General features: G+C 29.7%; 5 protein-coding genes across 9 annotated transcripts; 3 read left to right on the plus strand and 2 right to left on the minus strand.

Moving 5' to 3' along the window:
- Positions 1-13259: 13259 nt before the first annotated feature.
- Positions 13260-52176, plus strand: CtsL1 (cathepsin L). 3 transcript variants are annotated; one of them, XM_075370533.1, is made up of 7 exons: positions 13260-13419; positions 22469-22599; positions 25300-25452; positions 29399-29602; positions 31716-31907; positions 40813-40978; positions 51347-52176. In XM_075370533.1, the coding sequence occupies exons 2-7, from the start codon at positions 22495-22497 to the stop codon at positions 51553-51555; spliced, it is 1029 nt and encodes a 342-aa protein (XP_075226648.1). In that variant the 5' UTR covers positions 13260-13419; positions 22469-22494; the 3' UTR covers positions 51556-52176. The 3 variants fall into 3 exon arrangements, with proteins under 3 accessions (XP_075226648.1, XP_075226649.1, XP_075226651.1); XM_075370534.1 differs by having other exon boundaries at positions 13326-13470; XM_075370536.1 differs by lacking the exon at positions 13260-13419 and adding an exon at positions 13529-13651.
- Positions 52177-62464: 10288 nt separating this feature from the next.
- LOC142327449 (cathepsin L-like peptidase) lies at positions 62465-97771 on the plus strand. 3 transcript variants are annotated; one of them, XM_075370538.1, is made up of 8 exons: positions 62465-62700; positions 66412-66624; positions 69882-70031; positions 71209-71361; positions 75574-75777; positions 86195-86386; positions 92319-92484; positions 94756-97771. In XM_075370538.1, the coding sequence occupies exons 3-8, from the start codon at positions 69927-69929 to the stop codon at positions 94962-94964; spliced, it is 1029 nt and encodes a 342-aa protein (XP_075226653.1). In that variant the 5' UTR covers positions 62465-62700; positions 66412-66624; positions 69882-69926; the 3' UTR covers positions 94965-97771. The 3 variants fall into 3 exon arrangements, with proteins under 3 accessions (XP_075226653.1, XP_075226652.1, XP_075226654.1); XM_075370537.1 differs by lacking the exon at positions 66412-66624 and having other exon boundaries at positions 62466-62700; XM_075370539.1 differs by lacking the exons at positions 62465-62700; positions 66412-66624 and adding an exon at positions 65935-66060.
- A 14075-nt stretch (positions 97772-111846) lies between these two features.
- On the minus strand, positions 111847-165933 carry RASSF8 (ras association domain-containing protein 8). The gene is made up of 11 exons (XM_075370532.1): positions 165823-165933; positions 161815-162048; positions 159271-159381; positions 157040-157378; positions 150153-150455; positions 148116-148253; positions 145389-145505; positions 141752-141891; positions 137526-137688; positions 135070-135199; positions 111847-115553 (listed from the first exon to the last, which is right to left on the minus strand). The coding sequence occupies exons 2-11, from the start codon at positions 161884-161886 to the stop codon at positions 115453-115455; spliced, it is 1614 nt and encodes a 537-aa protein (XP_075226647.1). The 5' UTR covers positions 161887-162048; positions 165823-165933; the 3' UTR covers positions 111847-115452.
- Positions 165934-170437: 4504 nt separating this feature from the next.
- Positions 170438-171603, minus strand: LOC142327567 (fructose-bisphosphate aldolase-like). Its single transcript, XM_075370725.1, has one exon. The coding sequence runs from the start codon at positions 171601-171603 to the stop codon at positions 170512-170514; it is 1092 nt and encodes a 363-aa protein (XP_075226840.1). The 3' UTR covers positions 170438-170511.
- A 397-nt stretch (positions 171604-172000) lies between these two features.
- Positions 172001-207788, plus strand: Tango4 (transport and golgi organization 4). The gene is made up of 10 exons (XM_075371311.1): positions 172001-172202; positions 174125-174231; positions 175044-175180; positions 178493-178779; positions 183706-183855; positions 188760-188954; positions 194371-194489; positions 199959-200160; positions 205305-205436; positions 207600-207788. The coding sequence occupies exons 1-10, from the start codon at positions 172194-172196 to the stop codon at positions 207657-207659; spliced, it is 1398 nt and encodes a 465-aa protein (XP_075227426.1). The 5' UTR covers positions 172001-172193; the 3' UTR covers positions 207660-207788.
- Positions 207789-220072: the final 12284 nt, after the last annotated feature.

The following is a 220072-nucleotide window of genomic DNA, read 5'->3' on the forward strand; positions in this document are numbered from 1 at the left end:
TTCTAAATAATTCAAATTCGTGTAATTTTTTTACGAATCGCGTTTTTACCAAAATCTCACCTTTTTCTCAATTGACCTGCGGGGTTTTGTTTTCTTTGGAGACCGTAATTCATTAGTAGATTTATACTCGAGAATCACGTTGTACACTAAGCAGCACAACTTCTACTTACGTTAGCAGTTTATTAACATCTGAAATCAACGCCGTTTGATTATTCTGTAATTTGTAAGCATTACTCTGCTTTTGTAAGCATTTAAAATGATGTGTTTTTTCGCACAACTTAAGGGCTTTTTTTCGCAGTCCACAAATCTTTATATATAAAAATGTTAAGTTCGTTTGTGTACGCTTCAAAAACTCAAAATGTTCTCCACCGATTGAGCTCAAATTTTAGCACGATATATAACCCGCATCAAAGATTGTTTTTATCTATTTTTCGCATCAGTCACATACCCGCGACCGCGAGAAAACAGTTTTTTTAACGGTCAGTTGTGTACCAGTGACCGCGCAATCTGCCGGAAGCGAGGGGAACACTCGCCATAATAGCTAACGACAACTGCAGTCACATGTGAAACAATACCTGTTCCCAATTACATTGTTTATTAACAAAAAAAAAAAAAACCTATCCACTTGCATCTGATTCAGATTATTATACAATCTGAATTAAATATTCACTTTAATCGAGGTACTTTTGTGTGATAGTGTCGTGATTGAGCTGCGCCTTTCACCAAGCTCTGAATTTATTAGAAAACGACCAACATTGGGATATATGTATTAATGACGCGTGCAACACTGCACATCCAAACCAAATTCGCGCATTATTCGCAATTATATTGACCGCTTGCTTCCCTTCATCTCCCACAGAGTTATGTGAAAGATATCGATCGCATATGGCTGAGGATATTTTGCATAGAGTACGCCTAGAAAATACCAATATGACCATGGAATTTACAGAAGGCATTTACAACGAAGCATTGATAAATATTGAAGACAAGTGCTTAGCTATTGCAAATAAAGTTCTTAGTCAATTAGGAATGCCAGCACCCACCCGAGCTGCGATTGCTTTATTTGATGTGGATTTACGCCGTGAACAGAGTTGGTGATCTTCAGTCATATGTCCAATCAAACATTCCCAAATTAACGCGTGAACAGAAAGGCATTTATGATCGCATAATGCAAATGATAAATGACGGAGTTGGAGGGACCTTCTTCTTGGATGCGCTAGAAGGAACTGCGAAAACATTCCTTATTAGATTGATTCTAGCAACGGTTCGATCAAAAAATGACAATTATCCTGTTGCGGAATATTAATCAGCCAAAACTCTGCAACGGCACGCGACTTGCAGTTAAGAAATAGATGAATAACGTAATGGAAGCAACGATTTTAACGGGGCCTTTCAAAGGTGAAGATGACCTCATTCCTCGAATACCCATAATCCCGATCGATACACCATTTTAAATTAAAAGATTGCAATTCCCAATTCGATTGGCATTTGCAATCAAAATCAATAAAGCTTAAGGTCAATCTTTAGAATTGTGTGGTTTAGATTTAGATGCGGATTGCTTCTCACATGGGCAACTGTATGTTGCGTGTTCCCGAGTCGGCAAACCAGATAGCCTTTATATCTACGCAGACAGTGGAAAAACAAAAAATAATTTATATCCACAAGTATTGCAAAATTAAACTTCTATGAAACGTATGCTTTGTTTTGTTTCTCATTTCTCATCCATGCAACCACAATGTGGCACAGCGAAGCGTGGCGGGTAGAGCTAGTAATGAAACAAAAATACAATAAAAATATATTGAGTAAGTTTTTGTCATTACACTTTCATAATTCCAGTGCACAGCAACTTTCCGAACATTGTGTATATTTAATAAAAGAAAAATCTTGAAGGTAATTTTATAAGGTTGCCATAATTAAATTAATGGTCATCATGTATTAAAAAAAAGCTGACAACAAAATTGTAATACTTTCCATGGTATTGGTTATTTATTCTTCTATAAAAGAAAAATAATTATACATGAAAAAGATTACTTAACAATTTTTTTTTTTTTTGGTGGGGAGGGGGTAATTTATGATGAAGTTTTATCGTAAAATTATCTTTATATGTTTCAATAAACCAAAAATATTTGTATTTTTTAATTTTTTCAGTTCCCTTACCTCCAAAATCACTTCCCAAGACAATTGTTTGATTTTTCTACAATTACTATGTTAATGGAAGAAATTAAAAAATAACTTCACTAAAAAATGTACAACCAGTAAAAATTTACTTAACATTTCTTTTTTATGGGTGAGGATGAATTATGATGAAATTTTTATTGTAATACTGTTATTAAAAGTTTATTATTTAAACTATTAATAATATTAAAAGTGTAAATAAACCAAAAAATGTTTTAAGAAACTAAAAAAATTATACTTTAAACTTTGATCGCCTCCCCCACCACCACATTGCCCCTAAAGCATTTTTTGAGGGGTTGCTTTTACTACTATTATGCCTACAAAGATGTAAAAAAAAATTCGGTTAAAAATATGCAATAAATAAAAAGATAGCTTTTTTACATTTTTGGGGAAGGGGAAATTGTGGGGCAAATTTTTTTTTAAATTGGTAAGATAAGCATGCACGCATGTACTGAGCTTAATATGAAGTAGGTTTGTGTTGGCAAAATTAACCCCTAAAAACTTCCTCTATCGCGTGGAAATATTGACCCCTCAAAATTTTACCAACAAGTTTCCCAATATACACGAGTCTCTGAACAAAATATCATCAAAATTGGTTTAGCCAGTCAAAAGTTATTAACCATCAAACGCGCCAATAAATGTACATACGTACATATGAACATTACCCCCTTTTTTTATTTTTTGGGGTTCCTGGATTACGAAACGTCGAGAAATGAGAAAAACCATACCCCACTTTTTGACTGATGACCATACTTCTCTTTCTGAAATAGAGCTCTGATGCCAGGAAAGTAAAAGGATAACATTTTTTATAAAGCAGTTAATCAATTTTTAATATTATTTACCCAAATTTTTTTCTTTTTATGAAAACGAATAAAGTTATTGACAAGATTGTGATTTGGGATAAATTTTATAAAAAAAGGTAATGGAACGTAATTTCCCATGTCTGTAGAGCACGAACACTCATTCTGACGAAGCGAAAACTGAAATACTTTATTCCCTTTCCTACAAATTTTATTTATAACACATCAATTTTATATCTATGACATAGGGTACCTATGTCACAGGTATTTCAAGGAAAGAGGAAAAGACATGTAAAAAAAGATCAGAACAAGATTTTCCCAGAATTGGAAAAATTTCCCTATATTTTTATTTAGCATTTTAGAAAACAGTCATGTAAATGTCTGTAACACCGATATTATCACCACAAATGAAGTTAAAAAATCTGGCGCTGTTCTGCCCAAGAGACCGACTTTTCGTTAATATAATTCGGTTTTAATACTTTTTTTTTTTATCTGGTTTAATATTGCAAACAATACTAACTATACTGACACTGTTTATTCATCATTACCTCACGTATTTAACTGTTTATGAATTTTTAAATTACCTTGAATTTTTAGAGTAACATAATTCTGTCCATAAAAAAATTTAAAAATTATTAGAAAAAACCTGACAGCAAAATAACTTCTTGTGCAGTTCTTCACAAGAAGACCGACTTTGCGTTACTTTATTGTGTTTCATTTTGCTCCGCCTAATACATAGCCAATCATCATGACCCTTAAAGTAGATAGTAACACTACCTGAATACACCGAACAATAATTACCGCTGATAAAAAAATATCTAAGTTCCAGTTGGCAGCATCATAACGAATCATTCTTCTAACTTGTTCTGTCCAAAGTTTTTCGACATTAAATTGAGCGTAACTCAAGAATGAACCAACCATTCTTCATAAGATTTTTCATACGCACAACTTCAGATACGCTTCTATAGGAGATCTAAATTTCAATGAAACTGATCTAGTAGTGTTGGAAATTTTCTAGCTACAAAATTTGAGCCTTAAATTGAACGTAACTCAAGAACGACTCAACCAATCTTCATGCACAACTTCAAATACACCACTACAGAAAATCTAAATTTCAATGAAATTTCTGAAATAGTTTTGGAGATATTTGAGCCACAAAATTTTATTCATAGGCGTTTATTTTTCTTTATCCTTTTTCTGTTTAGCCATCGGAACCACCGATGTATTCTTCAGAGGATGAATGAGAATGATATGTATGAATGTAAATGAATTTGCAGTCTTGTACACTCTCGGGTCGACCATTCCTGAGATGTGTGGTTAATTGAAACGCAACTACTAGAGAACACCGGTATCCAAGATCTAGTATTTAAATCCGTATAAAAGTAACTGCCTTTATTAGGATTTGAAACTTAGAACTCTCGACTTCGAAATTAGCTTATTCGCGATGACGAGTTAACCACTAGACCAGCCTATAAATATATAAGAAAACCCAAATTTAAATGAATAGTATTTTCGTACTTCTTATACTTCAAAACGTAAAGAAAATTAATTTTTACCCCTTCCCCGTCACTCTCACCATGTGACCGTAAGTAATATCTTAGTTTTCTACGAAAAGTCGGTAAAAATGTGTAATAATAATTACATATAAAATAATAACACGATTATGATCATAAACGAGTCGAATTATATTTATCAACTTAATTTTATTTTTAATTTCATAAAAGAGTTAGTGCAATAATTATTTTGAAATAATCTTTGCTTACAATGATGTTAACACTGATTCGATTAACGTTATCGCTTAATTGTATACATGAACTCCAATTAACACTCTTGCAGTTATCAAATTAAATTTTAGGAGTAGGCGTTCTTAATTTTTTTTTTAAGATGTGTATGAAACTAATATCGAATACTGATCTGACGTTTCAGTTTGTAATTATAGAGTTGATGTTGCTAACAGAAATTACTATTTAATTATAATTTAATTTTTTTAATTTTAGTGTTATCTAGTTTAGTAATTGGATTAATACCACACACGTAATATATGCTTTCCATGACATTTTATTCATGGCTTTTTATTCAATTTTCTGTTTAATTTATAAAACAAAAATATTATCACTTTAAAAATGATATTATCTTATAAAATCAATATTATCACGTTAAAAATGAGTATCGGTTTTAAAAAAAAATCTTTTCGTTTCTCCTTCTCTAAAAAATATATATTCTGTTGGTTTTTTTTTGTTAATGATTTATGGTTTTGAAATTATCTTTGCTTACAATGACGTTACCAGTGATTTAATTAACGTTATCATTTAATTATATACATGAACTCCAATTAATACTGTTGTTGTTATCAAATTAAATTTTACGAGTAGGTGTTTTTAAATTTTAGGGAGGGGAATATGGTAAAAAATCCAATCTCGATTTTCTTCTGAGGAATTTTAATGAAAATTTTATTAAAGCAAATTTGTTTCCTACAATGCATATATAAATAATCCAAAAACCTTTTTAAAAAATTAACCCGCACCACTAAAATTGAAGTACATGTTTATTGTTCTTTTGCCCTTCGGTTTAAATATTTTTTTAAAGTTTATACTTCAGACGAGTAGATCTTTTCAACAAATGTCTCAATTTTTTTAAATTATAGATCCGAGACCTAAAATCCAAAAAAATATTTTTAAATTGCCTTTTTATTTTTATTATTTAGCCTTTTGTCTTTTTATTTTTAACTCTTTTAATTTTTATTATTAAAAAAAATTACTGTATTTTTCTTAAACACTTAAAGGGATATAATTATTAAAGTAGCTTTGGCACTTATATTTTATTTCGGACCCAAAATGAGAAGCAATTTTTTTCATTACTTTTATAAAAATTATACTTTATTTAATAAAAGTTGTACTTTTATCAGTTTATACTTGACTGGCATAGCTGAGAAAGTCATGCAATCTTTGCCAGCTTTTATACTTATTTATAAACAAAGTACTTTTTTTGTTATTAGTAAGTTGGATTTTTAGTGCAGTACATTTTATTTTATTTTTACAGTACATTTTATTTTAATGTTTTTACAAGGGTAATAACAGTTTAATTATAATTACGCCTAGATTGCATTCAACGTTTGAAAGAAATAATCAGGAAACTAGTAATTTAGATTAATTTAATTAAGTCATTGTTAAACAATAAATTAACTGATCAGTAAATTAGCCAATAAATTAACTAATCAGTAAATTATCTATTGTGTTTTTGACCATCATAATTAAATTACAAAATATATTAAATTAATTTATAAATTTGTTTTTATTTATTAAATTTTGCTTTAGTTTGTCTTTTAAAAGCTTGTTCTACACACAGACTGCTCAACACATCCTGAAGATCACTTAAAAGAATACAATATTATAAAATATCCTCCTCTATGAATCATGAGACCTTGCCGTTGGTGAGGGGGCTTGAGTGCTCAGGGATACAGAGTAGCTGGAACGAAGGTGCAACCATATCGGAGAGGTATCTGTTGAGAGCCAGACTAAGGAGTGATTCCTGAAAGAGGGCAGCAGCTCTTTCAGTAGTTGTTAGGGGCGTGAGTCAGGATGACTTAAACGGCCGTATCAACATCACTCAGTCCTCTGAGTACTGCGCAGCTGAAAGCAATGGAAAACTACAGCTGCTTTTTTTCCAAGAAAATGTGGCTCTCTGCATTTTCACATAGCAATAATGGAGGCGCCTTCCTTGGTAAAATATTCCGGAGGTAAAATAGTCCCCCGTTCGGATCTCCGGGTGGGGACTACTAAGGAAGGGGTCACCAGAAAATTAAAAAATAACATTCTACGAGTCGGAGCGTGGAATGTTAGAAGCTTGAAACCACTAGCACTAGATAGGGAATCTTGGAGAGCTGCATCAAACCAGTCAAATGACTGAAGACAAAAAAAAAATTATAAAATACCTAGTACGTACAAATAAACGAATTAAAATACATTCATTGACTCTTTTCTACACAAAAAAGACAAAATTAAGACAAACAAAGGTAACAAAAACAAAAAATATGTCTCATATTTAAACAAAGATGATAAGAAAGCAATTTTCAAGTTTGAAATTACAGGAGACAGCATAGTTTACAGAACAAAAAGCAAAACAAACCATTTTAAACAAAAGACCATCATACAATCATAACACCCCAAAGTGATAATCTGAATTACACATTCAACACGTTAGATGTAACTTCAAACAAATATATGGTAAAAATTTAAACGTTTAAAACTATTTGTAATAAAATCAATGTTTACCAGCCATTCTATAGAGGTGCAAATCATAAATCCACCCAAATTAACCACCTTGATATTCTACACATTCACTGAAAAGGACTACATTTTAACACATGTGAACATTAAATTTTAAACAAATCATAAATAATACACTAAAAGAAAAGCTAAAACTCAGATCTAACATATTTTTCAGACGTAATGTGACAAAACCACCAGCAACACATTAGCTAACACTGATGAGAAACAGCAGTACTCTTCACTGAAGTTGGCTTTGTGACACAACACACATACGCACTCATACATTTTTTCTTTGGTTGATTAATTCTCCATATTAGGTTGAAGCTTGTGTGTGAGAAAATGGGATTTTGTAAAATATGAAAAACTGCCATGCCTGGCTGATATTTGAACCTTGGACATTCCATATAAAAGGCTGATATGCTACTACTCTGCCACAGGAACTGGCATGAATTCTTTGTTTTACTCGCTTTCCTGATATCCATTTCTAGTTTCATAAATTAATATAATCCGTATTTGTTTTATGTCAAGGAAATGTTAAAGGAAATGCTGGATGGCCAAAAAGGAGTAAGCATAGGTGGAAAAAAAAGGAATTGTACCAGATTTGCAGATGATCTGCTGATTGTAGGTAAAGACAATCAGACAATACAAGGAAGATAAACGCATTGGAAGTTGAGATGAAGGAATATACATTGAAAATAAATGTGAGAAAAACAAAAGTTATGAAGGTGAGTGAAGGGGAAAATATGAATGTCGTAACAGAAGAAGGAAAAATTGAACAAGTAAAAAGATACAGATATCTCAGTACAGTATTAACTGAACTGAGGACTGAACTGACTGAGGAGTAAAGAAAAGATTAAGACGAGAATTGCAATGACAAAGAAAGCCTTTTTTAGAAAGAAAAACCTACTGTGTAGCAACATGGATCTAAATCTGAGAAAGAGATTGGTAAACATGTTTGGAGTATACCTTTGTACAGCAGCAAAACATGAACCCAGAGGGAAATGGAAAACAATAAGATAGGGAGCTTTTTAAGATATGGGACTGGAGAAGGATGGAAAAGATAAAAAGTGTGAACAAAGTAACATAGATTAAGAACAATAACTGAAGATAGAACAATATTGACAACTATCAGAATGAGGAAAGGAAAGTGGATCAGGTATATAATTAGTGGAAAAGGAATAATAAGTACAGTTCGTGAAAGCTCCACTGAAGGAGAAAAAAGAAGAGGAAGGAAGATGCTGAAGTTAAAATGATATAGAGAGTAGTCCAAGGTTATAATCCAAGGGTAATGATCCAAGAGTATAATCCAAGGTTATGATGAGACAAAAAGAAAAGCATGTGACAATCTTTTTCTTTCCCTTGGAGGACAGGAAAACACTCCCAGATGCCGCCTACCTGCACAGACGACACTGTTGGGCTCTCACCAACTAAAACTCCTCCCCTAGTATGACATGCCCCAATACCCGCCTTTCGGCTTCAATCAGGGACATGTCATATTACTTGTAGGACTCCAATTTATGGTTCAGAGAGTCCTGGATGCATTAACAGCAACAGCGACCCTTTGAGGCCCCCAACTACCTCCCCGACCAGGCTGCCTCATCCCAGCTCATCCTGGCAGCCATTAACGTTGACGAACCTCTTCTACCTTCTTAGTCTGAAGAATTTTTCTGCTCATGGCTGATATTGCATTCCAGCAAATGTCACTCTCTAATAATTTGCCCACCAGGTTGGCAGTGCAAAGTCTTCCGGTGATGTCAATACATCGTTGTCTGTCCTCAGCCCACCTGGCACACTCAAAGAAGGTATGACTTAAAGTGTCATCCAAACCACAGTAGTCACACATGAATCTTCTCTTCTCCTTTTTTTCACTAAATAAGCATTGAAGGCTGTATGGGCCATCAGAAACTGGGTAAGCCAGAAGTCGACTTCCCCATAACCCCAACAGATCCACCTTCTTACACTAGGGACGACAACACCTGTTATGCAACACCTGTATAACCTGTAGACCTGTACAAGCCCTGTTTGAAGGAGGGAGTGTTCCCTTTGAGGTGGAGGTGCCAGCGCCTGGTCTTCATTCCGAAACCGGGTAGGGATTTGTCGTTGTCGTCCTTCTACCGGCCTTTATCTATGAGAGATACATTGGCCAAGGTTTTTGAAAGAATGATACTGCAACGGTTAGCCTACGTGGTGGAGGGAGAGGGTGGACTCCACTGAGATCAGTATGGTTTCATTAAAGATCGATCTGCACTGGATGCTGTTGCAAATGACGGGGTTTGGCGGAGCGAATCATTGCTGGCCACCGAAGATGCAAAGAAAGAATGTGCATTCTGGTTGCACTGGATATGAGGAATGCGTTTAACAGTGTTTCCCACGTCGCGATCAGATACGTGCTAGAAAGGTTTAGAGTTCCACTATACTTAGTTCGGATCATGTTCTCGTATCTTACAGGCAGATGTATCATATGTGATGTTGATGGTGGCGTCTTCAAACAGGTAGTGGATAGAGGAGTACCTAGGGGTCGGTCTTTGGACCGACCCTCTGGAATATAACTTTCGACGGAGTATTTAGTGTACCACTGCTTCCGAAGGTGATGATCATATGCTATGCAGATGATCTATTACTTGTTATCGAGGCGGATACTCGGAGGGAGGCTACCTCGAAGATCAGAGACTCTTATTACTCTGTTGCAGCTTGGATGGTGGAAGATGGACTTCAGACAGCGCCGAAAAAGCCGAAATGGTTGTAATTTCCTCTGCTAAACGCAGGCCAACAGTAAAGACTGAGTTGGAGGGTAGAAGAACTAAATCTAAGGCCGCCATAAAATATTTGGACATTTTGATCTATGCTAGACTGAGATTTTGTAGGCATGCTCTTGAAGCCTCTGAAAAGGCGGAGAGAGTTATGCACTATATTGCGGGCATTTCGCCGAATTTAAGAGTCCCAGGGCAACAGAGGAGAAGGCTACTCACCGTAGTGGCATACGCCACCTTACTGTATCGTGCTGAAATTTGGGCGGATGTTATTAAATATAGGAAATACAGAGGCATATTAAAGGCTCTCCATAGGAAGTGTTGTCTCAGGGTTGTGACAGCCTGCAGGACTCTCTCCTTGGAGGCCGTGGAAGTCATTTCCGGCCTGACCTTTTGCTCCCGATTGACTTCGTGATTATGCATAGGAAGAGAATGCGCGAATATGGGGCTATGATATCAGTTGAAAAGGAAGGGGGGACAATTACTGAGGAAATGCCAAGGAATTGGCAGGAGAGATAGACTACTGTGCGAAGGGCTGATGAACCTACAGGTTGATACGCGATGTTGGAGATGGTCTGGGAGAACCCATGGCTCGCTGGATTTTAATCTTACTCAGCTGCTGGCGGACGGGATTTAGGGCGTATCTCTATAGGTTTGGGTTGGGCCACTCAGATAACTGCCCTGCTTGTGAGGTTGAAGAGACGCCTTATCAGTATTTTTTTCGCTGTTCTAGATTTGTGGTAGAGCGTGAGGAGATCGTAGATGCTATTGGTAGAGAGGAAATGTTTGAACCTGAGCAACTCCAGGAAATTATGTTAACCAGTGAGAATCACTGGGCAGCTGTTGCCCGATATGCTAAAGCAGTTTTGGAGAAATTACGTTCTACCGAAGAAAACCCTTAATGTCTTAAATAGAGGCCCTAAGGCCCTGATGCGGGGGATAGGGGCGTGGGCGAGTGTCTAGATGGCCTTCCGATCTTGTGGTGGTCGGCTGGATGAAATGAAGCCGCGGTTACTCCACAGGCTGGAGTCCTGGGGGCTTTCCCTACTTCCGAGCTAAAGCTGATTGCATGTAAGTATGCGTATGGTAACTATGAATGTTTCGAGAGTTGTTGGTGTGCGTGTGTCTGTGCACGGGTGGGGAATACGTGTTGGTATGTTTGGTTCCAGTGTGTTCGGTGTTGTTTTGTGCTGGTTTTATAGTTATGTGTGGATCTGTTTTTGTGTGTATGTGCCTTGCTATTTGCTTTGTTGTCTGAATGTGTGTATAGGCGCTTTCCCCCTTCTGAAGTAATGCTTTACCAGCCATTCCCAGGAGGGGCGGGTCGCCAGGGGTGGAAGTTTAATCGGTAGTGCGCAGGAATACATACGTCTTTTTACTATCTTACGGAATCTGTTAGCGAGTCCGACACTGCTTCGTCGACTCCCGTAAATGGGGTTCCTCCACCTCTTAAAAAAAAAAACCCTTCTGTAGTGGCAATAACAAATATCAATTAGTTGGCACCTCAACTGTAGTCCAGTACATGCACTTAAATGACTCGACCTTCATTAACCACTTGCTCTTACCAGAACTTAATGGTGATAATTCCAATGGTGAAAAAATTCCAGGAATTTTCTCATCTTCTCCGAAGTCCACCACGAACTGCAGAATGAAGTCCAGAAAATTAACGAATCTTTTTAAAACGCCTAATTAGATTGTCACTTTTGAAAAATGTAATCATGTGCCAAAATGCTTTATTTCAGTTATGTGGTCCTTAAATTAGTCTGATTTTTTATCTTATCAATATTTTTATTGTATTACTAGTTTAATGTTTGAACACCTTCTGATTAACATTCAACAAAAGTGAAATCCTTGAAATTTTCGAATTCAGTGATTCATGTTCTACATTCAAAGCAAAGTTCTTTTCTGTTATACATGGCAAAATGTTTTTCAAGTCTCTTAGATTAAATGATGGGTTGTTGGTTTTTACATTTATTATTTTTCGTTATATTTTTTTTTTGTAAAAATTTTAGTTTTAGAGATTTTACGTAGATCGTAATTTTGTGTAGGCCGTCCCTTATTCTTGCTGTGAGAAACTCATATGTAATGAAACTTTTGCCTGATTTCCGATTTGAAACTATGGTTTACATTCGTTACAGTAATTCTGGATTTTTATACTTTAGCTTAGGAAACCGGATTAGAGAATCATGGCTTCATTTAACAGTTTTTATGGGTACCAGCCCATCTAAAACTGCGATCTAGACATAATAAATTAAGAAATAGAAGCGTCAAAATGAATATAGAAAAATACAAGTTTTTTTTTTAAAATAATGTAACCGATGTCTGAATACCTACACGCCGTGTAAAAAGCAGAAAAGATCCTATCATGTGACCTCGAAAATAAATTTTATTTACATAATTTTTATTGCCAGGCACTGTAAAATGATCAGAAAGTTTTAATGGCTTTTTTTCATTAATTTAGTAGATTATATTGTTGGAAGAAATAATTTTTGATGGGACACAAACCGACTTGCACATTCATACTTATTGTATGTTGTTTTAATCGTGGCTGAGTAAGTCACATAACTGGTCGCGATAAACTTATTAGTAGCCAACTACTACTATATCAATTCATTTTGCTTTATTTTACAAAGACGAATAAGTGAGTCATTTTAATCAATACTTTCGCATTAACTAATACTTTGTGTAAAAATCGAAGGAGGAAACTATTAAAAAAATGAAAATAATAAACATGACGTCAAAGAATTTTCTACGAAAATAGAGTAATGATATGATTTTCTTTGTTAAAAAACAATTTTGCAACCTAATTTTATTAAAAAAAAAAAACAAAAAAAAACTATAGTCTCTTAATGGTTAATAAATTAAAATCGCAACCAGTTGAGAAAATATTTAAAGGAAAAAAACTTTTTTCATCTTTATATAATTTTTATCAGAAAGTGGTATTTCAAATAACTGTGATGTAATTGACATTGATGCAGACTTTAGTCGGTGAAAGTTTCTCATGAACGGACAAATAAAATAAATTCATTTCTTTAAAAACACACGATCGAAAGTATTATTCATTGCGACTACATATTTATTATTGTCAGTATTTCATGTAATCACTATTTCTTCGTCTCAGTATCGCTCTCTCAAATGCATTAGTGAAAATTAACATTAATTTAATACCGTTTTGTTTCTATTTCAATACCACGCGTAAATACGACACAAAAATTTTCAGATTAATCTCGTATTGTTTACAATGACCACAAGGCAGCAGCAGCAGCAGCTGTGACGACGACGCTGAGTATCCCGCGGCGCAATATCAACCCTACTCCTCAATTATTTACCCCTACCCCTACGGTTGCTTACTTTCTATAAATTAGTTCGTCGGAAGTTCTAGGAGGTTACATTCTGCTCTTTTACGCTTTTTGGAACTCATTGAAGGTAGTACTGGATAATTGGATTCATTTTGTGTTTTTTTGAGACTAATACATTGTAGGTTGTTTTTAAGTTAGAGTAATATTAAAAATATAATTATTTACCATTTTATTAAAGTGATAAGGTTAGATATTTAATAATTTTTCTGAGTAAAATTCTTTTGTTTTTTCTTAAGTTTCAAGGCTGGTTATTTAAAAACATTGATGACTAGTTTGGAGGTCAATGTCTTTTATATTGGGTAAGTTTTGTGGATTAGAAGGGAACGATACTACGTAACTTTTAATTATTTATCGGTAATCTACTTAGTTATTGCCTATTTAGATTTTAATACAGAAGTACTACCAACATTTTATTTTGTTGGAATAATCTTGAACATAATTTTCTAATATGAAACTTGAATTATAGAAAATATTAATATTAATTTTTAGACGAATATTTTAATTCGTGTAGATAATTTGTTTGTGCAGTTACATTGAATGTGTGTTGGAAAAACCCATACAGCCAATTCTGAAAACACTAGTTAAGCTTTTTATTAAAATAAATATTTTATAACCAAAGGCTTTTAAATGCATGGCAAATACTTATATATCAGTTTTATGAATAATTTCACGTAATTAAAATTTTTTTGCATTTGCAAGTTATTTGTACCTTCAACTTCTAGCATACCTTCATATTAAATGTGGTTATTCAGATTGTTGACTTAGAATTATGTCTCTACTTGTTGGAAAAAATTAATATCAGTTATCTGGAGAGAGTTTTATGTTTCCATCAATTGTAATAAAAACAACAGATTATTATACTCTCTTTATTTCACGTAATTCTTTTATTAAGTTCAATCTTATTTACCTCTGTTATAAGATTGGTTACTAGGGAAGTCTGTGGTTTGTTAACATATACTTTATGGATTTCCTTGTCATTATTCTGTAATAATTGTATATTGTTCTCTTTTTTATTCTGTCTTAATTAGTTTTTGTATATCATGTATTTAGGCATTTTTGTAGGTGTCTTTTTGTGATAAATACACTGTGCAGAAGTCTTTGAATATTATCTCTTTCACTCTTCAGCTGTTATAAGTTAATTATTTGTTGCTGTTTTCATAAATACTACATAAACAAAACATATTTTATGTTTGATTAATTGTATTTTTAATAATGATAAAAATTTATGTACCATTGTAGCAAATAAAAATGTTTTACAGTATAAATATAATGGTTACCATAATTATTAAAGTTATTTGTTCCTGTAATTGTTGAAGGTTGTGTTGAGTATTAGTGATTCAGCAATAATGTAACAATAAAGGTAGATTAAAAGTTCTTATTACTACTCTTTATATAAGACTATTTATCTCTTTCTCTCACAACAATTAAACAGAAGCAGTGTTGTTGCCTTGTGTGGATTATGGTGTAGCTTTTTAGGTTAATCATATTTTGGCAGCAAAAAGAATGCTCACGATAAAAAAGAGCAGAACAATAAGTGAATGTTCACTTATTAATTCACGATTTGCTATTAACTCACTGTTTAATTCATTAGGATCAAAATTACTTCATTTGAGATTAATAACTCTTGATGTCATAGTCAATTAGACAGATAAATTCAGTGACTAAAAAATATGTATTACTGTAAGTAAGCCATGTTTTGTAGTAAGAATTACTGCAAAATATGCCAAGTTCTTATAAAAAGATGAAATCTTACTTTAAAAAAAATAGTTACATAAACACTTGAAATTTTTAATTTTCAGTTATTTAAAAAATAATTTTTTTTCAAATCAAGTGCTTTGATTAAAAACCACAATTGTTTTGACTTACAACGTAAAAAAAAAATAAATCACTTGAAATTTTGACCTGTTAATGTAATGGATAATGATAATGAAAGTATTGTAAAATGAATTGTAAACAAATTAAAAACACTGGAAAGAAGATGTTTTCTCTGCAGGCGTTATCTGCTCACAGATGTTTTACTTCCTCTGCAGTATTGCTGTGTTTTTTAAAATTACTTTTGGATTTCTTAATTCTTTTTATTAATTTTAGGAATATATTTAAAAAAAATAAAAAGCATAATTTTCATGTTAAATTTATTTCAAATTTGCATGAATTTCAATTAATTATTAATTTTAATTGGCTCGAAAGTACTGTGCAATCTCAATAACTGACTCAAGTAGTATCTTTATCAGATTATTGCCAAAATAAAATGGCAAAAAAATAATAAACTATTAAAGTCATGTATGAGTCCATAAAGAAGAAAACTTCTTATAATTATAGTTTTTAGAAAAGAATTATTAGATGAAAATGTATCAAAGTATATTCAAATAAAACTGATTATGATTATTTAACTATAATATACAATATTACATTTTTAAATTTGTACTCCAACAATAATGTTATTCTATTTTACTATAAAGCTGTGAATTTTTTTGCATTTATATAATTTAGGTAATGAATAATCAGTGCCTATTTTTAATGGGTTTTTAAAAATAAGTTATCCTATTTTAAAATTATTTAGTCATTTACATGTTCACCTTTATCACTTTATTTGGTATTAGTAAAACATCTAAAATTATTTATAGCACAATACAGTATTTTTAGAATAAAAAAATTAACATTTCATTTATAAAGAGATCTCAATGAAATTTATAATGAAATTAAGTTACTGCTTTAATTTTACCAATCATAATCAAACTGATTGTTAAATAAGGGATAACATCTTGTGAACAAAATGTAATTAATCAACTGCCTTGCATCGTTCTGGTATGTGCTTTGTGGCTGGTTAACATGTATGTTAATTTATTTCAGTTTTGGTTCTTATTGATAAATTCAGGATCTCTAAATATGTTTTGGAGAAAACATAACTATAACCTACTTATTCAGTTTTCTCCTCATGTATTCTAATTGTATTTGTCTGTTAATGAGGGGGGGGTTAGACTTTTTTGCGTATTAACGTTTGCCTGACATTTATGTAAGTTACTTCACCATTGTATGGAATCGCTGTAATATAATTTCATGTTATGCCCCTTCACACATAACCTATTTGCTGATATGATAACATTTTTTTGCAGTATTATGATGTTAGTTTCTTTTGTATTCAGCAAATTTTGAATATCCATTTTCAACCATTACCTTCTTGTTGGACAGTAACCACGACACTGTATTGTATGGAATGAATTGAGCAAACACATTTTCAATTTAAAATTTAACACTTATTAACGTGTAATCATGGTTATTTCAGTGCTGATTTTATAGGTAGTTCTGTTTTTGTTGTTTTTTTAATTTGCATTAGGCTGAGATTAAGAAGCAGATAAAGACTGGTACATTGCAACATAAAGGAGATAATGAAACCAGTGTCACTGTTAGTATAATATGAACAAAAATGCAATTAGTAGAATGCTAAATCAGCAGATAACAACTGATTCCCATTACTAAATAAGTTCTAATTCCTATTTTCTTTTTTACAGTTTTACTTTGTATTTTTTCTTCTACATCCAAATAACTAATCCATGTTACTTTAAAATATGATTAATGTAGTTCCTGCTAGTTTACTAGAGTCTGCTTCAAATTTCTCTATTGTCTAGTTCTGAATTCTCTTCATTTTAAACTTTCATCAGTTCATGTAGATTGTGCATTCTGCTGTAACATCACAGTATGGTACTTATGTATTAACGCCACCGCAGCTACAGCTTTATTTAAAAACAAAGTAGTCAATTGGATTTCGGTGGAAAATGAGCCGATATAGAGTTTAACATAGATTCAAAACAGTCTCTTTATTAATTTTAATAAATGGTTATTTATATTTATTTATTTTATAAATATAATATTAACCAAACTTAACCTACGCTCTCTTCGCTCGCTAACCTTGACTAATTAACAGGGGTGTTTTGATTATTTAAATAATAAATAATTGCAATAATTACTGAATTTATTAAATAAATACTCAAAAAATTACGGTGTTAATTAGTCAAGGTTAGCGAGCGAAGCGAGCGTAGGTTAAGTTTGGTTAAATTATATTTATAAAATAAATAAATATAAATAACCATTTATTAAAATTAATAAAGAGACTGTTCATTTTCCACCGAAATCCGATTGACTACTTTGTTTTTAAATAAAGCTGTAGCTGCGGTGGTGTTAATACGTAAGTACCCACAGTACTTATAATTTGTATGAATTTATTGTTGTTATTTGTATAAATGAAGCAATTATAATACTAACAGCTAAGAAGACTGTGAAGAGTATACAAGTTTTGATACCAACAGTATTCTTGCTTTCCCTGAATGAAAACGGTCCTCACAAGTTCACAGTTCAACTGTTGACACTTTGATGTTGTCTCTCTGTCATTATAAGTAAAAGCCATCCGTGATATCAGATTTTCATGTCACATTTCACATACAAATCAATAGCTGAATCATATTCTTCTTGAATTCTGTCACTGGTGTCTTAAAACTATATTGAAAACATGTGCATAAGTTCAGTAACAATAAAGAAATCTGGAAATTCTTAATTCTATTATTAAAAAGTGAATATAAATTTTAAATATTATTTGCCACCCCTTTTTAAGGGATTAATCGTCAAGTACTATACAACTAAGATCACTTGTTTAATGGCCATGAAATAAAATTCATTGTCTTATCTCATTAGTTGTAAAAGATTTTGTTTGTATGTAATTGACAATTTATTGTTTTACATGTACTACGTTATTGTTAGTTGAACCATACGTATTTCTTATATTAATTATCATATTTGAACATATATTCTGTTAATTTTGTTGCTCTTTTAACCTTTGTAACTATGGTTCATGTATTATTCATTAAACATTTATATTAGATAAACTAAATTTTTTGTAATCTGTAGTAAACTTTATTTGCAATACAAATGTCCTAATTGTTTTATCTTGTTTCATTGTAGTGTATTATGTTTGAGTTGAACGCATATAGATATGTTTATCAAATGTCGTAACATAATTTCATTATATAAATAATTTATTAAATGCCATGAATAGTGTAATGTCATAATACTTTTGTGTACGTAAATGTCTGTTATGCAATTGAATGAGTGTTTTTTTATTTATTTTTTATTCTCTTTGAGTTATCACAAACCATACAAACAAATCCTCAGAATGACCACAAAAAAAAACTATTGCTAATATTATTAATATTCTATGTCGTTGTATCAAAACAAAAAATAATTAAAAATATTTTCAACATTTTTTTTAAAACCTTGGTAAAATCTTTTCAACAATTTTTTTTCATACTGATGAATACTTGAGTACTATTGTAATTCATTTTATTTTATTTTTTTATTAAAAATTGTTTCTTTATTTCTAACTTTTCATCCAATAATATTGTGAAATCAGTGGAATCTTAAATAATGAACATCAGTCTGACAAATGTATATTCCTTCTATCAGTTTTTTTTTAGATTCTTCTTTTCTATATCAATGGAGACTTTTTTCACAGAGTGGCTTTTCTTCTTCCACTCCTTCCTCTTCTCCTCAACCAATGTAATGTCAGCTGACTCACTTGTCATAGAGTCTCTCTAACTGTAAGTATATTGAAGAGCTTACTGTTGCTGACTCCTGCTTCATTTAATCATTTTTTAAGTTAACAGAATGACTGAACTGACTCTAACCGCCAAAAAAGGCTGTAGCACTCAAAACCACGATAAATGATAAAACAGTAAAACTATAAACAGTAAATGTAAAACAGTAAAACTATAAACAGTAAATGTAAAACTGTAAAACAATAAAAAAAAAAGTTAAAACAACTGGGTAAGGGTGTTAAGGGATTAAAAGAGGGAAAAAAAGAAGAAAGGTAAAGAACTGAGTCCAAATCAGGCCACAGGGGGGACAAGAAATCCCCAAATTGAATTTGGCAGCAGGGGGTAAAAAAGGGGCTGGGGAAAAAGGAAGAAAGGTAAAAGCCGGGTCAAAAGCTGACCTCTGGGTAGCGAGAAATCCCTCTTTTAATAAACCGATTTGTGTCTCTCACTTATTCTACTATAGTATAGTGTCAAGTATCTTCACAACAAAAATAGATTATAGAATAATTTAATTTTAATAAATAAAAGTCTTCTCTTATCTAAGATAACACAAAGATTATAAATTCTACATGTATAAATCAGAAAAAAATACACAAAAAAATATAAAAAAACACCTTGCACACCCACTCTTACACAAAACAACTAACACTCAATTATAGTTCAAACACTCATGCACAGATACATACCAAACACTCCATAACAGCTTCACAAAACACTATCAAAAAAGCACAGTAACTCAGACAGAGAAACAACAGGTCCTCTCTCTAAAACCACCACAAAAAACACTAATCCATTCATGGCCTATCAGGCCTAAATGCAATCCATTTGGTAGCAATGATTCAGAAATAAGTCTTATTCTCAATGCCAGAATCCTTGCATAAATTTTATAATCTGATTTTTCAGGATTTATTATAGTTGGAGCTATTTAGTCAATTACCATCCTTTGGAATGGGTATAACTAAGGCCAACTAAATAGCCATTACTTCATTCCTCTGGTATATGACCACTTATCCAACTGGTATTTAGGAAATTTAGGAACCTATGCAAAAACTCTTTAGGAGCGTACTTGAATAATTCCATATTCAGATTGACAAGACCTGGGCTTTCTGGTTTTTAGCAGTTTGTAAAGTATTCTAAGTTCATCAGTCAATATGGGATTATTGTTCTTATCCACTAAAGCAAGGATTGTCTCCTTTATGTTCTCATGTGAGCTCCAAAGCTCCCTGTTGTAATGCAACCTCTCATCTTCAGAAATGGAATTAGTTTGCACAGTACCTTTCACTTTCTTATTTAGCTGATTCAAAATTCTATATGCTTTCCTTTGAGAACCATGTATATCATATTCAATATTGCTTATGAACCTCTCCATTTCGATGAATCCTGTGAACCCTTCTTTTGGGAACAGCAGACTTCTCTTTGTAATGTGTCTGGTCACTTGAGGAAAGTATTGCTAGGTATTTCAGATATGCTTCTTTCTTCTACTTTATTATTTTTTCTAGTAAAGCATTCTAGTAGCTCAGACCATTTCTAAATTTTTTCCTCCCTGTGCCTAGCGCCTCAAAAGCAGCCTTCTCCGATATAGTTTTCAGCTCTTTCCATTCCCAGTTTATGTCCCGCTATAATTCTGAATCTGACATATTATCTATCATAATATTGAAGAAGCCCCCTACTGTTCATATCTTTTAGAAGGTTCGCCTTGAAAACTGATTCATTGTTAGTTGGTAATTATTCCTTTTCCACCTTATTGACAGTAAGACGTCAGATATAACCAGTAAGTGATCAGACCCCACATCAAACTTTCTGTAAACTGTAGTATTTCTCATCTCTTCACATTTGTCATAACATAGTCTATGATTGACCTAGTTCCTCTGGCATCCCAGGTAAATTTATGTAAGCCTTTATATTTAAAAGATGTGTGTTACGTTTAGTTTATTGTAAAAGGCAAAGTTATAAGACGTTTGCCATTATTTAAAACTTGTTTTCCAAAACATCCTGTCACTTTCTGTACAGGCATACTTCCACTATAGTGTTAAATTTCCCTGCCAAAATTAAGAAATCTGCTCACTCTGCTTATCAAACACATGTCGCAATTGCTCGTAAAACAATATTGAATCTTCTTGGTCACCCTTCCTCCAGAGCATATATTCCGATTACTGTTGTATACCACAGTTGAATCTTCTCTCAGGATCCTCTTGTTTATAAATGAGTATAACTGAATGGCAGTTCACAACCTTTTTCCTAACCAAAACTACCACTCCCGCTCCAGCATGCTTCTCTCTCTCCACTCTATTGTAAATCATTATATAATTTGTCAACTTTGAAGTTTTTTTTTCATTTCAGATGTTACTGCAATATTAACATTAGCTGCCTGCAATTCCTTCTCCAGCTCACTCCTTTCTACATATCACTCTTAACATTCCAGACAGCCTTTCCATGCCAATTTCCATCTTTCATTTGTTTTTGTATTCTGTTTTCTAAAATCATAATTTTTGTTCATACCCAAATAATTGGCCTTAATTCCAGTCCAGTTTTTATTCTTTTGAAGATTGCCAGTATGAAAATTTTACCTGGTTGAGTTACGAGCCCCATGCAAGCAAAGTTCGGTGGAAGGGCTACCACTTCACTGTCCCTGAACTTACAGGGATTTTTATTCGAGATTACCTTCTGCTAGACACTTCTGCCTTCTCCACCATTGGGAAATTACTATTCTTCATCTGCTTTGGAGACCATTGACCGGTTGTCTCCTGTAACCCTAAGCAGGGCCCTATAACTGGGTGCTACCACCCAGAAAAGATGGTCCCAGGTTTTTTACAAGGTTCTTACTCCTCCCCCTTCACACTTCTCCAACCACTTCAGCCTGAGTTTGACTTGCAGCAGTATTTCATATTTTATGTTTTTTTTTCAATGTAAGTTTACAATCAAAAAGCCTTTGGGAACCATCAAATTCATTTGAATTACCCAATGTTATAAATCGTGTTGTAAATACTTGTATTTTCATGTGTTGTTTTGACACCTCTGATGGTCTTGCATTAAAGTTGAATTCTCAGTGTCTGTTTTTTTCTTTGATGTCAGTTTTACTTTTCTTGCCTAGAATTTTTAAAAATTATGTAATGTTTTTTCATACATATATATGTGTTATGTTTTCTAAAACATTTTAAGTTAAACTTTTAATTTAAACTAATACTGTTATTTTAAATAAACAACAGTTGTTTATTTACTTATTTTTTCATTAAAAACAAGTTTTGATTTATTAATATAAGAAGTCATTTACTGTAGTGTTTCATAAGTATCAGTTATTTGAGTATATATATATTTTTATTTTTTATAGTTTGTATTAATATATCTATTTTTTTATTAATACCTGTACATCTACTGATGATAATTGTTTAATAATATAATTATACATCCGTTATAAATATTTTAAAATTTATCTTGAGTGTTTTTCAACATATAATTATATATCCGTTAAGTATAAATTAATGGTTTATGCTGTGTGTAAGTAACATTTGTTTATATATTTGTCTGTTGTAGTCTATTTCTGCTGAAATTTGCATAAAATGAAAATCCTTCAAAGTTCTCTATTGTTTTTAGCCACTGTTTTGTCAGTGGCTCAATGTGTATCATTTTTTGATTTGATACAAGAAGAATGGAATACATTCAAGGTAAGTTATTTACCTTAATTTTAATACATTTGTCTTTTATTACGAATTTTCAGCATATTGTTTGAGAGAACTTTTGTAAAATACTGTTAGTAATACTAATTCTAATTAAGTTTCTTAAAAAAAAAATATTTAAAATTACTTTAACCGTTTAATTATTTTCCTTTTTTAATTCAGTTAATTTTTTATTAATATTCTGAATTTCAGTAATTCATACTGAACTTTGTCTGCATCAGTTTGAGGTTTTATATATAAGGTACATTTGTAACCTATTGCAAACAATTTAAAAGTATGGCCTTTATAAATTGCTCTTAGCTGACCAGTTGGAATTATGGTTAGCTTGCTGGGTTCTAAATCAGTTGGTTTTAGATTTATTCCTGTCAAGGGTTTGACATTGTTTCATCTGTCATTTATTCATCTCATTTCTCTTGTCAAAATACATTTGTGGCATTTGTGATGTGTAATTCTAAATGTGTTTGGTTAATTATGGATGAGCAGAAAATTCTAAATTCTGTCTAAAATTGATTACATTGTAATACAGTTTCATTTTTTCAGTTTGCAAAATTTTGATGAGTCAAAACAGAAATAAAAAAAGAAGTAGAAAAGAAATTGTAAATTATCTTCTACAAGTCGTGTGAAAAAAATAAAATATACACATAATGAAAATATTTAATGTACCAAAGCTGTATTAATGTTGTATGATATAAAGTCTATTGATTGAAAATAATGTAGTTATTTCAATTGGTATAAGCAATAAGAAATGTAAATTATGTGTGAAGAGATTAGCTGTGTTAATGTTGTATGATATAAGTTTATTTATTGATTAAAAATAATGTAGTTATATCTATTGGTGTAAGCAATAAGAAATGTAAATTATGTGTGAAGAGATTGGTGTAATTAAATAAAAGATTTTTAATGTTTTTATCCCAACTGTTGTTCTACTGTTTTCTATGTTGTGATAAAATTAGTTTGGATATGTATGTATATGTAGTTTATAACTTTAATAATTATAATTGTGCTCTAGATAGAATAGCTTAAAAGAATAATATTTTGTATGACTGTTGTGTTGATTAAGTGTGTTGAAATCCTAGCCTTTAACTGCACCTCTTCTTAAAAAAAATGTAACTGATTTATGTACTTTGTATTAGCATAGACTGTGCAGTTATAAATCACAAACATACATATTTTTTGTTTATATACCTTCTCAGTTTAATTTTATAACATTAAATTGCTGCAAAAATTATAAATTTCACTATCTTGTAATTTTCACTTTCCTGTTTTATTGTTTTAGTAACAATAAGAAACTTGAGAAAATATTATATTAAAAGAAAAATAACTCCCAGAGTTTTTTCTTTTGAGGTTCCCTAAATATAAAAATATTGCATTCTAGGTTATAAAGTTCTGTATATGTGCAAATGTATATATGTCTGATTGAATTTATTTTTCTGGAACGGTTTATCCTATAATCATAAAATTTGATACAGATTGGTAACTAGAGTATTAGGAATCTTATTCAAAATTTAAAAAACCATCTAGTGGATGATATTTATTTCTTAATGTTTTATTTGTGATTATATTTTATATTTTAAATAAATAGTACTCTCAGATGTACAATATCACTAGAAATAATAATGTCACTAATAAAAAACATTTTTGAAAGAAGTTCACATATTTTGCTCACAAAAAGTTTGAGTTATATAAAATAAAACTTTGCTTGTTTCATTCTATCAGTAGGTAATATTTTATTTTTACTTTTATGAGGCATTCTCAGTATGGAAAAAAATGTTAACCCATTTATTTTACCCACTTTTATTCACAGTGTGGGCAAAGTTAGTTAAGGGGATAATTAAGTTTCTTATCTACACTATACATTTCTTTGACTCACTCATTCTATTATAATTTTAATTTCTCTGAAACTATTACAAACTGATTTTGATTGAGTTCTAAGATTTTTCAGTGGTCAATAAAGACAATTTCAGTTTCATTCTTAATCCTTATTTTTTTGCGCTACTTGTACTGTAAAAATCAGATCCTGTGTAATTCCCTCCAATGTTCTGTTCTATTGTAATCATAGTGACATATGATTGTATTACTTCATTAAGTTATGTTATTAACTAGATGTCATTGTTAAATGTATATACTTTGTTGACTAATCTCCTGTGTTCTATTGTGAAATATTAAATGTATGGGAATGGATGGTTGGGTAAAGTGTAGGATAGGGGGTTTCACTTCAATACGACAACTTGTTTTTCTTAAACTAAAAAGATAAAATAAAAATATATAATTTTATAATATAATAAATTTTATTGTAATAAGAATTAATAAAAACCTCTACATGAGAGCTGGTCAGCACCAAGTAATGTAGTATCATATCTGATGCAAATCTCTTGCAGACTTGCAAGCTTGTCTCATGGTTTGGATGATCAGTTATTATTTTGTGAGCTTGTAGCAGATGAGGTAACATGATTGTAAATAAATTATTATTTTTATGTCAACAATATCATTTTTTATTTGCCAGTCATATTTTATCTCCTTGATGATGCTATTTTATGTTTGTTTTTCAGTCATTGCTGAAAAGTTTGAAAATACAGAAGTATCATGAGTTCTGTCAACGTCTTCCCCAATATTTAATTTTTATTCCTTAATAATTTAATTTCTAATAATTTGTAGATTTTATGGTTATCTGTTGCTAATTTTTTTCAGCTTCAACATAAAAAACATTATGACAGTGATATAGAAGAAAAATTTAGGATGAAAATCTTTATGGAGAACAAGAATAAGATTGCTAAACATAATGCACGTTTTGAAAAAAATCAAACTACCTTCAAATTGGGATTGAACCCATATGCTGATATGGTGAGTGCAGGGTAATGTGTAACCGTAAGATATAAATTTAAATATTTTATAGTTAATGTCAAATTGTAAATTGTTTACTCGTTTTTATCAGAGTATCTGGCTCTGTAATAATTATTCTAAAATATTTTAATGCTATATTGTTAATTTTGATATACTGTATTTGACTAGTATCTTTTACTAACTTAGACTGAACAAGCTGTTTATATAATACCAAAAGATAAGTGTAATATTTTTGTCCCCCACTTTGTTGTTAAGTCAGAGACCCAACATTGTTGGGTAGCTGGTTATTACAAGCATAAATGAACGTCCTCATTTGAATAGATGGAAGTGAATATTAACTGGAACTAATTATCAGTTCATTGTTTATGAAAAATATTTTTTTGTGATAACGGTTTTTAAAATCACTATTTTCTTCTAATTAACTAATAGAATAGCAATCATGATTTGTTTACAAAAATATTTCAAATTAAAATTTTTCATTTGTTTTGTGATCATGTATTCAATTTATATATATTCTAAGTGTAGTATGAAGCCTGATTCTATTTCGTATTAGTCATAAATCTTGGGATTGGAAAACCACTTTTCAGATATTTTATTCTAAGTATTATTTTATATCCAGGTCTTAATTAATAACAAGAAACCACATATTAATCTTTAATATTAAATGCTGAATACAGATTTGCATACACTTATTATGTATACTTACTGTACATATAGAATTTATTAAGAACATCATCATACAACAAGAAACCAATTTGTCTGTTCACATTTCCTAGTCCCTGATGAGAATGCTTATTATTCTTCAGAATGGCTATATCACTTTAAAAGTACATTAATGTACATATATGAGAATAAAACTCTGAAACTTATATTTTCTCTCGGAGTTCAGTACTGCACTTTGATTATAAATTCTAAATTTCAAACTACAAAGGTACTTTTATTCATTTTTATATACATTAGCAAATTTATTTTTGTGTTAAAGCTTTCCTTGAATTTTTATTACTTTTAGACTGCCCATCATTGATAATATCACTGCTACTTGTTATTTATTATAAATAACAAAATTCTAAATTTAAAAATAATAAATTTCGCAAATTCTGTTTTGTTTTTTTTTTTGATAATATTTTATTTATGATTACCTTCTTTACTACCAAATGTTATTACATTTGTTTTATTTTTATTTATTTGCATACAGGATTTATCTTCTACCAATAGATTAGTGCAACACAATATTCTTTTTTAATTCATACTTATTTTATGTTTCTGTTTAAAGAAACAACACTTATTATCAGAATTAAAGATTATAATTTTATCAAGATATCAATAAATGTAAAATTGATTGATCAATTAGTTATAATTAGCTTGATTATAAGTAATTTATATACTGTCAAGTCTTTTAAGTAAACTTTTACTTAATATTTAAAACAAATAATTATTATCTAATAATAAATAATAATTATTATCTACGTTTCATCAGAAGAGTGTGAAGAATAGATAAAACACCAGTAGCGAAGGCATGCTCAGTAAATGGTTCCTACACATCAATAAAGTTAAACAACATTAAATTTAGTTTTACTGAATGCTGTTGCTATCTATCATTCTCTAATGAATTAGTTTTTTTCTCTAAGAACATCAGTTTTTAAACAGAGAGAGCAGTTCTGTTATTATATGCATGGTCTTTTTTTGAATTAATCAAATTTTCATATAGTCAGGTGTTTTGTAGTGTCTTAATTTTTAGGACTAATATGTTAAAAAAATTAACACCTGAAAAATTTGGTTTTTGGCTAGTATATATAAGTATTAAATATGTAGTTAAGTTTTTATACCATTAGGAAAATAAATTTATAAAAATCAGTTTTGCTACTTTTTTGCTATTTTGTGAAATTTCTTAAATGAATATAGAATTTTATGAAAGGTACTGTGTTTTTATTCATTGTTATATGCCACACCCACAATATTTGTAAGCAACTTGACATGAACAGCCATAAGGCAACCTGGAAATTACAGCCATTCTCAAGAACAAGAAGTATCTCATGCTATCTTACTGTAGAAACAAAAAGAAAAGTGGATTCCTGTTAAAACTGTCTTTGTTAGAATTTGCTAATCCAAATACATTTCTTTATATTGGCAAGCCAGGTTTACAGAAATGGAGTTTATATTCAGCCCTACAAATGACATTTAATTCTATTCATCACAGAAGTGGCTGTGTAGTGAACAACATTATTCTTAGAGAAACCAACATTCGAAAATGCTATATTACACCTTTGGTTAAAGGTAGCAGGATTTATTCTGCAGTTGGAATATTGATACACATTATATTGCTAAGCGTAATTAGTGTAAACTCTCTCTATAACAGAGATTTTCATGGTGAAAATTTCTCTGTAACGAATGAAGTTATTTTCTCACAATTCTATAGCAATTATAATGTATTTTAGGTCCTCAATTATGCAAAAAAAAAAGTTGAAATTTCCTTACAATGGTCAAAAAATATATTTATATTTTTAAAATATTGTATTTTTATCACATTAAAGGGAAATTTCAGCTTTTGAACTATTTTTGAATCAGCTACTTTTTTATAAGTGGGTATAGTATTTTGTTTTGTGGTTAATCAAAGTATATGAATTCTGAATAGAAATAAGTTATATTAGATTGCAAGAAGAAATATGATTACGAGATAATTAGTTAAAATTAGAGAAATATCTTTAGTGATAACTGTGCCACACATTCAGACATCTAAAGACTACAAAAAATTTTCTTTTTACCAGCATACATTAAAAATGTACTCTGACGATGGACCTGAGTGTTATTAAATGTTTTTAGGGCCATTGCAGAAGAAAAATGTTATTTTGTTTCATTTCAGAATGAGAAAATTATGAAATAACATCTAATCTGTATCATATCATGTGAATTCTTCAAAAAACTTTGGAAACAATAAATGCTTAATTTAGAATATAGATCTCACTACAATGAAAAAACTTTCTGAAAAGGATAATGAAAGTGACGTTCTGCCACTCAGTGAATTGATTAAGTAATTTGATTTGAAGCAATACTTTCAAGCATATTTATATGATATTGACGAATGCCCAAATACTGATGATGAGGCAGCAACAGCAGAAAAATGTACTAGTGATAAAACATCTGCAATAATGAAGGTAATAAATAAAGTAAATGAAGATACTGAACTAGAAATTCTCCAACAAACCTACCAATTGCTATTAGACTTGTTTCAAACTGCGTTAGATGTCAAGGTATTGACTTTTATTTGCAACAACTAATAATGATTATAGAAAATGCAGCTGAAAAGGATTACCAATCAAAATGTACACAAGAAAAAATTACAAGTTATATCAGTTCATTAAAAAACAATAATTGTTTGTGAAAGTACAATAAATGAGCATAATTAAAGTAGAGTTTAATAATTTAAAAAATATTATGATTCTTAAATAAAAAATGTTATAAATTTTAAGTAAAATAATATTTAATTTGTTTTTTGATTGTTGTATGTAAAGTGATTTTAGTAAATATTAATTTGAAAACTGATTCCTTACTAATACTTAGCTTACATGCTTATATTTTTAATATGTATCTTTTAATTTAGCCTAATTTTATGTATTTGTTAGACATTTTTTCAGGAGTAACATTATATAACTTTAAAAAAAATATTTTAAATGAAAGTGTAACTTTGTATAAAACTCTGTATATGATAAGAAAAGTGAAACATTTTACAATCCAGCTTTAAAGTTTTTTTTTTTGCAATAAAGAGGAAGATTATTTTGCCTCCAGAAAAGTATTTTTTATAATGTAGTAGTTTAGAAATAACAAAATTATAATTTTTAAACGAGTGCTATATTACAGATGTGTCATGCTCAAAAAGTTTAGAATGTTCTTAAGTATAGAAGTGTCTTTAAATTTGAGCAAAATAATATAGTAGTACTTTTTTTTGCAGTTACATCATGAGTTTGTTAAAACCATGAATGGATTTAATAATACAATGAGAAAAGAATTAAAGAATCTGAAGTGGAGCGAAGTACCTGTTTTCATGAAACTTGCCAATGTTCAATTACCTGATTTTGTAGATTGGAGAAAGGATGGTGCTGTTACACCAATTAAAAATCAAGGACAGTGTGGTTCTTGTTGGGCCTTCAGTTCTGTAAGTTTTTATCAAGATTAATTACAGTTAATTTTGTATAGGCAATTGATTGAGTCCTGTGCACTTAAATACAAGATATTCTTGTATTGTAGTTGTATATTAAGAGCTGTGCTAATTTTGTCAAAGCAAGGCTTTGTAACCCAATATTTACTGCTTCTAATCTGACAGAATGTCAGATAATTATAATTTGGAACTAATTTTAATTATAATTATTATAATTTTAATTATTATTTTTAATTTTAATTTGGAACTATTTTTAATTATAATTTGGAACTAAATGGATGAATCATAAATTGTAATGGATACTCATCTTTACAAATTTGATAAGCTAAGATAGACAGGCATAGAGCTACTTTCAGGCTAATGAAAGAGGGTATATCAGTTTGAGCTCTGAGGTAATATTAATTCTTTTGTAATTAATAATTTTTATTTAAAATATTATGTTTTGAAACACTGTGGTTTTATGTGATAATAATACGTGGTGAACATGCAATGTATAAATATATTAACATGATTTTATATATGTATACATGTTGTATTATGTTTTCCCTAACCAGCTTTCTAGCTACTGCTGGGCCTGTGTGTGTGTGTATAAGCAAATGCAGTAACCGCTACTGCTTGCCGGGCCTGATGTAGCTGCAGACATACTGCAGCTACCAGTAACGTACCAGTAAACATGTAGTCTTGAACAGACTCAGGTCAACCACTCCTGATTCGTGTGGTTAATTGAAACCCAACCACTAAAGTACACCAATTTCCACAATCTAGTGTTCGAATCCATATAAAAGTAACTGCCTTTACAATGACTCAAACTTTAGATTTCTTGATTTGAAAATCAGTTGATTTTGCAATAATGAGTTGAATCACTAGACTAACCTGGCAGGTTATTTATGTAAAAAACCAAATATACGTATAAAGTCATGTTTATACAAACTATACTGGATCACTCATGGTCCAGCTGAATGAAAGTCCAGGTAATCTAGAAATGCCATATAGCCTGTTATTATATCACAGTAATTGTGATAACAATAAGAGAAAAGTGATTACTATAATTATTAAGTGTTTGGTATAGAAAGTAATTTCAATTGTTTTAAATGTATCTATTAATAACAAATTCAAACATTACCTACAATAAGAATAATATTTAAAAAAGAGCAGTCTATAAAATAGGAAATTGGCTATAAAAGACGCTAATATCACTTACATCTCTTTGAATGAAGGTGGGTGAGTTGAGTGTGCTAATGTAGCTACAACAAAACTTACTCTAGAGTATCATATACATATTTAACTGATGGGTGGGGTCTGTAATCCATGGTCTTTAATTTAGTAGAGTAAATATGAAAGTTAAATCCCTGTTAAAAAATAATTAATACAGTTTACTTTGTATATTTCATAATACTGTAACAACTCAAAATTTAATAATCAGACTAAAATTATAAAAGAAATGAAGTTCTAAGTTTCATTAAAAAAAAAAGAAAAACTTGAAATTAAGACCTTTTTTTTTATTAATAATCCATCATAATTAACATTCTGAATTATTAAAATGATGACAGTGATTTAAATTACTGTCGTTAATATTCATTAAATATTAATATTCATTGTAATGTTAACATTACATTTAATGAATATCAGATAAAATGGTCAATTTTAATTTTAGCTTGTAAATAGCTATGAAAGATTGTGTTTTACATATATTTTTTATCTCTTCTTGAAATCTTTGTGTTTATAACAAAACAATACACATATCATATCTATAAATTAATTTTTTTTTTTTAATGTGTAGTTTTTTAGTTTTGATCAATATTGGACAGGATATATTGGTCGCTGTAATGAGATGTTAATGCAGTGGCAGTCCTGAACATCAGATTCTTGAATATTTTGTGGTTTTTTTTCTGATACATGGTATTAGAAAATCAATAAAATACTTTGGGTAAATTATCTTATACATTTCTTTCATGAAACCCTGTTTATCATTAAGTACTCTTCTATTCAGAAGTCAGTGTACATTTATGCAAATAGATCTTTCATTATGCCCATTTAGAAATAAATTGAACTATAAAAATATACATTAAAATAAAAAGATATTATACTCCAACTATTTTTTATTTTACAGACTGGTTCTCTGGAAGGACAACATTTCCGTCGTACTAAGAAATTGGTGTCATTAAGTGAACAAAATCTTATTGATTGTTCTAGCAAGTATGGTAACAATGGTTGTGAAGGTGGTTTGATGGATAATGCTTTTCTATACATTAAGGAAAACCGTGGAATCGATACAGAGTTATCATATCCTTATGAAGGAGAGGTATGTTTATTAAATGCATAAATAAGCTAAAAATGTAATTTTCATTTATTAGTATTACTGCTTTGATATGTTTATCTTGCCTGAGGCAAGTTCCTTGCACCATGTCTGTCTGCATTCGTCTGTATTCTTAGCTAAACTTTTGATTTCCTGATAGTTCCTATTTCTCTTCAGATCGTCTATAATTTTTTCATATTTGTAGCCTCTCTTTTGCACTTTTTACTGAATTTTCAAGCAATACTTTATTTAATCAACCCTTCTCTGATATGATATTGAATTTTCAATACCCTATCAGATATACTTTCTTTCTTTTTCCTGTTTAGCCTCCGGTAACTACCGTTTAGATAATTCTTCAGAGGATGAATGAGGATGATATGTATGAGTTGAAATGAAGTGTAGTCTTGTACATTCTCAGTTCGACCATTCCTGAGATGTGTGGTTAATTGAAACCCAACCACCAAAGAACACCTATCAGATATACTGAATTTTTTTTATTAAACTTTTCTTTATACACTCTCCTATAATCTTCTTTTTACTCTCCATTTAACTTAATCTTTGCTGTGTTCAGTTTTTAATACCACCATTTATATTTCATCTTTTATTGTCCATGTTTGTTGTCCATATAGAAGTATACTGCAAACATAAAGCTTCGCAAAATGCTGCTTTAATTAACTTTATTTTACAATACAGCTTGTTTAATTTTATTAAATGCTTTTTTAGGTAGTGCTATTCTTGTTTTTATTTTGTCATCACTTTTGCAATCTTCTGTTAATGTGGTACCATGCTTATATTTAGAAATATAATACCAGATTTTATTTAATCTGTTTGTTTAATTCATCCTTCTTTTGTGTAGAAATTCATTGGATTAATGTTTCTTGTTCTCGTTACTTTTATTTTCCTAACATTTGTTTTCATGCTGTATTTAGTCATAATTTTTTTTTAAATCATGTGATGAAAATTCTTTGCTTCATCTCCAAAAAAATCATTCCCGTGTGCCATGGTCAAACAGGTTGCATATCCATAAAATATACACTTATTTCTTTACTTCTTTTTATGTACTAATAGTTCTAATTAATAGTTTCTATTAGCTCAATCATATTTGTTGTCGCTCTACCATTTCGAACCTATATATCCATCCACACTCTTCTGTAACCATTTGCTTACAGTCTTGTAGTGATATGTATAAAAATAATGATAATATTTTTACTGATATTATTGTAGCAAACTTGTCTGATATTAATGCAGACTGACCTATCTCTGTTTTAATCTTTTGTTGCTTATACCATTTTATTTTTATATGACATTTTTAGATGACATTAAACATTCTAAAAATTATAGGCATTCAGTTATTTAAAAAGTTCTTTTCTTTTTCTCTGTTGTTTCAAAAGTATTAAGAGTCAAACTAAAATACTGCCATCTTAAGCCTTTGAGGTCTTTTTACTCTCTATTGAAATTCTTACTGAAAGATATCCAACATAATAGCACTGCTAGTACACATAGTTAACTATTAATATTACTTAATCTTTCTTAATCTATTGGCAAGTTCTGACTTCTTTCTAATTTAAAATTTTTTACAATTTTTTTTTTTTTATAAATTACTTTTGTATTAAACGTAACTGTGAATGTGAGCAGTTGCTTTAATGCTAATTTTAATATAATAGTGAATACATTGTCCCTTAAATACTGTCCACTACAATAGGTATTTTTTTTTTTTTTTTTTTTTTTTGTCTTCAGTCATTTGACTGGTTTGATGCAGCTCTCCAAGATTCCCTATCTAGTGCTAGTCGTTTCATTTCAGTATACCCTCTACATCCTACATCCCCAACAATTTGTTTTACATACTCCAAACGTGGCCTGCCTACACAATTTTTCCCTTCTACCTGTCCTTCCAATATTAAAGCGACTATTCCAGGATGCCTTAGTATGTGGCCTATAAGTCTGTCTCTTCTTTTAACTATATTTTTCCAAATGCTTCTTTCTTCATCTATTTGCCGCAATATCTCTTCATTTGTCACTTTATCCACCCATCTGATTTTTAACATTCTCCTATAGCACCACATTTCAAAAGCTTCTATTCTTTTCTTCTCAGATATTCCGATTGTCCAAGTTTCACTTCCATATAAAGCGACACTCCAAACATACACTTTCAAAAATCTTTTCCTGACATTTAAATTAATTTTTGATGTAAACAAATTATATTTCTTACTGAAGGCTCGTTTAGCTTGTGCTATTCGGCATTTTATATCGCTCCTGCTTCGTCCATCTTTAGTAATTTTACTTCCCAAATAACAAAATTCTTCTACCTCCATAATCTTTTCTCCTCCTATTTTCACATTCAGTGGTCCATCTTTGTTATTTCTACTACATTTCATTACTTTTGTTTTGTTCTTGTTTATTTTCATGCGATAGTTCTTGCGTAGGACTTCATCTATGCCGTTCATTGTTTCTTCTAAATCCTTTTTACTCTCGGCTAGAATTACTATATCATCAGCAAATCGTAGCATCTTTATCTTTTCACCTTGTACTGTTACTCCGAATCTAAATTGTTCTTTCACATCATTAACTGCTAGTTCCATGTAAAGATTAAAAAGTAACGGAGATAGGGAACATCCTTGTCAGACTCCCTTTCTTATTAGGGCTTCTTTCTTATGTTCTTCAATTGTTATTGTTGCTGTTTGGTTCCTGTACATGTTAGCAATTGTTCTTCTATCTCTGTATTTGAACCCTAATTTTTTTAAAACTCTGAACATTATATTCCAATCTACGTTATCGAAAGCCTTTTCTAGGTCTATAAACGCCAAGTATGTTGGTTTGTTTTTCTTTAATCTTTCCTCTACTATTAATCTGAGGCCTAAAATTGCTTCCCTTGTCCCTATACTTTTTCTGAAACCAAATTGGTCTTCCCCTAACACTTCTTCCACTCTCCTCTCAATTCTTCTGTATAAAATTCTAGTTAAGATTTTTGATGCATGACTAGTTAAACTAATTGTTCTGTATTCTTCACATTTATCTGCCCCAGTTTTCTTTGGTATCATAACTATAACACTTTTTTTGAAGTCTGATGGAAATTCCCCTTTTTCATAAATATTACACACCAGTTTGTATAATCTATCAATCGCTTCCTCACCTGCACTGCGCAGTAATTCTACAGGTATTCCGTCTATTCCAGGAGCCTTTCTGCCATTTAAATCTTTTAATGCTCTCTTAAATTCAGATCTCAGTATTGTTTCTCCCATTTCATCCTCCTCAACTTCCTCTTCTTCCTCTATAACACCATTTTCTAATTCATTTCCTCCGTATAACTCTTCAATATATTCCACCCATCTATCGACTTTACCTTTCGTATTATATATTGGTGTACCATCTTTGTTTAACACATTATTAGATTTTAATTTATGTACCCCAAAATTTTCCTTAACTTTCCTGTATGCTCCGTCTATTTTACCAATGTTCATTTCTCTTTCCACTTCTGAACACTTTTCTTTAATCCACTTTTCTTTCGCCAGTTTGCACTTCCTATTTATAGCATTTCTTAATTGCCGATAGTTCCTTTTACTTTCTTCATCATTAGCATTCTTATATTTTCTACGTTCATCCATCAGCTGCAATATATCGTCTGAAACCCAAGGTTTTCTACCAGTTCTCTTTATTCCGCCTAAGTTTGGTTCTGCTGATTTAAGAATTTCCTTTTTAACATTCTCCCATTCTTCTTCTACATTTTCTACCTTATCTTTTTTTCTCAGACCTCTTGCGATGTCCTCCTCAAAAATCTTCTTTACCCCCTCTTCCTCAAGCTTCTCTAAATTCCACCGATTCATCTGACAACTTTTCTTCAGGTTTTTAAACCCCAATCTACATTTCATTATCACCAAATTATGGTCGCTATCAATGTCTGCTCCAGGGTAAGTTTTGCAGTCAACGAGTTGATTTCTAAATCTTTGCTTAACCATGATATAATCTATCTGATACCTTGCAGTATCGCCTGGCTTTTTCCAAGTGTATATTCTTCTATTATGATTTTTAAATTGGGTGTTGGCAATTACTAAATTATACTTCGTGCAAAACTCTATAAGTCGGTCCCCTCTTTCATTCCTTTTGCCTAGCCCGTATTCACCCACTATATTTCCTTCCTTGCCTTTTCCAATGCTTGCATTCCAATCTCCAACTATTATTAAATTTTCATCTCCTTTTACGTGTTTAATTGCTTCATCAATCTCTTCGAATACACACTCTATCTCATCATCATCATGGGCGCTTGTAGGCATATAAACGTTAACAATCGTTGTCGGTTTAGGTTTTGATTTTATCCTTATTACAATGATCCTATCGCTATGCGTTTTGAAATACTCCACTCTCCTCCCTATCTTCTTGTTCATCACGAAACCTACTCCTGCCTGCCCATTATTTGACGCTGAATTAATTACTCTAAAATCACCCGACCAAAAGTCGCCTTCCTCTTCCCACCGAACCTCACTAATTCCTACTATATCCACATTCACCCTATCCATTTCCCTTTTTAAATTTTCTAGCCTACCAACCTTTTTTAAGCTTCTAACATTCCACGCTCCGACTCGTAGAATGTTATTTTTTAATTTTCTGGTGACCCCTTCCTTAGTAGTCCCCACCCGGAGATCCGAACGGGGGACTATTTTACCTCCGGAATATTTTACCAAGGAAGGCACCTCCATTATTGCTATGTGAAAATGCAGAGAGCCACATTTTCTTGGAAAAAAAGCAGCTGTAGTTTTCCATTGCTTTCAGCTGCGCAGTACTCAGAGAACTGAGTGATGTTGATACGGCCGTTTAAGTCATTGTGACTCACGCCCCTAACAACTACTGAAAGAGCTGCTGCCCTCTTTCAGGAATCATTCCTTAGTCTGGCTCTCAACAGATACCTCTCCGATATGGTTGCACCTTCGGTCCAGCTACTCTGTATCCCTGAACACTCAAGCCCCCTCACCAACGGCAACGTCTCATGATTCATAGAGGAGGACAATAGGTATATTGATAAAATTCATTAAAAATATTTTCAATGTGTCACTGATACGTAGATGTAAAGATATCATGTCATTCACTCTGATCATTATAATTTTATCTTGTTTATAATATATTGCATTTTATGTGCAATTACTCTTGTTACATATGAAACATACTAATACTTATACTTTAATTTAAGATTCATATTTTCTGTTTCATTGCTGTATTGTGGAAGTTATTGGATCACATTATTTTAATTTATAGTTTAAACATTTAAAAAATAAACATTTAGAAAATTTTGAGATTAGACCAGACAGAAGAAAAATAAAATGCATGTCTAATATTTGAATATGTCCCTTCTTTGAAGTAGTCAGTGGTGAAATACTGCTTCCAGTGATCTTTTTACCGTTAAAAGTTCGTAAGAAAGTGTTATCGTTTAAGAATGTCAAATACTTTCTGTGACATATTATCTTCTCATAATATGAAAATTGTAATTCATCAGTTTGGGGTTTGAGAGCACTAAATCTAGTGAGTATTTAGAGGAATGTTGGTATGTGGAACAAAAAACATGCATAGTTTTGAACTGAGTGAGGTGATGTTATGATAGAAAACCCATTTTCCTCATGCTACAATTCAGTTTATTTATACTTGATGGCCTCTCTACTTAAGATACTTAAGAATAGAATATTGCAGTAAAGTTCAGAATTGACAGTATGATTCTCAGGAATGAACACTTTATGCACAAATCTGTGAATGTGAGAGAGTTATGAAAATATTCTGTTTTTAGGAATATGTTCTTTCTTGAGGTCTTTATCCTTGAAGAATCATCATCAGTGATATTTCATCTCTTGTCTGAGAGTTTGTGTACCGATTTATATCCTGCTGACAGTTTCCTGCCAAAACTCATGATCCTCTGCCATTTGAATTGAGGAGATGCGCTGGAAGCATATTGCAGACAATCTCCTCTGTATACCCAGCATATTTCGAGTTGTTCGTCCTCTTTTCCATCCACGCAACATGGAGAATTCTGCTGTAGGCCCACATTTCAAGTGCATCAATTCTCCTGTGATCTTCCATCTTGATGGTCCAGGTCTCAATGCTATACATGACTACTGGGAGGAGTAGTACCTGAACCAATCTAGGCTTTGTACTCCTTGTGATTATGCTGTAATCACAAGGAAATGTGAAATGGCTGTCATCTCTGTAAGTGCTTCCTTAAATAAGATAATTCTTCATATTTTGGCCAACAAGCCCCCATCTTTATCTATTGTGGATCCTAAATATATAAAACTGTACACCTTTTCGAAATCACACAGCACATCCCTGACTGGAAGATCGTTGGCTCCATGCCAACGATGATCATAAATTTTTTTTTCTGATGTTTACTTTCAGCCCTAGTACCTTAGTTTCTTGCTGAACTCGGTCGAGGACCTTCTTCATTATATGATCCTGTTGTGAAAAAGATCATATGGTCAGCCAGTCAGCCTTCTACTCATACACCACCATGCCAGTTTTTCAGGTTCTTCAGCATGATATATTCATTTTAAATGTTGAATAAGATAGAAGACAGAATACATCCTGCCGTACTCCTCTTGACGGGTAAAAGGGCTTCATTGTGTCACTTTCCAATATAACCACCACAAAGTTCTTTACATATAAGTTTCTGATGAGGATTACAAGATGATCAGGAACACCCATCTCCTTAATACTAGTCACAGATCTTTCCATTTGACTGAGTCGATGTAATCTAGGAAGCAATATTACATGAGGAGTATTGAACTCTCTGGCTTTATCAGCTGCCTAATATATAGAATTTGCTTATGCGTACTTCTTTCTCTGATGAATCCGGCTTGCTCTGCAGGAATTTCTCGATCCAGATAGTATGGTAGATGTTCATGGAGTGTATACAACAAAAGTTTAGTCACATATGAGATCAGAGAAATAGTTCTATAATTTTCACAGTGCTGTGTGCAGCCTTTTTTATGTAGGGTTAAGAACACTGAGGTTGTCCACTCATCAGGCCATCTGCCAGTTAACCATGCTGTATAAGGACAACTCAAAAAGTAAAGAGAAATTAAAAAAAAAAATCAATATATTTATTTATACTTGCATAAGTTTTTCATACATTATTTTTCAACAAAATCCCCTTCTACTTCTATGCACTTAGTCCATCTTTTAATGAGCTTTTGAATTCCTTCCTGGAAATAAGTTTTCAGTCTGGTGTACAGAAAAATTTTCACCACTTGTATGGGCTCTTCATCAGATTGATAATGATTTCCTTGCAACTGTTCTTTTAATGGGCCAAAAAGGTGAAAATCACTTTGAGCCAGGTTCTGACTGTATGGAGGGTGGTCCAGCAGCTCAAAACTGAGATTTTAAAGGCAAAGGATTTTTTTTTAGCCATATGAGGTCGAGTGTTATCCTGAAGCAAAACCACACCTTTAGAGAGTTTATCCCATCTTTTGGATTTGATTTTTTGCTTCAGTAAATGCAGTAGCTCACAGTAGTTGTCACTGTTTACTGATTTACCTTTAGATGTGAATTAAACCAAAAGTGAACCTTCCATATTCCAGAATATCATCATTATCACCTTTCCTGCAGACATCTGAGTGCTTTGAAGGATGTTTCTACACTAAACTTGTCACTTACTCTCGGGTTCAAAGTGATGGACCCATGTCTCATCAACGGTTATTATTCGCTTAAGAAATGAGTCTCCTTCATCTTCGTAATGTTTCAAAAGCTTCTGGGAAATTTTCAAACGATTCTCTTTGTGGATGCTGGTCAATTGATGTGGAACCTAGGAAGCACAAACTGTTTGAAAGTTTAAAGAATCATGGTTGATTGAAAATACTGAGCCATGGCTTGTATTCAACTCACTTGCAATGTCATCAACTGTATTCATCGATTACTGAGAATCATTTGTTTAATCACTTCAATATTGTCATTAGTCTTTGAAGTGGAAGGCCTACCATGCTGCTGTTTATCACAGAGAGAAATCCTACCATCTTTTTTTTTTTATCTTTAAATTGATCAATCCATTTGTAGATCTTGCTTCCACTCTAGCAACTCTCTCCATATTGCTGCTGCATTCGATGAACAATCTCTTCTGGTTTCACCCCTTCTAAACTGAGGAAACGTATCACTGCTTGCATTTCTTCCTTGGTGTAGTCAGACAAAGGAGCACTCATTTTAAACAGATTTTAAACATAATCACAAATAGTTAACAATAAAACAATAACTTTCAATGAACAGCTGATAGAGGTTATGAGTTATAGCAGAACAATCATTGCTGCCATACATGTGATTGAGAGGAAAATCAAAATTTCCCTTTATTTTTTTACTTATTCTAGTATTTACAGATCTGGTGCATAGTCATAATACCCTATTCATCTGTTGCTTTGATCATTTCTGCTGTGATGCTATCTGGGCCTGGTGACTTGTCTCTCAGTTTCTTTATTACTTTCCACAACTTCTCTAGAGAATATATAAATTATTTTTATAATGTTATTTAACACTGAATTTGTGTTTTAACAAGCTATGCAATGCATTAATTATGGTCAGCAGTACTTGTTATGTGAAGTGCTTGTAGATACAACCATGATAATATATGTACATACAGCTGAAATCATTAATAATTTAGGATCTTACTAGCTTTAGCTACATCCTTTGTTTATAATCAAGTGAACCGAAAAAATGCTTATATTAACACATACTGTATTCAATTTATTTTGAAATGTAAATATTGTTTGTTGTACCTCACAAAATGTATATAAGTATACAAGTTTATATAATATATATAATTGTATATTTATGTTACACCTCACCATTTAAATCTCCTTTGGGTATTCTTTGTTTTTAATAATATATGTAATAAGTGACATAAATAATATTAATAATTATTGATGTATATAGTGATTAACATTTATTACAGGATGATACATGCCGTTATAAGCCAACATCATCAGGTGCTGTTGATAAGGGTTATCAAGATTTACCAGAAGGTGATGAAGAAGCACTTCAACATGCTGTGGCAGCAATAGGACCAGTTTCTGTTGCTATTGATGCTGGCCAGTCTTCTTTCCAATTATATAAATCAGGTATTAATGTTAGATGGATGTTGAATATAAAAAAGGCAAATGCACTTCTCAATTAATAAAAAAAAAAAAACAAAAAAAATAATCTTTTAATGTAACATGCCAGAAAAATAACATCATGTACATTATGAATTTTGTTGTTAAGTTGTTTATCATTAGTTTAGATTTAGTATCATTGCAGTAACAATTCATAGCATGTATTTATACCTAACTGAAACTGCCCATCCCAGTTAACTTAGTTCTAACCGGAGTCATTCTTATATTCATTGTGTTTGCAAATCCAGGCAAAAAAGAATTTTAATTTGTTAAGGTTATTGTATGATGTTGGATGTTATTGAATTAATTGATATGCTTGAGTCTATTATCATTAGGAAGTAATAGAAACATAATAGCATGTTTCTGTAAAAAATAGTATTTCTACTGTAATTTCTCACTGAAAGTGTGTTGTCTGATATGTGAGCACATTAATCATACTGCATAATGTTACTATATTTATTTTAAGTACATGAGATTTATTTATAATAGAATAAAGAAAATACATGCATTTTTAAAATTCAATTATGATGGTTATTGTTGCTATATTATAAGGATGAACATAGATTTATTTAGCACATTTAGGGTTTAATAAAAAAATGAACAAAGCAATATAGGACACGTTGATTTTTGCAAACATTAGTATAGGTACTAGAGTTCTTGATGATCTTTAATAAACACACCAGCATAATGAAATGACAGGCAGGATCATCAGTTGAACAGTGGCTACTGTGCTGGAGAAAGCAGTGTGTGTACTATGGTTTCATGAAAGCAGATCTGTTATTACTGTTCATAGATGTTTTTTGTTTTAGAGTACGGCCATGATCCTCCTAATAAAGACTCTATTAAATGTTGGTATTTGCAGTTTACAGATATAGGAAGTATAGTAATAAAAAGTATGCTGGCAGACCTCCCAACTCCGAGGAAATTGTCGATTGAATAAGAGATACTTTTCAGAGAAGACCGTGTAAATCAACTTATAGTGCAATTTTTAGAACTGAAAATATTGCAACTGACAATTGTGAAGGTTTTGCACAAGCACCTGAAACTTCATGCATACAAAATTCAATGGATGCATGCAATTGAAGATGACTATAAACCACGCAGTTACAATTTTTCCACGGACATTCTTGATAAAGTGAATGAAAATAATGGTTTTCTCTGACGATAATGCAAAATAATCTTCTCTGATGAAGCTATCTTCCATATTTCTGGTCACATTAATCACCATAATTGTCAGATTTGGGGTAGTGAGAACACTATTTGACAAACGCAAGGTGAGAGCTCAAAAATTTAGGTTTGGTGTGCGTTGACTGCTTATGAAGTAATAGGACAGTTCTTCTTCGTTAAGCCAATGTCTTTAGTGATAGTTATCTAGGCATGTTGCACGAATATGCAGTACCACAAATTGAACATCGGCAACCCAACATTTACTTTCAACAAGATGGTGCACCACCACACTGCGGTTTACATGTTAGGGACTGTCTTCATGAACAATTTCCTCAATGTTGATTTGGCCTTGATAGAACAATTACCTACCTGGCCACCTTGATTTTTTGACGTTATTGGACTTTATTTCTTTCTTTGGGGGTTTACAAAGACATTGTGTAGGCAGCAAAGGTTGACTGACAACATCAATGAACTAAGAAGAATCAACGATTATAATTAATGGAATAACTACAGATATTCTTCGTAATGTGTGGCATGAATTGAATATTGTCTAGACATTTTATGCGTCACAAAAGGTGTTCATGTGGAACTTGTTTGAAGTTAATAAGTATTTTAAATATAACTGTTTGAAGTGCCCTGTTCAACAATAAAACATGCGCATGTAAGTACATTGCTTGGTTATTTATTTTTAACACCTAAAATACGCTGAATAATTTATAATCATTCTGTATATTAATAAAATAAATTTGAAGTCTGTGTATGGCATTGAATTGTTTGTTTGAAATGAAGATCTTGTATCGAAATATAAAGTGAAGGAATGAACTGTACCAGTACATCAGCATCATTAATAGTTAGATTCATAAATTATATAAATTAATTTATAAACATATTCACTTTCAGTAAAAATATTTCTGTGTAGGTGTGTTACGCTGTGTATACCTAACATTAGGCTAGTTTTTAGATTTTAAAAATTAATTGATAAAAAGAATTTTATTTTTTCACTACGGGGACCTAGTAATAAAAATAGTTTTTTTCACTTGGAGGCCCATATTACAGTAACTAGTAAATGTTTGTGCACAAAACAGGATCCCAATGCTCCCTGAATTTAAACCTTTACTACACTAGAGTTCCTGATCTCAATAAAGAATTAAAAATTATAAACTTTTTAGAACATTATGTTATATTATCATAAATGAACCATGAAATTTAGTGTTGAATTTTTTTGATTGAAGCTTGTATGCTAAAGATTAAGGGAATAAAATTTTTAATTATGAGATAAATAGCCAGTAGTAAGGATAACTTGAACCTTCAATAATGTTATGATTCACAACAAAATACTGAAGAAGTTACAATAAAAAAACAGTAAACAGGATTTTTTTAAAATTGAATAAAAATGTATTTTATCAATGGAAAGTATTACAGTTAAATAATTAACTTATGAGGGCAGTGTGAAAATTTCCACGCCTGGATAAGAAAACAACTTTTTTTCTGGGTACATTTTGATTATTACACTACAATATTACATTAATTATTATATGTCAAATCTTCTCAAAATAGTTACAAGAAATAACCACCACAGTGTGAATTTGTGAACAAGTGCTTACAGTTAGCATTTTTTTTGTTCTTTGATACAATAAGTGCTGAAGAAACTGACCTGGTCAATTATACTACGTCGAACCCCAGATCAATGAACATGCCTGTTAGTCTCTTTGACAGTGTCATATGCATACAGACAGGAGTTGGCATTGTTTCACTGATGTCCTGCAAGACATACTTGTCACAGCATTGCACAGTTGAGCTAAGCACTGGTAACACTGACAGTTTCAATATACTAGTGTGACCTAGATCACAATACAGACAGGAATGTATCCAGCTCAAAGTGTAGGGGAGGGGGCTGTCTGAATTTAACTTCTTTCATGGGGGAAGGGTAGTCCATGAGGGGGGTTCTATTCAATTGTACATGATAACAAAAGGAAGAATAGAATATTTATTAAAAATAAATAAATATTTCAACAATTGTTTATGAGAACTAGATACAAATTTTCTAAATACAGCTTGCTTTCAACTAACTGCTTACCAGCGAAAACCCACTGTTGATGAATGCTTAACATAGCTAACCCATTTAACCAATTTTTTCACCAATCGTGCTTCTTAGCCTTGTTTTAATTCAACAATGGGAGTTAAATGAGTGCTTAATAGTACTTGTGCAGGGCTGTGAGAGCAATTTCAGCAGCAGAGCTTTTCTAATAGTTGGGAAAAATGATTCGCTCTTTTTTAAAACTTCAATTATGTCTGGCGCTTCCTGTACCTCAGCATACATTTTGAATGACAATATCCTTTCTCCTTCAATACCTTGTAAATTGTAGAAAGTTGCACATGAAGTACTTTCACTCCATTCCTCCAATGAAAATCCTCTCACATTATTCGAAACTCTGAAGATGATATGATGAAATCCAAGTAAGTAGTTATTACCTCCAAAATTTGGATGGATTTTTGGCTGGATGATTGCTTCTATGCTTCTGTGTGCCAGCAATGTAGGAAGTGGTTATATTAATATTCAGATGAATTGCAATATTGCATGCTTCTTTTTAAACAACTGTCGTGACATTCTTTGCATGAAGCTAAATTATTATATAAAAAATTATAATAATTATAAAAAAAAAAAGCTAAATTATTATAATTACTACTATGAACTTGTAGCATGTCAAGAATAGTTTGAATGTGGTAATTAGCTTAGACTGTGTCAAGTATCATGAAGTGCATTTGCTATGGGTTCCAGTATAGCAGAATTCTTAGCAATTAATGTTACTGACAGTAAATGAAGATCTGTATGTTGCTACATGCATTTGATAAGTATTTTTTCTTGTTGCTGCATTTCCCTCTTTAGCCAAGGTCTCTAATGCAGTAACAATATCAACGAAGTGATCCTTAAAAATTCAGATGCTCTTGTGTTTCTCTGACCATCTAATCTCACACACACAATTTAGGAATGCTAACAATAAACTTGCATTGTAAAACAGACTCACGATAAAATGTGAAATCTCCTTGATAGTTCCAACACAGTTTCAAATTTCTTGGATGACATTAAAGTCATTCACAACAAGTCAAGTTGTGAGAAGAGCAGTGAAAGTAGAATGCTTTTTTGTTCATTTGTCGCAAGTTTGCCTGCACACCTCCTTTCTCCAGATATGGTGGAACATCCATCAAAGCCTACACACACTTATCAGGGTCTAGATATAAGTCTGTCACAAAATCTTCAATAGTTTTGGCGATACTCACATGATATTAAGTCCTTCAAGCTCTACAAAGCCTAAAATTTTTTCTTCGATTTTGTTGGCCTTTTCATAGAAGAAATGTAGTACAGTAGCAGCTGTTCTTTGCTAAAAATATTTGTGGTTTCGTCAGCGAAAATGCTGTAAATACAAGCTTTCTTAACCCTTGTGGTGGTGTGTTGCCTGATTGTATTTTCAAATAGATCACTTATTTCATTTTGGATGTTAGGTGATCGGTATGATGCATTTTTCAGTCCATGCTCAAAATGATCTTTTAGTTGTGAATCACCTGCTTGGATGTGTAAATCGCAAAAGTCAATAAGTACATCTTCATCTAGATTTTTGCTTCTGAGGGGTAAATCATGTGTGCTGGTAAAAATGATGCAGGAAACAATTGATTGCAGTACTTTTTATTTTTTTCTTTTAATTTTCATGCAGACTGGTGGAGTTGATGTCCACTAAATGATTTTGAACAATTGAATGATTTTATAGATTCCGTTGTAGTCTGATGTTCCTGGGACTGTACGTATGCTTTGCAGTAATCATTTATGTGCCCTTGTACTTAGTGAAAGGTCTGATGGAAAAAGAACCCCAACCATCCCTCATTGTTCTGGCTGACGGCAAAAACAACACACAATATTTACAGAAAGCTCCTCTGAGTCGCCTTGAGTAAACCATGATGAAAATGTGTCCAGCCAATAGTGATTGAATTTCCTGTTGAGAGGTTTGCCATCTGTTGCAAAATTGTAGTTCTTCAAAGGTACCCAGACATTTTCCAAGAGATATTTTTTCTTATAAACTAGACCAACAAATTTTCAAATGTCATCTTCATGACAACCGTCGCCTTCAGTTTTACTTTCATTGTGTTGCATACATTTGAACTGTAGAAGAAGGACCCGCAGTCACAGTGCTTGAATCAGAAGGTGGTTATAAATCCTTGTCCTCATCCTAATTGCTGCTGTTGGTATTTATTTTTTATTTTAAATTCACAGAAAAAAATAAATTTAACTTGACCAAATGTTTATGTGGATGTGAATGTAGTATCTTGCTGTACTGGATTGACAAGGAAGGTTCTAACTGAGATTTTTATCAAAATTGAGTTCTATATGGTATAGTAGTTGAACTTAATTAAAAAATATGACATCATAATATTAAAAACCTATGGAAAATTTATCAGATGTACAGATATTTTTTAAAAACAATTTTTTTGGACTCAGGACCCCAAAATGGATATTTCCATGTTTTATCATAATTATAAATTTATCACCAGGTAGTTAAATGTTTCCCTTTCTTTACTGACTAATTCAAGATAAACTAGAAATGAGCCAATTTTATTATAGAAAAATTAGAAAAAAATGAAGAATAAAAATTTTAAATGACATGCAAGAGCCGCACTTATGTAAATTTATTAAAAATGTTCTAATATCAATTTGTTATAATAAAGTGGATGGCAGGTGGCTGGCTTGAAAAAGCAAACTTTACAGTCATAAAAAATTGCATACACTACTTATACACTTAGGTGAACATTAAAACTGCACTGACTGTAACCAAAAATGTATACGCTTTTATATACTTGACAAATAGCTTCTGGAATATTCCCGTCGTGTCGTGAAATGGGCCGAGAGTGATGAGACTATTCTAGAAAACTTTTGTTGCTGTTAGTAAGATGGCACTGGTGTGTAACAGTAGTTCTTAAATCTTCTCCCAAATGGTGCAAATATTTCTATTTTGTGATTAGTTTCTTTCAAAATATTGTTTAATTTAAAATTTATTATTTTAATATTTTTTAAAAAGTTTTTTTCATCTTGGAAAAGAGGAGAGCTGCCCCTCTGGATATGCCCATGAAAACACATAGAAGCTAGAACAATCTTACCTTATCAGCAGTGGTGAAAGCTGTGATTTGTATGTATACTCTTTGAGGAAGGATGTTCAAATTCAAAGTTCATGTCAAGTGTAGAGGGGTGATGGATGATGTATTCAATTGGTAGCTTGGTGATGGAATCTTCCCCCACTCTATCTTTACTTCATCTCCTGACTAGGAAGATAGGAACCAAATGACAATCTAATAAAATTTTTAAGCACGTGTTTAATCTAGATGCGAATTTCCAACAAAATGATACTGGCAGTACTTCTTACTTAATAGTTGCTCATTAAAAAAAAACAAAATGGTTAATTTTAATTTGTCAGATTTAATTAAAAAATTAATTTTTATTAAATTCAGTTAAATTAAAAAAAAAGAATGTCTGAAGTGGAGGAATGGGCTTGATTGAAATAATTTAATTATATTTTTTATTAAACCATTGTCTTTCAAATTATATTTAGAGCTGTATCCACTTTACAGTTAGAAATTCTCAGTGTGAAGGAAAAACTGTTTACACACTTGAATTCTTGCAATCTTATAAATTCTTGAATGATTCTTTTTGTTTCTTTTACATTTAATTTCAACTAGCATGACAAATGAGATCATCATGGAATCTACATTATAGCATTTTTTAAACTCCATATAAGCAGTTTCTTTCCCACATTTTACTAAACATTTACAAAAGCAAATTTATTGACGGAACTCATTTTGTTGACACATTTTTCCTCTCTGAGACATATATTCTTTATTTCTAATACACAGCTGCTTACTGATTGCCCAGCTTAGAGATGGATACTTAAGTTTTCTACTGTTCTTAGGCCTGCCTGTAAAAGCTAAAGATTGATGAGTTTTGCTACCTATTATCTTATTTGCAAATTGAGATGAGCTATTCTCGTCCACTATATTCGTTTAGATGAGCTACTCTTGTCCAAAAGGATATTTATGAGAGTCTCTCTCTACCATGTTTACATTATTTTCTATTTGTTTGAATTCAATGCGTAAATATTTTTTTTTACATTCAAATATAAGAGTTTCAGTGTATAAACTATTAAATCTATCAAAATTACAGTTCATTAAACTAAATATAAAATTAAATGAAAATTACTCACTTGCTCAGAATTTTGTAATAAGTCTACTTTGTTATTTATTCTAACTGAAATTAATTCAATCTCATTATCAGAACTTTTGAATTCAATATTACTGTTCATTTTAACTGGTCATACAGGCTCTTGTTAAGAACAAACTTTTTTTTTAAACAAACAGTAGATTAGAAAAATTATGTTCTACTCATCAAAGAAAAATAATCCAATAGAAGCCAAATAACTCATCTAACAGGCTAGATTTAAGGTTATGCAAACTTCAAACAACACAGAGAAAATTACTAAGCTGAAAATACAGTACAGTTAGATCATTGATTCTCAAACTTTTTCGCCCACTGTCCACATTGAGAATCAAAAATGTTCTAGTGCCCCCCACATTTTAAAACTTACCATCTAGTAAAAATTATAATTAATAAGTATAATCTGTTAAAAATAATAATTGCAATTGCTATTTTTAAGATGCGATCTTAAAAATCTGCAATTGTTGTTTTCAAACGTGGCATATCCTATTTCTGAGTTGAAACTTAAATTTTAAATGAGAGCAATTAAAATGCATATTTAATCATATTTGGAAGTATTTTTATTAAAATTGCTTTTAAAAAAAATTACAATTGTATCTATATAGTTATATGACAACAATAGTGATAGCATATTCAATACAACTATACAGATAAAATTGTAGTTTTTAGACCGCTTGAACACCCCCAGTTTTCTGTGGGCCTTCTACCCCCTCTCCCCCAAAACCTTTCAGCACCCACAAGAGGAAGTTGTTGCCCACTTTGAGAACGAATGAGTTAGATCTTATTAGGTTATGAAATTTTTTTTATTTTTAACAGATACAAAGTTAATTTACTTAAATATCCAAGTAGTCCAAAATGCAGTGAAGGTTTAGCAGTCACAAATTAATCTAACCCCATATTGCCAAGCCTAATCTCAATGGTAACTGACATTTTTGTTAATTATGTAAATAAATATCTATGTTTAATCTAATTAGCTATGCATAAATCCTGTAAATACTACATTTTATGTCACTGCAAACCAGGGTGAAGAATGGAAACTACAGCCAAACAATGTTATAAACAATCATATTTTCTTACCTGCAAAATAAGAGCTTCTTTCCAAATCTCTACCATTTTTTCTTCTTACCATTTTTATTTCTTTGCTTCCTCTACTATTTTTTGTGTTCTTATTCGAAAATTATCCATACGTCGTACAGTAGAATAATATTACTTCATTGCAAATAAAAATAAACACTGTCCAACTTAAATCTGCAATATTAACCACTGTCGGCTGATGTTACAGCTGATTGGAACACAGAATATGAGTTCTTAGTTGTGCATCAATAAACTAAGAGACGTTACACTAGTAAGTTGATGTATTGTTGCATAACTAAAAATTATTTCTAGGCTTCGATCTAGTTATGCAATATTGAAAACATTACTTTGGACATATGGCATATAAATGTTTTTTAAATTATAGAAATACTATAACAAATATCTTGACAAAATATTTTTTAGAGATAGATTCCATATTTTCCCTCTAAATGGCACTGATAATTCAATTTTAAGAATGGTGCTTGGTCTATTGATGCATAACACTGTCCACATATATATATATATATATATATATATATGTGTGTATATATAATTATAATATTTAATATATGTCATTATAATATAATTAGTTGAATATTGATAGTAATGTCATTATTGTATATTAATGTTATGTAAGTCTTGAAGGGATTATTTTTGTTTCAAAGTTCCCTTTGGTCTCATGATCATTATCTGTGATCGATCAAATCAGTACTTCACATTATGTTAATCATAATCTTACATGAAGTTGGTTTCTTTTCAGTAACTGTTGCAATTAAAAAATTATACATTTTTCTAATTTTAAATTAAAATTTTTTTTTAAAAATCTGTAAGTGGCACAAATGAGTTTGTTATATATCATAATATCTTGTTATATTGTTTAATAAATCTCTAATGGAGTCTTACATATGCTAAGTTAGTATAATTTATTTATCCATGTTTTGGTGGTTTTATGGCATATATATTTTTTCTATTATTAAAAAGTTAGTTTTTCCACCATTTTTGGATCTTACATTTGATATACAAAATTGATATTTACATATTTTTTTCATTTTAGTAAATCTTACGTTAGTCTGTTTAAATCAGGTTGATAGTTTACATTGGTTACTCCCTAATGATTATTGCAAAATTTTAATTTTGACATCCATTTTGAGATGAACCCAATGGCCAATTGCGGCCACTTATGTATTTTTATAATTCTCTAATGCTCTTTAATCCGAATCAGAAACCAAAAATTAAAATCCGAGACAATAAGTGTTCACATTCATAAATATTGAATTCAATAACAAACTGTTACTTCATTAAAAATCTCCTCTAGGTCATAAATAATTATTGGATGAAAATCTATTTGGTGTTGAGCAACGTAAACATTTAAAACTGAAATTTAATAGTTGTCACTAAATAAATAGATAGCTATTTCTAAATAAATCTAAATACGTTTAACAGATGCAATGTATTGTACTCTAAAGTATAGAATTTGTTTGATAAACAATCCATGAACTTGAAAGAAAAAAAATTAATATAGTCTGTTAATGAGATAATACAACTCGTTATACCTTGTACGTCAGTTACATTATACTATGTAATATTATTTGCTTTTTTCTGTTCTGTTTATCTGCTCCAGTGCGTTTTGCTTTTTTTAATGTCTTCTTGATCAGTTTTTTTACATGTACATAAAAGAGTGCACTGATATCACAGCCCTGTCTGAAGATCTGTGTAATGTGTACTTTTTTTTCCAGACAATGTGTAGAATTAATCACTGACTAATTCATTTCAGTTTTGACCAAAAATTGTAATTTCAAGACTTTTTTTAATATTTTTAAATTTGTATTTTTTTGCTTCAGGGGTGTATTTTGATCCTGAATGCAGTTCACAGGATTTGGATCATGGTGTTTTGGTTGTTGGGTATGGTACAACAGAAGAGGGTGTAGATTACTGGTTAGTTAAGAACTCATGGGGTACACACTGGGGTGACAAAGGCTACATCAAGATGGCTCGTAACCGAGATAACAACTGTGGTATTGCAACATCTGCCAGTTACCCAGTTGTGTGATTTTAATGAACCAATTGAACAATTTTTATTTTTTATGTATAAAATAATAAATTAAGTAACATACTGTGAAGTGGCATTAAATTCTATTATTTTTTTAAAATACAGATTTGCACTTTTTGCATGATTACTTCAGATTTCCTGCAACTAAAAAATTATTGATTTTTGAGTTAAAAATATTTACATTCAATTTTCATTGAAAAATATCATTTTACAAAATATTTAAAGAAATCATAGTGGTCGATAATATATTACTTAAAATTAACTTTTATTTATCTTTCTTAAAATATAATTTATTAAAAGGTGATGTTTTTAAGTAGTCAGACAATTATTTAGTTAAATGAAATGTGAAGTAATTGTGTAAGAAAATAATGTAACAAAACCACCAAAAAATAATATAATGTAAGTGCAAACCTTTATTGAAAAAAAAAAATGACTAAATGCAACTTCATACTACATCAAACAAATGTTAAATTTATTTTTCATTCTCAGAAGACATTTAATATTAAGTATTATAGCATAGGCATAGCATGTGATGTAAAAAAATATATTTTTATATGAAAGTTACTTAAAGTTGTTATAATTGTAAGATTAATTAAATTTAGTAATTCGTATCTTTTTTAATTTTGCATTACTTTTATTTATTGTTACTTAAACCTGAAATAAATGTGTTTATGAAGTATGATTATTTTAAATCATAAATATGAACATTATGTAACTTCCGATATAATAGAAATTGGAGTTTCAGAAGCAGTTAAATGAATTTAGGTTAGATGATAGTTGCCTGAATCTCCTACAGTTTATATCCAAAGTAACTGAAAAATTTATAGAGCTTACAAAATATCAGATTGAAAATACTTTCAGGTGAAAATTTCATCTGAAAGTAAATAAACTTAAAAAAAAAAATTTATACTAAATCTTAATGGTTGTACTAAAGAAACATTGGATATGTATGAATAATATCTCAGCCCTGTCATATCAGCAATTAATTATGAATCAAACTAATGTAAATATCAAAGAAGTTGTAAAAGTAATCTTTGATAGCTACTTTGATAAATATGAACTAGGTCTAAGGTAAAAATTAGGAAAAAGGAAGAGCAGACACTATGCTTATGTAATGAGGTTATACTGTGATAAGAATTAATGTAAATAAAAATATACTTATTCTGCTATTTCTTAAGATCCTGTCTTCCATTTTTCATGATCTTGCCAGTTATATTACTTCAGGTACACTAAGTGAAATTGATCATGTCATTTCTTCCTTGACTGTCCTCTACCATCCATTAATTGCTAGTTCCTTGCTTTCTGCGGTATCCTACTCTTATTCATATGCACATTTATCCATATCAGAAAATGCTTGCTGAAAATGGAGTTGATTACAGAATTCTTCCACTTGTCCCCTTGTTACCTCATTTCTAAATATGCTGCTATTGACACACCACAGTTACTTCCCTAATAGTCATAGTCAAGTTATAAAACTTACAGATAATGTTCTAATCCATGTGTTCTAATCAACTCTGTATAACATCTTTCTGCACCATATGTTACACAGCTCCATGTAAATTTTCTATTATATTTTTATTAATATTTTATCGCATAGAACTGGGTGTAACATTCCAATGATAGCTCTGCCCTTTCCTATCTTTGTCAGTATGCCGTCAGATGAAAGGATCAACTCACAAACTATTATCCCATCACAGGTTGAAGAGAGCAATACGTTCTGTGTAGTTAAAATTTATCTCCAAACCCTATTGCAGTTCTCATTCATAATTTCTTCACAGATATTTTTATTGTCAGCAAATATAAACTTAATCATCAACTGAGAGAATAATTTATGTAGTAATCATCAACTTCTGTACCATGAAATTAAATTCTGCACCCCATATCTTCAAAGTACGTTTTAATATATTTTGAAAAGCGTAGAAGAGAGGCAACAACCTTGATTTAGACGTTTAGTTATTAAAAACCCTTCAGAAACGTTTTTCTGAAGGGTTTATTTTTAATAAATAAAGATTATTTTCAATCAGAATTTTTATTTTATCAGTTATATTTTGTTTATGGGTATATAATGAATATATGCTAACTGGACATTGTGAATATCAAAAAAAATTCCCTAATATAAGGATTTCAAATCCAAAAATCTTTGCTTCAGTGTTTAAACACAACCAGTTAGTTCTTTTCTGTCAGGTTTGTATTCTGGTGAATGCCAAGGACAATGTCTGATTTATGAAGAGCAAAACATAATTCAATGAGAACAATGTACCTTTTAGAACAAGTAACACCAGTTTATTGTTATTGCTTGGTACAGTATAATGAATACTTCATATGAAAATCTGTAACGAAACCATTTGCAGAGGTTAAAAATTTACTACCTGGAAACTTTCTGCTACTTCTAAATTTCTGCCATTGACTTCAAGACAACCATCTCAAAAAGTTTTATTTTATTTACTGATGAGGCAGTTTTTTCAAGACATGAAGTTAGTAATTTGTGAAATAATCATCACTGGAATTTTGAAAGTCCTCATGATTTAATAGAAAGTAGTTTCCCACATATCTTAATGTTTAATGCAATATTATTAATGAGCATAAATGCATATTGCGTATAAGTATATATGCAAGGTGCGACAATAAAGTAATTAAACTGATTTTTCTTTGCAAGATGTGGCAACCCTGCAGCTTGCGTAGACACACCATCTTTGACCTTGTTCTATAAGCTACTTCTAGTCCAAGCGGCACATTGATGCAACTGCTCAGTCGTGAGTTGTGCTGTAATAAGTGAACACGTGTTTGTGTCTCTCGTCACAGAAATGAAACTGCAAAATATTGCGCAACGGTATGCCATTTCTTTTTGCGTTAAATTGGGTGAAAACACGACGACAACTTATGGTAAGCTTCAGAAGGCTTTTGGAGAGGAGGTTATGTCAAGAGCTCAAGTTTTTCGGTGGCATAAATTTTTTAGTAAAGGCAGAACAAATGTTGAAGATGAAGACCACAGTGGACGACCATCAACCTCACGGACAGATGTCAACTTGACCAGGGTGCGTGAAATCGTACGATCTGATCGAAGATTATCCGTGAAAATGATTGCAGAACAACTCAACATCAATCGAGAAATGGCTCGTCTAATATTAACTGAAGATCTTGGTATGAGAAAGATTTGTGCAAAAATGTTCCCCAAAAATCTCACACAACAACAGCGAGAAACACGGAAAAATGTGTTAGCCGATCTGTTAGAGCAAACGGAAATCAATACAGATTTGTTGAGCCGTGTTATCACTGGTGATGAAGGTTGGTTTTTTCAATACGATCCAGAGACAAAACACCAAAGTTTGCAATAGTGCTCAAAGGGATCACCCAGAAAAAAAAAAGTTGGCATGTCAAAGTCAAAAGTGAAATGCATGCTTGTGTGCTTCTTCGATTCCAAGGGAATTGTTCATAAAGAGTGGGTGCCTCCTGGACAAACAGTTAACTAATATTTCTACAAAGAAATTTTAGAAAGACTTTGTAAACGAGTTCTTCGTGTCCGTGCCAACATTGCTGATAATTGGATTCTGCATCACGATAATGCCCCATCCCATACTGCTCTGTCAGTACAGCAATTTTTAACCTCAAAACAAATTTCAGTACTACCACAGCCACCTTATTCACCAGATATCGCTCCGTGCGACTTTTTTCTATTTCCAAGAGTCAAAATGGCGGTCAAGGAACACCATTTTCAAACAACACAAGATGTCCAAAAAGCTGTGATGAGGGACACAAACACGTGTTCACTTATTACAGCACAATTCACGACTGAGCAGTTGCATCAATGTGCCGCTTGGACTAGAAGTAGCTTATAGACCAAGGTCAAAGATGGTATGCCTACGCAAGCTGCAGGGTTGCCACATCTTGCAAAGAAAAATCAGTCTCATTACTTTATTGTTGGACCTTGTATTTATATTAATAATATTTAATTTTGCACTATCTATTTTTGAAGATCACATTTTTGGAAATGTGTACTTAAATCTTTTTTTAAGAGTATAGTTTCTTGCTTCTTTTAGATGTTTCACTGTTAATAAGAACAGAAATTATTTGTCTACATGATAGGACTCCTCATTTTTTTTATGGAATTTAGGAATTATTTGAATATAAGATTCACAAACAATTGAATCGGATGAGATGGACCAATTAATTGGCTTCATTTGACCAGTTAGGTCATCTGATCTAACACCGTTGGGGACTACTTTTTGAGGGGTCATACGAAATCATTAGTATATGAACAAAAAATATCAAGAAAAAAAGAATTTGTGAAGAATTTTCAATAAGTTGGAAATTATACAAAACAATCCTGATGTAATTAAGTAGAGCCATCCAAGGAATTTTAAATCGAGTGGAATAATGTGTAAACAGCAATGAAGGAGGACATTCTGAACAGTTATTGTAATTGTTAGTCTATAAAACCTTTTTTTAATAATTGATTTTTTCTAGATGTTTAATGTTTTTAATAAATTGATTTTTTCTAGATATTTTACAGTACTGAAATAATTCACATTTCTGTTTAAAATTATAATATACATTTTTTATATTTTTTTCAGGCACATTGTGGTCTTATTTGACTTTAATAAAAATAAAATTTATTAAACTGTTTTTGGTGTTCAGTTAACACTAATTATATAAATTTTCTGAGTTAAATTTTATACTAATTTTGTTGCAAAATTTAACAAATTATTTTGCTTTAAAGATTCCACTAATGCATTTGCAACCTTTAAGTTACTGAAATTTTCCTAACACTTTGTTAATAATATGACTTCTAGTGTTCTAAATTATTATGACATCTTGCAAAATAACCATGTCAGAAGTTAAGGACTTTTGAACTAGTTGAAACACCAGAAAGGACAAAAAACTGAAAACCTAGTAAAATTGTTATTATGGTTCATAATTTATAAAAGGGGAAAAGGATGGAGAACAGAAATAGATAATGAAAGACCTCAAAGAAAATGTTGAAATGCATGATATATGTATGTGATAATCATTCCAGTATAAAGATCTGAACTTGAAGATACGCTATGTAATGCTGAGTAATATTCCCAAGTTAACTGCTGGAGACATGTAAATTCTACAGTCTCTCAAAGAAAGTGCTGAGGAGGTTATTTCAATTGGCAGAGCATTAGGATGTGACATTAAAAAAAATAAATGATAGAAATGCTACTGCCTAAGGAAAAGGATAATGCCAAATATCCTGTACCAGTAAATGTGAAATTTATGAAAAGGAGCTGAAAAAAAGAAGAGTTAAAATGGTTTTTGCTATCCATCATATGAATTTACCAACAGCTGTCCTGGTGTATATTAACCAGTCATTGTGTTTCTGGGAAAGCATTAGTTAGGAAGTTTAAGGACGATTACAAATAATTATAGATTATATATGGAAAAATATTCATTCACTAAACTGAAAGAATCTATCATTACGCTGGAATTCTTTAATGATGTCAGTGATCTCAAATAAGTTGGTGGAGTATAAGATGTCAAACATTTCTAAAGAATTTTTTTTTAGTTTTATCAAAGAAGAAAAAAATTTTGTTAGTTGTAATTTTCTTATAAGGAAAATTTAACTAAAATTATGCATGTAGCTAAAATTTAATTTATAAAATTGATAATTATACTGTTTCTATCTGTAATTAGTATTCAAGTACTGGTTGAGTAATGGCTTTACTTAACAAGGAAATAACACAAACAATGACTAGGCTTGGTATCTTATCTGTAAATGTTATACTGATTAAGTATAGGATGCATAATTTTCCCTTTACTACAGCTATATTTTACAATTTTTTAGAATATCATCGTATCTTGAAATTATTTACAATATTCTTAGTAATATCAATATTTATGTAGTCTTTATTGTAATATAAATGTTAATTTGGCGGATCATAGTTATTTTGTTTATGAATATAATTTTATGGTACAGGGATACAATTTTTAAATCTTAATGAATGTAATTGCACATTTTCTGTAATCCAAAATTTGTACAGATGAAATTTTATTAAAGCTCAAAAACCAAATAAATACATTTATAGCACTATTAATGATATAGAATAGATATACAATTAGAGATTAACATTAAATATTATTTATTCAGACCTACTGATCAGTTTTAGAGACAGGGATAAACTTTTTTTGAAATAACTGTTTTAAGTTAAAAAAAATAATTCGCGAAATTATAATTAAAGTGATCTATTTTTTGTTACAGATATAACATCTGTTAATTTACATTATGACCTCATAATGCAATTAAACCTATATTTTAACAAGAAAAATGAAATAAATAAAACTTTATGAAATAAGAGTAGAGAATGAAAGGATGAATAATTATAGTAGCTAACATTCATTTTTTTAATATTTTATTTAATAATTATAGATCTAAACCCAATTACAGCTTCCCTAAACTTTTTGTAACCAGAAATTAATTTTGTAAAAAAAATTACAATCCTGATTGGGATTTGAACCCAGAACCTTCTGGATAAATACTAGAAAAGCTATTACTGTCACTGATCAGCACAGCAGTTTGTTTTTATTATGTTTGAACAAGGTTATTAAATATAAAACATCAAGATTAAATGTCTTTTGTCGACAACTTAGTGCTCTTTGCAGAATCAGCCAAATTAACCAGTACCCAGGTGCCAGTAAATATTCCAAAAAAGGTAATAGAAACAAAGAATGGACAAATTAAGATCACAGACCATTTTTTAAATAACTTGGGGAAATAATTACTAGAAATTAAACAGATAAACTAATGATTGAGACCAAAAAAAAAATTGAACTACTAAATTTTTACACAGAATATATTGACAATAAAAAGAACCTTTCTATAAATACAAAATTAAGGCATTATAGCAAAGTTGTAAGACAGTAATCTTATACAGCGTGGAAACTACAAATATAATGGATAGAAAATTTATTCAAGATAGAAAGAAGAATTTTAAAAAGGATTTATGATACAAGAAGGCTGCTACTGACTGAGATCAAATAAAGAAATAAAATTGAAGACCTGAAATAACAGTAAGTAAAACGATGACTAAAATTCTGTTGACACATGATCCAAATGAACCAATCAAACAGACCTTCAATAAACTCTGAAATTATAAGATCAAGGTGGCTATGTTAAACAGATTAAAGAAGAGGTCAAAAAGTTCAGTGTTACAGAAAATGACTGTCCAGGTTGAAGAGGATACAGAAAGAAATTTTTGAATTAAAGATTCTTGTAGGTGAAAAGAAAACCTCATCATAGGAGAACAATAAATTGAAGAAAGAAGAGTGAAAAGTTTGAAAGAATGAAGAACTTCCAGAAGAAAAAGAAAGAGATGACATCAAATGATATTTGCATGGACCTTAAAGGCCTATCTGTGGAGAAAAAAAGTAAAACCAGATAGCTTTTGTAATTAATAATATAATAATTTTTTTTTTTTAAATGTCTTCACATTTTCTTAAAAAGAATAAATTGCAACTCAAAACGATAACATCCAAATGAGATGTATGGTTAATTGAAACCCAACCACCAAAGATCACTGGTATCCACGATCTAGTATTCAAATCCGTGTAAAAATAACTGACTTTACTAGGACTTGAACGCTGAAACTCACGACTTCCAAATCAGCTGATCTGGGAAGACGCGTTCACCATTAGACCAACACAATTGGTTGTTAAAGAAAAACAAAACCGTCGTGCTGTTGGCAGCAATGTCTTCCGCATAACCTCCTCTGTAACCACATGTTCTTGGATTGCTGATATCTTGTTCAGTTTTCGTGTTATTGTTATTTGGGTGCAACATGTTTAAGTTAACGAAAAGTGAAAGTAAAAATATTAAAAGTTAAAAATATTTGTAAAAATTTGGCACAAATATAAACGCTGAAGAATAAATATTTACTACCAGCAGAAGAAATTTTATTGCTCACTGTTATTTGTTTAGTAATTAAAAATAAGAACCAGAGTTTTTAGCGGTATTTCCTATCGTACGATGTACATAATGCAATAGTTAGATAATCCCGCGTACCATGTTCGTAGTTTCAAATAAACCTTGAATGTTGTTTTTATTATGTTTGTTATCCTGGGCAGTTTTCTTGATTCCTTTTCCTAAAACTATTTTCCTCTCTCAAAATATAAAGGAAGAATAAATGCTTATAGAAAGAATTCCTCCAAATTGTTTTTTTTAACTGTCTTCTAAACTTTCTACTTATTAAGTTTAGATTTGTTCCTTCTGGCTGGTTCAAGTTTATTTTTGAGTTTCTGATTGATAAATAAAAAATTCAAATTTTTACGCAAAACTGAACTATTGGAAAATTATTGGTAACCACAAAGATGGTTTTCAGTCCTGAAGAGACCAACATGATGCCACTTCAAGGTCGGCTAGCTAATTAATACATGACGAGCTTGTATATCGATATCATCCAATCATATATGTCCATTTCAAAAATATCTGGGTGTTATCCTTGATGAAAATTTTCGATTCAAGGATCATTTTCAACATGCTGCTAAAAAGTTGTGGCTTCTTTGGTGTCAGTAGAGTTGTTCATTCCGGTTGGAGTTTAAATTTCATAACCATGGATGTTCTTCATAAAGGTGTTAGGCTCAATGAATGCGATATAAAGGCCATAGAAATATTTTCTTGAGAGCCCAGCGTTTTATATCATTGTCAGTGATCGGAACTGTCTCGCGCGACGAAGCAGTCCTTGTTATTTCGGGTATTAAGCAAATTGATAACCTTGCCGTTGGGCGTCAATTGCGTTATAATGCTAAAAAGGTAGGCCAACTTACCTCCGGGCGCATGCGAAAGATTGAGGACCAAGGTTTCCAATCATGGTAGGTTAGATGGAATGAATCTTTTGATGGTCGTTAGACGCATGATATTTTCCTTGAATGTGAAAGGTTTACAAGTTGCTATGTGGGTTTCCTGAGTAATATGAGTGACATATTTCTCAGTCTCTTTCTGGACATGGTGCTTTTATGGACAAGTTGGCTAGGTTGACGCAGGTTTATGCCCGGTATGTAGAGTTGATGATACTGCGTACCATGTCCTGTAATTTTGCCCAAAGTACGAAACTGAATGTACTAGAATAGTTAGGGAACTTGGAAGAATTAATTTTCTCTTTGATTTGCGAGCAAATAGGAAAACCCTAGAGAATGGAATATAGTTGCTTGTTTCTTGGTTTTTAACACTGCAGAGGGTAACTGAAGGGGTTCAATGCTTTAACAGCTAGACTAGCAGCCCAAGTGGCTAGGGGCCGTCTTGGGACGTTACTTCAACAAGATAGGCGTTTAATCATCGAGTCCCCCGGTTAGTTTAGATGCTCATTTCATTCCTTTGTGATGGAGCTGCGTGCGGATAGACGAAGGTGTTGGTCTCGCTTGCGGGAATAGACCAGACCGGAGGAAGAATGTAATAGAGACTCTGTGATGGAACTGCGACGTGGGAGGATGAAGCATTGACCTCACTCCCGAAAGCGGATCCGATCGGAGAAAAATTAATGCTTATATTTTTGTGAAATTGTTTCCGATGAATTAAGAAATGCATTTAGGACATATGTAGCACAAAATTGACGTGCCACAGACTCAAATTAATTTTAGTTTGTTACTCAAAAATTGTCATAGACTCAAATTAATTTATATATTTTTTAATGCAGTCTATTTTTGAAGTTTTTATTTGGTGAATGATTAATGTGTGCCCTTCGGTGTTAAAGCAAGGAGCGAGGATAGCAATTCCGCGGAACGGTTAAACAGTCGAGAGGGGTACAAATTAAAGAATAGACAAGCGAAAACATGTTAGAAGAAGCCTATCACGACGGCGATAGCAAGTTGAGTTTAAAACAGTGATGGAAATGTCTCCCGAGGCATTAGTGCTATCAATAAGTCAACCTCATTTGTAAAGCCTATCAAGGTTAGGAATAGAGGGGTTGGTGTGACGACCGGAATCGTCACAAGGTGGGTGTCCTCCACTACAGGAGTCAGGATGGTAACCACAAAATAATTGACCCGCTATTTAAAATTAACCCTTTTAAAAAAAACAAGCCCGATTAGAATGATCCAGCAGCAAGGGACTCTGTCCAGGTTCTGCGATAAAGTAGGGAGTAATAAACTCCCGCCAACTTTGCATTCCATTCCATTCCACAAAGTAATCTCAACTTGGGGCTTCCCTTTCTCGCTTAATATCATTATCTGGTGAAAACTGTATTTACCTTATTTCATACTCAATAGAAAACTTCAGCTTACAAACAGATAGTTTATTTGTTTCAAATTATGGAATCTTCAATTATTCTCTTTTGATTATGATTAATTTCCAGAAAAAACAGAAACTTGCCGCTTATAACCTGGTTCTTAATTTTATATAGTCGTATGTTTATTTCATCTATATAATTATTAAAACTATAATGTGGAAGACAATAAGGATTTAAATATTAAAGTATCACGAGCCAGAAGTAGCAGAAATTTTTTTTATTTGTAGAGTTAACGAAAGAAGACACCTAAGTTGTAATAATTGTAATCAATAGTTATAAAAACCATAATATATACAATTTTAAAACCTGTTCTACATTACGTTATTTTAATTAAACTCGTTAAATGACAAGAAATTCGTTGTTTACATTATGAACGCGAAAATTCACATTTTTCCTCCTTTTGTTGATATATTTAATTTCCGTCCTATATGATAACAAAAATTCTGTTAACTGTCTAGTTTCAGGAGAAAACCACATAAAATCAAACACGACATGGTCGTAAGACAAATAGTTGGAGCGTAATCATCTGAACTATACATATTCCTTATCATCAGATTTCCAGTATGCCACACCTTCATTATCGTTAATCCTACTTACTTGTATTCTATCTCTGCTTATCTTTGATGACTCTTCCAAGTAATAAATATTATTTTAATATATTTTTATAAAGCCATCATACGTTCATACATCTTTTTTAATCGTTAATTGATCTAGTATTGCTCATTATTAACCACAAAATAGCAGCAGCGGATGTAACGGCGGCGTATCCTGTGGCTCGTTATCAATTTTCTACTACATATATATCCATAACTCAACAGCTGCTTTTTGCAGTCTTCTATCCATGTTAGACCAAGCTAACTCAGAGCTGTGCTAGTGTATATTTTATGCTTGTTGGAATTTTTTGAAGGTAATACTGGATTTCTATTCATTTGTTATTCTTACTAATCTAACGTAACTTAAATAATATTTATTTGTTCAAGTTCTCTTTAAGAAACTATTTAAATTATTACATTTTCCTATTTTAGATTTTTATAAATAAAATTCTTTTATTTTTCACAAGAAAATTTTGAGGCTATTTTACTATGGAGTTTTGAATTAAAAATACGGTGAAGATTGGTTTTGATCTCAATACGCGATTTTTTTTTCTGTAATATATTTGCTAAACTGCAAGGAAAAGGATTACAAAACAGTTTATTTACTGATCAACATTCTTTATTTTTTTATTAAAATAATTTTAAACATAATTTTCCTGTACAAAACTGAAAATCTTTGAAATTAAATTTAGAAAATCTTTATTTTTTTTTGCTTGTATTTTTTTTTTTTTTTTATGTAATAAGTTGAACCTCTGGGGAAACCTCCATCAAAAAAAAAAAAACTGAAAACACTATTTAGGCTTAAAAAAATATTTTTTTATTAATAAAAGAATCATATAAACATACTCGTATTTGATTTATCTTAAATACATTATGTGTGTGTATGTCACGCACAAAGTCGCTTTTTTTGCAAATTATTTGGTTACTCAGTTTCTAGCTCAAGAGTAAACACCCACTAATTCAGTTTATAAAGAATAAAAATAACAACAATAAAAAAATAGGCCATTACCGAAAGAAAAATTTATGTTTCTTCAAATATTAAGAAAAACTACAAATTATTAAGTTTTATTTTATTCAAATATAAGATTAATTAACACTTTTGTATAGCCAGATCTCTACAATAATTGTCCGCAGCTGTCTTGTGTTATTTATCTTAAATCATGCTAGTTTATGCACATGGCATGTTGTTATATACAAGGCAATATCTAAGCAGTAATTCTGATCAGGAAACGATTAACAGGAACAATGAAAAAAAGATTATTATTGTAATAAGAACTGTGGATGAGAAAAATTATGGTAGAGAATTTTAATACACCTCATGGTAAAAACAAATTGAACCTGTTTGCTTGAATCTGATGATACTACCTTATGATTAAGTATTATTATATGCTATCGAGCTTGAGGAAAAAATAACTCCGAAACGGATCGTCGGATTTTTGTATTTAATACTCCAATTTTTATCCCGTTCAATTTTACATATAACGGTTACCTTCATTTTTTTTTTGTTTCTTTAATCGAAATGTCTTTTATGTGGTCTCAAAAAAGAAACCCAATTTTAAAACGAAAATTCAGAAGATACTATTTTGGCCGATTGTAGCTGGCGAATTTTGCTACAAATTTCCTTAAAATTTTAAAGGATTGTTTGTCATAATATTTTTAAATAAATATGCCAAATTTCAAATGTCTAATTTCTATATTTCTACTTTTTTTTAAGTCTCAGGTCCATTAAAAAACTTATATTTGTCGTGTTCCTTTAAACCACTTACCATTAATATTTTGGTCCCCCAGTAACAATTAAACCGTTTTTTAATGTTTTTATTTTAACATTTTACATTTATTTGTATTCCTTTTTTTTTGCTTTTTTATTTCGACTATTTTTGTGTGTTTTTATTTTTTCCTGTGGCATTTTAAATAGCCGGCTATTTAAAGCCGGTGCTTAACAGTCTTCCACTTTTCTGTCGTTCATCGTCCTTGATATCGCTAATCGTAAATTAATTCCAGAAAATCAGATTCATTTAAATCTATAATTATTGCCTGTATTTCGGTGATTTCTTCCGCTACAAGATCATATTTCCAATAATTTTCTTATATCTTTTTAAAGTGCTCATTGCACCTCTTTCCTAATTCGGATTTCACTGAATTTCTTCAAAACTCTGTAATAACATTGGCATTGCTTTCTTTTTCTTTTAGATTGTCTTATCTGCTTTTGGTAATGTATTTTTTATATATGTCTAAACTAACTCAGTATTCAATTTACAGTGAACCGATTGCATCCAGGTAAAATAAATTAAATTAATCATTTATTCTGATAGATATATAATAATATATTATATATAGGTTATGTCAATGTAAAATAAATTAAAAATGTAAAAATGCCAGTGATTTTTCGCTGGCATTCCCTGAAGAAAAATGTTTCTTTGATCATCCTGAAGAAAAGGGGAAACCACCTTCCAGCAGGACAATACACCAGTCCCAATTTGAGAAGAAAGAGAATAGTTAAATACTGATTTTTTTTTTATACTACTTTTCTTATTGGGCATTTAAATACATTGTTTACAAAGTTTTTAGTTTCAGAAAGGCGAAGTGATTTTTACTTTTATCTGATTTATTCATTATTAGTCAAAATTGATGTATTTAAAATTAATAAATAAGTACCCTAAATTATTAGGCTTTTTAATGCCTAATACACTGAAAAGTATTGCGCGGTTTTCACGGTCGATTTTTTGTTAGATGAGCATAGTGCCAGTGAAAAAAAATAAAAATAAAAAATAACAAAGGTGTGTCTGTTGCACGATATTGCGATTCGCGCTGGCGTCAAAGTACCAATCAAACTGCACGCTGCTGGTGTTAAGGTAGCTCTCAATTGCTTCTCGACCTTCCATCCGGAGGTCCCGGGTTCGCATCCCGGTCAGACATGGCATTTTCACACTATACAAGACTGCCATCTCATCTCATCGTCTAAAGCAATACCTAATATTAGTTTACGCGCTGTATTTTTGACGCGCTTTCTTTCGCTGAGTCGCTGTCTTTCTTCAACGTCCTAGAATTTTGTTTGTTTCCTTTCCAACAAAGAGATTCGGTGTCTTTCGACATTTCTTCTTTTAAAATTACCACTATATGTTTTTTTAATTGTATAAATATTGTTTACGCCGTTGGCGACGGTCGTTTTATTCCAATGAATTCAAGGTTATGGTCAAGTCTTGTAGTTTACAGGCTTGGTAATTTATTTTGTTTTTTTGTAAGGCTTATCTACGTGTATTTTAAAATAGGTTATTTGGATTTATTTTCGATATCAATTTCTCTCAGGCTCCAGCTTGTCTGACTATTGCATCATCGTATTGGTGTTAGCTTATTTATATCACGCATTATTTTCATTGCTATTTAGTCTTAATGTATATATTAGGCTTAGTGTTTTTTTATTCTCAACAAATGTCAATGTTGTCATGGTTCCTAGAAGTCTATTTCTCTTTGTCTGCCCTGATGTCATTTCTTCAACTTGCGTATTCAGAAATTATTTTTATCAGTCTTACGTAATTCTTTAGTGGACTGCTCGCTTAAATTATTTTTTGTTATGTCTTCGTTCCCCCGAATTCTACACCGTTTCTCTAATCGTTCTCATACTACCACTAAGACACTACTCAACAACTTTACCCAACAAATATTTAAACTGACAAGTAAGTTTTTGCTTTTGGTTGTTTTAATTCTTTAGCAAACAAAAAAAATATTTATATATTTGTATTCTATATTACAACCTGTATAATTAGTTTTCATTATTACAAAATATGATACCTGTTATTTATAACTAAATGAAATGATAAGACACATAAATTTTTGAAGGTAAATTTATACTTAAATGACAAGTTCTTGAGGGATGATGAAATTGATTTCATATGTATCAAATACTAATAAAACCATACTGTTTTGATATTGAAGCGCCTTAATGATTTATTAAATATTTATGTTAGTTTATAAAAATGAACATTAATTAATGGTTATCATCCTCATATTAAAATCTGTTTCAATAGTTACCTGATTTTATACTGAATCAACAGTCAAAATCAATCAGATCGATAGCTACATCTTATCAATTCAGCTCCCTTCCTCAAGACGTTCTCCTCATATTTTGTATATATTTCTCGGTTGGATAAAAAAAAAAAAAAAAAGTAGTGCAATAAAAATAGAAGCAACAAGGGATGAAATACTTAGATCATAAATATTCTATTTTCACAAATCTTCAGGTAAACCGACCATTTTAAAATTTGTGATCAAATTATTTTATCAGTGTATTTGTATTTATTTTTATACAATACATGAAATTAACAATGGAGTATAATATTGTCACCTGACTTATGTCACTCTGTAAAATTTCATCATTGAATGAGGTCGGGAAATGAGTTTAATTAAAGTTGCAAGATTTGAGAACAAATCAAAAGATTTAAGGACACGGTTGAACCATGTTAAATTAAAGAAAAGCATGTAATAAAGCTGAATTCAATATGGTGGCCAAAATGTTCATAATATATAATAAAATAATAAATTATAGAATGAAAAAGAGTATTTATGCTCAAAATAGATATGACATTTTGTCATATCTAAATTAAAAATTTGCTAAAGTGTTAATATAGTTTGGGAATACTTAAATAACAATTCAACAGTTAAACTTAGGAAATATTATGATACTACTCCGAAGGTCCCATGAGGGACAACCAAAAACTTACAACAATCAAATAACATACCCCCACTTTATATTAAACTCAGTACATGTATACATGCTTTTCTTACCATTTTTAAAAAATGTTCCCCATACTTTTCCCCTTTCCAAAAATCGAAAAAAGCTCTCTTTTTATATTCTTTAAGCAAATTTTTATGTCTTCCTAGGTGTAGTAGTAGTACAAGCGATCCAAAAGAAATATACTTCAGAGGCAATATTGGTAGTGGGGAAGCCAATCGAAGTTTAAAAATATCGATTTTTTGAATTTTTCAAAACTTTTTTGGTTTATTTAAACTTTTAATAATATTAAAATTTTAAACAATACATTTTTAGTAATAATATTACAATAAAAATTCATCTAATTCATCACCCTACCCCCAAAAAAAGAAATCTTAGATAACTATTGGTTGTACATTTTTTGGTGGATTTTTTTTTTTTGTTTCTTCCATTTATCATAGTATATGTAAAAAAAATAAAAAAAATATTCTTGGTAAGTGATTTTTGAGAGCAAAAAAAAAAAAATACTGATTTTATAAAATTTAAAAAAAAAATTTGGTTTATTTAAACATACAATGATAATTGTACAATAAAACTTCATCATAAATTAACTGCTACCCTAAAAAATAAATCTTAGGTAACTTTTTCATGTATTATTTTTCCATTACATAAGAATAAATAACCAATGTCAGGAAAGTAACACAACTTTGTTGTCAGCTTTTTACATCTTGAAATAAGACTTAAATTTTTACATGTGTGTTTTTACCAAATGATTAAATTTTAATTTGTTAATAGTTGGTAAGGTATGATTTGACCAATTTTAAGCAGCTCCTCTGATGTAGCGTAAAAAGTAATGATGTAGCGTATCAGTATGGTTTACTGATATGCAAACAATTGAAAATGGAATCTTATTGTTACCTATTCGATTTAAAATACTTTGCAAATAATGGAAAATGATGTGTCAGTTGGACTTTTTTTCCCACTTAACCAAATCTGAAAATCTGTTAATATATTATGCTTTTCAAAAAATATTAAAAATATATTTTTCATAATTTTTTCAAACAGTTTAGAAAATATAGACAATTACAAAATCTGAAATTGAGCTAAAATCTGGTATATTAAACATTAAAATCAGATTATTTGTTTTGGAGTTACTGATCATCAAACTTGATCACACATAACATTTATACAGATAGTAGTACAATATCTTCATACAATAAATAAATCATTACAGATCTTTTTTTCTTATATGATCTCTTTCAATACTATTAACTTATTTTTAATTTAATTATTTATTGTGCAATATAATTATTGTTATTTTCAGGAGCACCAAAAGTGTATTTATGTTATTACTTTTTAAAGATTTAGAAAGAGTAAACTTTGTAGATGTGTAATAGTTCTAGTTCAACCTGAGTAGTGTTGGTACTGCTAACAGTATCTACATTAGAGGAGATGGCATATAATTTCAAGATGTCACAGGTAGTAAGAATCTGTCGAGCAATCCATCCTAATCATTCACATCTAAATTTCTAAACTTTCATGAGTAAAATATAATGTCATTTATTTTATTTTGAGAATGCAAATCATCTTAAAAAAAAACACAATAATAAATATTAAGTTTTCTTCTTTCGTTAACCAAAAATAAACTAACAATAAGACTAGCAACCCCAGAAAGAGGAGTACACTTTGCGAAAAAGATCATACACAAGTCTAATTGGTGCTTGAAGTCAACACAAGGTAATTTTTACTAGATAATCAAGTTTGATGCAGGAGTGTCTGCAAAAAATCAGTGAAAATTAACTAATCCTAGTTTCTCTATATACCCTAACTGAGTTCTTTTTACTATATTTCACTTTAAACATCTTTTTCAGGCTGATTTTAAAATTTAAAATCTCTTTACTTTGTATATTTTATCTTGTGTAAATTCTTTGATTTCCTTTACTGGTGTTACCACCAGATTATGTATAATTTCTGTAATTATTTTTTATTCATATACATGTATACATTAAATAAATACAAAAACAATAGCTAACAAGACAATGAATTATCAGTTTATTTTTATTAATAATTATTCCAGACTTTATAAAAGTTTCTTTGTGTATAATGTTTGTTACAGTTCTCAATTTATCTTATTAAAAAAAAACATTTTAAGTCAAACTTTAAGCTTTCATCTTGAACTGTTCCCAGTGAAGCCATTATCTCTAGATTTCAGGTTTTTTTTTTTCTAAATAAAGGTAGAAATTTTTACATTGTCTTCTAGGAATTTTTTAATCTATTTATCTACTTTTTTGTTATTTTTATGCTTTTTTTTTTAATTTTTTTAAATTTATATTTGTTTTACTTATTCTTTTATAATTAGGGCTAATAATTGTTTAACAATAAAATGTGACTTTATATATTTATACATTTTTATATTTCTATTTTTAAGTGTTTTTCTTTGGTATTTAATTGAATATCAATTAGCCACAAAGACAGTACAGCTCACTATCTGTAACTGATAAATATTTTTTAAAGTACATCTTATCTGCAGAACAACTTGAGAAATAAATTAAAAACATAACTTTTTTTTTGTATGGTTAACTTATTTTACACTTCTTGTAAAAGAAATCTTGTAGCTTATATTACTTCTTTATAATAATAATAGTAATTAATTTTATCTATAACATATTAAAAAATACACAGTTCAAAAATTTAGAAAAGCAAAAACTATTCAAATCAATTTTATATTTAAACTTATCTCATCATTTGCATTGTGTTCAAATAATGTTTGCTTATTTTTTTTTATAGCATATTCTTACAAAAGATTTCTTTTAATGTTAACTTTTATACAAAATGAAAGTTCTTCAAAGATGTCTACTGTGTTTAGCCACAATTTTGACTGCGGCTCAATGTGTATCATATGTGAATTTAATACGAGAGGAATGGAGCACATTCAAGGTAAGTTAAGCGTATCTATTTTTTGTTATGAATTCTCAACTTATTTGTTTGAGAGAGCTTACTTAAAATAAAAATACAAAAACTTAGAAAATATTTTTTTGTTTAAAATCTAATATTTTTTAATTTATTCCACTTACTTATTTCTAATTTATAGAAATATAATATAATAATTTATATAAATTTATTTATCTTTTCATTTTAATCTTTTAAACAATCTATTTTAGGTTTCATAAACCCTAAATCACTAACCTACATATTTACAAATAAAAAGAACTATTTTACCATTAAGATATTATTAGCAGATGAAACCATTTTCATAAATAAATGAGACGTTTTCAGTGGGTAAAAATATTTTTACCTATGTCAGCGGGTTAAGAGAATAAATTCATTATGTATGCATGTTTAATGTCATTCTAATGCATTCACAGTTCTATCACTGGTTCAAATCTTTCTACAGTCAATTAATCTTTTATAATTCTTTTCCACTCCAGACTGTTTCTATTGAGGTAGAAGCTTTCTTAGTGTCTACAAAGACCATTTTCACTTTCTTATTACATTTGTTATTCTTCTGTTAGTTATTTTACAATGAAAATCATATTTAAAGAAATTTGTCTGATATTATATAGTTTTGCAGTACATTATTGTACCTCTTCGCTAAGTAATCCTGTACAAAGTTGAACAATCAGATCAATCAAATTTCAGTTATTATCAGTGTACACTTTTTTAGCCTTTTGCTTATTATTGTGAATATTAAATGTTTGGAGATAACAGAATAGGAGAATGGTAGTAGGATAGTGGAACAACATTTACTGTTGTACAGCATCTCAATCAGGCATGTGTTCATCTTTAACTAGCATAATGAAAACTTCATTCTTTTTAAAGTAATACAGTTTTATTGTATGATAGCTGTGGCTCAAACATACCTGTTTAATGTGACAAGGAGTGAGACAACATGGTTATTCTTAAACCATTAGATTTTGTTGCATCACAACAATAGCAAAATGCTTTTATTGTTTGTTGTTTACCAGTCGTATTTAAACTTATATTAGATGCTGATTTATATTATTGCTGAAATTTGGAAATACAAAAGTATTATGATTGCATGTCAATTTTTTTCCAGTAATTTTTAGAAATATATACAAATTTTCTAGTATTCAAATGTATTCAATTTTTCCAGTTGCAATATAAAAAACATTATGGCAGTGAAACAGAAGAAAGATTCAGAATGAAAATTTTTATGGATAATAAGAATAAGATTGCTAAGCATAATGCTCGTTTTGAAAAAAATCAAACATCATTCAAGTTGGCATTGAACACATATTCCGATATGGTAAGAACAGAATACTTAAGAAAACTATTTATTTTGTTTTAACTTAATCCTATGAAAAAAGGATTTAAGTTCCTTAAACAACTTAAATCATTTTTTCATAGGATTAAGTTGTATATAGAATTTATATTTCAAAAATACTGAATGACCTAAAATCAGAAAATTAAGCTTTCCAAAAATGTAGTTTAAGGAACTTTTTTTAAAATTTATACTGATATTTTCTTGTTTTGGTGTGATTTCTCCTAAACCTCTTTGAATAATTTTGCAAAAATATTATATCTTCCACTTTTTAATAAATAAAAAAAAAAAAAATAAAAATTATCTCAAGTAAAACTAAAATATGATAGCAAATATATATATAATTTATTAAATCAAAATATGATAAAATGTCATTTAAGCAAAAATTAATCTGTATTAGGTAACAAATTCAAATTTTTATTATTTGGTTATTAATCAAATCAAATCAATCTTTATTGTCAATAAAACTTTATAGTTGCTTGGCAGATTGCCAGAAAAAAACAAATTCTTTTTTCTAGGGACAATTTAAAAAAATATATATACATTATGCTACTTGTTAATCACTACTTTTTATCTGTAACTTATAGATAATAATTTGTAAACTTAGTAACTTAATATTTATTTCTTTAAATTATTGAGATTAATCAATAAAACTTTTTAACAATACGTTGTACACACAAATTCAAAATATCAAAATTATATACAATATTTACTCCTATGTATATAATTCCAATTTATGATTCCCTGTTATCTATAAACAATGTAAATACAGAATTATAATCACATGAATAATCTTTAATAAGATTAATAGATTATATTATAATATTAACTGATGATACATCAGTTATTTAAAATTACATTAATTATCTAATTACCATTTGTTATTTTAATAATGTAACATTTTAACAGTTAATTACAAATTTTATTTCATTCATATTTAATTTATTCTATTATGTAATATATCTAAATCAAATTTTACTTCAATTTCATGAAATTTGCTTAAATGTAGTATATATGCCTGTATAAAATCTTAATACACAGAAAAAGTGTACACTATAAGATACTAATGCACTTCATACTTTTTTTTATAAAAAATTCAATATGAAATTTTGATTAATCTGTTTTAGTGGATAAAGTCTGATTTTTTGTACATAATCTAATTAGACCTATATAAATACAATGTAATTTTTTCAAATTTGAAAGGAACATGCTTTTCCAATCTGATTTAAATTTGTTAAATTACTTCAAAGTAATTTTTTTGTCATATGCCTGGTGGCATTTTCTGTTATACCAGTTATTGCAAAGTTAAACAAAGCTATCATTATATTAAAAGGGGAGATATAATAACTACTGATTTTATAACTGGGAATAATAATATCTATGTATATTTTTATACTGTAGTACAGAAAGGATAGATATTTATTTTTGACAAAAGAAAAAATGGAATAAAACATTTTATTATGTTTTGTAAGATGGAAAGTAAGTTAATTTTGTGTTAGATCTTAATGACAGTGTCAAAAATTTGGGTCAAACAACCAGAAGATAAGTGTATATATACTTTTTCAGTAAAAGAAGTTGCCATTACTGAGAATAAACAGTATATACAAATATAAATAATTTTTTTCTATGGAAAGGGATACACTAATTTTGCTTTACACTATCTTAAAATTTGTTTGGTGGCTGTAAAGTGAGGGAGTGAAGTTCAAATGACTTCATTTAATAATAAGGATAATAAAATCCTTCAACTTCTGGTTTATTGTGTTCCCTAATCTTAATATTTAATTTTTCACTAAACCTTCCTAATACATTTCATTAATTCTGTTATATTATTATTTATTTTGCAAATAATTTCTTTCCTAGAAAGAGATCAGGACCATTCAGTATTCCTTAACTCATTTTTAAATTCTGTTCAATGAACAGTATAGTTAGTATAAATAATAGACAACTCAGTTAATGATTATAATTTCATAAAATATTAGTAAATATAAAATATAATTTGTTGATTATTAAACAATATTTAATTTCTGTTTTTATAAACATAATGAAGCATTTATAAATTTTCAAAGTATGGAAACTAATCTTTGGTTTTTGGCTTGGACACATTTCTTAAATGAACTGCATATACTAAAACTTTGTGGCTAGAATTTTCAATGTAACAGTACATATAATGGTAGCCATTTATGCATGAGTGCGAAGTAAGTTACAATATGAGCCTTGGTGAGGGTTGTAACTCCGCAAGATTGCATTAATGGCCATTATAGAGAGTTGCATATACCATATTTTTTCTATGGCTAAGAAAATATTGGAATTATTGATTTAAATCAATGATAGAAGAATACATTTTTAACAGAATATTTTTTTTTTTTCAAAAAATGCATTAAACAATAATTTCTGTGGGAATAGGTTAAGTCTCATTTTAATATCGATAGGTGTTAAAAATGTTTCTTCCTTTGAATTCAACATAATTAACAAAAGGATAAACATTATAATACAGAAACTTAGTTACCTATTGATATACTTTAAAATTACCATCTACTAGCTAACAACTGTCTTTTTCTGTTTAGCTTCTGGAACCACCAGGTATTACTTCAGAGGATGAATGAGAAAGATATGTATGAATGTAAATGAAGTATAGTCTTGTACAGTCTCAGGTCAACTATTCCTGAGATGTGTGGTTAATTGAAGCCCAGCCACCAAAGAATACCGGTATCCATGATCTAGTATTCAAATCTGTATGAAAGTAACTAACTGCCTTTACTAGGTTTTGAACCTTAGAACTCTTGACTTCAAAATCAGCTGATTTGTGATGATGAGCTTGCTAACTACTAAATCGATTTAAAATCAAAGTAAGAAAAACAGCTAATACATAAAAAAATACCCTCTTCTGATTGGTCAGTATTTGAAAAGAGTAGTCTTTGATTGGTTGAACACTGGTATTATAATGAAAATCTGTTTCATAATGTCCCTCATTATAACTGGTTCCAGCCATGTAATTCATACATTATAATACCATTGTAGAAAAAATAAGTTATATAGTATTATGTTGAGTACTGTTATTATTATATATTCTGTATTCTGTTGTACAGATAATATATTACAAATTTTTATACCATTTTCAAACACAGAAAGCTGTTTATTTTATCCTTTGTAAAACTTATATGGATGCTAAATTTAATGAAAAATTCAACGTTCCTTTTTCTGTATGCTGTAACTATAACATTTTTAGGTGATCTAATGTGAATCACAAGTCAATCTAAAAATAAAAACCATTCTCAAGAATAAGTAGCATTTCATTCCAGCTTACAAATAAAGTAAAGGTATTACAAATAAAGTGGTTTCTCCTTGGTTTTGTTGAGCAGTGGTACTATTCTATATCAGCCTGCTTAGCCCACAGAAATGCAGGGAATATTTAGCCCTTAAGTAACATCTTTAGTCTGTTTATCTCAGGAACTGGCCATTTTGTGAACACCATTATTCTTAGAGAAACCATTTTGATTGGTGCCTCATGCCTTTTATAACATATGCTTTAAATTTATTGCTGCCATAAAAATACTGGTGTATACTCGTATTATAGTATAAAACAACAAATAAATGTATATGTTTCTATTTTTTTAACAATAGATTATTTATACTGTCAGTACTCTGTAGGGTAAAGTAATGGGAAAAGTGCACAATAACATTTCAACACTTGAAAATTCTGTATAATTATGGGTACAGTTAGTAAGCTTATTTTACTAAGAAGTTGGAATATTGATTCACTTTAGATTGACGAAAGAAATAATTCATAGAGCTAAGGATTAAAATAGTCACAATCACCATTTCCACAATTCTGAATGTACACGACAAAGCAGGTAAATTTGAATCGGTTAGTAGTAATTTTTTAGACATTGGAAATAAGTTGTTCAGTAAATATAAAACTCTATACAGATAACATAACTGATACATCTCAACATAAAATTTTAGCCTCCACAATTTTCATTATTTTTTTAGATTAATCATAAAGAACAGGAAATTTGAACTCTTTTGAATTCAAATATTTCTTTTTGAATACCATCTGTATCACAGTATTTTGAAAAATAACTGTGCTTTACAACAGAAATGTTATATCATCCTCAAAAGATGGAGAATATTGCTTAGGCAGAGAAGTTCTGCCATTTGAGTAGAGTGGGATAATATAAAAGTTCTTTTTTGTTCCAGTTACATCATGAGTTTATTAATGTTATGAATGGATTTAATAATACAATGAATGAAGAATTAAGGAAACGGCAGAAGAATAAAGCGCCTGTTTTCATGAAACTCGCTAATGTTCAAGTACCTGATTTTGTTGACTGGAGAAATGATGGTGCTGTTACACCAATTAAAAATCAAGGTCCTTGTGGTTCTTGTTGGGCCTTCAGTGCTGTAAGTTTATGTAATGATTAATTTCAGTTTCTTTTGTTGGCAATTCATTGAATATTCTCGTTGTAGTATTCTTGTAAGAAATCTTATTAGTAACATTAAAAGATGTGTTTGTTTTATTAAAAGGCAGGCTAAACCAAATTTAACTGCTTGTAATTTCAGTTTGATTGATTATAATTTGTAATGTAACAGATGAATCATTGGTTATAATGGGTATTCATCTTCACAGATGAACTTTACAAAAGTTAAAAGATGACCAAGCATTAACCTAGTTACATTGACACTTAATGCACCAATGATTCTGAAATATGTGCTGTTATTTGCCTCTGCCCTGCATCACTTCAGAAATATATTTTAATCCTTAAATCCACAGTTTTGCGGATATGCAAAGACAATTTGTTCTTCATTTTTTTTTGTGTAAATTACAATATATAAGAACGCCTTATTTCTACTTTGCACTTCTGAAAATGTGTGAATGTGATATAATAATGATTAACATCACCATTAGAGGCCTCTGTATTATAGAAACACATGGTTTTTCTTAACTTATAAAGTAGCTGCCATGAAACAGGGAGCATGGATGATTAGCCTACACGTCACTGCTGTATTACAATGTTCTCTGATAAATTGGTATACCATAATTGATCATCTCTTAGTAGCATAAACATGATGTGTGATACATTGGGTAGTAATTGTCACCACTCCAAGCTCATTGTTACTTGGCGGCGACTGTACATATGTAGACTTGTAGCTTCTCATAGCTTGTACATACATGTGGTTACTGTCCATACATAGTAAAAGTAAGCCTTGTCTCATGAAAACATGCATTAATCCAAAACATAGCACAACATAACAGTGTGATAATTCTAATTTAATTTAATATAGTGCAGTCCATCTGAGAAAAACATTTTTCTAGCTATAACATAAAAACATAAAAATGAACTAAAAATAACTTGTAATACAAAAATTATAAAATTGTGATAAAATGATATTTTTACTTAAAAAATAAAAATTTTAAGAAAGTATGTTACTGTTATATTAAAATTTCATCAAGTAAAATAGAAAAGAATATCTGTTACCTCAATGCATTTCTTCAATACCTTATAAGCTGCTGTCATAATTTCCCAAACTTATCACATTACATTCAATTATATTTTCACCCAGCCTGTCCGCTTCCCTTGCTTTTTTTCTTCCTTAATTGTATGTTAATTACAATTTTTCCAAGCATTTGTATCTGTTCTATAAACACATATCAATAATTTTTTTACATTACTTAACTTAAATGCTGTGTTATTACCTAACATAGCCTTTGACTTTTGCCCATACCAATTCTGTCAGTTTGAAATAACAACGCTATATAGAGGAAGACACAACACGACACAATTTTTTGATTTTGCGATTTCATCTACTTGATAATGAATATATTTTTGTTTAACCAATTTTATTAATTTTAAAATTTCTACTTTTAACATGTATTCGGTGTACGCGATTTTCTTCGATTTTAACCATTTGGCAAGGTTCATTTTCAGGTCGAAGCGTTTGGAAATTTTTCAGTTCTCAGGCAATGGAACGGTGTATTATTCCTATGACGGATCCCTCAGAAACAATTTTGACAATCTTTTTAAGCAACTGCGTAAAATTCTAATTCATTTTAAATTTCTAACAAATTTTCATTTCGTACGTGCGTTATTATTAATCTTTGGCCTTTTCCAGTCGGGGTTTTCACCCCAGTTGACGAACCTTTCATAAAAGCTCTCTTGCGCAATTTTTTTTCTTTATACACCCATACCTTTTCCTGTACATGTCCTGCGTTAACCCAAGTTTCATCTAGATAATAAATTGCCTTACCTTCTTCACGAAATCGCTAAATTCTCTTAAATATTCCTTACGTCATGAAATAATATCTTCGCGTTCAATCAATAAAGAATTATTTTTTCTGAACATGAAATGAAAATTCATTAATTTTAAGGTTCATGATATAAGGTTCATCTAGAAAAATTTGGGCAGTTCAGAATCTGTATTCATGGTATTACATAATTTGTTTAAGTTAGGAAGCTCGTTATTGAAATAAAACGAATGAACTTTTTTCTGACAGCTGTTTTAGTAAAGTAGTCCAAATTTTCAATCGTTTCCACGCGCTTTCGAGTCTTTTAGAGCTAACATGTTTACCATCAATTTTGTCTTTGTAATATTAAAAATTCTTCTTTCGCTAAGGTCTGTTGCACTACTTGCTTTCCGAGCAATTTCTCTGATTGCAGTTTCAAGGTTTCAAGGTATATATAGTTTTATATATACAGTACTTTCGATGAAAATAAAAGTTTGCTTGCACGAGGCAAACAGTCGCTGTGAACGGCGGTGAAATACTCATTCAGAAACCGAGCATTTCGCAGTACAGTTTGTTAACTATTTTCATAAACAGCAAAAATTCTTTCCGCAATTAAAAACTATTATCATTTTGTTTAGTTTCAGACAATAATTTCTTTAAAAATATTAAGCATAATAATTACTAAATATTTTTTACTGTATACGTAAAAAAAACGAATAGTTTATACCCTACAAATTACATAATAATTTATTAATAGCTTAGTCATTTTATAGTATTCACAGGATAGCTAATTAATTTTTGTATCGCATTGTTGACTAATATTCAATACCAATGTTTACTTTTTGTTTTCAATATACTGATTATATAGTCGTTACACCTTATGTAATGTGTAGCGTGTTAATGTTTTGTGTGTATTAATGAATTCATATATTTTTTACGTTTTTTGTTGTGATTTATTTTTTTTTACAATGGCAGAATTAAAATTAATAAGAATAAAAATGTGTATGTATAATAATAGTTAAATGTATACGATTTTATTAAGAAAGAAGCTATAAAGTTAAGAAAATTAGAAGATGACAAACATTTAATATGCATTCAAAAATGTGAAGAAAGAACCGCTGCAACTTGTGGGATTTTAAGATTACATGTTCCAAAACTTCAAAAAGAAAAGCTGTTCATCTTAAATCTAAGCCGCAATCGTGCTCATTCAGCACACCAAAAAGTGCAAACGTTCAAAACCAGTTAGTGGATTAGACAGTTTTTTTTATCAAGGCGTTGTAAGAAGAACAGTTAACAAGTTTCACGTAAAACACAATGAACTGCCTACGTTAAATAAATTACTTCAAAAGAGTATTCAATTTAAAGGTTTTAGAACTACATTAGCAACAATCTTGAAAGAGTTAGAGTGTAAATGTTGTAAAACTGATATTAATAGGAAATTTTTGATTGAGAAAGAAGATATCTGATGGAAGAGGATATAATATTTAAAAAATGATCGATTGCAGAAAATAAAATTTCTCATTTGTTTATTTGGACGAATCGTATGTTTTAATGTCCCATTCGACGACAAAATCGTGGTCGGATGACAGTAGTGCAGGAATAAAAGTGCCGATCAATAAAGGCGATTTGTTTGTTAATCATAACTCACGCAGGATTAGAAATGGGGTTCATTCCGAACGCAATGTTAACTTGGAAAACGAGTTCAAAAAGCGGTGACTTTTTGAACTCACGACATCCCAACCCGCACCCGCCTAGTGACGTTCCGGTCGCCCCCCCCTATCATCAACCGCTCCTAGCGCAGTTGTGACTAACAGGACAGCGTCAACAATAATTTTTTTGAAGTGAACATCTGAAAAATTAATTTCTGGTCTTCCCTCTCATTGTTATCGATAATGCGCCATATCACAATTCACTCTAGAGAAACCTCCAAATTCAAATCGTAGGAAAAATGGCATGTTTAATTTATTAAAATAGAACAATTTTCCATTTAATAAAGCATTGCTAAAATAACAGCCGTATGACATAATTAAATCAGATAGAAATTCAAAAATTGAATATCATTTTGATGAACTATTAAAAAAAGATGGGCATCAGGTTCTACGACTTCCATCTTACTATCTCTATTTAAATCTAATCGAGATGGTTTGGTTGGCTCCGAAAAGATATGTTGGTAGTAATAACACATTTTTAATGTCAGATATTAGAAAAGTAGCTGAGGATAAAAAGAATGAAATGAATAAGGAAGATTGGAAACCACATTATAATACTAATTATGTAGTAATGGATTACAACTAATAAAACACAAAAACGATAATAATTTAAATGTGCATAGATAAAAGTACAATTATTATTGTTTTTCTATTAGATGGGTGTAAATGTTTTCAGGTTTGGTAGTAATGCAGTCTCAAAATTCTGCAACGCAAGCTTTTATTTTCATTGTACACACTATATATTATTTTTTTTCTAAGAGATAATTAAGAGTTTTCCCGGTTTATGTTTCACAACAGAATCACTCACTGTTCAATCTGATTGGAACAAACTGTCAGAGTAGATTAAAATTAATGAAAATAACACGAGTAAAGCTGTTATAATATGTGGACTATAAAATTGTGTCTTACCGTACAAAGTAACACTAACATAAACTAAAATACCTTCTTTCACTGAACTAAATATAGTGTGAAGTATGTTATGGTTATTAAACCATCAGTAACAAAAACTCAATAAATTCTTTAATTGCTTATCATCGGCATTCCACGGTGTCAGACAAGTTATATCTTACAGTATGTATAAGTAATAATCTCCCTTGCACTTAAGAGTAATAGAATGACACAGCCTGAACTATTGAGATTAGTGAAATATTTCATAAGCTGTAACACAAAGTTACAAAGTTTTTCTGAACCCACGTTTATAAAGAGTTTTTCTTAATTTAGCTTTAGAATCACCTCCAAAATAATGAATTATCTATCCTTCTGAAACTTCTATACATATGTATACAGATAGATTTTTTGAAAGTATCTTAAAGATAGATTTACATTAAATTTATAAATAATGTTAGACAGTTTTTATATGATAAATGCAGATGTTATGACACTTTGGTTTTAAGAGTTGTCTTAATGATGTCATATGATTGTTAGATTCTGTTAATGCTTTCCTTACAAGAATTAATTTCAGTTTTTCCCTCTATACAGTTTATAATATGATGTAAAATATTATTTTTCAATAATACTTTAATTTCCTCATTCAACAATTTATTTCCTCATTAAAAAGTTATAACAAGAAATATCAATTACAAATTATTTTACTGTAATTTCTTCATTTTCTTATTTGTAGGGTTGAAGGTTTTGAGTTGCAATGTACCTAGGTTTGGCTCTTGTTTCTGTAATTTTGGATTAACAGCAATCTGTTTTTGTAATTGCACCACAAGCAGATCATATTTCCTATCAATCATGAAAAAGATAATGATTCTTTTCACACAATTTTTAATTAGTAACATTATACTTCTTAAATTATTTATACTATAAATTTATAAATGTTAAAAATATAACTTTTAATTATTTAAGTAATGCATAAACATGTCAGTTTAAGAAAATCACTTGGTCTCAGTGAGCAGACATGTTATCATTTATTAGACAAAATATCACTACAGTATTTAAGTAAAACATTACATCCTGTACAAGTTAAAAAACTGCCCTGGTCTATGCTGATAAGAAATTTGTCTTTTCTCATCATTTTGCAAGTTCCGTTTACAGTGGTGTCAATGTATCTCAAATATATGGATGAAAATCAAACAGGCAACACATTTTTGGCTGCTATGTAGTTCACCAGAACAGAAGTTCTACCAGTGTTAGGTTCAATATCGTGTGATATAACACACAACTTGCTTAATATATTATCTCTGGTATTAACTTTCTGATTCAAACTGAGGCAATGTTGTTTATACCTATAATATAGATCCTATCTAGCACAGTACCAAGGTGTGAGTTTGTCTAACACAATTTTGCTGTGGTTGTATTTAAGGAGTGTTCCTTGTCACAATATTTCCTGCTGTCAACTTGCTGATGCGCTGTACAAATGATTAATACAGACTTGACTTTTTACCAGATTTGGGCAAAGTTGGTTTTTATCATAGTATGCAGTTTGAAACTGAAGAGCTTTTTCTAATAATGTTTTTCTATAATGTTTCCTCAACACTTTCAAAATCATCATACTGAGCAACAAGAGCTAAGTCATCAGCAGAAACAAAAGTCTTTGTTCTGACAGGGTGTGACTTTTCATGTGTTAATCAGAGTTGGTGTAAATAGAGTTTCTTAGATTTCCAACAGTTTTATTTCCCTGGATGTCCACAAAAAATTTACACTGTTTAATCTGAATGATAAAATTAGTCAGTTTCAGTCTTAACAAAGTTTTTTCAACTAGATGATGTTTCTAATCAACATATATGCCACATATATTAAATCTATAAACATTACCAGATTAAAAAAAAAAAAAAATTATACCCATTTTCAATATATTGTGTAAAATTCAAAAGTTATTTTTCCACACATGAACTACCAGGTCTAAAGCTATCCCCTGGTTCTGGAATAGATTATTGTCTTCAAATGAACAAATTCTATTCAAAACATGTGCTCCTCTAACTTGTACAACCAGTAACGTAATTTGGAATTTTATCCACTGTTTACATCTTTGGCTAAAGTAAAGCTACTTATTCCTTATTTTAGAAAATTAATTCTGTAACTGGCAGTAATTGAACAATGAAAATATCCATTTCTTTGTCTTCCTTACAAATATTTTAATTTGTTCAGTTTATATATTATCACAGCCTTTTTTTCTTTAAGCTGTTCTATGGCTGTTTCATGTTTTGCAGTAGATAAAGAAGAATTTTTCCTGTTTGTTGTTTATTTCATGGACAATTTTATTTTTATTACTTTTTACTTTGCTTCTAACATTATTTTATAATCTGTGAGGTACCTGTTTGGTTGTTGAATTGAAATAGGTTTCTGCTTTTCTTGGGTTACCACCAAATTGTTTCAGCAACCTCTTATGAGTAGACTTATACTACTTTATGATGTATTAATCTACAACATCATAGTAGATCATTTTCCCTTCCACATTTTTTAATTAATCTCTCCATCAATACTATGAAGCGTATTAAATTTTCATCTCGAAGAGGATAACAATTCATGTTATAAGAGGAAGTCTCATCTCTAAAGGGATATGTAGTTCATTTAGTTTGCAATTTTCAGATCTGGATTACAATGTTCTGAAGTTTCTGTGTGTATTTGTCAGCAGAATACTTCTTTATCAGTTCAAAAATCTATTATAGTTCATTTTCAGGCATTGACTGGGTTTTTGTTCTCATTCCATCTAGTTCTTAGGCAAATTATCTCAGTTTATTTTTAAATTAATAAAAGGGTAATATGATTAAATTAGTTTAGAAAGTTATACATGATATGACTTATAAATCCTTATTAATTTCAAATAAAATTTTGTGCTCATAGATGTTTTTAATTTAAAAGAAACAGAATAATTATACCCTTTGGGAGATGTATTTTACACTGTTAAAAATGGGAGACTAATTCTTTTAAAACATGTGGAGGAGATTACTTTAAGTTGAAATTATATTCAAGTTACATATAATTTTTTTTTTAGTTAATCAGGCAAAAATATTGGAATAAAAAAGATCACTTCAACAATTCTAAAAAAATGACTGCTGCTCTTTTAACAGCTACCTTCACTAACATTATTTCGTGTTTCATTACATTACAGTAATATCATAAAAAATAAATATTTTTATTTTAATATTTTTAGAATAAAAATATTAAATGTGAATGAAGAAGTTTAATTTTGTTTTCATTAAGACTATTAAAGCTTTAAAAGAAATTTAATTGTTGAGAAAAGTATGTTTTGTTTGTATAATAGTACAGTTATGAAGATCTAACTGATTTATGTACAATCTAATTAAATAAGGTTTTAGAAAAAAAAGCATATCTAGAGATCTTTTTTCATTGTAAATTTAAAAAAACTTAATTTACTACTATATCTAGTTTTCAGATTTCCTAATACAAAATAACTGAATAATAATTTGACAAAATTAAGTTTATTTACAAAATGCATATTGTTCAAAATTAATTCTCTCATTTTGAAAAGATAGCTTCTGTTTCTTTTGCCATACTAACTGAACTAATTTCAAGATATATGTTGTTATGAAGTGAATACTACTTACTATTTGCAATCAAAAATTATTTATTTTATTATTGTTTCAACTAGATTAATAATATTTTTAAAGTAGTCAAAAAGAAGGTAATTAAGGGGAGTTGAAACTGAAGAGCATTGTGGCAAATTTACTGACGAGTCCCTGATCTACTATCATCAAATTTTTCATTCAACAGGCTGTTGAATGTAGGTAAAGGCTTTACCTACAGATTGGTGCATGAAGTGATCCAACATTTATTTTGACAATAATTGTTTAGGTTAATAATTATTAATGTGTTTTATGTTGGCATTAGTGACAGGAGTTCATGAATATTAGTTTCTTAGTTTCTTCTCTTTCCAAGTGCGCTGTTTGTGTATTGTTCCAAGACAGCTAACAAAGGAAGACTGACCATTGAACTGCGCATAAAGACTGTGTTGTTTTTTAATGAAACGAAAAGTGTGGTGCTTACATGATAGTTTCATCCCCTTTATCTAACTTGTTGGTTGCTCTCATTTAAAACAATACTAGAATTTACATAAAACTTAATAGCAATGGTTCAGTACTTGAGAGTAAGTGCGAATGGCCTGCCAGTGTTTATTCTCCACAAAATGTCAAAGCTGTCAGAGTAGCGTTGCTGAGGAGCCAGGGCAAATCAACGAGAAAAGCAGCAGCACAACTTGGGATTTCTAGGCGATCTGTGCAGCAAATTTTAAAAACTGATTTGCATTTGTATCCATACAAAATAACAGTGCTGACAACAAACATTAAAGAATGGCATTTGCTGAATAGGTTGTGAACCAAGATGTACTGTTGAGCAATGTTTGGTTTTTAGATGAGACATATGTTCACCACTAATGTTGTTTTAGACTTTCTACATGAAACTTTTTTAACACAAATGTCATTTCATAGCGATTTCCTAATTGTTTTGTATGTGGACAAAACTGGCCACCGAACAGTTCTGATTTGAATCCGTATGATTATTTTCTTTGGGGATTTCTAAAGGAAAAGATTTTCCCTAAATATCCTTGTACAGAGATGAGACTGCAAATGGTGATCATTGAAGCGTGCAACGAGATAACCCAGGATATGTGTTGTCAAGTTATTAACAACATAAGAGTTCATGTAGAAGAAGTTGCTAGATGTGATGGTGGTCATATTGAACATGTAATAAGCAGAACATAATCTCCAGGTAGTAAATACATTGTATTTTACTTTTCTGTATTGCGATTCAAATAAATATTTTTTAACAAAACCAATTGTTGGATCGTTTTGTGCCCCACCTACAGAAAGTAATATGAGCAGATTTTTTTTTTTTTTTTAATTTTCTTCAACAAAAAATTAAATTTAAATTAACATTTGCATTAGTTAATTACTCTAGAACTGCCACATCAGCAAACCAAGACCTTAAATGTCTCTCTTGAGAGATTTTATTCAATAAAAACATGAGAACAATTTCCCAGATAGTACACTAAACATTAAACTTTTCAATATATTTGTTATAATTTTCAAATATTTCTCAAGGATTATCATAACTAATGAAATGTCCAATTTTGATTTGCCTACATTTCATAAAAGTAAACTTTGTCAAAAGATGTTAATTTTTTACCAGAGTTCTGATCTTCCACAAACTGCCTCTAGATTTAACTACTAAATATTACTTTGTTTTATGGATCTCATGCGTCATGCTTCTACACAAATTTGAAGTGATGATTTTTGATTTCTCCTTCAATAATGTATTGCAAACAAGATAACTTATGATGTATTTCCATGCCTTCAGCATCTACTACTTTTATCCTCTGATCAGATTTATTTTTACAGATTTATATGACTGACTGAGATCTATTTATATGATTTTTATAAAACTACTCTGTGAATTGTAATATTTAAAGTGCTTAGATTAGAACTATTAGAGAGAGAGAGAGAGAGAGAGAGAGAGATTTTCTAAATAAAGTTTTGATTCAAGACAATAAAATAACACAGATAAAGTTAACTAATGAAATAACAAGGAATGTTTAATTCAGATATAGTTTCCATTTAAAATGTGTTATTCCGTTCATCCCTAACAGAGTCTAATGCCTTCCTCCATTTTTAACAGAGTAAAATATATGTCAATCATAATTTTTTTTGTTATACTGAAATTTTAAAAAAAAAACTACAACCATAAAATTCTATTTGTAATTATTAAAGACTTAGCACGTAATATATAAATACATACAACAAAAAATTATTGTAATAATTATATTGTCACTTTTTGTTATAAAAAACTCATTGTATACACTTCTACTAAATAATGTAGTTTAGATTTGTAGCTATGAAAATAGAACTTTCATCATATTATTTAGAAAATTATTGAATTGAAAATTTAATTAAATTTAAACAATAATTTAACTGTTTGTTTTCAGACTGGTTCGGTTGAAGGGCAGCACTTTCGCCAAACTCAGAATTTGGTATCATTGAGTGAACAGAATCTCATAGATTGTTCTCGTGGATATGGTAACGATGGTTGTGAAGGTGGTGTTATAGATGCTGCTTTTCAATACATTGTTGACAACAATGGAATTGATACCGAGGAATCATATCCTTATGAAGCCAGGGTATGCCTGCTGTACAGATAAGCTAAAAATCTATAAAAAAAAATCCTGTGTAAAATTTTAAGATGATGTGTTAATAATATTGTAGTATATACAAAGATAAAACATGTAGATAGAGGGATAATAGTTTCATTGGTATTAATGTAGCAAAGGCAGGATAAACTGACTTTTCTTTTTTAATCTTTCATTGTTATAATTAAAACTTATTGATGTTGACTGATTCAAAAGCTTATTTCCTTTTCTCACTGTTTCAAAGATGTTGGGACTCAAACTAAGAGTATCACTTAAAAGTTTTGAGGTCATACATCTCTGTGCCAGTGTAATTCTTGCTGACATATGTGCAACATGTACATTAAAATATTTCTTGTAAATGTTAATTTGAAAAATTATACTTAGTTCTTCATAATTTTTAGTAAATTTATATTTATAATTTTATTTTTTTAATATTCTTTAATAAATTACAATCTCATTTGAATAACTAATACACGGTAAATGTTATGTAAGATAAGTAGCTCCCTCACAGCTTCTCCCGCACTATATGGTTACTTGTGTTTCCCGTTATGGTAAATTTTTCTTATTTTATGTTTTTAGTCAAATTACCTGAGGCAGGTCCAGCTAGTCGCATATACAGCAACTGTGGCAGTGGCTGTATTGGTTGAGCCGCCACACCAAATACCATCACATCTGTTAAATAAATCGGAATTCAAAAAAACCTGAAAATGAGTTTAGATATTTATCTGAAGGGTATTTGCAAACCCAAATCTACTGAATTTCTCATTTAGTATAGTCAGGATTGAGAAAATTTGTAATCATTGTTCAAAATTTCTTTTATCTTTCTTCATCCGCTTTCAAAATGAAATTTCAAAATCTAGAAAATGGTTTATTCATATAAAAATTACACTCACTAAAGATCAGGTTGATATCTTCAGTTGTCACTGAGAAATTAAAAAAATGGCCAGGTTTCAAAAATTCATTTTAACCCTTTATACTCGGAATTTAAAAAATCTAGAAAATGGTTTTTAGATATTCATATGAAGATTACATTCACCAAAAAACAAACTAATATCTTCATCTCTTACTGAGAAATTAAAAATATAGTAAATTTGATTGTTACTACATTTCAACACTTTATACTTGGAATTTCAAAGAATCCTTTCTTAGTATACACTTACACCGTAAGAAGAATATGTATACAAATTTTCATCTATTTATCTTCAGTAAAGCTTGTTTGTAGTTTTGCTTGGCGTTGATTATAAATCACTCACAATATGTTGTTGTCTTCAATTTCAATAAGACCTCTATTGAAAAATATCTTGGGAGCAGCTCGCCATAAGAAAGGAGGATGACAATTTAGTGGTTTGCCACCAGTCCAAATGGGAATTGCATCACTGTAACAGATTATTTATTATTTGCACATTTTAATAAATAATTTTTCATTTTAATATAGTCTATAACACTCTAGAATACATAATGAAGCTATTGTTTAATTTGGTCGCAATTAGTTTAACAGTTCTTGAAATTTTTACTATTATACAAACAAAGGTTTCCTCTTTATATAATAGAGAGATTAATGTCTCAACATTAATTTAAGTGTAGATTGATAAAGTTGTAGTGAAAATACATTCTCCTTAAAAATAATTTTATAAATATTCTAACTCATTTTGTATCATTTCCATATAGACACATCGAAGAATACTTCTAATTTGCCATAGATATTTAAAAATACATTTAAAATTCATTTTTTGAAACTTGATTATAGCTGTATCAATCCCTTTCATAAATCAAACTGTTCACAATAAAACAGGAAATCTTTCCTGTTTCATTCTGGAATAAAGTAAGAGTAGAAAAAAATTATTTATTCTGAAAAAAAAAGTTTTTTTCACTGGCCAAAATTCTAGAGTAAAACTATCTTTACTGTTGCAACACACTACAGAAATTTTATCTGTAGTATTTTGACAAATACATATTGAAAAGCTTCTGCAACAGTTAGATGGCCCAGAATTTTATGAATTCAAATTGAAAGTACAATTGCATGGTTTATTGTTTGAAAAAATGCTAAATCCTCTGAATGATAAAATTGTGTTTAGAAAATTTCACAGTATACACCGAAAAGCTCTTACAACTTGGGAACAATAGTATTTATTTATCCATGTTGTCCAACTTCCAAGTTCTGTATAAAATTATACTAAATAAATCAAACAATACTTCAAGCTCAATCTAATCAAATTTTTCAGACCTACCTTTGTCACTCTATTCACTTGGGTGCAATATACATAAATGTATAATTGCTTATTTATTTTAATAATGGTTTAATTTTTATAATTTTTTACTGTTAATTTTGTTTTTCTATCTATGAAAGTTTTTATTCCAGTTTCGATTTATTTTTTTATTATGGCTAAAAAGTCCCTTTTTAACTCCTTGTTTCTATTTGTAAATGTAGCAAAAAACTATTATGTTTTCTTTTATATCTTTTAGGCTTTTCTCTAAACTTCAGTTAACTTTTTCTTAATTCTCTAGTATATGCATTTTGGTGCTCTTTTTTGTGAAAATAACCTATCTTTCTTTTTTTTAATATTTCACTTATTTCACAACAATTTTACTTCTCATCAAACTATTACCATATCAATTAAAAGTACTGCTTTTGTGTAAATCAGCACAATAAATTTGGTGTATAGACTTATGATTCCATTGCCATTTTACAAAAAACGACTGACTCATTTAAGAAATCAACATGTCAACTTATTTTAGATAAAATAAAATCATTTATTACGTTACACAACATTACAACATTACTTCGAACTAGTCAATTTTGGTCAATTTTAAGGCGTATAAAAATATGTGCTCAAATAATTTCCATTAACTGTTATTTTTTACCCTAATTATATAATATTTTAGTAGTATTGTATTAATTATTATTATAGATTATACCAATCTAAATATATATATGTACTATGTGGGCGGGAAGTCCCTTTACACTGTAATAAACCCAGTTTAGTTAGACTCTATTGCTGCCAATTCAGTGATATCGCTCACTGCTGTAGGTGAGGAAGATAAGGGGATTATCCAACGTGTTCATTCATAGTGGGAAGACCTTAGTCGTAACTGAGTGTGAAACAATGGTGGATTTGAATGTCACTGTCGAAGAACGTTTGTTAGCTGGTGTGTAGGTACAAAAATGTCCAATCACTGGTAAAACATTGGAGAATATTATGATTGATTTCTTTGTGCATTTTGGGAAATTGCCGCTATCACAGCAACCATTACTAACATGGGAGAAGAAGGCTTTTGCAACGGGAAGTGTTCTTGAGATGCCACTCAGTGGGAGACTGAGCACTCGATCTGAGATGTATACTACTATGGAGGGAATGATTTAACGATCACCAATGAAATCAACAAGCAAACGTTCTGCAGAGTTAGGCATTCCAAGATCAGCAATGCGAGACCATATGCAGAAGGACTTGAAAATTAAATGTTTTCGTCTAGCCACAGTTAATGAGTTGAGTGACAATGACCTTGATCGATGTTTTTATGCCTGTCAGTTATTGTTTGAATGCTTTCTGAGAACAAACGATAAAAAGAATATTGTGTTCTCAGACGAGGGTGCAATTTACTGAAGCTCTCATAATCGAAATGCTTTTTTCTGGACGAAAGTCAATCCTCACTTTTTTGAGGAAATCGAACACAATCTGCCTGATGTTATGATTCAGGCTGGGATGACAACTGAACATCTCCATGGTCCTTATTTTGGTGGTGCAGTTAATCAACACAGTTATCTGAGACTGTTCAACGAGTGGTTGCTTCCAGAATTAACAACATAAGGAATTGTTAACTTCAATACGTTTCAGTAAGAAGATGCTGCAACTCATTTTTCTTTGAATGTCTGCAGACGCCTCAATGAAATTTTTCTAAAATACTGGATTGGATGTGAGTTGGAAAAGTTACCAGCTCCACTGCCTTGGCCAGCAAGAAGCCCTGACCTAATCACACCTGACAATGCATTTCGGGGTTTTGTAATAGACGAGATGTGAAAACGCAGATATGTCAACAACAAGCATTTCCGAGATGCTTGCATTTGAAATGATTACCCCTGATATGCTATTGCAGATAAACAACTGGACATGGAGATGCATACAGCTATGTTTTGAACATGGTGGGACTCACATAGATGCTTTAGATCTATAGAGGTAAGCTGCACCTAATCTAATATAAGTAATTTCATAACTAGCATAAAGGGATTTTCTGTCCGCTCTGTATATATTTATATATATATTTACACTGGATATTTATTTCCCACAAAAGAGGTACATTAATCTGTTTTTTTATAATGTGTCCAGTCTTTCTAATGACTGTGACACATGTAAGGCAAATGAAGTAAGAAATTAAAAGTGCCTTTAGTTGGAGATACTTTCTTTGAAAGTAATAACACCATTTTACAATCAATTATTTAGATGAACAGAGTGAAAGTGTCACTTGTTGTGCTGAACATCACCTACATTTCAGTTACTTCAATGTTAATATGCCACTAGTATATTTGGCTCAGTAAATAAAGAAACCACTTCATTCCTATTTCTCTCAGGAAGATAGGATGAGATGTTTATTATTCTTGGAATGGTTATGTCATTTTTGGAAGTGGTTTCCTCTTATGACAAATTATTTATAACTGTTATAATTATGGCAGTAAAATACTTATTTATTTACTATAACAAAATGAAGGAATGTACATTTTTACAGTGAAGAACTTTATTGTACTGTCTTACAATAAAGAACTTCATAGTAAGCCATTTATATTTATGACAATAGTATAACGATTTGAAATGTCTTAATAAGGATTTATTATAAACATAGTAAAAGTGTTGTAAATACAATATTTACATTGGTAAATTCATTTATATGAAAAATACTGACAGGTAACTTAGAAAAAGATTTTTTTGAACATACAAAATAAAAATAAAAAATTTAACCTAACTGAACAGCAGAAAAAAATAAATGCAGGATAAATAAAGTGAAAAAATATATCGAAATTTCAATTAAAAATTAATATTAAAAAATTTTGTTAATTTAAAATAAGCATAATTGAAGTTGATGAATTTATAGGCTGACTAAACAGGAATATTTTGTTTAAAACAGTGGAGAAGGGATAAGCTTATCATGTTGGTTATATATAACAGGTTGGTATTTATAACAATACTGATAAAATAATTCAATTTACATGTAAACATTTGACAAAATAACAAAACTTTTTAACATTTTTATTATCGTGACATAGGTATTTTAAAAATTTGGTATCTTTATGAAAGAACAGAAGATCTCTGAAAACTTAATCTTTAACATAGAATTAGAATGTATCATCTGCTAAATGAATTCATTAATTGGATAACATTATGAAATAAAAACAATTGGGATTAATCAACAAAATCATATTATTTTATATAAGTTTACCAAGCCCAAAGAAATTTAGCATATTTTTAGAAACATTTATGTGTTTTTACTTATATATACAGGTGAAATATCAATCATTTTGGAAACTTATTCATTTAGAGTCATCTTATGTTTATTAGCCAATGATTAAGATTTACACAATTTTAAAGACAGGAGGAAGAGTGGTAATTTTTTTGTTCTTTTTAATATAATTTATTTAAAACAATTAACTCTTTAAATGACAAACAAAACTAAATTTATTAATACAGAGTTTTTAAAACTCATGTCACAACAGTTTCAGTTATTCTTATACCCATCTTAAGCGACTTTCAGACTTACTGAAGACTGAAAAACCTATTTTCTTAGTTTTACAAACTCTGTCTGATAAATTTGGTTTTTTATTATTTAAAAATTTAATAGTTTAGATTACAAATATAATGTAAACTAATAACAAATTTGTATGTCTCGGCATTCTATACTGTTTGATAATCAATATTAATTAAATATCTTACTACAGGATGGTCCATGTCGCTTCAACTCGGATACAGTAGGTGCTACTATTACGAGTTATTATAATTTACCACAAGGTGATGAAGAAACACTTAAACAAGTCGTGGCTGCAATAGGTCCTGTGTCTGTTGCTATTGATGCTGGCTTGCAATCTTTTCAATCATATGGATCAGGTACAGATCAGTTTACATTTTTCAACCTCATTGCAATAATATTGTCCACTTTGTACTCATCATGTATTTGAATTTAAAGATATGGCTTTGATGACTTCATAGTAGTGTCAGGAATCCATTATACGTGGCAATATGTTGAAATCTTTTTAAATAAGAATTTTTATTGAATGAGTCAATACGCTAAAGTAGTCATTTCTCTATTGTGTAATGACTGCTTGAGTTAGAAAATAATCTATTTTTATAAAAATAGTAGTACCTGCTGTAATCTCTCACTCAAATTTACAGTACATTTGATTCATGAGCCCTTCAGTTGTACTGTGTGATATTTTTTATCACATGTATTTTATTTATAATAAAATGATGATTCACACACTTATATTTTTATTACAGTCAGGATTTTGGTTGTTGTAATCACACTTTTCCTTTCTGATGAAAAAATATATCTGTAGGCTAAATTTGAAGTCTATTGTGTCACCAAATTTTATGCTTTAAATGAAAACATGTGATAAAATGTAAAATCAACTAGTGGAATGTGTGGGAAAACACATTTAACATAAATCATTGCTAACTATATTTAGTTTTGACCACATCTGGTTTATTAATGTATTCAATCAATCAGTTATACCTCAGTTTCTATGAAAATATTTTTGTGCTGATTTGTTTACAATATCATGAAATTTACATCGTATTGGACTGTATATGTTACTGCAAGTGGCTTTTATTTTTATGACTGAATTAGTAAAATTATAAAGTGATCATCAATTATTCAGCACATATTAGATATTAATAAAAAAATAACAAAACAATGAACTTACATGAATATTTTATTGTTAAACAGGGCATTTCACACAGTTTTATTTACAACACTTATTAACTTCAAACAAGTTCCACATGAGCACCTTTTGTGGCACATAAAATGTCTATTAATATCTATTAATGGATGATATTCAATTTCATGCCATACATTACGAAGAATATCTGGACTTATTCCATAAATTACTCCTTCGATTCTTCTTTTTAGTTCATTGATGTTGACAACCTTTGTTGCAAACAATCTGTCTTTGACAAACCCCAAAGGAAGAAATCAAGTGGCATAACATCAGGGGATCAAAGTGGCCAGGTTATTGGCACATCACCGCTAATCCAATGTTGAAGAAATTGTCCATGTACGAGGCAGTTCCTAACATGTAAACACCAATATGATGGTGTGCCATCTTGTTGGAAATAAATGTTGGGTTGCCGATGTTCAATTTGTGGTACTGAAATACCCCTGTAACAAATCTAGATAACTAGCACTAGTAACAGTTGTCTCAGCAAAGAAGAATCACTTATCTGATCACTTCATATGCAGTAAACACACATTAAACATTAATTTTCAATATTAATTGAACATTATAACATTATATTTTATAAACATTATACAATATGTTGTATATACAATATGTTTATATACAAACATATTGTATATATACTTGAAGAATTCTTACCCATTCAGCTTGCCCAGCTGGATTTAGGGTTTGAACATTTTTAGACTAAATATTGTATAATAACCGGTGATTTTAGACTAAATTAACGATTCGTTTCTACTGAAAAAATTGGCCTAGAGTAGTACTTTTTAATTGTATTTCAGAATCCAGGTTAAAAAGGATTTGTTAAACAATGTTTTGTATGTGTTGTTTAGTTGTCATTTTAATATTGTTCTTTATTATAATTTTTTTTTTTTATTATTCACTTCTTTAATCTTTTTTTTATATACACTTTTTCTGTTATATAAAGTGATAAGTGTTTAACAATCTAAACAGCCATCTAGGTTTACCGTTTAAATAAACAAATATTTAAAAAAAATTTAAGCATAATTTTGTTTTCCAATTTATATCAATAACCGTATGGCACAGCTTTTTACTTCTATTAGAAACATTTATATTAATACTTAACTTATTGTATCAGGTATATCAAATAGTTATAAAACATGATATCGATAGGTTTTCATCACTGTAATGTTACTGTTTGTTTTTTCCAAAAACTTCTTAATCAGTTTTTTAGCATTTACACTGAAGAATGCTGATGATATACGTTTACAGGAGGATGTTGCATGTTATAGGCTCTCATATTGAATATATTTTATTTACTAATTGGTTTTCATTTTAGTTTTTTCTTTATTCACATTTACTTTAGAAATCAGTTTAACTATATTTGAAATCTGAATTTCAAGTATAGTTTTTTCTTTTTTTTTCTTGTGATTTTGTAATCTGTCTTTCTTTTGCTTCACAGGAGTGTATTATGATCCTGAATGCAGTTCACAGAGTTTGAATCATGGTGTTTTGGTTATTGGATATGGTACAACGGATGATGGCACTGATTACTGGTTGGTTAAAAATTCATGGGGTACTTCTTGGGGTGAGAGTGGCTACATCAGGATGGCTCGTAATCGTGACAATAACTGTGGTATTGCCACTGCTGGCAGCTACGCAATCGTCTGATTTCAGTGATCAAATTGAATGATCTCTATTTATTATGTGAAAAGATCAACAAACAAGATCTCAGTACACATTTTTTTTTCACATTATTTATAATGTATAGCCTGGTACAGAGTATCGTATCCCTGTAATATAGTATTAAATCTACAATTATGATTTCTAGAAGAACACGTTTAATGTTTTTACATCTCAGCTGCATCCTGAGATACTGTACTTACTATAATATCTATTTGCTATCTTAGCCATACCAGTAATAATTTGCTAGTTTATTTTACTGTACAGCAATCAGATATTATTACAATAAAATAATATATTAAATGAATTTTATTTATATTTTCAAGATAGAGTTACAACAGTACTTTTCTAGGAAAGAACATAAATTTCTGAATCATTCACTTCAAATATCTATTTCAGAAAATCTGGCACATGATATTATTTTACTGGGGTTGTGATGTACTAAAATCTTTTTTTATGTTTATTTGCATTAATATTAATGCAAATATTATGCAATAATATTAATTGCATATATTAATACATATATATATATATATATATATATGTGCATAAGCTTAATAATGCTCTTTCCAATACAAGTACAGTAACATGACATGACTGGGCTTGGAAAATATGATGAAGAGAATGTTGAAAATAAGAAGGTTTTAGTTTAATTGAAGCCATCAATGAACAGATTCTCACCAATCTAAAAGAGAGGCAATTGCATTTCAGTTCTAACTTGTTATTCTCTTATAATTCAACAAGATATGATATTAAAAATAAAATAAGTTAATAATGAATGACAGCAAGCCTCAACTCAGTCTAATTTTGTCTAAAACATATTATTTCCAGAATTCCTAAAAAGTTAATATTAATATTTTCGTAAGACAGAAGAAAATTTCTTGAATTATCAGAGAATATTTGTCAAAATCTTAAAAAACTTGTCATCCAGACAGTGGGATTATACAGTATTAATCTTTATAATTGTACAGTATATAATCTTTATATTATTCTTTATATTTTAATTTGGCACTAATTTTTTTTTCAAATCATCATTAGTTTCCCCTTTTCACCAGCTTCTTTTTTTTTCATCTTGTATAACACAGAATTTTTATGTACTCCTTTAAAGTTTCGCATGTTCATTTTTTATTAATTACTTGTTTTTTAGAAAGGAATGTTTGTATATCATAATCCAGTTTTGCCAGCATTTTAGGCTACACAATATATCTTGGAGAAAATTCTGCAATAATCTTTGCCACTTGTTTTCAAACCAACTACCGAAGTCAATATCTGTCTACACATTGTACATTCACTAATAAACAATAATTTTCTTTTAAAAATAGTGAAAATATCTTCAAATATTGGAAAAACCTCTTTTACCTGTTTCTAACTTGACTTAAGATTTTTGTTTCATATGCAGAACATCTATACTTGTATCCTGTTCATGAAAATTTGACACCACAGTGATAATTCAGATTACAGCTTGTGTTTACTATTGATTATTTCTCAAATAATTTAAGTTTCAATTTTGTCTACTTTCAAGAGTAAAGATTAATAATAAAAAATTATACATCCTTATTTCATTACATACAAGAGTTGCATAGTCGATTTTTATTCAATTTTATTTCTTTTTTATAATTTATCACAGTGCTCTAAAGTTGAAAGTTTTACTTTGCTTATTATACTTTACCCTTTCCAGACCCATGCATAAGCCTTCCTCAAGGAAGGCTCTTGAGATGTTAATTAATGCATCAACACTGATCAGAGTTTCTGATAACACTTGGAGAGTTGTAATCCCCAACGGAAAAAAATAACTAATTTATTTTTACTAATTAATTCACAAAAGTTAACAAAACTTCTGTGATAACTTACACAGTCTAACACAACATAAATTTCCCAAGAAAGTCAATTCATAAGTATAATTATCTATCTATCTTTATAGTAACTGTGATATAAAATGTCTACACAAAGTCATAATAATATACTGTTTTTATATGAATGTTTCAAATGAAACTCCAGCTTTCATGATGATTCCTTAGTGATCATAAGCAAAAATTATCATTTATTTGATGTCCGATTGTGCTTATCAAAATGTTTGAGTCATGCCTAAATTAGGCTTCACTCGTTTGACTATGATTTCAACTATGTTTCAAAGTCTCTATCATATTTCACGAACTTGAAATAGGAAGGATGACTTTCAATGATATTCTTTATTTTAATGAAGAAGTATCCAGCTGATTCTGTTTCTGTTCAGTAGTTAAACAGGAGAGAAATAAAGAACGTATATTTTTTTTACTGTAAATAATTTTCCAAAACACAGAATACTGATTTTGCTGATATAGGAGAGCTTATGATATTTTTTTGTATTCTGATTGAAGATCCTTCTTAATATATATGATAAAGTTTCCCATTGCTTATCTCATCATTTTTTTGACCACCATTGTTTCTTATGCATCCTTCATAAAAATAAGTAGCCAAACAGAAAATTAAACTACAGCTACGGCGCATAGTATTAACTGGTGCACTTCCATACTGGTTTTTTAAATTTATTTTAAAATAATGCATGTACATGTATAAAATTATGTTAATAAATGTAACAAATATTTATTGCAACTGCAGGACAAGTTTACCTCTATCACTAAAATGTTGTTTTAAGTATTATCATTGTACTAATAAAAATATAATATTTTATAAAGTTGTGTTAAACATCCTATAAAAGTTAAGTTTTTTTATTTTATAAAATATTTCTATATACAATTTGAATTATGTTAGATGTAACATCATTACAAGGTTAATAAGACTATGTTGATATTTTATTTTATTTCTCATTAATTTTATTTTCTGAACTTTGATCCTAGAATGAATCCACACATACATATTGTTGCATGTTCACGGCTTGATCAGGATATTGAAAGACAGACAATTAAAAATTTTTATATAATTACAATTTATTAGTTTAAGAACATAAATAAAATAAGACAAATCAATAATAACAATGACAATAAGAATAATAAACTGCAATAATAAACAACTCACAATAATAATCAGAATAATAATAATTATAAATATTATTTATAGGTAAATATTGAAAACCAGAATTCAACCACACTGACATTTGCAGACATTTGCATGACCGATAGTCTTAACAGTTTTAACCAATAGTTTTGTATTAACAACAACAGTACAATAGATAAGACAAGTATAAAGTTCTTTTACTGCAAATAAAACTACCCTAACAATTTATGAATGAAATTTATTACATTATCTCTCTCACTTATAGTCAAACACTAACTCACTGAACCACTTCTTGTTTCATGTACTGTAATTACTTGTGACGTTACCTTAATCACATCAAACTTATATGCACTAGAAATTCACTCCTTCACTGACCTCCTCACAAAATACTCTCGCTTCAAACTCGTATACTAACTCCTTGTTCCAAACTCTCTCGCAGACTGACATCTTGCAGAACTCTATCGTAGCACTCTCTCGCAGACTGACTTCAACGGAACTGGTCTTTCCCAGAGTATTTACACTCCTGTTCTCTTTACCTGCAGGACCAGACCCCAGTTGACTGTAAGAACGATTTACCGAGCCCTTTCATCCCCATTCATTCCTAACCTGAGTTTGGTAACTCTTCTCATGGAACAACATCAGTTTAGGTGTGTCAGTGTTCAGTATTACAAAGGACGATTGTTAAACGGACCTGTTAGCGTTACTAAAAGGGTTTTTTAGCTCCTTTCTGGAATTCTCCCTTTTTATTTTTTCTGTTTAGTGTCTGGTAATTACCGTTCAGATAATACTTCAGAGGATGAATGAGGATGATCTGTATGAGTGTAGTCTTGTACAGTTTCAGTTTGACCATTACTGAGATGTGTGGTTAATTGAAACCCAACCACCAAAGAACACCGGTATCCACGATATAGTATTCAAATCCGTTAAAAAAAAACTGACTTTACTAGAACGCTGGAACTCTCGACTTCCAAATCAGTCAATTTGGGAAGACGCGTTCACCTCTAGACCAACCCGGTGGATTTTCTGGATTCCTCCCATTATTATATTTTCTACTACTTTCTTCTTAACTGGTAGGAATCCGTTACTCAGGTCCGTTATACTATTCTTGTTACACTGCCCCCTCCTTAAAGCTGTTTGTTCCGAACAGCTCTCTGATAAGGGGCCAGGCGATTCAGATGAACCATCATTTTTTTCTTTCTTGGTCTGTGCTGATTCCTGTAGACCACGTCGTTAGCTTTCTTCAATGCGGCGTAAGGGCTCTGCCAAATGGTCTGGCGTTTCTGAGATCTTTCCATTGTCTTCCTGACCCGATTTCCTTACCGAAAGCCAAACGAATTTACCCGGAGGTCGTACGTTGCATCTGCTTTGACTTCATCTTCTTGACAATGTTTTACGCAGCAAGCTGTGTTTTTTCCTTTCTGAACTCCAAGGAGTTGCCCAAACTGCAGGCTTACACCATCTCGATCTACTCTTTCCGTTATAGTAGTCTTCTTAGTGGGTCCGAGGTTGAGCGGAAATAATAGATCTCTTGCAATCTATTTTTTGATGACCTGGTTTGCCGCAGTTCCATCAGACTGGTTGACCCTTGTTGTTTGATGCAGCAGCAAGCAATCTTCGGTCTTTTGTTGTAGTCGTTCCGGTGATTGTCGCCTTCACAGGAGTCTTGATGTTGTCCGCTGACTCATTGTCGCAGCCGACTCCCATTCTTCGAAGGCGAGCAGTATGGTGAGACAGCGCGCCGGCTGCCTTCAGTCGCAGAGCCTGAGTAAGGGCGTAATTGACTGACCTTGCCAACCCCAGAAAAAGGAACTTCTTGATCTTAGCGTCCCGTAGCCCGTCAATGGAAGTGTGTGCTGCCTCCTCCTGGATGAATCCAAGTGGCAGCCCGACTAACTGTTCGATAACGGACTGCTCGGATAACGAGCTGGCTGTTCAATAACGGAGGCGATGACAAGACAGCGTGATAGAGATCGCACTAGTAGCGAAGCGCGGCGTCATCTGTTTCACGAATCTCGCAAATAAGTGACCTCAGGACTTCAAACTATCCGGTGATTGATATCTCTGGTTCTAATCATTCAAAATTGATGATTCTATTTTCAAAGTTTCGTAGCGAGTTGAAATAAACAAGAAAATACATAAAGAAACAAGTAAATTATAACATTTTCTTCATGAAATAGGTCATTTTTGCGGTATGCACTCGTAATACTTGCAATCATCTCGTTGTATACCGGCTGCAAACTGTACGGTTGTGTTGATTCATGTACTATTAGCATTTAGAGCTTTTAATAGATGTTTGAACATGTATTATTGTTTATAAAGCAATGAAATATGCATTAATTAACATTACAATACTAATAATGTAATTTTTGTATGTAAAAAGAAGTTTGATTTTTAAGAATGTGTCGACACTGGAATCAATATGAAATGAAAATATAGTTACAACTGGTAGAAAATTTGATTTTTATTTTTCATTATGTAATATGCAATTTATTCAACTTTATAATATTATTCCTTAGTCATATGGGATGCAATAATTATAAACACAAAACATAAGAAACAGCATCCCAACCCCGTAGGGAGAAGACACCCACCACCCACCTTGTGACATTACCGGTAGCTACACCACCTTTCCGTTCCGAGATCTGAGGGGCTTTACCGGAGGTCGCCTTTAGACCCTCTAACTGATTACATCTCACAGTCATCAGCCAGGCCTCGGTCGGGATGCCACCGATGTAAATGCCACGACAGACATTTGCATCACTAAAATACAAATAAAATTTTTCCTTCACATAGGCCTCAAACGGACATCTTCACATCTATCCTAACATGATTACCTCAAACTGACTGACCGAAACCGCGAACTCCGCGCCTAGTCCAGATTTGACAACACCGTTCGTGACTATGAATGCCTCAGAAAACGAACGAGTTGAAAGTTAAATCAGTGCTACACTCATACCAAACAAAATTATGTTTTACGCAACATAGAAATTTAGACCTACACCGAAAAAAGTTGACCAGTTTAAGTCACCTAACAAGGGGAACGTAACCTCATTCTGGTCCGGACAGAAGCCGGGGACAAACCCCGCACCACCACCCGGTCCCATCATGGAGTCTCACACGGCATTACCAAGTCACAACCAGGACCGCCACCGGCGGAAGGAAGCCACACCCCTGGTCGCACGAGCTACCATACCCCGGCAGCGATGCCACCCTCACCAGCGGGAGCCCCAAATCGCATCACAAACAACACCAATATAAGAAACAGCATATCTGAAATAACTTTTATATGGCCTGCACAAACAGTTTATAAAAAAATAAATCATAAAATATACAATAAAGAGAAATAAATATAAGTAATTAATCACTAGAAAATTGGCAAACTGCTATGAAAGAATTCTCTTAAGTACTTGAATCAGTGTTCTTAGTGTAAAAATAATAATAATATAAAATCATCTAAAATTTATCAGAGTGCTAGTTGGTTCCCCATTTTTTGCACAAACACAAAGAAATAGGTGTTGCTGCTGTTAAACAACTTCACTGTTCAAAGTTTTTAACTCATGAATGTTATGAAATATTAAAACACATAACTACAATATATTATACTGCCAATCTCGGTGGCAAAGTAGTAGCATCTCAACCTTTCATTCAGAGGTCCTATGTTTGAATCCCGGTCGGGCATGGTATTTTTCATATGCTACAAAAATTCCATTTCCATATCTCACGCATAAGCTTCAAGCTTATGTGGTAATTTCATGAAGCAAAAAAAAAATGGCCAGATATAATTCAAATCCAACACTCTTTTTGATGTCATTCTAAACATGTATCTTCCTGAAACAAAAAAAATACCACCAACAGAAACATCAGCTAATGTTACTGTGAGAACAACCAAACCATTCATTGTGGAAAGTTGGAATTATGACTGAAAAAGTTTTAAAATAAGTTTTTTTAAAATGTTATAAATAAAATTTGGTTAGGTTTGTTGTAGTAAAAAGTTCATATTTTTAAATTAAGAGTAAATTGGCCATCACTAAGAGGATACCAGCTACAAAGAGAATCTTCTTATCTCACTTATTAAAATTAAAAGAAAATCATTAATCTAAGAAAAAGAATGCTGACACGTATTTCTTGTTAATTTTAATATTTAAAATAAACAAACTTATAATTTTGTGAAAAACATAAAGCTTACAATTTTAGAAAGCTTACGACTTTGTGGACAGAGAAATTTTTTCAGACTTTGAGAGAATATAGTTGACCAGAAAAATTTTATCATTTAAACTCAATCTCACAAATACAATCTCTAAAGTTATAGGAAAAATAGGAAAACCTTTCCTAGTTACAACAGGGTTGAGACAAGGTAATGGACTACCACCAGTCCTATTCAACTTGGTTATGGCCAAAATAATGAAAACCTTTTGGCAGATGAATGATATGAGTACAAAAATTGGATCCAAAAACTGAAACATCAAAATAAGATACCAGGCCCTTGCTGAAGACCTGGCTCTTTTAGTTCAAACAAAGGAAGCTACAGTAGCACAAATAGAAGAGTTAACAGGAATAGCCCAAAAAGTAGGCCTTAGGTATCCTTTACAAAGATGAAAATCTGATGAACAAAGAATCATTTACACAAAAGACAATACACATTAAATACAGAAAGATAAATGTCACCAACATAAGCGTCAACTGAAAATAGAATATAAACAGTGAAGAAGCTTAGATTTATTACCAGAGGCATCTACAATAAGAAGAATCTCTTGAAGATAGCGAAATTATAACATTACAACTGCAATAAGACCAGTAATCTTATATGGCCTAAAACATTACACCTAACCAACCTCAAAAGAAGCTTACTGAGGAAAATCTGTGGTCCAAAGGTAACGGAGGAAGGATGCAGACTAAAATCTAACAAGAAGATCTACCAAAATCAAGAAGCCCTAGAAACGGCGATTCAAAAGAAGGTTAAATTTCTTGGGACATATGATCAGGATGGACCTAAACAGATAAAATAAACAAATCTTTGACAAACTGTGGAACATGAAAAGAAAATCAAATTACCTTAAACAGATGGAAACAAAGGATACGTTTGAAAAAAGAGGACAGTTGCAATAAAGATAACTTATGAAGAATAATTTACAATATGAGTTCTTGAGGCAGGAAAATGAAGGACAGAAAGAAAATGAAGCCATATTAAAAAAATGAGAAATACATAGAAAAAGAAAAAAGAATCTAGAAAGAACTGATATTTGTGTGATCCTTAGTTGGGCTTTTAACATAAAAAAACAAGCAATAGTAGTTTAGTTCCATAAATTAAAAACAAATCAAATTGAGAAGGTAAAGGAGACCTTCAGGACAGCCTGTATTACGAAAAAGTAAAACTAAAGTTGTAAATGTAGAATAGAATTCTGTTTAGTAAAGTAGTTTGAAAAATGAAACAATCTTTCTGTTATGTCATTACAAGCAATATAATTAATTAAATGTGGTCAAATCTATTCCAAACTAGGGTTTATTATTTTTCATGTAATTTTATCTACATCATAATACAAGTAAAAGTGTAACCAAGATCATAACAATTAATAAAATTAAATGTGATGATTTGCTACATGACATTTACTTATGGGATACAAACCATATAATCTGAACCTAAAAGAAATTTGTGCATTAATATGGTGAGATCAAAGTGCAGCTAACAAGAGATGGCTTTCAATTCTTGTGACTGTCTCAAACACTGTCCATTTTCACATCAATAAACTATGCTTAATGTATCACAATGATTTTATTCCTTACTTTGCAATGATCGCTGAAAAAGATAAACAAAAAATAGGAAGACCTACATATATAATCAGAACTAATAATCTTTTCATGAATACAAGTCCTTCCCTATGGCAATATCATCTCATTCATTGCCTGGTATTCCTAAACAGAAATTAATAGGAGTATACATAAGAAGATGGCAGGATCCCACCACAAAAAAGTGCAACAATTTATGGCTGTGAACAGCATCCGTAATCCTTAATTACATCTTCCCTCACAAGATAATGCTGCTACTTGTTTCAGAAACTTGTCTGAGAAGAACAAGTCAGTCGTGGATGGTGATTGTTCCCAATTGTATGGTTGAGCAGTCCTAACACTGCAACATGCCCATTAAAGCAGTCCAAACACATCAGCGCGCACAAAATGTAAGTATATGCTTTCATTTACAAATTGTACACTGTTATTACAATTTTTTGTTATTAAAAACATTTTTCTTGTGAGCTATTTAAAATTTAGATTAAACAAAAAAATTAGGCCTAAATTTCTCTGTAATATGTTTGGTATGGGTATCATTTTAGGGCTAAACAACAAATGTATATAATGGCAGAAGAAATTCAACACTGCCTCAGAAAATTAGATCTGAAAGAGGAAGAAGGCAATGACAGGTTTGATTCAGAATATGACACTGATTATGATCCTTGAGTATTGAAGCTGAATCCAATGATTCTGATCTGTCAATTACAGAAGATCCTGCAGGAGAAAGGTTGGAAGATGACTTTAGGTTTTTATGGTGGTAAGAATGTATCCTTTGGATCAGTAGACCAATTGTGGGACTAGATAAAAAAATGTAATAAAAGATCTGGGAACCAAGGGTCTAGCACATGACACCCCAAAACCTATCAATGCATTCATAAAAATTATAACTCTTGAGATGATAGATAAAATCATAAAATACACAAATATATACATTATGATTGTATAGGAAATAACAAAAAATAAACTAAGGAAAAATTTGGGGCCTCTGACAGAGAGGGACTTCAAAGAGACATCTCAATCCGAAATTATGGTTCTTATGAGAGCATTATTTTTTATATCAATAAAAAATGAAACTGCTCCCTTTTAAAAATGTGGGCAAGTGATGGCACTGGAATATTATTGTTTGAGCTAATTTTTGCAGCAGGTGGTTTTTGTTTTAGATGAGATGTGTTTGATAATATCAGAACCGGAAAGGATCAGGAAACAACAGACAAGTTGGCAATAATTAGGAAATTTGATTCTAATTTTTTAGCAACTACCAAGGTATATACAATGTGGGTGAATATGTCATGACTGACAAAATGCTAGTTGAATTTCATGGCTGCTGGAGCTCATAACAATACATGTCACTAAAACCAACCAAGAATGGCATAAAGTTTTATGCACTGTATGAATCCAAAACATTTTAAACTTTAAACTTGGAAATATACTGTGGTAAGTAAAAAGATGGTCCATATCAATTTCAAACAAACATTTAGATGTCATAAACACTTGATTAATCCCATAAAAAATCAAACAGAAATATTATGACTGACAACTGCAATAGCAGTTTTAAGTTGGCTGAATATTTGTTCCAGCAAAGTTTGAGATTTTTATGGGCACTGAAAAAAAACAAAAGAAAGATTCTCTCTAAATTTCTCATATATCCCTCTTGCCCTGTTGGTTCAAGTACCAAGTGATTCAAAAAGGACTTAACAACATTAAAAGTATATAAAAATTTATTTAGATAACTTACAGATTCGACTGAGGTCTCATTTCATAGCAAAACACATCAAGTTTTGACTCACAAAGTTCATTAGTACCGAATTCGGCCACCAGTATTGTTAAAAATAGATACATTTATTGGTGAGGTAAGTAATCTTTAGTGATGAATTAATATTTCACATCACTGAAAGGTGAACACCCATAACTACCTTATATAGGGTGGCAAAAACGCTCATGAAACTTTGAAACACATTTGTGATTGCCTTAAGGTCAATGTTTTTTGGCCCTCTGCAAAGAAAGTGTATGGCCCCGTTCTTCTACCAGGAGGCAACTATAAATGGTATCATTTATCTGCACATTTCAAAATTTTCTAATTCCTCAGTTAGATGATAATGACCAAGATGGACGCCATTACTGGCATCCATCTCTGCCTGTGATGATTATAGATTTTAACAAAACATTAATTGTGTTCCAATTATTCAACCCAAGAAAAACAAGGAGATGGTTACTGGCATATTTTTTCATGAACTTGATTTAGCTGGAGTCAATTCATTCAAAATTTATCTCTTCAACCAACCAGAAATTGTCGAAAGAGTATTTACAGAAGAGAATATCTTGTTGAATTGGGTAGATGACAAAGCAACAAAATGCAACACTTCTGTACCTACTGATAAGACATAAAATGGGTTTTTAGACAAGTATTGTGAAACCTCAACTACACAAGATTGATTTATTTTTTAAAAAATTGGTTTTATTTGTGGAACACACAAAAATACATAGACTGATGATATGACATGTGATACTTGCCAATGGAAAGTGTGTGGAAGACATAGTCTGCAAAGTTACCTGCAAGATATGCAGTTGTGTCTGTGATGAAGAGAAGACTGACATTCTTTGTGATAAAATAAAAATTAGTATTTTCAGTTGTCTAATGTAGAGATTTTGTATTATGTTTTCAGTAAAAATGAGTTCCTATAATGATGCAATGTTACTGAGAATAATTCTGCCTCATTGCTTAATTGTGTAATTATAAAATGTTTTGGAAATCAGGAAGAAATTATGTAGGTCACCATCTTATAGGTCACCAAATACTCCAGGTCACCGTCTTATATTATAGGGTAATGAACACACAGTGCAGGGTTAAACAAAGTGTTTTGACAGCAGTAAGTTGTGGTTTTCTACTATTACTTTTATTTGAACCTGAAAACATGAATCTTTTTGTCTCATGAATACTAGTAAATAAATGACCAAACCAACAATACCCACATGACCGCTAGGGCTGAAATTCAGCTGGATTCCCAGAGAACATCATTCAATATTCATACATGGAATTACCCACCAATCAGTACATTAGATCAGATTTTAATTACGTAAATTACTAATTTTTAAATGTGCTTGGTGTGGTTGCAACCAGTGATACAATAAAAAGTAAAATGCAGCAAGTTAAGTAAGAACCTCCCTGGGGATCATTATTCTTTTACTCTCAAACTATTAGAATCCCTTAAGGAATAACAACCACTTTACTTTTCCTAATCAGGTTATTATTCTTGAGAATGACTATGCTAATTTCAGGAGTAATTTATATTTCACTACCAACAGATTGTCTGGTGGTAGTGAAATACCACATGCATATAAGTGCTGTCTGTGTATGCGTGTACACAACACACACATTTATACTATTTTAATAGTGACCTCTCATATCAGCTACAACTGTGAGGTTATGCTCCTGGCAGTTAAATGTATATGCTGCTTTTTATCTGCAAATAAAGACCGATTGTAATTTGTGTTGAAATAGTTCATTGATGAAAATGATAATTAAGTTTTATTTACTGAACGCTAAGCAGCCTTTCATAGAATAATAGTATGCTGGTGTATAGTATATACTTATGTCATCCAGGCAGCACACGTTCTTTTGTAAAATCATTCACAAATGATCTCCAGCAAACAGAACCAATGAAATAATAGCATTAAAACATCATAGACCATAATCTGTCAATGAATATCATAACATTCCCAGCCTAATACTGTATTAATATGCATTGATGAAGCATATTACTACTACTATTATTATTATTATTGCATTATGGCTGTAATAATAATAATAATAATAATAGGCTGTTACTGTACTGAAGTAACATTATTTACTTAAATAATTTTAATAGTTTTTCTCAGTGCAGCGCTGTTTTTAATAGCTATTTTTCTAAAAAGAACACTTTTTAGTTAACTTTTGAATAAGGTAATTTTATTTTTTAAGGATGAACAACCAGCACTAAACTAAAATTACTGAAGTCTAAAACACTGAAGGTCTTTTAAAGACTGAAAAACAAACTTTGTGAATAAAAATTTAGAAATAAAATGATAATACATTTAATGGCAATATCTTTCCTTGTACAGAAGAGAATTTTAATATAAAAATCCCTTTTCTTTATCACAATGGCATACAAGTATCAAAGTTTGTTTTTGAATAGCGATCCAAAAACAAAATGTTGATAAAAACAACTTATTCCATGATGAATCGAATAATTTCACAATTTCTCAGTCTCTTGAGTTTAACTGATATACAAAATGTGACACACCAGGTTGGTCTAGTGGTGAACTCGCCATTGTAAATCAGCTGATTTCGAAGTCTAGAATTCTGCGGTTCAAATTGTAGTAAAGTCAGTTACTTTTATACCGATTTGAATACTAGATCGTGGATACTGGTGTTCTTTGGTGGTTGGGTTTCAACTAACCACACATCTCAGGAATGGTCGACATGAGACTGTACAAGACTACACTTTGTTTATATATCATCCTCTGAAGTAATACCTTACAGTGGTTTTTGGAGGCTAAACAGAAAAAGAGAGAGTTAGATGTACAAAATGTAATAGAAAAAGATAAATAATCATATAATATTAAACATTTTATTATCCAATTCTATCTGCAATGATCTACATAATAAAATAATATTAAATAATGTAAAATGCACACATACAAACACGATCTATAAACTACAAGTAAATATACACATCTGTCGTAAAACATATCTTTTTTCGTAACAATATATTTTTTCAAATAGAAATAAATTAATAATATAAAACAAAAAATAATTTTAAATTTAAAATACAGTAAAACTCAAGCTCTAAAAATAATAAAAATTATTTTATAAAGTAAAATTAATAAATTTTAATCATGTAAATTCCAATAAATCATGATGTGCTAACATACTCAGAGAAAATATTTCTGTTAGAAAATCTAAACACAAACTCAAAATTTTTAAGTAATTTAAACAAAAAATAGTGGTAAAATAATAACATAAAACATAATCATGTTAAAGTAACAAATATTAAATAACATAATACAACAAAGTATATTATCTTTAAATCAACGCTACATTTATATACATATTTAAAAATTAAAAGAATTAAAACATCAGATTTAAAAGTTATGAAACAGAAGGATGAATTTATTATTAAGTAACTAAATTAACCAGTTTACTAGTACATAGCACTTAGAATAATTTCTATATTAATAAATTAATACAGATCTGTAGATGAGATCAAGGAATAAATATGTATTAAACTTGGATATGTTCTCTAGTTTCACACAGCTTCAACTCTTAAACTGCATCACATTATATAAAAAATTGTCAACAAGAGAACTAATGATTTTTATGGATTTAATGATGAATAACCAATTCACAATAATGCTTTACAAATCTTCATAACTAGGATTGGATTTTACCGCAAAATATATTAAATATCATTTAGCAAGTGTCACAAGAGGTTCAAGAAAAAACCATACAAGATGTTTGTTTGATCTTTTATTTTAAAACATTAAGTAAAATTAAATTTATTTCATATATTCACATTAAATGCAACAACATGTAAATTATACATACTTAATATATTATACTATGTATAGTTAGCAAAATATGTATTATAATTTTACTTGTTCAGAATATAGCAAAATGTACAAAAATTATTTTTTTATTATAAACATGGATGTTAATAAGAGAGATATGAAAAAATGTTTAGAGGGGCACTAAAGCAAATAGAATTTGTAGGTAATATAAAAAAAAAAAACATTTTAGGAAACATTTCTTAATATTTTGACTAGTGTTTCCTATTTTGTATGTAGTAAAACTGTATATTATGGGTATCAACCCAATGGGAAAGGATTGGTAACACAGAAAGTAACAACTGGATGAAATAAGAACAGATAAGATATAAGAATTCTGTTGTAAAAAATTTCTAATTATTTAAAAAAATTACATGTTTGTAGTTTTGATTATAATTTCTTTTAATAAATTTTTAAAATAAATATAAAACTTTAAGGCCAAGCAAAAACAAAACATAACCTTTTTATAAGACATATCCAAATCTAATTTACAGCTGATTACATAACTTGTTATATAATTACAGTACAATTCTATGAGTTAAAATTTTCAATATTAAAAAAAAAAGAAGAAAAATAAGGATCCTTTGAAGACTGTTTCCAAATCCAGAAATAACTAGTGGATGGGCGATGGAGTAATCTACCAATTCAAACAGGTGTATTTTTATCTTGCTCTCTACCTTTCTCTCCCTCTTTTTCACTCAGCTCTTTCTTTCTCAAGTTGAATTGCGTGAATCAACAGAACTCGAGTCCCTTTACATACATTTATGAGCATGTACTATTCATTCTAGTGTGTATTTTCGATGTTAAATATGCCATTTTTAAACTCTGACCCTCTCTGGAGGGCTCCTGATTTTTCAATTGAAATTTCCAAAAGATATCTGTAATTTTTTTTAAGGAGAATCAGATCTCAAAACCTCAAACAGAGAGCAAATAGTCTGCATAAATAAATTTATCCAGACTAGTTATCTAGATTTATTAAGCAACAAATATATTCTGTAATGATGATTGAATGAATAACTTTAAAACTATAATCTTTCATTAAAAATTAAAAAAAAAATAGAAATACTTGTTTAGTAGCTTCTTTTAGTGTATTTATCATTTTTGTAAATAAACTGGATTTGCATTTTCATATGTGCAACCTATTAAATTTAGAATACAAAAAAAAACATTGTAAATAAGTATTTATTAATTAATAATTGTATACTTTGTGATGCTACTCAAACAAAGCTTCTCCCATGATTTTTCTTAATTCTTCTACACAAAAGCTGAGAAGTTCTTTTTCTTATCCATGGATCAGCACAACTATCCATTCCTCATGTGACCAATACATGTACAATAATTATGTATTAATTTGGAGAAGACACTAATTTAATTTACGTCATGTTTGATTAGTTACCACCAATAAACATTTAAGATACAACAGATTAATATAAAATAAAATGCAGTATTCCTTTCATCCAATCTCTATTCTATGCATTTCATAAGAATCATTTAAATTATGATGCATTTGAGAATTAAAAGATACAAAAATTTCAAAAATTAAAGGTTCAATCAATTATAATCCATATTAATTACATAACTCTTATAGTATAGCATTCAGCTAAGAATATAATTTAATTATAAAAAATGGCACAATTTAAAAAAATTAAAACTTCATTCATCATTTTAAATTTGGTGACAATTCAACAACTTATTGAAAAATTATTAGAAAATACTGAGAAATATTTTACAGTGAACAAAGTCCTCCAAAACAGCTTCTTAAATCAACTAAAAATAAATAAATAAAAATATTCCAGTGTACAGATATTCTAAAGCACTAGCACAAGATCTTACTTTAATTATTTACAGTTATGAAGCACCTGCATCTGTATGTGCAACTTTATTGTGTCAAAATTACTAATACATTCTTAATTCAATTTAAAAATATTTCTTAACATTAAAAGAAATGAAATTAATTTAGAGAAGAGAAGCAATTCTAGGAGAAAATATATAAAATGAACAAAGAAAAAATACTGGCATTTTTTTTCAACTACTGAAGCTGAAATTCAATAGGATAGGCATTTTTTATTTTAAATGATTTGATTTCAAAATAGAATATTGAATTTCTAGACGTATAGTTCAAAATAATATTCAAGTGGAATGAGTAACATTCAACTCCACTGATAAAGAAGCAGTAAACATAACATTTTTCAACAAGATCTTCTGGATATACAATTCTATATATTTGAAACTGGAGTGTTAAATTTAAAAAAAAGTGTTATTCCATTTTCTCAGATCAATATACAAATAGTTTTATTAACATCAAAATTACTATCAAGTTTAAATCTGAATTTCATTTCAACAAAAATTTTATCCAATCACTGTACATAAAAGGAATAAAAAATACAGTTTAAAACAGAAAAATTTAAATAACACAAAACAAATATTTAAAGAACAAAAATGTTACCTTTATACTTGAATACTTAATCTAATAAAATAAATAAATAAAAAAATCACATAAAATAAATTATCAAGCATAATGCATTCTAAAAAAAAATCACTAATATATTATTTAAATAATAAATAAATAAATAAATGCTACAAAAAGCATATTTCTTTGTTGTAATAAACTTAAAAACATACATAAAAATGGATACATTAACTTAAAAAAATGCACACATAAATCCTTAATTAAAATAAATAATAATAAATACTATATGATTTACATAAATATGATTACAGTAAAAATAACTTATATCACATACTTTTATTGGTGCATGCAAATTATTTTATTTTTTTATTTTATTTTTTTTGCTATCCTTGTACAGAAAACTAAGTCTAAATGACCATCTCATAGTGGAAGGTATATGATATGAGCATACAAAAATTTTTGTTATTTTGAGTGCTCCATATAGATTACACAACATTCATTTTATAAATATTTTATTAATTTTGTCTTTTTGATGCTCTTTTTCATCAACTAGAAGGCATTTTTCTATTATTTACCATGACTACAATTTAATTGTATGACTACAATTAAAAACAGCAAAAACTTAATTTTATTATTTTCCTCAATGTAGATATTAATCATTGTCAATTAATCTAACAATGTTTTTTTTTTTTTTTTTTTTTTTTTTTACGATTGCATTATTATTATCTATTACATGCCCAAACAAAATGGTTATTAGCAATCTGATATGAGACACAAGTCACTTGTAAAATTAGTATGATCATCTTCATTAATAGCAAGCAGTCCATGGCAGCCTTACTAGGAAAAATGAGAAGGGATGGTTTCCTAACACCTTCTTAAGCTGAATACACAGTTGCACATCAAGAGCCATTAAAGTAAGGTGATGTTCAACATATTCAACTTAATGGAAAGTGGCTGGACATGCAACTCTGATAGTACAATCTGCTCATGTAACAGATATTAAAGGACTGATATGATGTAAATAAAGTTCATCTTGGAAAATAGTCAGGTCTAATGTTACTACACATTTGGTTTCATCAAATACTCTGTCGTTCTTTATAATCCAAAAAGAAATGTGGTCATTTTTAAGTTATTTTAATTAATCTAATGAGTGACAACATTGAAAATTATTATGAGGTAAAACCATCAAATATAGTGAATATATAGCATAAAAAAAATTATAAAGGAAATCGATTTATATTTATACAGTACTACCATAAGGTATATGTCATTTTCATTGTTTCATTAAAAAATAGAGCAGGAAAGATTTTTTTAAATTCATATTTAATACAAAAAAGAGCAAAAAACTGTACATTCTATCTATCTTTTTTCAACAAGAATATTGTTCTTTTAGTTTAAATATTTGTAAACTAAATCTCTCTTTGAATTGGGATTTTAACGAAATACAATATGGTCATTTATAGTGACCATTTAGCATTCAAAAAATTATAAAGGAAATTGATAATAAAACTATAAATAAGTACCTGAACTGGCAACAACCAAAGAACACAGATAACATATCACCAAATCTGTATAAAAGTAAGTATGTTTCACTTATATATTTTAAAACTGAATCCTGCAGTATTATCAAGTAAATTTAGGGCTGCATTGGTTTACGATTATCTTACAAGTATATAAATTCAAACTGCAAACATTATTGTTTTTTTTTTTTACAATACTAAACAATAAAAATAGACTGTTAGAAAATGAATAATTTACTAGGTATTGTTAGTGAAGCAAATGACAGCTATAATGGGTCCTGGATAAGAAAAAATATCCTTACAACACCATGAAAGTGAAACATATCCTGCAAATTGAAAGACATGAAATAAAAAATAAATGCCAATGATCTAGCCTATTTAATGTCCAATTCCTATAGTTCACCGAATTGCATATTGATGGCATTTTATTGAGTCTAATGACCACAGCAATCAGTATCACTTGCCGGCCTCTGTGGTGCGAGTGATAGCGTCTCGGTCTTTCATACAGAGGTCCCAGGTTCAAATCCTGGTCAGGCATGGCATTTTCACATGTTACAAAAATTGTCATTCATCTCATCCTCTGAAGCAATACCTAGCAGTGGTCCTGGAGGTTAAAAAAAGAGTTAAGTCTGTATCACTTAAAACAAATTAAAAAAATAATTAAAAACAATTATAATTTTCAGCTTTAGTCAAGCAAAATTATGTGGCATGTCCACTATAAAATCGAGAGAATATTAAGCTTTTAGAAGTTCCAAAAGTAAAAGAAACTTATGAGATACTTTAGTAAAATTTCTCTAATTATTATCATACTCTTAAAAATGAACCCCTTTAATAAGACCAGAAGTAATAGAGGGAACTGTAAAATCTACTGTAACTGTACATATTTTTATAAAAAATTAAAAATCATCAACCTTACATCTGACAATAACCATTAATAAACTGCATGAATTTGAATGAAATCACCAATTTGTTTTTTTTTTTTTTTTTATTTTAAGGGAACTCTTTTGAATTTCCCAACACATGAATATAAAATTCATACCAGAATTTCATGTTTTAGTTGCATAAAAAGATTAAGAATGATAAATTTACCCTTATCCTGATATATGAAGTAAGCATATTTTAGACTGCTCCTATGTTTATCAATACTGTTCTCAAAACTCCACCATAACAATTTTCTGTAAGTTATTATATTAACATAAAATAGCGAATTATAAATTATTTCCAAACTAAAAAGTATTTAATAATTTTTACATTCTTCCAAAGACCTATAGAGAACTACTTGACTGCATTACCTAAAAACTGCATAACTCAGTCTAATAACAATTTATAAATCACTTACAGTGGATGATTGTCTATGGAACCTTACTTTCTGGATGACCTAATCCAACTGAATATAATGTGTTCTATCTGAATAAAATGCCAATTAATCATATTTAACTATAAAAATGTTAATAGTATAAACACTATATTTTAGAATGATATAAATTTTTATGGGCTTCATACATCAGTATTTTAAATTATAATTTTAGAGAAAAGTGCTGAAAACAAACATTTTTTAAAGTTAAACTAATTAGACTAGTAAAAAAAAACTTGTATAAAGTTATAAACATCTTTTGGTATTAATGTAGTAGCCGATCTACTTCTTCAGTTACTTAGTTAATTCTTAGATGAAGCCACTGAAATGCTATAACGAAATAAGAAAATAAATACAAAAAAATATAAATAAATGGACTAATTTAAGAACCAAATACTATATAATCTAACCAAACTTAACCTATACTTACTAGTCAAGGTTAGTGAGCAAAGCAAGCGTAGGTTAAGTTTGGTTAGATTATATGTATTTTCTTACTTCAATATAGCGTTTCAGTGGTGCCATCTAAAAACTAGCTAAGTAACTACACAGGCAGATTGCCTACTACATTAATAGCCATATTTTAATTGTTTAAAACAATTTACCTTTAAACTTTATTATTACCCACTTATAATGGCAAACAGTTCATAAAATACATTTCTATTTTTTAATTAATTATTCACCAAAAACTGATATTAAATTTGATACAAACTCATTTTATTATTGTATTACTATGAAATTATGTTTATTTGCATCTTAAAAAAAATTATATTACATAATTATAAATATATAATACATTTTATAATAATATTTATAACTACTAATAGAATTCTGTTACACCCAAACACCATGTGGGTTTTTACTAGTAGGCACTGCATTTTCCAGCTGCCTTGGAGATCCAATCATTCTTCTGGTACTTCCTGGTTTGTGAGGACCTAAAAATTAAAACATGAAGTATTAATAATAATAATAGTAATAAATGCTTAACTTTTTATAAAGTCAAATTTACAAACTCATTTGTATTCATCTGAAATGATCAATAAAAATAAAAATTAATCTTCATCTGAAAAGTAGGCTGTCGCTTCAAACAACCAAAATGAAGAATCATAGTTACAAGCCCTCAAAAGTTTCTTCAATTTACATCCAATATCTAGAGCATTTCTATGTGGGACAATGTAATCCCACTCAGAATGAAATGTGAGCAAATAACTTTAGTAAACCAAAAAAATTGATGTGTACACCACATGACTTCCTTATAGAGCCTTTTAAATAACATATATACATTTTAAAAGTACATAAAATTTTATTTCACTAATAACTTCTGTTCATTCTTTTTTACTGTTATTGAATTATTATTTATTATAAAACTTTTTTTTTTATAATCATAGGTTAATTATTATAAATCAACATATTTAAATTAAAAAACAAAAAGTTAAAAACAAAAGGTACTGATGTGTCTTCCCCTTGTAAGATCAAAATATCTGATTAATTAAAATTGGCTATAACTCTGAAACCAATGAAAACAATTACCACTTATGATATATCACTGAAAAGCTCTCAATGAGGGCTTATTACTGCAAAGGAAAAGTCCAAAATCCAAATTTTTTTGGACACTTTTGGTTCAGTCAATTGCAATCAAAAGGGGAGGTGCACAACTAGATGTTACAACAATCATAAATCCAAAATTTCAACATCCTATGGCTAATCGTTTTTGAGTTATGTGAGATATATACATACAAACATCATGTCGAAACTAGTCAAAATGGATATTTCCATTGAAATCTGAAAACCAAAATTTTTTGCGATCACAATACTTCCTTTACTTCGTACAAGGAAGTAAAAACAATATCTAACTAAAAGGGCAAAACGTATTCATTCTTTTATTTCACTTCAGATAACCCATACTTTTTAAAAAAGAAAACACGCCTTTTGATTTTATTTTAATTGTATTATACATTTTCTGGTTACTTTATTACAGATAAACAGATAATTTGTAGACTACCATTTTTTGTTGTTTTTTTTTTTTAATGTACGGATGAAGTCGTTATTTTATGTAAATCTATTGTAACACAAGAAAATAAATGCTTATATTATTTGGTTTTCATAAATTTATTTAAAAGATAATACAGTTAATTAAGTATTCTGTTTGCAACATCTGATGAAGATACTATTGTACTGAAACAGCTGTTGCGAGTTTTTTAAATAATTTTGTGAAAATTAAAAAAAAAAAAAATTATTTTTTTGTTGTTACTATTTTTCTATATAATTATTCACCCAAAATTTATGCAAATAATTTTTTTTCTTCAGGTTCTGGGGTATAAAAGTGCATGCCGATCTTCAGAAATGTCAAATCAATCGAAAAGAAAAAATAATATAATCAATATTTATTTTATAAAACCTGTTTTTACAGATATATTATATAAAAAAATTTCCTATAAAAACTGTATACTAATAATTTTCATTTTTTATTTGTTTTTTTTTGCTTAACTGTGGTAAACATGTGCTATCCAAGATTGCTCTGCCACCACTACTCTAAATAGGCAGGATTGTACTACATATTTAACATTTATCTTATGTAAGTAACGTTTATCATCGTATATATGTATTTATTTATTAATGTTATTTAAAAATTTAATTACATAGTACGAAAAGACAAATACTTACCTTTTTGTAATATGTTTTTTTAATACTACTTTTTCAGAAAATTTTAAGGTAAAATATAAGTATATGTAACTTTTTCAACATAAAAATCACATATTTTGATATGATATAGTTGGAATCAATATATCTAAATAAAAAAATTTTTAAAGTAATTTAATGCTGAAGATAAAATATAATTTAGAAAACATTGATTACTGAAGTTTAATGTTTTTTTTTCTGTAATTTTATATAAATTATATATTTCTGTAAAAGAAAACAATTAATTGCTAAATTCTAAGGGAAAAAAATGGATAATGATATCAAAGAAGAGTTACCAATAATCTGAATTTTAAAGAGCTACAAAACATTTAAATAGTACTTAAATAGTAAGAATAGAAAATATACTATTTCAAATGTTCTGCTATCTGGATGAAATAGTTCTGAATAGGGTGCACATTACTATTAAATATATGAGACTGTATTTCAAAAATAACCAAAAAGAAAAATATTATTTTTATCACACAATTAACAACATAACTGAAAACTATCACGGTATAATTTTAACATTTCATTCCTGAAAATAATTAACTAGAAAAATGTACTGAAAATTAGACAACAGGCATAAGGTGTACTAAATGACAGTAGTTTTTTGTGAGTTATTTGTTTATAAAATTTTTTTTTTGTTTTTTGAATATGTTGTTCTGTTTTTGATCAAAGTATTATTATATATATATATATATATATTTTTTTTATTTTTTTTTTTGAAAAAACATACAGTATTATTTAACTAATTGTGTATAATATTTAGCAAGATCATCGATAATTATCAGTGGTAGTGGAAATGCAAGTAGGCATATAACTTTTGTAGAAGGGAGTGTGGTGGTAGGTAGTAGAATGTGTAAAGAAGCTGGTTTAGGTGGATGCACTGTGTTATAAATACTAATGAATCATTTTAATGCTGTTTGTAAGGGATTATCTACTTTAAAAGACAATATCAATAAATCTTACACTGATAATAAAGGAATATCTGAGGTTAAACTAATACTACAGACCATAAAAATTGTTTATATGACAAAATGATTTAATAAAATTAATAATGAGTGCAATTAAAACTTGAAACAAAGATAATGAAGAAAGATGTACTTTCCATTAATACCATAGTGTTTAATAACTTGCAATTAATTAAAAAGAATTCTTAAAAAATGTAAATATGTTGAAATGAGGAAAACTTATTAATAGTGTTTGAGAAACTGAGGAAGTTTACAGGCTTTGATTAATTTTACATGAAGAAGATTCCATATAATTGAAAAAAAGGAAGAATCATTAATTTTGTCAATCTCTGGACAAAGTTGAATTTTTAAAATTAAAGAAACCTAAAGGTTACACTTATACCTCAGATATTGATGACTTGTATAAAAGAATACCCATATATACTAATCCATATATTATGTCTCCAAATAACAAGAATCTATTCTATGAGGCGAAGCAGTTGAAGGTCTGCTACAATCTGTGATTCCACAATGGAAAAGTATTGAATTAAAAAAAATGGGGAATTGGACTGCGCAACATTGGGAACAGTACTAAAGCTCTGCCGAAACTTTAAACTGCTCAGCAAGTACTGAATTTAAAAAAAAAAATTAAATTAACTCATCCAGTAATTAATTCTGATGACAATATTGGAATGGCAGGACAGAATAAAACATAACAGTGGGTACATTAAAAATAATTATAGTTCAGAGCATGGCTAAATTTCAGATTTAGATAAAATATTATTTTGGAATATCAAAGGTTTTTGAGACAAACTTTTAATCTATAATGTACAGATGAGAACCATTAACTCATTTAATACTTGAATAATGTAAAAAAAAAATAACTTGGTTAGATTATATTCCTAATTTTATGACTATTGATTTAAGCATTATAATGTAGCATTTAATGCTGTAATTAAAGAAAGTTTTCCAAGGGGTTTTCCAAGTTGGTATATTATTTTATTTATTAAAAAAGTAATTAGTATAAAACCGATTGGATAATAATTAAGGTGCTTATGAAAAGAATGAGTGCAATTAAAAGCAGCAGAATAAGTGTAATTAATCCAGACTCTGAATAGTCTTATAAAATCTTGAAGAAATTGTGGTTTAAGTAGGAACCCAGTTTTAAATGCAATATTTACTAGGAATGGGATTATAATTGTGGAATACGGGAATAAAATATAAGTATGAATGAAAATTTTGAAATACACTTCTGGAGCTGCTAAGAGAATTTTAGAAAAACTTGTAACAAGGAAAGATAATTTATTAACAGATATTACGGAAAGATATGGTTTTTGTTTTAAATGGAAAAGTACAAGAGATAGAAATGAAAATATGTTTACTGGAGATACACGGTATAGTGAAAGACTTAAATTGGTGTAATAATAAAAGATTGGAAACTTCAGGAAATTTCAGAACTTGCCAATATTTGATTTTTTACTATTGACCAGCCATTTACCTTGCATTTGGCAATTCTATTTCAAATCTGATTAATAAATAATAAGTGTGTCAAGAATTTGTGTGAGAAATTTTAAAACTAGATGGAAATAAAAATGGAGCTACTATTTTTATAATAGCAATGAAGAAGTGTGAAAATGATTTTAATTCTTATATGAGGTGTGATTGGAAAGTTTTAAGACTGGGCTTGTAATTTCAAAATGGCAGTACTTAAAAGTAACTGTGATGTATCTCCTTCAAAGTAGTCCCTTTCTGACTGAACACACAGACTCCAATATGTTTCTACTTGTGGAAGCATTCCTGGAAATCTTCTTTCTGAAGGTGTTAAGAACCCTCTTTGTATTTTCCTGAATGTCTTCAATTGAGTCAATTTGGTTCCCATTTAGTGAAAATTTCAATTTAGGAAACAGAAGTCAGCAGGGACAAAATCAGGGGAATCGGGGAGTTACAGAAGCACAAGAATTTAGAATTTGGCCAAAAATTCTGCAATTGACAACGCATGATGAGATGGTGTGTTGTCATGGTGGAGGACCCAATTCTTGTTTTGCCAGATTGCAGGCCTTTTCTTCAATACATTTTTGCATAAATGCTAAAAGATACTTTTATAGTATACCTGCTTGACAGTCTGCCCCCTAAGAATAAATTTGTGATGCATGATACCCCTAGAATTGAAGAAATTGACCAATATTGTCTTCACATTTAACTGACTTTGTGGGTCAACATTACATTGTGGTTACCGACTTCACATTTACAGCTGAGAAAACAAAATGTGTAGTCTTTTCTCGCCTGCGGGATCCCTTTATTCCGTAAGTCTTTCTTAATGGAGAACTAACTGCTATCTCTCCTGCTGTCAAATTCTTAGGTTTATTTTTTGATAACCGCCTTACATGGGACAACAAAGAATTAAAAGAGAGGTGTTCCAAACTTTTAGATATGCTGCGAATCCTTAGTAATACCAATTGGGGTGTGGATCAGTCGTATATGTTGCAATTTTACTGTTCCTTATTTCATTCCCGTTTGGATTTTGGTTGTGTCGTCTACTCTTCAGTGTGTAATACCATGCTTAAAATGCTAGATGCTGTACATCATGCTTTCTTTCGGCTTGCTACAGATGCCTTTAGATCAAGCTCTGTCGTAAGCATCCTTGTTGACTGCGGTGAGCTGTCACTTTGTGATAGATGGAACCATGTCATAGCATCTTACCATACCACAGCATCTTAATTTACCTGCCTTAACGGACAGTTAAGGCAGGTAACTGCCTTTTGACGCAGTTCATGGAAATACTTATTTTCGAAGATATGAAGATCGTCCCTGTTATACTGCACCTGCAGGTATTTGTACCTGAAATTTACTGCACCTTATGAATGCTGATGCACCTTTATCCATATTTATATCCTCCATGGGCTATCGACCTTATCAATTTTATGTTTGACTTCACAAAATACAATAAATAATCAACACAAGTGGTGAAAGTTACCTATTTTCTTTCAGCAAATGTTTCATCATATTCTCTCAAAGACAAACCCGGAAGCAGTGGTATACACAGATGGATCGAAACAGAATGATACCATTGGATGTGCATTTATTCTTAATGACCGAACCTGTATATATATATAATACTAACAATAATACTATGTATAATAATACTATATATATATATATATATAGTATTATTGTTTTTCGGGTGATGATAACAAGAAAATGTTTTTCGTCCCCAAAAAGAAAAAAACAAAAAAACAGATTTTGTAAAGTTTTTTTTTTTGGTCATGGTGAATGTGGGCAATTCCACACAAATGATTGTGCCTTTGTTTCTGGCTCCTCACCTGATTCGTCCCCAGTAACTATCCTATTTAACAGATCTGGGTCAGTTTGTTCAGAGATTAATCAGTTCATGGGATACTTCGTTGACGTTTCTGCTGATTTGATAACAATTTTGGAATGAATTTTGTGGACACTTGACACATGTTTAAATTTTAAGTTAAGATTAAACGAGCCATGTAGAAACTTAAATTCAGTTCATCAGCCATTTCCCTAATTGTAAGTCTAATGGTCAGAACGCACTTTATTGAGAACTCTAATGACGTTTTTCTTGGTTTCTGCAGTGGAAGACTGGCCAGATCAGGTGTCATTTTCAACTGATTCATGATCATCTTTGAATTTGTTGAACCAGATAAAAAAATTTCTTTTTAAGAGTTCATAAGTCTCTGAAGCTGATTTCCCGGATTTCAAATAAAATTAACACAATTCTTTCTGTTTTTCATCCATTTTGTGAAATCAATAATCTGCCAAAAACCATAAACATATTTTCACTCATCAGGATGCCACTCTTTACTGAACAAAGCTACTGCAATGACCTTTTCATGACATTTCAAGGACAAAACAAGCTTCCCCTTACCCTCCTGTGGGCAAACCTACCTCCCCCCCCTATTCAACGGCAGCAGCAGCAGCACCTACCTTAAAACTTTCCAATCACACTTCATATAATAGTTTCTAAACTTTGGTTTGATAATAATGGTAAACAGAGTAAGTTCAAGAACAGAAAAGCATTTAAGTATAACAAGGAAAATAATTATTATCAGTTACTATACAAAATACATTTTATAAGTATATTTGAAAAGAGAATATAAAGAATAGTAAATATTGTTATGATTATTATTCTGAATTGAATCAAATACTATGTAATTTCACTATGTGAATCCTGGCAGGTTGTTTGACTTAATAAAGGGGTAATTGCAATAAATAAATCTTTTTCTGGTTAGAATATAAAAATACGTTGAACAGATCATGTCAATGTAAGAAGAACTATTAATATAAAAACGAATTAAAGAATATAAAATTTATGTATTAAAGTCCATATTAATTATTTAAATACAAACATATGAAATAATATTAAGGTAAAAAGATTAAATATTAAAAAAAAAAACAAAATAATTCACAATTCAAAAGCTGCTTTTTAAAATAATTTTGAATACCTATTTATAAACATGTTGAACCTGAAAAATCTTGTATTTTAAATAAATTGGTAGGAAAATTTATCAAATGGTTTGTTAACTTATTAAAAATGGCAACAAAAATATAATACAGCCCTTTGCTGTACGCTGTGTATTGTGTTGTTATATGAAAACAGTCTGTTTTCTGGTTTGGTAAAAGTGGATATTGTTATTATGTTTTTAATAAGTGACCATTCTTTTCAGCAAAGATTGCATGGATAACCCTGTAAAATATATGGATAACTGTGTTACTATTAAATCAATATTTAAATAATAACTGTTGTGCTTCATAAAATAGAAACTTTTTGGTGAAATGTGTACTTTATCAATCCTTACTTTACAAAAAGTTACTTATTATATGCTCCTAGCAGTTTAAAATCAAGCAAGGCACATAAATTTGAAAGCAATTTGAATAAACTTTTAAAGAACCTTTCCCAAGAGGGTTTAAACTGTTGGAAATTTTCAATAAAATCATGGAGAGTGAATGAGTTTCTAAATCTCTTGGATATGCTAAACAATTTTTCTATATAAAAGGGTGATTTCCAATTACCTGAAAATTACAGAGGAATATCGTCATTGAACATGATACCAAATCTTTTTACTTGATTCATAACACAGTAGAACAAAAAAAAAAAATTTCTGCTAAGAATGAGAAGAAAACAGTTGTATAGAGTAAATCGCGAAGAGAAAAACCCTGTTTGAAAAAAGATTTTATCAGATCGCGTTAATTAGTTATTAACGATTAAAGTTAAAAATATTTTGACTGTCAACCATATGATTTTTTGATATGTGTGTATTGGAAATTTTATACAGAATATGAATTTCTGAAAATGAAATCAAAAAAAGAAAACTAGAAGAATATTGATGTCTGAAAAATAAATAAATAAATCGAGAAAAGGTGAAATCGGGAAATACCTTCAAACAAGTGTTAACGATAAGCTATAAGGGTAATAAACAGCGGTTTGCCGTAGCATTGTTGGGCCACTGTAATCCCTAGAATAAAAGGTAACAACAATGCTACGGCAACCCGCTGTTTATTACCTTATTACCCTTTCCAATACTATATATTATTTATAATTTTATCCAAAATTTCCAATACACACATATCAAAAATCATATGGTTGACAGTCAAAAAATTTTTGAATTTAATCGTTAATAACTAATTAACGCGATCCGATAAAATCTTTTTTCAAACGGGGTTTTTCTCTTCGCGATTTACTCTATACAACCGTTCTCATCTGAGTTTTAGGAGAAAATCTATGTATCACTGTGTAATAGATTATCTAAATGGCTTGAAATTTGGTAATCTATTATTAAAAAATCAAAATGGGTTTTCCAAAATTTGAATAAGCTTATAGTATATTCTCTTCTTAGATGGAAGCAATAGTTGTTCACATCTCCAGAAATAAAGCCAAACTATATGGATTGTGTGTTAAAGTGGGCATTTAACAGTATCAACCATCATCTTCTTTGGACAAACTTAATAATAATACTTAAATAATAATAATAATACCAGATGAGCAACTTAAAATCAAACTGAATAGATTTGAACAACACTTAAGTATTACCTTTAATGCTGCTACCACTATTACCATTTTTGGTTGAGTATGTTTCTACTCTTGTTTATTGTTTATCATCCTTAAGTGCAGTTTAATTTTGATCTTGCAGTTGTGTTTTTCTAAAATACTTTATTCAATCGAGGAAAGAATTGCTATAGTGGAAGCTTATGAATGCTCTGAATTCTTTTAAAAAATACTTCATATATGTGTGGAAAAATTTTTGAAAGCCCCTGTATACCAGCAAAAAGTAGCATATACTGTTTGGTTAAAAAATTGCATACATCAGGGACAGTTTGAAATGCAAAATGAAACAGGTAACCTTCTGTTAAGAGTTCAGAGACTATAGCCGATATTATAAGTAGAATTTCTGCTAGCCCAAAATAAAATTGATATGTAAGTTAACACAACAAAGTGGTGTAAAACACACATCTTGCCATAAGATTCTTCATGATTTAAATTTGAAACACATTGTGCAACAACTAAGAGAATAAACAAACTGAAACTTCTTAATTATTGTGACCGGCTTCTCAAAAACATTGTTGATGGACAGACAGACATGTTGCTGTATTTCATGTCAAACAAGGAATAGTTTTATTTATCTAGGCATGTTAATTAACTCAACACCAGGTATTGGATGAGTGAAAATCCTCACCAGATATTTGAGTATTCATTACATGATGAGAAAACTGATGTACGATTTTGTGCTGTTTCTGGTAATTATATAGAGGAGCCAATATTTTTCTTTTTGAACAGACTGTCAATACAGAAGTGTACTTACAATTTTTTAAGTATTCTGAAATAGATCATGAGAGAGTGTAGCTTTTCCCAAGAGTCAGAGAAACGTGTAACACATCAAACAATTCACTAACATGAATTCATGTTAGTTTTTCTACACATTTTCTTTTAAATATGTTTTTATAGGCTTACATGTACACCTGACTAAATTATAAAGCAAGAGTTGGTCCTTCAATTACATTAAGTTTAACTTTTAGGTAAGCAGTACATGAAATGTACAAAGATTAAAAATAAAATAGTTATTAAAACAAGCCACAATATAATGAAAAGACAAAATAAAGGATGAAATTAAAGAAAACAATAAAGCAATAATGCTTACCTAAACAAAATGTAGACCCTATTTTCAATGTAAGCATGGGTAAAGTACAATAAGAAATTATTACATTAACATATAAAAATTATTACTACTTTAAATTGCGTAAAAATAGAACACACTGTTGATAAAAAATCTGTAAGTTACAACATTAGTGACAATGTAGTTACAACATTATATGATGATTGTAAAATTACATCACATTTAGTATAGCTTGTCCAAGCCGAATTGGCACAGATCTGATAAACAGCATAGCTGTTTATCTTGCTGCCTAACAATCACAGATTTATAATACTACTCAAATAAAGACAGTACGTATGTGGTACAACTATTGTTTATTCCAATCAATGAACAAATTTACATCTTGTATTTATTAGTTACTTATTTAATCTTGAGTTTATATATTATTAAATGAATAATCTATTTTTTTATTAGATACTGAAATAGATATTTTATGAAATATTATGCAGAATAATCGGTTGTTACTGATTAGTGTTAAGGCCAAAGTATATTTATTTATAGTTTTATAACTATATAATATCCAAGCCAAACAAGCACATGATTGATGTCTACTGTTTATGCTACGTTCTTCACACTTTGTTCTGGAAGAGATGAACAACAGTACTCTAGCCCAGACAATGAGTCATACATAAGAAAAATTTCTTTATTCAGGTTTGTGTACATAGCAACCGAACAATGTGACATTCTAAACATTCAAATGAAACATTAAATCTCTATTTATACAACAAACCGTTCCTGATTCATTCCGAGAGTAACTTGTTTTTTAAATGATTCAGTTCTAATTTATACTATATTTACGGTTGCATATGATATATACATTTTTTTTTTATTACAAATTAAATTATTAACAACAATAACATGATTCACATTATTTTTAGTGGACAGTTATGTTAAGACTCTGTTTCTCTTTAAAATTTAAATCTCTTTAAATAAATTCTCATTTTTTTTGTTACTCTTTTATAAATTCTCACTTTTTTTGTTATTTGTTTTATAAATTCTCACTAATTTTGTTATTTTTTTTTTGTCTTCAGTCATTTGACTGGTTTGATGCAGCTCTCCAAGATTCCCTATCTCGTGCTAGTCGTTTCATTTCAGTATACTCTCTATATCCTACATCCCCAACAATTTGTTTTACATATTCCAAACGTGGCCTGCCTACACAATTTTTCCCTTCTACCTGTCCTTCCAATATTAAAGCGACTATTCCAGGATGCCTTAGTATGTGGCCTATAAGTCTGTCTCTTCTTTTAACTATATTTTTCCAAATGCTTCTTTCTTCATCTATTTGCCGCAATACCTCTTCATTTGTCACTTTATCCACCCATCTGAATTTTAACATTCTCCTATAGCACCACATTTCAAAAGCTTCTAATCTTTTCTTCTCAGATACTCCGATCGTCCAAGTTTCACTTCCATATAAAGCGACACTCCAAACATACACTTTCAAAAATCTTTTTCTGACATTTAAATTAATTTTTGATGTAAACAAATTATATTTCTTACTGAAGGCTCGTTTAGCTTGTGCTATTCGGCATTTTATATCGCTCCTGCTTCGTCCATCTTTAGTAATTCTACTTCCCAAATAACAAAATTCTTCTACCTCCATAATCTTTTCTCCTCTTATTTTCACATTCAGTGGTCCATCTTTGTTATTTATACTACATTTCATTACTTTTGTTTTGTTCTTGTTTATTTTCATGCGATAGTTCTTGCGTAGGACTTCATCTATGCCGTTCATTGTTTCTTCTAAATCCTTTTTACTCTCGGCTAGAATTACTATATCATCAGCAAATCGTAGCATCTTTATCTTTTCACCTTGTACTGTTACTCCGAATCTAAATTGTTCTTTAACATCATTAACTGCTAGTTCCATGTAAAGATTAAAAAGTAACGGAGACAGGGAACATCCTTGTCGGACTCCCTTTCTTATTATGGCTTCTTTCTTATGTTCTTCAATTGTTACTGTTGCTGTTTGGTTCCAGTGCATGTTAGCAATTGTTCTTCTATCTCTGTATTTGAACCCTAATTTTTTTAAAATGGAACATTTTATTCCAGTCTACGTTATCGAATGCCTTTTCTAGGTGTATAAATGCCAAGTATGTTGGTTTGTTTTTCTTTAATCTTCCTTCTACTATTAATCTGAGCTCTAAAATTGCTTCCCTTGTCCTTATACTTTTCCTGAAATCAAATTGGTCTTCTCCTAACACTTCTTTCACTCTCCTCTCAATTCTTTTGTACAGAATTCTATTTAAGATGTTTGATGCATGACTAGTTAAGCTAATTGTTCTGTATTCTTCACATTTATCTGCCCCTGCTTTCTTTGGTATCATTACTATAACACTTTTTTTGAAGTCTGACGGAAATTCCCCTTTTTCATAAATATTACACACCAGTTTGTATAATCTATCAATCGCTTCCAAATTTTGTTACTTGTTTATAAATTCTCCCTTTTTTTGTTATTCTTTATAAATTATCCTTTTTGTTGTTCTTTATAAATTTTCACTTTTTTTGTTACTCATAAATCCTCACTTTTTTTTTTGTTACTCTATAAATTCTCAATTTTTTGTTACTCTTATTTAATGAATGTCTCTAATGCTGTTGGTCAGTCTAGTACCAGCCATTAAAGATGCAACATGTATTAAAACTTGTACAGTTAATTGTGTGTCTCCAAAGATTAAGGTTGTTGTCTGATTATAGCGTTCTTTGAGTTTCAATTCTTGAAAGTAGTTAAAGTCTCAAGTGAAATCTTAGAAGTAATTTATTAGCGTTAAATTGGTAAATTTTTGTTGGCTCATTGTTATGGTGGTGAATTGATTTTATTATTTTGCATATTATGTCTAATTTATGTGGAAAAGACATTCATCGCCAAGGGAAAGAAATTATACACAACGTATTTCATTACACGACAGGATAAACTGCAGTTTGAATTGTTTGATAGTGAGCCCCAAAAAAGTTATAGAATGTGTTGCATGTGCCACAGAAGTCTCAAAAAGAACAGTTTATCAAATTACTGGTGAAATAGATTTGGAAAAAAAATTCAGTTCTCCTTGCAAAGGAATAAAACACAAAAAGGAAGTAACAAACCTGGGCAGTTTTGATCGGAATGTTATATAACAAAGTGTTAAAATTTTACTTACCTGAGGATTGCTTGCCTTCTCTAAGGAAACTTACCACAAAACTAAAAAGTGATGGTGTATTTAATGGGCAAAAGAGTAGCGATAATAATTATCCACGCCAGTAATGAAATGGGATTCATTCCCAACTGCTTGACCGTATGGAAAGCCAAATCTTCCTCAGGTGATTATCATTCTCAGATGAACTATAACATGTTTTTAAAGTGGATAAGAGAAAAATTAATGCCTAACTTGCCAGTAAACAGTGTCATTATTTTAGATAATGCTTCTTATCACAAAGCTGAAGAAATCTGAGCACCGAATTCAGTATCAACAAAAAAATCAGTGATGAACTGGCTGCAGACTACTAACTTACCATTCCATGAAAATTTGACAAAAGTTCAGTTGTGTGAAACAATTAAAAAAAATAAAGATTATCTGACAACATATAAGATACTGGAGGAAGGCAGGTTCCTTGTTTTACACCTACCATGGGGGTAGGTGTATGGTGATACCATGGGGGTAGATGATGATATGGGATCATCATAATTTGAAACCCGAGATGATATGGGCATGGGTGAAGAACCGGATTGCAGCCAAAAATGTACAATTTTCAACAGCTACAACAATGGAAATTTGTCATAAAAAGTTCACAAAAATCTCTGTCGAGGACTGGATAAATTGTTGCGAACATGTTAAAAAAAATGAAGATGAGTATTGCAAGCTGCAAGGACCTCTAGAACAACAAATTGAACATGTCATCATCAATTTGGGAAGCAAGAGTTCATCAGAATTGTCAGAAGAAGATGAAAAAGCATGCAGTAGGGAGTGAAGTGCATACATTCAACAACTTTGTAATTTTTTATTTTAGTTATTTATATTATGCTAGTGCTAGTTACAAAATTCATAACGAAATACATTATAACGTAAAGTGTAAAAGTTCTACTGAAAAAAGGATTGTAGAGCTAGTAAAAACAATTATAAAAACACAGAAAAACAAGAAATACCTACATTTCAAGATAATACTTATATTTAATTTTTGTTTTTACTTTAAATATTTAAATATAAGTTAGATAAATATCTATGTATTATTTTATTCATATGAATTTATTTTTTTACATAAATATGACTAAAAATAATTGAAAAATTTATGATGTGAATTTGTTTACTGATTGGAATAAACATAAGTAAAAAATACTAAAAAAAATTTATACAATAAATTAGTATAAAAAAAATCTAAAAAAATTACAATGAAATTGTAAACAGTATGGTAAGTCTCGCAGATATTATTTCTTCCACTCAAAAAATAAAAATTTCTGTAATATAAATAAAAAAATGTTACAAACCTCTCTTACCGATCCAATTTCATTTATATGTAATACATAACACAATTACAAAAAAAAATACAATTCTTATGATTATTTGTTGTTTAATAATGAAATCAGGCTGATAAAGAGTTTGTAACAATTTTTCTTTTTTTTGCTTATATGGAATGCTTAAACATTGCTTATTATCTATTAATGTATATCTATTGTCTATTACATATATTTAATATGTATTTTTTTAAAGAAAATTGTAAATTAATAACAGATTTTGATAATAGAAATGTAGTTTTTTACCTTTTTTGATTGATATCAGTATCGGTTTGTTAAAAACAGTTTAATTTATATTACAGAAATTTTTGTTTTTTGAGTGGAAGAAATGAACTGCGTGACTCTTATTATATGGTTTACAATTTCATTGTAATTTTTTTGGATATCACTGCGTTTTGTTAGATTATTCTTTAATTTTTTTTATAATTACTAAAAGTTATCTTATGGATTTATTATTAAAATTTATTGCCTTAGAACAAACAAATTGAATTTCATCGCCAATGTTTTTTTTGTTGATAGTCATATAATTCACTTCATACCATATTTTTCCTTTTTTAATAAAACTAATATAATGACCTTTACGAATCAAACATCCATGATGTAATATTGTACTTATTACTTTGCAAGTGTAGTGCTCGATTTTTAACGTTAAATTCAATTTTACAAATCAAATTTATTTCTGTTTTATTTATTCCTTTTTTTAATAAAACTAATATAATCTCTTCTAAACTAATACATTCATTTTTTTTATTTTTAACAAGTGATGAGAATTAAAACAATTGTTTCATCTTTAGTACTTTCGTTTACATAAAAGCATGTATTTACTATTAAAACAAGCTATAGTATATTTTCTTTTAATTTTTATTATTTCAAGTTTTTATACACTACCTAGTACTATCAAGTACTGCTATTTAGTGGCGCAATTCGTAAAGGTACATTAAAAAAATGAATAAAATGACACATTTGAGTCAGATAAGATCTAGTAATATATACTACATCTGTCACTAGACATGAAATATTAAAAACTGCTATTAAGTTTCAGCATATTTAAAGAGAATACCGGAGTAACTCCTATGAGAAAAACTACTATTCCTTATTAACAGAGAAGAATTTTATATTATGTGGAAAACACCATACTTGGCTGGAATCCAAACCCAGGACTTTCCAACGAGACTTCACAACCTCTACCAGTAAAAATAAACTGAAAAAATAAATGCCACACTGTAACCCTAAATTCAGCAGTAAGTCTTTTTATAGAAAAAAAAATGGGCAAGGCGAAAAATGTTTTTCAAGTTAAAAATATATGAAGAGGTTACTCATTGCGTAGGTGACCAGAATAAGACCAATAACAAATCCTTCAGTTAATTAAGGCAGATCACACAGACACAACGTTTGTGGGTGCGTATGGACAACATCAAGGGGCATAGCTAGCCAGAGGGGGTGCTCCCCCTCTGGCAAGTATGACAACTTGACAGTTGTAGCAATTAAGTTAAGGTTTTTCAACACTTTCCATACCTTCGAATTCATTTTATTAAATAAATAAGAATGATATATTTATGAATGATTGTGTTTAAGAATCCTGAATATAAATGTAAACAGTTTTTCGATTAACATTCTTGTTTATTTATTGGAGCTCATTAAAGTTTGACAGTAACTACTATAAAAATATTCAGACTTCAGAAGTGGTCCAACCAAGATCAGCTGATACTGATCAGTCAAGAACGAATCAGGAAAGACTCAACCAATTTAAATCAAAGTTAACATTCTTATCTAAATTTCAATGATGAAAATGATGTGCAGTAGATTGAAGATTTGAGCCTCAAAATGTTACATGCACGTGCGCATGCGCGCGCACACACACTCACACAAGAGGTTATCTCAGTTTTAGAGATATTAAAGGACATTTAAAAAAAATGATTCTGCTAACTTTATAAATATTTTTTGTTTCTCTTAAATTACATACCTTATACTACTTTTCTATATAATCGCTGTTTAATGGCATTAATTAAGACATTTATCGTGGCGATACACCAGCTTCAATATACCCTTGTTATATTCTTCTGCCACCAGTCCATTTAATCACTGATTAATAGAATTTTTAAATTCATCATCACCTGCGAATTGCTTACCATTCAAAAATTCTTTCAATTTCCCAAACAAATGGTAATTGTAAGGAGTTATGTCTGGACTACATGGTGGGTGATCGTAAATTTCCCATCCAAATATTCTCAGTAAATCATGTGTCACACCCGCAACATGTGGAAGTACATTATTGTGCAGCAGAATCACGCCATTGGTCAGCCGCCCACATCGCCGATTTTGAATGGCATGCTGTTACTACTGTAGAGTTCTGCTGTAGGCTACTGCATTTATAGTCGTTTCACATGGCACGAAATCAATCAGCAGTATGCCATAGCAATCCCAAAGGAGTATGGCTATGAGTTTGCGTCCAAATGCCTATGGCTTGACCTTTATTGATCTGGTTGGTGATTGAGGATAATGCCATTCACTTGACTGCCATTTTCTCTCTGACATGTAATACAAAATCTATGTTTCATCGTTAGTAGCAATTGAAGTAAGGAACACTTTTTCTGTGTAGTACATCAAAAATTCCAAGGCAAATCCCATTTCAGATTTTTGTGATGTTCCGTTAAGACATGCAGCACCCAACGTGCACAAACCTTTCTAAAGCCTAAATGGTCATGAACAATGTGACGAATAACAGCTCTTGAAACATCAAGAAAAAAAAGGGCCAGATCAGAAATCCTTAAGCGGTGATCTTTTCTGATTTCATCATCAACACATTTCAACAAGTCCTCGGTGATTATCGAGGACCTCCCAAAACGTCCTTCATCATGCACATTAATTCTGTTATTTTTAAACCTTTCACACCAATTTCAGACTTTTCGTTTATTACATTATCACCATACACAACAACTAACTGGCTATGAATTTCAGCCTGCTTAACGTTTTGATGGTTTAAAAAATATATGACTCCATGTATTTCACAGTCAGTGGCAACATCGACTTTCCTATTCATTTTATAATTTAATAACTCACACGTAATCAAAGATACTACAATGTGACAACTTACAGACAATGCAGTGTGTACATTACTAGCATGGCCATGAACACAGGTTCGCCAACCTTAAGAAGGGAAATTTCCCAGCGGTCTTTACTTTTAGAGATATCCCTTGTATTTAGAAAAAAATATCTCGTCAAGTATTTTTTATGATTTATTTAATATTTATATTGAACACTGTTCACGCATAGAACCATGCTTTTTTCAAAACAGAAATTTGTCTCCAAATTTATTTTAAAAATAAATGATCATTCTTTTTTTTTACAAAAAAGATTATTTAGGAGAAAGTATGATTTTATCTATATGGAACTCTATGGAGAATTCCATTTTCAATGCTATGCAAAAAAATGAAATCAAAACACATTCTATCAACAATTTCATTTGATCATTTTCCTACTATGTTAAGTTTCTTTTATATTTTGATAGACTTTTTTTTCTACATACAACTTTATGCCTAAACATATTTATGTTGAGCTAATGTTTTTTCCAACCCATTTATATATTAGATCTCAACAAAAGAGATGTGACAAATAAAAAAATGTATCACAACTTATTTTTAAATATTATTCTTAATAGTGTTTTGTATCTCACTGAATTCGTCTTGTAGAATTCATTGTAGGATAAAAACAATGTTTCATATTAAAATGGGATCTAGTTAGAAAAAGTGTAATTGACCATGTAACCCACATCTTACTCGATTTACTTTCAATCAAAAACATACAGACTTTGACTGTACTTGACCAGTTCACCGAAAGTGATTGAAGTATGTAAAAAATGTAAGTTTATCCAACTATGTTAAGAGTTTTTTACTGAATTACTAATTTTCACTTTTATTTTTTCATTTGAATAGTGTGAATTTCATACATAATTAGATTAGATGAATTCTCCCACTAACACTGCTTCAGTATGTATATTTTTAACTTTAATCAGACTGAGGTTCTATATTAAAAATGCACTCTCAAAAAAAATGTTACTTGGAATGTTACTATAGGTTACTTGGAATACTGTGCATTTTAAATGAAGCTGGATTGTCCTGAAGTTAAAGAAAGGACAAATATTGGTCCAAGCAAGTACACACAAATTTTCATGCAATCTGAAGTTAGCAGAGATGACAAAATCACTGTCGGCTGGGAGTAGATGTTTGAATCTAATTTTTTCCCACATTAATAATTTCCATCACTAAATGAAAATATAAAATATGTACAAGAATTCTAAAGACGTATTACAATACAAGAACTTTACACGTCCAAGCAGTACAATTACTTCCAAATAAGAGTATAACTTACGCTGAAATCTATTTCAGGGGACCAGTCAAGTATGGTCAAAGTCCCATGTGTTTCCAATTGAAAATAAATCAAGTAACAATAGCGATGTGGGTTACTTGGTTGATTCCATTTTTTTCCCATAGAGATCCCATTTTAACATGAGACATATTGATTTATCCTACAACAAATTCTATAGGACGAATTCAGTAAGAAACAAAATTCTATTGCGAATACTATTAAAAAATAAAGTTGTTTTATTCATCATGTACCTTCCGTTGAGATCCAGTAAATGGTTTGCAAAAAACAATAGCTCAACATAAATATGTTTAGGTATAGAGTTGAATGTACAAAAAAGTTTTATATTGAAATATAAAAGAAACTTCATGTAGTAGGTAAATGATCGAATGAAAGTTTACGCTTGACAGAATGTGTTTTGATTTCATTTTTTTGTATAGAGTTGTAGACGGAATTCCTCATAGAGTTCCAAATAGATAAAGTCATATTTGCTCCTAAATAATGTTTTTTTTTTTTTATAAAAAAGAATGATCACTGATTTTTAAAATTAAATTGGTGACAAAGTTTTATTTAAATCAACATTTACATCCACAGATCACAAAAAAATACCAACTCTAACAGGGATTTAAATTCAAACCTATAACATTTTCACTGTACATTCCTTGATTTTTAAATATTTTTTTTGTCTTGGAATCACTAAAAATGTTGCAAAATATCATCCAATAGAATTATTATAACAATAATACAATGGTCATCATGTATTAAATTCTTAAATGTAAAAAAAGGAAAACAATATTACCTTCAAGTAATAACTTGAGTTCTTCTGGAGGAGCAACAGCTAAGCTCTGCAGGTTTGCTTCTTTCATATCAGCAACAAGACGTTCAACCTGCCTTTTTTTCTCAGTTATTGCTGATTCCAGCGATGCAACCTGTAATATAATAAGAAAATGAGTCATTCCATATAAAAATATAACAACTTCTGATTACGAAATTTAATTTGAGTCGTACACTACGATATCATCATAATTAAAGCAATTGACAATAGTTGAATACCCATATTAGAACTACATGATAGAATTTAAAGCAAAAGGTATGGTCCTAAGTGGGAGAGTGAATTCATTATCTTCTGATTCCTCAACAGGCTGATTTTTCTTCCCTTTCTCAGATCCTTTCACTCATCCCTTTTCAGAATAAGTACCACTGGAGCAGACACACCTTTTGTTGTCTCGTATCTCCTTTCTATGATCACGAATGTATATAGTGGCAATATATAAGATCATAAATATTTTGATGTATTAGTAAAAGTTCAGAAAAACTGAACATCACGGTATATAATACTGGAGGTTTGAAACTAAGATCAGAACTTTTTTTTACATACTTATCACCAGTAAAATCAACTTTAAAACAATTTTTTAATAACATTAACCTTTTCCAATCTTTAGTGTAATGAAATATGTTGAAAAACTCAAATAACTTTAAAAATTAATAACTTCATAATAATTAGTCCAATTTTTTTACTACTTTTATTGTGAACAACAAATACCTTACTGTGATGATTATTAACACCTTTTAAACTAAATAACTTAAGAGATTAAAATATATTCAAAGTAATAAAGAATTAAATGTACCCTATTAAATATGGTTTTTAGAGGTCTGTAGAAACAATGCAATTAATGTTGATTACACGCACTTATTTATTTAATTTTTAAATTCAAACAAGTTATTGTAAAGGGTTTGGCATATATGATAAATTCAGATAAAATACTACCAACCAAAAACACTATTGTTATATTTTTATCAAAACTTTAATTTCTTATCAACAAATTAATTTTTCAAGCTAGAATAACTATTATCATACATCATTTAACTCATTAAACTTGTTCATTCTATCTTGAATCATAATGACCATTCAGAAATGTTCAATTTTTTAAAACGTTTCTATGATCTTCATACGTTAATAAAATTATATTTACTCAAAATCAAATGAAGATTTGATTGTAGAATCATAAAAATGTAGCTTAAAATAAGCCTATATCATTGTGCTAATTAGTACAAATAATCATTTTTATACTACCTGTATGAAAAAACAGGCAGTATGTTAACATCAAGATTTACCACTTTTCTTTTAATTATAAAATAATTACTCAACATAATAATTCTTTATTATTATTACTATTATTGTTAATCTTTAAAATTAGTAACATCTTACTGTTTTAAAACCAACTTTTCCTGCTCACGATACTTTCAACTTAACATAAGTTAATTTAAACTATTCAAGAAAATTTTACACACACACATTGTCTTTATCTCAATATACTGCACTGGGTGGTTTATATTAATAGAATTTTAATATAATTTAATAGTGCAGAGGAATAATCCAAATCTTAAAAAGATTAATTCAGTAAAATAGTATATATATATAATATATATATATATATATAATATATATATATATATATATAATATAGTATTCTTAATATATATACTATAATATCAAACTTTAAAAATAAAGTTTGATATTGAACACATGTAATTCTTGATATTGAACTACCCACAAATAATGACAGTAAGAAGTTACAAGTAAGAAAAAACAACCTACTTGTAAATATTTACTAAATTCTATATTTCAGTTTTTACTTTTTTATCCCTAAAAGAAGCGTTGAGAAAGGCTGTTACACCTTTCTATCATGGATTAAAATTAATGTCATATGCAAAAAAACAGTATCATTACATGAATTTTTTTACATTTCTCTAATAAGCTTTTGATGGAACAGAAACATTAAACAATTTTTATAACACCTTAATGGCAGGAAAAATATTAAAGCAATTTTTTAAATGTGATAAAAATTTATATTAAAATATTTTTTTTGCTAACATCATCATAATTTTTATATTGGGTTCATTTATCTACTTTTCTTAAGATTTAATTAAGACAAAGCTATGAAAGGTAGATAAATGTACTAATATAAAAATCCATTTCTAAACTTTCAACCAAAAATTGCATCATCCTTTAACTTTTACCTAGTTCACATTTCTGAAAATTATGTATCAAGTTAGGTAAGTACATAATTCTATGCAAAATGGTTTTTACATGTTCAGCTTTCAGGACATTATATTTTTATCTGGAATTGAATAATTAATTATATTTGGAAGTAACAAAAATATAAAAATTGTGAGATGTGTTTTACTCTGACAAAATATTATTAAATATTTAAGACCCAGAGTTAAATTTACAATTACAAAAATATAATCTACCTCTTTGCGTAATGCATCAGCTGATTGTGCAGCCATTTCAGCACCTTGTTTAGCCTCTTCGACTTCATGTTGTAGACGTTCTACTTCAAGTAACATAGTACGTTCCATCTGTGATCTTTCTTCACCAGCACGCACCTCTTGAGCAACTTCTTCCATCAGAACTCTAGTCAAATGTTATTAAAATTTATTATAGAAACATAAATGACAATATTAAATTACACATAAATAAGAAATTAAACAAATAATCATATGTGCATTGTACACACATACACAAAAACAAAGAATAAAATAAGAGTAACAATTTCTTTTAATTACGTAAGATGTCAGGCAAATATTTTTTAAAACAAGGCTGAAAAGATTATTAATTCAAACTAATACATTCTAATAGAGATTATATATCCCCCAGCAAAACCTGTTACTTTTCATTTTCATTTTCTTTTACCCCCACCCCAGTACAAGCTTCAAGCATTTTAGTCTCTATTAAAAGTATTATAATCAAATTAAAGAAGTGCTACGGATTTACAATATGCCAATATTTTATTATATTTATTAAAATGAAAAATATATTATAATATAAAACAAATGCTGGGCCATTTAAAAATAATCCAAATAAAATTAAATTTTGCCTGGTTATTAAGAATAATTTAACAAGTAAACACAAAATGACATTTTATTTCAATTTTTGTTGTTTGTATTACAAATTAAAATTTTATGCTTAAGTTAAAATTAATGAATAATCTTTACCTAGCATGCATGCATGCCTGTACATGGTGTAGTAATAAATCGAAGGTTAAGTTAATATATGTTTAATCCAAATTTTATCAAATATTTTTATTTATTTTACATAATTATTTTAAAAGATGTATAATAATTTAAACATAAGCATTACATTCTGTGGTGCACACTAAAGTTCTACTTCAACAAAGGTAAACCTAAGAGTAGGCAAGGTAATGGTAAGGTAAAAGGTAATGTGGAATAATACAATTTTATAACCGTAAAAATCATTTGAAGCTTTTTCTAGTGTACATGATTACATTTCTTTACTACTAAGATTTTATTATGTGTAACTGTGATTTTGAGAGAAAAAACTGGGTCACCAGAGGAACTTCCTCAAAAAATAAAAAAGAAGCAAGTTACCAAAATCAGTCCATAGTAGGGAATGATGAACGTACAACCTTTTTTTAATCAAATGACTGACTTTTCAAACTCTTTTACAACTTTTTACAGCTAATTAGCAGAAACTTCTTCAACAGAGTAATGGAAGTGCTGTAATTATTTGCATGCATCTTAAAAAAAAATTGGCAAACCTTTCACTACCTACTTAGAAACATATTAAGTGTATATAATATGTTCAGTTTGCTTGTTTAATAAGATACTTTTATCCTTCTTTCTGTAAATTTCATATTGCTTAATTGTGAGATCTTTTTTCTATGTGTAAAATTTGCATTTTACTGTCTCCTTATGTGTATAGTGTTTAAATAGGATTAGTAAAATTAGATTCTGTAGCAGAATGTAGTGTCTGCATTGTTGCTTTAAAATATGATTTAATGAGCACACAGTTCATTCAATTTAGTATACAGAGCAACTTTTTTTTCTGAGGCAAAAACACTTTGCCATTATCATCACAGAGAAATGACACACTTGTTGCAATAAACAAGCAAATACCAAATTTTACTTCATAATCAGAACAATAAAACTTCCAACAGCTACACAACAACTAATATGAAGAGCCAATACACAATACAGTAAATCAAATATCAAAGTATAAACAGTCGGCCTTAAGAAAGAACAATACCCGGTCTAAAATTTCCTTATCGTTGCTCAGGATTCATTGAATGTTTCTGGACAATTTATATTTAAGATGCAAGATTGTGTAACTTATGTAATCACAAGGATGTGATGCACGTAACGGAGCATTTTCTCCTGACATCAAAAACCTGAGTAACTCTCCTATATATGTCCCAACCGCAATCGGCAGAGGACTTCTTTCTCTCGGCAAACTTTTCTGCATGAGTCCCATGGCATCACAGTATCTTTTATAAATCGAAATTTGTTATTAACTATAGTACTCTAGTCACCTTGCTACTTTGCACGAATAATGTGTTTTACACAATTAGTAAAGTCATATGTAATAATATAAGCAGAGAAGGACAGTTGACTACATGCGTCTTTAGCAGCAGAATCTGCATGTTCATTACTGCAGAGCAACTACTGCAATTTAAATAGTATATTCCTGGGTAGCTGGTTCTTCAATGTGTTTTCTATTATTATTCTGTATTATCTCATGTACTTTGTTATTTTGAATGTGGTACAGAAACATTCTTTCATAGTGTTACTATTTCTGTTTCAAGAGCCAATTTTGATTTTATTCTGTATTTTGCATAGCATGTTGTTTATAAATAAACAAACATGTTGTTGTAAATGCAAGCATGTTGTTATGAAATGCTAGTAACAGCATGTTTTATTGTGTTAAGTTCCTCTATGCAGTTGATGGCTTTTGAAGATATCTACTACATATGTAACTTGTAAAAAGAAACCTGCGAGTTGGTGTTGTATGGGATGCATATCTAGTACATAACCTACAGATATTCATCAGCTGTAGCTTTTCTGTAAATTTTAAAGGTGTGTTTTTAATTCATTTTGAGATATGATGAAGTCAAGAAAGTTGAATTATTTGTTTTGTTAATTTTCTGGAATAAAAAAAAATAATATGTATATATATATATATATATATATATATATATAGAGAGAGAGAGAGAGAGAGAGAGAGAGAGCAGCTACAATATACTGCTACAGATTCAAATTTTGTTAATCCTATATGAACACTGTACACAAAAAAAGACGTTAAAGCATAGAGCAACATGCACATTTTACACACAGAAAACACTAAGATCTCTACAAACTTAAGAACATGTGTTACCAGTGCCAATTTCTAACACCAGTTTAGCATCCAATGTGTGGTGTGATTTGGTTTACAATCAGCCAACTGGACAACTCATTTCTCCAACATCTAAATTCTGACATTTACTTGAAATTCCTTAAGGAACAATTGCCACTATATTAGAAGATATTTGCTAGCATCAAGATACTGCATGTACTTTCAGCACAATGGCTGAATGGTGCCTTCCCACCACTCATGTGACAAATCAGAATGCTTAAATGAGCAATTTCCAGAACAATGGATTCGCCATGGCAAGCCACAAACCTAGCCACCAAGATCATCTGATCTAACACTGTTAAGATTTTTGTGTGTGGGGTTGGATGAAAACTATTGTGCACAAGAGAGAAGTTCATAGGTGTGAAGAGTTGAGTGCTAGTGTTACAGATGCTGTCGCACAAATTAAGGAAAGTCACACAGAATTGTGGAGAGCAACGCTAGAAATCCAAAAGTGTTGAAGGAGAGATTTTTGAAAATTTACTATAAACTTTATTAAATGTATTAATTACATTTTTTTTTAACATTGTGACAATTATATGTTAAACTTAATTTTCTTTAGTTAATAACATTTAAAAGTTTCTATACGGTACAAGTTAATAATAAAATCAAATTTCTTGAACTTGTATCTGTTTTTTATATGGCTATTTTACATCAATTTTCTCAGAATTAGATTCTCTACAAGTTTTGATAATAAATTTTATATATTTATTAGTCGTTTAACAAAGTTTCTGTATTGCAAAATGTAAAAAAAACATGTTTTTTGGCAACAAAGTTTTTCTGTTTTACATCAGATACTATGAAAAATAGAAGAAATATGATTCTGGAACCTGTTCTATTCAATTTGTCAGGTGAAAAACCATAAATAATCATGAAGTTTACTCCCTTAATTTGGGTTTCTAGAATTTCAGTATGGTTTTATTTCATTCTTTGTCCAGGTATCAGGGCAAAATCTTTCACTAGGTTTAACTTATTAACAGTGCATTTCCGGACTCATGTTTATATGAATTTTTTAATTATTTTCACTTGTAGCATAAGCTCAGAAAGCACCAGTTAACACTATATGAATTGCCCAGAATAAGGCTGAAATGATCATTTAAAAAAAGCCAAACCTTGCTGGAATGAATCAAGAATTAATTTAATAAAAATCCTATGTACTTTACTGCAATAAAAATTGTCCATAAAGATTAAAAATAAATAATACAATATAAAATGCATAAAAAAAATTAATAAAAACTACTACATGAAGATAAAAAAAAAAGCACAAATTATTTTACTTAATGAGTTGTACCTGATTTTATTTTTACATTGAAGTAGCTCTGTTTCACAGTTGGCTAATTTTGATCTGAGAAGTGTCAATTCTGATTTTAAAGTCTTTTCTTGTTGCCTAACTATTTCATTTTCCTCTTCAACTGGACCAAGAAGTCTTAACTGTAATTACAAATAATAAAATTATATTTAATAAAAAATTAAGTATATACTTTGCTAGAAACAACTGTAGAGTAGAATAATAATAAATATTGCATAATTAAAAAAATATAAATTAATTTAGAATATTATTATAATTAATAAGTATTTAAACAAACAAGAAGTTTCGTAGTGAATAAGAATCTGTTAACAACAACCAAATTTAATAGTAATGTGACAAGTTTTACTGATTATATCTGGATAATTATTCCTCGGTTAATATTCAAAAACAGAAGTCAATAAAAGTAATTAAATTATTGTTAAATTTGAGCTATCTTAAGAGATTCCTGTTTGCTACTTTCAAATATCTATGTTTGTATTATGTATCCATGCTTGTATGTATGTATGTATGTATAATACATGTTTCTATTTTTCAAATGATGTCATCTGAAATATTTGTGGTTAGATAAAAATATGAAAACAAATTTCAATAAAGTGGACAGAACTTTTTATTGAAAAATAATATCAGATACTATTTTGTAAATATTAATTTTGTCATAACATAGATTTTTGTCAAGATAGGTAATTTTTTCCTTTAATATTAACACTATTATATAAAATTAAAACTTATAGAAAAGTGTAAATTCAGGAATGTGTAAATTGGACACACTTCACATGATCACTTAATGAAAAACTGTTGAATAAATAATGTTATATTGTGTAAATATACAAATAGAGGGTTTTTGAAAAGATTCACAACATTCAACTTTCCACTCACTGGATCTAAGGAAGTTAATTTTCTTATTATAACAAAGGGAATTTATAAAGTTTAATTAATTAACAAAACTGAATATGGCATATCATTTAACATTTTACTAGTTTAGTGGCAACTGTGAAAAAAAGTGTCTTGTGACTAATAGTTGTTTTTACTATTGTTTTCAGTGTTCAATGACACATGTAAAGTCTATTTACACATCAATTAACTGGATGGTTTAAAAGGTTTAAAGAAACATTTTCACTTAGAAAAAGATAAATCTTCTGGAAGGCCAGACATTAGCAAAGAATATGGAAAATGTATTTGACAGCATTAGCAGCCCTAAGACATCAATCATCTACCATAGTTGAAGTTATTCAAAAATTCTCTGTACATGATATTATATGAACAAAATTACAATTCTATGCACAAAAACTTCAATTAAGGTAAAAAAAAAAAAAAAAAAAAATTGATAAAGGACACATCACGTTACACAGTAATAAGATGTACCAGTAACAAGATGTACTTTAAAAGATTAATAAATAATAATCACTTAGTATGGAATAGAGTACCTTATTTAAATAAAAGATTTTAATACTTTGACTACAGAGTGAAGTAGGTGCAAAAAAAAATATTACAATAATGGGTATGTCAATATCTTAAATTTTTTAAAAACTGGCCTACAAGAATCCTCAAATAAGGGATCTTTAAAATCAAAATCCTACAAGAATCTTCAAATCAAAATCCTATAAATCAGATTGGCTAATAACTAATAACAATTTCTTTAGCAGTCCTATATATATTTTCACAACAGACATTATTTTTGAAATAACTCTTTTTATATAAAAATTTATTGAAAATAGATGTAATGAATTGTCACAGTTTAGTTTCAATTTCCGACAGCTACGGCAAACACTGCATTTTGACACCAAAACTAATACGTTGTTTGTAATGTAATTTATATCTTACTACTGTTTTATTCCATCTAAGAAGATTTAGTCTTTCATAAAGGTTACATCTACAAAAGATTTGTTGCAGGATATTATAAATTACATTAACCAAACTTTAAAGGTTTAATTTTAATTAAACAAGTTAAAAATAAAAACAACTATTATATTTTTTATTTCCTATTAATTTGTTATTTCTATTCCTTATTTGTATACTTCCAACATAATTATGACCAAAAAGTATAGTAACATCATCACCTGCATAGGATCAAAATACTCTTGTACAGAGTGGCTGGGAAGTCACCATACCCCCTACAGTTAGAACTAAACATTTACATTGAGTTATAAATGAAAAATGCGAATAATTATTTTATTTACTCACATGATACATAGTATTAATTTTAATGGTCCAGTGGGTCTGTTTGTTCACTCTCATGTTGCATGCATAATTCTATACGTCGCTACGTCCTCAGTGACATGCAATGGGGCATTTCTAATATTACATTATGGAAGGCGTCTCTCACAGCATCAACAATTCTTCATTAGTGGTGTAGCGACATGCAGATACGTGTACCTTGATAATTTCCCATAATGAATTGTCTGGTGTGATTAGATCAGGACTTTGTGGTGGCCATGATAATAGAGCTGGTGATGCTGGAGTACCACAGCCAATCCAATGTCCTGGAAATTTTTTGTTCAGAAAAGTGTGGACTGTTAGAGCAAAATGTGCAGGTGCTCCATCCTGCAGCAACCATACTCATTCCATGAGATCCTTCTCTTGAAGCTGTAATACTAACCATGTCGCCAACATCTCTAAAGTTTGTGAATTTACTGGCCTATCAAAAAAAATGAAGACCCACCAAATGAGTTGTCATTCCAGACCATATCATGACGTGTGGTGGATTTCTTTCCAATTCTGTTGCGTAATAAGGATTTTCTTTTGCCCAAAATAACACATCTCTGGTACGCAAACTGCAATAAATTGCACATTCATCAGTAAAAAGCACCTTTGGGAATTTTTCTAATAAAGCCCAGCAGAATGCAGTGCAACGTTCCACGTCTGCATCTGACAGTTCATTGATAAACATACGATGAAATGGCCTAATTTTCAAGTCCTTTTACATATGGTCTTGCATTGTCATCTGCAGTATAAGAAGTTCAGCTGACCATTTATGAGTTGTTGATTTCAATGGGGATTGTTCAATGGAAACTACAACAGCAGCATATGTTTCTAACTGCGTCAACTTTTGTCCACTACCTGGCCTGTAATTAACACTGCCTAATTCAAATGTATGTTTTTAACAAGCCAACACTGTTGCTTTTCATGGTAGAAGCTTATTAAAGCCGAAACACATCACTAATTAGCTTCATTGTTTGATTCATATGTTGTCGTTCATGAACCTATACACTTGTCACTAACTGCTCCTTGATACTGTAACTACTCGTGTCAGTAATTTTAGCACAACTATCTTTTACTCAGAGTATGTGACGTTGTAGAAAACTGTTGCCAACAGACCCTAATGAAAATACTGTACGTTCTAAACACATATCCTAACCCACATTTTTCATTAAGTTTAGAGGTACAGCGACTTCTCTTTACGGGGTGGTCAATTTATTTCTAAAATAATAAAATTATGAACTATTACACTGGTAACAATGTTTGAGGATTAATATATATATATATAGATTTAGTGTACTTTTCATCTGCTCACAACATATTACATGGAATAACATATATATTTTAGAATCAATTTTAGAAGTAATTAAAATTCTATGTAAATTGTCTGAACTTAAAATAAGTAATTTAAAAACTTGCCTACCTGATCTTCAGCCTGCCTACTAGCCGCTTCTATTCTAGCCGTCTCTTGTGCCATAAATTCAATTTGATGTTGCTGTTCTTTAGTTTTACCTTCCCAAAATACAATTTCAGCATCGTACTGAAAAAGAAAAAAAACCTTTATTAGATTACAGAAAATACTTTATATAACTTACATATCTTATACAAATCTTTAAACCTCGTTTCTATTTTGAAATTATCTGGAAATTAATTAAACCTACACATAGAATGAGATCTGAAATGATTTAAATTACAATTAAATTATATATGATTACATTTTTTAATATGACTACAGACATCTTGTTCCTTTTTAAACCTAAAAATTTTATTGTTCTGTATTTTTCTTATGTTTCTTTGAAATTTCTTATGTTCAATTTATTAAAGCATAATAAATAAATTGATAATGGCAAAAAACTGAATGCATAATTCTATTTGTTTTACAATTAAAAATGACCTAATAACACTTTTTCTTATATTTAAGATACTTATATAATAAACTTTACACATAGAATACATTTTATTGTCAATCTGATTTATTCCTAACAACATTACTGTTAAGCTAACAGTGTTCCAAAAAATAATATAAAGATTCAAAATCCAAATAGATAAGAAAATAAATTTATAATATTTTTTGTATAAAGTAATCAAAACACCTTCTATCAAGACTCCAAAATAAAATTGCAAAATTTAAAACCTTTTTCAATAAAACTATTTCACAACAAAATATCAAGAAAATGCAGATGAAACAAGATAACTTTTTTTTTTAGATACTTTAGACAACTGCACCTGTAATATATCTAATGCAAAGCACAACTAAACTAACATGACTAAAAGAAAAAAAAAAGGATCACGTAAAAAATAATATGGCATTACCTGATAAACATGCCGAAAACAAAATTTATTTATTATTTTAAGGTTTTTAAAACTAACAGCTGTCTACAATTTTTCTTAAATTTATTTTTGGGCATATAACAAAACTCCCTCTATGAATCATGAGACCTTGCCGTTGGTGAGGGGACTTGAGTGCTCAGTGATACAGAATAGCTGGACCGAAGGTGCAACCATATCGGAGAGGTTATCTATTGAGAGCCAGACTAAGGAATGATTCCTGAAAGAGGGCAGCAGCTCTTTCAGTAGTTGTTAAGGGCATAGGTCAGGACAAATTAAACAGCTATATCAACATCACTCAATCCTCTGAGTACTGTGCAGCTGAAAGCAATGGAGCTGCTTTTTGCTACAGCTGCTTTTTCCCCAAGAAAATGTAGTTCTTTGCATTTTCATATGAAAATGATGGAGGCGCCTTAAAAGCATTAAAAGATTTGAATGGCAGAAAGGCTCCTGCAATAGACGGAATACCTGTAGAATTACTGTGCAGTGCAGGTGAGGAATCGATTGATAGATTATACAAACTGGTGTGTAATATTTTGAAAAAGGGGAAGTTCAGTCAGACTTCAAAAAGAGTGTCATAGTCATGATACCAAAGAAAGCAGGAGCAGATAAATGTGAAGAATGCAGAACAATTAGCTTAACTAGCCATGCATCAAACATCTTAAATAGAATTCTGTACAAAAGAATTGAGAGGAGAGTGAAAGAAGTGTTAGGAGAAGACCAATTTGATTTCAGGAAAAGTATAAGGACAAGGGAAGCAATTTTAGCGCTCAGATTAATAGTAGAAGGAAGATTAAAGAACAACAAACCAACATACTTGGCATTTATACACCTAGAAAAGGCATTTGATAGCACAGACTGGAATAAAATGTTCAGCATTTTAAAACAATTAGGGTTCAAATAGAGAACAACATGTTGTTCATATAAAAAATAGGAAGATAAAAGATTACGGAGGTAGAAGAATTTTGTTAACTGGGAAGTAGAATTACTAAAGATGAACGAAGCAGGAGCAATATTGTTAACTGGGAAGTAGAATTACTAAAGATGAATGAAGCAGGAGCGATATAAAATCCCAAACAGCACAGGCAAAACGAGCCTTCAGTCAGAAATATAATTTGTTTAGATCAAAAATTAATTTTAATGTCAGGAAAACATTTGTGAAAGTATATGTTTGGAGTGTAGCTTTATATGGAAGTGAAACTTGGATGATCAGAGTACCTGAGAAGAAAAGATTAGAAGCTTTTGAAATGTGGTGCTATAGGAGAATGTTAAAAATCAGATGGGTGGATAAAGTGAGAAATGAAGAGGTGTTGCGGCAAATAGATGAAGAAAGAAACATTTTGAAAAATATAATTAAAAGAAGAAACAGACTTATAGGCCACATATTAAGGCATCCTGGAATAGTCACTTTAATATTGGAGGGACAGGTAGAAGGAAAAAATTGTGCAGACAGGCAACCTTTGGAGTATGTAAAACAAATTGTTAGGGATGTAGGATGTAAGGGTATACCGAAATGAAATGACTAGCACTAGATAAGGAATCTTGGACAGCTGCATCAAACCAGTCAAATGATTGAAGACAAAAAAAAAATAACAACATTTTTTCTACAACACTGAAGCTATGTAACCCTGGTGGCTGTACTAATGCATCATTTACAATTAAATGAAGCTCGATATCACATAGTAGAATGATTTTTTACACTCCAATTATTTTTATTTCATTTATTTTTTTTTTTTTTACATCTATTATTGATATTAAATTATACCATTTACTGTTAAATTTTTTTACATAAATCATTTTTTATCAGCATATCTCACCTTACCTTTGTTAATTCAGCTTGTTGTGCTGACAATTTATCCCTCTGATAGTTGACCAGACATATAAGATCTCTATACTGAGCATTGTACAGTACAGATTCTTCATCTGCACCAGCACTGACTATACCGACATTATCAAAATCCTATAAAAAAATTAGCAACATAAACTATAATGGCATAAATTATTTAATATTATTATAAAATTAAACATTATTATAAAAAATACATACTTTAGAGCTGCATAATGTTGTAATTTTTAACTTCACACAAACTTTACATTTAACATTTATATTATTATCATAAAAAACTAAAATTCGTCAAGTACCCTGTAAGATTTTACACTTGTAAACCAGATAAATAACAATGCTGAAAAAGTAGCAAAATGGGTAAAATACAAAATAAACATACTGTATTCAAATTTATTTTATTACTATTTTCTTTATCACTTACTTTTATTTTTACATGTATCAAGTAAACTGACTCACTTAAAAAAAAATAATTAAAAAATCTCTAATCATTTTAATCTGTGAAAAAATTGATAACACATTGGTAATATTAATAAGAATTTTTTTTAATAGTATTAAAAATAAGTAAACATGGTGATCATAAACCTGTGTAATAAATACATTGGCACAAAAAGTTCATTTTTATCTGTAAGTTTTCAGGTAAAAGGTTTTTCTCTTTAGGAAGGTAAGGCAATATACAGCCCACCTTTTCTTATTAACTTACTTAATATTTTACCCTTATCTGATAACTTATTCAATTCTTTTTTACAAAATCTTCATTCTCTCACCTTACTTACAATCTACACCTTACAAATCTACAGCATTATTTTACTGGTGAACTCTATTGTCCCTGATATTTTATATGACCTGATTATAGAAAGTTTTATACTTTTAGTCACTTCATTTTTATACTCTCAGCTGCAGTTTGAATATTTAAAAATGGTTATTTGCTCTGCTACATGAAATTTATTTGCATGATGAGCTGAAATAATTGTTTCTTGGAAGACCTCTGTATATATGCAGACACAGTTCTTTTTCTTAATGTCTAAAATAATCATGATCTCATAGAAGGAAGCTGTGACAAATTTAAAAAAATGTCTGCTCGATTGTACAGAATGTTTCACAAAAAAAACGGAAAAAATTTCAGGGCATGTTTTGCTGGTGAAAATAATGAAAAAAGTTCACATAAACAGGTCTGGAAACACTTTGTTTTTGAGTTATGGCTAGAGAAAAAATTTGCCTGGATTTCAACTCTTCTAACAAGAAGCCCTATTCTAATTTTTGGGACCAAATTAAGGAGAAAAGTTGGTGGTTTCTTATGTAATTTGAGCTGGTTCCAGAACTGTAACTCAAATAGTTTTTAAGATATGTATATATACACACACACACACACACACACACACACACACACACACACACACACACACACACACATACATACATACATACATACATACACACACACACACACAAACACAGATTTTAAGTAATTTTCTATTATTGATAACTGAAATTACTAGACAGTTCTCAATATTAATTTATGTAAAATAAAATAATTACTTCTTTTTATCCTATTTTGATTTTTGATAAACAAGGAAAGATTTTTCTTTATTGCTACATAGAACTTTCAAAATGATCAAAATCCTATTTTTTCAGCTCCAATTCATTAAAAAATAAATATATATATATATACTGATACTCTGTAAAAATAATTTGATACTCCTGTCATGAAACATTACTGAAGAAAGATATTCCACTCTTCATCTCAGTAATAAACTAAACCTAGCACAGTAATACCATAGTGTATATCTGAAGAAAGATTTTATGATTTTCAAGAAGAAAAGATTTTAATACTATGAGCATCCCTGTCAAAAATAAAATAAAAACTTCATACCTGTAAAAGTAATTATATAGAAGACGTTCAATGATCAGTTTAAGAGGGTTAAAATACAAAAATTGTTTTATAATAAAAGTAAGATACTGTATGGAATACAAAATGCTTGAAATTAAATGCAAATCAAAAATAAGAAATTATACCTTGAGCAAATTTCTCTTTGGTTTGATCTTGTTAATATCGGTAATCATGCTGGTAGTTGTTCCACTACTACCGGATATACTAGTTGTCATTGCTATTGTTGATGTTACAGGTGCGGTAGATAATCTGGGTTGATTAGGAGGAGGTGGATCTCTGTATGGTGGCAGTGCTCTAGTAGGTTGTTGAGTTCCTCCAGTTGTATGTCCACCAGCTGGACCAGGTGGTTCTCTATATGGTGGTGCTTCTCTTCTTCCACTTACTAGTTGCTGTTGACTATTACTAGATTCACTACCAGGTGAAGAACTCTATACATTGAAAAAACAACAAACAACACATAAAAGGAATCTACATCATTAAAATAACATCACTACAACACATATCATTAAAAAAAATGAAAATAAATCATATACACAAAATGCCTTTAATTTGGATTTTACAAGAGTCAGAAACCTGACTTACCCATAAATACCTGAACTACTAAAGATTTTTTGTATGATCTCCACACAGGAAATAAAAATCCTGACAAATCCACTGGTCAAAATCACCATCTCACTGAATCCCAATAAAGAAGATTTGCCCAGTTATAAAAAAACTGCCATTATGTAAGGCACCAGGTGGAGCCAGAGCAGGCTGACAATTCCCATGAGACTCATCCAAAGAAGAGAAAATGGAGAATAACAAAAATGACAGGATAAAATGGGACTAATGAACCCACAGAGTAACTGCTCAGGGTAAAAAATTAAGGAACTTTACTATCTTACTAAAAAAACTCCTCCTACCAAAACTCCTCCAAAATTTTCCAGATGTTTTTATGAAGCAATTTTTTTATAATCTTATTAACAAAATTTTCTAGATGATGTTTGGAAAGATATCCTGTAACACTTACTCCTAAATATTTAAAAATGATAATATATCCATATTTCCTCCATCACATATTTATCTATTCCAGATCTCAACTCACACTTATTCATGCACCCCATTTCTCAGTTCTATCATTTAACACAACCATTTGTCTTTGCATACTTTACATATCATACACAAACAGTCAAAATTCACTTTTGTCTCTGAAGCCTACTCTCCACTTAATGTTGATTTATAAAAATAGATTGTATTTAAGCTGATGATAGATTTACCAAGCAACGGAATTAAAAAAATATTAAAATTTATTATAACTTTTTTTTTAGTTTGTCAGCATTTATGCATAAAGAATAAATCTCTACTAAGTACAATGTTGTTTATAAGAATGAGAGTTGAATTAGAAATGCATCATGCACGCATCAGCAAATTTATTGTACTCATTTGTAATAATGTATCCAGTAATACAGATCTAGATGAGTTACTTCTTAAGATACACTAGACCTAGGTGAATTATTTTTTAACTTTTTTAAAATCAGTTATTTTTTAGTATTGTTCTTTCAGTTCTCTCTTCAGTTATATGTAGTGTACAGTAACTTCATACCTGGTAGTAGTGGATAATGTGGAAAAGCTGTAATTTCTCTGATCTTATTGTGCAAAACTTATAAATAATTAAAATATTTGTTGGACAATTAAATATGTCTGTGGTTAAATCAAGAAATTAATTTTCTTACAACAGAGTGCATAAATCTGGAATACTAAAAATTAGGGCTAGAATGTAAATAATAACAGATCAGAAGACTTTCTGCAGCATTCAAAAGTTATTTTGTACAATGTTAATGAAATTACTTCTGGAAAGTGTTCTAATAACGAAACCCTTATTAATGATATAATCATATCAAAATGAAGGTAGACTTAATGGCTAAATGACATTGTATACATATACAAAAGGGTACATCAGTAAAAGGAATAAGCTGATTATAGTTAAACATAAAAACGTGGAAGTCCTGACGGTATCTGAAAGGTAAAAACAGTCAAAAATTGAGGCAGAAGAAGATTTTATAGAATGTGTTGCAAATACAACAACACAACTAAAATCTTATATGTTAGCAGCAAGCAATGTGCAGATATTTCAAGATAAGCTGCTGGTAAACGGTCAACACTTTTCTCTGAATATGCTGATGTCTATGATAGATGTTGAAGGCACAATATAAAGATGAAGAATTGAATACTTGAGAGAAGACATGCATTTCTCAATTAAATACCTGAGGAGACAATTGAGTATTTGAAGAAAAGATGGTGATGGTATCTGTGGCTCACAATTCACCAAAGCTGTTGAAGAAGATTATTATCTTCTTCATCGTTATGTAGGTAAACAAGCTCGTAAAGTAAAAAAAAAATTGATGAGTTATGGATTGGTTCACTGGCTTAGTGGAAGCAGATCATTCCTATAAGATAAATGAAACAGGAGACTGAGAAATGCTAAAAAATTTAAGGTATTGTTCTAGCACATGGTATGTCAAATTTTTAAGAGCTAGATGATTATAAAAACAGGTATGTGATAATGATTTTTCAATAGTAGGTTTTTGGAAACTTGCCAAGAAGAGGAACTGATTGATTGCATAGATTTTTTAAAACCTTAAAAAAAACTTTATCAATGAAAAAGAAGTATATTTCAATCCTAAGGGCAGGTTTTCAAAAATCTAAAAATGATTACAAATTTTGGGAAGTGGCAAAAAATGTTTAAAGGTATAAAAAAAAAATACTAAATGAAATTAAGTTAATAGGCTGGTATAAGTTTCTTTTACTGAAAGATACACTAATCAACCAGATCGAAGTGTTATAGAAATTTTTTAAATAGGCATCCTCTATCAGACCCCAGCATAGGCTCTCCAGGCTACGGAAAGGAAAGAAAGAACAAAACAAAGGTATTGTTCTGGTCATTTATGGATTTTTAAGGTACTTTCCAAAACATAGATAAATTATTTTAGTATATTTAAACAGTACACTTCTAGTGTTAAATTACCAAAGGGATAGTAAAAAATAAAATGATTTTTTTTACATAAAAAAGCTGATACAAAAGATCAGAATAATTGTCACAGTATTGCATTGATAAATGTTGTTGATTTTTAACCTGATTTTGATTTAACAGAACATAAAAAATTGTAGAGAAAATTAGTTACCTAAGGTGACAGCAATAAAATTAAAATTGCATCGCTAATTGATGAACTTACAGCTCAAAAAAAAATTATAAAAAGAACTATTTTACAAGGAGATTGTTTAACCTCATATTTTTTTTAACTTATACTGGGTATTGAGAGATATTTTTAGTTCTTTGCAGAGTTTTTATGCTACCATGTTGTTGACAAGCTAATATTTAAGTTTGCTGATGATTTAATTATTTTAGCAGATAGCCAAAGTAACTTATGTAAAAAATTAAAGCTAACCTAGTTAATTAAAGCTAATCAAGTTCTTTGGCTTAATAGATAACAGGAAAAAATATTACTGTGCCATAGGGTAAACCTAAACATTTAAAAGTGTTTATTATAAAAATAAACAAATAGAATTTTTCAGCGATTATAGTACCTGGGTGTACAGTTTAATACAGAGCCTGATTTAGTAAAATGCATAAAGTATTAATTAGTAAAAAAATAACAGTGCTAGATAAAATATTAAGTATAGTGACAAAAGGTAAAATCAATACCTGGGCAGGTAGAATGTAACTGTTTGAGGCTGCTGCAATCCTTACTCTATTGTACTCTGCAGAGATATACAACTTTAATTAAACAAATATGAGTAACCGAGTCTGTCTAATATTTTTTAAAACTTGTTACTTCTTGTTACACTCCTGGTTGGCTATTAGTAGGAAGTGAGTAGAACAACCATAGTAGTAGCCATGTGCTAGCCACTGTAGCAACAGGTTACAATGGCTACCACAGATCCTTCAGATGAGTAATAACTGCTAATCATACTTGTCTTTTCTAGTCCACAGTACAAATTTAAAAATTAACTGGGTGTCATCCTTGAATGACAATTTTTAAAAAAGTTATTTATTTATGGGATGATTACACTGGTATTTAAAACTGAAAGCAAGACTTAAATAACATGGTAGCAAAGTACAAAATGTTTTACAATGACACAAGATAAAAGTAGGGCTGTAAGATTGACAGATTCTCCCTTAAATGCCATTCTAAATTAAAATTTTCTGCTGGCCAATTATTTGAATATTAGTATATCAATAACTAGAGGTGAAATTGCAGCTCCATCTTTAATATTTAAGATGAATGTATTAGTATCTCAATACCCACATACACATAATTAATCCTCCAAATTTAGTCTGACATAATTTGATCACACCAGAAACTTTATACAGCATACATTGGGTTTTCCCAATGAATGCAGAATTTTGAAACGGAACTTAATTAAATCAACTTTAAAGTAAAATAAATGATGAAGACAGGCTTAATTAAAGTAGCTTCATCAAATCTAAGAAATTTTTTAAAAATTTAATTCAAATTAATTGTAGACCAATAAGATACAAAGGAATGATATTAGGCATTGGGAATTATGTTAATAAATATGAACTTTCTGTATTTATATTGCACTTGTGCTGAACATCAGTCAGGGCAAAATGTGCCGCATTGTGATGTATCATTTATGTTTCTATGCAAAAATGTATTTAATGTTTTAAATGTGATTAGACCAGTATCTATACTGTCAAAATTTCCAAGTAAATAGTAGATAAAAATAATGAAATTGACGGGTAACTGATACACCCAAGTAAACATAGTAAGAGCCAAGTGGAAGATTCTCTAGTGTGTGCACTTGTCTCTTTTTGCTCCACAATCTAGTTAATTTTCTGGTTGGTTTTATGGTTCAGTAGTTTGTTTGGATTTGTTGGCTGGTATTATTATTCTTTTTTGGATGTTCCTGTAAAATTATAACAGTTTTAGTTAACAGATTGTTTGTTATTTTGATTTTTGTGAAATTACAATTGATTCCAAAAGCTGGGAATGTTGTGTCAGCTGCTTTGGAGACAAGACTGGTAGGTAAAGTAGGAAGAGAGGTGGTGCAGGTCTCCAGTATTTCCAAGTGGCTTACATGGACTCAGACAATGAAGGGAATCTTGCGCAGACATTAGTGGAGGTTTTTATTAAATCAGAGAGAACAGTGGAGGCCATCGGGGGCCAATACAAGCAGACATTTATGGGCAGGATAATGCTACACTGGTCCGGAAGATTCTTGAATGTGAAGGGAGAGTGACCAGCTTTCATTACTATATTACTGCGCTAGTTGGCAAACTCCCAACAGCGTGGAGTAGTGATGTCTCTCTGGAGGATAAGCATAGAACTGAGACTATAGTAGTCAAATCGAAGGCATCTTATGCGGACCTCCTTAAGTCACTTAAGACGGAGGTGATGGTCCCCGATGATACAGAAATTCTCTCTATAAGGAAGACAGGCAAGAATATGGAGATCATGCTTAAGGAGAAAAGGGAAACCACTGGCGCCCTTAAACAGATACTTTCGTTAGCTATAAAAGGTGGTAGTATTCTCACACTAGACCAGGACGGCATATTTATTTATACCTATTATATTTATAAAATATTAATATATTTAGACCAGGAAGGCTGCATATTTCAACTGCGGGGGCAAAGGGCACCGGGCTGCAGAATGTAGCAAGAATCCAGTGTCTTATGTATAACTTGGAGGGGTACCACACTGGCATGTCCCAAGGGGGCCAATAGGGAGAATGACAAAGAGAACTGGGGAGGATTGGGGGGTGACTTGCTGATGGAAATGAAAATTGTCCAGTTTAATATGAACCATGCGGCTCTGGCAAATGATTTGCTGACAAGGTATGTCTCGCAGATGGGCACTGATATAGCGCTCATCTATGAGCCCTATTTTCACTGCTCTTGGCCAGAAAGGGTTATTTCTAAGGATGGGGATGGATCTGTTTGGCCGAGTGCAGACCTACCTACACAGGACATTCTGCAGGGGTGTGGATTTGTCAGGACAAGGATCGGAAGAATCTATTATTATACCTGTTATCTTTCTTTCACCTAACATGGGTGCGGAATAATACAATGAGGTCTTGGCCTCGCTTACTAGAGACCTCAAAACTCACCAACCGGCATTATTGGCCAGGAATTTTAATGCTTGGCTGGTTACCTGGGAGTCACCCAGGACCTACGTACGGAACAGATTGCTGTATGAGGCCATCGCACTACTGGATCTAGAATGCCTCAACTCTGGAGACACACTAACGTATAGGAGGGGGACCAAACCCCCTTCTTATTGACCTTACTTTTGCTATACCAGCTTTAGCGGCGCAGATACAAGACTGGAGGATGAGCAAAGACTATCTAGTGAGTGATCACCAGGCCATTGTCAGGTTGTCATGCCCTTCATTGCTAATGAAGGTCTGGGGGAGGCTGATCCCTAGTGACTGGAGCACGAGGGGTATGGACTGTGAAAAATTTGCAGACACTGGATTTCAGTGTGGTATGTTGTGAAATGTGTGTGGTGTGACTTATGAATCTCTGATGTGATGAATGTATTTGTATGTGTATGAGGCTGGATATCTTGATTGTCTATGGTGTCTGACTGTGTGTGAGGAAAATTATTTGTTAAGGAAAAGAAAGGAAGTGAAAAAAGGAAAAAAACTTTGAATTAGGGTTACTTATGCTCAATTAGTAATTCTTAACTATTTTATTTAAAATTTTAAATATGGCTCACTGTAATGGAAAAAATATAACTCTACATGGATGACCCCTCTTACAAATTATTGAAATAATAAATAAATTATACCATTTTATCCATACAAACAATGAATAGTTTCTCTGTTACTTAACCCTGTTAAAGCAACTCTACTTCAACCCTATATTGATATATATCAATCAAACTATTCATAAGATCTACATAACATGGTTTTGATAATCTTCAACAACGACAAATGAAATCTCAATGCAATGACATTATGCAGTACTACATAAAAATGATATTATAAAATTACTAATAGAGTATTTTACCTGTAATTGTTGTTGACTAGAAGAGGTAGGCATTGCCTGTTGATGTTTAACTTGTAAGGATTGGGGTATACCTCGAACTACACCGACATTATCAGTACGTCTAACAGCCGAACCAGCAGTGCCACCACTACCTCCTCCACTGAAGGTCAGTGATTTACGAATATCTTTATTTCTATCAGGAGGGGGAGGTGGAACATCACTAGGACTTGGTGGTGGTGGGGGTGATGAAGGACTTAATGAACTATTGCCTCGGCCCCTACCACCACCAGTATTACTGGTACCAGATCTTTGTAATATAAATTGAACATCGTTTGAATATTCACCCCATTTTGTTAAAACCTGTAAACAAACATTAGACATCTACATAAAGATAAGTGATACAATACATAAATATGTTTAATATAACATAAAATAAAAAGTCCTAACTATGATTTATAATCAACTTTCTTTTGTGATTATTCCAAACTAAAATACACGCAATAAATGCCAAGTATTTAATTTAAATACAATTACATCTTCTACATAAGGAAGACAGTAAGTTGAGAAATAATTGCTAAGTAACTTACCGTCAATTATCACTGAAGGCAAATTATAATTACACAGAAATATCTTAAAATATTAAAAAATAATACAAAATTAACAGCTTAGCAAATTGCACTTTGACAAGAGAGTATAATTATTTTGTTAAAATTAATGAACTTATTATTTTTTACTTCTTGTTATCTCAGTTCAATGCTTTAAAAAAATTCTCTGCTTCCTTAGAATGTACATTTTTTTAAATAACAAAAATTAAAAAAGTGTAGAGGTACATCTTAAATATTTAACTTAGTCATAAAATAAAATAATCTAAAACCCTACAATTAATATTTAACAATGTATTTCAACAAAACACCAAATATTAGTTTCATTATCTCTCAGTAGATTACAGTAGTAATAGCAGAGTAATTATTTTATTTTATAGGTCAGATATATGCAATAAATGGCAAATAGGAAGGATGAGGTTCAATGGTCAATGGTCATCCTGTTATTCAAGAAAAACTGTTTGACATGAAGAGTGGTATGAATGAGGGGATTGTTGTGGTGCAGAAATAATCACAATCATTTTTCAAAATTCTCTGTGGAAAAAAATTTGTTAAATCAAGAGGGACAAGTTCTCTGTGAACAATCCCATTCACACCAAAAAAGGAAATCATCATTGTCTTCACATCTGAACAAACTTTCTATGCTTTTTTTCTGGTTTTGGAGAACTAGGTAAATTTCACTGGCTTGACTTTGTTTCATTTCCAGGTCATAACCAACTCTCATTAGTTGTCACAACTTTAAAAAGGAACATTTTCATTCATTCTTTAGTTGAACCTTCAAATCATGACATACAATAATGTGAACAATAATCTGAACTTCTGTGAGCAACAAGGTACAACTTCTGAAGCAACATGTTTAATGTTCAAATCATCTGTTAAATTCATTAGCAAGAACTCAAGACACGAAAGTCAATCTAGAAATTTCATCAATAGTCTGATGACAATCTAAATTAACTGCATTGGAGACTGTTTCAAGATTTTTGTCAATGCTAATTATGAAAAGTAAGCCTTTCATAACAAGATTTTACTTATTCTTTAAGAGGCATTTCTCCTTCTTTGAAATGCAAAAACCACTTGGAGACCTGTGTTCTTATTATTCTTATTAAAGGTTCCTCTTTAAAAACATTTTGGAACAATACTACTATTTCAGTAGTAACTTTTCCTAAGAAGAAACAAAATTTAACACAGACTCTTTGCTCTTTACAATCATCCACCATAATAATTGCAGAGAAAGTTTAACAAGCAACACAAAAAATGATACCGAACACTTTAAAACATCACAAAACAATGCTACTACCCAGACTATCATAGAATAATATAAGCTTGTAAACTTAATGGCAGAATTCACAACACATCTAGGTTGTGTGCCAGGAACAGATTCCAGTTATTTATGGGTACCCTTTGTGTGTGTTTGTGTGTATATATATATATATATATATTTAATTTCAAAGTTCAAAAGCTATTTAATGATTATAAAGTATTTAATAGTAACCATTTACACACTCTCCATTCAAATACTTGTCTGAAGCACTCTTAGCTTTTAAAGCTTCTACTTAACACAGACAACATGCATGAAGGATTAATAAATACATATAATAAAATAACAAAAAGGATTTTATTCAATAAAATAAAAATATCTGTGTTAATTACCTTTAGTGGATGTTCTTGAGGTGCTAGAAGGCGTTCATTATTGCGCCACCTTTCTATTAATGTAAAACGACCAGTTTTACCAGTAGCATGAGCAAGTGCATATACAACATCCTAAAATAATAATAAAAAACTAATTATATAAAAACAAGCTGTTATGTTTTTATTCAATTCTACCTTACTTTGATATCACATATCCTAAAAAAATATCAGTACTACAAATAAAACAAAGTAGAAGGTAAATATGGATTAACAATGAATTATCAACTCAGCCAGTAAGACCTAAGTATAAGTTTGTGAAAGCTTCAATAATGGTAAAGATGTAAAAGAATATAAAAATATTGAATTAAGAAAAATGTATCAATTAGATGTCAATGTTGAAAAAAGTCTTGCATTTTTTAATATATTTTGCATTAATCTATCTTGCCTACATGGTAGGTAAATTAATACAAAAACTTTTAAATAGTTTAAAAAATTGTAGATGAATTTTCATTAAATGAGATTTTTAACTGATAATGCATTATACTTAACTGATGAATACTTCTCATTAAATTATTATATTATAATTTTCTAAATATCACTGCATATCGTTTTATATTTGGTAGTAAGATCAATCCATACCAAATTATCCAGTACAAAATTAAAATGCTGCCAATCAAATTTATTTATTTTCTGTCTCACAGAGTCTTACCATAAGTGGAGAGTTTTAAGTAGAAGTTAAATTTTCAGGATGTTTAATTTTTTTTCTGAGCAGTAATTTTGAGGTATGTGGAAACCTGAAAATCTTTAATCTATATAACTCAATGTTTTAATTATTTGTTTATAACTCTTTAAGAAAACCTCAATAATTCATAAATACTAATATGTATAAAATATACTACATTTTATGGCCTACATTGAAGGAAATAGCTCAAAAATTTAAATAAAAATGTGATTTATAAAAGCACAAAATCATCTTCAGAATTAAATATTTTTGAAAAAGATATTCATCTTTAAACTTTTTTTTAAGTAGAGAATTCATATAAAACCTCTGAAAAAGTATGAAATCTAAGTCGTATCCTTAGTTTTTTATAAACCTCTATATATTGTAATTCTTTTAACATGTTAATAAAAAATAAAATAACATTTTTTTGTATAAGTTTAGTTTTAATATACAAGTTGGGATACAACTCTTAGTATTATAAAAATTTCAACAAATAATAACAATCATACAAAATAAGATCGATATAAATAAATTAGTTTTTGTGAAACTTAACTTTCATATCCAAACCTGCAAACAGCATCAAACCAATAGAAACTCATAAAGCTCATGTCTAAACATGAACATGAGCTTGGGATGTCTGAATATCTAATATCCCAAAATGACACTTTCCCACTAAAACCTAAGAGCTCAGAAAACCTAATACTCTCAGAGTAAGTAGTTATTTTGCCCAATGGTTGTGATTCAATAATAATATTTTCTTCTCAATGTAGTATCTTGGCCATTATTCACTAGTGAACATTGAAATAAACCTAATTATCAGTCTTTCCCAAAGAAGTGTTTCAAGTTAGTGATTTAAGTGAATCAGATAATTATTTTTGAACTCAGGCTATCTAGAAAATCTCAGTTTCTTAGAACTCAGTTGAGATACATTGATGAATAAGTAACAATATCTCACTTTTGTATAAATAAATACTAGCTAGTACAATGATAAATGTTTACCAAAAACTGTACCAGAATCCTACATTTTATTTCCAGCATTCAAGAAGTCACTTGGATTAAGTCTGAACTGTGTTGTTGAGGGGTTGTTGATTCCCATCTGACTTTTTCCTACTTAAATGAAAATCCAATTTGAAATTTTGAATTTTTTTATACTTTCTGTTTACATGTAAGATAGCCAACATACATAAATATCTTAACAGCCATTTCTAGGTGGACATTTTAATTATTCTATACAAATCAGTTAAAATCAATTATCAGATCTGATTATTATTATTTTATTCATCATCAACATACCTCTTTCAAGCTATTAACATTCACTGGGCAACTGGAACATGCTCCATTATGCACATACATTCTAACATTAAAACACTTACACCATTTTCAAACAGTTCATTTGTACGTCACATTAACAATGTACACAACAATCAATTGTCAATAAATTTTAGTCGACATAACATTTTGAAAGTCTAAAAACTTAACTTCCTAAATTTCATAGCAACCAATTGTTTTTGTCAAATAAAATTTTTACAATTCACACACATGATTATAAGGAGGCATAGAAAATGTCTCCTTATACCAAGATATAGCAAATAATGTTCATAAAACAACTGACCTTGAATGCTGGAAGTGTGTTGACCTCTACAATTAAAATTACTCAACAGTCAATACTTTTATGACAGCCATTACATAATGGTTATGTAAAAATTACTGGCTAGCCATCAATTTGATATTTTACCTTTGCCTTGCTACCTTTTGCACCAATATAAGTTTATGTCCCAATGGCTCATCAATGTGTTAATAGACAAAAGTAAAAACAATAAAAAATTAATTAACTGATATCTTACCTGACAGGTGGTGGTTTCAGTAACTCCACAGACAATTCTTTGAATACCTTCCACCCATACTTTTAGTTCCATTGTAAATACAACAACAATAATAATATATTAGTAATACTTAATTTATATAACATATGCATTATGTCAAATTACAGATACATTGTCTACATTTAATAGTCTACAGTTGTTCTGAAGTGTCATTGACAATTGTGTAATTAACTTATAAGTCATGATTATATTATCCTAAAACAGAAAGAATAAACACAAAGTAATATTTAACCAGCAGAAAGGTGCATAGTAAAAACAATTACCAATCAAATGTTCTTTGATGCTACAAGAAGACTTACGTTCAAATTCAGTCAGTTTTATATTACAGATGTATACCAACAAGATCTACAGATATAATATTGTAGTAGACCACCCATGGTACCCATCAACTTTAATAGCAGGGAATCATTAACACATAACTTTGAAACACTAATTTACTGTTAAATTCGAACAATTTTTTTATATTTTGGAAAATAGCTTATGACTAAAAAAAAGAGAAAAATAATTACTCTTTTTTTAACTATGTGGACTTCTTCCAGTTCCAGAATGGTTTTGAAAGTTGCAATTACCAAGGGCAAGTAAATTTTCCATTATTAACTTCACCAACTAATTTACTAAATGTGTTATCTTGCAGTAAAATTACATAATATAAAGAACATTGTTGAAAAATACGCAGTAAAATACTTCAGCATTGAAATATTTTTAAAACTACATTAAATTTGGTAATGAAATTAAATTTAAATTAATTTATATAAACTAAAATGATTTAGTGTTTATTTATAGTGAAAAATTTGTAACTGTAATTTTTAATGTGTTACTCCATTATCAGACAAACATTTTTTTGTTTTATTTTAATGAAATTAAGCACTGAATATTAAACAATTATTTTTTGAACTATTTTTTCTAAGAAAATTCCTATAAATCTAAAGATTCCAGTCTTTTAAAAGTGAATTATTTAATATTTAATAAATTAAAAATGTTGGTAATTCTGAACAATTACTTGATTAACTTCAATTTTGTTCATACTTTAACATGCCATATTAGATATGGTTAGGATCAAGAGAACACAAGATCTAAATGTTGGAAAACAACATTGATTAGACAACAAATGATGCCTGCAAAGTAAAAATCTGTGCTGCATTACTAGTACTCTAAAAGTTAGCTATCAATTTTGTGAGTTATCACACTTGTTCATGGGCTAATCTGTTCTGTGGAGAGACGAAAAGGTTAAGATTGGAGTTAAAGTTAAGATTACACTTTTGTTGAAAAAGGTTAGGGGATACACTACCAAGGTATGGCAATACTTAACACTATCTCATAAGACACCAGGCTGAACTTGTTTAAATGGTAATTTAGTCACTACAGAGAGAGAGAAATTACACTACATGTTCCATGATATTAGTCATATGATTTTACGAAAAGTGCCATCAGTCGTTTTCAATGGCTGACTCTGAGTCCAACTCTGACAATCATTAAAGTTAGTCTATGGTTGATTTCTCTTTCCACAAAACCCTGTTTTTTCCTCCTTTTTTCAACTTTTATTAATCCCTTTTATTGAATAAAAGCAACGAACAGATAGCACAAAGAAAAGGAATAATTGTCACATGTATATAGTTGTTATCTTGCTAAACAACATTTTTATTAACTCCCTTCCATCTGACCCAAAACTGGTCTTTTCCTGAATATCTTTAAAAGGATACTAATCTCTTGCATTCCAATACTGCTTTGCACATTCCATTTTCACTGCGTTTTGACCCAAGGAGTATTTTTTAGCATAAATGTAGCAGAAAGTTGAGTTTTTCTGTTTATCTCTGTTTACCATTTTATCTGAATATTTCTGTTACCAAGAAAATGCGTTATGTATTGCCTTATATCGATTGTAAATTTAATTAAATAAATTAGACAGAATTAGGATGACTAATATACTTTCACATTTTATAGTACAAGTTCTGTAGTACATAATGACAGAAAAAATTAAATCAAACTATCTTTTAAAAAAAATCGGTGACATACAATTGGAAAGAAATCATGAAACTTCTAAAACTAAGAAAATTAAGTACACAAGTGAAATATGGTAAAATGTAAATTATTAAATTTAACTATCTGCAATGTTATATAAAAAAAAAAAACAAGGATTAGTAAATACACAATAAACAATGTGATAAGTGTTACACTGATACTGCTGGAGAATTCAAGATCTCACAACAGAAGTAGAAACAAATTTTAATGGAATGAATTAACTAGCAAAAGCAATTATCTCATATGTATTTTAAACAAACCACTTCAGTAACGGTACTTTCAGGATTTCAAATGTTAACAGCAATGTGAAACTGAGGAAGTCAACAAAAGCAAACTGAGGAAATTGTCACTTCTGTGCCAACAAAGAATTGTTTGGCAAATTAAGAAGATGAGTCAGACTACATAAATTAAAACAGCACATGAAACAACAAATGCAATGTATCGGCCACTGAAGACTATTCTACACATCTAAAAAAACGGCGAGTACATATGTAAGTTTCAATATTAATCTAACAGGTATCAACTAAAAGAATATGCCATAATAACGATACATAGGCCATCAACTTGGCATCATCAGTATGCTTGATTTAGGGCATACAAAATACAATTGTCTGTATAACAATGATTTTTCACTATACACAGCAGTAAAGAATTCAACTGTTTGATTATATTACTTAAATTCCAAAAAAATATATACTGGAGAATTTTCCTGAACTCAAATCTACCATAATATGGCTGTGCTATGCTAACAGCTTAGTTATCAATCACTCTAGGAACCAATTAGGTCATTATAGAATAGGTGTATTGTACATATTTTCTGATAAAATCTCTTTGTACTGAAAATCATATCGATTTTTTAAAAATAGTTAACATACTTTATGACATATATTCCACTACTCTAATGTTCGGAAGAAAAAGTACATAACTCTAACTAAATATACTCTTCTCTCTAAATAAAGACATCCAACACATTAGCCCTATTCTACTATTCTACATGTTATCTCTAGAAAGCCACTCTCAAGTAACAACTTATTTATGTTCTAAATTTTTTTTCTAATTGATTTTTATGGCAGTTACAGAAAAAATTATTAACACTGATAAAATTTTATTTAACTAAACACTTATATGTTATGATTTATATGCTATTTTAATCAAAAAGACTTAAGATTTTAATTAAAAACAATGAACGCATTCTGAGTAAACTAATTATTTATGAAAAGATTGACATTTACTTTTAAAACAACAGGAATCTCCCCATTAAATTTTACATAAGATATCTTCCAAAAAATCTGTATATTTTTCAAATAATACAAAAATGGTGTAAAGATTCTTGTAATTTACCAATTTATTAGTTTACACAGTACATCTAAAAGATCTCCATTGAGACTTACAATCATTAGTAACAAAAAGCTACAACTCAAATAATAACCATAAAAAATACAAAATTGGGTCCTAAAAAGTTATTGAATAAATTTAACTTTAATAAAACATCAATGAAATTAAGTAAAGTGAGAAGCGGATTAGAAAAATAATTGTAATCAAACTTATGATTTGCCATAAAGAATGATTTACAATAACAACTAATAACTACTTAAAATTTAAGTGTCAAAATCCTCTGGTTTAAAAAAATCAAAGCAAACAAAATTATCTATTCTGGGAACGAGTAAACTACCCCGTTAAAAGGCCTGATGTTGTTAAAAAAACAAATTTAACAGCACAAAAAAAAACATAATAATTTTTTTATTGACAACAGAAAAGGGTTTCTCGGAGAGATTACTGATACGGAGCAGCTACTACAGAAGGACAACGCCTACCTATGGCACTATTGTCAAATGTTTTGGAAATCAAGATAAGTAGGGTTAACGTAAAGAAGTTCAAGGACAAGACATCAACATCAACAGCAAAAATTTTAAATAAAAATAATCTTAATATTTATAAGAGGCTACTTACGAAATATTTAGCATTTAATATGCTCTAGATCTAAAGCTACAGAGCAGTAGTCAGCATTTCATAAAAATGTCAACACAATTTACAACCCAACACCAACTTTTTCTTGCGTTGGTCAACTATCGATATTAGCGAATCCGATTGGTCGGTTGTCCGTTGTTCATAATCGATTCGTAAAAACTTTAAGCGACTAATTTAAGCTCCAAAATAGAAAACCTGGGAGATATAAAGAATCATGTTGTATGTGCTTGTATTAACTGAACTAAAAGATGAAGAAAAAGGTTAAATTATTAATGATAATGAAAAAATTTACTATTCAAAGAATAAGGCGAAAATAACAGTGCAACAGCGTAGAGGTTATTATTTTAATTTTCTTAATTTCTGTCAAAATGGGAAAGAATGCAAAGTATTTGATTTTAATACAGGTATGTACAAATCAGTATGAGAATTATATGATTTTAGTAATATATATGAACACATAAAGCATATTATGAATCCGGAAGGTAAAGATTGTTGTAATATAAGTAGGAGAGTGTAACGCTGTTACAGGGGATGGATAGGAAATAGAAAGATCAAACAGCAGAAATTATGACTTTGACTTGCACAATGAAAAAGGAGAAAAGGCTTATGAAGTTTTATTACAAAAACAAGATGTTTATGACAGAACATTTATTTTAAATGATACTTTGAAGATTTAATAAATGCAAATCTTAAGAGATGGAAATGGAACAGATACAAAATTAAAAAATAAAAATCAGAAACTCAATTAAATGGCTTATGGATCATCAGGACCCAACATAAATAGTGGTAATATACTTCTGATTGCAGAAATAAAAATAGTATTCAAGAAAGGAAATAAATAAATGGAATTCAGTAAAAATAACAATTTAAAACAAGCAGTAAGAGAGAAGTTAGATCAAATATTGAAGGTAAGAAATATAAAAAAGAAAACCTCACAATTCAAGGGAGTTTTAAATGGATATTGAAAATGTCATAAAAACAGCATAACAAATAATTTGCCTTATTAAAAAAAATAAAAACAGAGAAGCCATGAATTACTGAAGAGATGATTGGGAAAATTAAAAAACAGAAGAAAATGTAACAAGGAATTTGAAGAAGGTAAAACATCTCTGAAAAAGACTGAATGAGTTAAGAAGAGTAACATGAAAAGCAAGGAGAGATCTTCAATTTTTTATACATAGCTAATAATATTGTCTAAACCTTTTATAGCTGGGCAGATGAATGCTCAGATTTTACCACTGTCAAAAGACAATGGTGGTTTTTACAAGATGTAGTATTTAGTAAAAAGGTTTCCCTTTAAACAAGCTATCTAAGGTTCATTGATAAAATATTGTACCAGGAACAAATAAGCAATTTTCAGCCTGATACAAGTAAAGTATGTAAGCAAGTTTTCTAAGTGTAGTTTTCAGGCAAGTTGGAAGGGATAATTTAGATGTTAGGTGAGAGGGCTATACTGTTGCAGCACCAGAGGGGGCAAAATACACTCATACACTTGCCTGACTGTATGTATGTTTCTTTCTGCAGGCAGCAAAAGCCTGTCTCATAACAATCCATTCACCTCTCTCCATCCTATTACACCCACTCGCCAACACCAACACATACACAGAGGCAAGCAAGATAAAACTACATTGCACTCCAACCAATTAGCTTACTACCATCTAAATTTAGACTTCATTAAATCTAAATAAAAACATATATGTTGTAGAGTAATCCGAAAGATTATAAATCCATAACCTATATGATAATAGACTAACAGGTTCCTGCATTTTTTACACTGTTTATTTAAGAAATTTGTCAAATGAATTGGCAAATTATTAATTGCAGAAATTTGCAATCCACTTGCAGAAATTTTATTGTTGTACTATTACACTAGCAGTCAACCTCTTTCACAGTATCCACAGTTTAGCATTCAATTACCTATAAAAGCAACTGCTTTTATAAGGACTCAAACCTTAGAACTCTCGAATTTGAAAATCAGCTGATTTTACAATGAGTTTAACCACTAGACTAACCTGATGGGTTACAAATAATTATAATAAAAGATATTAGAGTAAACTGTATTAAATGTTCCAGATTAAATTTATACTGTGCAAAATATATATAATGTATGCACATTATAGTTTTTTGTTTTTTTTTTATTATATCTTTTTTAATATAATATACACACGCTTAATAATAATATATTTAATATTCTCCTACTAAAAAGAGATTTCATTACCAGTGACTCGATTTATAGCAACTCTAAAAAATAAGTTAAGTTGTTTAATGTTAATATGACCTGCTTATTGTTTTCTGTTGTGCTGATAATAGGCATTTCATATTATTGCAAAAATGGTTAAGAAATTTTATAATGTTAAAAATGTTCAATTTAAATAAAACAATATAAATTGTAAACATGATATAAATGATTTAGTGGTTTAAAAGCTTACGAAAATGATGGTAGTACAATGAACAATTTAATAAGAATGTTCCATTTAAAAGTATACATCTAAAATTGGCTGTAACTCTTACTTACTCAAAAACATATATAAATTTGCACTTCTCTTAAGCTACGCAGTCTTCAGTAAAACAAATTTTTAATTATAATTTTATTTTTACTTCATGTTAATAAAATATATTTATTAATTAGAAAATTATCTAATTTTAAATTTTAAAAGTACAAGGTCTGGTTGTAAAGTTACAGGACAGGGCTTATAAAGTATTACTCTTATTAATCTTCTAACTGCATGCATTTTCAATTGTTCAGTAAGTTTTCTAAGAGACTTTGAAATTCTTTTTTCTCTTTGTCTTACATGGACCTAATTAAGTTTTTTAAGTTAACAGATGGTCTGATAAGTACAAGGCAGATGATCTGACCAACTGCTGAGCAGACAAGGCAGAGGTTGCGGATGCACTGTTTTCGTGAATAATCCAGTACTCACTTTTACTAATACCTTACACATTTTGTTTTAACTATACTTTATATTAATTATTAATTTATATTATATTTTAATTAACTTACATAATTTCAACATATTCAAATTATGTAATATGTTTTCTTGCTGCCTCCTTATCTACCTTGACTATATTTGTCACTGTTTTAATGCTCTTGTATGTCGTATAATTTTCTGAATGTTTTCATCAAATAAGTGGATGTCCATGATCTTGCCATCTTTGATGTAAGCATTTTTTTTTTACATATAAAGCTTTTATTACCAGTAATTACTGAATTTATTAATTAAATTATTAATAAATTATTTTAATAATCAAAATACTACTGTTCAACATAACCTAACCAAACAACCTTTGCTCACTTCACTAGCTAACCTCATCTAAAGTTAAATTTACAAATTTATTATGTTATTCTCCAACATTCAGAGGCGATTAATAAAATTCAAGGTAATAGATCAAAATTACCAGATTAATCACATTTACAGTAACATATATACACACATATATAACATCCTGACCTCATAGGGGAAGATACTTTCCATGTGACTATTTCAGTCACCACAGCATCCCCTCCATACCAAGCCCTTATGGACCTTACCAGAGGTCATCTTCAGTACCTCAGCAATGACATCTTTCAATCAAACCTCAGCTAGGATACCACAGATGCGAATGCCACAAGCAACATTACCATCTGTGTCCTACTAACAAACTCAAAACAAAACACATCTAGCCAAGTCTCAAACAAGACAATAACTTTCTAAGAATAAAGGAACTGAACCCTACCTAACCAAAAGGTACAAATAAGTTCGACACACAACAAATCATAAAACACAACACAAAAACAGTTTAAAAAATAAGCACATAATAAAACATAAAAAACAAAAATATAAATATATTTATATTATAAATATGTTATATATAAATATATAATTGCTATTTATGTTAAGTAGCTTTATATGTAAAAAACTGTGTGCTGGTTAACGCACATGTATAGATTTCTTTTATCATTTGAAAATGCTCTTTCAAAGTTAAATGAAAACTTTCAGATAAGACATTTTTTAACTACACTTAATTTTGATCATAGTGGAAAAAGAAGAATTAAAAACCATTGTTGTATGTTAATTACCCAAGCAAAGTTATTTTAGTAAAATCTTATGTGAAAATTAATGTTTATAAACAAACTTTACTTTTTTGTACTCTTGAAAGTAATGTAAATTTTTTTTTAAATTTAAAAAAGATTGAGTTAATCAAAGTTAGTTTTTGGTTCATATAACCATCAGACCAGTTGCTGTTTATTTTTTATGTTGAAGTCTTCTAAATTTTTAACTAATTCATATTTTTAACCACTGAATATCAGGCTAATGTGGATAGCAATATGAAATAAGTATCTTCAAAATTATGAGAGATTACAAAAATTTTGCTAAAATTAATTTATCTGTAAAACATATATAGTAAACTTTTAGCTGTTACAAGTTAATCAAAAATACTACAAAAAAATATTTACACAATATTTATTGCAGTTATATATATTCCATAGTTATTTATTATTTCAGTACAATTTATTCTTATTTTTTTACATTTAGGTTTTCTGATAAAAATTACAGTCCCAGCCAAAGCAATGACATTAAAATCAAAATTTATTGAGCAAGCACATCAAATTAAAAATTTGAAGAATTTCAAAAACTATTAATTTACTTATAAAACACCAGATGTAATAATTGATTAACTTTTAATTTTGTTTTAGTATGCATGATCTTTAACAAATAAACTAACATTTCCTCCTGCAGTGGTTATTGCACCAGATTTATACTGGCCAAGAGCAGCTAAACCATTAGCTTTTGCACGTTTCATTAATTCTTCCTGAGCAGTTACTACATTTTCTTGTTTTCCTCCCCAAGCTTTTAAACAAGAAGCTTGCAATGCACGACCGTAACTGAATGTTAAAGGCCAAGGTTTACGCCCTTGATATGAACAGATAGCATTTAAATTCACTGTAGCTTCTTCTTCACTTTGACCTCCAGATAAGAAAACAATCCCTCCGACTGCAGGTGGAACAGTCCGTGAAAATGCTGTAACAGTTGCATTAGCTACCTGCTCTGGGGTGCATTTTGGACTTGCTGCTCCAGCTGTTACCATATTTGGTTTCAATAGCGTTCCTTCTAAATATACATGATGATCATGTAGTGCTTTATAAACAAAAGATAAAACAGTTTCTGTAACTTTTTGTCCTTGTTCTATATCATGTGAACCATCTGGTAAAACTTCTGGTTCAACAATGGGTACAATACGGTTTGCTTGGCAAATTGTAGCATATCTTGCCAAAACATTTGCATTTTCTAAAATACTTAAATATGATGGAATATTTGGACCTATTTTTAAAACACAACGCCACTTAGCAAACTGGCAACCATCTTTTTTATACTGAGCACATCGTTCATGTAAATTATCTAAACCTTGTGTTGTTGTTTCACCATCAGATCCAAATAAATTAACTACACCCATATCAACTTTTATTCCTGGAACTATTTTCTTTTTCTGCAAAACTTCAATGAAAGGTGTGCCATCTGATGTTTTTTGATAAACTGTTTCATGCTGAAGTATTACTGCTGATATATAATTTGAAATTGAATCATCACACGTAAAAAGTAACTCTCTGTATCTTCTTCTGTTTTCTTCAGTATTTTCTACACCAATTGATTCCATTCGTTTAGACATTGAACCGGGTGATTCATCTGCAGCTAAAATTCCTTTTCCTGGTGTCATTATACATTTAGCAATACATTTTAGTTCGTCTTGCAAACTTTGTGGTGGGTAATTAAAAAATGACGACATTCTGTAAGCTTTATTAGCTTTAAAAAAAATTTAAAATCGTGTTTGTCAATTAACGATAAATTTTGAATGATATATATAATTTTAAAAACACTTAAATCTGATTACTAATTTGAAAAATTAACTCATTGTATAAAAATTAACCAACTTACTTATGTTTAATAAAAAACAAACAAGACATTTTTATACAAGATAATGAGTTTTAATGCATGGTGATGAAAAATATATTACTTCAAAATTTTGGTGTACAAAATATAATACACACATTTCAAACTTCTACATTTTAATTATCATGATTTGTGTGTAATTAACAAACACGCAGCTGGGGTAACATAGCAACCGGGTACACACAATTTTTAATTGCAAGTTGATTTATGTAGATAAAGGAGGCAGTAGTTTTTGTCTTCATGTTTGTATCAATCAGTCGTAGATTTGAGGTTAGAGTTATATATTTTACTGTTATTGTTTTTCGTTTTGTAAATAATGATTTTATTCAGTAGACAGTTTAATAATATTTCGTAAAATTGTATTTTCTTTCTGATTGTATTAATTGGATATTCATTTGTGTTCTAGAAGTGTTGAATTGAGAGATCATGATTGAGGTAAGTGATTTATTCGTGTTATTATTACAATAGGAATCTTGTTTTTATTTTAAATGAATTATTATTATTTTTTTTAATCTGGAATCTAGACTAATAAATTTAAAATTCATAATATTGATTTTGGTATTTCAGATAATATTGCTACAATATTATGTGTATCTTCAATGCATAACAAAAAAATATCTTTCATAGAAAAAAAGATTATTGCTAGAAATAATTTAACCATTATATATCAGGCCTGTGTATTTGACTCATTTGAAGAAAATTTTGCAAAACTGCTTATAGATATTAATTATGATAAATATATTATTGGATGTGCACATATTGTGTTTTACCATAAAATTTATGACGTATTATAAATCTGGTAGTGTAGTAAAAATAGGAATAACAGGGACAGAAAATAAAATAAATTGATTTAAAGCTAGTGTAAATTTTTAGTGATTGATTGAAAGATGTAAACAAGGATGAAACCCTCTTAAACAGAAAGACAGAGAAAGCAGGTAGTTGATGTTGGAGAGGTCTGTCAGAACATAGAGTAATAACATCAATGTTCCACAGCGTAGAGGTAGGGCTTCCTGTATTAATGTACATAAATGGCTTACATGGTGGATTCTGACATGAAAAGTTTAATACTGTAAGTAAAATCGAATTTAAACTTCCTTTGAAATAACTAATGAGGACAACCTTATAATACAAGAGTATATTATAGCTTTGCATTATAGAAGACTACTAAAATAACATATTATGAGTTACTTTAACAAAAGGATGTACAATATATTCTGCCTCAATGAATGAATTTTCTCCAATAGATTTGAAATTAGCTCCTGAAAATTTATATCTTTTTATAACAATGAAATGCTGAGATTTATTAGGATTGGGATGGGTTGGTATGAAATACATGTTATTGTAAGTGTTAAATGCATTATATTGAAATTATTGTTTCATGTACGTTAAAACAAACAAGCTTACAAGAAATGTAAATTGATAAAGATGTTAATGTGAAAAAAATTATGAAGTATGATCCAGATATTTTACTTTTACAATTCATATACTTACTTATTTGCATATGTGTTTAAATAATGTAATAATTTTATTTCATATAAAAAAATAGATATTTTACCACATAGCATTGTTTTCTGAATTTATCTGTTAGTTTATTTTTTGTTTGAAAACTAATTTTTGTAGTTTTAGTTTTATTATAAATCAAACATTTTGCAGATTCATGTGTATCCAGAAAATGACTAATATTTTGTAATACTGTTCAATAAATTTCAGCATATTGAGCAAGTACTTGTCAGTATATAAAAATAAGGCTTAAAGCATTTACATTTTAAATTTGTTGAAGAGAGTGACAATGCATGATAAAATTGTAAAATTTTTATGAAATGTTAAGCAGCTTGGCCCAACTCGAATCAATAAAAATTTCTCTTATAAAAGACCTAAGCTAAGTAGTGGTTCCTTAAATGAAGCCTTACTGTGTTTGAATAGGGATGTGACATTTTTCTTTTAATTTCTTTATAAGTTAAAAAAAAAATTTTTTCTGTTATAATGAGTAAATGAGCTAATTTGAATTGTTATAATGTGCTGTTTCTATAATAGTGTCTTTTATATGAAATTAATGTTTGTGCTGTGTTATTTGATAAAAGGAGATTTATACATTAGCTGATATGTTTAAGACCAATTCAAGTTTGGTTTTAAAATATATTAATAATAAATGATATAATAATAAATAGATAATAAAAATAACATTAATTTCAATTTATTTTCAAAGTATTGTAGTCTCTTTGAATTAATCTTTACTTGGATGTAAAATGAAAAAATTGTTATATTAGGCATTTTTGTAAACATTGTAATATTATCTGTATATCTTTTGTTAACTGCAATATTTATGTGTAAATGGGTTTCATTGGTTTTTTTTTTAGGAAGTACAAAGACATTCTGTACATACACTTGTATTCAGATCATTGAAAAGAACTCATGACATGTTTCTTTCAAATCAAGGAATTTTACCTCCCATTGATGAAAAAGCGTAAGTAAATCATAACAGCATTTTTTATTTCACACAACTTTGTGTCTGATTGTTAAGTAATATATAATAATAATAATGATAATAATAATAAAAAGTTATTGTAACATCAGTATCACCTTTAGTTTCACATATATTAACTTTGACATTCATCTTTTATGAACCGATATAGAAATCCAAATACTTACAGTATAATTTGATTTAAAAAAATAAATAATAAAGACAAAATTTTGTCTACTGTATGTATATCCAGGAAGTCATTTATAGTCAAATAACATGTGGTGAACTTAGTACAAATTTTTGTTGTAGAATTTGAGTACATGATTATGTTAATCATAATCGCATTCTCTGCTGTGAAGGGAATGCCCGAATGTCCAACAGCCCTGTTTATGATAAAGGAATGTGTTGTGTGCTGTTTTTTTACCAAAAAATAGTCGTTAGTGGAAGAAGAACATTTACATCATAAGCCTCTGTAATATTTTGTATCCTTCCTCAGTCAATTTCTGCAGGCAGACATTAATTCTCCCCCTTTCTTGACTGATCTCTTTTATTCATCATATTTGGAGAAATTCTTTCATTAAAGCTTTTATCCCATTATACAGATTGTTTTTCAAAATCTTGCCTAAAATTTTACTCCAAACTATAAAGATTTAAGATTAGATTTATTTTAGATTATAAGAGTTTGAATGTCCAAGAATTTTTTATCTGTGTTTTAAAAATTTTAAGGACTAGTTAAAATCTTAATAATAGTATTAAATTAATATGAATTGTTGGAGTTTTAGTATGTTGACATTTTTATTTATTTTTTTTTTAAGAGAGCAACTTAAAAAAGCAGTAAAGGCACGTGATAGCTATTATCAGGTTTTGGATAAAGTCCATCAAAATAATGCCTTAAAAAAACAGCAACAGCAACAACAAGAACAGCAGAATAATGAAAATGCAATTGATACTGGTAAGGAGTAACTACATTATATAGTTTTCTAATTTTATATTGGTTGTGTACATGTATGTGTGTCAATTGTGAAGATACAAAAATAAACTATTTTAATTCATAATTTTTAAATGATTTTTTCACCATTAACTCTTCAGTTAAGGAAAGATTGTTCATTCCACGTTGGCCAAATCGTAATGAAATTGAAAGGTAATGTTTCTTATTTGTAAAGTTTTCTCAAATACCTCATTTATGCTTTTTATTTCTTTTTTAATTTGGTTTCTCTGTGTAAATTCTTATTTAGCTGGAATTATTCATATCCAGATAGGCTTAACAATACTGTTACTTAGAAAAAATTTGCAAAACCCAAAAGACATGGGAAGGTATTTAAAAGTCAGGCTAGGAGGTGTTGCTGCATCCACTGTACGTTCCCAATCTTCACACCATCAGATGTTTTTTTTTTTTGGTGATTCTCTTAAAGGTCAGTCCATTTGAAGTGACCTCAAGGGTGGTTGCTTGACCAATTAAACAAAAATTGAAAGTTACCCACTTTTCCTACATGTCGCAGGACCTTAAAACTAATTTTTAAAAATCTTTTAAAGGAGTTTACCTGTGGCATCCATTTTTGTTACGGTGCGAACACCCATTTTTGTGATTGTAAGGGTTTACAAAAAAAATCATGACTAAAAAACTATTGGTCCTGGAAGGATGAAACAAAAAGCAATTTATTCATATTTTCTCAAGGTAAAAGATTAGTCCATTGGTTTATTTACCTACCTGTTCTTTCTGTGAGAAAATTACCAATAAAGTTGAACATGAAAAACTGTGAAATTTCACTTTTGGTAATTTTTTTCAAGAGGCAGGGATGACATACACAGTTTGAATTATTTTTTTACATGTAGGTATATGTTAGTAGTTTTATCATGAATAATAGAAATGGTGATATATTTACTCCTAAATCCATGAATTTTTGAAAACCAATTTTTTTTTTAAATTCAGATTTTGGCTTCAAATAACTCTGATGGGGCTGGTGATAAAAAACTCAAATTTGCACAACTTGCAGTGTTTTTGTAGATTTTTATGAAAAATAAAAAGTTTCTTGTGTATTGTACTAATAAAAAAGGTTATATCCTGTCAAAAAAACATGAAAAAAGCAATAAAAGCGATACTATTTTGACTCGCTAAATAGGTGCTCCAAGGGGGTTTCTTGTCTTCTTGGCACTTCAATATTTTTATACTTGCTATAATTGAAATAGACTTGTTTGAACCATTCAACTCTAGTGTTCATGTTATAACAAGTGCTTGAAGCCATTTCCAGTCATCAGGAAAATTCATGTTGCAACATGCTCATTATGCTTGTTGCATCATTTAGCTTTGCAGTTACAGACTGGTCAGTCTCACATTAGTCAGTGACCTGTTCACATCTTTACTGAGTGTCTCAAATTTCATTCTCTGTTTGAGTGTTTATTAAATAAATAAGTTTTACTTAATAATATTACATTTGCAAATTTTAAAATCAGTTACATTTTTACATTATTATAATATAATATAAAGAATAGTTTTAAGGTCCTGAAATATGTTGGAAACAAATGGGTAGATTCAATTTTTTTTTTTTAATTGGTCAAGCAACCATCTTATGTTTTTTAGGGACACTTCAAATGGATTGACCCTAAAGAGTTTTTATGTGGCTTCAAGTTTGGCAATAATGAGTGGGTCAAGAATGTGGTACAAGAATGACTTAGATGCCAAGGTGAACAATTCTTTACTACTGGAGTAAGAAATGTCATAGAAAGATGGGAGAAAAATTTTAATATATCCAGGGATTATGTTGAATAATAGTGCTACATTTCATTGTGTAAATAATAACAGTCATTCTTCTCTTTAGTTATTAAAAGACCCTTTTATTGTACATATCTAAGGACATAGTTTGTTTCCCAATATATAAAATTTGAGTGAGAATGAATAATAACCATTTTATTTACAGTAGGACCACCATTGCAACTTTAGCAAAATACCTCAGGAGAATCACAGAAAAAACTTTTCTGAATACTTCAATGATTTAATCAATGAGACAACAATCATATAATTAGCAGCCATGGTGCTTTGTTGATTAATATCAGTGAATGATAGGATAGTGGTAACAGAGTCTAAAATTGCATCTTTGTTATGTATAGAAATGAGCAGTTGTATATATCTATTTGTAATCGTATTGTAACTATTCAGAAAATTATAAGCTTGCTATATAGCAAATTAAAAAATTAAAAAAAAATCCTACATTGAAATATACAAAATATAATAATTACTTGTCTAATTCCCAATGAAATCAGGCTAGCTGATGGTTATAGTTGTGATGAAACTACAACCTCTGAATAATGATGAGGCATCCTCTTAATACTCACGTAGACAAGATTTTCCAAGCTTGGTATGATAAGTGACAATCAAGGCTGCTGTGTCACCTCATGAGGTCATGATACTCTACAGAATGTTTTGCAGGATTCCGAGCTATGATTAGGATATGACTCTGATATTACACTATAATGAAAGTTACATCTTGTCAAATAACATTTTACAAAGGACTGAAATGAAGAGATTTAACAACTAATGTATAACACATCTAATCTATAATGTTTATTTTTTAAATTATTTGTGTAGTTATTACAATTAATTATTATTGTGAAGGAAATAAAGAGATTATTTATTACAAACTATTTATTACACATATAATATCAGAACAAACATTTATAAAGTAGAGGCTGCATGAAAGTATCTTGATGCCAACTAATTTATGATGCACTTACAGTAGTCTGTAGTAAAATTCTGCTTCAGGAATGCTGAACACATTGTCATTAAAGATATGATTGGTGCACTAACTTGGGTTGATGCGATGCCATTTTTTTTTTTATAGATTTATTGAACATGATTTGGTAAATGTTGACTGTGATGCGAGATATTTCATTGTTTCTTGTTCTATTACTATTTAACAAATAACTTGTTTTATTTTTTCAATTGAAAGTAACTGGAGTTAGCAAAATACAAAAGTTCAATCAGCTATTTTATTATATTTTCTTTTTGGATTTGTGATATACTTTTTTGGCTCAGTTAGTGTTATTAACTCGTGAACTGCATTTTCTTTCATTTCAGATTTACTATATTTCGGTGTTAAAAAGTTATTTTTTCAGGTTTTGTACCAATTTGATTGGTTCATTTTCTTTCCTTCTGTAGTGTGGTTTAAACCAGAGATGAAGCAAAGTTCAAAAATTTCAGTGCCAAATATTTTGAAAAAGTTTAGAATATATACATATATTTTTTAATTTTTTTTTTCTTTTTTTGTAGCTGGTGATAGCACAGCATTGGTTCCAGTTGCTCCTTCAACTGTTGCTGGCATTCCGGGAAGTGGATCTGTGCCTGGTGCTAACCCAGCAACACCAGGATGGACTAATACCAGTGTTGCAACCAGTGCACTAATTGCAAGAAAAGCACCAACAATGCCTAAACCAAAGTGGCATCCACCATGGAAATTATATCGTGTTATATCTGGACATCTGGGTTGGGTGCGTTGTGTTGCTGTTGAACCTGGCAATGAATGGTTTGCTACTGGTTCTGCAGATAGAGTTATTAAGGTATGTGTATTATACTTGGCTGTTGCCTTCATTTTTTTTCATTTATGAAAATGAAACAACTTTTTTTTTCAAGTTCTTAAAAAACGAAATATTTTGTAATTCTTATTTATTTTACATTTATTACATATTTATTATTTTACATTTTTTTATTTTATGCAAAAAATTTATTTACTATAGAGAATAGTAGTATTTTTTATTATGATAAGAAGTGAATCCTTTAATATTGAGAATACTTGCAGAAATTATTTTGGAACTACGAGGTGTGGCTATTAAATGACGAGACTAATGCTCTAAAATATTATATTATAAATTTATTCATATTTAGTTATTATCCCCATCGTTATACACCCCTCCACTATCCCTACAATGCTCCATGTGAATTTTCCATTGTTCAAAACACTGCTGGAAGTCTTCTTCTGTGAGCTCCTTCATGGCACATGCTGCTTTTTCTTTCACAGCTTCAATGATCTGAAATCTTGTTCCTTTTAATGCAAATTTGACCTTGGGGAGCAGATAAAAGTCACATGCTACCAGGTCAGGCAAATAAGGCGGATGGTCTGACACTGGGATGTTATACAATGCAGTTGGAGCTGGTGCATTGTTCTGATGAACCCATGACTTGTTCTTACACAATTCGGATCGTTTTTTCCTTATTTTTTCATGGAGTTGAGCAAGGACCTCAAGGTACTAATGTTGATTAATAGTTTGACCTTCAGGACCCAGTGAAGGTACATAATCCCATGAATATAAAAAAAAACAAACCATTGCTTTGAATTTTGATTTGCTCATTCGAGCTTTTTTAGCTCTCCATGAAGTTGGGGCCTTCCAATGCATGGGTTGATGCTTAGTTTCTGGATCATAAGTAACAAACCAAGATTCATCACTTGTTATCATCTCTTATCACTTTATCATGTTCACTTCTCTTTTCAAGAAGTTTGGGTCATTTTCAGTGGCATTCAAAGTGTTAGAACAAACATTTTCACGAGCTTTTTGTTCAATTGTGAGAATTTTACGTACCATCTTCATGTACATTTTTTGCATGTTAAAATTATGTAAAATTTTCCTTATGCATTCTTTGTCAATTCCTACAGTTTCAGCAGTCACATGAATAGTTAACCGACAGTAAGATCAGATCAGATTACCAATTTTTTCAATATTTTTATTCGTTTTTAATGTAGAAGGGCGACCCGGGCGAACATCATCTTCAACGGTCTTCTCGGCTATCTTAGAAATGCTTAAACCATTTTCAAAAACCTGTGCATGTGATAAAAATTCATTCCCATATATTTTTTTTTAATAAAAGATAAGTTTCAGTAGTGGTTTTTCCAAGTTTCATATGAAATTTCATGACAATTCTTTGCTCTAATAAAACACTTACCATTTTTTTGGTAGAACAACAAAACAAATGTTATCCAAATGAAGGCCACAGCCAGAGTAATATGTCTATGGAAACTGGAGTGGCAACAATCGAAAGAGAAGGCTTCATGCTACACAGCTGTCTGTTGTACGAATTTGGTGCATGCGCAGTTTTTCTGTAGCAGTATTAGCCTCTTTATTTAATAACCGCACCTAGTAGTATGTAGTTCCTTTGTTTGCAAGTTTTTGTCACCATTATTTGTGGTGCCCAGGTGGATACCATGGTTTTGGGTTACAAAACTTCTTATATATGGTTGAATATTTTATCTAGATTGTGTTTGTTCATTTGATACAGCTTTGTAAATTTGTAATTTCATATTGTTCAGTTATATTGAGGTAATAGATTTATTGTATATTTTTTAAAAATTGCATACTGTGATTAATATTTTTATATCTGTTGCGTGTTTCTATAAGGTTATATGTACAGGTTAATTCTATTGTGAATTCTTGGGTGTATTCTTTGTTTCTATTGATATCTCTAGTCTGTCTAGTGTGTCATAATTGGTGTTTATATTGTTACTAGATTGCTATTTATAAAATTCTGGTCTTTATGAATATAGTTATATTGTATGGTCTTGTGTATTTTGTGCAACATTTCACACATGAAATGTTGGGAGTTTTTTTATAATTGTTGACTGATATATTTTAGTATTATTATATGTCTCCTGTTAGAAGCTGTATTTTTGAATTTATTTATGTAATATTTTGTAAGTACTGTATGGTATAACATGTATATTTTAATGTATTAAATTATTCTGTGTTTTTGTTAGTAGAGATGATTTGAGAAATTATATGTTACAATTTAAAAAGTCTTAATTTTTCCATGCTGTGTGGGGTATTAATTGTGTTATGAACTAATGTAACAGTAGTCTGGATTTTCTATTATTTTTGAAATTGCTATTTACTATTTATTACTGAGAATTTGAAATTAAATGATTTGTTGTGTTCATATTCACCATTGAACTAAATTGGGATTTAATTTCTTGATGACTGTTGTAAATGTGTGACTTTTGCCTTCTTTGTGTTGCCTCTTTTTTATGAGTACAGTTTTATAAACATAATGGTGCCAGTATAAAATTTTAACTGAGATTTCAAATATGAATCCAGAAGAATAAAAATCTGTGAACATATTTGATGTAACTCATTGGTAGACTCTATGAATTAGTTCAGAATTTCCTTTGTCAGTTTGGATGGTGGAATTGGTTTTTGTTTCATTACATTAATTTTTTTATTCATTGTGTTATGTGATTATGCAATGGACAGATTGCTTCTTTTTCAATTTAGACCTAGGTCTCTGTTAAAATTGTTTGATATCTGTTAATATTAGTTGCCTATAAAGTGTTTTCTATGTCAAAAATAAGTTTTGTGTAGATTAATGTACATCTGGAATACTTTTTTATTTTCCTTTTATTTATTTTAGTATTAATTTTTTTTTGTAAATCAAAAAATGACTTATAAATTTTACTATTATTGTGATGTTTGGCATTATAATACTGAATATCTTGTATTTGATTTTTTTGAATTGAACTTTTATATTTACTTATTTAAAAATTAATTTTTCATGTCGGGCAGATACACCTTATGGTTTTCAGAATAAAACAATGTAGCAAATGTTTAACAAATAATATTTTACCATAAAAACACAGCTAATAGTTAATAACATACTAATAGCTGTTGAAAAAAGAGTTAAATCTGCTTAAGAACTATTTTTTTAAAGATGACAACAGTTAGATATTTCTCATCTATTTTCATGAACTCTTTCAGCTTTTTATTGAATCTCCCATTACCCTCTCTGTTGTGTCCAAAGGAATCTCTTTGATTTTATGGGCAACAGCTAGCTTCAGATCACTGATTGTTAAAGGTCTGTTTACATGAATGAATGCTTTAAGGAAACCCCTTAAAAGACAGCCATAAATGATCCAAGTGAGTTTGCTGCTAGGAAATGATTGTGTTCCAGCAATATACCTTTGCAGCTTCCATAAATGCTTACTCTGTTGGGTCAGATGCATTATTTTTCTTTGTTAGAAACATGCTATTTTGAAATCTTATTACTCAGGCAAAGTTTAGGTGCAAACCTTTAATAAGATAAATGCATAGCATATCAAGCTAACATGTTGTAGTTATAGTTTCAACATTTCCACCTTTTTTGAAAAGGTATGAGCCTGTGATGTCAATCCTAGCTGTGCTGACCAAAAATAACTTTGGGCCTGTGAAGATAACATTCGTTAATTACTTATTGGGTTTCTGCAGCTCATTATCCAATTCTGTAGTTTATACAGTTTGATACATGAAAACAGACATTACATTTCATTAGACATCAAAACCAAGGCTTTCATCATTGAGAGTAGCAGTCATTTACTTGAAAAATTTTTTTAATGAAAAAATCCATTTCACTACATAATTTTATGTGAATTAACTTAACATCTAAAAGTATAACACTTGTCAAATCAAACGATCGACAATCCTAGGTTGTAGTCTGCCATCTAGCTGAGTGACAAGGATTTTTTATGATCACTTTCTACACACTGAATATTTTCTGGTGTTTTACCATCTCTTGGATAGACTGTTGATTGTAATTTTAAATCTGAATTTGCCAATTTATAAATCTGGCCAAACTGATAATATGTATCCGTGAGAGGATGTTTTTGTGATAGCTGACATTGTATTGGCTTTAGAAGAGATACTATATTTTAACCATTAACTGGCTACTTTTTAAAAAAGATCAGTGATTAATTTTCATTTATCACAGTCCATAGCTCTTTGACCACTGAAGTGGCATTGAGTAAGCTGGTAAGGGACAACAATCCAGACTCCATATTTTTACAGATCACTTAGAAAAATTTGGTTCATTACCATTTAGATATCTGCCAAACAAACCTGCTGCACAGTTTACTTAAAATTTTAAAAAATTTTAATATTGCTTAGGTTGGGTAATATTTTAGTAAACTATTTTAGAATCTAATTTTAAAATATTAGTTTTTGATTGAAAGTACCCTTGATGTAAGACTATCTCAAATTAATCAAGTATGATTTTTGGATTGGCATTTTTTAATAAAACAGTAGATTCCTCTTTTATGGGATGCATACTAGACCAGCATCTAAATTTTTTTTTTTCAAAAGCAGTCAGTGAGATTTCTGGTTAATAAATTAAGACTTTTAATTGTAATAAATGATATCTGATTAACTGTGAATGATTTTAATTCATTTGATTAAAGAAAATTATTTTAATGTTGAATTAGCAAATTTAATAATAGAAGTATAGAGAATAAATACTATGGGGAATATAATGATTAGAATGAGCAGATAGTAAAGAAGCTTGGGATGTTGTTTGTGTTTTAAAGGTAAAAGATTAAAACTTACAGTAATGGGGATTTCATCAAACCATTTTTATGGCTTCAAAAAAAGAAAGAAATATGAAAATACTCCTTCATAATATTGTGAATTTAGTTTTGTAGTCCTCTTTATATGCATATCCATATTTAATTTTTATTTGCCTGTTTTAAATTACAGATTTGGGAATTGGCTTCAGGTAAATTAAAGGTTTCATTAACTGGTCATATTAGTAGTGTCAGAGGGCTTGCAGTTAGCTCAAGACATCCATATTTATTCAGCTGTGGTGAAGATAGACAAGTTAAATGTTGGGACCTTGAATATAATAAGGTAAGTATTTGTAATTTCTTCTCCTGCTCTAAAACTTAATTTTCCATCTTAATCCCAAACCTCTTCTCTTTTCCACCTAATACCATACATTTTGTCTTTTTTTTTTGATCCTCATACCTTGACTTTCAGAAGCTTCATTTTAGTCATCAAACACTTCATTTAGTTTTCTTGGATTTTCTCCCAGTACTGCCATGTCATCAGCAAAACGTATGCATTCTATTCTTCTTCCCCAATCTTTATTTCTCTTTTCCATTTAGACAGCATATGATTATTTCTTCCAGATATATACTAAACAGTGTTTGTGACATGCAGCATTCTTTCTTGTTATTTTGTCTCCAACCTTCACTTTTATTTCCTATAGTGTCTCTTGTTCCAACACCTCTTCTAAACCCATATTGTTCTTCCTCAATACTGCCATCCAATATATTATTTATACTCTTATTTAGAATCCTTAATAGTACCTTAGTAGAGTGTGATATTAGGCTAATTGTTCTATTTTCTTCACATTTCTTTGTATTTCTTTTCTGTTGGTACCATTACTGTAGCCTGGAAATCCTCTGGCCATTTCTCCTGTCTCTCCTAGTGCTTTGAACAGTTCAATTAATATTTCATCACATTCTTCATTCTGCTTTTCCTTTTCTCATCATTTTAACTGCCTGATTTATTTCTATTTTTAATACATTATACCCTTTTTGATTTTTATGAACTTTGAACGCTTCTTCTGCTCCCATATTTATTTCTCTTGGTCTTTCTGCTAACACATATAAATCTGCAATGTATATTCTTCCTTTTCCTTTTTATTTCCTCCTTCTCATTAACTGTTTCCACATCCTTTGCCTCTGTCTGATACATTTTCTTCCCCCTGTTTCTCTTTAAAAACTATTTCTTATGCTTCTTTACAAATTAGTTTGTATCTCCCTTCTTTTTCCAAATTTTCCATCACTATATTTTTCCTCAAGCCACTTTCCCTTAGCCTTCTCAGTTTCCCTTAGTTCATTATTTACCCTTCTATATTTCCTTCTACCTTCTTCTGTTTGTATATTTTCCACTTTCTCCTTTCATTCATCTTATCTAACATTTTACTTGTAACTATGTTGGCAGAAATAGATGTACGAAAACATAAATATAAATAGATACGTAAAACAGAATACTATTCTTTTTTTATTTTGTTTTTAAACACTATCGTCTCCTTTTTTTTTCCTTTAAACTCTTCTTAATTAAACTCCTGTTCCTTTAGCTTCTCTCAATCATAGTAATCTTTTCTCCTGCCACTTTCAATTTTCTTGAGCCTAATGTTCACTTCTGCCGTAACTAGAATGTGATATAAATTTATATCCGCACCTGGATAAACCTTAGCATTCTTTAAACTATTTCTGAATCCTTGTTGTATCATAATTTGATTCAGATTATTTTCAATTACACTGAGAAATAATGAATAAGAAATTGTTTTTCTTTCTGTAAAAGTTTATAACATTTTTCCAATTTTTACCTTTTCAGTTGAATAACATCACTATTATATTTATTAAGCCAGGAGATGTAATATTTTCTTCTTGAACAAAATATTCCTTCAATGTTGTTGATATATTAAAGTTTACCAAATATTGCATCAATTTTTTTCCCATCAGTGTTGTTGACGTATTAAAGTTTACCAAATATTGCATCAATTTTTTCTCATTGACTTCAAATTATGTTATTAAAGAAATTTTTCTGAATTCTAATCAAAAGAATTATGAAATAATTTTTTAATTTTAAAATTAAAAAATAGTAAATAGGAGCCTGCATCTGTAACAAACTCCTATACTTGTTTACTTGAAGTTCTAACTCTGTACTGTAGACATCACAAAACTAGTTTAAAAAATAGATCATTGATAAGATGCTAAGCTGCATTATTTCAACCTTATGATTCTTAGAACTTTTAAGGCAATAATTTGACTGTATTTAAAATGATATTTGTTACTTTGGTGAATAACAAAAAAAAAAAAAATGCCTACAGCATGCAGTGAACTGTAACCTAGCATCAGTGCCTTTGGGTATCAATTCATTTAATATAGAATTTTAGTTTATTTCAGCATAAAATTTCCTGGATGCTATTCTTTGAGACATTCTTGATGTTTCAGAATCATCAGGTTTTAAAGGATACAGTAAAATAATTTGAATAATAATAAAAAAAATAAATTAAATTGAAAAATAAAAGCATAAAATAATTGAATAATTGAAGCACTTGAACTAAAAGCTGACGTCATATAACATTTATCTGACAGATACTGAAGTATCTGTTTAGTCTACTGATACAATTACTTCTTATCAAAATTTACTCGTGGAATGTTATTGTTGCATTAGTGCACCTAGAATAATCTTTGTTGTGTTATGTGCTTTTAACAGTAGAAAGTATGATAGAGAAAATCATGTCCTTATTAGCGACATATAAACAATCATGAGAGGCCCATTACAGTTGTGTTCCAACTTTATTTCTATGTGACTTGGATAGTCCGTACATTTAAATGAAGTTATATTAAATGTTGATTTGGGTTATTGATACATAAATGATAACTTGTAAGAAATTGTTGATTTTGTTAGAAATATTGAGGTTAGTGTTTATGAAGAAAAGCCTATATCAATTTTTGAGTTCTAAAATAAATTGAAATTATACGAATTTTAAATTTAAAGCATGCTACTGATAAAGAAATTAGTTAATCAACAAAATTGATACTCCTTGGTAGGTTAAAGTGTTTACTGATCACTTAAGCTTTAACTATGGTAAATGCAGTTTAATCCATATACAGCTGAAGTTGCAATAACGCAATGTAATTTTTTTGCATTATTACTTGAAATAATATTTGTTTACTGCTTTTAAATAGCCTGTTTTAATACAAATCTTTCATATTATTAAATAAAAGCAAAAACATTTTTGTTGGTAGTATGTATTTTTTTGTTATTGTTCACTAAATGTAACTATGTTTGTTTCTTCTGAGATGACATTATTTGATATTATTTTAACTAATTATTATGTACTTAAAAATAGCGATACTTCTATGTAAACTTATTGTCAATTATTTATTATGTCTACATCTAGACAGAAAATAATGTTGCATTTTGCAACTTCAGCAGCAAACCAACTTAATTAATAACATACAAAAAATAAAAATAAAATAAAAATTAATAAATTGAAATGAACTACCAACCAAAACACAACCGTGAATATTCAGAATGACCCATTGTTATTGACATGTTTTCATTGACATGTATTCATCACATAAACACAGTGCAGCTTTACATTGATCTTCTGAATAAAAACTTTGTCAAATAGATGTTTTTGTTCACCACCTTTCAATTGATGAACAGATGATACCATACTTTCGTTGCCATTCTTGTAAAATGTTTATGAAAGAAAAACCTGTGTACTTTGCTACAAGATGTGGTGTTTATGTTCCTCACAAGGATACCTTTTTAACTTTTCTCTTTATCAAGGAAAAAATCAGAAGTAGATTCTGGCCTTGGGTTATGTGCTTCAGTTGTTCAAAATGTATTGCGCATTGTAAACAATCCTGGAAAGCAAAACATTTATTTTGCTAGATTTAGTTCATATAACTTGTTAAATTTACTGAAGAAGGAAGGCTTTATCACAACTGGAACAGTTAATGAAAATAAATTTTACAACTGCCCTTTGGTAGATTCTCATTGTAAGAAACCTCGTGGGTCATATGATAATCAGTGTGATACCATTGATTCAATTTTATTACAAAATGTAACGACAACTTTCCTGTTAATCTAATTTCAAATTTTCAGTCTACTGAACCTCTGAATAATGCCAAAAGGTGTTCTAAGGAAAAAAAAAAAATTTTAATCCAACAACCAGATCTCTTCAAGCAATACAATCGCTAAGGACAATGGTTTCAGCAACTATCGAATAACAGTGAAAGGAAAAAGGTGGCCTTTCTTTTCAAACTCTCTTGAGGTAGTTTTAGTAAATTTGTGGAAGCTTTATCAATACATCCACTAAGAACAAGTTGAGCGACTCAAATTTTGACGATTTGTAGTTATTGCATTATTATCATAAAAGGCAAATAACACAGAAGTAATTGCTATTCCACAAATGTAGAGACTTGGATGACCAACAGAGTTTTCAATGGCAGCAACTCAGCGACACTCCATTGGCAAGCATCTTCCTGAAAAAAAAAAGTAAATAGAAGAAGAATGTGCTGCCAACAATATAAAAGTGCAACGGTATTTTCATGTAATAAGTGTAAAGTTGGATATCACCAAAATGTTTTATTGATTATCATAAAAAATAAACTTAATCTGTTCATTGTTTACTATAAAACATAAACAATTCATTTATATTGTATTCTAATTTCTGTGTAAAAAATTTTAGTTTTCTTAGTTTAGAAAAAGTTTAGTTTTTATTTAGATTCGTAAAATTATAAAAAAAAAAAATATTAAGCTAAATCAGTTTGTGTTAATTGAGACACCCTTTCCTGTTGGTTGTGTTTTTGCAACATTTCATAAATCGATAAGTAAACATACCTAGGGTCAAAAATCATATATATGATTCAGAAGCATCTATAAACCTAAGAAATCATTTTATGACCAGTGCATCAGAGTGCGGAAAAATATGGGTTAATGTTTGTTGTTGTTATTTTTATGAGAATATGTACCTACAAATGAGTGTGTATCATGAGAGTCTTTTCTGATAGAGTTTGGGCTGCTGTTTCATTATTAGCTAATTACTAGCAGATAATTAATATTTATTATTGACTGATATCATAGTCATTGCCCACACTAAAAAAAAAAAAAAAAAAAAAAAAAAAAATTAAAAAGCAAATTACTGTATGATTTTACAGTATGTTTGACTTCTCATTGCCTCTATTATTATTATTATTTTTTATCTATTTTTGTTGTTGCAGGTGATAAGACATTACCATGGTCACTTAAGTGCCGTTTATACATTAACATTGCATCCAACAATTGATGTACTGATCACTGCTGGTAGAGACTCAACTGCTCGTGTTTGGGATATGAGAACTAAAGCCAATGTACATACATTGACTGGACATACAAACACTGTTGCAAGTGTAGTTAGCCAGGCTGCTGAACCTCAGGTATTTTTATATTTTTTTATATTTAACTTCAAGTAACTTTTCATTGCATCCTAGCACCCTGCTTATTAAATGTTGATTTTTTTTTTTTTAGTAAAAAACTAAGAAATATTTAATAAGTTAGTGTTTAATTGTACATAATTGTTTAAGGTTAAAAGAATACGTCAAATGTGATTTTCATAAATGATATTAAAAAACGTGTTTTTTAGAATCATCAAAACAGTTTTATCATGATAATGAGTTTATGGTTCGAGAATGAGATAATTTTAAACAAATTATCAATTTATGTTTTACAGAAGTTTATTAAAATTTAAAAGAAAAAATAGTGTGAATGTTGTCAAATTAGTTGAACTATAATTAAAAAACCATAATCAAATATAAATATCGTAATTGCATAAAAATTTGTATTTAGTTGTGACAGGATGTCTTTGTAATACATAATTTGAGAAAATTTATGTGGTGAGATAGAGATTGTGAGAAAATGGCTAAATCAGTTTTATTTAATTTTCTTTTACTTAGATAGCAATTTGGTTTTTGTGAAATATTTATTTTTAAGAAACTATTATAGTTTTTATTAATAAATTGTTTAAAATAACAAAACTATTATGATTTCATTTAGAATGTATTTTATCCATAATTAGCTAACTACAAGAAATAATCAGTATTAGTTTATCTAAGAACAATTTTAAGCCCAAATTTCTTTAAAAAAATTTATTGAGTAACACTCAAATGACGAATTCAATATCAACAAAAATTTGATTATCATAAAACTTCATGTAATCAGCTGTGATCAGCATTTTGTTAAAAATAAAACTTAATTTAATTAATAATTTTTGATTATTCATTGGAATATTATAGTTGATTAACTATCTTCTTGAAATGCTCCATTTTAAGTCATTCTGCGTTTGACAAATTCAATTTAAAACACAGGTGTCATAAGAAGTCCCAATTCCAGAAATAGAATAACCTTTTTTTGAAAACAGTTTTTAATAATCTTATAAAAAGAATTTTTCGATTGGATTATGAAACTATATTTAATCTATTTGAAAATTAGTATTGTCCTTAAGATGTAAAAGAATTTTTTTATTTATAACATCTTTAACAAAGATGTTGGTTGTTTTTACATTTGGTACATTAATATGTACAACTACATTGTAACACTTCTGTTTCATATTCCATTTGAACATGTGTAACATTTGTTTTTCAAAATGTATACAAAATGGTTTTTAAATTTAAAATTGATTTAAATTATAAATTATTAAAATAACATTTATTTACATAAGTATTTTACTAAAATTTAACCTGATTAAAAAATGAAATATTGAATTTATATTGCACTCATTATAAATGTAATAAATTATGTATTACGTCAGATTTTTATATATATTTATTTTTTATATTATTTTATAGTAACAAAATAAATGTTTTATTATATTATTTATTTTTATATATTCTATCTAACCTTGAGTTGATTATCTCAACTTGTGATAGTCTTGCTGACTGAACCTCATCTTCAGTACCACTTGTAATTTCATTATAACTTTCAGCACTCAGGTGGATATCAGTCAGTTAATTTCAATATCCATTGACATTTCAATTTGCCACATAGTTTTTTTTATTATTATTAAATGATCTCAATCCGGTTCAAGTCTTGATCAGAGGTAGTCTAAGAATAGAATGATTTTGTTCTTGTAAAATACTGTCAAAAAAATGATAACTTCTTTAAACATGGATTTTTTTAATAGAAATAATCCTAGTTTTTAGCCACTACTGCATTTATGCCTCACAGTTTGCTGTATTGGAATTTTTTCTATTTTTATGCAGCAATACTGCACATTGTCAAGCACTAATGCTATTTGATCATAAGTTTCTCTGCAACTCATTTTTCAAAGTTCCATTGATTGATATTTTCACGGTAGATACTGTTTTTGCACTAGAAACAAAACTGTTTATTCTACTTGCATGAATTATGATAACTGTTTCACCTTTGGAAATTGATGGATTGACTCCCACACTGCTTTATCTAAATTAATTTTTTTTGTTTGAATGTGAAATTAAAATGTAACATTCATCCATATAAATTATATATTCTCTTATTGTATGGTTTTAAGTAAGAAATCCTTTTGTGGTAATATCGTCATTCTCAATAAACAATTTTTGTATTGTACGTTATTTCCTATTTCAACCCTAAACTGTTACAGTTCTTAAACTGTTTTTCTGCTTGTCTTAAGATCATTTTTAAATTTATTTTGTTACCTCTTTAAACTTTGTACTGTTTTCTCAGTCAATTAAAAATTCTTATGATTCTCCTAACAACTGATGAATTATAACTGTTAATCATTGGTATGAATTTCTCTTTTTTGTAACTTTAATTTGGAGAATTGAAACTTGATGCCTTCTCTTTTTTTATGATTTCCACTTTATCTTTAAAAATGCCTTGAATTTCCTTCTTTATGTATATCACACTAAATGGTACAACAATACTTTTACTGCAATGGAGCTGATTTTGCTGCAGTGGAATATGGAAATTGTCATTCTTAATTGTCATAAATTTAAATTTGTTGTGTATAATTTCTTCGCTATGTCCATGCAATTTTTTACTTTACTTTCATTTACTGTATTTATAGTTATACATAGATTTATAGAAGAAAAATGACACCAGATTTATCTAACAGAATAGTCGAACATTATAACTACATGAAACTACAAAAAATAATTTTCAAAAACGTACACAAAAATCTAACAACTAAATAATCAGCAGAAAAAACTGACAAGATAATACTTGGATTAATGCACAAATGGTTTTAATAACTTGAGTTTGCTTTCAACTAATAGAACCATGATTCAAATAGTATTTAATTCAAAGTAAATTAAATTTCCTATCTCCAAGTGATTCATATTCATATGTAGTCATATTTTGTTCTAAAATGCAAGTTAATGTCTTTTGCGTAGGACAATATGAACAACTTATTTTAAATAAGTCCAATCATATACTCATGATATCATTCCAATTATTAGCCCTTAAATTTATAAAATTGTATTTTTGAAAATCACATGTAATATTAATAATTCTACGTCTTATGCAGTCCTCATTATACTATAACATCAATCTTCAGCTTATAACAGGAGACCTGTAATTTTTTGGGAAAATTTTTATTTAAACAAAGGAGAGTCGAGCCTCAATGAAATTAAAAAAAAGAATTTGCTATCAGTGTTAATGAATCTTTAAGTGCTGTTTTGCAATTTTTATTGCTTAATTTTTAGTGTATCTATAACGATATTATTACTGAACATCTTTTAGTTTAAAAAAAAAAAAAAAAATCACTTGACAAAAAAGTAGGAATTTTCTGATGTTTTGTACCATTCCAATTTTTAAAGCCAGGAAAATTTTGGTAACTTAATATACAGAATTAAAAATAGTTTTCCAACTGTCTAAAATTTGTATGTTTTTACTGTTAAAAAAGTTGAGTAATAACCATCATAATAATAATTATTTAAATCAATAAAATTATCACAGTTATTTTTCTTTTTTTGTACAAAAGTTAAACAAACAATTGAATGTGAAGATTTATGGAAATAGCTGGTTTGTTTAGGTTATAATGGTGTTTATATTTTCATTATAAACAATAGCAGCTTAAAATCAAAATAAAGAATACAGATGAATTCAAAACCAGTGAAAGTCTTTCATAAACATCTTTCCTCTATTCTAAACAGTTAAAAAAATTAATTATTACTAATGGGAATGAGAGCATAGAAATCAAAATGTGTTTAATTTCCATGCTGTGTTTCCTGTTACGGGCTCCTGTTTCTATGAGATAATTTGCAAAGATTGATTCTGTTGTGTACAGTATGTATATGTATTCTGTCTGGAAGTTTCTACTGGGTTACTAACCATGTAATAAACCCAGGTATTATTAATCATGCAGTAATCCCATTGCCTATACATATTCTGTCAGTTTCTACTGGGTTTCTAACCATGTAGAATCCCAGGTAATGGACCAACAACTTCAATAAAGGAATCTTGCACTGAGCCAGCCTTTTTGAATTATGTGATCAGTTTTGAGATGCTCTATGAGAAGTGTGGCAAAGTGAGTAGTTTACGTGGTTTAAAATAACCTATAACACATTAAAAATACAATATTGCCGTTGAGGTCATCAGTGCAAGTCGATTTTGTATGAGGCATTCTAGTTTTGCTCATAGATTTCTTATGGCTTCTGTGATATACTAATATCCACTTGATAATATGTAGTGGTTTAATATGCATACTTTATATAACATTGTGGCTATATTTCAAACTAGTACAAAGAATTAGTTGTATTTAATGTGATAATGGATAACTTATTAAAATGTTTAAAAACAGTTCAGTTGCTGCCAGAAATTTTATTGAGAATAGAAAGCGTTTAGTAAATTTTTGTTTAAATTTACTGCATTTATTTTATTAGTTCTAAATATTAGATTGAACAGACTGTACATGTTTTCTTAAAAATAAAATTGTTTCAGTTTATACTGTACTTTTATTCTAACCCCATGGTTAACCTTTAACATGCTTATCTCATGCTTGCATCATTTGAATATAAATGTGGGACTTATACCTACCTTAATTCAGTTTTTCTTTTTGTTATTATAGAGTTCCTTCATAACCATACTGTTTTTCTTTCTTTATACTATGCTTTGAAGATGTTTGTGTATTTTTTTTTTTTTTTTTTTTACTATATATTTGTTTTATGTTCCTTATCTCAGAATTAAGGTCTTGTTTTTCTGAAGCAGGTGATAACCTTTCTGCTTGTTTTTGTGCCTTAAAAATAAGCATGTGGTTTTTGTATATGTTAGTATAAAAGTGTTTAGTCTGTCTAATATATGAATATTTAGTAATAAATCTTTGTTATTTACTTAGAAGTATACCTAAGACATTTCAACTTTTCAAATTGTGACATTTTAAGCAGAATTTTCAGCTCATGAAATACAGGTAGCTATATTTGGAGAGTAAGATGCTTGGCAAAATTGGGGAATGGATGTTAACTTCTTGACTAAGTATGAAGTAAAAGAAAGGGTGTAAACATTATCATAATGGAGCTTCTAGTTGCATGATTTCCACTGATGTGGTCCCTTTGTTAACAATATCTCAAAGATGAAAATGTCAACAGTTTCACAGACAGTTGGTTTCAGTCAACGATATTAAATAAAAATTTTTGTTGTATGTTCTTGTGTAACAAGAGTAACTATAGCAATTTATTGAACTCTGCCTCTTTATTCTACTGCTTCCTGAGATGAAAAATGAGTTTGGATATTTTTTGATCAGGTCTTATTCTTCATCACACACAAACTGTTTATGTAATTAATGTTAATGTAGAAATAAATTTATAGTTTTGTGTTCTTTTTGCTGTGTAATTTTTTTTGTATTTATCTGATTATTTTCAGGTTGTAACTGGTAGTCATGATTGTACAATTAGGTTATGGGATTTAGCAGCTGGTAAATCCATGGCTACATTGACTAATCACAAAAAAAGTGTGCGTTCTGTTATATTTCACCCAACACAGTGAGTATAATCATTCTTTTAATATTTTTTATTCCTCAAGTCATAAAAATTCTTATTATAATAATTATTATTTTCTTAGTTAATAAAAGTTCATAAAGATTTCAGTCATTCCCTTTGTTGGTTGATTATTCTCCTTTGCTTCCCTCCAGTTTTTTATTTTTAATTGCTGCATCTTTGATAAGGTACTGTAGAAAATATAATTGTATTTTGACAGTGAGAGTGATAATTCAGTGAGAGTATAATTCGAGTAAAACTGAGAGTAAATCATACAACGAGGCACTCAGTAATATAATGGATGATGAAATGGAAAATCTTGATTACTTGGAAGTCATTGCTCCTGAACAGCTGTATTTCCCTTTCCAGTCTTTCACCTCCTATCGTTAACAGTTACTCTAGTATCAGATCAGGACTTGGTGAATTGTTCTTTTTTAGGTTTTTAAACACGACGCACTTCCTCCATTGTCTGCCTCACATCCTCATCTTTGACTGTGTAGAAATCTACATCCTCACCCTCCTCAGCTTGCTCAACATTAAGAAATTCTTAAAGTATTCTTTTCATCTTGTTTTAATTCTGTCTTTATCTGTTTATAGATTACCCTTTTCATCTCTCACTAACTCACCTTAGGCTAATAACCTTTATTTATTTTTCATCACACAGCGGTAGAAACTTTTCTCATGTTATTACCTCATCTCTCCTTTTCCAATTTCTCAATTTTCTCTCATCCTTTCTCTTCTTTCTAAGTAGTCGTTTTAAGTCCTTCCTTTATTCCTTGTACTTTTTCAAATCATTATTTTCTTTTTTCCAACCAGCAGCATTTCTTGTGTTCTTGCTGCTTTCTCGCTTGTAATCTCTTATCTTAGCCTTCTCATTAAATATGGTTCCCACTGCCAGGAAAAGTCAGGACAAATTTCAGAGAATTGCATTTTTGTTACTGAATTAAGATTATTTTAGTTATTATAAAGTATCTTATGCCAAAATATATTTGGTATACTTTCCCAGCGTCAGGAAGTAGTAATCCCATTGCCCAGCACATTGCAACTGCGTGCATCAAGCAGCTATTAACATGTTCTGTTCTTACTTATATTCCCTAATTATTCTTTTTTACTTATTCCAAATTGCAGTAAATGTCTTCACTGGTGAAATTTAAATACAAAAGTTACCATTCAAAATTTTTTAATTGTTTTCTTGGAATTTCTCTCAAACCATCATGAATTTTTATCTTTATTTTAGGTAATTAATTGCTTTTAAATGGCATCTAAAAAGACTCTGTTTAATGACCAATGCCTAGATATAAACTTACACCTCTTCTCAGTTGGTTGAGAAGAGGTAGAGATGTGCAACATGCTTTTTGTGATGTGTGTAAAAAACATTTTGGGCAATACATTTTTCAAGTAAATGTTAATAACAATTGTTTTCTGTTCAAAATGTACAAAATATGTTGTTTCAAGTTTTTTTGTTTGTATTTCTTTATTCACAGTGATTTTAGTTTTCCTTTAAGTTGTGATCATTCATATATTCTTTGTTAAATTGAAATCTACATTTCTTTATCATTTTTATGCAAACCAAGTTATTAAATATTGTTTTTTGTTTACTTTGTAAAATACGAATAATTTAGGCTAGTTTTTGTGAAAAGTTATGGCAGTCTTAGGTGTGAGCCAATTATTAAAAAAAATTGCTTTAGTTTATTTTTAGTTAGTTTTTATTTCTTATCTATGTTACTTTTAGTTACCATGATGTTCATTTTTATGCAGGGCACTTATTAAGTTTTTTTTTGTTTTTTGCATTGCAGTTTACTGAAATAATTTATCATAGAAAATAGCCTAATTTTAAATGTACATTGTAAAAAACTTTAAAATTATTATAAACTTTAAAAATGAATGCAATAATAAATAATAAAAAATCTGATGTGGACACCACATGACTTCCTTGTGCGCATATTAAATTACATATACACTTCTTTTTTTTTTAATGAAAAGAACATAAAATTTTTTTTCATTAATAACTTCTACTTTTTTTCATATATATATATATTTTTTATTGTTGATTTATTATTTATTGTAAAAATTTTTTTACAATCAGAAGTGTTAACACAGGTCAACAAATTTTAATTTTTTGTTTGTTAAATGAGAGTGAATGGCTGATTCTTATAGAAATTTTTATGCTGATTTCATATATGTAAATAGATTTTTTCTATCGAGCTCAGTTTTTTGTAATTGAAATTTCTTTTGAAACAAAAAATGTATGGTGAACGTAATATGACAATATATTACATGCATTTTGTACTCACCTAAAATCTATTTTGTTTGGATTTTCTGCTGTAATTTGCTGTAGGTCCCTCTTTACATGCCAACAGTAGTCAGTTAACATTTTTGGGTTCCATTTTTCCTGGTATTGAATTTTCATTGTAGATAACTCCTGGTGAAAGCGTTCTCCATATTCATCACTGATAAAGCTGAGATTGTTAGGGAATAAATCAAAATGTGAGTGTGAGAAATGGACTTTTACCAGTGCAGTTGCTAACAATATTTTCAGTTGTTTCTGTTTGTTAGCATAATAATTTGTTCTGACTTGGTAGTAATTTGACTTATCAGTACTTGGTTGGGAATTTGAATTACATTCGACATGAGCTTCAGTAAAATGAAGACTTGTATGATGTTGTACATTACATTTAAAACAAGCAATAGTTGATTTACTTTCATTGAATTTATGTTTTAAATAGTTAGTGCATAAGTTGTTACATTTAGCTATGTCATATAATTCATTTGGTCTTAAAGACAAGTATTTTGGACATTTAAAAATAACATGAGGTGTTTTGCATACTACACAATTATGTCTAGTTGACATATACAATAACTTAATAGGTTTAGTCACAGACTTGATTTTATTAATTTATACGATAGTACATGTGAATCATTGTTGTCATCACTGCTGTTTATAATAATTTGATATTTATGAGATTTCTTTTCTAAAAATTTAATTAATTTATCTAAATTAGGAATTTCTTGATGATCCCAAGAAGATTCATATTGAGTTCGAGTAGATAAATCGACCCTATCAAGAACAATGTGAGCCAAGAATAGTTCTTCTAATGGAACTTCTGTATTTAACACCTTTTTAGCCTCACAATTGCTTGTTAATTCATTGATTTAAGTACCTTAATTTGACTGTTGAAGCCTTATTAGCTGATGTCAGTGTTAAAAGGGCTTTCACATGCCTAGAAACAATTAGTTTTTTGTTGATGGCTATTTTGGTATGTTATAAAGATCTTCAAACTATAGGGTACAGTTTGAGTGTTTATCTTCTTCGTCATTCAATTCTAAATTATTCTGAATGGAGTCAAATTCCTTTTGAACGTTAGGTAATCTGCAATATTTTGTATACAATAATTGAATATTCTAGTGATTTCGTGGATCGCTTACAATGATACTTGTTCTTATTAGAGTAGCTTTTATTATCCCTCTTTGTTGTGTAAGGTTCTTATTTCCATCTTTCTCCATGGTTAAAACAAAATTCTGCAAATTACAGATTAAAAATTCTAGAGTGGTTAGTGCGCTTAAATTCTGAGGGTAATTACAGTAGGTCATTGCTACATTGCAAGAAAATACTGGAATACAGTGCAAGGAAAATAATTCTTGTTATTAGGAGTAATTAGAATTTGGAGAATAAACATGGAATAACATAGAGATGAAATGTAATTAAAAGTGACTTAGTTGAACACAATTAGTTAATAATGATTTTGTTGATAACAGTGCTGACAAGCACTGATAAAGTGGTGACTCGATGGCTAGTTAACTAATTACACATGCTACAGCAGCAATTCACAGAATAAAATCAATAACAATTCAATACAATGTAATTCAATAAGAATAGTATACAATACTGGTTATAGTTCCAATTACAGCTTAAAACCACGATATAGCTTTTCATGATTTGCAATATATAGCTTGCACAATTTGCATAACAAGTTATCTGATGCACATTATTTACAACCTTCTTATGTATCAAACTCACAAAATCCATAAAGACTTACAAAAGCTAGCCTAGGAGGAACAAGTATCTTATTACCCATATTTTTTGGTCCAAAAAATGTGGGTAATAAGATATAAGATTGCAATAAAAAGTGGACTGTATCGTTAATTATGTGTATAGGTACTGCTTCAATCCTGCTGGGTTTTGTAATTACGAGATGATAAAGAAAATAAACAAATTGTTTAATTATGTAATATATATTTATTGTAGTACTTAAATATCATCATATAATATACAAGGGTAAAGCAAGAAGTTCCAGGCCTGCTTGGGTAAGAAAACAACATTTTTCTGGTTATATTTTGATTTATTTTTCAACATCTTCACCATTAAAATCTATACACTTGCCCAGCATTCCAAAAGAATGTTATATCAGTTTGGAACATCAATTTATTATCCAACTCCTTAAAATAACCATCTACAGTGGCAATAACTTCATTATTGGTCTAAAATCTCTTTCTTTCAAGCCATTTTTTTAGGTTAAGAAACAAGTGATAGTCGCTGGGAGCCAGATCAAGTGAATATGGAAAGTACAGGAGCAATTTGAACTGTAATTTGTTGATTTTTGCCATTGCAATGAGTGAAGTATGAGCTGAAGGATTGTCTTGATGGAAAAGCACTTTTATTTTTTTTTTGCCAAATGCAGTCGTTTTTCCTTAATTTCATCTCTGAAATACTGCAGTAGGTTTGTGTAATATTTGCCATTTATTGATTCTTCCTTTTTGACAATTGCTTGAAATGTTTTTTCGGCACTATTTTTGGTCAGGCATGAACAAACATTGCCCCATCTAGCACACAACTTGTTCATGCCCAAATGTTCGTACAAAATATTCAGCATGCCTGTTGACATGCCTACACTCTGCTAACTTTTCATTATCTCTCGTTGATCTCCCAAAACAATTTTACTCACTTTTTCTATCATTTCAGGTGTAGTCACTTCAACAGTGTTCACTCCATTGCTCATCACTAGTGCGTGTTTGACTCATATTAAACCCTGCGACCCTGCATTTAACTGTTGTATTTGATGGAGAAGATTCTCCCAATTTTGTATCAAGCTCTTCTTTAATTTCCTTTGTACTTTCAGAAAAAGTATTTAATCACTGCTTGAATTTCCAGAATTTTCCATTTTCCAAAAAAAAAAAACAGCCTAATTCTACAGTTTGATAGACTGCAAATACTATACTAGTGATGCAGTAACTTGAAACTCTTTTAGTAAAATAATGAAATTTGGAATCTCAACACTGTCGAGAAATTAAGCGTACTAACATCATCTCTTAGTGAGACCCGGAACTGTTCACCCCACCCTTGTAAGTATTATGTACAAGTTTTATTTATTTATTTTATTTTGAAGTAATTATTCTATATTTTTAGTTCATTCAAGGTTTTTTTTAACTTTTCCTCATATGTATTTATATATTATTATTACTCATTGATAATTTCAGATATATGTTTGCATCAGCCAGTCCAGATAACATTAAACAATGGAAATGTCCAGAAGGTAAATTCATACAGAACCTTGCTGGTCACAACGCCATTGTTAATTGTTTAGCTGTTAATGCTGAAGGTGTTTTAGTATCTGGTGCAGATAATGGTACATTATACTGTTGGGATTGGAGAACTGGTTATAATTTTCAGAGATTACAGGTAAGTAATGACATACATGCAGTTCCTTATGATAGCCGAGTTTTGATTTTTGATACATGCATCTATTAAATGTACTATAATCTTTTTTTGAAATGTTACTTGTTACAAGTAGTTTTGCTACTTGTCATGACATTAGCTTGAACTGTTGTATTCTTTTCAAATTATGTAGTTATAATTTATTACAACACTATAATTCAACTGCATCTTAGCTGTAGTTGATGTTCTTCTACCTGTGTTTCTTGAGTAATTTTTCCTAATATAACACGTTGAATGAGGATTTATACAGTTTGTTCATTATAGTTATTGGGTCAATTTACATGAAACTATTTTACATATCAGTAAGTATTTTATATTCAAGGTCATTTATAAAGTAACCTCTTGTAGATTAATAAAAATAATTAAAATAAACTGAAAAAAAAGGGTTTTAAATAAAACTTGTTTAAAATTTTATGTTCTTAAATTTTGTTTCACCAATATACAGAATGGAGCAGAAACAGTTAGATGATTTAAAATAGGAAAATTAATACTTAAATTGCAAACAAAATACTAACTGGTTACACCATTGTAAAGAAGAAGGACAAGCATTTAGTTTTCAACTCATGTTTTAAACATAACATAAGTGACCACCATTAGCAGTAAGTTACATTTCTGCATGTCATCCATGACTTTCCTTAGCTGATCCCCTGGAATTGTATGAATTTCTGCTTGTATGAAATATTTCATTTTCTGTACAGTGTGAGGTCAGTTGACATAAACCTTCTCTTTCAAATTTCCCCAGAGGAAAAAATTACAAGTTGATAAATCAGGAGAGCGGGGAGGCCATGCAATGTTTCCAAAACAAGAGGTAATATGTTTGGATACATTTCTTGTATTATACCACGGAATTTCATGTTGTGTTGGTGGTAGCACCATCCTGATGGAACCACACCAGGCTTGTGTCAATATGACACATGGCTGTATGGCATGACTTCATTGACTTGATGCCAGTGAAGTTCATTATGGATAAACATTCACAACAGCATCACTTATTGATTGGATGTGACTGTAACAGACTGACCATTAATATTCTCAAAAAAAAAAGTTTGTCCCAATCACTCCAAATGTACCAACACCACACCACACTAACCTTTTCACTGTGCAGTGGCTTCTAATACAACATTCTTGGATTCTCTGTGGCCCAGTATCTATTCTTTTTTTCTTTTGGGGCAAAAAACACTTAGGTGTTATCACTGCCTGGGTACAAAATTTGTTTTAAAAAAAATTGGACAGTTAAACATGAATTAAAAAACTAAAAACCCTGATATGCAAAAATATATCTTTAAAGTAAAAAGCCTGTTACGGATGTTAAAAGTGAAATAACACAAACATATATCACTTATATATCTCGAGAAAAAAATTTTTTTTTTAAATTACCGTCTCCATTACAGCAAATGGCATAAATATTTGGAACACACTAATTTATATATTTGAATATAAATTGATGACTCTTAAGAAATTGTAAAATAGAAGATAACAACATTTCACTATCCCCAAGAATCGTTTGCTTGTTAGACCCTAGTTTAAACTTTTAACGCAATGCTGCATAACATATACAATCCACAACTATGTTGTGCACTGTCATTCGGCAGTTGCAGTGAGCACAAATTGGTGCATCTGTTTGAATCATAAGATATCCATGAGTGAGCCTAGTGTGCCCTATTCACAAACTGCAGATAAAAACCTGAAGTTGTGCTTGTTAAGATAACTGTTTAGATGATAATGTGCTTAATAAGACACTAGCAATTGCAGCATTTCTTTGATTAGTGCAGTAATTGCCTACAAGTCACTCTGATGATTCAAATCCCACAGATGGAATTTTTGCAGTACTTGAATTTTATAGAGATGGAATATTAAATCCTCAGGTAAGATGTGTCCAACTGTTCTAGGGTTTAAATGTTAGGCTGTTGAATGGTGACTAGCAAAACAACACTGAGAACTCTGCTGAAACTTTTCTGCCCTCTCTGTAAATTTTCTGTAGTTCACACAATTAAAGAGCCACCAGGTGTCTGCTTGTTGACAATGGATGCATTAAACCTGAATTATCTGACCCAATTCAATATTGTTTGCTGTGTTTTCATTCTTGCCAATGTCAAAATGTCATTGAAAAACTCTTTGCATTACAGTAGCGAAACTTTTGTGTTTGCTGGAATGTTTTAAACTGCTTTACTCATTTATGTATGGTTTGCCCACCATGTACACAGATGTTGGTGTGGCATGACTTTTATATTGTCTAATTGTTTCTGCTCCACCCAGTATTTTTTAATGTGAAATAAATAAGAAAATTTTAGAAAACTATTTTTGACTGAGACAAATAAACTCTCAAAATTTTAGTGTACAAATGGGCACATCAATCTTATTAATTTACAAGTTCTGTAACTAAAGTAATGAGAGTGCTTGAACGTAATGTGCATTGTGTGCTTCAGATTTCAATGGAAATATCCATTTTGACTTATTTCGGTGTGACTTCTGTACACATTGTTATGGAGTCAAGTATATCAGCACATCTAAAACAACGTGCAGTGATTGAACTTTTTTAACAGCAGAAAAGGTGAACATTAGTGACAGTCCATCACTAAAAGTAGTTTATGATGCTGAAACTGTTGACTGAAGTACTGTGTGAGCAATAAAACATTGTGCCTCAGAACCTGGTAAACCTCACAGTGGTTGACAGTTTTTGTGATTACTTAGAAGCACAAAATGACCGATCGATCCATCACTAATGAAATAGGGTTTGTTTAAAGAACAAGTAACACTGTATTGCACGACTGGGCTATCATGAAATCTGTTCACAATTGGTGCCAAGCAAACTCACAAAAAAAGAAACAGCAAAAGGAATGTCGTGAACAGCTTCTGTTCACAAATGTTATCATAAGAAGGGAGTAGACTTACTTTTCTATATTGTCATGGAACTCAAGTTCATACTGATGCACCTGAGATGAAACTCAAATGCATCTTTACAACCCAGAAGAAAAAAACAGTATAGCATGGAATACAGCACTGAGGTTTACCATGATCCATTAATCATTAAAATACTTTGGGAGTTCTGTGCATCGTATTCAAGAATCTATGAAGCTGCTCCAGGTTTCACACCCTCCATACTCATCATATTTGTTGCTGTGAGGGTAAATGTGTAGCTGAAAATTGTGACGGAAAAATAAATGCAAGTTTTTAATAAAATGTACATTTATGCCAGTTGTTTTGTTTGACTATCTCTTTTCATTTGCAATTAAACTTTAAATTTCAGCCACCCCTCGAATATTATTACATAAATTCCATCAGGTTGGAATCAAGCATTTTCTGATCTATGTGTGACCCCATTGTATTGTTCCTTGTTGCAATTTTTTGCCCTTAGGCCATATATATTCAAGGCTTGTGCCACAGAATCAGCAAATTCTAAAGTACAAGATAGAGCTGAGATACTAATATGAAATTTTTCATACTGCTGGAATATCTTACTGTAGGGTTACCAAGATATCATAGTTGGGCTTGGAGTATGTTGATTTATTATTGGCAAATGTATAGTGGTTCTGTCTGTTTTAGTTCTGAAAGAAAGTTAGAATATGTCACACGAAAACCCATTATGATTTTAATAATAACCTTTCTGCAATTGTACTTTTTAATAGTGAAGCAGATTTTGTTGGCTTTAACGTGCAAGTTTGGTCCATTAATCACAAATGGATTACTTCACAAACTGCCCTCACAGACTTCATGTAATTGTAAATGCCAGTATACACAAGTATTATGTTTATTGCCCACTTCACTTTCAAAATGTTTTATTGATGTATATTTACTCAAGCTGTAAATAAAGTGTATTGTTTTACAGTAGTAATCTAATGGAGAATTTTTAAGAAATGTTTCTTCTTTCAGTGGTTTGAGTGTTGAGCACTCTTTCTTGGATGGAACAGAATGTTCTTACAATAGTAGATTTTATTAAGTTGCTTCATTCCATTCCCCTTTTAAGTAGAACTGGCAATTTTTTATAATATATATTTTTCTTATATACGAGGGTTTTTTTTTCAAGGTCCGATCGATCACAAAATTAAAACCACAGTGAAAATAAAAAATTTTTTATTTGTAAAAAGTACTTACATACTTACGCTATTTCTCTACATAGTCGCCACTCCAATTTAGACATTTGTCGTAGCGTGGTACCAACCAACTTTCCAATACCCTCGTCATAGAACAGAGCCGCCTGTCTTTTCAGCCATGTTTCTACGCTGGTCTGCAGCTCTTGGTGGAATTCATGGAATATGGCACGACCACCACTGCAGCCTCTTACTGCGTGACTCTTCAACGTCTACGAAGGGCAATTCAGAATAAGCGGAGAGGAATTTTGTCACCAGGCATTGTCTTCTCCATGACAATGGTTGGCCGCACACTGCAGCTGTAACAAAGAAGCTCCTGCAGCATTTTCACCTCTTTGCTCACATGAAACGCTGGCTAGGAGGAAAACATTTTGGCACAGACATCGAGCTGCAGACCAGCGTAGAAACATGGCTGAAAACACAGGCGGCTCCGTTCTATGACGAGGGTATTGGAAACTTGGTACCACGCTACGACAAATGTCTAAATCGGAGTGGCGACTATGTAGAGAAATAGCGTAACTATGTAAGTACTTGTTACAAATAAAAAATTGTTTATTTTCACTGTGGTTTAATTTTGTGACCGTTGGACCTTGAAAAAAAAATCCTCGTAAATTGAATAGATGTATTTTTGTTGGAAATCAGTTTGTCAATTGTAGTAAATTCATGATATACTGAATAAATATGATTGCAATGAAATTTACCATATATACTTTGAATTTGTAAACTGAAGTGTTTTATTTTTAAAAAATTATAAGTAAAAAGAGGTGGAGTTGTAGTGGAATGGGAGTAAAGTATATGAAGGCACCGTAAAGTGGTGATTGAACTGTAGTGTGCTTACATTTTTTTATGTAATTTTACAATTGTTGTTTGTTAATGGAAAAGATGTAACTACAACTACATAATTTTTTTATTGGAGCTCTTTTTGTTACAAAATGTTATTGACCAAAAAACCAAAGAATACTGACAGGTTTTGAGTATATTATAGTTTTGTTGATTGTTCTTAGGTTTTTTTTTTTTTAGGCTCCAGTACAACCGGGTAGTATGGATAGTGAATCTGGTATATTTTCCATGACATTTGATCAGAGTGGAAGTAGACTGATAACAACTGAGGCTGATAAAACTATTAAAATTTATAAGGAAGATGGTAGCGCGGTATGTATTAGTGTACTTAGAAAATTAAACATATATCGACATAATAGGTATAAAATTTTTAAAATTGTGCACATGGCAGATAAGGACAAAGTCAGTAAGTTAGATCTGTTTGTAATGCACAAGACTGCTTTAACGTATAAAACAGTTTGTTATTATTGATTTGCTACCTCAAAATCCTTCTTCTTACATCTTTATACATCCTTCTCCACTAGGCTACTGCTCTTCCATTACAAACCAGTTTTATACATAGCTCAATATAACATTGTGCTTTGTTTAACACAATTGCTCTGTGTTAAACCAAAGTCTGTTAGTAGAGTAGAACATTGGAAATTCTCAGTAGCAGTGGAAAGTTTCTATATTTGTGTATAATAAGTAGTTATATATGTACATAGTATATATGTGAATTCTACAGAATTAAATAGCGTATACTTTGTTACATAGATTGAATTAAAAACTTTTATTTTATAATAGAGTAGCATTTACAGAAATAGATATGTTAGAAGTACATTTTTGATGATTGTTATAATATTTTTAGTGCCCTTATGTTAAGTTTGTTAGTTAAATTGAAGAAAATCAAAGTTACCTAAATAGCATTTATGTTTTTAAGTTATTTCATGGCATAAAATAGTAAAATTGGTTCTTTATTTTTTAATTCTGAGACCAGTTATCAACCAAAATCGTCGAATATTAATGCTGAAGTCCTGAAATACATTCTTTGTTTTGAAGGCCCAGTCCGTAAACATCAAAAAGATGTTTAGGGCTTACCAGTTAGAGTAGTGGTTAGTATGCTGGCTTCCAGATCAACCAATTCCATAATTCAATTCCTATCAAGGTTCTAGTTTTTTTTTAACCTATCACTTCATCTAACTCATCTTCCTTTATGCACAAATTTAATGTGTGGAGCATTTTCAAACGATTACATTACAAAAGCAGTAACCTTCTAGTAAAAAAATTCTTCTTCTTCTTCTTAACAAAAAGGTATCTTCATATTGGCAGCTTCCCTAAGCTGAAATATAAGGATTGCCTTGCCCAATTATATTATAATTTTACCATTTATGAAGGAAAGAATAAAAATACTTTTTTCCAAATTAATTTATTTATCATGTGGTTGGTAGATGTGCTGTGTCCAAAGTAAGTAAATATTCAAACAAGTTCAAGTGTGAATCAGAAATTATCTACACTTTCAAGGTTGTCATACTGCCTTATGCATGCTTAGAGTTTGTACAACTGGCGGTCATGTGTCCGAAATTTAATCCCCATTGCTATGAGATTGGGATAATAGCCTTTCGACTATTTCAGTTTAAACGTGTCCACCTCGTTAGCAGTTTGCACAAAGATCAAACAACAAGCAGTGATCCAATTTCTGTGGTTGGAGGATATGAAAGGGGCTTTAAATTTTTGTCACAATATGGGGATAGTACTTTATCCTATAAAAGTGTTTTTTAAAAGTGGCCAGACAGTTGTGACAAGAAGGAGCCACACAGATCAATTTCCACACAGATGACAAGATTCAGCAAGCTCAAGAGATGGTTCTAGCGAATAGGCAAGCTACCATCTATGAGGTAGTGTCTTCTTTGAACATTAGTCATGGCTTTACCCATCAAATCATCCACAATGAGCTCGGCTTGCATAAATTCTGTGTGCAATGGGTACCAAGACAGCTTACTACCTACTCTCATCTGTTTGGGCTGCTCAAGGATGCTTTGCGAGGTCGTCAGTTTCCTTAGCTTTAGATGTGCAAGAAGCAATGGAAATGTGACTTCACAATCAACCATAAACTTTCTTTTAAAGAAAAAACACAAGCTTGAGGATCACTAGACTAAATGCATAATAAGTGAGATGACCGTGTAGAAAAATGATCTAGATGTTGAACCCCTACCTTCGTGTAAATAAATTATACAACAAAAAGTGTAGCTAATCTTTGACTCACCCATATATAATAGCAAAGAATATATAATATGTGTTTACATATGATTACAAATTTCAGTATAGCTACAAATTGACATCCAGTTTTTTCAGCCACTTGGCTGAAAGTTTTTTTCTCACTTTGGTGGATATATTACATAAAAGTTTAGAGGTTTGGTTGACAGTTTTATGTTAAGTTTGAATTCTTTGATACATGTGAAAAATAATTTTATAAAATAGATTGCATTTATTTTTCAGACTGAGGAAACACATCCAATAAATTGGCGGCCAGAGATATTAAAGAGAAGAAAATATTAATATTTTTTATCTGAAAATCTTATAACTATTGTTTTTTTTTTTTTTGGAACTGTACTTTTTCAATATTATATGTTATGTATATGTATTTTACATGTTTAATTGTAATAAAATATTTTTTTCTGCATTATACTTAATTTTTTTTAAATAGTAATTGAGAAGGATAGTTTCAAATGATATTTAATTGATAAAATATTAAGACTTAGAAAGATTTTTTAACTACCCTGATTAATAAGTTATCAGTGGCCGCTCTGTTAAAGTTAAAGAACAACTTTACAAAAACATTATGGACCAGCTACATAAAGTATGAAATTTGCTATAGGGATTATTTATTTTCATATTGGCTCATAGATGATAGATGACCTGAAAAATTATATGTAGCCAGCAAATGAAGGGAAACATGAAAAAATTTTATTTTTAAAATCATTTGATATCATTTTAGAATGATTAAATCTTATTTAAAGAGAATTTTGAAGCCACTACACTTTTAGCACAGGTAAAATTAATTACTTTAAAATTACCAAAATAAAATAATTATAAAAAAAATACACATTAATATTCACTGTAACATAATTTGTTAATTCAATAAAATAATTCAATTATAATCTACACTTAAAAATAATAATAAAGGTAGAAGTTACAAAATTTTATAATTTAAATATTTTTCTAAATCTTAATATTGTAAGATGCAATTAAATTTTGAAGTTGAAAGAGATGCAGTACGATTAAACTAAGACGGTGTTGGCTGAGAAATAGCAGGTGGATCCAGAAAAAATTATAATTTTGATTATAATGCTTAGACAATCTTTCTTCATTAAAAAAAAAACTTACAGAATCCTAATCTATCAGTTTTTTATGACATGTATTATAAAAGAAGTTAATTTCATGAAGCTGTTTTATTTTTTGAATGTATTTCTGAAGCTATTCAAAATATAATGAAAGTTCTATAATTAAATACTAAGTAATTGGAAAGGACTGATTGGACCTCCTGTACAAAATTATATAAAATCAATGAAATGGTTTTAATAAATTTTGAAATAGTCTGCTGATGAATTTAAAGTTCCAAAAAGGAAAATAGAAAAATAGCTTAAAGATGATTCTTGTTTTCTGTCAATCTGAATTCTTTTTTGTTAGGTGTCTACTGGATTACAGAGCTATTTCTTTTTGTACACCTTTGTATTTATATAGATTTTACACAACTGTTTTAACTGCAGGTAATACCTGCAATAGGGAAAAACTGTTTAGTTGAAAATAAGAATCAGAGAATTATAGTAAAAAGCAAATCAGTGAAAGAAACTTGAGGATACATGAATAATATGAAATTAATTTATAAATTATTTTTTTAAAGAATATTTATGTTCTATTTTAAATAATTTATAAGTGAATAATATATGATTAACACTTTAAATCCTATACCCGAATGTAGCCTGCATTCTACATTTAATTTTATTACAACTGGCATGCAGGCTGAGTAGGATACATATAATGATTATTTAATTTATTTTGAACTGTTCTGAGTAGCTCTTACTGCAATCTGTTGTTTTGTAAACTGTGTAATTTTATTCAGCATGTGTTTCTTGCCGACAAAAAGCTAGTTTATGGCTGCCTCATTCGTGGCATAATAGCTGCTATTATGCTATTATTAATGGTGTTGAGACATCAACACCATTTGATGCATTTTCTATTTTTTTTCCAAGTCAATTGTAGAACTGATAAAATCCAAAACTAATAAATATGCTAAGTGTATAACAAATTAAGTAAATAGAAATAATAAATTTAAACCAAATAGTGTTTGGAGTTAGTGGGAAACTGTCAAATTACATGAATTGTACTCACTTTTTTCTATAATTTTTCTTGTGTGTTGTAAAAGAACCTAAACCTAGACATTACTGGTCTACTAATAAGTCTATAAATACACCATATGTACCACCCCTTAGCAATTTTTTGCAATTTATAAACCCTATATTTATAAACAATATGCTTGAAAAATTTTCTGAATCCTTTTGACTATACGAAAGTTTGAGAGTTAATGATGGTATTTGTGATTTTAAAAGTCGAATACGTTTTCATGTGTACATTAAAAACAAGCCAGGTAAATATGGCATAAAATTAAATATTGTTTGCAATTCTAAAACTGCATACGTTCTTCGACTTGCAGTGTATACAGGCAAAGGCATAAAAATAATACTGTAGTCACTGTCTTACAGGTGCTGTTGAATAATTAATTAGTAAAGGTCTCATTGTTTTCATGAATAGGTTTTGCTCTTCTCCCACAGTATTTGTTTTCTTGTGGCAAATAAAACAAAAGCAGTTAAATTATTAAACAAAAGCACCAATAAAACAAATCTGAAAGAATTACCAAAGGAAAATGTAATAAGAAAAAAATAAATATATAAAAATAATCAGAAATTGTTAAGTATGTAAAGAAACCATTTACTATGCACAAAATGGAGAGATACACATGTGCTCATGATATCATCACTACATAAAATGACAACTAGTTTTACAACTAGTTGTAAAATTACAACCATACCTCCTGTAGATAAGGGCTGCAGGAGGTATGGTTATAAAAAAACATGATCCAATACTTGTCTACAATTTGAATAAAATAGGTATGGATAAGTAGATTATATAGTCTATTATCCATTCAAATGCAAACAAAATGAAGTGATGGAAAAAAATTTTCCCACCTCTTCATGGTGTGTCAATAGTTTTATTTTATACTGTGAATCATGCCCTGAAAACTTTAAAAAATATATCATTTGGATGATTTTATTATTGCAATTGGTATTGTATTTGTTAAAAAAAAGTGGTCTCTCAGCAAGCCACACCATCTGCAGTAACTGGCTAACAGGTTGTCACTTTCCTGCAAAATCCCAGCCACCCAAAAAAAAAAATCAACCTACAAAATCTTGCAAAGTTTGTTCTGAAAAATCAAAAGTAGTTACTGGTAAAGTCTGTAAAAAAGAAACTACTTTGTAGGATCCTGATTGTGGGATAGGCTTTATGTTTACCACACTGCTTTAAACTAATCTTTTTTTATTATATTGACTAATATTTTATTAATTGATTTTTTTTACTTATAAAGCTTATGTCTGTTTATAATTATAATATTTTAAAACATTATTGTGAAAACAAATATCATATAAACATTGCATATAAACTGCAGACTGTGATGATTCAAAGCATGTAAGATTTATTAATTTTTGTTTATCATGAAAATAGTAATAATTTTTTCAAAATACTTGTAAAATGCCTAGATTATGCTACCAGGTATTATACTCATATAATGCCTTAGGATTCAAAGTATTAATTAAAATTTTTTTTAAAGAATTAGTATTTAAAAATTTGTTTTATATTTACATAATTTATAAAAAATCCCTTAAGTTTTTATGCATCAATTTTTATTTTCTAACTTTTCACCAGCTCTCAATTTTAATATTCCTGCTACTTGGTTGTAGCATTTTGAATTTTCTGAAGTAAGAAAAATTGCTTTCTTCAACTTTATTCTTTGTAGTGTCCCAAAAATAAAATACCAGTAACCTTGAATAAGGAGACAAGTGTTCTAGAAAAATTATGATCAACTGTATAAAAGTTCTGTTTTGATGACAAAAGGGAACAAAAGTATAGACTACTGAGAATAATGTCATTTATTCAACTTTTTGTATTACTCTGAATTCTATATTAGGTTTAAATAATTAAAATTATTTTCAATTTCATCTGATTAAATTACATTATTAATTGGATTTGTGTTGGGGTATGGTATAGGGGATTTTAACTAAATTAATTACTTTACCCTGAATTAATAGCTAATAAAATAACAAATCATTTATATATGTTATCATAACATTGTTTATTGTAGAGGTTTTTCAAAAGGTTATGAACATCTTAAGTGTTGAATTATGTTCTATTAAATTATATTATAACAGTTATGTAAAATAGTTATCACAGTAATAAAGTATCCCATTCTGTTATATAATTTTATGTGTTATTTGTTTAGAAATAGTTGCGTATGTGTAATATTAGCAGTACTCATAGTTTTTTTCTTTTATTTAAAAGTTCTTCTATAATTTGCTTTTTAAGCCTTCCTTGTTCACGCAATCTATTAACATCATCCACAAGGTATTGAATACGTTTCTGTAATTTCTTTTCCATTCTTTGTTGTGCTAATGCATAACTATGTATTGTCTGATGAATTTCTGTTTTTCGTCTTTCTAGAAATGTACTTTGCCTCATGGCTGTCTGTAATTAAGAAAAAATTATAAGAATGTTTAAAGTAATTTAAGTATTTATAAAAATTAATCTAGAGATAAAATTGAAAATGGTTATTATCCTTAAATGATTTTACTTATTTTTTAAAAGAAAAATATAATTTAAAAAACTTGATATTTGTTTAATCATTGAAGTGTTATAAAATTTATCACAAGTCAAACTTAAGCTAAGATACTTTATTAAGGTACCATAAAATGTTGGCATAAGGTACAACTCAAATGATAATATTTTGTTATATTTGAAAATGATAAAAAATTTAATTCACGTCTTACAAAAGCATATATGTGTGCTTTCCTCATATGCACAAACAACATATCTATATTTTTGAATCAACAGGAAATGATTTCAGTTCTGTGCTAGGATTTTTACTCCCATATTTTGATACTTGGATCAGATAGACAGAAAAACTTGGATTAAATTTTTAAAGGTTTTGGATATGTTGAGGTGACACAAGTTGTTGAACAGATCAAATATGTATGAGAATTCTATTCAACCTTGATGAGGTCTTGTGTTGATTTTGATTGACTTGTGTGCCTCTCTACTGGAAAGGTAGACAAGCTCTGGCAATGTTTATGGCAATTTGTTGGAGTGTTCGTATAGTAAGCATTTTTTGCTGAGACTTGAGTGGCTTTTCCCTTTTTTAACTTTATGACCAGCTGCTGGTAGCTTGTGTGGGTCATTCTAAATCACAACCTCAACATCCTGTATGATCTTGTTTGTTGGTGTGGACTTTGAAACTGTTTTGCTGGGTGTCCACACTTTGTGGTTCTTATGAATTTTTGAGTTTACTGTGTACTTTTTATGTTTATATGTTACTGCTAGTTGTTTTTCCCTAGTAAATTTTTTTGGGAAGAACAATATCGATCAGTTGGTACATTGACAGGGATTTTTGTAGTTCTTTACTGGATGAATTTGAATGGTTTGAATTTGAATTCTTTAGGGCAATGATTTTCAACCTTTTTAGCTCCATGATCCCCAAAAACTAAAAAAAATGTAAATGTAAATGAATATTTCAGGACCCCTCAACCACAACCCAATGAAACCTAGCTAAAATTATTTAGCTGCACTGATAGCGACAGGTATGAAAATGCATGTATGAAATGCAAATGTGCTTGTAATTTGGTATGCTTGCATAATATTCACTATAAGAGTATCTTGTTTGAATGTGCATATGGTACGTTTTTAACATGTGCTCTCAGCAGTATAAAAAGAGGCGTAATGGTTGCAGAACATCAATTTAGTTCCAAATGCGAAGTGTGCATTGAATGAAAAGTGTGCATCGTACCTCTGTGAAAAGGATCTTTCGTCTATGGTTACACTAAAAAGTATGTATAGGAATTGTCTTATCAGTAGAAAAGAATTTGTTTTTGTGTATTTTTAATATAGATCCATATATGGAGAAACTTTTAAATGATCATTACCCCCAGAATGAGAAACACTGCTTTAGGGTATTTTAATGAGTTTGGGTAATTTTTGTTGTGATGAAGAATATTATGCAAGTATGAATACAAACATACCTTCTTAAAAAATGAAATTATTACTAACCATAATTTTAAGCATTAAATCAACCAAACTTTAAAATAGCTCTTTTTTAACAAACAACTAGATAAATCTATTTTTATCAACTATGAATAAATGTAACGATTAATGTGGACTGAACAAAATCAAAAGATAAATATCTGTGTAATCTGCTCATAAATAACGTCTTTTTTAGACAGCAACTACTTAAATTATAAGAAATTTAAGTAGTTGCTTTGGTTCTCAAAGGGTGAACGACAAAGCAATTTAAAATGTTTGTATACCCTTATTTAAAAGTGGTTATTTAATAACAAACATGATTTAATCTGTACATTATTAGTAGTACTGCCTATATAGTAGTACTACCTAATATAGATAAAAGCGGTCACAAATCATAATAAATTGTAGTTAGCATCTTTCATTTTCACCAACTGCACTGTTGCAGCATGACAACATTAATCCAGATGGCATGGTATTAAGACAAACAAAATGATAAATATAACAAAAATTTAGATAAATGCTCTTAACTTTTTTTGCACTATTTTATTCTGACTAAAAAGCAATATGTAGACTACTTTTAAATAGTATTGCAAATTCTGAGTAAACTAGAATTTGACAATATTTATTTATTTCAATCTTTTTTATTCAATAATCACAGCACAGGTCGTTCATTCACTTTTTCCACTACAGTTAATGTTGAAGCAAGACAAATTATAGTTATTTAAAAAAAATGATGATGATAGTATTCGCTAAAACTAATCATGATCTCATTTGCTCAGAGTAAAATAATTTTTAGTCAGCTGATCTGAACTAAATACATGAACATCTGAACATTTTATATGATGAAATGTAAAATGATGATCTTAGGAGAATGGTGAATGAGTAACCATCAGTCATGGTGGATGGTCACCCCCTCAATCATTCTCCCAAGAGATTTTAATCTGTGTACAGCACTATAAATTATAAGTCACATTCTCCTTTTATTATATTGCAAGCAGAAATCAAGAATTTTACATCAAGGTTTTACAATATTTTATTATAACTAGAAATATTTTGTAAGAAACTAAAAAATTGAAATATATTCTGTATATTAATTTAGCTTCTACAAAAATAGCAGATTAGTCTAAAAAATCCACCAAAAACAAACTAGTCTTAAAATAAACTCAGTTTAAATAAGGAAGAAAATAAATTTAGGTAGGGTATGAAAATTTTTATGGACATTAAAAAAATACCGATTTCAATTCAATAAAATTGAAATATCTAGAAAAATCAAATAACTCTGAATCTGATGTCAAAATATTTGACAACCATCATTGTATTGCCAACTTTAAAATTGCAGATTTTTATCATGCTTTTCTGATTTTTTAACTTACATCAGTTATCACATTTGTAAACATAAAAATTTTAATATATTTTCATTGCATGTGACCCCAAGAACAGTCATATAAGATAATCTCTATATTAAGAAAAAACTGATTTTATTATTTAATTTGTAAGCCTTTTCTGATGTGATTCAGAGAAATTATTTCAAGGTAAATTATGCCCTTTCAAAGGAAAGCATTTGTTCTAAACATTGTATAAGCTAAGTTTATTCAGAAAAACATTTTGTGAAATTGATTTCAATGGTTAAATAGACTAATTTTTAATTAATTTTGAAAAATGGTATTCACATTTTTTGCTTCATTCACAGCAAAAAGATAAGAAATTTATCAGTTTTAATTTAACCTGTTCAGCATTTTTGTGTAAAATGAATACTTTATTTACTAAGATTACTATAAAAAAATATACTTTTTAAGTTAAGTGAATGTATGTAGTTTTTAATTTAAAGAATATTAAAATTTATGCATGAAGCTGATTTGAAAGGTTACAACTGGGCAATTTTCAGTCAATTTCTAAAAGTATTTTGAAGTTTTGTTGTTTTTTAATCAATAATGTACCAACTCATATGGTTAATTTTGATAATTAAAAGAATCTTTAAAATACATATCTTTTTAAATCCTATTTATTTAATTTTATAATGCACAAGACATTTTTACAACTATCTATTTAAACAATAATTTTCATAAATATTTAGTAAAAAAAAGGGTTTTCTGTTAAAAAGTTAATATTAGTCAATTTTTGTCACATAAAAAAAGTTAAATTAATTTTCATTTTTTTTTAGTTTTTAAATTTTTATGCAACATGTTTCTTAAAAAGAGGCTTTTTTGATATTCCCAAAAATCTCTCCTTTAAACCCTTATTTAGTTCTATGAAACATTATTTTTTTAACTTTTTTTAACATTTTTACCAACTTTATAACCTAATCTTTTGTACCAAAATCATTTCATACAACAAAATAAGATTTGTTAATTTATTTTTCCCCTTTTTTAAGAAATGTATATCCATTAAAGTATTTTAAGTTTATTTGCAGTTGATGTATTTGCTCTATTTATATTTTCTATAAAAATTGTAACATTATACTAAACAATTTTATCATACTTACCTGTTTTTTTGATACAGCAGAAGAATATGTGTCTGCCAGCTGTCTGATATTTGACATTTTTCAAACCTCTGTTATATTAGAATTTTTAATGTTTTATATATATTTTCTATTTTTGCAGTTACCTTCAACAGCTGGCTATAGTTTCTGTGTTCTGTTGGTATGGAGGAATAGATTCCTCCATAAAAATCAAGATTTAACCATCATCTATATAAAACAAAAGATAAATGAAATAGCAATAATTTTATTTTATTTCTAGGCAACTGATATAAAAAAAAAACATTGTTAAAATAAATTGAGTAAAGTTGAATTTAAATTAGTACAATAACTGATAAATATTTCCTAATTAAATTGTTTAACATAATATTCAACTCCAGTCTAATTGTCTTCTAACCTCCTTTACCTTAACTAAATTTTGGATTAAACTGCAAAGGAAAAGAGGCCTGATATGCACCTCCGTCATTATACCCTTTTGGTAACCAGGTTAACGATCTTAAATCATCAGCCCAAAGCCACCAATTCTATTATAGTCTACCATTGCCTTCACTCTGCATCACCTGATTGCATAAACCAAGCATGTGTCCCTAAGAATTCTTACTATTATTAATATTAGTAACAACTATTTCAAGTAACATGGTTAATATTTATGACATAACAATACCACTTAAGTTTTAGTTACTTTAGCTTTATTTTGTAAATGAGATTTGTTACTGTGGTCATTAACTACTAGAAATTATATGCTTAAGCAGATTATTTACTAAAATTGTAATGATGGTGATTTTGGATGAAAAAATTAAAATTATGTCAAGAGGATCAATCAGGCTAGTTAGAATTGCATATTCACACTCTCATGTTTTGAAATTCCCTTTAATTTATTTTAACTAAAATAACATTTATTAGCCAGCTAAGTTTAGTGCAACTACATGAATTAATAACTTAAGCACTCTTAGATTGCCATGTTAATAGATGTCTGTGTACTTTTATTGCCATTCCTTTTATGTTTCCAAAATTCAAACTCCATAGACAGCAAAGGACCTTTTTGATAAACTTATGAAGATTGTTGACTGATGTGACCTCATTAAGGAACTGCTATATGGTAAATTTGGCTCAAACCAAAATTTAAAAGTGGCCCATTACTTTTTGATGTTGCAGTTCCAAGTTATTTTCTATGGCTGCTCTTGTAAGCAGGGCATAGACTGTTATTACACACTGTTATTCTGTGGACTGTTATTCCACAGATACATCTCTAGGTCATACTTCTGTAATAGTTAGTCATATTCCTGGTGCACTTTGACCATCAAGGTTCAGTTAATTTTATTTTGTGAGGAATGGTTGATCTAAGATGATTGAAGGGCAGTTGAGCTTGTTTTATGCATGTGTCATAACATAGATTCAATTGGTACAAGAGGCCTAGCTTTTTGTACAACCAACACATATGATACATTAATTATTTATTTATTTTTTACTTTGTAAATAAATTGAGTTACATTAATACATATTAATTTACAGAGTTTTTAATTGTTTTAGATTATTTTCTATACTGTATGGTAGTGCAATTTTGAAAATGAGATTATTAAAAGTGTATTATTTATGTGGTGCTTTTAATGAATCTTTTTAACTTAACATATGGTTTTTAATGAATTTAATAAATATACATACATTTATTGTGTTCTCATTCACGCAAGATTAGTAAGTGGAAGGAAGATATTCCTGCTGAATATGATTTAGGTTTACACCTTGTTTTGAAGCAATGTAATTTATATTTTAATCTTAATGTGAAGTAAAAAATTAATAACAATAGTAAAAATTAAAACAGAAGTAAGTGAACATTTGCTAGAAATATCCAATATTTCATAAAATGTTAATTTTAGAAATGAGTATTTTTAGCCATTAGACTCCAAAATGGACCTAAATTTTTAGAGTTACACCACATTATTTAACAATCTATTTAGACTTATAAGAAATTAAATACATGTACATGTACTATCCATTCTGTTAGGTTGAACTATCAATCCTATCGGTCTGTAATAATGGTGGGTTAAAAGTAATATTCTAGTGTACTGTGGTCCAACTTCACAGTACTGAACTGTAGACAGTCAAATAATGTGATATTCTTTGGTTTTGTTGTGTTGTATGTATTTACCAGTAAGCTGGGAAGCCCATTACAACAAACCCCAGTATTTTAGTGCATCAAAGTGTTAAATTTTTTCCAAACTTATGTCTTTGAATAATAATTTAAAATTACAAGTCATTTCATATGCCATTCTAAATGTTTTTCTTTAACACACAAAGAAACGTAAGAAATATTTTTCTAAAAAACCTACAGAAACAATGAGATTTTTATGACAAATACCTCTTTTATGAGAACCTCAGTAAAATAATCGGATTGATTTCAGAGTATAAATGGTTCAACATTTGAATTTTTACTGTATCTTGACAGCATTACACAGTTGAATCAAATACTGTGATGAGAAAATGCCTTGATGAATGTTTAGCACTACTCTTCATTTTTTAACAACTGGATAATTACTACAGGATTTAAAGTTTTGTACAAGTATTACTACTGTACTACTATGCAAAATTATTCTATAAACATGCTTGGTGATTTATAATACATTAAATAGGCCTATTAAACTTCATTAATTTGATTTTAAGTTATTAAACAGTCATAAAACTACATTTTTATAAAATAAGGGACTTATTTAAAACCTGAGCAAAATGTTGCTCTATGAGAGATTTATGAAAGTTATTTGAAATAAAGTGGCTCTAACAAATTTATCTCTATGAATGAAATAAAAATTTAAGCATAAAAAATTGTAACACTGAAAAAGTACATAAGTGTATCGAAAGTATAAAAGTACAACTTAATTTAAATTTTCACTTTACGTAAAAATTGTACTTCCTGACAAAAACTCCTAAGTAAACTGAATATTAATGAAAGTTTTAATTGATGTAATTGCTACCCAGACATTTAAATTTATTCTAATTCTTTTTTATAAGTTCTCAATAATCCTTTTTATTCAAACTTTAACATACATTGAAAAATATTTTATTCACGGTATTTGAAAACAAATCAAAATTTTCTCAATAGAATAACATGTAACAAAAAATGTATGCAACACAAATGTCTTTCAGAACTAACTTAAATTGATTTAAAAAACAAATTATTTATACTACCCGTCCGTCGTCTTAGTTAAAATTGTGGAAATAATATTTTCATTTGCACCCAAAGAGAACTAACTATATTACCGTAATTTTATGTTACGGACTTAAAAGTTCCGCTTTAATTTTTACAATGTTATACAGTTCGGAAAACTACATTGATAAACAATTGATTTTATTAGCGATGACTGCATAAGATAACAGCTGTTTACTTAACTCCTTTGTGTACAGACGAATTTATTAATGCAGTAGCATAAACTGCTTGTATTGATCCATTTTCTCTCTTTTTTCGCACGTTTATTTCCATTACTTAACAGTAATAAATTCGGTTGTTTCAGTATTAAATTTCTCTTGTGCTAAATGGTTGCTTTTGTTCCTGGTAAATTTCTTTTACTACTGCGTTTGCTAATTGTAATTATTTTTCTGCCGCTATAGGAATTTATTTTTTTCTCGTTTGTTTTCAGTTCCTTAGAAAAAAGATAAATGGGGTTGGTTACAAATATCGAAAGATTTGAGGAAAAGGCACTATAAATGTGGTGGTACTTTGGACGGAAAACAAATTCTTTTTTTTTTAACCTCCCGGTCCGCAGTTAAGTATTGCTTCAGAGGATGAGATGAATGATTTGTAGCGTGTGTGAAAATGCCATACCTGGCCGGAACCACCGATGAAAGGCCGAGACACTACCACCGTGGCGCGAGTGGTAGCGTAAAACAAATTAGAATTATTCAAACCAAACTCAGCTGTGTAAATTTCAATTATCAATGAAAGGTTTTTTAGCCAACTGGACCATCATTGTTTGGTATTGCTTCAAAGGACAAAATTAAATGGGAATTTTTGTGAAAATGGCACATCTGACCGGAATTAAAACTACTACTAATAGGTTCATATCTTTGCAAGAAAAAAAAGAATTATGCGTTATTATATACTTGCCATTTAAATAAACAATAAACACAGTGAAAAAAAATAAAAGTAATATTCTAGTGT

Source organism: Lycorma delicatula, chromosome 7 (genome assembly GCF_047948215.1).
Source record: "Lycorma delicatula isolate Av1 chromosome 7, ASM4794821v1, whole genome shotgun sequence".
Taxonomy (NCBI): Eukaryota; Metazoa; Arthropoda; class Insecta; order Hemiptera; family Fulgoridae; genus Lycorma; species Lycorma delicatula.

Excerpts from the sequence above, each read along its gene's own strand:
- CtsL1 (XM_075370533.1), top strand. The coding sequence starts at position 22,495 with ATGAAAATCCTTCAAAGTTCTCTATTGTTTTTAGCCACTGTTTTGTCA. Across the intron at positions 22,600-25,299 it reads AAGAATGGAATACATTCAAG|CTTCAACATAAAAAACATTA; the intron begins GTAAGTTATTTA and ends AATTTTTTTCAG. Across the intron at positions 31,908-40,812 it reads CATATCCTTATGAAGGAGAG|GATGATACATGCCGTTATAA; the intron begins GTATGTTTATTA and ends CATTTATTACAG.
- LOC142327449 (XM_075370538.1), top strand. The coding sequence starts at position 69,927 with ATGAAAGTTCTTCAAAGATGTCTACTGTGTTTAGCCACAATTTTGACT. Across the intron at positions 71,362-75,573 it reads TGAACACATATTCCGATATG|TTACATCATGAGTTTATTAA; the intron begins GTAAGAACAGAA and ends TTTTTGTTCCAG. Across the intron at positions 86,387-92,318 it reads CATATCCTTATGAAGCCAGG|GATGGTCCATGTCGCTTCAA; the intron begins GTATGCCTGCTG and ends ATCTTACTACAG.
- RASSF8 (XM_075370532.1), bottom strand. The coding sequence starts at position 161,886 with ATGGAACTAAAAGTATGGGTGGAAGGTATTCAAAGAATTGTCTGTGGA. Across the intron at positions 157,379-159,270 it reads CTCAAGAACATCCACTAAAG|GTTTTAACAAAATGGGGTGA; the intron begins GTAATTAACACA and ends GTTTGTTTACAG. Across the intron at positions 115,554-135,069 it reads ACTCAAGTTATTACTTGAAG|GTCCTCACAAACCAGGAAGT; the intron begins GTAATATTGTTT and ends TTTAATTTTTAG.
- LOC142327567 (XM_075370725.1), bottom strand. The coding sequence starts at position 171,603 with ATGTCGTCATTTTTTAATTACCCACCACAAAGTTTGCAAGACGAACTA.
- Tango4 (XM_075371311.1), top strand. Across the intron at positions 188,955-194,370 it reads GCCAGGCTGCTGAACCTCAG|GTTGTAACTGGTAGTCATGA; the intron begins GTATTTTTATAT and ends GATTATTTTCAG. Across the intron at positions 194,490-199,958 it reads GTTATATTTCACCCAACACA|ATATATGTTTGCATCAGCCA; the intron begins GTGAGTATAATC and ends TGATAATTTCAG.